At 38.2% G+C, this 216,613-nt stretch overlaps 8 protein-coding genes across 21 annotated transcripts in view; 3 read left to right on the forward strand and 5 right to left on the reverse strand.

Moving 5' to 3' along the window:
- The window catches only part of nrg3b (neuregulin 3b), a 136,966-nt gene extending 82,010 nt beyond the window's left edge, over positions 1 to 54,956 (forward strand). Inside the window, exons 2-10 of one of the 4 annotated variants that reach the window (XR_013795576.1) lie at positions 686 to 818; positions 36,580 to 36,653; positions 41,597 to 41,626; positions 45,168 to 45,270; positions 45,998 to 46,124; positions 48,994 to 49,106; positions 49,446 to 49,634; positions 53,521 to 54,396; positions 54,790 to 54,956. Coding sequence is in view for 3 of the 4 variants with exons in the window: in XM_079594431.1 (XP_079450557.1) it covers positions 686 to 818; positions 36,580 to 36,653; positions 41,597 to 41,626; positions 45,168 to 45,270; positions 45,998 to 46,124; positions 48,994 to 49,106; positions 49,446 to 49,634; positions 53,521 to 54,181 (1,430 nt within the window). In the remaining variant the exon portion in view is untranslated. Of the gene's footprint in view, positions 1 to 685; positions 819 to 36,579; positions 36,654 to 41,596; positions 41,627 to 45,167; positions 45,271 to 45,997; positions 46,125 to 48,993; positions 49,107 to 49,445; positions 49,635 to 53,520; positions 54,718 to 54,789 lie in introns of those variants that run through there. The other 3 variants (XM_079594433.1, XM_079594431.1, XM_079594432.1) reach the window with 3 other exon arrangements.
- An 18,222-nt stretch (positions 54,957 to 73,178) lies between these two features.
- On the forward strand, positions 73,179 to 82,671 carry sh2d4bb (SH2 domain containing 4Bb). 2 transcript variants are annotated; one of them, XM_079595270.1, is made up of 8 exons: positions 73,179 to 73,369; positions 76,860 to 77,019; positions 77,205 to 77,358; positions 78,431 to 78,569; positions 78,667 to 78,976; positions 79,197 to 79,324; positions 81,014 to 81,234; positions 82,452 to 82,671. In XM_079595270.1, exons 2-8 carry the CDS (start codon positions 76,919 to 76,921, stop codon positions 82,542 to 82,544), a joined length of 1,146 nt encoding a protein of 381 aa, XP_079451396.1. In that variant the 5' UTR covers positions 73,179 to 73,369; positions 76,860 to 76,918; the 3' UTR covers positions 82,545 to 82,671. The 2 variants fall into 2 exon arrangements, with proteins under 2 accessions (XP_079451396.1, XP_079451395.1); XM_079595269.1 differs by lacking the exon at positions 73,179 to 73,369 and adding an exon at positions 75,461 to 75,708.
- Positions 82,672 to 86,114: 3,443 nt separating this feature from the next.
- Positions 86,115 to 102,956, reverse strand: bms1 (BMS1 ribosome biogenesis factor). Its single transcript, XM_079595972.1, has 23 exons — positions 102,755 to 102,956; positions 101,503 to 101,679; positions 101,108 to 101,298; positions 100,821 to 100,900; positions 99,835 to 100,023; positions 99,614 to 99,756; positions 99,394 to 99,515; positions 98,153 to 98,346; positions 97,782 to 97,921; positions 97,072 to 97,655; positions 96,200 to 96,301; positions 95,610 to 95,764; positions 95,413 to 95,494; positions 94,547 to 94,626; positions 94,234 to 94,443; positions 93,645 to 93,833; positions 93,291 to 93,471; positions 90,320 to 90,378; positions 90,089 to 90,211; positions 89,814 to 89,961; positions 88,384 to 88,559; positions 88,129 to 88,290; positions 86,115 to 87,029 (listed from the first exon to the last, which is right to left on the reverse strand). The coding sequence occupies exons 2-23, from the start codon at positions 101,670 to 101,672 to the stop codon at positions 86,802 to 86,804; spliced, it is 3,708 nt and encodes a 1,235-aa protein (XP_079452098.1). The 5' UTR covers positions 101,673 to 101,679; positions 102,755 to 102,956; the 3' UTR covers positions 86,115 to 86,801.
- A 1,542-nt stretch (positions 102,957 to 104,498) lies between these two features.
- On the reverse strand, positions 104,499 to 105,817 carry mxtx2 (mix-type homeobox gene 2; the record flags this gene model as incomplete). Its single annotated transcript, XM_079594378.1, has 4 exons — positions 104,499 to 105,194; positions 105,296 to 105,468; positions 105,570 to 105,614; positions 105,808 to 105,817. The coding sequence occupies 4 exons, from the start codon at positions 105,815 to 105,817 to the stop codon at positions 104,499 to 104,501; spliced, it is 924 nt and encodes a 307-aa protein (XP_079450504.1).
- A 2,906-nt stretch (positions 105,818 to 108,723) lies between these two features.
- LOC306990015 (zinc finger protein 518A) lies at positions 108,724 to 118,392 on the forward strand. Its single transcript, XM_079596222.1, has 2 exons — positions 108,724 to 109,011; positions 111,361 to 118,392. The coding sequence occupies exon 2, from the start codon at positions 111,379 to 111,381 to the stop codon at positions 115,891 to 115,893; it is 4,515 nt and encodes a 1,504-aa protein (XP_079452348.1). The 5' UTR covers positions 108,724 to 109,011; positions 111,361 to 111,378; the 3' UTR covers positions 115,894 to 118,392.
- A 5,657-nt stretch (positions 118,393 to 124,049) lies between these two features.
- Positions 124,050 to 153,459, reverse strand: adgra1a (adhesion G protein-coupled receptor A1a). Of its 6 annotated transcripts, none has more exons than XM_079596398.1 (7): positions 139,266 to 139,340; positions 137,565 to 137,720; positions 130,446 to 130,573; positions 129,168 to 129,291; positions 127,801 to 127,952; positions 127,003 to 127,098; positions 124,050 to 126,794 (listed from the first exon to the last, which is right to left on the reverse strand). In XM_079596398.1, the coding sequence occupies exons 2-7, from the start codon at positions 137,565 to 137,567 to the stop codon at positions 125,327 to 125,329; spliced, it is 1,971 nt and encodes a 656-aa protein (XP_079452524.1). In that variant the 5' UTR covers positions 137,568 to 137,720; positions 139,266 to 139,340; the 3' UTR covers positions 124,050 to 125,326. The 6 variants fall into 6 exon arrangements, with proteins under 6 accessions (XP_079452524.1, XP_079452523.1, XP_079452521.1 ...); XM_079596397.1 differs by lacking the exon at positions 139,266 to 139,340 and adding an exon at positions 139,107 to 139,241; XM_079596395.1 differs by lacking the exon at positions 139,266 to 139,340 and adding an exon at positions 138,775 to 139,097.
- Positions 153,460 to 156,773: 3,314 nt separating this feature from the next.
- Positions 156,774 to 197,729, reverse strand: gabrz (gamma-aminobutyric acid type A receptor subunit zeta). 2 transcript variants are annotated; one of them, XM_079595162.1, is made up of 10 exons: positions 197,566 to 197,729; positions 177,306 to 177,383; positions 166,673 to 166,773; positions 166,340 to 166,407; positions 164,602 to 164,819; positions 164,128 to 164,210; positions 161,731 to 161,868; positions 161,363 to 161,515; positions 159,508 to 159,701; positions 156,774 to 159,393 (listed from the first exon to the last, which is right to left on the reverse strand). In XM_079595162.1, the coding sequence occupies exons 1-10, from the start codon at positions 197,592 to 197,594 to the stop codon at positions 159,061 to 159,063; spliced, it is 1,395 nt and encodes a 464-aa protein (XP_079451288.1). In that variant the 5' UTR covers positions 197,595 to 197,729; the 3' UTR covers positions 156,774 to 159,060. The 2 variants fall into 2 exon arrangements, with proteins under 2 accessions (XP_079451288.1, XP_079451289.1); XM_079595163.1 differs by lacking the exon at positions 197,566 to 197,729 and adding an exon at positions 183,048 to 183,264.
- A 10,021-nt stretch (positions 197,730 to 207,750) lies between these two features.
- valopb (vertebrate ancient long opsin b) lies at positions 207,751 to 216,204 on the reverse strand. Of its 4 annotated transcripts, none has more exons than XR_013795742.1 (6): positions 215,462 to 216,204; positions 214,342 to 214,552; positions 212,998 to 213,115; positions 212,570 to 212,809; positions 208,793 to 209,792; positions 207,994 to 208,557 (listed from the first exon to the last, which is right to left on the reverse strand). XR_013795742.1 is itself a non-coding variant. In XM_079595855.1 (5 exons), the coding sequence occupies exons 1-5, from the start codon at positions 215,829 to 215,831 to the stop codon at positions 209,532 to 209,534; spliced, it is 1,200 nt and encodes a 399-aa protein (XP_079451981.1). In that variant the 5' UTR covers positions 215,832 to 216,204; the 3' UTR covers positions 207,751 to 209,531. The 4 variants fall into 4 exon arrangements, 1 of the variants encoding a protein (XP_079451981.1); XR_013795743.1 differs by having other exon boundaries at positions 208,738 to 209,792; XR_013795744.1 differs by having other exon boundaries at positions 208,000 to 208,530; positions 208,730 to 209,792.
- Positions 216,205 to 216,613: the final 409 nt, after the last annotated feature.

A 216,613-nucleotide genomic window follows, 5' to 3' on the forward strand; every position in this document is an offset into this window, starting at 1 on the left:
TGGACATTGATTGAGCTTGTTTGATTATTTGGGATCTTAATCATAATTAAGCCCATTATCATTATACATTATTTTGTTATCATCTATTTTATTGTAAGAACAGGCATATATTTATTTAGGTTAATACATTTAACAGTATCTATGTTAAATGTATGTATTTAAAAATGTTGTTTAAATATTTCTTGGGCATTTTTTGAAACATATGTATAATATTTAATAGTTAGTAATACATTTATATTCCCCCCACACAATATAACATACAAAAAGGTCTAGCTGCTTAGTATATAATATATATTATATATTTGGCTTGAAAACGTTAGAAAAATCTCTTTTGTAGCTTATAACATGCGGTTTATTATCTCTGATGGCCTGTCATAAAACCCTTATACCCCATATAAGCTCTATAATAGACTCTAGAACATTTTCTAGTCCTTACATGGGCTCATTTGTAATCAGTGAAGTGATTGTGAAACCATCGTACTTGAACGTGTGATTCAATTAACACCATTCATGTCATAATATTGAGAACTCATTCAGATGCAATTTTATCTCTGGAATGGACATTATGGAAATGGATGGATTATTAGTGTTTGATTCATTTGATTAAACGTATTTAATCTTGATTAATCTCTTTCTGTCCCCCCTCATCTTTCCTGCACCCTCCCTGTGTCTCTTTCACACGCAGTTGCCCCTACAACCTCCACCGTACGTTCCGAGTTCTTCAAGCCATGCCAAGACAGTCAGGAGATGGCCTTCTGTTTGAATGAGGGAGAGTGCTTCATCATCGAAACAGTGGCAGGTGTACACAGACACTGCAGGTGAGTGTGTGAGTGTGTGTTTGCGTGTGCGTGTGTGTGTGTCAGATTAAAGTGGTTTTCCATCTTTACCATTTATTCACTGAAAACAACTTTTTTTTAATGTTTTTTTTTTTTTTGGTCAGAGAAGCTACCACCCTTTTTAATCTACATGTACATAATAATGTGCATGATGACTAATTCATGTGCTTATGCAAAGATGACAAACACTGTGGTGACTGTGTGCACTGGATTGGCTGAATGCATGCTGAAAATCACTAAAATACAGAGCGCAAATTACTCCAGTGATGTGAGATGGAGTCATGCTGAACGATGTGGTCTATTTTGGACATCTTGGCACATTCGATAGCAGTTTGAAAAGTCAACATTTCAAGAGTATAATTAGAACGCTGATCCGCCTAGTTGGAATGTCTGAATGAGTTAACCTGAAGGGTTTGATGCGTCCAGCTTGTTCAAAGATGAGTGGCTTTGCTTGGAACGAATAATGTTTGGAACGCATGCTGTCTGTGGTGCTGCGAATAAAAGAGTCTGTCATTAATTTTGATATGGTCTGAACTGTTGAATGGTTTAAAGCTGCTTAGTGCAGAATTCCTCAAGGCAAGGACTGTAAGTAAGGTTTATAACCAGTTCCATTTTTTAAAAATAGTGCCAGAACCGTACCGCACTAAAATACACTTGACTAAGCGTCCATTCACAATGTTACGAAGGGTAGCACATGTTTAAAAGCAAAGGGAAAGCAGTGATGAGTGGAATGCAAAAACATGTGCCCTACGGTAAGTGTTCTTGGAATAATTGTGCAATGGCACCGCTACTGAATCTACAGTAAAATGAAGAACGTCTCTGATGAGCTATTTCTTTATAAATCAAAAACATGCAGCTTAGCCTGTGTAGTCCAATTTCTGAATGAATAACTCGGTTGAGATGATTCTTTTGAGCGAATCAAGGACAATTAGTACAACCAATGTTGTTAGATTCCCGAATAAATTATTCTGATAAGTTTGTTTGGTAACACTTTATTTTAGGGTCCAATTTTCACTATTAACTAGTTGCTTATTATATTTATATTACTAGGATATTGGCTGTTTATTAGTGCTTATAAAAGCACATATTAATGCCTTTTTTCTGCATGACCTTATTCTACATCCCTTTATCCTACCCAATACATAGACTTAACAACTACCATACTTAATTAGCAACTAATTAATAGTGAGAATTGGACTCTAAACTAAAGTGTTACCCAATATTGTGTTACTCCCTAAAAAGTTACTAGTTACTTTTTATGCATTACATTTATGAATTCCATTACATGTAAAGGCCGTTTCACACCAAAAGTAAACTGAATAAGCCTCAGACTGAGGGAAATGTAAATTCACACCTGTACAGTAGAGGGTGCACTTAAATAAACCTTTCAGTTGTGCTGCCATCAGCAATGAAAACACAACTGTGGTGTCTATCTAAAGTCATTTTTGCTTAATAGTTTTGAATTGGATCATCAAAGGTCAGCAGCAAAGATATTGGTTAATAAAGTGAGATTAAATATATTAACATATTCATTATTGCAGGTTTGCGTAATATTCTGAGTTTGCATTTCACAGTTTTTATTGATTTTGAGGAATACTGAATCTGGTTTTGTGCAAGTGAGATGAGTAAAGCAAGGTATGCTTACATTTTGTCTAGGTCTACAATAACATCATGTTCACACAGCGCACACAACGGCTCTGCGCTTTACCCTCTCAACATGGGGACAGGAGAGTGGTCAGTCAATACATGGGAGAACAAAGTAACTTGCATTACTTATTTGAAAAAGTAGCTCAGATATTTTCTTTAAAAGTAATGCTTACTTTACAAGGTACTAAAAAAAAGTAATCTGATTACTTAACTCGTTACTTGTAATGATGAGTTACCTCAACACTGTTTATTATTGAATCAAATGCATACAGGTTAAGACTGTGAGTTGTTGACTAGTTCATATGACCAGGGTGCGATTTGTGAAAAAAAACAGAGGGGGGGATGTTTTGAAACATTTTTATTCATAAAAATAAATCATGAGAACATGAACTTTTTCACTGCATTTGCAGGAATTGTACAATCTTTTTTCTTATTAACTCATGAAGTAGGCTAGCCTAACGCAATATTTTTACTCTAATAGCTTATCTTTCCCCACAATATTTCCATAGATCTGTGATCATGCAATAACGTTAACTTTACATCGCGATGCTGAGCTACAGTGAAATGATAGAAAAGACAGATGCATTATCTTTGTTAGCAATTCGCCCCATTCGCGTGAACTGGACGCGCGAATGAGGCTATAAGCCCTGCGCCGCGCTAAACGCATCATTCGCACCGCAGGACCTTTGGACGCGCGTTGTCTTTACATTGACTTAACATTGAAATCACTCGCGCCAGACGCTCAAGAGTGAGTGAGTAATCATTTTAAAATAAAATTGACTTTAATCAAACCACAGATCCGTGATAAGTTTTGTGATCCGTCTCTCCACTAGTGTAGTAGCACTGATCACTTTGAGGGGGGGGATACATTTATCCCCACCGGGGATACAAATAATTAAGCAGAGGCAGGGATACATTGACCAGAAAGGGGGAAATCCCACGCATCCCCCCGGCAAATCGCACCCTGCATATGACAATGTGTAGCTGACAAATCTAACACAGATTTTTCCATAGTATTGTATAAAAAATAAAATAATGATGTGTTACCGCATTGTTTGTTTGTTTAGTATTGTTCTAAGTAAATTGTTATGGTTGATTATTGTATTGCAACTATGGTTGCTCTAAAAATCATTAATAAGTCAAGTCACATTTATTCATACATTAATTCAATACAGATTGTTTCAAAGCAGCTTCACTTTAATAAAACAGGAAAATAACTGTTAAAGTCTGCGTGAACCGGAAGTTGCAAACGACTTTTCTCCAGTGTTGTGACGCATTTCCGAGTGAAACAGAATATTGAACAGAGGGCAGGGTTTTACTTCAGCGCTCCTCCTCTCCATCTCTCGCCCATAGCAGAGTAACGGTTTGAGGGTAGTGGTTAAGCGATTAACCAACCCAAGCTGTCAAGCCTATGTCATCAGAAAAAGAACCATTCCAGACCCGGAAGTAACTTTTCAGACTTTGATTAAAGATAACTTCGGCAAACAATTTTTTTCGTGTATTAGCTTGCACGGATTAATTGTTCACCACAAGACTAGTAATATCCGCTAACAAAGTAAATAGGGTTAATTTTGATTTCATGCCGACTTTAATGTTGTAAAATTTAGCATTTATTCAATTTAAGCTGTAAAGCAGCTCTACGGAAGATAATGGTGTCATTATTCAGCTCAATTTAGTTCAGTGTTGTTTCAGTTCAGTACAGTAACTGTCAATGTTGCAAAGTTCTTCAATTAGGAAACAAGTTCATTTCAGCTATAAGCAGCTCAACAGAAGGCATTGCTCAGCTTAATTCAGTTCAAATTTTGTTTTTATCCTATAGTGCAATTAAATTTTTTTATTTTAAATAAGTCTGTGTAAACAAAAATTTAGAATTGTTTTCAAATGTATTTATTATTGATATCACCTTAGCTTTTGGCTGTGGAACTGCATTTCTTTTTTCTTTTCAAATATGTATTTCTTAAATGTGCTTAAAGTATCATTAATAGAACCATTAAGGAACCCAAATCGGAAGCAGAATCATGTGACAATTCCCATTTTAGCTGTAAATCTGAGGGTGCTTTGCCATGAGCCATGCTGCAAAACTTGCAGTTGTGTAAGGATATACGTTTAGTGTTACGCCCTATCAGCGGATCTGTTTACTGCTCCCCGAGCCCCTTTTCATCTGACAGACCTGCCTGCTTCTCCTCCTCATTCAAATGTAATAATGTTTTTAAGTGTTTTTTATTTTATATTTATATTATATTTTATAAATAACCTCCACTACCTTAGGCTTAAGGCTTAACACAGGCTAATGTTCAGTATAGCAGCGTCCGGAAAATGTAATCAAGAGGTTTTACCCATATTATTGCAGTTATTTCTCACCCTCATTTTCTCTCTTTTTTTTCCATTTGGCCTTTTATCAATCCCACTAATGGGATTGTTGTTCCCAGTCATTGCCATGGTAACAGATCTTTGGTGTTTATTATATGCACACAGAGAATATAGAGCTGTGTCCAAGTGCTGCCATAATAAAAACTATTTATAATTTAATGTTCACAGCACAGAGAGGGTGCCTCCAATATCAGTCCTTTTTGCATTTGGAAATTGTTTTCCATCACCTTTATTACATCTATAAAGTGAACAGAGGTAATATGAAAGCTTGGTTTCTCATAATATTAGCTGCGGACGTTCATAATAAGTAAATGTGATATATTGTTGTATCTATTAATTAAAAGTTCGATTTTAAAGGGTGCTGTGTTATTTTATTACAGTTATGTCCCTGTAAATGTCTAGAATGATGGCAGAAAGAGTACTGGAGTAGCGAACTGTGGTGTTAGGATTAATAAACAGAATGTGTCTATTTCACATCCAGGAAAATCTGACAGGAGGGATTGTTCGATGCACTTCACTGAAGACAAATGATAAAGACGTACATGTATAATGCAAGAGTAGAATCTCGGAAACCCTGGTAGGGGTATTAAGGGATATGACTTGACTAAATGAATCATATTAATGATGACGATATCCTCTTTTTCAAGTTTCTTATCAAGCACTCTCTTTTCCGAGGAAGCAGTCGCGATTAAGCTGTCAGATCTCGACACACAGTGTTAATCCAGAAAGCTGTCTCCCCTCCTTTTCGCTGGCCTTAGGGAGGACCTGATGCACTCGTACCCTCTTTAACGCCCAAATAACATCTGAAAGAACAGGAACCAATTAAGACTAAATAATTATGGTGTGCATAAATACACCAATCTTCACTCATGAATACAAACATCCTACGCAAACTACCTTTAGCATTGTCTTGGCTACAGCAGAGACTGTGTAAAGAAGATTTAACCAATTGACCAAAGGAATGGGCAAAAAAGATGAATAATAAGTTTAATGTAGGCATGTGACGGTACTCAATTGTGGTATTGAATTGCATAAGCAGGTTGAAAAGATAAACAAACCTCAGTGTTGTTGTCCTCTAATAGAATAATCCAGAAGTGCCCAGAAGGGCGGCATCTTGGGAATGACATCAAGTATTTGGTGTTTAAAAAAACATTATGCACTCTTAGAAGAAAGGGTTCTATATAGAACCTTAAAGGGTTCTGTCAGGCACTTCATATATAGAACCTATTAAGGGTTCCCATCATGGGATCATTTTATGGATTTAGTTTTAATTATTATTATTTTATTTTATTTTATTTAAATTCAATTAAATAAACAGTTCGTAAACAAAGAAATGAAATAGCCTGTTGAGCATGAAAGTGTTTTACAATCATTTAAGGAATTTCTCCTTTTACCTTATTGGCATGAAGTGTTATAAGCTTTTCCGATTTTTTTTTATTCAGTATTGGAAAAAAAAAGGTTCAATAGGGTTCTATGTTTGATAACATGTAAATGCTGTTTTACGTGCTTTCTTCTCCAAGACAAGTGGGTGTCAGAAAGTTGCACAGAGTCTTTGTTTATGGGGGTTGTCGTGTACCCACTGCATTTCTCCTTTTCTAAGCAGCACCTACTGTCAGAGAGTTAATTTGCATTTTCATTCAGTCTGTCTGTGCCACTGATTGGTTGTGTTAAAAGTACAAAGATGAATGAGAATAAATAAAAGTGTCTTTAATGACAAGCTCATGAGAACAGATAGGAAAATCAAACTTACAACGTAACGTCAATGAGAACGGACCACGACTAATGGAGAACTGAGGGCTTATAAGCATGGACTTATAATCAAAGGGAACTAATGAGTTAATAAATTGGTCAACAGGTGAATTAAACAAGGCTAACAAAGTAACAAACTAGAAACCAGGTCGGTCAGAGGACAAGACAGACAGGCAAAAGAAAGCACACTCGTTACACTATGGGCCCTCCTGAAAAGTTATAGGTCCTCACGCCTTAAATAGTCCAAATGAGGTTGGAGGGTGGGGGTTCAGAAGGTGGGCGAGGAACTTGAGAGTGGCAAAACATAACCATAGGGGAGTGGAGGGTGTGAGGAGCCCAAGGGAAGCCAGGAGCAGGAGGAGCCAGATATTGAGCAAGAGGCCAGCCAGGACGAGGCCCCAGGGCAGAGTCGAAGACGGAGGAGCCATGGTGACGACGACTTGATGGAAAGCACCCTGGGGACGACCAACGGAGATGAAGCCACCAATGATGGAGACCCAGGTAAAGTCAATTACCCGAAGAGCCCACGCGACACCTTTGGTACTGGAGACGTGGTGGAGACGTGGTGGAGCCGCGGCGACGAGCATCCGAGGTGGAACCGAGGAACCTGAGGACAGAGGCGAAACCGGTGGGTCCGAGGACAAATGCGGGGCCAGGGGGATGGCGGAGCTACACGGAACCAAAGACTCAGGCAGGTCGACGTCTGACCAAGGCAGCGCCGGAGGGACGAGGGAGCCCGGTATAGCCATATGGCTGATGGTTTCCTATGGAACCAAGGGAGGGAGGAGCCAAGGTGTAGCCGATGTGTCAACAGGCCACGGTGGAGTGATGGGCTTAGAGGCAGAATCAGGGGATTCTCTTTTGTGGGCTGAGCTAGTGACTTGAGGCTATGTGGCGGATCCTCACATGGTGTTGGAGATGCAGAGGGGCTGAATGGAACAAGCAGAGGCAGAGCTTCAGAACTGGCTGTTAGAGGAGGCGGGAGAGGGAGGCTGGGAGGGAGCACAGGAGATTCACGGAACCAGATTCACTGGACGAACCAGCGGGGACAGGAGAAACAGGGTAATTACCTCCTCAAATAAGTCCATCAAATCCTCTAAATATCTTCCAGAGGGAAGGCCAAGCCGTTCCCCTTCCATCTTCCTCCAAGCCGTTGAATTCCACGGTCATTCCCTCTGTGACGCACAGTGATTTCGGCTCACGCACCTGCTCCGATTCTCTGAGGGGCGCAGGCTCTGGGGCGATGTCCTCTCCATTCCACTCTGTTGGATCAGGCTCATCGATCGTGGCAGGCCGGTCTCCCTTGTCTGCCGTGGGCTCTAAAACCATCTCTGTCGGGTTGCTTGCTGGTGGTGGATCGCTGATCTCTGGTGGTGCTGGAGTGGGGCAGATGATGTCATCCTCCGTGGGGCTGATTGTGTATGGCGAGTTGTTATTCACCAGCACCCACTCCACGAATGCAGCGAAATCTTCCCTGGGACCATCCACTGGAAGGCGTGCCTTGTACCTTGGTCAGGGTAGTACGTAAGGCACACCAGATGGATGAAATCCCATGTGATATTCCAGTGGACAGTCTTCCTGCTCTAGGCACAGAAGCTGGACGGCGGGTTGGTCCAAAGGGAATAATGAAAATCGAAAAGAAAAAAAAAAAAAAAAATTAAACTGTATCGGCCCATTCTTCTGTCACGGGTTGGTTGTGTTAAAAGCATTAAGTCGAAGGAGAATGAATAAAACAGTCTTTAATGACAAGGTCAGGAGACCAACATAACATCAATGAGAACGGACCACGACTAAGGGGGAACTGAGGGTATAAGCATGGACCAAACAAAGGCAACTAATGAGTCGGACAACAGTATAGTAATTGGACAACAGGTGAATTGAATAAGGCTAACAAAGGAACAAACTAGAAACCAGGTCAGAGGACAAGACTGACAGGCAAAACAAAGCATACTCATTGATTACAGTCTGCTGTTTTCAGACAAATCCAAAAATTGGACAGTGTGTTAACCAGTTGATCGAAATGAAGCTAATGTGTATTCCAAAAATTTAAACAGTTCAGATAATAAGGTATCTACTATTATTCACTGTGTTTAACAGTGCCCACAATAACAATACATTGCAATTGGTTACCGGATTATACCGCATTACTGTAAACCAGCACATCTTTAGTTTATTGGTAAGCAGCTCAATTTGTCAAGATAATGTAACCTAACACAAGCAAATTCTGTTGGCTCAGGAACATCATGTCAGGTGGCTAAATCTGAATGCAGACAGCATGCCTGCTGGTACTGTCCTTCCCTTTTGGCTGCTCAGCTGGTATAAAGGATGAACATCTGCGGATACTTCATTCTGGGTGTTTAAGTGGATTACTTCCATAGTGGACAGACAGTTCAGAGCTTGTTAACTGAAACATGCATGTTTAAACACAGACCCACATCTATTTGAATAAAAGGGCTTTCCTGTGTCAAGAATTTCATTCTGCGGATGTAGGAGAGGAGTGTTGTTCTGGTGATTTGATACCCCCTTAAATGTCAAACTCAGCAGCTTTGGAACAGAATGAGGAAGCTGAGACAAAAATGGAGGGATGGGAAAAGAGATGGACGTACGTGTATAGAAAGAGACAGGAAGGTTATGAAGTGCCGCTCACATAAAATCTTATTATGTTTTACTGAGTACTCTGGGTTTAACCGTACTTTAACTATTCCTTCAATTTATTGGCGTTCTTATTTATTTGTTGTCTGTTTTACCGTTGCTGTAGTTGTTATTGTATAGTGGCCATGATGGCAGATGGAGTGCTCTCTGAATTGAATTTGATTTGAATGGAGAGGACTGAGGGAGCGAGTGATAGAAAGAGACAAGGGGAAGGAGCATGGAGAGCCTGTTTTTCTCCCCTGAGTGAGACGAGAAGTCACAGAGAGAGCTCGGCGTAATTAATCATTCTAAGTGCACTAACAATGAGAGAAAAGGGGAATAAACATTCAATAATCACATCAGATGGGCGCAGTCGAACAGGCCTTTAAGAACCCCGGGTTGAAGGAGGTCAGCTTTTATGCTGCGGAGTACTAAGACACCAAAGGCAGCCACCTCTTCAGACCAAGCAAGGACATGTCCCTCAACTTCACGTTCATTCTACAACACACTATAAAGCAGAATTTAATGCAGTGCTTTATCCATGTGTGGCCCATAAAGTGGACACCTCTGCCTTGTGAGGGTCATTCTGATTATCTGTACAGAAATTATTGAACTGAGATTTTTAGCTCTAGGTATGACGTTGTACTGTGGCTGCCGTCGCATCAACCAAGTGGATGCTGCACACTGGTGGTGGTGGAGGAGAGACCCCGACATGATTGTAAAGCGCTTTGGGTGTACAATACATATGAAAGCGCTATATAAATGCCTCATTCTATTCTAGTCTTCTATTACAGGACACAACGGGTTTTTAAAATTGTATTTTAGCGTTTTATTGTTTTAATTAGAGGCTGAACGTGAATGTAATATCTCGATTATAGTGACCAAAATGATCACGGTTATCAACATGGTATTGTTATAATGTGCTGGAAATGTTAAAAAATTACCCATACACATGCCAAAGTAATTTCTATGTAAGTAAGTTTTATGTCGAAGACTTAACCAACAACATTGTTTTCATAAACATTGAAATAATAACATTATAAACAACGACAAACTAAAAATATTATCTACTAGAATGTATACAGTACATGTACTGTAGTAGGCTACACATTTTTTAATTATAAACCTCACATTTCAGCCTTTAAATCAGTTTTATGATAAGGAAATAAGAAAATGATAAGTATTTTATCCGCTCCATAAACAATTCTACGTAGGCTACCTTATTATTATGTTGAGATTTTTAGAATGCACATTAGCTTATTTTCCATTCACCAGTTGAAATTTGCAACATAAATTTGGTCCGATTTTAGCATTGATCTTAACATAAACGTAAGAATGTCTGAATGAACATGTAAATCCACTCTCTGACAGTAGGTGGCACTTATGGAACAGCAGAAATGTTTCCATGGTATTACCTCTGTTTACAAGGCAGATATAAACGCTACTTTATTAGGTATTACATGGAGGGAAGATGAAAAGCAAATGCCATCAAAACTTTTCTGAAGACTCTTTCATTCTTCACACAAAACGATACGCTGCGCCTGCGTGAAACTGCTAACTTTTCTTAATGTTGATAGTGTTTAAAATAACAATAATCAAATATGGTTAATGATAATTCAAATATGAAACGTAATACTAACTGTCTGGAATTTTTTATCATGGTTTATAGTCAAACCGGTAACCATTTCATCCCCAGTTTTAATTGAATTAAGTGCAGTGTTTTTTGAGAGACCAATGGCAGTTGTTCCAGATGCTTCCAGAGCCTTGCTTGGAAAGAAAGTCACTTTGGTAATAGAATAAACTTCTGTCTAACCCATTTTTCCTACAAACAAATAATGTGTGTCTATTTAAACTCGATTTATACAGAGATGGACATTGTAGGAAAACTGAGATTGACACTTTATGCTCCATAAAGCCACAGTCCACAATAAAACAAACAGTATTAAAAAAAATGTAAAATCGCGCGACCTCAGCCACACGTGTCGAAGGGATAATCACTGGCATGCGAGCAATATAAGAGCAAGAGAGATTAATAATAAATGTACGAGGAATGTAATCGCAATGCAGCTGTTTGTTTTAGATATGAAATGTATGGAAGCCGAACACCCCAGCTAATCCACTCTGCGTCAGTATAGTATGTTTTTTGCTAAAATAATACTTTGTGTAAATGAGGAGATGTTAATGTGTTTTAAAACCTCTGTAGACTAATATGACAGCTTGGGATATGCATATAGAGTAATAATCAAGGTTTCATATTTACATTTATGTATTTGACACATTTATCGCAAAGCCGCTTAAATTTTGCATCAGTGTTGAGGATGATTGCAACACTTTATATATAAAGAAATGGTTACAGAAGTTAATGTTTCCCACATTTGCACTAGCATTCTTGGGTTAAACATTATTACGATTTAAAAAATGTTTTGGCTATTTCTTCAGTCTTAGCACCTCCTTCAGAATTCATTGTAATACAAAAAAGCAGAATATAGTTTTTGAAATAGAAATATTTTGTAGTGTTATAAATGTCTTTACACTGTCATTTTTTATCAATTCAATGCACCCTTGCTCAAGAAAAGTATTCATTTATTTCAAAAACAAATCTTACAGACCCCAAATGACTGGTAGTGTATACATTTGTTTTTGAGATTAACAACTGTTCTAATTTTGTGCACATGCATATATATATATATACTTCAGAAAGGTGGTGTAATGTATAATACTCATGTATAATAAAACATTATAGCTATTTCCTAAGTAGCCTATAGTTAAACTGTTGGTGCTCACCCTGTTACAACCATCCATATCAGCTCATGCAATCCTTGGTGTTGTTAAAGCTATGCTTTAGCATTTGAGCTACAAAAACACTTTCAATCTGCCATTCATGATCCGTATCATTCCATATACGATTATTTGACACTCAGTCACATTATTTCGAGAAACGGGGGAAGTGGGCTGATGTGTCACAGTGATTTACTAGAAAAAATACAGACCTGTGAGCTACATTATAGGAATATAGTGAGCGGAGGGCTGTTTCTAACTGAGTTTGCACTCACTAAAAGTTCTGCGAATGACTGCAAGTTCATTAATTGTTTGGGCACTTGTTTAATGGCTCAGTGCATGTTTGCTTGTGACTCAAGGGCTTGACTGATGCATGTTGACATCATCGTTCACTCTAATTAATGCAATTCATGCGAGTCAATGGTATTGTCTCATCATCTCAGTGACTTTCGTAATTGGTGAAAAATCAACAATCAGCAAATACACCAGAAGCAAATTGAACTTTGAGATTTTTGTGCACACACTGTCAATTGCAAGAATTTCCTCTTGTATACAAAGTCACAGTAACAAATATGCAAACTCTGGTATAATTCCCGAGGTTCAGAGAGGTTTAACTTATATAATTGTTCTTCTAATCACACATTCATAATAGAGGCTAAGACTGCGAAGCAGAATAGAGAGTGAGATAGATAGTGAGAGAGGGGGAGAGAGAGAGGTGGATAGGAGAGGGAGATGCAAAATACTTTTTGACAAGGCGTCCCTTTCAAGTCTGAAGGTTTGATGTACTAATTGCATGCAAATATATGCAAACGAAACTGCTTGGTGCCCAAACCCTGACAGAATGTGTGAGACAGAATTGCAGTCTGAGGAGCGGAGTGTGTTGGCTAAAAATAAAGTAAAGAGGAAGTTGTGATTTCACATTAGCCTATTTGAACAAATACCGCATTTTAGGTACAAGGGCAGACAAGGGGACAGATAAAGAGCCCATCATCTGTGATTCCTCTCCTCCACCTATTCCATTTCTTGTAGCAACTGCCTTCCTGTTGTAGGTACTGTATAAAGGTTATATTCACTTATGTTTTGTTTTGGTTATGTTTAATTGGCTATGTTTACATGCAACCAAATAATCCAATAATGGTAATTGAAAACTGAAAATGCATGTGAAATTACGTAGAAATGGCGGAACGAGCTGCAGTTGTTAAATAGAAATGTCATAAATTACTTGTGTTATTCTAAAATTCTCTTACCACTCAACGTCTGTGAAGTGGAGCAGAACAACGTCCCATCATATCATGACTTCATACTCTCATCCACACTTTATTTTGGACGCGGGAAGGGGCGTTTTTACCATTTCATAAATAAAGCAAGTTCATGTGCTCGTCGTCTCCTAATCACGAGCCGAAATAGATACATTTTAAGTCTGCTTTATATCAAAGAAAAGAAGCTAGAAGAACAGTACAGCAGGAAACCGTATATTCGCGCAGTTTGCGCATGTCAAAAAAATTTATTCTGATCTTGTGACACATAACTCGCATCAATCCAATCACTTTATTTATTGTTTATCGGTTATAAATGCTACATTCTGATTCATCAATCTGAATTAATTAATTCCAATTGAAACAAATGGTGTGCATGTAGATAGCCACTGTGTTTTGGTTCTGTTTTCCCTGTTTGATTTGACCTATAGTTTCCCAATGTTGTATAGTTTCACCTGTTGCCTCATTAATGATCTCATTAGCTCTTTCGTTTGTTCTGTGTATTTGAGCCCTCAGTTTGAGTTAGTTCCCTGTCTGGTATTATTTTTGTTAACATGATTTGCTACTTGAGCTCCTATTGTTTCCTAAGTGTTTAATAAATAGTATTTTGAACACTAAAAAAACACTATTTAATTTAATTTAATAACCAGCAGCCATATCACCCTGTAGCCCAAGACTGGTTGTCCACTGAAGCTAAGCAGGGCTGAGCCTGGTTAGTACCTGGATGGGAGACTCCTGGGAAATCCATGTTGCTGCTGGTAGAGGTGTTAGTGAGGCTAGCAGGGGGCGCTCACCCTGTGGTCTGTGTGGGTCCTAACACCCCAGTATAGTGAAGGGGACACTATACTGCCAAAGAGAGCTGTCCTTCGGATGAGACATTAAACCGAGGTCCTGACTCTCTGTGGTCATTCAAAATCCCAGGATGTCTTTCGAAAAAGAGTAGGGGTGTAACCCCGGCATCCTGGCCAAAATATGCCCAGTGGCCTCTGTCCATCATGGCCTCCTAATCATCCTCATATATATATATATATAATTATTATTATTATTAGATATTTAATATTATATTATGCTTGTTTAATAATCAGTCTACTGAATGTTTTACTGTTATTAAAATATTATAACCTTTATGTAAAATAAATCTTAAAAACCCTAATAATAGTAATGATTATAATTTTTAAAAGTTCATTTTTATATATTTAATGTAGTTTTATTCATATAGAGGCATATTGCTCTATTATTTGGTAAAAGTCATTATTTATTTTTGAATATATTTGGCTTCACGCACATCCCACATATTAAAATTATAATACATTATTGTCTGATCTTTCTGAAATTTGTTTCATGCCAGATTGTACATAATCTGTTTTTATGAATGAAACGTTGTGTATATTTACAGTGTGATAGATCACATGTCACATGATTGGCTGATTTGTCACTGCCACCACAGTGTGTTTTGTTTTTAGAAATGTTGAAGAGAGAGAGACGCTTGTGAATAAGACTGAGGAGTGACGTGTCGACATTGTCTATGAGACAAGATTGGACTTGTTTCTCATTTCCTCTTGCAAATCAAAATATGCAAGAGAGACAAGTTGAGAGGCAATCTTATTTTGCCTGAATTATCACTTGTGATTGTTACATCGTTGTAGCTCTTGCAGAACGCACCCGTACGCTCTCCCTACTAAACCTGACAGAGTCTGAAGTCCAGGCCGCCTCTAAAGTATCAGGTTTGAGGACAATGTATTCCTGAAACAAATGAGTCTCATCAAAATTCTGCGGCAAACCATATGTTTTCTGTTCCCATTCTCTTCACTTTTTTTTCTCCTCTCCTGCCAGAGAAAAGAATGTTATCGTGTTTTTTTATTTTTTTTGTCTTGAAAGCTTTGCTGCAAGTGACAGAGGCAGCATCAATTTCCATTTGGTAATGAACTGTTCAGCCTAATGTGTGCTTTGGAGCAAGAAGGGCTCAAATTTCTGAGTAGCTCAATGAGTTTTTCAGTGTGGTGAGAGCGAGGAGACATTAGGGTTGTGATACTCCGGTGGTCATAGTCAAAGAGAGAGAGCGAGAGAGAGAGAGAGGCCATATTCCTGACTGGCAATGAACCTGGAAACAACCATTTCATTGAGAGCAAATGGACTGTTTGCTCTGCCATAGCAGGTGGGTAAATTAGGGTCTTCTGAAAAATAACTGTTTATTCCCCAAATCCTTGAATGCTTGCTTTGTTTATTCCTCTCATTGGCCTAGTTAAAACAGCGCTGTGAAGGCAGACAAATGCCTCAACAAATCTTTGCGTCTAAGACCGCGGCACCGTTTGTACACGAGCGATTCATTGATCAGAAGCTAGATGGTTGTAAAAAAGTTTCCATAATCCCATGCATTCACAATTCGAACAGAGAGAAACAGCCGCTGGCACGCCGAGGCCATAATTGAACATGTTACATTAATCTAGAAGGTTATATGTAGCTCAAGAAAATGCTAATTATGTTTTGTTTCCCATAGCCATCTACAAAAAATTCTCATGGGGGAAGCAATAAACAAACGACGGCGGTGATTTTCCCCTCACTGTTATTCCGAGATGTGTAATATTCAACGCTTTAGCCCAAGCAAAATCATGGATCATTCCATTTTTTAAATCACAGCTTTGGTGGTGTTTTCAGAAAAGGAGGCACTTTTCACTCGCTTGGGAGAATGTTTACCCCTTTAATGGCTTGTCAAGGCTAATATGGGCTTGTAAAAGGACTGCATATTTATGGTGGCCTTAAAGTCAGTAGCTTTTGTTTTCACAGGTCTTGATCCACAGGCGGCCATTAATGCTGAATTATATGGAGACGCTGAATCGACGCGGCAAGGCTAAATGTGGAGATTTTAGTAGTGCCACAAGTTACTTTATTACAGCCTATTAGCAACAGTGTCTCCCATTATGGAGAGGTAAGGCCGGGATCGATTCAGGATAGGCAGTGTGTCTTGAACACAGAAGCCTGTTATTCTCACGATAAATCTGCGTGGGCCTGTGTGCTCCGTAAACATTTATAGGCAAGCATTCTTCTTTTGACAGAAGTCGCAGAGGTAATATTTCCAGTCCAGTACAGTAGAGCTTCTCTGAAATCCTACATCCAACATATAAATGTCATCCCAGTCTGTAAAACCCAGATAGGTGTGTGTTTGTGGAAATGCCTGCGCCACTCTATTGATCTCTGCTGAGGCTTTGCTGCCACGCTAGTCTTGATTTTCAGTTAGCTGAAACCTGTAATTTCTGCCACCGTTCAAAGAAAGAGGCAACGAATAAAGAATAAAGGATGATCAATTTAAGAACTTGCTGATTCTAGGGGGAGAGTAACATTCGCTGTGTGGGGCCGAGATCTCGTTTCATCAAAAAGAGACAGGGAAGCCCATGTAGGAAGACTCTTACTAAATTGTCAATTGAATTTTAATGGAGGGTTAAGGTCAGAACAATATTTCACAGCCGGAAAGAGGCAAAGGAAGAGGGACTGGTTATCGGATTTCAGCCTGAACATGAGACGCTGAGTTCTTTTTAAATGTTGCAATTCCGTTTGGGGACGCTGGCTGTGTGTGTATCGCACATCTTTAATTTAAGTTTTAAGCTTTTAAGCGACTGATAAGAGGCAGATTCAGAGTGAAATAACCTGATATGTTTGCCCAGCTGCTGTTTTCACCAAACATGAAGAGAGATCTCATAATCACAGATTTTTAAGTGGGCTGACAGCAAAGTTAATCGCAGATGGTTGGGGGGCTGAAACCTTCCTAAATAGGGTCTAGACATGCTTGTTTGTGTGGGAGGATATGAAACAGAGCACGACTGATAACCCTGTTATCATCTACTGAGAGATCGTGCAAGTTTTAGTTGAACTCAGACTCCATCCAGGTTACCTAGTTTGTGGAGATTATTTTGCATCTTTTGGAAACGGTGTCCTTGACGTACCAGCGGGGATGACAGACGAGGAGACGGACCACGTGTCTCTGTGGTCTGTCACAATTGCGGGACATGCTCAGTTTCTCATGCTTAAGCAGAGGGTAAATCCTCCTTCATCCTGGATCCATCAGATTATATAAAGTCTCATCTTTTCCTGTCACCCATGGTTATGCAATAAAGTGCTTTGGATGGCTTTGGCTCTCCACGCGTCCCTGTCTCTTTTTGCTGCTCCCTGTCTCATTCTGTCGCTCTCTGACTCTTCTCCCCTTTCTCAGTATCTCCCCCTATGTGTCTGGCATCTGGATGGCTGGAGTAACGCGGCTGTGATGAATGGTGATGTCATGTCTAATGCATGACTGTTGTCAGAGCTCCTGTGTGGCGTTATTAAATTAAAGGCACAGTAACGCCAGGAGCGCAATGTTCATAAGTAAAACCGCTCCATTGCTCACGGTACCTTAGTCCTGATTGGCATTTCATTACTATTGCCACAAGTCACAGCCTAACTTGACAGCTGTCATGAGCGTGAGCTGGGTTAATTATTTGGCCTTTTAGTAAGAAATGAATCAAGGCAGTTTTTCTCCAATGAGAAAATAATCGACAGTACAAAAATTAAACGCTGATTATTACATATAAGCTCAAACGGTCTTTGAAACCAGTAACATCAGCAGATAATTTGTTAGAGGGAGGCTTAACCTCTTTTGTGCTAGTGTTCTCATCGAGGCATTGAGTGAACAGCAAATTACAGGAGGAAAGAAGAATTGGGAAGAATCGTTTGTTCATTCGGTGGATTTGTTCATTTGTTGAATTTATTGATTTGTTCTTCCATTAGTTAGAGTTATGTGAATTTCTTCGAATTTCAATTCATTCTAATTCTACTTCTTTAAATTCTCAGGTCATGCCTCAGTTTAAATTCTGAAATTTAAAAGGCACTTTCAGTTCAGCTCTGAATGACGCACATCCTGGCCTAATAACAGTAAACAACTCACTCACTTGGACATTACCATTTTCAGTCATGTCTGATTTGAAATGAACTCAAAATGAACCCTGAATATGAAGGTTAGCTAAGGGTAGGATAGGATCAGATTGGATTGGATAGGATGGTATTGTACTAATCCCCTAGGCGAAATTTAAGCATGAAAGCAATACATATAAACAAACATGAATAGAATAGAAAAATAGCAATAAATTCGATACAGTATGCATATTATATAAAAACAAAGCAAAAAGAACACCACCATATGCATAAAATCTGAGCAAAAACTTTATTTTATTTAATCAAAACAGTGGGATCTGCATTTGCATCTCGAATCACTATTTTGTGCAATCTAAGTAAAGGGAAAATAGTAAAGTGCTTGCAACTGTAAAATGGTGCTACCTCTGTCATTTTATCTCACGTTCTGGTTGGAACCAAGCCATGGTCCGTGACCGGGCCACAGTCTATTATTTGAGGATGCCTAAACTACACCTTTAATGTATCATGACTGTTTACAGTATATTTGTTGACTAAAGGTTCTACAAGCCATTCAATTGAAAATCATGTAAACATCAAATGGGCCTGTATGAATTTACATTGGACAATAAAGAGAAGGGACATTACCTCCTCACTATTTTAAGTCCACCACACGCCACGGAGCTGGAAAGGTTTGATGGTGATGGATCGGCTTGCATGGTGAAGAACAATGAATGGAACTTTGCAGTGAGTCCTTAAATCAATAAAGTACTTAGGATTGCCTTGCTTTCCCCTGCAGAGGATTTGCACTATCACACACAAGTCATTTTAGGCTATCTCATTAAGCAAATCTTCCTTTTGCTGGCCATCCAGCAGTTCACCCGTATTAACTTGCAAAATAATAGGTTTGAATCATGGGAAAGGTGTCAGTTTTGTCAGTTTGCTTAACGAATAAAGAAAAGGAATATTGGCAGATGGAGCTGAACAGAGGATCTGGATATATATTTTCAAAAGATGGCTTGCTGAACAATTCCTCTCTCTCTCTTTGAGTGATGTTCAAGATGTTTAACCGCTCTCCAAAGGAACAATGAATGAGTCTTAGAAGAGCATCAAGATGTGTCCTGTAAAATTCATACGGCGCTCTGTTGTCTTATCCGGCGTTGACAGCTCTCTGCAAAAATTAGACCTAACGGATGCTCCAGACACAGTGGCGTTCAGTGGCATGTTTTTAAACATTGATGTGTTCTCCAACAATATCTCAATCTGATCTGGAAATGCTGCAGCTGTAAATAACTCTGTTTACCCATCTTGCACTGAAGCAGAGGGTCAGGAGCGGAGACAGAGAGACAGCCAGGATTGGCATTCCTGAGTCAGCTCCACTCATGCAGGCTCCTTCCATCTGTGCCCAAGGCCCAAATCACTGAAAGCCAGTCGTTTTTAATGAGACTGAGCCTGCGAGGCAACATGCCCATTAATCAATAACTCAAGCTGAATAGGTACAGCTCCAGAAGCTGTGTTAGTGTATAAACAGGAAATTACTATCAGAGGGAAGTTGTGGGTGTCTGGTCTTTTAGCAAATGTGACAAAGCTATTACAAACCAGGCCTGCTTTGCGAAAGATTACTCGATGGTGTTGTTTGCCGTATAATTAGCCTTTATAGGCACAGGAAACTGTTACCGGATCTTGTCGTGAAAAAAGCGTGGCTGGAAGGCCTTGTTTTTGTTTGGGGAGTGATATGTCTTGCCGCTTTGGCTTGTTTTTGTAATGTAGCATCATTTTTATTATAACTACTGAATACGCATAATTTCTTCAGACACTGAGGAGAATTTCCATCTTGATTTGTTTGTTTGTTTTGCTCCGACAGCGCTGTGTATCCATGGTAATGCTGGCCTATTTAACTTCACTCTCACTGTACATGCTTGTGGGCAGAAGGATATTTTAGGCTGACAGAATTAGCCGTAGCATTAGCTTGATTTGCTTGCGTTCCATTAAGCTAAGTTCACTCATAAATAATAGCCCCAGTGCCTAAACAAGGCTTAATCCACTTTCATGGGCTCAATCTGCAGGTCTGCAACTGTGCTGAAAGTCCATAGATTGTGGCTAATAATCTGATCATTAGCAAAAGCAACACAGCTAATTTTCTTAAAGCTAATCTCCGCTACAAGATAATCGAGGGGGATTATTCCTATAGTTCGCTGCCTTGACCGTCCCTCACACATGAGGAGTTATCAATAATCATCCTTCCACATTAAGCCTCCTTATTTCCACTCCATAGTGCCAAATAAAGCTGTTGGTAATCACAACAGTTAATTGTTGTAATTACAAGAGTGGATGAGCGCCGTACAAGCTTTAATATCACGTACACCCGACACCCATACATCCGCTCGGCTCTGCTCCACAGCCCTGTCAATCTCATCAGCTAACGACCTTAAACTTTAAACAGTATGTGTAATTAGTGCCTTGTTGCCTATCTTGCCTGTGTCTTTCAGGATAGTTTCAGGGTGAACAGGATGCTGGAAGGAGATGCGGTAACTGGAGACATTTTGTCAATACTTCATATCCTGTAGTTCAGCAGCATATCATCTTGGTAACCAGGTAGAAGAATGCGCCGTATCAACTCTTGGCTTCACTCAAAACGAATGGCAATGAGAGCAGAGTCTATCTCCGAAGTTGAAGGGAGGTCTAGTGACAGATGTTAAAAAAAAAATCAAAGAAGAATTTGCAATGAATTTGTGGCTCAAGAGACTTTAAAGAATGAGACAGTCTGTCGAAAATATGAAATATCGGACGGATGGGCAGGAGATGCGTGACTTAGGAGCTGTGAAGGTAATTTTCTTTCAAGGACCTGCCCAAGGCGGTTTGGAGTCAGTGATATTGAACTACTAATGTAAAACCCAGAAACAGCACTGCTATATCTGTCAATAAGTTACTTGGAGTTTTGCCTTTCAAAGTGTTAAAATGGTTGTCTTATAGATTTTTTGTTTCAGTAAACATGAAGTTAATGTTGAGGAACGTATATTGTAGACACATTGTAAGTTACTTTTGTTTATTTTTGCTCTGCCAACGAAAATAGTTTCAAACAAATACACAGAATATTCGCTTGCCACAGTTATGTTTCATTCCTGATTAAATCTGAATGTTTAGACGAATCGGTTGAGAAATTATTCAATGACTCCCGGATATAGAAAGTATTTTTTTATGATTTAATCAGTGTTTTAATTAATCGTTTGAATGAATAATGCAGTGACCTACAGAAAGAACTGAAAAATATCACGAATGCATAGACTGACATTAATGTCTTGTTTTATTATTTCTGTTTATATTGATATATAAATAATACATTTGAATTACAATATAGTTTTTTTATATATATATAATTTTATAAATTCTAATCGTTTTTGTGGGATTTGGCCTTTGAAATGATTTACTACACTAAATAATGAAAACATTCAGATTGTGTTTAAATATATTCAATGCCTTTTTAATATTGAAAAAGAATATTAATCGTATAATAATTTTTTTTGTGGGTTTTTATTTTGTTGTGAAATTGGATGATTCACATGAATGCGTTTCTTTTATTTTCCTTTATCTAAGTTTCTTTTGTCACATGACTAAAATAAATACTGTCACAACCTGGAAACCCTGAAAAATGGGGTATCCTTTCTGTCAGGAACAATGATTTATGTGTTGTTTATATAGATGCAGAATATGAAGGCCAGGGGCATGAATTGGTATTCTGCGGCTGTCCGTCAAAAGATCCTCATTCATCGCATGCACGGATTGGCAATGATACACTGGTGCTAAACAGAGGGCTATGACCAAAGGAGTCTTTATTCTGTTAGTGTGTGCGTGTGTGTGTGCGTGCGTATGTGTGTGTGCGTGCATGTGAGTGTGTTTTGGTGGGTGTTTTGGTGAGAGACCTTGCATGTTTCAAAGCATTGATACATTTATTATTCCATTAAACCTAGCTGAGGTCAGAGCACCTCATTAGACCAGGACTTTGAGCAGAGGCTCGCAGAAGAATTAATCTGCAGAGAGTCATGCTGAATTATTCCTTTTTCCATGCTTTGTATTTCACATGCCTCTTTCCCTTGCATCTCAGCAGAAAGACCAGTAGCACAAGCATCTTCGACTGATCTGCTGTAGCTTGCCATGTATCCGTCTGTTTTTAATCAATCACTCAGATATCTTCTGTGGCGATCCCAGAACGTGACCTTTCTCCCCTGTTTTAAATGAATGCCTGAAAGGATCTGGAGATGTCTTGGAGGATTTGGGTGAGGGCATGTCCGTAAGAGCGCGTCTGAGTCACCGTTGCCTCTTTTCCGTTAATGAGCAGCCTCTGTGTCACTTCTCTCAGTGTTTGTGTGTACCTGTGTGTGCAAGTTAAGGAATACAAGCAAACAGAACCAAACCAACACTCATTCCAAAGAGAGTCTTTTGCAAACTCTAGTCTGTGGGCACCGGCTAATGGCTTTCTTGTGTTTGTTTACCACTGTTTACCAAGAATCTGCGCCGGGGACTTTGGGGAAAGGGAAAAGCCTTGCGATGTCAGCAACTTGGCAATCACAGAAAGTCTAGGCAAGAAAGGTTATTAAAACAGAGAAGAGGAAGGGAATTAACTCAAAACAGAGATAAAGGAATCAGGGAAGCAGTGTTTATGCATTCAATAGAACTCGGAGAAAGGCCTTAAAGGAATATTCTGGGTTCAATACAAGTTAAGCTCAATCGACTGTATTTGCGACATAAGGTGAAGCACTTAATGGATGGATAGAATGCGAAAGTGGCCTTTTTCCAGGATTTAAAAGCAGAACTGTGAAGTTCTATCTCATAAAAGAAAATTCATTTGTCTGTAAAACCTGTGTATTATTTGATCTTTAAAGGTGTTTTGATCATTTTACGGTCGTTTCTGGGATCTATGTGTAATATTGTCATGGCAACAAGTTGTAAAATGTCACACAGAAAAGGTTATTAATAGTTTTATTTTTTTTAAACAATTCATTTAAAACAACACATTGTTTATGTCGTGCAGTTTAACTATATTTGAACATTAAGTATTTTAACATTTATAATTTGTTCGAGGGACAAGTCAAAATTCAATTTGTGGTAATCAACATTATTCAACTGAATATTATTCAGTCTCTTTAGCTTAACTTGTACTGAGACTGGAATATGACTTTAACTGGAGAAACAGTCACGATTTAACTGCGGTGAGCTTGCTGGAATAATAGAGGAGCCTGTATGTGATCCTACTGCCAGCGTCCTTGCTCAGAAATGATCTATTAACACTTATTTTTGCAAATTCTGATACTGCATTTTGATTATTATGGTAATAATGAGGGGAGGGGGGGAGGTACAGGAAAAAACCCTCTGGAATAGAAAGAGGGCAATGGAGATTTCCTTTATCTTTACACCTTGTTGTGATCAGATTATCTTCGCCACTTCTTGTGGAAATTGGTTACTGCTAGAAGGTCACCTATCAATCGCTTTATATTCCGGAGGCGCAGTGATTTAATGCTCGAATCACACGTGCAAACATGCCCGCAGAAGCAGGTCACGTATTCTAGCTAATCTTGATTATGTTCCGTACTCATGATATGTATTTGTTTGCTGAGTGCAATCAGATTTGATTTTCACAGACTGCTTCTCATTTTCAGAAGGGCGTCAATGATTAGGATTCTAGCGTGCGCACTTATCAGGTTTATAAGCAAGCCCTGAAAGGAGAGACCTGATTGGTAATGCATACTTGAGCAGTATGGGATCAAACAAAGTTATTACGTGGAACAGCATTGCCCCCAGCCTGTAAAGCCTGCAATTTGGGGATGGTGGGAGAGGAACTTATTCTAATTTTGTCACACATGAGTCCAGTACTTTAGTGTACCTCACACATATGCGTCACTTGTCAGCTCTGTCACCTGGCCTTATTTGAGGTCCATGGCATTATGAGCCAATGGTATAGTGGTTAGATTAGCTGAAGCTTGCATTTATATCGCGAAAAGCTTTAAGAATTAAATTGATTAAATAAAATTAGGGCATTTTGTTTTGTTTGGCATGGGGTTGCCATTGCATTTAGTCTGGAAAATACAAGTTAAAACAAGAGGGAAAGTTATTGAGAGCTACTTCAGAGAAGCTCATTTAAGGAGCACTGACCCAATACATTGCTGAAACTCGATTTGGTTTAATAGAGGAATGGCACACTTTGAATTAAAAGCGCTGGGCATTGAACTTGTGGCGAATTAACATAATGTTTTCACTAGAACTTAAAAGGATGGTTTAATTATGTTTTAATGAAACGCAAAGTTGCCTGTCTGTCTGATTGCCAGTGGCCAGATGCTCTAATCAGTCTCTTTTTTTCCAAATCAGAGAGCAGACAAAAATTCTTCTTTTGGCAAAGACCTGCTGAGAGTCCGTATATGGGTGTTGAACCCCTCACAGCAGATATTAAACTCTCCACTTGCAATAAGTCTTTAAATTAAATATGTGTACCTGACACTAAGCCCTTGTGTGCGCGATTAATTCTATTACCCGCGTTCAAGACCTAGACCTAGAATTCCGGAGGACCTCGTTAATGAGGTTTTTTAATAAGGATTAGGATGTCAGGGTTTCAGTGCCTTTCAGACAATGCTTACCTACCATATAAACAAATCGTATTATTCCTTTGTTTGTTATTTTCTGTGGTGTAATAGCAGTGTGGAGGGGACAAAGTGCTCCCTGTGGAGCTGGAATGAGTTTTCTCTGTGAAGGGGCGTTTACCTTTCTGTCACAGCAAGCACTGGAAATGCAAAGGTAATGAACAGTGACAATGACATGCCATGTCACCAAGCCCACAAACCAGATGCTAACAAGAAAAGTGGCCATAGTCAGAGAATGAATAGATGGCCAGAGACTTGCAAGATGTAATTGAAAACATTCACATCCTGTTGTGTGAATTCAAACTTATATATATATATATTATTTTGGTAACACTTTACAATAAGGTTCGTTAGTTAACATTAGTTAACTACATTAGTTAACATTAACTAATAATGAATTGCACGTATACAGCATTTATTAATCTTTGTTAATGTTAATTTCAACATTTACTAATACTTTATTAAAAATCTTGTGCACATTAGTTCATGCACTGTGAACTAACATGAACTAACAATGAACAGCTGTATTTCTATTAACTAACGTTAACAAATATTAACAAATACAGTAACAAATGTATTGCTCATGGTTAGTTGACTAATGAACCTTATTGTAAAGTGTTACCATTATTTTTAATTGGTCATTATTAATTGTCATTACGATGCAAACCTGTATATTGTTGTCTTTTCTGTCAAGCATAAAAATAGATTTTTACACAGATTTTAAATGATATGCACAGCTCATACTACATTTATGACAGTTTATAGTGACCATGTTTTGTCTTTTAAAGGGCCAAACATGACCAAATTAACAACAAAAAGGCACTATAAAAAGTAATCCAATGACCTCTAGTCCAGTCTTCCCCTCCAGAGAGCTGTTATCTTGAGAACTGCTATTACCAGATCATTGATTCAGTGAGTTGAACTTGAGAACCAAATCACTGAATCAAGTTAAAATAACTGACTGATCACAGCGGCTCTTAAGTAAGCAGCACACTGAAGGGGAACACCATCAGTGAAAAATTACTCACCAAAAAAAACCTCACCAAAGGCATTGCATGTCTTCAAACAATTTGGAAGATAGGACACAAATCTTTTTTTTTTGGTGTGCATGAAGAAGGTTATTACATTATATTATATATTCATGTAATATAGATATATACATGCATACATACATACACATTATATATATAGTCATATATATATACATTTATATATTAGTTTTAAAATATGTTAAATTACTTTTTTTTATCCACACAAAAAGGAAAGTCATACAGATTTGGAACAACAGAATTTTTATTTTTTGGGTGAACTATCACTTTAACAAATGACATTTTGACATTTCTCCTCATCTCACCTTTTTTTTAAAGAGATTGCCAAGCACAATTATATAATATGGCATCTGATCTTATTATTCACTGACAGAATGCTTATTATTCGAGCAAAAATTATGAGGTGTAAGCCAACATCATAAATATAGCCTCAAGCAAATCATATCCCAAAATGTGAAGATAACAATGTGACGAGAAGCAAAATGCAAACACAAATAAACAGCTCTTTGGCTGGTAGACTAAAGGCTTCTAGACAATTGTGAGAATACACAGTACATTTACAAATGAAAAATGGGTCAGTGAGGCAAATTTATGGATGAAAAGCTCATTAGAGCAGAAGTGTGCTTGAAAAACTATCTCCCAAAGTGCTCTTTTTTGCAACCTTATAGATTTATGCTTGTCCACAGCTGACACTACCAAATTTTCTTGTAAACACACCAATATTTTCTTATTTATTCACCGGTTCCTAGAATAAAAAGTTATTTGTTAAACTTGATATTGATTGAATTCTGATTGAATTCTCTCCGAAGTGAGCCAAGCTATATGTACATTCCCTGCTCTCAATATGCTTTGAGCACAAATAGATATGACCCGTAACATGCCCTTTACCTCTCATTTTGTATCGTGAGAATTTTGCAGTTAGTTATGGCTGGCCCACAGACAGGTTATGGATTTTAGCCACTCCTGAGCTTCTTAAGCCTGCTCTTCCTCTTCCCAAAAGCCTGTCCTTGACACATGGAGCTTGGTAGAGATTGGAGACAAGCCTTTCACTTTAGTCTTAGCTGTAGCTTTGGCTCAGGCGGCTTTAAGATGGCTGTCCTTTACTTCCTTTCCTGAGAGGTGGTGGAGAGTGAGACGGGAGAAACTGGCACATCTCTGTAATACCTTAATCCATCATCATCAGATCCAGCTAGTGTCCTAAATCTGGTGAACGTCTGCTCAAATAATTGTGTATGGGTGAATTCCAAACAGCGATTTTACGCCCTTGAATGGCACTTCGAGAGGGAGACTCCATTGTAAGAGCATCCATGAAGAGCAAGACCGTTAGCGAAGGGTACATGCAATGGTCACTTCAAGAAATGAATGTTATTGTTTATTGTCTTGTGACCCAGGGTGAGGAGTCCTCGCAATACATGTAAAAGCTAGATGCTGAGTGAGTTCAAGTTCTACCAGAAAGACTCGGGAGGCAAAATTACGTAACAAAGCAATAATTTATTAACAGCCCAGCAAGCAAGTATTGTGTCATAAAGGCGTAGGCCCCATCCGTAGCTCGCAATCCGAGGGTAACAGAATCTGCATTTCCTGCCAGAAGTCGAAGGCAGGGGCGCAGCCGACCCTCTGGGAGATATGGGCCCGGACCATCCTGGTGGTGGTGGGGAGGATGGAGGTAATGGTTTGCGTCAGCATCTGCAAACTCAGACATGTGTAAGTACCGATCTTTTATACTACAAGTATTATAGAACACGATTGGTTAGATGTGAAGGTAATAAGCGACGTAACAATTGTTTCTTTCTGGCAGAACTTACATTTCATTGAAGTTGTTTTGTTTCGATATAAAACGGTTTTACACACATTTTACTTATGTGTAAATAAGTTTCATATGTACACTTTTAAAATGAAACGTCCCAAAAGGGGGTTTTCACAGCAATGCCATATAAACAGGGCTAAAAAATGGAAAATCGATCAGTTAGCTCCAAGCAGAATCCTTATTTTTTTGTTCTTATGTTCCTTCTGTAACATTACCGTTCTGAAAATGGTTTGATTAGAAAAAAAAAGACCGTTATAACATTATTTATTTTTGCCTATACTTTATACAAGAGATTGAATAGAACAAAAAAAAAAAAAACAAAAAAAAAAAAAGGTTTTGAGATCTTCTTGTATAAAGATCTGAGGATATTTAAACAACTTTTAATTAAGAATCTGAAGCTAAAATAAACCAAAATGTATTGACAATGGATTTGATCTGATGACTATTCTTCATATAAGGACATAATTAACTTCGTTATCGTTACTTAATAATTTAATTCTCTTAGAATTTTCTTTAAATCCTCTAAAGCCATCCTTTGGACTTTTGCAATGAGAAGTTACAAGTTCTTCATGGAACTTTTAAGAGTATACGAATGTGTTTAATAGTAGAGGCATACAAACTACATGTGGTGTCCAAAGAAGTGACGGCAAGTTTTATTAAGTCATAAAGCTGAGAGGGAACACACACATATTTGTAACATATTTAAAAACTTCACTATAAAATGTAGGTGAAGATAATAAGGAAATTAAAATTTGCATTGCTCCCTTTGCCAAGTGTGTTCCAAATGGCTTCAATGACACAAGTGCAATCCTCTGTTCAAGTGTGTTTGTGTGTGTGTGTGTTTGTGTGTGTGTGTTTGTGTTTACTCGTGCTAGTGAGATCCTGTCCCTCTGAGCACACTCTCATCTTCAATTATTTTAGCTCAGTCATCCTGAATGCTGCTGACAGGATTAACATTGCTCGAGAAAATGTCAGAATCTCAAATGTCGCTCACAAAGGCAACGTTGTCTTAATTTACGCAAAACAATTTTAAAATGCCAGAGAGCATCTGTTTTTTGGCAGCGAGGTCACATGAAAAAAACATGTAGTTGTTGGTCGGATGAATAGAAGTGTAGAAGCGCAGGGCCAGTGATGGAAAATGTGGGGATTGTTTGATCAGGCAAAGATGCGAGAGCTGATGGCTGCCAAAATCCAGCGCCCGGAGCGCTTGTGTTCCTTCACGCAAGAGGAAGCACAGAGCCTCTGAACGCCAAGTTTGTTAACAGTGCCTGAGAAAGGCTTTGTGATGTGATCGACAGCCTTGTTTCGTTGCTACTTAAAAATCTATTTTTTTATTATTATCACATGCCTTGATGATTTGGCAAATTATCAGTGTATCCTCTATATGTTTGTTTGGTCTTCAGACCTTCATAAGAGCCGCTAATTAATGCACCAGATGCTTAAAAGTGCCGCATTGGCCTGTCTAATTGGCTAATGTATTTTCCCAGCCAAGCAAAGAGGGAATACCTATAGTCAATTTCCAGGAAAACTACAAAAAACAGCTCGAAACTCAGCTCAGACAGACGGGTTTCCCCTGAGTGATCTTACATCTGCTTGTCTGACTGTACAAGCATTATCAGCTAAGCTGCAGCCGCAGCCGCATTAAAGAACACAAGCATTTCCATTCTGTTAATGTTCTTGACTGAACCGAGATCCGTCTCACCCAGCCCCGGGACATTTCCCGGCCTTCTGCATATTCTGCAACACCGCAAGCTGTGTAATGGCAGGAATGTTTGAGTTGAAACATCTCCCCCGAACCTTTAGCTCTTTGCCACCCCGAGTTAGAACCTGTCACTTTTATTCATGTGCCATTGCAGCGGTTTGCCCCTGTGAACAGCTCTCGCAGGCGCGTGAAGACGCACAATTGTGCCTTGTGAAGTGGGGAGCTGTCACTAAACGAAGGCAAACTCTCTGAGGATACTTCAGGAAGAGACAGAGACCCAAAGTGACAGGGTTCTTGTTGACACAGTAAACGTATGCCGTGCACTTGAAGATTAAACGATGGTTGTGGCATGTTTGAGCCCTTCAGCTTAAGCTAAATATGATTAAATAACAACTCGGTTTGTGTCATCAACGCTAGAAACAGCCTGACACTATGAATTAGCAGCCACCTGTGAATTTCTGGCCTTGTTAGCACTCTGTGATGCCTACAAGTGGTTAGCATAATGTAAGCATATACTCTATAAAATCTGTAATTTCATTGAAAGCTTCCTTAGGGATGCAAGCCATGCTTGAAGATATTGTTTCGTCCTTGTGTAATGAGAGACAACACGGTGAAAAACAATATTGACTCAGAGCAAATGTAATTCTATAATTCCAGTTTCAAGTAAAACTCCAAGAGACGTCCGTCACACTGATAAGGCGGCTGCTGATAAAGCATTTGTGTTTGTCTTGAAGAAAAAAAGATAAGAGGTGCATTTAATTAGGACCTCAATATGGTCAATTCAGCCTCCGGCTCGAACATTTCTATAAAATCTTGATTAGAGTCCTTGGATAACAACAGCTTTAATAACAAGATTGAATTAATAGAAATTTCACTCTGTTCCCATGGAAAAAATAAAAACGTGTATTCAGGAGCGAGCTAACCTGTAATGAGTTGTCAATCAAATGCATTGATTTTTAAAGAGATGCACCTAAAATCTTTGATTTCATGAAACGATTTTCCCTTTGCAGGGTGTTAATAGAATCCGAGGCTTCAGAGATTCTTAGAAACATTCACAAATCTCGTTGGCAACAATGCCCATCTCTCTTATTTTCATATGCGTTTCCGTGGTTGCATCAGATCCAGTGGGCACTAAGCCCACAAACAAGCCGGGTTACCATGGTGAATGTTACCACAGAGATGCAGAACCTATGCACGTCTCATCGGCACGTTGATTCCATCAGTGTCCACCTCTTTCCTCCCCTGCAGGGGAATAGCAAATTAAATAAAATGGTATGATGAATACATCAAAGCGGCTTGATTAAAAAGAAAAGGATTAACCAGAGTCTATATATAAAGACTGAAGAATGATGGGAAAGACAATATCGCAATTTAACGGAATTACACTTATTGCCCTGACTGAAGAAGGGCCATGTAAATGATATTAAGGAGGATAAGCTTTTAAACACCTCTGAGACAGACTGCCGCCCTCACAGCTTCATTGGATTATCGCGCCATATCTGATGAAAAATGAGATATTCATGCTTTCATTGTGAAAGACATGCATCGTCGGTTCGGTTTCAGCGTCTATGCGTGTGTGTCAGCTCAACATGTGCGCACTTTCACACCAGATCACACCGACACCTTCCATTGTTATTGACCTAAAAACAATCGCAGGATAAGATGTGACAAAAAAACATTTATTTCCCATTGACACCTGGGTGTGATCTTTAGTCTGCCAACAGTTTAGTGTAGTGTGAGCAATGGGAACAACTATGATCACCCTTTTATCAGAGCCCCGAGGAAGCACATGTGTCTGTGTCAGAGCTGTGAAACCTCGTCATATGTGAAGATGGCCATCAATGTCTCTAATTTACGTCTCTCCCTCCTACCATGTGCCCTTCAGACAGTCGCTGATCCTCACGCTGGTGGATAGACTCCACACAAACTGTTTTGTGACAAGCGCTGTGCTTCCTCTTATCTAAAACCAGTGCTCTGCCATGACAATGCCGTCGTCAGGAGAACTCCCGGTTGAGTGTTTGCGCTTCCGCTAGTAAAAGCTTAGGGGGACTTATCTACTCATGCGTGATTACCATTTTAATAGGTTTATTTTCAAGTCAGGCTTTTGTGGTTTTAAAAAGCATGTGAAAAGTAGAAAGCTCTTCGTTTGACTAAGCTCAGGGTAAATGTATGGCTCCTAAATGAAGATGCATTTATTCTTTGCTGTCTTCCTTGATTCTGTATGTACAGTATTTCATATGAGGGTATTTATTCAACTGTAGGAACTTTTGGCCAAGTCAAATTTTAGAATATAAAGTCTTCGAAAACACACTTTTTACTATCTCAGTAGCAATTTTCCATTTTTGTTTCTTCGTATCCCCCACAATATTGAAGTACAGAAAAATAGTAACAAGGTGAAACTCGAAAAATTTAAATTTCGTGCAAAAGTTCCTTTATTTCAGTAATTCAACTTGTGAAACTAATGACTCATTACATGCAAAGTGAGATATTTCAAGCCTTTATTTGTTATAATTTGGATGATTATGGCTTGCAGCTATGAAAACCTTTTCACAATATTCTAAATTTGGGGTATTATATTGTAATTTGAAGCTGTACGCCATAATCATCAAAATTATAACAAATAAAGGCTTGAAATATCTCACTTTGCATGTAATGAGTCTAATATATTAATTTCACCTTTTAAGTTGAATTACTGATATTAACTTTTGCACAATCTTTTGCATTCTAATTTTTCGAGTTTCACCAGTATGATATATAATAGTATATATTTGAATACTTTTATTATAAAATTATATATTATGTACAACTAAATAGAATATATAATATGTTTAATATTATATTTTTGAAAGTTTTATTGTGCATATATAATGTATATAATATTATAATGGAAACATTTCTCATATTTCAAGTATATCATATCATTGTTCAGGTGGTGGAAATGATAACCACGGCTGTGGAAGAGTTCTTAAATATTCTTTAATATGAAATAATTCATATTTTTATGATATATAGGGCCCTATCTTGCACCCAGCGCAATTGACTTTGAACACCGACGCATGTATCATTCCTATTTTGCACCCGCGCACAGCGGACTTTCCCTCCACAGACGCACGTCGGTAAATTAGGAAATGAACTTGCGCTCGCGGGGGCGGTTCAGCGCAAAGAGGAGGCGTGTTCCGGCGCAAAACTTCCCTGGTGCTATTTTCCAGTTTTAGAAAGCAATTGCGCCATTGACCAGGAAAAAAACAGTCTAAAGACAGTGGCGCGTTGCGCGTTAGTGATATGGTATTTTAAGGGCGCGTGCTTGGCCATAATAGTAACGCGCATCTACTTTGATTCTCTAATATAAAAAGATGCAGCAGTTTTCATTTTTGCAAATCATACATTATTACAAGGAAAAATATTAACACACGAGGGAAATCATTGTTGTGTCCGTGAAGATGTGAAAAAGATCTATCTAGATAAAAAAAAAAAAAAAAAAAATTCTAGATTAGGCTACACATTTACTACCCAAATTATACGCCTGTTTAACCGAAGCTAATTTGGGTGGGTTTCTCCCATCATCCTCAATGTCACTTCTCTGTGTTTTACAGCCCTGACGAGAACGTCGGTTTCCTCGGCTGTGAATTGCTCCTGGCGTGCGCTGGCAAATCCGCCGTTAATAGCGATCCGCCACGAAACAAGCGCGCCTGCTCTTAAAGGGAATGTGAGAGGACGCTCTGATTGGTTTATTTCACGTTACGCCCAAACCACACCTATGAATAATGAAGCTACTTCAGACCAACCCCTTTTAGATTTGCGTCGGGCGCAAGAGTCATTTATCGCGCTGGGAAAATAGCAACAGCGCCGGGATCCGCCCACAAAGTTACTTGCGCTTTGCACTTTGACACTTGCGTTTCAGATCGTCAAAATAGGGCCCATAGTGTCATAATTGAATATTGAAAGTCTTGGTCTGGGACAAGGGTAAAACAATACAATTATACTTAAATAAATAGTGAAGTTATGCTTCTAAAACCATTTTTATGTCAAATTAATATAAAAAAAGGGTCGAAATCTGTTCATTTGAATAGAAGTCAACCCCTGGGAGATTTATATGCCCAGAACTGAAAAATAAAAACACTTGTTGAATTGGTGGGGATCCAGTCCTTGTTTGTGTGCTGAAACATCTTGAATGGTGAAGTGGAAATCAGTCAATGTCATTCAACAAATAAAATCATTCTGTTGCAATGCTCACTCTCCTCTCCCCATCCGCAAACCCAGACAGATACTTATGAATATGTATTGGCCGTATGATAATAGCGAAGCCAGGTTTCTTAAACAGCACTTTTTTGACAGGGATGATGGGTAAGGAACAATTGAACAGAGATTGTTTCCAATATTGGCCTTATCTCACCCTCCAAAATACATAAATAATAGTAAAGGATGTCAGGATCAGATAGGCCCTTATTTATGGAGGAAAGCTGTCACAGGATCTTGAGATGGCATGACAGTGTCTTTGTGTAAATCTATGTGTTGTACAGTATGTGGGTGTGTGAATGTGGGTAGTATATGTTGCACCCACATGCAAGACACGAGCTCAGTCTGTTATGTGGGAGCTGTTTGACAGGGAGGAAAAGAATACCACCACGCACAACCCACTCGCAGACACGCTTTCCTGCACAAACAAGCTCTCCTGTTTATTCCAACTTACAACCACATACCTTGAAAGCTGAAGTGTAGTTTCTGCACAACCACAATCACCAAATGCTATTGCAAAAATAATGAATGATTGTTTTCAAACAGGTTTCCCTACGAACACTCTGCTCATCTGCCAATGGTCAGGCAAGCAGAGTGCCCCACCCCAGAACTCACGCCATTGGCTGAGCCGCTGTTGCCGTGCGAGACAGGTCGGAATTCTCAAACAAACAGAGCTACGTTTTGATAGGGTCACAGAGATACAGTGTAGTCTCACTAATGGTTTACTTTTAGTCGTCTCTGCATATTAAGCTGGGACAGGAGTATTTTAACACTTTTAACAGGAGTATTTTAACACTTCAGCTTTAGTTGACAAACTCCGGTAACTGTGGTAGTCAAATGTGAGTCCTGCTCATTGCCTTGGTCTCCTTTGAGGGAAATATATCCTTTCTCTCCTATCTAGCTGTAATTTAACCAACAGGGGCACGATCATTGATGCCAAGCAACATGTCCTTGAATGATAATGAAAAGCCATGAAGCAGATGCAGAAATTCTAGTTTACAATATTGTTTACTCTGTAGGCACCTCGAATGTCATAAGCAGATGCGCGTACATTGATTTTCCTTTCCTCCAATACCAAGTAAACGATGCATGAAATGATTTGTTGGTTTGTTTTCTTGGCATATTGCTAAAAGCTCTACTGTATTGTCTACCAGAAAAGGGGAGAAAGGGGAAAAACAAATAGGCTGCCAACAGTCACGGCCATCATTCTCCCGTCAACACGTGAGTCAGTGTTAACCAGGCGGTGAGCTAACAGAGCGCGAGGCAGCGAGAGATGAGACCGCACAACATGCTCCTCACCTGCTTCCGTGACTGTAATTACAGTATAACCATGTTTTCCCCTCTTTGCAGTCAGTTTTCAGTCTCATTTCTGTTTCATGCTGCAAACCTCAGTCATGCTTCCTCAAGCCAGACACATTGACAAGATTGAGTCTAGGCAGCTGTCGCACCGGATCCGGCGCACACTGCAAACAAAGCCAGATGAAACAACATCAAGATCATTCTGTTAAGGTTTTTTTTTATGCTTCTCAGGCTGTATGCTTGTTTCCATTTGTGAACTGTCATTATCATGGTATACCTCGTCAAAATTATGTTAGCGTTGCACAGGAAAGAGAAGTGATCACAGAGGCAGATCTCAGAATTGGGCAATTTTCAGGTAAACGTGTGAATAAAAGGCGCAATGTCGCTGGAAAATTGAGATGAGTCTGTTTGCAGCATTGAAGGTGTGTTGTATTTGTGTTTTCACATGGGAAGACAGCAGTTGTTGGGTTAAGGCGTAAAAAAACGCAAAGAAAGGACGAGAGAGATGGAGAGAGAGATTAGAAGATGTCTGTAATGCTTTTGCTGGAGGGCAGCTGGTGTTCTCTGTGGTTCTTCTACACAGATTCAGAGCACATTGCTACTTTTGGAAGAAGTCCCCTGTTTCACATAGATCTCACAGTAAGAGTCTAGTCAAATGCCTTCTTTTCCATACGGTCCCATAGCTCAGTGGGGATGTGACATAAATGTCAAGACTGTGTTATCTGTGCGAGTGCAGGCACCACTGAGCTCTGGACAGACCCGCCCTGTTATCCCTATTTTCTTCTTTTTTTTTTCCTTCTCCATATCACCCCTCCCTCCTTTGCTTCCTCATCTTTTTCTGCATTAGGCTAATTTATAACATTTCTGGGTATTCCGATTTCTAATGTTGAGTCAATTTCTCTTTGAAAATGGCATAATAATGGATGGACACGTGGATGCAGATCTGTACTCCAAATGGGTTGGCATGACATGTCAAGCAGTGACAGTGGTGCCCTGCAGTGTCACATGCTCCATCTAGAACGATAGAACATTTTTATGCTTCTCGCATTTGATAAATGCACTTTTTATGACTTGATATTAGCTTAGATATTAGTTAGATTGCATTGAATATTTGTACTCTTAAAAATAAATATATCTGTCACACTACAGGACTATTTAAATGGGTAGATCACCCCAAAATGAAAAATCTGTCATCATTTACTCACTAACACTACATAAAAGAAGATACTTTGAAATATTTGTTCTCCGTGTAATTAAAGTAAACGAGGTCCACTGACAAAAACAGTTGATTAATTATTCCAAAATATCTTCTTTTGTGTGTGTAAATGATAATGTTTTGGGTAAACTATGCCTTCAAGTGAGCTGCAGAAACAGAAGGTGATTAAAAATGAAAGGGTGACTAAAAGACAGCATATAAAAGTGTGTGTGTGTGTGTGTGTGTGTGTGTGTGTGTGTGTGTGTGTGTGTGTGTGTGTGTGTGTGTGTGTGTGTGTGTGTGTGTGTGTGTGTGTGTGTGTGTGTGTGTGTGTGTGTGTGTGTGTGTGTGTGTGTGTGTGTGTGTGTTTTTTATTTTTTAATTTAGATGTTTCAACTTTTTGGCTTTTAAAATTGCATCCCCCAACCCCTAATATTGATGAAAATATTCAAAGTGTAGACACACAGGTCATTTATATTTCTGTATTGAAATGTTGAACATTCTTCTTCTTTTGCAGGTGTAAAGAGGGTTACCGTGGACTTCGTTGTGACCAGTTTGTGCCGAAGACGGACTCCATCTTATCTGACCCAAGTATGTACTTTTGTCACTGTGTGTGTTTTCTTTGAGGGATTATATGGGGGAATCTTTTTATTTTGTGTGCTTGATACAGGAAAAATGAATGTGGTTTGGATAAAAACAAGGTTATTGAGTTATTTCCATTCTTACTAGCATGAACAACACAAAGCCCTTTGGCGACAATATGCTTCATGATACGGCAAACCAAAGATGATAGAACATAATTTACTTGTTGTTTACTTGCTTTCCAGTCTTAGTTTTAGAAGTTCCAGCCTCTCTAGCATCAGATGAGTCTTTTAGCCTCCAGGGCTGAGAGTTCTCCACCGATTTCTCAGAACCGTGTATTGCTTAAGTAGTTAATTATACCTCTCTCTCTAAGTGCTGAAATTGCCATCACCCTACAATGCCACACTCATGAAAATCAGAAAGCATTTGCATATGCTATTTTCTCTATAGGAAAGCTGATCTCTAACTCTGCAGGAGCAGATTTTTTTTTAGCGTGACAAATATAGTGCGTAACCCGTTTACATTTGTTGTCTGATTCTAACAAGGCTCAGAGTGGCAACGAAATGTGATCAAGTGACTATTTTTCATGAAGAGTACATTTCCCCTGTCATTAGGAAAGTCCCTGAATGAAAGTAATTGCTTTGCTAATTTTAGGTCGATGCTAAAGTCATTAGCCATTTCTGTGCTCAATGAGCTAGGAGAGTGTCTCACAGGTTAAAAAAGGACATTGGAGTACAAGTAGCCAAGGGGAAGTTCATAGTCACTGAAAAAGCTGTCAAAGAGAGATGTTTGCTTTCTTACAGGTTGGTAATGGAAAGATTTGTGAAACCTCACAAAGCCTTGACTCATAAACCCTTCTTCCTGTGACTCAACTTTCCGAGTGCTATTATACCGATATGAAAGGAAGTGTACAGGCCTTGGAGGGAGAAAGCAGAGAAAAGAGCTGTCCAGCGCGAGATGAATCTGCAACACGGCTGTTCCTGAGTGCCTAGCGTTGTATGAATTGTCTAGCTTTTGGGGGGTGATCTTTCACAGCGAGTGATACGGCAACCTAAACTCCCATTTAGTGCACTTTGAATTGCTGACCCTACTGAGTGGCTATAATGGGATCTTTCTGTAGCATTTGTGTCCCTGATACGTCTCTTTCCTATCTGATTTTCTCAATGAGAGCATTCATATTCCCGCTATCCATCAATCCCCGAGATGGAGCCCTCATCTCTAGCAGTGCCATCATCTCCTTCACGGATACACCTACACAATCCTGCTGGTATTGCCTCCTCCACCCTTCTGTTGACACCGTTTAGCATTGTAGCAATTTTAGGCCACTGCTGTTGCAAATCTGCTAAATGGCTGAAGCTTTCGGCATCTATAGTTTGTTTTTTTATTTGGTTGTATCCGCCTATTCAACATTGATAGAAATGAGCCAGTTAATCCAGATTATGTGCTTGAATTACAATCCATTCCTGCCATGGAAACAAACACAACAGGCTTTGGAGCGGCCTGCATGAGGAGCAATCACAGTGCTCAATATCTTATGTCAAATTACAGCCTTTACTATTTTTTCATAGCCCATTATGTTTTCGATGTATCTTTATTCCACCCTGTAGAGGCCAGTGTTTGTTTTTCCCCGTTCCTGGTTTGAGCCTGATGTGTTTGGTCCAGTGCATCTTTATTCACTTAACCCACCAAATGAGCCACTGAGCTTGGCTTTATCTGCCACCTAGTCTTTTGTCCCATGAGCTTTTTCACAATCTATCTCTGCTCAACACACTAGCACAAATCATCCGTCGACTGTCTTTTTTGTCTCCATATCGACTACCACACAAGTAAGATGTGAAAAGAGCCTCTCTTCTGCTTGGCCCCTATCTCACCCCAGCTCCCTGGCAAAGGATAACACTGCGGGTCAGCGACTACAGAAACACCCCTGCTTATTATGAGGAATGCTGTTGTCTTTCTTTCAACTTTTTAGCCTGTATTGTATGAGCTATGGTGTTAGAGGAGTAGTTCACCCAAAAATGAAACAATTTTCTTACCCTCGTGTTTTTTTTAAGCTGTGCAACTTTCGTTCTTCCACAGAACACAAAAGGAGAACATTTGTTTTAATACTTTTTTAGGGACTGATGTTTTCAAGCTATAAAAAGTATCAAATGGTCCATATAAATCTCCATAGACCTCTGTCAGGGAGATGCCATATTGAATTTTACATGGAGGAAAACAGGCCTGTGAGGAATAGACTTTCACTCATTTATAAAGGTATAAATCACATGTCATTTTCAAACTTACACCTTTCAAAACTGCTTTGTGGAGTTTTTGTATACTCATTTTTTTAGCCATGAGTTTGATTGACTGGCAATCTGACCAATCATGACGCCCGAATGCAACATTTTGTCCGACAAACAATGATCTGTCACCAAAAACTAAAGAGGCATTTATTGTTTATTGAATTTCTTAAAAAATGACAACATTTCAAATCTGAGACTTTGTTATAAATCAAAAGTAACCTGCTATTGTCTTTTCTGTCGGCACGTTGTCAGAGCCATGGCTCCTGGGTGTCTTTGCAAAGGGTCAATTGGCATTGGCATGTAAAATCCATTGAACTTACTGTATCCCTCACAGCCTTGTTTTCATTCTCGAATGAAATAAGGTCTATATTCCAAGTGTTTTTAAAGCCAAACATAGCTTTTTTGCAAAACAACAGACCTAAATTTAAGGTCATGTGAAAAGCAATGTTGTCCGGTTCATGAACTAATTACTTTTTTGAATATTATCTTTTTAATGAGTTTAATTAAGTTTTTTTATTTAGTTCACAAAAATTATCAAAATATTTTTTCATGAATCTCACTCATTTGGTTATCAAATTCTGGTGGTAGTGGTTAAAAGCTCACTGGAGGGGATAATTTTCAAAAGTTGTGTTTTTTACGAAAAGCTATTGTACATCTTCAGAAGACTTATAGTCTATATATAGTGCATATGTCGTATGGAGTGGATCACTTTTATGACGATGTTTTGAAGCACCAGCTCCTTTCATAAAACTGTACAAACACGAGTGACAAGAAACAAGGTGAGTAAATGACACATTTTTGGACTATCCCCCGTATTAACAAGGAGTTTGGTTGGTGGAGCCATTTTCAGAGCTGTGGAAAAAACCTGGGGTTCAGCCGGTGACTCGAGGGAGACGGATTTCACGACTGACTTGCTCAGGGGACAGCGGCCCCTCTCATTTAGGTATTTATCTCTCGAGCATTAGGCTATGTAAGTAAGCCGCACAAAGGAGCTTTCGCCTATTGCTCCAACTAACGGAAGGATTAAGGATTTGATTCATTTTTGTACTTCTTCCACTCAGTCTCTGAGCGACTGACGTTGATTCAGTGCACTGGATGCCATTCCTCTTCGACGGCGTAAATGTCTCCCAAGGGTGACGGGACAACGGATGGGAGCCTGTGGTTTATGGGAGCAGTACATCAGGAGCTTGCTGCCAGGATTCGAGGAATGCATGCATATCCGTGCTTAATGACTTTGTGTGTGTGGCTCATGACAGCACAGCGATTATGACAGGATGAATGTGGCAGTTATTGTGGGCAATCAGAGGCAGCCTCAGCATGAATGGGCCAAGCAATGCTGGCAGTAGGGATACGACAGAACCGCTGGATCATCGCCTGGGCCTTTTGTCTCACAGAGCTGTGTTGTGTTTTTTAAAAATCTCACCCGATCCCACAACACACAGCGGATTCAATAGGCCCAGAGGAGAGACACTGTGCAAAAAATCTCGGCTAGGAGTATTACCAGCAATTCTGCTTACATTAGCATTTAAAACAACCTTTAAGCGATTCCACATACTTCATTGTGCCTGCACTGTGCTGCGGCTGCCAATAAACAAGGGCTCTGTCCTTATTCACCATGAATTTAAATCATAAGCATGAATTGTTTAGGCTAAAACTACCACTCCTTGCATTCTCATTAAGAACTGCAGCACGATCTCTTTGAGAGGGGGAAAAAAGACATTTCAGCTCATTATTTTCCCACAGATCATGTTTAAATTGCAGCATGAATATATGCAAAAACATGTGGCGTTGAAAAATTGAGGCTGCTATGTGGCAATTTATCATTTGACAGAGGGTTTTCTGTCACTGGGTTTGATTTCTGTTTTTTCCCCTCTATGTCCACTAAAATAATCTTTCTCGGGCAAGCCGCAGTCTATTTAAAAACCTTAGACCACCTCTGTCAGAAAAGCAATTAAGTGTGAGGGTTTCATTTTAATTTAAATGAGATTATATTACAGTGGCTTGAAAAAGGGGACTATTCAAATGAAAAGAGCATGAGTGTTCTTCTCTTTATCAGGAACAGCAGTTCTGAGGCTTCAGTGGGATAGAAGAGAGAGAGAGAGAGAGAGAGAGAGAGAGAGAGAGAGAGAGAGAGAGAGAGAGACTGGCTGTATTTAGAGAGGCGAATTGCTTGTCCATTGCTCTGCTGGAGAAGACTCCCTTAAAAAGGAGGCATATTGGTTCGAAGTCTTCAGATGAATTAATAACATTTTTCAACTAGAAACGACAATTATAAGCATCTCCTGGGCATTACAGTTGACAGAGGCATTTCTAAAGCCCATCCCTGCCTAAATATGGCTTCTCTGGGGAAGCGTAGCAACTACAGGCCTTTATGTGCTTTATATTATAAACTGCTTCACCCTCTTCACTATTGTGACTGCTCGTATCTTGGGTAATCAAGAGAAAGCTATTTTTGTTGTCGAAACGATGCCGCTACAGAATCCTTTCTCTTTCTGAACAATGAGCAGTTTTAGTTGACAAAACTCGCTTGCTTTTTATTCACGGTTATTATCTGGGTGATTTAATACGTCTTTGTTTGTGGAAATCTGTATGATAACATCTTTCTCCCTGTTTCTATCTTTCTCTCCGTCTGTTTAACCACTTGTCTCTTTTTGTTATCTCTCCCTGAAGCAGCAGATGAGCTGGGAATTGAGTTTATGGGTAAGGAAATGTATATTAAATTATATTATGATTTATATGCGTCTTTAATTTTTATATTTTTTCAATAAATAATGGTTTAATTTTATATTTATATTATTAATAATGATATTTTATAACCCCATTTTATTTGAGACTACATGTACAATATTTGTTCTTTTAAAAATGCATTAATCACACCACAGAACCATTTAACTAGGTTACAAACCATTATTATAAATGACTAAAAAGAATCTAAGGCTCTTTATACATTCATATAAATTGTAACTTTGCATCTTCATGATGTTAAAAAAAAAGCACACACAAGCTTATCCCATTCTTGACCAGCATTAATGTATACAAACACACATGATGCTCTCTGTTCCTCATAGAAGCCTAATGTTCTTGAGTTTCCATGGAAACAGAGCAAAAGAAATCTATTGTAAAGGCACAGGGCAGCATCTGTATGGGCGATGCAGTCTGTGTGGCTTATGCGCATACATGTGTGTGTCTGCTTGTGCTCGCCTGTGTATGTGGCTGTTAATTACTGGAAAGCCTCGAGGTGTGCACCTTGCTGAGGTGGCATGTTGCATATCAAGTCTCTGGGGATAAGAAATATCACACAGCCAAGGGCTAAATACATGCCTTTACCCTAACAAACCACAGTATCCACAGACTTAAAGCAGTGTCAACAATCAGGAGCCCAAAAACTGCTGTGAAAATGGATTTTCCGCAAGCTTTTCCCGCTTCTGCATCCACATACCCTGCCCTATACCGTCCTCTCTCATGTGCCTGACAACAGAAAGCATTTCTTTAAGTGAACGAGAGAATCCTGTGAAGTTTTCCATTAGTCGTGCTTCACACGCTCGCCTCAAGATTTCCTCAAAAACTGTCAGAGAAGGAGAGATAGCTTAAGTGGAACTGATATGCATTTCTGCTTCTCGGAAATGACTGCTTCAGTGATTTTAATCTGGATGGTGAGCGAGTCCAGTTGTTAGCCATTACGGAGCATGTTTTCCATGAGAGAGAGAAGCGCGTGGGGGGGGGGGGGGGTGTTGGTGCACGTGTGCATGAATGGTCAGCTCTGTGCATTTGTGGCATGAGAGAGCATTTCACATGGGTGAGACACAGAGACTCTCCACCAAACTGCGGCTCAATATCCTGTGAGGACCAGTCTCAGTCCCTGCTATCCCACTGCCTGTTCTTTGTTTTCCACAGAGGTATTTCTGACAGTTTTGGGTGGCTTGTTTCTGCCCAAGATTGATCCATATAGATTATTCACGGAGTCTGATGCAGTCGAACTACCTTAAGCTCAGACCTGAACCCCTTTTAACGCATTTACGATGCATTGGATCACACAACAAATCTCATCGAGTGGAACTTCTCTCAGAAGACTTGAAGTTGTTGGGGAGGATCAGCTCCCTATTAATCAGGGTTATCATCATTTCGATTTTAATTGAGAATGAATGAGGCATTTATATTGTGCTTTCATATGTACTACTGTACACCCAAAGCGCTTTACAATCATATCAGGGAATCTCTCACCAGTGTGCAGCATCCACTTGGATGATGCGACGGCAGCCACAGTACAACGGCGCCAGTGTGCTCACCACACACCAGCTATAGTTGGAGAGAGAGGGATAGACCCAATTCAATGGATGGGGATTATTAGGAGGCCATGATTGGTATAAGGGCTAATGCAGGGAATTTGGCCAGGACGCCTGGGTTACACCCCTACTCTTTATGGGAAGTGCCATGTCAAGACCTCGGTTTAACGTTTAACGTCTTATCCGAAGGACGGTGCTATTTGACAGTATAGAGTCCCCATCATTATACTGGGGCATTAGGACCCACACAGACCACAGGGTGAGCGCCCCCCTGCTGGCGTCACTAACGCCTTCCAGCAGCAACCTAGTTTTCCCAGGAGGTCTCCCATCCAGGTACTAACCTGGCTCAACCCTGCTTAGCTTCAGTGGGCAACCAGTCTTGGGCTACAGGGTGATATTGCTTCTGGAGAATGCTTCTTAAAATCCACCACATAAGTTTGGTTGTTCAAGACAAACTTTGAATGATAGCTTGATAAAGCCTTTTTTTGTATGTTATAGCTCGTTGAGAAAGACAAGTAGGGCTTGGTGATACATTGAATATAAGGAATGTTATCGAAATATCTAAGCCCATTTCACTCCCCATTTTCATCTCAGAACTTACATATTCGTCTGAGCACTCTATGAAGAGAGTCAAAGGTTTCTTTTTACAACAAATGTTTTGCCGTGTTAAGTATTGCAACCAATCATAAACATGTATATTGAGCGTGTGAATAAAATGGCCACACAGAAGTGTTTAAGGTAGTCAGTGGCGCATCCACTCAAAAATCTGGAGTTGTCATTCACCACGCTCACTTACTGTGTAAACACTTGTGAATCATTAATCCCTTTCACATAGCAATCCCGGGAAATTACCGTAAAATTGCCAGAATTCATTTACTGGTAAATTCACAAATGTGCTGTTCACACAAGCAACAGCGTTCTGGCTTTTTACCAGTAACAACCCATTCACGCATCAGTTCCAAAATGCCGGTAAACTCTGTGATGATGTCATTAACCGAAAGTGACCTCTAAAGTTGTTGACAAATCTCTTCATCCACACGGACGAGGAGAAGAGTTTTAGTTTCGGTATCACTCCAATTTGAAGACATTTGTAAACAGTGCATCATCTGCGTCATAATTTTATGAATTATGAAAGTTGCTCTTTCAACGGCTTCTGATTGGGCCAAATCACTTCTTACGTCAGCGCGTTCTGACCTCGTACGTGCAAAATACCAGTAATCTTTATTCCGTGTTCACACAACACATATACAAGTAATTTACTGGTAATGTTACAACATCCCTTTCTAGTAAATTGCCGGAACCAATTTACCGGTATATTTGAAAAGGTCCTGTTCACATACAATCTGTTACCGGTAATTTACCAGTAAAGGCTGTATGTGTGAAAGGGGCTATTGTCTTATAACCAACACAGTGTAAACCCGATTTAAATGAGATTCATATTTGGTTATATCGCCATTCATTTTAATTTTATCTAATTTTATTTTGGAAATCAGTAAATTCCACTTTGTTTAATGTAATGTCAGGTATATCCAGTTCAATAGTGCTGGTTTCCTATAAACCGATCATTAGGCGGATTCTTACTGCAAGCGCATTTTAAGCCTGTCTGACCACTGACACATGAATGTTTAGCTGACAGCTCCCTGCATGTTTCTCTGCTGTCTATCCCCAATCATCAAATCAAATGTGATTGTGTGCACATGTCTGTGTGCTAGTTAAATATGCCAAAATGGTAACACTAGCCAATTAGTTTTGAAACAATCCCTTTCCAATCATCTCTAAAAATTCTGATTCTCTCGCACTGAGAATGTTTCCATTATTGAGTCATTGAATTTTCCTTACAACCTATAAGAGCCAATTAGCTACATTAGGTTCTTTTGTTCAATCTAGACTGGGATAGTGATTATGACTGTGAATAAAGCCTGAAGATGAGTGTGTACTGTCCTTGTCTGTCTTTTCAGAGAGTGCAGAAACCTATCAGAGACAGATTCTGTCCATCTTCAGCATAGCAATGGGGATCAGTCTGCTGGGAGTGGCGTGCATGGCTCTTTACTGCAAAAACAAGTGAGTCCAAAGTCCAAACCATCCTTGGAAGCTAGAATAACATTGTTTCAACACAACAACAAGGTCGAGTGTTTTTGAAGAGATGTTATGGATCAGTGACATGATAGTAATTTTCATGATAGTTTTCATCGTGTCTGGTAATTTGTTCAAAAATACGATACATTAAAAGTACAATTCATAACAACTTCGACCTCTTCCAATTTGAAAATGAAATTCTTGTGAAAAAAACAGTATTCACATATCATCAGTATTAAAAAGTAGTTTAGCATAATTTTTAATCATAATTTCTAAAACTTCTTTCTAGAACTTCTAAAAAAAACATATTTTAACAAATTTAATTAACTTTTTCCTTTGTCAAGGTCTGTAAAATCACATAATAATAATAATAATAATAATAATAATAATAATAATTTGGCCTTTTCATGACAAGGTTAGTTCAGGTTGTAAAATGTCATATAATGCAACACCCCAAAACCGTAATAACATTTTTAAATTGTGAATGCATGATATTTGTTGTAATAACTCTGTTGAAAGTAATAATTAAGATTATATTTTTATTATATATTTTTTAAATAATATGAAATCTACATTAATACAAAAGGTACAAGGATTTCTATGTTTTAAACTATATTAATAAAAGATTATTGGTTTTCTCTTTTCTGTCATTGACATTTCTCATTGCACAAAATGAAATTGTGTGGTTTAAAAATATATTAACATTTTGCAGGAGACAAAGAGAGAAGCATCGAGCCCATCTGACCGAAATTCGCAACTTGAGAGACTGTACTGTCAACGCCTCTGGTCTCATGTCTAAATCCACCCCTAGACTCGAGAGCACCCTCCAGCTTCAAAAGGTGACGCCTCGCAGCTGCCGTTTGTTTATGTTTCAGAGCAAATTTGCATGATGTCCACATTTGTGCTGACAGTCCGCATTATGATCACTTATCCGAAAAAAGCCTACGTCCCCGCACCCATGCGTATACCAAATATATATGTGTACGGTCAGAAATCGAGCCACCCACGTGTGCTGTTATGGAGATTCAAATAAAGTCCCCTGTGCATAACAGTCACCAGTAATGAATACAATTGGCCAGCAGGCAGCTGAAGGAATGATGCCCTCCACGGCTTTACTGCTTTCCCACCTGCTCTGAAGATCCCTCAAGCTGGCAGAAATAACACTGCATGCAGCTCGGGGAGTAAACACTGCATCTATCTGATGCAACAGTTAAAGGCAGCCGGGCCACCGAGCTGATGAAGAACTGGATGAATAGAGTTGCATTATCCAAACTGCAAGATTAGTCTCTCTCTGGTGCCACTTGGAGTTCATTCTCATCCCGTACATGAATGTTGACGGCTCACGTTCCCGTGTGCACTGTCAGGACCAATGAGAGTGAAGAATCAAGCCTCAATTATTCCCAATGGTTTACCTTAACATTTCCTTGCAGACTCTTTTATACAAAAGTAATTTGCACGAAAGTGCATATACTGCGTAAATGAGACAGGGTGTAGCGTATCAGATCAGTGTCACTCTTGCTAATCCAAGCATGCAGGGAAAACCTTTAATTGGACCGCTTATATAATCGTCACAAAAATCTGCTGAGCCAGCAGCAGACGACTATAAAATTAATTTAAAAAGAGGCTGAGATGGGGATCTCCAATCTTTTCTTCAGACTTCACTTGAATTCTGCATGTTTCATACCCCCACCCCACAGGTTTTTTTTTTTTTTTTTTTTTTTTTTTTTACATGTACAGCAGCCAGTACTGCTGTTCTGCTTGTCCTCCTCTGAGTTTTCTCGCCCTGCTGAGGCGATGAAGGGGTGGTCAGAAATCATCCAATTTTCTTGTTGGAGAGAAGAACAATGCTAACAGGTCCCCAAGGAAGCAGCAGTGTTAGAAGGACATGCTTTTTCAGCTGAAAGGCCCCCAAACTAGTTTAAAGTCAAACTCAATCGTTTTAATGATGTTCCACAGGACAGGCAGAGGGAGGGAGATTTCACTAACTGGAATAACTGCATTATCGACTGTCTTTTCCAGCTCGGGCGACATTGGGGGGTATGGGATACTTATTGCGGGCTGTTCTCAGAGTGCTGGGTTGTAGTAAGATAATGGCTTTAATTTTAAGAGGGGGAACAGAAAAAAAAATACTTCAGGAATTCATTAATGTAATCTTGTCTGGGATTAATTCCTGACTGGGGTAGTCGAAAAGGGTGAATAATCAGTGTGTCTCGCTTAATCTGCAGTTTATATGTAAAGTCTAATTAAAGTGGCTTTCTCTCACTGAGGGGCCTGTATATCACAGAGTGAGCATCTATATACAGCCTCTTTTCAGAGTTCATGATCCCTTTATTTCGTCTTTGGCCTGTGCATGTGTGTTCCTACTTTTATCATGTCTGTACAAGTGAGGGGAAGTGAGATGAGATGCTGTACAGCACAAGAGTAATCATACATGTCATTGGCGGCGGGTCGTGTCCACACCACTTCATGAAATAGCTTGCGGCAGGGATGTGTATAATACAGAGGAAGCTTCTGAGCTTGAGTTTTCATTTTGTTAGTGCGTGTTATAACGAGTGGCAATTCGGCGCTGGAATTAGATTTTAATGTTTTGCTGAGTGGTTGTTGCAGTTGTCATCGTTGGTGGAAAGCCAGTCCGTTCTAGTTAAGTCATGAAACAAAATGCAAACAAATGCGTTCCCATTTCTCATATCACTACCATTCAAAAGTTAAAGAAAGACATGAATGCTTTTATTCAGCTAGGACCCATTACATTGATAAAAAATAACAGTAAAGACTTTTATACTGTCACATATTTCGATTTCAAATAAATGCGTTTCAGAAAAAAAACTGATTTCCACAGCAATATTAAGCAGCACAACTGTATCAACATTGATAATGATAAAAAATGTTTCTTGAGCACAACATCAGCATATTAGAATGATTTCTGAAGGATAATGTGACACTGTAAACTAGACTAATCGCTGCTGCAAATTCATCTGTGCCATCACATTTTTTAATAATATTTCACATTACCCTTTTTACTGCATTTTGATCAAATAAATTCAACCTTGGTGGTGAGCATAACATACTTCAAAATTGTACTGCCCCCGAACATGTCGTGAATGTACACTACAGTTCAGCTGCAATTTGGACTTATTAAAATAATTGATGATAGACCCCGAACCAAATGTAAAAAATCTTACTGCTGGACCAACAACTCATATTCAAGCCCCAGTCGCTGATCCATGCATGCATCCACTGACCTACAAAATCCTGGCCAGACAGTGGCAGATACAAGAATGAAGTTGTCAAATGAAATGTCACAAAATTATTCAAGCATGTGAACCTGGTTAGATAGAGTGATTTCTCTCTCAATCCAGTGCAATGATAATTTAGCAAGTCAACGTGCTATTGAAATTGTTTTTAAATAATTCTATGGACATCTCTAATCTCAATGTTAATTTTAATGTTATTTTGCATAACCTAGTTAATATTCATGAAGTGAGCCTTTAACATTTCACGACATCCCAGCCATCACTTCTGTGCATCCACTCATCCAACTTTCTCACTTTCTAACTCTCCCTCTGTTGACACCCATGACACATTCACACATGGATAGAAAGACCCATGAGTCATGCATGCATAAGAATGATCATCAATGAGGTCATCTATTATATAGTTATATATTCGCTTGCAATAATATATTTTATTTCCTGTTCGTCTCTACAGAGCAGAAGAGCCCATGGTTTCTCCTCTCCACAGGCTGCCAGCATAGTTCTCAGCAGCTCTAAAGTCTCCCTACCAAATCATAATCGCAGTCTCTCCATGGGGAAGCGCTGCAGGTACTTTCCCAGAGCTTCACATCTATTGTAAAACTTCTGACACTCCGTCCTTCTCCACAGAAGTGAAAGCAATGGAGGAAATTTAATCAGCTCTCAATATGGCACCATATGTTAACGTCAAAAATGAACCAGTTAAAATAATTATAATAAGAATTGTAATTGGTAACAACCATGATGATTAGCATTTCTGAATTCTGACATTTTTTCCAACAAGCATTTATTTATCTTGAATTCTAGCATTTGAGCCAGGTGGTAGCCTAAGGCTGTCTTGTATAAAATCTTTGAAATAGTCTGTGATCTTTGTCTTCTCACTTTGGAAGCTTTTATATGTTTCTACAGAAGCTGCTCCTTCTCCTCAAGCCCCGCCCTAAAACACAAGGTAACCAATTATCGAGCTGTCTCAAAGTGGACTCCGCCCATCTCTAGAGCGGGCCATCATCTCATTGGAGGATCTCGAGATTCTCTTCATTCCTATAAACATCTCCAGGAGGTGGAGGTCAATGAGGTGATGCCACAATCTTTGAGAAGGTGAGCTATAAAATGCAACAAAATGACAAAAACATTTTTAGCTCTATCTCCACAGTGTAGATTATTTTCATCTGATTCTTAAGGGTTCATGTGTGTGTGTTTTTAACTACTGCCACTTTTATATTCTAGGGGTTTTTTTATTTCATTTTTTTATCAAAACTGACAGATTTCATTTTTATTAATAAATAATTAATTATAAATAATCATTATTTATTTTAGCAATTCAGATGTGTCTATGCATGAATTTTATTACCAATGTTTTATACCAGACTTTCAATCTTAAAACACAAAAATCCATTCTTAAAATATGAATTACATTGTTAAAACGTAGATTATCTAAACAACGAATGAAATAAACCAATCAGGGTGTGCTATTGTCAATTTATGCAAAGAAAATAATGTTGTGCAATAATGATACATAAAAGGCTAGTTATAATTTTTTTTTTTAAATATGATTGCCATCACCGTAATTTCCATCATCATTTGAAATGTGATGGAAATTACATTTCTTGGGTCAGAAAAAATGGCAGAATTCTCCTGTAATGCATGTAAAGTTCAAAAGTTTGGGGTCAGTTCAAATATTTTTTTATTATTATTCAGTGAAGGTGCATTTAAATTGATTTTTTTATTTTTTTTATTTTTTTTAAAGACTGTAAAAATATTTATAATTTATGCTGTTTTGACTTTCTATTCTTCAAAGAATCCTAAAAAGATTTATCCTGGTTTCCACAAAAATATTAAGCAGCATATTAACCATTTTAAATTTAAACTGATAATAAGAAATGTTACTTGAGGAATAATGGTTGTTGAAAATTCAATATTGCCATCACAGGATAAATTAAAATAGAAAAGTTATTTTAAATTGTAATAAATCACAATAGTACTGTTGTACTGTATTTTCAATCAAATAAACACAGCATTGGTGAACGTTGGAGACTTCTTTCAAAAACATTTAAAAAATCTTACCAACCACAAACTTCTGGACATAGTTTGACATTGTTTGTAGACAAAAATAAGGTTGAGAGAGCTTGTTGCGCTGCAACTGAAGAAAACACATGCAAATAGAAAAAACACCAGCAAATTAAGAAAACATCTTCATCAGTTTGAAAACGCAAGTGCTGCAAATACTCACGACGCAACCAAATACAGAAACGTGCTGCTATAACCTTCAGTTAAATAGGTGTATGTACACAAGTAGCACTTAATGTCCGTTCACACCAAGAATGATAACTATAAAGATGACTAAAACAATAACTATATTAGCGCCAACACCAGTGGACGATAACGTTCTGTTTATGTTATGCGTGCGCTGCAGTTCTGTTGTCTGTCGCTTTAAAAGCTCGAGCGGATTCTGGTTAGCTGTTATTGTTTTTATCATTCATCAGCTAGATAACTTGGTTCTGAAAGTGATTCCAACTATAGTGATTCTAACTATTCTTTAGGACGATTGTTAGAACAACGTCTTTATCATTATCGTTATAGTTATCGTCCTTGGGTGTGAACGGGCCTTTGCTCTCGAATATCCTAGCAATGTTCTCATTACCATGCCAACTTGATCCAGCTTCACAGCGACTTGTAAACTCTGATCACTGCCAAACTCTCTCTATTTGACCTATTTCCATAATTTACATTCTTAAACAGTGCCACTTTGAGCTTGGAGACTCATTTAAGGGATGTGATCAAGCACATACGCACTAACACGCTTACAGAATGGGGTTTTCTTTTTCCCAGTATGTCAGGAGCAGGGATCTCAGTTTTTTTTGTGTGTGTGTGTGTTTTTGTTTTTTTTTATCTGCTGGGTTACCTCGACTTTTGCTTAATTACTTTAAGTATGCGTCTGAAAGCACAACCAGTGGGTTACCCCTCCACAGGGGTCCACAGTATTCAGCTATTGTTATTATTGTTCTTGATTAATTAAATATTGATAAGCCTTTCTGAACCTTTCTTAGTCCAGTCTTGGCCGGCCCAGAGAGAGACAGGCTGGGGCTGAGCTGACCTATTTCTAGACTTAACTGCTTTAAAACACCAACACCATCCCCGAACCTTTCTCTTGTTGCCATGGAGACACCCTCTAGTCTAATGGTGAAAAAAAAAAAAAAAGTGAGGAGAGGGGGGAAGATGGGCACACACAGCTCGCTTATTCCCCTCACTATGACAGCAGGACCCCCACAGAATGTTGTCAGTTTTATATATAAAAAAATTCTGCAAAGACACGTATTTACCTGTCAGAGATGAAATATGGATTGAAACTGTGTGTGCCATCGGTGCAGTTATATTTAGATATTGTTTTGATTTGCTGAGATCTGCCGGATTAACCTGCAGCTAGAATACACTTTTAATACCCGTGCATTGTGTTATAGGGCTCAATTATTTAAGCCCTGTTATTTAACAGTCTTTGATGTCAGACAATAACTCAGTGGTTAGATGAGCTGGGGTTTCTGGGAAGTGACAAAGCACACCATTTTTTTACGTGTCTGATTTAATGTTATGTAAAACTGTATTTAAATGTCATCTTGTCAAGGTTTAGATGAGAGTGTGATAACTGTGCTAGTTTGAATCCTTAACACCGAGAAAGCCACAATGTTTCCTATGATTTTTACATCTGACAAAACCCTAGATAAACTCGGGTCGGGTCACGTCGCAAGATCTGAGTGTTACTCCACAACAGTTTCTCAGCAAAAAAACAAATTGTTTTGCTTTTTCACCACAAGGTGTGCTGGATTCGATAAGAAGTCTCCTCTTGCAGATCAAAACCACAGCTAAATCAAGTAGCGTGGTCTTCATAAAATCATAGGTCTGGGTGAGGGATACACAGGCTTTGATAAGAATGGCTTAAATCTATGATAAAGCCATCGGAAGAGAGAAAGTGCTCAGTGTTAAAGTCTGCATTAAATGAAAAGTATCCATTTTCTAAATGTTATAGATCGTTTTGTGAACAATCCGTGCATACATTTCTCTCTCCGTTTTTTGTTTTTCTTTATTCGGATCTTTCGTTGAAAAACGACAGAGTTATCTCTGGTGACGTATGCAGGACTTGTCCAGTCATTTAATCCCGGAAGCTTGAATTCATCTGCAATCTCCACTTTTGCGTGCCACGCTGACATTTCAAAATCCATTCAACGCATAGAAAAAAGTTCCTGTCCGAAATTTTGTTATTTTTCAATAATTCCTTACACTCAGATGTATGTCAGATCTGTTGCTACTTTCATTTCATTGTGACTTATGCAGCAGGGTCCTTAAAGTCTTCAATTCAGTTGTATGAAATTTCATAATTCATAAGACGTCTTAAATATTTTAAATGATACAAGAAAGGTCTTGATTATCAAACAAATTGGATACGATTAGCTATATTTAAAGTCATTTTAAATATTTAATTTATATCTAATATTTTAAAATACTATAATTTATCATTTTGTCTAATTCCTTTTCTTAAAAAATGTGTTTACTGAGGTTTATCATTTTATAAATCTTTTTGTTTTTTATCAGAACCTATTATTTTAACTATAACGTTGTTTAAATCATGTTTTTTACTGTCATTTTGTGGTTTGCATGTTACCATAGATCTTCCTCTACACCGCCCAATTGATATTATTTGTACAGACCTTTAAAGAAAATGTCTTAAAAAGCCTTAAATTAGATTTTTAAAACCCTGCAGATACCCTGCCACTGGCACACAGCACAAGCTGCAGATTATACATAATTACACTGAGATTCAAAATTCCCACCACCTTTAATTTGATCTCTGCTGTGATTGTTTTTTTTAGGCTATAAAATAATTTTCACTACTTTCTAAGTGGCCGAGCACTTTCTTTCATGTGTAACGGACAAAATCAGTGTGATGTTGAAGAGATGTAAGTACTAATTCCCTCGTTGTCTCGCTCTCTAGGTGCCAGTCCCACTCGGACAGCAATCAACAAAGCCGTTGCAATTTGAATATGCAAATTATGCTTTCCGCCCATTCTAAAGGAAAGATGGGCTACACCGATGTTCCGTGCACTCGTCTTGACCAGGGAACCACCTTTCCTCCCCCTTCTTTCCGAGCACACTCCGTACCCATTATCCCCTCGGTTCAGGGACCTGATTTTGGGGATGGAGGCGGGAACAAGCTGCACAACAGGGGTAGGGGAGCTTCCAGCTACAACCTAATCAATCCCGAGGCTGTGGCGAATCCCAGCCGATCACTTCCCAGCTCCTCTACGATGGTGCAGGATCCACAGACACTCACCTGCTCCGAGTCTGCACTGATGTCAAGGGGCCAAATCAAACACAAAAGCCTTGTTACCTACACAACGGCCTTGGGATCAGGCACAAGCTCTAGGAGAGCAAAGACTGTAATTTCTATGACCGTACTGGGATCAGGGGCGAAAACCACGCAGTCCGCCGCCAAACTGCTGTCCAAGGCGACCGGAGGAGAGGAGGATCGGTCCGCTTTCGGGGAAGCGCAGCAGGGGGACGGTTTACAAACCCCATTTGTGGGGGACGAAAAAGACAGCTCCTTTTCCAACGGGGTTAGAGGTGTGGCCTGCCTCACGTATCCCAAGAGCTGATTGGATAAATTAAAAAATTGCTTTGGAAACTCCATGTTGGTGTGGATGGGACTGCGACGTCCCCGCTTGTGCAAGACACTTACTTTTGGAACAATTTTACTGCATTGTGAAGTACTACAACTACTGACAACTGAACTTAAAACACTGCATTACTGACGACACAATGTGAATAGATGCGAGAGAATGAAGACTTAGTGGGATGTTGATCTTAAGAGGTACCGAAAAGGATTTATATGCCACTATTTAACAAAAAGCTTCAATTTAGAAACCAAATAGTGTGTCATCTCAATGTTGTTTCTCTACTGTAAAGAAGAAAAAATATAATAGATGTCAAAACTATATGTATGTCATATATTCCATGTATATGACATACCGAGTGACAAAAATAAAGATGCAAAACATGGTAATGCAGAAGCTTTTTTTCCAATAACTGCTGTTCTATAATCTCAGCCCAGCTCTGTCTTTTTTGTCTGTTTTGCTTGAGGTCTTGAGAAGAAAACGGCAGTTTCTGAATAAAATCTGAATGTCACCCTGTCATTTGATCAGAGAGTATCTGCCCGTAACCATACGATCGATGTTGTGTATCTCACACCTTCTGTTTTCAGCAGAGAGCTCGCTGAGCGCCGCAACCAGGTATCTGCAACTATCGCCTGAAACGATCCAACGAACGTGCTGAACGGAGAGAAACCGGCAGAGTCACCGTCTGTCTCCATGGCAACAGAGATCGGATGCGGCAGACTCTCTATCCAACAAGACCATCAACGGATTTAATCATTTACTTGTTTATCTCCTGTGAAGTAGCTCTTGCTAATTAAGCCCAGACTCATTATTTTGCATCAGCTATTTTGAAACCGCAAAAGGAGGGCTAAAAAAGTTTCCTTAACTAGCTCGTTTTTTTTTGTGTGTTTTTTTTTCAGGTGAGGGTGGAATTAATCAGCAGAAAGATTAAAGCACGGTGTCATTGATGTCTCTCGTCGTGTTTACCTCAAACGAGGGCGACACGGGCGAGTCGCACCCCGAACGCTTTATGAATTATCGGGCTAATTTTCTGAGCGTGAGCCACAGCGTGAGTTGACATTATAATCTAAACAAGATGGAAAAAAACGCAACCGCTGGCTGTCTGCGCCAACAATTTCTTCCACTAGAGCCCAACAACGCAACATTTGGCAGGTTTTTTTAATTAATTCGCAGACAAACATATTTGTTTTGTTTTAATGCACCGTGTCTCTCCGCTGATCTTGTGTGAGCCATTGGCTTTGAAACTCATAATGAGTGATCCTTTCATTTTGTGAGAACATTACACATGTTCATCCAACAGCTTAATATTCAATCTCAACTCAATCTTTGCTCCGGTGGGAGAAAGCCACAAAAACATTGATGTAATGTTCAAAGCGCCGGAGTCCTGTGTGCATGTGGTGTTGTTGTTTTTTTCCGGTAGAACACCGCAGACCTGTGCTATTGCATGTTTGAGTTTCTGAAGAGCAGGCCTATTTCTCCTCTATGCTGATATATTAATAAAGGCAGGATGTTTCTTCAGGCTGACTGCTAACATTAGAGAGAGTACAACAGCACAGTGCAACACCAGACCAACAGATGCTGGTGAGAAATGAGTGCGGAGCTGTACACAAAGCGCAGAGAATGTAGACGCAATGAGGGCAGTGGCAAGAAGTGAAACGTATCTGTCACCTCACCTGGAATGAGCTGCAGGAACTTATAAATTACTCTTTTCGCCGCAATGTATCTTTGGCTTGTCTAGTTACATTGTTTTGATTTGTCTGAAGAATTCACTCTCTCTAGACTGTTCGCACTGGCCCAGAATAAAATGTATAATTTTCTAATAACTGAAACACTTCTGCAATTCTACTCACAGCCCAAAACAAAAGACGCTTTCTGATGGATGACTAGTTTTTTCATTATTCAATAGATAAAAGATAATGAATAATGAGTGCGTTCAGTGATATGTTAAATAACAGATTGCTTATTTTAAATGGCTTTGTTGGATGTGAAGGATGTGAAGAACTTCTCATGTTTAGAAACAAACACATTTTATATTACAAATGGGATGCTTAAGCAATATCACTTGCAAATCAGTGCAGTGAAATGGAAGTCATTTGCACTGTATTTTATCATATGATAAATGTGTCATCAAATATTATTAGTGCTAACGATGTTAACCATGGCATCATTTATATTAAAGGCTCAACAGTAGTTATTTAGCTAGCACTTTTTTTGTGTACTTTAAGTATCGATACCATAATGGCGTTAGACGCTGCGCTGTCATCAATTGATGCGGTTCAGAATGATCGTCGAAAAAGCCAAGAAAGCCCTGGGTGTGCCGGTCTTTACAATTGCGAAAAGTGTCGAAAGCTGCCTGTTGGGTAGGAGGGTCTCTGTCCTGCAGAGTTAATCTCCAAACCCATTTAAACACACCTGAACCAGCTCATCAAGGTCTTACTAGGCATTCTAGAAACTTCCAGGCAGGTGTGTTGAGGCGAGTTGGAGCTAAACTCTGTTGGACAGTGGCCCTCCAGGACCGAGTCTGGATACCCCTGGGTTAGGGGTTCATATCTGTTGTAGCATTGTATATATTTCAGCAAGCCCATTCCAACCTGGAGCTATCCCTGTCTCATTAATTACCTTACCTGTCCAACAAAACAAAAAAGCAACTTTTTTGGGAAATAGTGCAGAAATTATTTTCTCATAAAAAAGAGAAAGGTACAAGACTGTGTACTTTTTAACTTTAATGAGGAAAAGAACAACAATCCCATGAAGCATTGTGAATGACAATTGAATTAAACGTGATTTAAAGATGCCGATTATATAAAGACAATATATTTTACATGAATTGCAAAATATGTATGTATTTACCTGGGTTATTATAGTTAACTAAAACTAAAACCATAAAAACCTTCACCACTTGCAATAAAATAAACCTGGACTAGAATGAAATAGGTTGAAAAAAAAACTTAGTTCGGCTATGCTGTAAAAACAATATTTTCATGATTTGTTATCACAGCATTTTTTCTTTTGTTAAACAAACCTAGATAATTGATGTGGTTCAGATAACATAATATTTTGAGTTTATGTTGATTAAACCAATCTCCATTGTATTAACAAAAAAAAAATTATTTTAATGAATTAAATTTTTTAAATTAAACCAACACAATTTTTTTACAGTGTAATTGCCGAGGCAACATTTCTCATTTACATTTAGTTTAAGTTGATATACTAAAATAACTAAAACTAAAACGGAAATTAAAAAAATACTAAAAACGATATAGCCTAGACATATTACACATTACATTTTTTTTTTACAAAAAATTACAAAAACACTAGCCTGGGTTTCCGCGATTTTATTCACGCTGCTAGGCAGCCTGGATACCATGTTTGTCTTCTTCTTCGTCGAATTTCTGTCGCTCTACATACGTCATCTGTTATAATTGAAACGTTTGGCTATGAGCTACGTACAGGTGCATTTGATAGACATTCGTAGCGCCCAATAAACGGCTCTGGGCATTCGTAAACCACGCCTCAAATACGAGAAAATTACCATGTGGTTCCCAGACCACGTCTCAATGAGACGAGGTCTGACGTTAGCCAGTCTACAAAAACACAACAAAATGAATAAAACTTTGAATAAAATTCAAATGAACACAGAAAAAAAAATTTAATTCCTGGTTTATACAGATCTTCTTCGCTTGTTTTTGGATCCGGAGATACTGTACTATTTCAGAAGATGTACGAAGAATGTTCGTAACAGCGCCCCTTACCATAAAACCCATCAATGACAGGGAAGCGTTTGTTATAAATGATGGAAAATCTTGTCATAAAAACTGTAATACCATCTCAATGATACTAAAATAAAACGAATGTTTACTTGCTTCATGAAAGTGGACAGGCACTAAACAGCTCTTTGGATTTGCTAGTTGCAATTTCCTGATTGGTGGAGATTTCTATTGTTGAATCATGGGTAATGAATTCTGCTGTTAAACATGATTATTTTAAAAAGTATGTTAAAATAGTGGTTAGCTCATGGCTTCAGACATTGATGCCATTGATGCCATTGATTAACAACCTTGTAGCTCACAGAAGATCTCTCTTGTGTAAAACTTTAAATGAGCCCCAAAGTACTTAATTATTTAAATAGGTAGTGGAGTGAAACTATACATTATTACATTCAGCATTTCCTTAAGCGACGTACTATTTTAAAGAGCTCTTCATACAGCAGATGAAAGGTGTGTATGTGTACACCAGACTGACTGACAGTGAGGTTGATTACGTACTGAGGGAACTTATGATTCTCAATGATTATGGAAACATGACTACTTTAATATACTTGATCATAACTCTACTGTTCACAAGAAATGCAAATGTTTATATTTGTTGTTAGTGTTAAAGAAACATGTAGAAGTCAATTATTTATGACTTTTATATCTGACTAACACTCACAAACTGACAAACGCATATTTTAACTGGTCTAACCAGAACAATGCAAAAAAAAATCTCAATAAAATCAGTGAAATTACTTCATATCACAGAGTTGATTAAAAATTGTTCCGGTGAGTATACAAAGTAAGTATGTGACCGATAAAATAAAATAAAAATATTCACATTTCATGGTAAATAAAACCCATCAAATTGGATTTTCACAATGAAATTCACACTGAATAGACTGTTTTCAATAAACCAGGATTAGTGACGTGACATAAAGCTTAGGCTGTCAATATCATAATGGATACATATGATTTGAAAATGGTTTTCTCTAAGCCTCTTCTCTGGCAGCACATTAACAAACAGCAGATGCAACTAATTTGTTGCATCTGTGTTCCTCTCCATTCCAAACTGACATTGTGCCACACCTAGCGCCAACTACACCCAGACATGGACGCTTCACTGACCACTGCCAGCATCCCTCCAGCTGACAAATATACAATTAATAACACATTAACTCATTTATTAACTAGCTTTGCATATGCACCCTAATATGACATTGCTATTATGGAACAAGTTGACATGCATCCAAGCTCAAAAAGCACTTTCACGATATGATCTTTAAGCTAATAAGGTTAGCTTGCTGTCCGCAATGGAGGGGCTCAAGGAAGCGAGCTTAGAAATACCCCCCAGTGGGACTACTAATGCTTGAATGATGAGTATGGTAGTAAGACTAAATGAAGTTGGTGGAGTTGGGGAGGTGGAGGGATGCCAAAACAGCTGATGCCAGAGCAAGGTGAGTGGCTGCTTATATGCTCCAGAGTCAATTGAAAGATTAGATGGCTCCTGAAATCACGTTGTGAACTTCACTTAATTTTCTCAGTATACATTGCAGCATCACCTCTTTTCTCACAGTGTCTGAAAAAGTTAGATAAAGGATCCGGTCTCTCTAAACCCCTCCTTTCCGCGAGCCTACTCTGATTGGTCAAATGGCCCAGTCTGTTGTGATTGGTCTACCGCTTGCAGTGCGTGTCAGAAACAAAAAGCCCATTACCGTATCTGAATTTCAGCACCGGAGGCTTCCTCGCCGCTTGTATACAGTGATGTGAAGAGAAGGAATGGTGTCAATTTTACTGTATCATTTCGAGCCAGAGTCGGATGCTGAAACATTAGAAGAAGCGAAGCATAACTTGAGCAGGAAGTTTCTAAGTGCTCATTTTTTATTTAGTTTGTTGTGCAACGAAAAACCATAGGTGGGCATTATGCCAATATGTTGTAGGTTTGAGTAACTTGAAGTAAGGCTGGAAATGCTGACAACTTGTTTCAAGCAGTTCAGAATCGATTCTTTCTTTTGGGAGACAACAACTCCATTTGTTGTGCACTTTGGTCTTTGAAACTTTGCAGGTCTGTCACATTCACAAACAGCTATTACATGAAAGGTATTATCTGAAAAAGCATAATAGGGGCACTTTAAATCTGAGCCTGAGGAGGTGAAATCCACCTGCTGAGCCGGTGAGTTCCTCCCAAGGTTTCTTCCTCATACCCCTAAGTATCTTACAGATTTTTTGCAGTCTTGCTCACTGGGGGGCTTTGAGACACTATTTTCCGTAAAGTGAAAAGCGGCATGAAAAAAAAAAACAGACTCAAGTAGCAACTGCTCTGCTAGTAACCACACACATTTTCCATTTCTCATGCACATATCCACATTATCTGATGAAAGATAAGCATTATGGGTTTTGGCTATGTGATGCCTCTCCCCACTGATGTTGGTGTGCTTTTTGAACTCGTGTATAGCAGAATTGATAAGAGCAATGAGATTATGCTTATGAGCTTAATTAGAAAGATGATATCTAATTTCTCATGCAAATACCATTACAGGAAATCATGTGCTGAGGAGAGAAAGGGCTCTATGCATGAGTGCCGAGAGGCTAACTAACATATGTACCGAGTTTCGGTGGGTGTCTCCAAGAAATTAGAGGCAGAAATACACAATTATTTCTAAATTAATAGATGTGATTATTTGCCAAGACTTGGGATGTGAGAATGGTCACCATATGATCAATCTCAAAACGCAAAATAAAGGCACTTCAAATTGGAAATTGAATGGAGATTTTTTAGAATGTAGAATAAAATATTTTAATGAAATTAAAAAAAAACTACAAAGTTGTATTAATAAATTATTTTATTGTTTATTAGGCTGTTTAAAGGTACATAGTGTACCTTTAAACAGCCTAATAAACAATAAAATCATTTATTAACTTTTTGACCCTCTGTTAAAAATCAAAACTGCATCCATTTTGTGGAAGAACATTATTTTGGTTGTGCTTCGGCTCTGCGTGACTGTGGATGAATAGTTATCCTACTGCTCAAAAAACATTCACTACTAGGCTTAAGAAATATAGATGAAAAGGATATCAAGCTGAATAGCTGAAAATGTTACTGTAGATTTACCTATTAATAGACATGGTACTTCTTTGAAAAAGAAGACAGCACAGCGCTACAATAACCATAATGAAATGACCCTTCATAATAGATAATGCTTTACAATGAACTCTGTTAAAGAGCTACATATGGCTATTTATCTGTTCAATAAATATTAACATACTCATATGTGGAGTAAGAAAAACGTCATCTCCGCGTCGCTTTTACAACATTTTAAATCCCTCAGTTCTAGCCTTCTCCAAAAAAAAAAAAACAAGCTAATGTTGATTCTTGTTTTATTACGAGCTTTGTCATGTACTCTTTTTGCCAGCAGACTTTCCTTTAAAATTTAAAGACTTAAATGGGCTTACCATCGTGAATCAGGGTAAGGCAAAAACACGCTTTGGAAGAAGGATTGATATGAATATGTATTAATGGATTATTTAAGTCTTAAACATAAAAGTTACATGTACATTGTTAATAAATGATTGATATAAAAGCACAAAATGGACACCAAAATGACTTGCTGTTTGAACATTAGCAGAACAGTTTTGCAACTAGAGATTGAAACAAGGCAGTTTATGCCTTCAGTGATCACGCCGAAAGCTTGGTCCACCAGGCACCGTTCTGCTGCAGCTCTGCAGATAAACTCATGGTTTCACCAAAGAACTTTGAAAGCAAACAGAGGCATCACCTCTGGCTAAATCACACTGACTTTGCATCTTTTAAACTGCTTCATGAAACTTTCATATGGAATGACTAATCACCACAACTAAATTCATTTTATCGTGGGCTCCATCCACATGCAAGAATTACTCAAAAATAACCCCAGTTTTATTGTCCACTGGTCTAGCCGATGCATCCAGTTCAGTGGATGAGAAAGCAGATCTTTGCAACGAGGACAAGAAAAGAGGATGCAGCTTGTTAAAGGAGCTCTGCATGATCTCTGGCAAATAAACACACTTTAAGCTATTTTTGGTGTGTGTGAATAAGAAAAAAAAGTGAACAGAAGGAAGAGACAGAGAACAAGAATATCAGGCACAGGAGAAATAAAGAGACAAAATATAACTCAACAAAATTATGCCCTTCATTGTACTACACAGGCAATTCGGTCACACTTTAGATTAGTGTCCAAACTCACTATTATACGGCTTTGCCTCAAAGTCCTAATTACTGCTTATTAATAGTAGTTAGTAAGTAAGTAAGTAAATAGTAAGTTAAGTTTAGGTATTGTATTGAGAGATTAAGGGATGTGGAATATGAGAATAAGGCATTAATATGTGCTTTATAAGTACTAAGTACTAAACAGCCAATATTTTAGTAATATGCATGCTAATAAGCAAATAGTTCATAGTGAGAATTAGACCCCAAACTAATCAATTCTAATCGCAAAGAGGTTCCTTTCTCTCAAATTAACTTCAATTGCCACTATAATTTCAAATACACATATAGTGCTGATTAATCAAACTGTGCTTTTTGTCTTTTTTCTCTTAGTTAGAATGATCCAGTGTTCAGTAAAGCTCTTTAACAAGGAGAGATATTCCAATTAGCCTAATTGAGTTTCAGATATCTCCTGTGCATATTTCTGTTGTGTGTTTTTGTATCGTTCTTTTATTCTAATGCTGCTAAACAAGCAAGCAAGCAGAGGACAGAGAGAGAAAACGACAATGACACATGGAAGAGGCTGGGGAGAGGAGAGACAAAGGTTGAGGAAAAAGAGAATGAGAAAGAAAGAGACTGTAAGAAACAATGAATGGAATAAGATAGAAGAGCGCTTCGGTGTGAGTCACCCATTTGGACGATTTCCCATTGTGGGGTCACGGGGTCAACACAGCTTAAACTAGATCTGTTGACCTCTTGGTCTCCTGACCGTGGAAATGTTTGTTTAGGTACCCTGGCCTGGAGGTCATTGTTTTATTTGGACGTGTTCCATCCTCGCCTTGAAAAATTGTTTCTTTGGCTGGAGATAATCTATCATTCCCCATTCACTGTGAGGAATAAAGTTATAGATTTACAGATTACAGCAGTGTTTTAAGAGTCATTCCTGTTATGCAGTACATTTTCATGTCTTCAGTCTATTTGGACGAGTGTATTATAAGACATAAATGAACATAGGGTGAATTTTTAATTATTGTATTACTTTGATTTGAGAAATACAGTCATTTGACAAATGACAATTATGAGGCCACATTGTCAGATAAAGTTGGATATTCGGAATTATGAGAGGAAAAAATCTGAAATTGCCATGAGATTTAAACTCAATCGAAACTAGGAGAAACAAATTTGCAATTGTAAGATGTAAAGTCACATTGTTAGATATTATGTGGAAAAAATCTGAAATATTACGATAAATCACAATTACAAAACAAAGTCACACTAGCGTTTCCATCCAGTTTTTGTGCTGTTTTGTTATAGACAAAGTATATATGCGTCAAAAAAGTTTGCGAAATTTGCTGTTTCCAGCCTGTTTTCATTCAATTTTCCATTCCATTAAAAAAAGCTGCTCTTGAGCCATTTCCATAAATAATTGTGCGTATATAGCAAATGATAGGCCAATCGTATCTTTCACATCTCAAATATTTGTAAATTGTAGAGAGTGAGACAATTGAAATTTGCTAGTTTACGGCTCACTATTTTTACAAACAATATAATTAAATTAGGAAATATTGGAAATATTAGAAGACGAAGGCAAAGTAGAGAAGCTTGGCAGGATTGCATGTAACTGCCTTTATGTGATATAGCCCATTGGTTTACTTTGAACACAGACATTTTTAAAAAATATTTTTTTTTAGGATCCATAACAAAAATTGGTCTTTACATAGCAACAAACTTTAACATAAGCCTTGAACATGCTGTCAAGGCAGTCGTGGTTTGACATGGCCGTGAACGCATATAGCCTAATTCAGATCAGAGATGTCGCAATTATTCCAAAAAAAAATCTGAAAGTGCAAAATTTATCACATTGTAAGATATAAACTCGCAATTATGAGATAAACATTCAGAAAAAAAAATACCGTACCATTTTTTTACTCAGAGGAAACAGGCTTCCATAGGTTTGGAATCACATGAGCTGAGTAAATCCATATAATTTTTGGGTGAACTAAATAATTTAATATACAACAGTCATATTAATTTTTCTCATTGACAAGGCTCAAAAGGTAAATATATACTGCATATCAGGAATTACCCTTTAATCACACCCACTCATTCACACCATCCATACTAGCATGATGAATAAATGCGTAATGTATTAAAGAGTCATATAAAACAGTGTTGTGTAGGGTGGAGTACTGTTATCAGTGCTCGAGTGTGCGTTATACGCAGCTGCTTATTATAGGACGGAGAGCTAGTACTACATCACCATTAGTAACCTCTGATACCGAAAAGAGGATTCCACCCCCACTACTGCTTATAGCCAATGCTGGCAAGCTTGATAAATATCCACATGGCTGTTATTCCAACCAGCTCCATTCTCACAATAAAAGAGCAAGCTCTGATAAAGTCTTTACGAATAAAAGTATTTTACATCTCCCAGTGTTAAAAAAAACCCCGTAAGACTGAACATTTTGTTTCAACACAGAAAAATTCCCAGGTGGAAGTTGTTTGTTTACGGTTAGTTTTCCCTCCCAAACCGTTTCAAAATAAGCCAGGAATCCAGAGTGTGGAGAGCGAGCTCTGTGCCTCTGTAGTCTGAGGTTTAATACAACAGTAATTTGTCATGAATGGCAGTTTGTGTGTCCCCAGCAGGCTTTGGACCTTCTCTTGCAGTCTAGACAGCACTCTAAGATGGCTGCCCGGCCCCACGACGAGCGCACAAATGACTCTAGTGTAGTCTGCGACTCTGACCCTTCCGTGGCCCAAACTCTCGTTCTCTCGCTCTGGCGATGAGCCAGTTGTCAGGTACTGCCGTTTCCACTTCAATCAAAGCCAGATTCGCTCCCTCTCATTCGCACGCTCATCAAGACACTTGCTTAATTTATTCTAATTAACGTCAATGCAAAACAACAACAAAGCATCCTTGTCCAAACCATAACCGTGCTGAGACAACAGAGAGAGGTTTAAGCAAATCAGACTTTAGAGATGCTTCAATTAGCAGTCTACCAGAGCACAAGGGAGGGAAAAGTCTAACCATCAGTCTTACATAAGAGATTTTTTTTTTTTTTTTAGGATTTATGGTATCATGTAAAACACAAGCGTACACGGGCACAGATAGAAATGGTTTGTTTATCAAGAAAAAAAGACATGATATACTGAATATATCACAATCCCAACACAAAATCGAGAATAGAACAATAAAGAATAAGTTAACACTTTTATAGTATTAACACTTGAAAAGCAAAGTATTGCTCATATCTCAAGAGCCTTAAAGGCATTGTTTACCTAAAATGATTCTGTTATTTACTTGTTCCAATCCAATTTGACTGTCTTTCTTCTGCGAAACACAAAAGAAAATAACAATGTATATCTATCCAGGTTGGTTAATTCAATACAATCACAGTATATTTTCAACACTTAAACAAATAATAAAACACCGTAAGGTTTCAGTATGGAAAAAGTATATGCGGCTCTCTGATCATTTTTCAAATGTTTTGATCAGTTTTGGTGAAAAACAACTCAATATCTACATGTATTCATTTAGCAGTCATTACATTTTTATGCAACGCTACAGTAAAACTGTGGCAAAGGCCATTATTGTTCTGTGCTTCACACTCAAACTTTTTAATGGCAGTTAGAAAAACTTTGTTTTAATGTCTTTGAAAGAAGTCTCATGCTCACCAAGGCTGCATTTATTTGATGGAAAATAAAGTAAAACGGTAATATTGTGAAAAATATTGTAACTGTTTTCTGGAACTATCCCTTCCATTCCACTCTATTGCACTGGGTCCAGCATTTTTAAACGCGATAAAAGAGCTAGAGTATATACAGATCAGTAGGCATAATTGATCACTTTTGTTATAATTAGCTGTACTTAATTAACATGTTAAATTGACGGTCCTAACTAACAGCAGAACAAAGGTGCGGCTCAGAATCAGACAAACAGACAACAATATTCATCTAGTCGGAGTCATAAATGTTTTATCAGTTCTTTATGGGCCTCAGGGGGAACAATGAAAATCAGCCCTATTTCAGCATGGATGCATGCAGATGTGAAAGAATGTGAAAAGCAGCCTAAACGTCATCAGCATTGCATTCAATCCACAGAACAAATACAACACAAGATCAAAGCTTTCTTCGCTCTCTCTCTCTTAAGGGAGCTCTGCATGACTATAAATCAAAGGTTTGGAAATTGAGAGCTGGATTGTGAGGGAGAGGGGAAAGGATTGGCGTTTGAGTGACAGCAGTAAAAGGCTGCTGTGCGATGCTCTCTTGGCCTGTCCACACTGATGAGACCCGTTTGCCTTCTCAGCAGTGTGGGGTGAAGCGTGTATCCGCTGCGAGACATCCCAGGAGAGGTCATTGCTAGGGTCATGTTGGCATTGCCACACAATAACAGACATACACACACACATTCCGTGTCAGAGTTAGTACATTCGAGATGATGCTGGCAGAGGACACAGGGTCATCCAGGAGCTATAGATGGCAGAAGCCCATCAAAAGGTAACACCATAAATCAAAAAGCGGTTTGAGAAAACACTCTGTGTGAATGACAGAAGAAGAGCAGGAGCTTGTCACATCTTAGTGCCTTTGTTCAAGAAGAGTTTCGCCTCGACTGATTCTTCTCAGTGTTTGCTGTTTCAATCTGGGAGCTTCTGTATTCGCCCAGTGAACACCCGTCAATGCTGGTCTGTGACAAACGAGTAAAAAGAAATGGGGTAGACTTGACTGAGTAGGGCTGGCAAATAGTTTTGCTTCATTTAAAAAAAAAAAAACACATACACCAACAATCAAATTCGTTTCATGACGTTCTATTAAAGGTGCAGTGTGTTCATTTTAGCGGCATCTAGTGGTGAGGTCAGGCAAAGATGTCGTCAGAGAGTAAGCAATGAGATTTCTTTACAAAGATAAATTAAGAAATTATGTTTACTTAATTGTTCAGTAAAACGATATGTTATTGCTAATATTAATGTTACTTGTTCATCATTGTATCAGTGTTTTATTCGCTGACTTTAGCTAGCTTCCTTGCATGAAGAACAACAGTGAGAAACACGTTTGTCCATTTAGGGCTACTGTAGAAACATGTCCGCGCAAAATGGCTATTTCAATGTAAGGGGACCCACGTATAGTATGTAGATAGAAACGCCTCATTCTAAGGTAATAATTACATAACGGTTTATTATGTAAGCTCTTTATACACCACTGAAAACATAGTTATGTATATTACATTTCTGCCAACAGATCCTCCTAAATATTACACAATGCACCTTTAAGAGTTCTTGAACATTGTTAAATAATTATGCAAAAAAATCGCAGTTGTTTCGCAGTTAGTTCGTCATAGGTTAAAGATAGAAGTCAAATTAGGCTACAATATGAACCTGGTTGATGTAGTAGCCGATGTCTGAATCTATTTAACTCTGCATACACACTCCATCAATGGTCTTGAAGTTGGTCATCACAAAGGTCATCATCAAATTCAAATCATACTCTGAAGGTAAGGGAATTCAGACACAGCTAAACTCTTAGCAGCTAAAAATAGCATTTTCCGCACTAGCATGCAACAAACCAGTTGGAAGTTAAATAATAATGGTTATTGAACATCTGACTACTTATTCATTGAACTGGGAGTGGTTGAGTATGATTTGACTTTTCTATCTTTAGTTAGTGTGTAATGTTGCTGTTTGAGCATAAACAACATCTGCAAAGTTACAATTCTCAAAGTTCAAAGCAAAGGAAGATATTTGCTTTAAAAGAAAAGGACTACAACAAACGGCTGGTAGGGACTACACGACATTCCTCCGGGGTTAGTGACATCACCAACCCTAAAATGTATATAAGCCCCGCCCCCGGGAACTAACATGTCCATGTTGAGAAGAGGAAAAGTTGTTGTATAAGAGTACATTTGTGAGTCAGCTGAAACTTTAGTATCCATCTTTTCACATGCAACAGAAAGTCACTCTGTGTGCATCTCACAACAGTTCCTATACGAGCGATTTATAGATTATCATGACAGAATATCCTAATTGAAGATAGTTAACTCCACATCAGCAACATAAATTCATCAACTAACCATTCAGAGACGTCCTGTTGCTTTCTACATGTTGTCACTTCTTCTTAACCCCCAATTTCCACCAGATGCGTAACGGCTGCGTAACGGCTCAGCTGCGTGACAGCTCCGTGTTCCGTCGTCCGTCAATACCCACCAGGTCCGGATTTGTTGCGTAGCGGCTGCGGCCGAGGACCCAAGAGATCTCGCTAATTCACGTGTGATCGCGCGATATGTAGTTTCGATTAACAGAACCACCAAACCAGGAACAGTTTTCCGCCATGATCATCATATTTTCCGCCAAATATGATCCACCATGATCACGGTGTATTTTATTTTGAAAATTAAACGGATCTTTTATTTTGTTTTGGTTTGTTCTGTTTTTTGCTCGACTTCCTGTCCTGCGCACTCTGCCCTGTAGTGCTGCGGAGCTCTCCGGCATCCGGGAAAAATAGAAGCTCTGCGTATCAGCTCCGGAGGGCTGCGGATCGCCGGAGTCGGAACGCAGCTGTTCTGCATTCAGTGGAAATACACACATTGACTTTAATGGAAACCGATTGACTCCGCCGCCGTGCGCGAGCCGTAACGCAACCGTAACGCATCTGGTGGAAATTGGGGGTAAGTCTCTCCATCATTGACTGACTCCGTTTTAACATTAAAGGCAGAACAGTTTCTGTCATTTGAGTGTGTCTGTGTGAGGTAATCAAAGCTGCTAAGACACACACGAGCTCTTGAAACCCCGCCCTTTACAGCAGCTCATTTGCATTTAAAGGGCCAGGCACAAAACAGTGCGTTTTTGCAAACCCATAAAAAAGTGACAACTTTAACATGCTATATAAAAATATCTGTGGGGTATGTTGTGCTAAAACTACACACACACACACACACACACACACACACACGCACACGCACACGCACACGCACACGCACACGCACACGCACACGCACACACACACACACACACACACACACACACACACACACACACACACACACACACACACACACACACACACACACACACACACACACACACACACACACACACACACACACACACACACACACACACTCTGGGGACATCAGAGATTTATTTTACATCTTGTGAAAATGGTTTTTACCACCCCTTTAAAATCATTACTTTGACATGGATCAGGATCTCAAAAATGATTTATTTTGAACATAAGCTTAAACTAAAATCATTGTAAGGAAAAACACATTAGCAAAAATTATTTTTGCCACAAGATTTTATAATGCCACTAAAAGAATAGTATTAGCCAGAATAGTATTTTCGTATGTTTTATATATTCTACAAAACAATACCCATATATATATATATATATATATATATATATATATATATATATATATATATATATATATAAACATCAATGCCACACAAGCAAATCCATAGAGAAATAAGTGAGCATAGGCCTATGTGTATGACCTCGACTCGACTACTGAGACAAAGTGATGTTAAAAAACTGTCTTCTCTACCTCCATCTCATGGGTCACAATCAAAATCGGGCAAATCAATAAATAATAAAATACAACTCACATCATAAACATGAAGGGCACTCTCTCAACCTTCCCAGCAGTCACATATAAACATTTATCAGTGTCACAGTTGGTGTCTTTGTCTATCTCTTTGACTGTTTTTCTGCTTCTTTGTCTGGCTGCTTTAGTCAGGATGACAGCATCTCCTGTTAAATTTATGTTGACAGCACAAGGGATGTTTATTTTTCTGGCGCTGTCAATCGATTGAAATTTTTAATTGAATTAATGAGATCAAATGGAGATTAGTTAATCTAATTAATTGCATATCCCAACAATTGCAGAGAAATTCGCCCAACTGAAGGCAACTCAAAGACTTTGGCCTATGAGCATTAAATAGACATTACTAAAATACGCTTTAGAAAGTCAATATATTACTGAATGTGTACGTTTACGCAGAACAATTACATTATTTTTATTATCACATGTTTAAACAGTAACTAACAAAAAAAATTAGTTAAATTGCTACTTTTTTCATCTTTTATCTTTCCCCAAAGATAGCTTGACAAGCCGCAAATAAAAATGCCTATCTATATGCTGGTTCCACTAAGGCACAGCTGGCGCCGATGACAGACTCTGACAGAGGCTTCCTCTGGAGAATGACCTGCAGGAGGCGAAAGGGGACGCGTCCTTTGAGGTAGCGAGGAGAAAAGCAGCAGGGTTCTTCTGCGACGCCAAAAAACTGATTCACACACTGTGAAAAGAAGGTTTAGTTTCAGACACTTACTGCCTCCATCATATTATGTAGAAAAGGACGTATGTGTGACCTTTGCAGTGTAAATGAGATCGGAATACGGAATTAGAGGCATCAAGCCAAGCACAGTGTGACTGCTGCGTATGTGCAGATGATTACCTCCCTGTCTTCTCTCTGTCTGTTTCATCCCCAGGTCAAATTGACATGCCATGTCACCCAGTCTGTCACTATTGTTTCTCATTTTCCTCCACTTTCATTTCCTGCGCCGTCTGAGCTGTTCTCATTAGCACTCACAGGAAGAGTCTACCGGATGGAGCTCGGGCCGGTTGGACCAATTCTGGCTGCAGTAATTATGTTTTGAGAGGAAGGCAAGGGCACAGACTTACTACTAAGGATGTGTTACAACACCTCACTGTGGTTGCACTGAAAAACAGCGGCCTCTAGTGGACACTGCTGTAAACAGCAACCCACAATCCCATAGTTCCTAGCGGTGTTAGACAGCTGTCAATGCAAATCTCCTCCGCTCCATCTTTCATTTTATAACAAGTGACTATTTTTTTACGCTCGAGCCTGCATTCAAGCACTCTATGACAGCAAAGATCAAACAAGTGCAGCGTATGTGACTGCGCCGCATTAATAAACACATACCAAGTATCAATCTGGATGTGAGATGCGCAGTGATCATATGGAGTAAATAATTGTTATTTATTGGCCCCGCTCCTCCCAGTCCTCTGCGGTCTATAAGGGCCAATTTGGCTTGACAGATCATCAGATGAAGATGAAAAGTGCTCCTGTTTTATTTAGCAGCTCTCACATGAACATCCAGTGCACATCTTTGATAATGTTATGTACTGCGGTAGAATTTTTAAAAGCCACCGCTTTCCGCATAATGGAAGCGAGGCCCTCTCAGGTCGCAAGTCTACCGGGATGAGTGAAGCCGCGGTGGGTTTGAAAGGAAAGGAAATAATACGCAGAGTGCTGGCTGCATATTGCGAAAGGCTAAATGACATAATTAGTCTCGATCTTTTGCCCAAATTCGCCCACCACGAATTAGCTGCGTTAGTGTAAACACTGAGCTTTGGACAGGCATGACAGGGTTTTGTTTTTGATTAATAGCATTTGATAACGAGTCTCACTGTTAGACATGATTATTACATCAATGGCGCAATTAGCATTTGTGTAGAGTTCTGCTAGGAGCCTCTTTGACAGGTTTCAGCTGATGTGAAAATATTATCGCTTCAATACTTTTGAATGTTAAACGTTTCAGTTTAATGACTGCTAAATGCATTAATTTACTTCTACTCTCACATTTATGTTCATTGTCTTTCTTTCTCGATTCCTCTCATTCTTTATTCTGTTTCTCTTGCTCTCGTTCCCTGTTCCCTTTGGCTAATAGTGACCAGGATGAATAAGTGACAGTAGAATAATAGTCAGGAGAGAGAAGAGTAATTATGAGGTCATGGGGGTTTTATGCAGAACATGAAAAGCCCCTTGTAGAAATCAGGTCCAAAGGGCGGCGGGGGACGAGAGGTGAAGAGAGGCACGGAGATGAAAATACTTACGTCAGAAAGACAATTACACAGAACCAGTGTTGGGAAAGATCTTCTTATCTGTTCAAGCAAATACATTTGAATACATGAAACTACTCTTTTTGAACGATTAACATACGAATTCATATTGCCAACTCGTAACATTGTCACCTTTTCCTCATGAGAATAGGTTGGTAGCCTACTAATGTTGTAGAAATAAAACAAACCTGCACAATAACAACATCTGTTTTCTATATATAATTCGTAATTAGTGTTTTTACAAATATATATCATCATTTTATTTTGCGAATGCGCTAGGCTCTTGAGAGTGTTTTTAATGTCAAGTTTATTACCTTACTGCCGAGGTAGCCTAAACCCTAAATCTTCAACCCTGCTCCTGGTCCTGTGGGGACCCTGGCTGCATCCGAAATCGCATACTTCTCTACTATATAGTAGGCGAGAAACAATATGTGATAAGAGTAGTATGTTTAAATTCATTTCCATCACTCGTTTCTGATGCGATACTTCAAAATGTGCATAAAAACAGGGTGATGGAGCGCATTCTCGTAGGTAGCACATTTAGGTTCAATTAATTCTAGTTGATAGGTTTGTCTTAAACTAGGGGTGTCCAAAATCGGTCCTTGAGGGCCACTGTCCTGCAGAACCCTCTATGGCAGGGGTGTCAAACTCAGGCCCCATTTACGCGTACATGATTATTTTGAAAAACTGAGACATTTCCCTTCGTTTGAGCCCTTCGTTTACATGCAAACGGAGAATTCGTCTCTGAAACCGATTCTTTCTAAAAACTCCGGCCAGAGTGGAGATTTGGGAAAACTTCGTTTGCATGTTTGCATGTAAACTGAGATAAACTGAGTTTTAGGCAGCCGAAGTCACAGTATGTGACTATTTTCAGGATTCTGATTGGCTAACGTGGGCTTGAGCTTCTTGTGACACTGCCACCTACAGGTTTGGCATGCTCTTGACAGCATATACACGGGTTCGTGTTCGATCACTTTTCTGAAAACTGACATGTGTGCACGGTGTTATTTTTGAAAACGGAGAGGGGTGAAATGTCCGTTTATGAAAATAGCCGGCCACGTGTAAACGTAGCCTCAGTTCCTGGAGAGCCACAGCCCTGCAGAGTTTAGCTTCAAGCCTAATTAAACACACCTGATCAGCTAATCAAGTCCTTCAGGCTTATTTGAAAATTGCAGGTGTGTGTGTGTTGAAGCAGGGTTGAAACTAAACTCTGTAGGGCTGTGGCCCTCCAGGAACTGAGTTTGACACCTGTGCTCTATGGCATAGTGTTGCCCTCAAGCAACAAACTACCTTTTTGGACCTCTCACCGCCCCTTTTGTTTGGGGGTGGAGCAGTCCTTTCAGGAAGCAAAGCCACATGGGACACAGTGCCACCGAATGGTAATATAAATATCACTTTTTAAATTGAAATAACTTAAAATAAAACTCAAAGAATGCACATTATGTGTCTAGTTGATTTTTTTATTATGCTGCCACAGAGAATGATCACTCAAGCCTATAAGCTCATAAACTGACTAAATGAGTAGTGTTTTCTGGTTAACTTTATCTCTCTTCTTCATTAACAGTACACATAATGCAAACTACGTACTGTCAGCATTCAGAAATACATTTATCCCACTCGTAATTATGACTTTGTGGTGGCGTTCATGTGCGTTCGTAACATTCTTTCTGCACCAATACTCAATGTTTTTACTATCTACTGACACTTATAGGAAATGGACACATTTTATGGGTGGAAGGAAAATGATCGAGCAGTTAGGGTCATTTTCTCTGACAGTGAGCTTGCGGAGGGTAATTTTATGATGGATATATTATCAGGGACCCCCAAGCTCCCAAAAAATGGAGTGAAATATTTTTTTACAGACAAAATATAATTTCATGTCTTTCACTACCCTCAACACACCTGCTTGGAAGTTTTTTAGTATGCCTTGTAATACCTTGATTAGCTGGTTCAGGTGTGTTTAATTGGGGCTGGAGCTTAACTCTGCAGTGGCCCTCCAGGAGCAGGATTGGACACCCCTGTCTCAGTTTGCACGACAGCGATATACTTAAATGAGAAGTTGTCAAAACGATCCCCATTCACACGGATTTGCGAAAACGACTAAAAACACTGTATTCTGCTGCCAGGCCATTAGTGGGCGAAATTGAACACGTAATACACATGTGCCTGACGTCATCATTTTCACAGATTCGCGTTTTTGTTGTTTAAACAGACCGTTTTCAAAAACTTGCACTTTGAAACCCGTTTCAAAAGTTTGCGTTTTCAGGCACCCAAACCGCCGTTGTCATGTAAACGAACGGCCAAAACGCATTAAAAAGTCTTCCGCTTTTAGTTGAAAACTAACTCTTGTCGTCTAAGAGGTTGTTTAAAAACCCATTCATAATAATTTGATAGAGGTACAGAATAAAGGTCCACCCTATTCCACAAGGATCTGAGATCCACCTAATTGATTTCTGTTCTCGATGTGGGCGATATCTCTTTAAACATTAAAATAATTGACATAATATTCAGATGCAATCAGAGTATTTATCGGGCACAAAAGTCATAAGAGTGGCAATTAGACTGATGACATTAAACAGCCTGTAAACAGATAAATGTAACCAATAAAACTGAAAACGAGGCCACGCAAATTGTACTTGTTGAACCTATGTCCCTTTAAGGCAAGTCAGAACATTATTGTCTTCTGAAGGACTAACTAATGTCCAGGGTTAAAAGAGGGGGCGTGGGTGGGTCAACGCCATCTGCTTGTGCAGGCCTATTGCAATATGAGTCGCAGATGTAAGATTACACCGTGAAAAAGTAGGGAGAAAGGGACAGGTCAGATAACATGCCACACAAGAACATAAATACTGCTGTGTATACCAATTAATCTCAATTTTTCATGTTGCAATCATAATTACTTACAAATGTTTCTCTCGTAATAGAATGTCTGTTTCATAATTTAACCTCGCTGAGTAATTGCTTGCAAATAGCTGATATCAATCTAACATTTGAAGTAATTATTGTGACAGAGGTGTAGCCTGAGAGAAAACTATTTTTGAGTGAGGCAATTAATCTAAAATCACATCCGCAGATATATCTTAACCTGGAAATGAACTGGGAAAAAAAAAACATGTAGAGCTGTCACACACAGGTAGTAGTGTCACACACAGCTGGCCTGTAGGGTCACAGCAGGGAGACAGATAGAGGGCGGAGAGGGTGAAATTAAACCCCATAATGGATCTAAACGCAAGAACAAAACACCATTGCAGGTGGAGAGACAGAGACCTTACTCGGGTCAAGATTAAAGGAAGGGATGCATTCGTGATCAACAGTTGTCGAACAGAGAAGTATATAAAAAGGAGGGTGAAAGGAAAGAAAGTCTTACAGTAGTAATGCCGCACTCAAAAAGAGATTTAGATCAGCTGTGCGTTACACTGGACAAACCCTAGGCCTTCCTCAGCCATTGAAGACTGATCCTGAGAGACAGACAGACACTTGGACTTACAGTCTGCAGTGACTAGAGACAAAGGTCAAACGATTTCGTGGAGGACATATCCTTGGCAGTCTGTCAGGATGATGCAGCAGATTCTTCAGGATATGTATATAGAGCCCGACCTGTTGGCTGAACTCAACGAAGAGCAGAAGCAGATCCTCTTCTATAAGATTCGGGAGGAGCAGGTGCTGCGCTGGAACAAGAGGGAGGGAAGAGACACCAGCCAAGCTCTAAACAGGAAGAGTGAGTCCTGGGGCCATTTTGTACATTTATTTGATCATGTCTACATGTTTTTTAATAAACAGAGGTTCTAAGTATTTTAACATTTAAGCCACATCTAAAAATGTATGATGTATGTCTTTGCATCTAATGATTACATAAATTATCAAACCAAGTGGCATTATTTAAAGATAACACAAGTATACTTTTCAAACCAAATATTAGAAAAGAAAATTAGTTCTGAAAATAATCCCATTTAAAATATAATTCAATGCTAGATTCAGATATGAACACATAAAAAAATGTATCCCGCAATGTTATGTCTGTTACTTTAATAGGGTTCATATTTATGCTCACCAAGGCTGCGTTTATTCTATAAGAAAATACAGTAATATTATGAAATATATGATTTTTTTCTATTTTATTATACAGTATTTATAGCTATTGCATATTGTCTCTTGTGGCCAGTTTAATGAATAAAAGTAATACATTTCTTTCTGAGAAAAAAAAAAAGGATCATCATAAGTTATCGTAATTGTTATTTCTTTACCCTTTAAAGTTTAGTTAAGAACTGTTTTACAAAGAATTAGAAAACTCTTTCTTTATATATTGTTAAAATGTGTAATTTTTTGCTCCATCACCAAATGAAATTGCAAAAATAATGCTTGTTTTAAAACAGGTTTTAACACTTATCCGTCTTCCCTTTTTCTGACAAAGAGACAGTCCTGCCTCAAACTCAAGAACTATTCTAATGTTGCTGTTGGTTGGGATGCTGAAAGACAACACTGTGTTGAAAGCTCAACAGAACCATAGTGTAAACACCATTTGGGGAAATCAGTCTACAAATGGCTTACTTATATATCTACATATACAAGTGGTGCAAATGAGCTGGATTAGATTTAGATCATGCAAGTGCATTGCATCAAAGTACATCAAAGATTGTGTCTTTGCACTGACAGTAATGTCCCCTTGTTTTCAAAAGTTCCTCCATTATCTTGTTCAGTTGTCATGTTCCCGCAGCAAACAAAGGATCCCAGTAGGATAATCTCTTCCAGCTTTGTCGCGCCGTCTGTGTTATTTTGTCTTTATCTTATCTGAATTCGGTCTGATGGGTCTGGAAAGTGTGTTTCCTCAAACTATCATTTCACTGTTTGCCGTGTGGTGTCTTTTCCCAGGCGACCGCAGAGGCATTCAGTGGCTTCTGGGATCAGATGGAGAGGTATGGGTATGGGTTATGGGGGAGGCCCCGGGGGACAAGCCCTTTGAAGACATTGTGGAAGAGCTGATGGAGGAGAGAGCCAGGAAGCAGGCCCAGCGAGAGGCACAGGAACTCCGGTGAGAAAACCATGGGACAGGGTCAAGGGACGGGTGCAGTGGGACACTGAGGGTGGGTGAAGATTGACAGATGTGATTCAGCTAAAAATTGAGAGCGAGAGAGAGAGAGAGGGGGGGGGGGTGATAATGATAGAAGTACAGGGGGATAGAAAGTGTATCACTCAAGCTCTGCTGAATTTCCTGAGGCGTGTGAAGGAGGCAAAGATTGAAAAGAAGTTTCGAGATGCCATGGCGAAAGAGAAGGCTCGCTTCGTGGCAGAAAAATGGAAGGAGGAGACAGATGACAGAAAGGCAGCCAAGCAGGAAGAAGAGGAAGATCGCATTAGAGAGGAACTGAAGGTGGGTTTGGCTGGAATATGTTTCTTTGAATAGATATGACAAAACCAGAGAACATTTTATGCAACTTTTGAAAGGGGGACACAGTCCTAAACAAACCGTTGAATAAATCTTCATGCCTCGTGTCCTCTTAGATTTTAAAGACCAAAAAAAAAACGAACACACACTCACACCAGAGGCGTTTCCTCCGAGGAAACATGGGAGGCGGTAGTGCCTCAAAAGAACTGGATGACAAAACAATCCACAATACAAAAATAAAACAACACAAATATTAGAAAATATGACATTAAAAGTGTATGAATCATATAAAGTAACAGCGAAACGCACGTCTCTCTTGCCTCCCCTGAAAGAAAATAACAGCTGAACATCAGTTCACAAATAAACTAAATTCGTTACTGCATTGCGTCCTTAGTTCTTCATTTGGAATAAATGGGAAAATGCTTAAAACACTAACTTAAGATTTATGGTTTTAATAAACAGAACATTAATTACTTTGTTAATGTAAAAATACAAAATATAATAGTACTTTTTTATAGTGTAAATAATGTTTATTTAACCAGGAAAATGTCAACGAGTATAACTAAATGTTAAAAATGTTTTGCCTCATTGCAGAACACCACTGACTCACACATACATACTTTATAATACATTTATAACCCCCCAAAATAGCATAACAATCTTGATCTCGACGGCTCAGTTGTGACACAAGATCCAATATAGTTAAGGGTCCTAGCATTTATTCTTCAACCAGGCCTTTAATTACGGTCTTACAATAGAGACTGAGGTTAATTAGGCTTAATTGCTATGTGTTCCATGTTCTGAGAATGAATTATTTAAAAGTTGGCAACCTCTCCAAATGTAGATAGTGATCTCTGAGACACAAGGCCAACATTTGTACGCCTGATCTATAATAGAGTTGAAAGCACTGATGTTTGGGTTAATGACATTGTCCACCGAATTAATCATTTATATTCCCAGCTTAATGGCACCGAAAATGAAAAAACTAAAGCAAGCGGCGGCGAAACTTCTGTGCCTTTGTGTTAGCAAGGGCTGATTCTTTCTCCTTTTCTCACAGAAATATGAGGAGGAAGAGAGACAGAGAGGCGAGGAAGAAATCCGCCAAACTGAGGAGAGGAGAGCAAAGGAGCTGTACATCTCTCTGAAGCAGGAGGAAAAGAGGAGTGAGAGAGTTGACAAAGAATGGCAGGAACAATGTGAGAGAACAAACGGAATGGGAAAGAAAATGGGAACTTTGGCTGCTCTAATATAAAGTAGCTTATTTCTATTCAAATTTCTCTCCACTTCCCACAGTACGACGCTCCAAGGCGGCGGATGAGGAGATGAAGTGCAAGGCACGACGGGCTAGAGATGAATACAAGCGCCAGTCTCTGCGGGCTATCGAGAAGGGCCTGGTGGCTGGACTCAGCGGCATGTTCCATAAGACGCACCCGAACGGATCGGGTCACCAACGACGGCACGGCACGGTCATTGAACATCCGACCCCTCCAGCTGAGGCCAGCCATTCACCCGTAACAAGTGCTGGCCAACTCCCTTCAGGCCATTACAGGCGCAGACAACACCGTCGTTACAGCAATCCAGTCACACAGTCACTCACTGAATGGTAAAATCAATAATCAAATCAATGATAAATGATCCCAACCACACCTTATGCATTTGTGTTGAGTGTGATATTGCTTTCATTGTTTTAAGTTGAATAGCGTAACTTGCGTTCCAGACAAAACACACCACTCCCGTACTGTACGCCACAATTAAGTGAAACGAACAATTTAACATTTGAAGGCTAACCACACATCACAAAACTGTTTTCCAATGCCTTTCAGCCCGGTTTGGATTCGTCCACCTAGGCCAAACTCTCGAGAATCCATCATTCGCTGGTTTAAAGAGGAGCAGAGACCGAGACGCGCAGGTTATGAGCGAAGCAGCAACACCATCGCCCCCTGGTTCCACGGTAAAGACAGCTAAACCACTCTTAAGGATCTTTCACGTCTTACGTCAGAGCTTCGGCACAACAATCATCCAGCACTTTGACCTCTACACATGTAAAGGAAGGGCGATTTCACAAGATCGTAAACTAGAATTCGGTCTCACGACTTAATTCATTCCCTCGTTTTAGTAAACGTTGAACTAATTAGTTCCCTCATTTTGATTGAACTTAAACAAAGGGAACGAATTATTAAAATGTGCCTGTGATTTAGTAAAAGGAGGGAAGAAATTATTATACAGTATGCACAATTTACTTAAAACGAGGGGACGAATTGTGACCTTGGACCACAAAACCAGTCACATGGGTCAATTTTCTGACATTTAGATTTATACATCACCTGAAAGTTAAATGAATACGTTTTCCATTGATGTGGTTTGTTAGGATAGGACAATATTTGGCAGAGATACAACTATTAGAAAATCTGGAATCTGAGGGTGCAAAAAAATCGAAACATTGAGAAAAATCGCTTTTAAAGTTGTTCATTTATGTTCGCGATTGTGCTGCCTGCATTCACTCACAAAAATAATTTATATATTTACGGTAGTAAATTTACAAAAATATCTTCATGGAACATGATCTTTACTTAATATCCTAATGATCGATCATTTTGACCCATACAATATACAAATATACCCATGCGACATGTGACTGGTTTTGTGGTCCAGGGTCACAATTAGCAAAATCTGACATATTAGTAAGCTGTGGGAACTAATTGTTAATTCGTGGCCATGATTAAAAAAAAATGAGTAGAAAATCAGCATATTAGAATGATTTCTGAAGGATCACGCGTGACAATGAATAATGGAGTAATGGCAGCTGAAATTTCAGCTTTGCCATCACAGGAATAAATTAAATTTTAAGACATATTACAATTGAACGTAACTGTTTATATTTTTATAATATTTTACAATATTAGCCTACTGTATTTTTTTATCAAAATAATTGCAGTCTTGGTGAGCATATTAAAAAAAACCAACCCCAAACTAGATGAAAAAGCACAAGACACAAAATCATAGGCCTATAAAAAATTACAAGCGAACGTGCAAAGCTAGCAAAAGCTTGTGAAAATAGACACATTGTGAGAACTGTCTGTTGAACATTGACTGCACTTCAAAAGGTCAGTGGCAAACGGGGTCATTTGAAGTTAAGAGTTGAAATTGTTTGAACTTTAAGTGGCACATTACAACGCTTGACCGGCGCTAGGGTAACGCTGACGCTGCACTCCACAGTGTTCAAATGCAATGGGGCAACGTTGACAGGAGTCTTTTAGAAATGGACTCACAGTTTAGTGGGGACGAGCAGTAGTTCAGTGGTTGCACTGAAGTAAACATCGATTAAATCGAGAAAATAATTATAAAAGAGACAGAGAGAGGAGGAAAGAAGCAGACAGAAAGACTCAATAATACAAAGCTTGTGTCAGGATGAGTGGAGCCACAGTGTGGCCTCTGATTGGACACTGATAAGATTAACGACCAGCTGAGTGACGCTATTCGACCAGGAAACACGAGAACGCTGCCAGCGTCTCTCCAAGATCAGAGCACAACACCTGCACTCTCACTCAATATCTGCCTCCTCCTGTCTGTCACTCTGCCTCGTCCCGTCTCTGGCTCTCCATCTGTCTTTCTCACTGTCACCCATCTCCAACCCCTGCAGGAATAATATCACGGCAGGAGTCAGAGGCTTTGCTGACCAATGCCGCGGAAGGCTGTTTCTTGGTCAGAGTGAGTGAACGGATCTGGGGCTACACGCTGTCCTGCCGCACCACCTTTGGCTTTAAGCACTTCCTCATTGACGCCTCGGGTGATTATTACAGCTTCCTAGGCGTTGACCAGAACCGTCACGCCACCTTAGCTGACCTCATTGACTTCCACAAGGTAAGCCCTCTTTCCTGGAGTAGACAAGGAAGGTGATTTAAGAGATTGCTAGCTAGCAAGAAATCGAACATGATATGTCTATTAAAGTAAAGGACAGGTTACCAAAATGTTACTGTTTGACATTCTCCTAAGTAGGCTAAATGACAAAATGTCTCATCACGTTTCAAAAAAATTAAACAAAGAAAAAAAAAAACAGGATAAAAAACAGGATAACATTTAGATAAAAATAATAAAAAAATAATATATCAAATGTACGTACTATTGTATATACTGTCATTTAGAACTTTGGGCTCAGTAAAAAAAAAATTGAGTGAGAAATGAATGCTTTTATTCAGTATGGACTAGGGGTGTAACGATACCCTCATGTCACGATTCGATACGATATTATTTCGATACTCCAAGACATATGGTAAAATGTACTGTTGATTAAAATGGTAAATTTGATATTACATTGTGGGTGTAAATGAATAGGCTTGGACTTGGTGCTGGTAACCTAATACACAGGACAATGGTGACACCAGGATAAAAAATATTCATGATTCTGAAGCTGATAATACAGAATTATTTTAGCCAAATGTCACTAACTAGATATATTTAAAATAATGTAGGCCACTTTTGACTGGTAACAAGACATTTGGCATTATTATGACCCAGAAATATTCCCCCATTGCATTTATAATGTTGAATATAATGTAGAGCTGACACTTAAAATCTGAACACTTGAATTTTTTCTCACACAGTAATTTTCATTTTGGGTGAACTATACACAATACATAGTGTCACTATCCACAGTATATTATTACACCCCTAATGACTCATTCCATTAATCAAACGTAACAGTAAAAACTTTTCTAAACTTTCTATTCATCAAAGAAGCACAACTGTTTTCAGCATTGATAATAAAAAGAAATGTTTTGTGAGCATCAAATGAGCATATTAGATTGATTTCTGAAGGATCATGTGACACTGAAGACTGGAGTGTTGATACGGTTTCTGAACTTTTTCTGTATACTGAATACTACAACTGTCGTAGCACGACTGACAAACAAGCTCACAGGGCGATCGCAGAACCCATGGGGCATGAGGAACATAAACGTGGCGAGCACACCTGTCCTTCCATCTGTGCGTTTGATGCAGAGAATTGATAGTGTTGCTAATGCTTAGCTGTCCCAGGACTGATGTTGATTTCGTTGGCTGACGGTCTGCTTTTCCTCCAGGAGGAAGCGATCACCACGTCTGGAGGAGAACTGCTCCAGGACCCTTGCAGGCCGAAAAGCTCCACAGCTGACTACGGAGGTCTTTTTATGTGAAACTCAATTTGACTATACCATATTTGCATGTAATATATAGCATAATATATACACTGCTGCATAGCTTTTATTTGTTGTCTGCCAAGCTGCTTCTGTCAAATGTAAATAAACAACTTTTTACTTGCGTTAAATTGCTTATTCGGTTTCAATGTGGGTGATAGTAAAGGTGCAGTCATCAGACTTCAAGTATGCAAAATTAATTTTGCCCCCACAAATATGGGCAACAGGATATGATGTCACACTCTAGGTCATGGATGGGTAATCCTCTATGGCCTCATGGGATGGTAAAGTGTCTGTCGTATGCACTCTTCAGAATCTCGCCAGAAGTAGGTCATCCGGGAGCTTTTTGCCTACTCTTTTATAAGTACAGTTTTTTTACCTACTATATAGTAGAAAAGTATGCGATTTCAGATGCAGCCACTGTCTGGCAGTTTAGCTTCAACACTGATAAAAACTCACCTGCCTGTAGCCTTCCAGTAATCCTAAAGACATTGATCAGCTGGTTCCGGTGTGTTCGATTAAAGGGATAGTTCACCCAAAAATTAAAATTCTGTCATTTACTCACCCTTATGTTGTTCCAAACCTGTATGAGTTTCTTTCTTCTGTTGAACTAAAGAAGATATTTTGAAGAATGTCGGTAACCAGACTGTTGACAGTAGCCATTGACTTCCATACACGAAAAATATACTATGGAAGTCAATGGCTACCATCAACTTCTTTGATTGACGGCATTCTTCAAAATGTCTTGTGTTCAGCAGAAGAAAGAAATTCATACAGGTTTGGAACAACATAAGGGTGAGTAAATGACAGAAAATTAAAAATGTATCAAATGTATTATAAAGTGTGTATGTATGAGTCAGTGGCATGCAGTGGTGCTCTGAAATGAGGCAAAGTCCTCAGCTTTGTAAAGTTTTTTTATGTAAATTGAATTCATGTCCCATATATACTCAGTTGACATTTTCTTGGTTAAATAGTGACCAGCCAATGATCAGCTTGGACCACCATATGACTAACTTTGATCAGTTCAAACCCCAGATACCAGCTTAAACTCGTCAATGTTTTATGTAAAACCAATCTCAATCCATCCTAAGCTGGTTTACTTGTCCTAGCTAGTCTCCCAGTCTGTTCAGGCTGGTAGAGAGGTTTAGGGCATTTATTTTTTTGGATGGTCAGACTAGGAGACCATATTAAACCTTAATAACCAGCGATTTATTTTCAGCTGTACAGTTCTTCTAATGGTTAAATATTGGTCAAAAATATAAGTTGACCAAATGGAAACATTGGTACGCAACAAAAGATGATCAGTCTATCCATATGCAGAGTGTAGTGTGACCACCTCACCCCCGTAATGTTTCAAGTGTTAGTCTTTCCACCAATTTTCCAGCCTACACAAGTGTCCCTCTATGATCCCGCATGTCCCGCTGAACACCAACAGTTACTGACAACAGTCTGACTTCCCGCACAATCACACAGAGGCATAAAGGGGATCAGGTTTCTGAGAACTGCATGGCTGGCCTTGCTAATCTGCACATTGTTCAAGGGGAAGGAGCTATTTCAGCTAGCAGTACCGACAAAGACCTGACAAACACATTGAACAGTGGAGTAGGGGTGCAGGGTGACAAACTACGATGAAAGACATCGGAAAAAAATCATGGGAAAGGCAGTTTCAGTTTACCCAAATATTTCCAGTCATGCAAGTGTTTTTCCGATGGCCATCAGCAATTCATAAGACTGTTGTGTGTTCATGTGTGTATCTTGGGTGGGAATGGAAAATTATATACTTGATATGCCTGAAGACAGTCAGAAAATGGTAACAAACCCATTACACAAAGGTCTCGTGTCAAGCACCAGCCAATGTAACATGATGCTGATATGCATTAAACTGACCCAATGATCTTCACAGCACCTACTTTATCTAAAGAAAAACTTCTGCAATTACAACAATTGCTTGTGGTGTACAACTATTGTAGAGCTTGTGGTCAAGAAACACAAAATCTAAATGTGCATTGCAAAACTGGGATATTTCATGAGGATTCAAAACAACAATATTTTGCTCACTAGAATAGATCTCTGTAGCAACCAAACCACACTGCAACTTGACTTGCTAAAGAGAACACAAAAAATATCTGTTGCTAGTACAGCCATATTGTTTTGGGGACAAAAGAAAAATAATGATTTGAAAATCAACGAAGCATTGGTGTGTCCCCAAACTACTCGGGTACCTTCAGAACGTGTCTAAAGCTTGATATCGCTAGATACACTGTAAAAACACTTAAAAACAAATGCTGAAAACTGTTGAGATAAAATGGGCGACCTTGGGAAAATTTAGTACATCTAGACTTGACATGAGACAAACAATAAATAAATAAATAAATAAAAAAGACTTACTTACACAGACATATCTTAGGCTGTTACAGTTTGATTAGCGTTTTCAGTGTTTTCAAGTGATTTCAGACCCTCTCCAATCAGCTTTCCTTCAACAGAATGGGCTAACACACACAATCTCAGCCAGAAACAACTGAAAACCAACAACAACAACAAACAAAACACAGTACAACATATTTGATACCGGTACTTGTCTAGTAACAGAAAGATGCATTTAGTTTGCTCAAATAGACCAGTTTGTGTGAAAACCATCATGTTTAATGCATTATGTTGATATGAAGAGGAACTAATGATTGGATTTTCCACGGTCTAGTGTTATTTTAGAATTATTAATATACTATTATATGTATAGTACGCTTCATTCTCTGAGCTATGTCTGTGAAATAGTGTGTTCTTATAATTAGACAGAGATTCTGATTAGACACATATTTTCCAGTATTTTTTTCCCAGTGTTTTCTGTGCAGCTGTTCACAGAAACCGCCATTATTTCAATTAATTCCTCCATGATAGTCTATTATTACTGTATAATCTATTTTTGATAAACCCGCCCTAAACAGCATACAACTCAATATGTCAAAGGTCTGGCTGGTGCGTGTGACTAGAACTCACCAGCTAATTCAAGCATAAGACATTTGAAGAACAAAACCGTGCCGTTAATTGCTACCGCCGTGAGACAGGTTCAGGACAGACATGTATTAGTTCCGAAAGACTCAGTTTTGCAGGACCATCTCATTGATGTTCTCTTCCTCTAAAGACACCGAAACACCTCACATGCTTAATTACCACCGTCAATAAATCTCAATCGCACATATGGAGACACTCCCCGCACTATTGAACATCTGTCCATACAATCCCTGATGCTGACAAATTGCAGTACAGTTGCTATTCATAGGCTTTTCATCAACCTGCCGTTTTGCTTTGCGAAACAAAACAACATGGAATCTGGAAACTGCTCAGCAGCAGGCAGATGATTATGTCTCACAACAACAAAAACGCACAAAATCACACCAACTCACTAATGGCTAAAAAAAACAAGGCTGTCGCTTAAAACCAGACCTCACAGGATCAAATTTAAGTGCCAACGACGAGTAGGCACCTCCATCCCCTGCTAGAGAATTCATTATAAGCTGATTTCACTGAATGTTGACAACCATCTCACCCTTTTATATGAAACAAACATAATTTCCTTATACTTTTTTCAAACATCATTTTTATTGAAAAAAATATAACACAAGTGTAATCGGTTTCACTTGAGTGTGGTAGATATCAGAAAGAAATTGCAATTTACCTTTTTGGATGCATTATGGATCTTTTTGGTAGCATTAAAAAAAACTTTTTTTTTTAACATTAGTGAATGCAATAGCAAATATGAATTAACAATGAACCATAATTTTAAAGTATTTTACTGATGTAGGTTCATGTATAAATACACTAATACATTTGAACAAGTTGTACAAATCAACTTCTGTTAATGTATTACGAACAAACATGAATTAACAATAAAACATTTGTATTTACTAATTAACATTAATGAATGCTGTAAAAATGTTCACTGTTAGTTTATTATAACTAATGCATTAACTTATGTTAATTTAACCTTATTGTAAAGAGTTACCATATTTTTATAGAAAATCCTTTCAGATTCACAAGGCAGCTCTATTGTTCTTGTTTACGGTGAGATTGTATCTTTTAGACTTCAACAATACCCATATTCCGGTCTCACGCGGTGTCATCATCTCAACTCTTGAGCCAGCTTAGACACAGCAGCTGGTGTGAGAATCGAATTATGTCGCACTCCAAACTGTCTAAATAAGAGCGTGATCCGATGGGCCTGGAGTCACAGTCTAACAGAATCAGGTGCGAGTTGAGGACTCAATTGTCCTTGGATGCTCCCTTCAGGCTGGATTTGAGTTTCTTCTTCTCTTTTTGTCCCATTGCACGGAAGGTCTTCTTTCTCTCCTCTTTCAGCCTTTTCTGCCTCTCTGCATCCTCTTTCTCTTTCTGTTTCAGGAATTCTTTGTGCTTGGTGTTCTGTTCTGCTTTCGCCTTCTTATTCTTGTATGAGTAGACTGAGCTCAGAGCCTGAATCAAGGCTGCCACCTGGTGGAAGAAGTTAAGAGGATTTATTAGTAAACTGAGAAATGTGCTCTAAGGGTAAAACATGACAACATACCATGGTCCCCAAAAGAACATGGGCACTTAAAAATAAGTCCCTCATAACAAAACATCACCTTTACTGCATTAGAAAACAAAATATCAAACAAAGTAAACATGATGTTAGACCTTTTATCTCAACTACCTTCACTCTTTTAACCAGAGACGTGATCACTATTACAGAAGCCCTGAACCGCACAATAAAAAAACAAGCAAAAAAAAATTAATAAATAAGTGTGCTTTAATGCCTTCAAGTTGATTTCCTACAAAATCACAACTAACCATGAACCATAATTTGAAAGTATTTACTGACGTGATCACTATAACAGAAGCCCTGAATCTCACAATAAAACTCAAGCAAAAAAATAAAACAATTAAAAGTAAGTGTGCTTTAGTGCCTTCCTATAATGTCCACACTTGTTTTCCTTCCTTTCTTTATTTGTATTATTTATTTGTATTCCTTGAATGGCTAATGGGCCAGAAACCTCACAAAAAGACAGCAGGTTGCATTGAGAGTGATCAAAGAATTGGAAAGTTATGGGCTCTTAACCTTGTATTCCTTCGAGCGCTTGTCCTAGTAATTACTGTTTTGTAACTGAATAAAACCTTTTAGTTGTAAGAATTAATACACCAACCTCTAATGGAATGATTAAAAAAAAGTCCAGCAGATTAAACGATGACAATGATTAAAAACTCTTTATTAATTTCTCACATCAATGCCTTCCATATCTTGGAACCAGGAGTAGAAGAAATTGATTAAAAATGTAACCCCCTGTGTCATCTTTCAGACAAGAGGATTTCAAAGGGGGATTGAAAATTCAGAAATTGAATTGGCAGAAATTGGCCAGCAAGCTGTCTTGGTATTTGCCAGGGACACGGATTAAAGAAATATGATATTTTGCAGCCAACACACAGGAGGTTTCTTTGGTGGATTAACTTTAGACTAATAGTGGCTATTAAAACCGTCTTAGTATAATGACAGTAAAAAAGCTCACAAAGGCATGACATATGTAAAACAGAGATGGACGAGTCAGACGGCGCTCACCTTTTTCTCATGTGGCTCTCGTATGACAGCCGGTCTCTGCAGGTCCCGTGGCGTTTTGCCTTTGGCCTGCATCTGTTTGGATTTGCTTTTGAAGGGGAGGGCCTTCTGCAGCTCTTTGGGAATGTGGAGGGCGTTGAAGTGTCGAACTTGCCTCACAACCGGCTGTGGGAATCAAGGACAGGGTTGAAGATGAAGAGTACAACAGCAAACAACAATAATGACTAACTAGTGACTTAACATTTCTGGAAGGCTTACCTTGTACAGTGAGTCCTGGTTGGGTTTATTGCGGATGCCCAGGTCGTATTTGAGCTGTCCGAGGGTCCTCATACCTCCCCATGTGTCCTTTTGTCCAACCGGCATTAGTAGAGATGTCACTGGATTATAGAGCTTAGGAACCGAGACCGGATACCAGGAGCGCAGAAACACAATATCTAAAGACACACGTTCATATAAATTATAGGACTACACTATTTGATGAAAACAATTATGTTGCAAATATTATTGTAATATTGTATGTATTGTATTAATTTAATTAGACAAAATATATGTTTTGAATTGCAAATATGATAAACATGTCAACAAGTCATTGAACCAGTGCATTTCCTAACCACCAAAGCGGATTTCTGTTCCACTTTCTCTTATTTAATAGTGAGGAGGGAAGGAAATTAGTAAGGAAATAATGCTTTTATTCAGCAAGCATGCATTTATTTGTTCAAAGGTGACAGTAAAAACATTTAAAATGTTACAAAAGATTCCCATTTCGAATAAATGCTGTTCTTTTGAACTTGCCATTCATCAAAGAATTTGAATTTAAAAGAAAAAAATATTTTGGTTTCTACAAAAGTATTAAGCAGCACCACTGTTTTCAACATCAATAATAATTAGAAATGTTTCTTGAGCACCAAGTCAGCATATCAGAATGATTTCTGAAGGATCATGTGACCCTGAAGACTGGAGTAATGATGCTGAAAATTCAACTGTCATCACAGGAATTACATTTTAGAATAAATAAAAACTAGAACAGGTATTCTTTTTCTTTATTTTTATTTTTTTTAAATGTAATATTTCACAATTTACTGTTTTACTGTATTTTTGACCTGGTGTCATGTTATTAGATTTGTATAATACTTAGTAGCAGCCAAAATGCTTGGAATTATGCGAAACGTGAGTGATTTTCCTTAGCTTGGAGTAAACTGTGTTTAGCGGAATACAGACAGCGCAGAATAATGCACCTTCACTTTGAAACAGTGTTTTTTCATATTTTAATTAAATCACAGCCTTTTGCGGTTTAATAATCACACGGCCATAAAAGGATTCAGATTTTTTATTCTGATTAATTTCGCAGCCCTAATATAAACAAATCATCATCTAATAAAAGATGCAGTAGACCTAATAAGCCTCGAATCCGCAAACTGCCTCACTGCAAGATTTTCCACATGCCCGTCTCTCCAGAGAGGAGCATAATAATCAGCAATAATACCCTCCATTTTAACAAGGTGGTTGTTTATGTACAACAGAGCTTCTAGGGAGTCATTACAATCATAGACTTTTCTGATAAATAAAGCACATTGATAAAACTCCCAAAGCACAGCTCATTATATACAAATTCAAATAAATAAATACTGGTAAAAAACTGACTGAGGCAACAAAAATATTTATAAACAGAGAAATAAGTCTTGACTCACCACTCATCAGTAGTCTGTCCTCAAACGTGGCTCTTAAGGCGCCGACTGGGGTGCGCAAGGCTTTCTTTATCTGCCCTTTAATGCCACTGACTGTGCGGACGGACGCACCCTCAAACTTCGCAACCTCCAGGACGGTGTTAAACATTCCCTTAGAGTCGGAAAAAAAGACTGTGTCCAATTATTCTGAGAGAGGATGAGGAGTATATTATTATAGTTCCCTGGTGTGCTGTGCCGCTACACTGCGGAGAAACTCCTGACTCTGCAGGACTCCCTACCTGGATGAAGCAGGTGTTCTTAAAGATTTTATAAGGGTATCCAATCAGTTTGAGCTTCTTCACAATAGAAACAGATTTGTCCAGGTCCAGAACCACCCCTGTGGCAGCAATGCGGAAACTGGCCTGAGGGGAAATAAGACGGGATGAGTCCAAGAGAAAAGGGAAGCCTTTGTTGGACTGAAGCTGTGACCCAGGCTTCTCCTGTGCTCTAATCATATGCTGGTGTCTTACCTTAATACCTCCGACCGTCTGCACGGCCAGGAAGCCTGTGCCCTGGGGTGTTATAGGTCCTGGAGAAGAGTAGAAAGAAAGAGTGGAATGTGCATGAGATGACAAGAAAGAGGAGTAGAGCTTCACAACGAATCGAATAAACGAACTGTCAGCAAGCTTGAGCAGAACTGTTCAAGCAGTCGCAGCATTGCTTGTTTCTGAGATTGTAATGCTGCTAAATGATTCCCATTTAGATGTGTGGCCTACATAAAGAACATGGCATGGAGTTGCAATAGACAAAAAAAAAGGTATTATTATTATTATGGATGCACCAATATTAAAATTCTTACATGCTGATAATCATCTTCATGGCCAATAATCCATAAAATGGAAAATATTAAAACTCTACAATTTATAATCAAACTGAAAATGCATTGGCATGGAGTTGCCCGAGGCAAAAAAATATGTATTTATTTAAAATAATTTGTTTTTAAATGTATTCAATTATTATATTAAATATATTATTATTATTTATTTTATTAAAATAAAATATTACAGATGCAGCAATATAAAAAATTCACATCAATCAATAATTGTATGGTTAAAAATCCATAAATAGACAATAATATAATTATATACGGTACTGTGTTTTTTTTTCTTTCAATCAATCATTTTAAATATTGCAGATGATTTTTAGGCATCACATTTAAATGTACAGTATGAAAACAGATGTTAATTTTGACATTTGCTAAAGATTACATTTTACAGTATAGGGCTGGGTGATATGGCCAAAAAAAATGATCACAATAATTGTTTTATATCAGTCGATATCGATAATTATCACGATAAATGTCAAATCTTTATTTCTTTCAAGTTTTAAGGCAGACTTTTGCTCCCAAGTGAAAGTTGTAGAATCTAGAGCGTTAATTGTGGTTTTAAACTACTCTTTATTGTCAGAACATATCATGACAAATACTTGCCAAACAGGTGAACATTTCACAAATCTAAAGTAGAAGATTCAAACATTTGTAATTTTTTATTAACAAAATAAATATCTTTAAATGGAAAATTAATTTCTTAGTTTCTGCATGTACTAATGGGGGATATTGTCTTGAAACAGGTTTGTGTTGCCTGACTATGATGGCATGTATCTTCAGCACAGTTTGCAGTGCAGGCTGGAATATTATTATTACATGTTTTGTCTCGAAACGCATATTTGACAGTGAGTTGACAGTAGTATTAGCTTGAGTTAGGATGTAGATTTACTATGTTAAAATTTATGTTCATTAACAAAAAAAATGTGTTAAAAAAAATGTAATGACCTTATTTTTATTTGGTAAAATGTAATATTCTGTTTGAGATTTATTCAATTTAACCATTGGTCATCCAGCATGATGCATTTAGATCATGATAACCACAGATAAAACCAGGCATAGCCTATAGCACCTCACTATCATGGTAAAATGCAACTTTATGGTTTCTATGGTATTTGTATGAAAAACAGTAACGTTAGCCTAAATACATTATTAAATACTGTAATTATATTCCATTAGTCCTTTAAAGGTGCCCTAGAATGTGTTGAAATAATATTTTAATTTTGTCCCTGATATCTACATAGAGGGTATGTGGCTTAAAAATCCATTTAAAATGTCCAGAAAAGGTTTTACAGGTCAATTTCCAACCCTATAAATTGGCCCTAGAATGAAATGGTCTGTTTTTACCTTATTTGGAAGGGTCATGAATAGTAATGAGGAGTTCTGCTCTGATTGGCTCTTTCACTGCGGGCTCATTACAAGAGCTCAGAGAGTCACAGCAAACAGGTCCGACGTGCAAATGGAGAGACTCGGTGTACAAACGTATATGTTTGAGCCGGTTTCAGACGACGATGCAGAGTTTGAGGAACAAGCGGTTGTTTGTAGAATGCAAATGGACGTTTCGGAGTGGTAGGTTTATTAATTATTTTCAGTACGAACTTAACAGTCACGTGTGTGCGTGTGTGTATGTGCGTTCGTTCGTTCGTGCGTGCGTGCGTGTCTGTGTGCGATCACCTGCGCAGCGCAGTTCTGTGTAGCACCGTATCTCTGAAAGGGCTTTGCTTATGCAAATTTTGGAGGCGTACATATTAATGATCCCATCGGTTACGTCACAGTAGGTGTTATGTGGAGATTCGCCCGTTTTTCAGGGGTGTTTTTCAAAAACGAGATTTAAACAAGAAGGAGAAAACAATGGTGTTTGAAACTCACTGTATGTCATGTCCATGTACTAAACTATTGTTATTTAACTATGGCAAGTTAAATTCAATTTCACATTCTAGGGCACCTTTAATACATTGTCTACATTAATAATATAATACAATTCAATATGTATATCCCATATTTCATGGTGCAGTTAAAATTACTAGGCTAACGTTACAGTACATACTTGGTAAATAATGGGAATTTGTAGACGGAAAAGCCTTCTGACTGTATCGTTGCACACAGTGTTTCTCGATCTCGTGACCGAGACCGATCAGAGTAAACAAAATTCTCCCTCACAAGCCTAAGTCACTATGTGGAAATATTTGCATAATGCCGCCCAAATGCATACGCAAAGAAAGAAGGCGTGGCTTCAGTTATTGTAGTAGTGTTGTAGCCACCATGTCTTGAGACGCTGTGTTTCTATGCGGAAGCAAAAGCACTTTATCTGCCTGCAAGTATGTTTTATTATTTGTATTTCCTATTGACTGTTCAAATGCAGAGTTTTGTGCAGTGTAGAGTAACGCATATTGTTTATTGCAGAGATGGATTTATGTTTACAAACATACTATAACAGTATCCGCTGTTCTCGGCTTATAACTTGTGGTGAAAAGATGACAAACATAAATGCACTACGTGTTCTGTATTACACTGGGCGCTCAAGCAGAGCTGAAGCAGCACGAGTAAAAATAGGGAGAATGAGCATGCACAGTTACATTTCCAATATCGGAGAGGTGCGTGTATGCTTTGTCTCTCACCCCAGATGGTGGCACCGCAGTGCATGTGTTCAGGTGTGTATTTGAGCAGGCGGTGACGTCCGTTGTGGTCCTCGATGTAGTAGAGGGGGATGGTCTGAAAGCGCCTCCAGCCCAAAGATAGGATAAGAGGGTCACGGGTTTTCAAGATACGATGGTGCCAGCGGTGTTTCTTCAGACGCATCTGTGTGGAGGAGATAACAAAAGGACTGGAATTTTTTACCAAGTCCTGCCTTGTAATGACATTTGGCTTGGAGTTGCATGAGGTGCCCTTCACTTTATTCACAAGGTTATCAATTACACTAGAAGTTGTAAAATATCCATTTGTCTGCTACAAATAAGTAATTAAAGGCTTACCTGCAAGTAGCCTACATTTCCCTCACTCGCTCCCAAACCGCCAAGGATGATGGGATAGTGGGGGTCAAAGTTGGTGACGAATTCACAAGGTAAAGCAGGGATCTCCACACGAACGTACATGCCTGGCCTGAAGCCCTCGTACTGAACTCGAACTTCATCATCCATGTCTTCGAACTCTTGCTTGTTCAACTACAACATGAAGGGGAGAGTCAGAATGAAAGAAATTCTCAAAAAAAAAAAAAAAAAGAGTAGTTCACCAAAAAATGTTAATCATTCACTTTTACATACATCATCTGTATGACTTTCCTCTGTGAAGCACAAAAGATATTTTTAAGAATGTTTTTGTTCATACAGTGAAAGTCAACCAGATAAAAAAAACATCACTGGACCCTACTGGCTTTCATTGCATTTGAAAAAAAAAAGAAAAGAAAAAAAGACTGGGGCATTTTACAAAATATCTTCTTTTGTTTCACAGAAACAAAAATGCATACAGGTTTGTATCACTGGAACAAAAAAATTAATGTTACACTTATTCTTGCTCTCCTCTACAAGGAGGCTGACTGTGACTGACTCAACTTTGACCTCTGACCTCAGCCTGTTTCTGCATCTCCTCCTTCAGGTCATCAAAGTATGTGGCGTCGCCATCATCATATTGTGTATTGAACCTCTCCTTCAACCGCCTCTTCTTTTCTAAACGCTTGTTCTTTTGAATTTCAGCATCATCGAATTTCACTTGTGGAGCCTCCTCTTCATCATCGTCATCATCACCACCATCATTCTTTTCATCATCATTTCCTCCCTGTGTTTAAATTAAGAAATACAATAAATAAATAGGCACCACAAAAAAACATGTTAGATGTAATCAGAAGATAATGCTTTAAACTAGTTATAGATTTTAATACCTCAGCTTGGTCTTTATTCCCAGCCTTTGATTTGTGAACTTCTCCCGTTTCCAAATCTTCAAAATCTCCATAGAGATCATCTAGAAAGACAAGAGGGATGAAATAAATGATATAATATGGATGTCACAATACCAAAAATGTCAGTAGTCAATATCAAAACCAGTAAAATTTCGCGTTTCGAATACACTCACCCCCGGTTTCACAGACAAGGCTTAAGCTGGTCCCGGACTAAAATGCATGTTTGGACTGTTTTAACTGAAAGCAACTTGCACTGACATATCTTAAAATATTGCTGAGTATTTTCTCCTTAAAACTGCAGTGAACCAAAGACAGTCTCAAAAACGCTGGTGTTTCTGACGTCACAAAAGCCCGCATCCATATTGATGTTATTAGTTACAAGGTAGTTTGTGATGTCAGAAACACCAGCGTTTTTGAGACTGTCTTTGGTTCACTGCAGTTTTATGGAGAAAATACTCAGCAATGGTGTTGACTTATGACTTTGCACAGGGTTTGTCTTAAATCATATTCCAAACACCACATAGACATATAAACAACATTAAATATTTTATTTTCATCACCCACAGGGGGTCATACTAAACAGTGGCAGGTCAAATAATCTGCATTTACACTGCAAGGCCTATTAGATCTTTTTTTTTTTTCCTACATATATTATATATGATATGATATTTTGTCCTGGTTCACCGAAGACATAAATTAATACGCACTGTAGTAAACTCTGTATTGTTAAATGTTTTGCATTAGTATTGACCAAGTGCCAAAGTACCTTTACTAATATCACCCTTATAGCAGAGAACTGCCCAGAATCATCAGCTGCTTATGATATCTGGTGCATTAAGTTTTCTTACCATCTTCCTTAAGCAGCGTTGCAGCATCTTTATCCTCCTCCCATTTCCCAGTCACAAAACAGTCCCTGATAGATGCAAGCATCTGAAAAGACACAAATCTTAAGAAAACAAGACATGGACAACAAACGGCATACTAACATTCATTATGCAAATACATTTAAATGCATATGCATATGTGTTTTTATGCTGCCTCTCACCTCCTCCTGATCCCAGTCATGGCTGCTGTCTGGGTGAAAGCGAGAGCAGTCCATCGCATCCGCGCGTACTTTCTTACTCTTCTCTGGACGGCTGACTTTAAATAAACCGCCCAGCTCTTCTTCATCATTAGAATCCTCCTCTCCCTCCTCCGCCACTGAGAAACATACGATTATCAGATACATTATAGGTTGGCACTAGCGGTTCATGTACTTCATGAAAATTAATGTTGATCCTCATGTTGTGCTTTTTTTCAGGGAGTGAATTAAATGTCAGTACTCATAAAACATCATCATTCCCTCCCTGTGTAAATTTGAAAAAAGTAATAAATAAACTATGGCTTCAGATTCAGAAGACTTGGTATTCAGCAACACAGGTCACATGGACAAAATTTACAGTGCGTTTATAATTTTTTGCAGCTTGTCAGACATCATTATGAATATTCATTGTATGGGGGGAAAAAATGATTGAGGCGTCTTTAAAATTTTGTGTTTCACTAAAGAAAAAATAGCCTACAGGTTGGAATGGCATGGGGGAGGAGTAAATAATGTCAGGTTTTTAATTTTGGAGTCTAGATGTCCGTTGTCCTCACCTGTGCCGTACACTTGCTTGCGTAGGTTTGGAACTGCACGCTGTTGTCTTAAATATGCCTCTGTTGCTTTCTCGGCCAAACCTTCCTTCCATTGTAGTGCTCCTTCAACAAACATCCACATAAACAAAATGCATTCAACGTTCAAAAGGGGATTTCATAGCAGTAAAATTCTACTACTAATCTAGTTTAAAACTAGATTAAAGACGCATCTCTTTAGCCAAGCATTCACATAATGCATCGTACCTTTTATACTACAGTTAAATCAGATCAAATGCATTCATATTATGAACAGCAGCTACGCTAATTATTTCCCATCTGCCTTTTTTGTTGTTATCTCGGGACGCCTGTCCCTATAACTCAAATAGAGTTCATCAGCTCCAGTTATGTATCCAGCCTCTCATGGAGACTTCAGATGCCCCAACGCCTGTGATGAGACGACTCGACGCCTGTGAAGAGACGACCCAACGCCGGCGATATGTTATGCCCTAAATTTATGATTAACTAACTGTATTTTTGTTTGTACATTTTTGAAATGCATTTTCTGTAAAGCTGCTTTGAAACAATATGTATTGTGAAAAGCGCTATACAAATAAACTTGAATTGAATTAAAATTCAATAATAATAATAATAAAAAACAGGCAAAAAGGGGAAATTAGTAAAGACAGCTTAGGATATGACGAAGTAAACACAGAATTATTTAATTTAGAATACCTAGATCTGAATAAATTAAATTAAGATCACTTGAAAACAAATTATAAAATCTAATGTTTGGGTTATTTGCAAGTTTTTTTTATTTGTTATTATAATAAATGTATAATAAATGTTTACTTATTTTTTTTAAATTTGGGACATTTTATTTAGTAACAAAGTACCTGCAGTTTCATAACCCATCTCTGCATCCTCCGTCTCTTTCTCTTCTTCCTCTGGATGCTTGGAGGACATCTTTGAATTTACAATCTCATCTCCATCTTCCTCATTATCATCATCCTCGTCATCTTCCTCATCATCATCATCTTCCTCTGAGCAGAGACCAGAGTCTGGACCTGAGCTTTTTTTTACAGGCTTCCCCTCTTCCATCTCATCATCACTTTCATCATCTTCAGTTTCTTCTCCTTCACTCTTTTCCAGTTCATCGTCACTATCAGCAAACACAGGCATCTCTGCACGCTCCTCAACTTTCTGTTTCTTCACAGGAGGAGCTGTCGCCTCCATTGCAGTTTTATCTTCCTTTGTCAGTGTTGCCACCCCCTCTTCATTTTCCTCACCCTCTTCTTCTTCTTCCTCCTCACCCTCTTCTTCTTCCTCCTCACCCTCTTCTTCTTCCTCCTCCTCTTCATCACTCATTTCCTCATCATCTTCCTCATCATCTTCCTCATCTTGATCAGCAAAGACAGCTCTCCTCCTCTCTCTCTGTGCTTTTTCATCCCATTCAAGGCTTTCCATAGGGTTCTGCTTCCTGTTGATTAGTTAAATGGATGCATGCAAAAAATAAAAAAAATATATATTATTGAACTTCGCTGTCAATTCCGGGTACATTACAATCCCTGTTTGCAATACAATCATTTTAATTAGCAAATCTTACCCATTTTCCTGCACCTCCTCCGGTGTTAGTGCAGCAGTTCCTGTGAAAAGTGACACTTTGCTGGCAGCCATTTTTACATCCAAAGTGGCTTGTGTTCCAATAAGAGACTGAACGAGTTCAGTGGTGGGCCGCACCTCCTCCTGGGACAGACATTTCTCACACCATTAAAACACTTAATATCCATCAGATCACAAATCGTCTTTAAACCTCAAGGTCACATTCGCTGATGGAACAAAATTGAGTGTAAAAAGTGTTATTACTTGGTGTAATAAGCTGTGACTGCCCTGTAAACTGCAGGCATTATTGCATCTGGTATTAAATCAACTGTAGGTAATGCTGTCACGGGGGACGTGATGAGACTGAAATCTGACCTGCTGCTTGTTGGCATGTCCACAAGGCATATCGATGTAGACGGCATCCTTATCATACACCAATCCCCCTACGCCAGCCATGGGGGCATACAATAAACGTTCCTTTACGTTCAGTGCTCTCTTCTTAATCGCTTCCGGAAGAGGGCAAGGGTCCGGCAGGAAGCTAACATCAGCCACAGAGAAGTCCCCCACACCTGCAACATGTATCAGTAGTTTTCAACCAAATAATAATGCACAGTAACATAACAAAATGAATACACTAATGTTTGGGGTCGGTAAGATTTTTTAATGTTTAAAAAATAAGTTTCATCTGCTCAGCAGAAAGTCTGCATTTATTTGATAAAAAAACCTGAAATATTGTAAAATATTATTACAAATTTAAAACAACTTTTCTATTTTTATTTAATTTTCAGCAGCTATTACTCCAGTCTCCATTTTCAAATGATAAATTCTATCATTTGCTAATATCATTCTAATATGCTGATTTGGTGCTCAAGAAACATTTATTATCATCATCAATGTTGAAAACAGTTGTGCTAAATATCTTTGTGGAAATATCTTTGTATAATAAGAATTCTTTAATATTTTCAGGATTTTTTCGATGAACAGATCAGATAAAATATAAATATTTTGTAACAATGTAAAAGTCGACTTCACTGTCACTCAATTTAATGTGTCCTTGCTAAATAAAAGTATTTATTTAATTCAAATGAAAAAAAAATGAATTACCCCAAACGGTAGAGTAAGTGTATTAACTTTTAAAAGAGAGTAGACAAAAATGCTTTCCAGAAAAAATGAATTTTGCTGCTCACATCATTGACATCATACTGTTTGATTGGTTGTGTGTCCAATCAAACATTTAGTGCAAATTCATCTGTCAATTACTTAAATTTAGTCAAATGAATGACTATGAATGACCAGATGCCAACATGGACAGGTTGTGAACTTGCTTTCATCCTTAAAAACCATGAACAAAATTATGTGAAGAAGTAAAAAGAAATATAACCCAAATTCCATTAAATGCAGGTCTACTTACAGCAAACTGTGTCACTGACCACAGTGTTTGTGCAGCAAATTATTGGCTGACAAGAGCATGAAATAGTCCAAATTCAATTTTGCACAAAATAAAATATTGGGTTGCCACATGTACAATGTAAAATCTGGTTCCTGAAGCAAAACTTGTTTACAAAAAAAAATCTGAATCTCTGTAAAGAATTTTGCAAACATTAATGACAGCTCACCAGGAATGTGGACCTGACATTTATTCTTCAAAAATGTCCCACGCAAGTAGCCGTACAGAGATACGGTTCGGTCACATTTGGGATTTAACCTTATAGCCTCAGGATCAGTAAGATCCTCCATACTATTCAGAAAAACAAACAAACAAATTATTCGCTGTTAAATGCAGCATATGCTTAGAAAGATAATGAATAAAAGAGACATTTTCTTCAGGTCACTCACCGGTCAGCCAACACATAGGGGTGAGAAGTCTGCCAGACAAGAGGCCTGAACTTCATGACGGAGATGAACCGCCCAAGGTTCTTAACTTCCTGTATCTGGTACTCTCCATACACCATTCCAGACAGGTAAAAGAGCTTGGCACCCTGCAAGACTTTTATGTTCAGACACAAGACATTTCTCTTTAAAAGATATGTCAGTTATATGCTGGGTTGTTGACGTACCTGGAAAACTTCAGTCCAGAATCTGTGTTTGAGGCGTTTTTTTGTTTTTCGAAGTCTCTTGTTGTCCTTGAAGGTGTCCAAATGTGTGAGGACCCCCATGATCCGGGGGAAGCCATGAACTTGGCAAATATTCAGGAACTCAAAGGTCTCCATTTCAAAGCCAAAACTTGCATCAATCAGCATCAGAACCTAATCAAGTCAAATGATCAGTGCTGCATTAGTGGAAAACATAATTAAGTATTAATACAGTCTAATATTCAAATAAAACCAGACTTTTGAGGCTACTAGTTATCTAGATTAGTACTGAGTCAACATGTACACTACCTTTCAAATGTTTTTTAAAGGGATAGTTCACTTTAAAATTAAAATTCTGTCATCATTTACTCACCCTCAAGTTGTTTCAAACCTGTATTAATTTATTTCTTCTGCTGAACACAAAGAAAGATATTTTGAAGAATGTCAGTAACCAAACAGTAGTCTGTACCCATTGACTTCCATAGTATTTTTTTTTTTCCTACTATGGAAGTCAATGGGTACAGACTACTGTTTGGTTACTGACATTCTTCAAAATATCTTTCTTTGTGTTCAGCAGAAGAAATAAATTAATACAGGTTTGAAACAACTTGAGGGTGAGTAAATGATGACAGAATTTTTATTTTAAAGTGAACTATCCCTTTAAGAAATTAATATTTAAACGAAGATGCATTAAATTGGTCAAAAGTAACTAAAAAAGCATTTATGTTACAAATTAAATATTGTTCTTTTAAACTTTCTATTCACCAAAGAATCCTGAAATCATGGTATCCACATTGAAAAAAAATTCCCGAGCACCAAATCACCATATTAGAATAATTTCTGAAGGACCATGTGACACTGAAGACTAGAGTAATGACTGCTGAAAATTCAGCTTTACCATAACATGAATACATTATTATTCATTTAAAATATATTGAAATACGGTAGAAATGATGCAGGCTTGCACTCACCAAGTCAGCAACCTTTGCCAAATCAATCATGGTGTTGATGTCATTGTTGCACTCAATGAAGGTCAGGCGGCGTTTCTTTCCTATAAACATTTACAAGAAAAAAAAAAGTCACCTCACAGCTTATTGATTCTGTCTGAAAAAGTGAGTGCGCTGTTGCTCTGAAGTATACATCAGTTTTAGTCTTGTGACATTTGAATTTTGACATGTGAAAGCCAAGGTGGATGTTAATATCAGGTTTAAATGGAAACTATTTTACAAGTTTTTTTATTATGCATTACAAAACTGACCAGATACTATAGTCACGGGTCCACAGATGTCAGAAAGCTTCTGCCGTGTGAAGTTTTTGATCAAGCATCGAATAAGGGTGCTTTTGCCCACTTTTGGAGGTCCCATCACCACTATAACAATAGGCGGGGGTTCCAGAGGGGTCCGGTCTACCAGGGGAATGTGATGTTTCTTTGTTTTAATATCCTGAGCCCTACAAAAAAAATAATATTAAAAGAGATTAAAAGCAAAGAAGGGAAAAATAATTGTACTTAAAATATAAAAAGTTAAAGTTATTAGAACAAAGGGAATGGCAAAGGAATAATATGAATATATGTTTCACTCATTAATAGGATAAAATAAGTGGAAAAATCAGTGGAAGATGTGTAATGTTGAATGAAGCTTTCTGAGCACTGACCTATGGAAGGTTTTTGCCATGCGCACAGCTGACTTGACACCAAACGCTCGAGGGTTCCTCTTGCGCTCATCCTGCTCTGGTTCAGTGCCATGCTCCTTCTTTCTGTTCTTCTTCTGTGCTTTGGGCCCACTGTGCTTATGCTGGTGCCGCTTCTGTTCTTTCTTCTCCATCTTTGCTCTTCAGGAGATAAGACAGATTATCAGCCATGATCTTTATTTGACTTCACAGAATGATGTAGATGTCTCCCATCCAGTTATTGACTACCTATAGTATACCCTGCTTAACCTCAGTGTAAAGCCAGCCAAGAGCTGCAGGGTGACAGCTGAAGTTTTTACATAGCATATTAATATTCTCCAGCGATTTTAAGTCTGACAAGTCATAAAGTCAAACCCTAACTACTGAACATCCAGAATCAGTAAGACTTTACTTCCTACGCATATCTTTAACACAATGGTTGTGAATAATACTTTAAAGACAGAATAAACTACTAGGGGTGTAACGATACCCTCATGTCACGATTCGATATACATTAAAATACTGAACTCATGATACGATATTATTGACATATGGCAAAATTTAACAAAAAATGTACCGTTGATTAAAATGGTAAATTTGACATTACATTGTGGGTGTAAATTGATCGACTTGGAGCTGGTAACCCAACGCAATAAAAAAATATTCATGATTCTGAAACTGAAAATCTAGAATTATTTTAGACGAATATGCTTGCACTATGTCACTGACTAGATATATTTAAAATAATGTAGGCCACTTTTTACTGATAACATACATTAGCATTAACAGGACCCACAAATATTTGCATTGCATTATTATACATTATATTCAACATTATAAATAGTAGTTTAATGTAGAGCTGACACTAAAACTCTAAAATCTTGATTTTTTTTCTCACACAGTAATTTTCATTTTGGGTGAACTATACACAATACATAGTGTCACTATCCACAATACCAACTGTTGTATATTTGTACTGCGATATATTGTTACACCCCTATAAATTACACATTGAATCGTGTATCTTACAGTCAAACCAAATGGTGACCTCCAAACAACTAGTAATTAGAATAAAACATGCAAGAACAACGTACAGAATTGGTCGATTTGAACAAACTGGTTATCTATTGTAATTTAACTTCAGGTATTTTACGTTGGAACAATTGAGGAATAAACACGTTTTTCTTTAAATCATCATCAATGCAGTCATTTCTAGGCATGGAAAATAAAGACTCACCTTTGTGCGGTTACTGTTTATTTCAATCCGCTGCACATATAATCGCAGAATTCAATATGTTAAATCATGGTATCATATGAGGCGCACAACGTGACTCTCTCTCTCCACTGTTTACACGTGTGTTGCGCTTCCGCTGAGAGGCGGAAGTGGTTACGTTCGACAGAGTATGTCTTGTCAAAAAGGACCCTGGAAAGATATATCCGTGTCACACGTTCCGCATACAAAAGACATTTCCTTAATTATTATGCTTCGATGTTGATTTATGGTAGGCCTACTTGTAAAAAACGAATATTAGAACAAGTTGTTTAGCAACAGAAAACCATAAACTCGTTAAATATGGAAGTAGTGTAATAGTGTTGCCCTAAATGGAGTCGAGAAATTATTATTGGTTTCTTAATTAATCTTTTGAGTGAATCTGAATTATTTGTAATTAATAGATATTTTGAGCGAATAAAAGACTCGCCCCCTACTGGCGTACTTTTGTAACCTACAGAGAGACTTATCGACTGAATCAGTGAACAAATTTGACTCAAATAAACCGACTCTTTTTGATGAAGAGAATCAAAAACCACTGACCTGAATCCAAATCCCCAATACTGAGGCTGTCTGAAATCACTTACTCTCTTGAGGTAGCTAATTATTTTAAAGTAGTTCACGGCCGCTAAAAAAAAGCATGTTTTAGAGTGTGTAGTAGCTACATTTACATTTAGTCATTTAGCAGACGCTTTTATCCAAAGCGACTTACAACTGAGGACTAAAGCAAGCGAGTCATGGTGAAGAGGACAAAAACAAGGCAAGAAGTGCTCAAAATACAAAGTTCAGGCATTGTTCAGCATAAGCCACACAAGGGAGGATTAAAGGAAAATGAAATAATTTTTATTTTATTTTTTAGTACGTTTAGTACGAAAGCAATCCGGATGTAGGCCTACTACATTTGCCATGTTGTCTTATCATGTGACCAGCGTCTGTTATGTTGCTTCACTGCCAATCACAAATCCTCTTCCATGGCCACATGGGATAAAGTGTCCATCTTATGCACACTTCAGAATCTCGCCTGAAAAACTAGGTCATTCGGGTACTTTTTGCCTACTCTTTTAAAAGTAGCCTACCTTGAATTCGGACACACTTCTTTTGTACTGTTTTTCGCCTACTATATAGTAATAGTAGGGAAGAATGTCACCCTATATGTTATCAATGTAGCTAATATATGTCCGGACATGTCTGGAAGGCCCTTCCACGGAATCAACTCTAAACTTTTAAAGTTGACTTTCGATTCCCAACGCCTCGGAATCAAATAATTCAACAACAAAAAAAATCATACATTTTAACATTTTATTTCAAATAAATATCAGATATTTTACAAAGTGACAGTATAGGTTGTGTGAGCTTCATTAAATGTAAATAAATATACCAACTGCACTGTAATACCTTAAAAAGAGCATACAAATAAATAAGTTACCTTTTTGTTGCAACCGTAGGCTACTGTTTACAATAAGTTACTTTTTTGGTGCAACCATCTGTTTACAATCTACTCCTTGGTAGAAAATGTTAATAAATAAAGTCCATTAAATAACCAATGTAATTAAATGTCCAATGTGGATATCTGATATTGCTCTGTAACCGGCACTTGCACAATACCATGCTTTCCATATAATACAGTTCAAAAAGAAAGAATCCTATCCCTCAAGTTAAACCCCATGTTAAAACAGTGTTTGTCTCCTTTAGGTTATGGATGCTTGCTAGATTACTTTAGATCCATCTGGCCATTGAAGTTCCACCAGGCCGGCTCCATTTCCCCAAGGACATCCTCCAGACACTGAGAGGACAGGTCTGGAAGTGGGGCCACAGGCTGCTCCTCAGCGACGCAGTTCCATGGGCTTCCACAGTCGGTGTCTGGCACAGATGGAGAGCAATTTTCCAGTCCCATGTCCCAAAATGCAGAATCAGAAGAGGCAGGAGAAGTTGGAAGAGACTCCAGGTCACTAACACACCTAACTCTGACACTTCCATGAGGATAAGGAGGTGGTGGGTAGAGGAAGAAATGACTCTCGTCCTCGTATGAATTCCCAAAACTCTGTACTGGGAGACCCCATGTAGACTCAGGAGAGCTCTGTGTGCTTCCTCCAGAGCTCCAGCTGTCTGCCATAGCTTGCAGACCAGAGGGAGAACACGAGCTGGTTCCCATCAACCTGTTTTGTCTGGGCTTAATGGCAGGTGTGCTGTAGTCACTTGGAGGAAAAGTAAAGTGCTGAGGAGACGTTTTAGACATCTGGATGTTGAAGGACGACTCTTGATTGCCTTTCTGTTGGCCACTGACCCCAACACTAGCAATGTAAGGCGGTAGGAAAGGGCTGGGCAGAGGAGAGGTACTGTCTAGCTGTGGTGAGGTCCGAGTGGCTCTGTTCTTTTGGGTTCTGGCTCTTTTGTTCTGGAACCACACCTGGAAAAAAACAAAACAATTATGTTAGAATATTGATATATGATACGAACATTTTTTAACTTTTTTAAAACTGTTTGTTATTAGTATTGTTCTTTACATACCTGAATCCGTGACTCTGGTAGGCCAGTGGCTTGAGATAGACTTTCCCTGACACTAATACCAGGGTAGGGGTCCACTCTGAAAGCCATTTTAAGTAGTTCCAAGTGCTCTTTGGTAAAACTTGTTCTCTTCCTGCGGCCTGCAATCTTACTGGCCTGTGAGTTTCCATCTTGAGCTGTAAGAGTAAACATATATGTTATTATTAAGGCACAATATAAATAATTATTCCAGGAAATTAAAATCTAAAAAATAATTAATAAAAACAATAATACTTACCAATGCAGTCCATCCACATGTCTTTCAAGGATCTTTTGATTATCCCTTGCAGAATGTAATTCTGTTAGGACTGAGAAGGTCAAGCTGGATGCTGTTCTACTGCTCCTTGTGCTACTGACCAAGAACTGAGAGTAACCACTATTTATACCTGCCCACTTTGGTCCAGAGGGGGCCGTCCTAACACTTGTACACTTTAAAGGTTAAGTGGGCTCTATGATCTCTAATGGGCAACTCACACCTTCATACATGCCACACCTTAATTTACACTTCATTCACCCATCATCTTTTGTTGTTCATCACAAATACTTGATGAATTTGCAAGTATCTCAAGACATTTTGTAAGACTGTTGAAGTATGGAAATATTACTGCTTATCTATTTTTTTACTACTTAAAAAATTAGTGTATTTGCCGTTACATTAGCATATTTATTACATTGATTACATACACATACATTTTCTTTTTTTGTAAATATATAATGTAATTATACATCCAGCTTGCATTTACATTTTACAATGTTAAAAATATGTATATGCTAATTTACATTTAAACAACAAAAAATAAGTAGGAACACTCAAAAATCAATTGTATAGTTAAATTTCCTTAGATTATAAATAATCCTTAGATTATTCGTTTTATGGATAAGACATTAATAATACATTAATAAGACATTTTGTATACACTTTAATGGAACAAGGGAATGGAATGTTTCAGTTTATGTGATTCGTATTCATAAATTAAAAAAAATAAAATATGTTTACATTTATGAATACGAATCACAATGGTCCATTCCCTTGTTCCATTATAATTTATTAAGATTTTTGTAATAGCAGACATTTTACTTTATGTATCCATTTTATGATTTGTTTAACGTGTACTATTATACGTTTAAATAATATACAAGTAAATGCTTATGTGTTTCTTATTTTTTATAAGCATTAGCATTTAAGATTATGTAAAAATTTACTTTTAAAATGCAGTATATGATCATTAATTTGTAAGTGCTCTTGAAGTTTAATGTAGAAACAGTGATGTTTTTACTAAAACATTTTGAAAATGTAATATTCTAAAAGAGCTATGATTAAGGAATTGTTACATTAATTTTTCAATTAAATATTATGACATTTTATTACATTTGATTCTCATTCATAAATAAAAAAAATACAAATTATGTTAAAATTTAAGTTTATGATTTATACAAAATGTTTTATTAAGCAATAGTTTTTTCACTCATTTAAAATTCTTAAATAATAATATGAATATATACGGATTATTTTTTTCAATTTGATGGTATTTTACTATTAATTGAAATGCGTAAATCTTGTCTAAAAAGACTATAGAACTAAACCATTGTTCTGTGTTGAAACATTCTCAATCATAAGTTATATATATATATATACTGTATTTATTTTTGATTGACAAATAAACATAAATAGTGGATTTTTTTATCACACAATAAATTTATTTTAATCTGCTCTCAAATTTCAACATTTTGTGATAATCAGATTTGAAAAGATTATGACCTCTGTCATAGGTGTGAATAGGTTTGATGAATGTGTTTACGCCTCTTTGATTGATATGTCCCAATCAATCTATACAAATGGCTCCTATAGAGCTAATTCATACCCTTTAACAGCTGTGAATATGCCTTTATTGATATGAAAAGACCACAGTCATATAGTCATAGGTCAATATGATTTTTTTTCTGACAAAATTAATTAGCCTACACTATATATCCCAAGCTACTTTTTGCTATAAAAAATCACTTTAAAAAGCACTGGGATGTTCTTATTGAGACAATGAATAACAAAACTTATGTAGCTCATATATTGTTCATTTCAAAGGGTTTCAAAACATTGATTTCAGGACAAAGCTCTTCTTTTTCCATCGAAGTGCTATTAAATATTGCCTGGTACATTTCTGACCTGGTCATCATCATTTCTCATTCTGGATCTTATAGCTTATGGTCCACAATGACAAACAATTACATACAGTAATTTCACAAATCTGAATTTTGAAGGAAGTGAGCTCATGATCTCTAATGGGCAAGTCACACCTTCATGCCACACCTTAATTTACACTTCATTCATTCATCCATCATCTTTTGTTTTACGTAACAAGTCTTGTCAAACATGTCAAGACAATTTGTAAGGCTGTTTATAGAAATATGCTTACTACTTTAAAATGACAATATTTGCAGGTACATTACCATATTATTTTCACAGTATATTCATCCAAGGGAAAATATCGCGCTCCGAGAGGATCAGCCTCTCAATTGTTATTACAGTTTATGATCCCTTTATTGAATTTAAAATATTACAAGTAGACATTTAATGCATTTCTAATATGCCTAGAGCATAATGTTATCAAACATATCTGAAATATGTCAGACTTACATTTCATATTTAGGTCATTTTTGTCACTTTTGGTGGCCTTTCGGCCCAATGAATTTCTGACCCTGGACATCATTTACTCTAGATCGTATGCTACCTGCATGGCTTCTAATGACAAACAGCATAAATGACATAGGCCAACAGTTCTTCTTCTTTTTGGAGACTCAAGTTGCAATATTTTTCTGAAAAGGACCATATCTGATTTGTAATTTCACATAATATCGGTAGTTGTAGAACAAAATGTAAAAGCTTTCTAAATAAAACTGCATTAACAATGTTATAACAATTTGTCATTTGTTTAGCAAATAAATGTAAATGTATCTAATAAGCCTTAAGTTGCAATATGAGAACAATGTTTGCCAGATTTTTCAATCAATCACTGTTGTTTAAACAACTTGGAATAAAAAAAACAGCTTGAAAACATTTTGAAAACAACTTGAACATTTTATTAACTTTCATTGCAGTAATATGTCATTTATTATTTTATTTATATTTGAAATTATGGTTACCCTGATATAGCCTAGGATCACTTGTTACATAAATGCATAACTACCCAGGAAAAGGATCATCATTATTATCATCGCAGTAGCACAATATGATTCTTACATCTATTTGCACATTTTAGTGGGCCAGTATTTAGAACATAGTAAACACTACTATCTATCAGAGTAATGATATTGTAGGTCAAGATGGCGCTCCATGATTTAGAGTGAGTCATGGCGTCCCTAGAGTCTACAAAACAGCAGTATGCACGGCCACTTTCATAGATGGACAAAACTGCATCTGAAACAGACCGAAACCTACGTGGATTTTAATTAAAACAACAAGTTATATTCATCAATTAACCAAAGGAAATTTGTATTCCATTTAGAGAATTTGCTTTGAGGTTTAAACACAAATACATGTTTGTAAAGGCGACCTAATGAGTGTTTCAGGTAATCCATATTCATCCGCTCTGAGTTCCTGCCTCACGCGCATTGAAGGCAGCGGAACCCGGATGGAACTGTCATGGCTGCCGTCACCGACCTGCCAGTCTAAAGAGAAAAGAGAGGTAAATTTCTCTAAACTGCGCCTATTTTAAACAGCGGTTTTAATTGAGACACAATAACATTTAATTTCAATATAACTGTGACTTTTTTTGAGTAGTGCGCTTTTACGTTGACTTCTTTGTGTTTTTAATCGTATGATTACATCCAGCGTGGGTGGGGGCGAGTTGCTTTATTTTTGTTGATGTGGATAAATAACATGGCTTATGAGCTTATGACTTTGACATTTGTAGATTTGTTCGCTAAGAGAGTAGCGGGATAGTCGGTGTGCATCCAGAAATGCACGGCCATAATTGTCGTGTTGAGTCGATTGACATGGCACTTCCTTTAGTTGGCTGTGCATTGTGCGTGTCCGCGTTGCACAAAGTTGGTGAATGTAAACTTAATTTAAAAAAATTCTGACGCAGATGCAGCACTTTGTTGTTAAGGTGTTGCTGGTTTTGTATCATGTTTTTAAAAAGTTTGTTTGCGCATCTGTAGAAAGATTGTAAAGTAATGAAATTTTGATGAAAAGTTTGGCTAATAGCAATATGTGAAAAATGAGAAAAGATAAATCAACGCTGTCTGTTACAAAGATGTGAACGGATATGGGTATGAGATACGATCATGCTGATGAAGTTTACACTTAACAAGAGAGTTTACTAATGAAATGATGCATGTATCACTCGCATCTTGGTTGTAAACTAGTTTGGAGGTTATCATACATTAATCCATTTAATTCCAGAGTGTTCTCCCAGCTCGCCAGATAGCCCAGTGAAATGAACATTTCCCTGCATTTTCTAAAGTTTTGTACAAGTTAGTAATGCTGGTCACAATTATAGCCAGGGAGTCTGATTGCTCAGTTGGTTATTATGATCCAAGAGATGACAGTTTTTTTTAACTATCAAGCAATTGTGTGGAAAAATAATCAAAGAACAAATTAATTTTTACTTTTCATTTGATGTAACAATTTTGAAATCTAAAATTCTATATCGTGTATCAATCAGTTGTTTTTAAACATTGAATGTTATTGAATTGTTTTAAAAATTTGTTTTTTGGGTTTTCCCCAACTGGCATGTTTACATTGTGATTCTATTTTTATGTGCCAGAAAAATCTTAAAATTTAATTTAATAGATTGTTTAAATATGTGTCTTGCATACATCATGACGTGTTTTACATGCTTGTGTTTATGTAACTGACACAGACTCTAATTTTTCAGAGGTGCAAACTAGAATTAAACTGTTGTCATAAGACAATTTACACCAGCCATGTAAAAAATAGTTACATGAAATCAAGACAGTCTGCATTTTAATTTTTGACAACTGTGTAAAATACATCTCTTTTTAGACAATTGACTGATGTTACCAGTGGGATTAAATTGGTTAATGGCAAAGCAGAGTAGACAACGGTTGTAGTAGCCTAATTAGTGTATACTAATTAGTGTATATGATAGTATGCTGTTGTGATCATCTCTTAAACACAGATAAAAGTTGTGATGGGTAGGTCCATATGGAAATTTGCTAAATGCTCTGCAGATTTTCACAGACTTTGAACAACCAATATTCTAAAAATTCTTCGCATCCCATGCCCCTTATCTGTATATTTATCAGATAGTGTTGGGCATATTTGATGAGATTCTAAGTGGTGTAGCCTATATAATTTTTTTTCCTGGATAATATTCTGCATGATTGCCACGGAAAATGAAAACTAACTCCATCTGGGCTCCTAATGATTACATTTTTGCAACATTCATGAATACATACAAGTTTTTCATATTTCTTTCTGCAGTACATCATTTGGCTGTTAAAGGCTATAATGTGACAACCAGTCTTTCCAGATGCAGGGAATCGCGGTGAATGACATTGAAATGTTTTCTGTTCTGCTTTCTTTAAACAAACTAAAACAACAACAAGCATGAAAGGCAAGAAGATGTTATCTGTCATTTTTAAACAAATACTAGTATTATAGACTGCACTAGAGAGAATATGTAGTCTATAGTAAGTCATTTTGTGGAAAAAAAAGACCTTTAGTGTAATTTAAATTACAGTAAACATTTGAAGTGGATCAAAACCTTTCATCAAAGTTATCCATGCATTTTGAACAATACCTGTTCTTGTCTTAGGACAACTTTGATTAACTTTTCAACTTTCCACTTTAAATGTTGACTACTGTATTTCTGTAATTCATTTATACTCAACATATTGTATATATGTTTGATTAAATTGTAAATTAAAGCATAGTAGCTCTTACAAGATGTATTTAATAGAGGTAATTTTTCTTAAATGCTGTAAAACATTAACTGTACAGTGGTATTATTCACTTATTACAATATAATAATGTTTTTGTTTTGTTTTTTCTTTTCCAAATATTGCAGGATCCTATATTATAAAGCATGGAGGTTGACCTGACCGCATCAGATGATCCTCCTGAAAGCCATGACCAGAGCCAGGATGATGACACCTTACTGGACCACACTTTGCCACTTGAATTGGCACATCAGCTTCCCGAGACAGCCTCTTGTAACGAACAGTGTGACCAAGATGAAACGCACCCTGAGGAGTCAGCCACTGATAATCTTCACATAGATGGCAAAGCTTCTGGAAAGACTCCATGTAAGATGCAGCAGGGCGCAATCTTCTCTGGAAAAATACTGAGTTTTTGTTGCTCTGAATGCAAAGATGACACCACTTACAGCCCTAACGACTTGCTGAAGCATTTTCAAGGATCACACAAAGGAACCCTTCCAACTTATCCTTGTGATCTTTGCTCTTTTGTCACCAATGAATTCTCATCTCTTCAGCGACATCGCATTGGACATAGAAACACTTTGGTCACGTGCGAGATTTGCAACGATGGGGTGCAGTATTCACTTCTTTTGCTCACCAGGCACTTTACCAACTGCCACAGCCGTAATGGACAGTTTCGCTGTAAAAAGTGTGAGTTTTCCACCAGAGATGCAGGAACCTTTGTTCAGCACATCCATCGTCACAACGAACGTAATCACAAATGTGTGAAATGCCCACATAGTAGCCCCACACAAGGAGAGCTTCAGAAGCATAACTTGGTGCATTCAGTGACTTTTCCTTTCTCTTGTCAGATGTGTGGCTATAGTGCAGCTCGCAGAGAGTACCTGAACAAACATCTTACAGTGGCACATGGTGAGGAGATGAACAAGAGGAGAGCAAATGAAGACAATTCTGGAGTTAATTCAACTGGACTAAAACTGTTGCTTAAGAAGTCTCCTCCAGGTGGAGGATCCAGAGAATCGCAGTGGATGTCAAAACTTAACTCGCTCCCTGGTGTAGGTCTGCTCGATCATAATGGTAGGCTGTTTAATCCTGAAAAAACCTTGGAGGAAACCCAGCAGTTTCTTGAAAGAGCTGTTGGGGTTAAAAAAGAGAATAATAAATGGACAAAGTCTCCCGTACAAAGTGAGCCACAAACTTTGCACCTTATTCCATCAACAATGCCACAACCAAAGTTACAAGAGCATGAGATTAGCCCAGGACTTTTGAATTCAACCAACAACAATGGACTGACTGTACTTATGGTGAAAAATAAAATATCTATTCCACCAAACTGTACCACTAAAGTCATAGGCTTTAAGATAGTAGATGGTAAAAAGCATTTAGTTCTAAAAGTCATACCGACAAAACCAGAGGACTCCACTGAAAATGAGGTTTCTGATTCACACATTGGTGATGATGAAGATAAAACAACCAGCAGCCCCTGCTCTTCATCCTCACCAAGCATAGGATCTCTCCTCAGTTTAGAGTCTGGAGAATCAAATGAGCCGTCTTCAATAAAAGAAGAGTCACCGGAAGTTGAAAATCACATTGGCAACCATCTCCCCCTGACAGAGGAGCACAAAGTTAGCTTTAAGATAGCAAATAATGCATGGCAGGTTAATAATGAGGATACTGAAGTCTCACATGGTGTTAAAATACAGTCTACAGCATCAAAAGATGTAGCACTTTCTCTGTGTCAATGCCGCCAATCAAGTGGGAGTTCATTCCCGCATCTTCATGAGGTATCTTTCCTCTGTTCAAGTGAAAAAAGCTACATTGATGATATCCAGACAGCAAATCCAGCCGCCACACCTCCTGTTTCAAAATCAGAGCTTTCCTCTGCTGGTTCTGAGACTACACTTCCTGATTTGCAAATTACTCAAGTAAACCCATCTGAATATGAGGCTACAGCATTAGCTTCAGTTATGGATCAACCCTCAGGATTATCTGCTGATGAAACCACACAACCTTCCTGTGACTCTTCCAATTCAAAATCTGATCCTGAAATGTCTGTAGATGACAAGTTCACACACGTTGATATCCTGCAATCTAAACTTCCAAATATAAAAACAACAGATGCAACATTTTCTGTGCTGTCAGAAGAATCTCTTATCCAGAAACCTCGATTCAGTTCAAAAGGTGGTAAACCATGTAAGAATAACATTGAACGGAGCTGCCCTATTAAACGTTCTGTGGAAAAAAACATAATTGATTCAGTGGCTGCAGATGGGCAGGATTCTAATTTTCACAAAGTTGTGACCACATTTTGTGAGGTGACTGACATTAAGACTTTTAACGCAAAAGTTGGAGAGACCTCTCAGTTTTACCCAAATGCTCCTTCTGACTCAAGTGAGACCAAAGCTTCAGACAGTGTAGTTGGAAAGTTCTCTGAAGTAACTAAAAACAAAAGCACTGAGGCAAACTCACAAAATGAAACTAGTAAAGGTGCATCACCTGATGCCAAAGATTGTAACACAGAGGTTGAAAATAACTTACTCAATTCCCCAAGTCAAGAGGTCTTTAGTTTCCACAATTATTCTAAAGATTCCCTCGGGAGCTCTCCCGATTCATTCCAGCCTGAGGAAGACTTACCGCTGGGGCTAGAGGAAGAAGAGTGCGAGGAGGATTTTGGGGACTGGAGCTTAACTCTGCCGGCATCTCCTCCTCTTCCAGTAGAAGAAGATGGCAAGGGAGTGGCTAATAAGAGTAGTCCTCTCTCTGAAAGTGGAGAGAAAGCATTAGAGCGAGTGTCAGATAGTGATATTGAGGTCGATGAGTGCATAGCTACTGTTGATGATTCACTCATTCCTGTGCTTCCAGAAAAAGTAGAAGAAACGGCTTGTTCATCCTCATCAGAGAAGAAACCGGAAGGCGTCACAATTGCAAGCGAGAACACAGCGGCAAGCTTGACTAGTGCAGCTGTTTTGGGAAAGATACTTGAAAAGCACTCGGACGCCATTATCAGCCAACAACTTGAGAAAGAAAGAATGAGGTCTTCAGGTACAGGTCAAGAAACTGTTAGGCCGACCAAAACAACACTTCGGATTTTGCAAACACCTGAAGGAAAACAGCAGATGTTCCTTCAAACTACAGACACTCCATATGCTGTGCCAGTTCAGCTGAAAAGTGGAGCTGGGTTCAAGCTGATTACTAAGTCCAGTTCTCCCAAAATTAATGTGTCCTATGTGAAACCTGGGATTGAGACAGCCAGCAAGACTAAGGGAATAGCTCTGACTTTAAATGGAGGCAGAATTGGCATGTCTGCACAAGGTTCAAGTCTGGAAACTAAAGGTCAAGCGTCTATCCAAATGGCACCGAGCGGCAGTGGAAACCGCTATTTCGTCAATGCTGCAGCTCTTAAAGCATCTCTTCTTTTTTCAGGTGCTGTCAAGTCCTCATCTGGAGAACAGGCGACCAATGTGCCACAGACTTGTTATTTAGTTCAGAGATCACTCCCTGTTAGTAGTGAGTCAAATGGTCCAAGTTCTAAGACTGTGCTTGCAACTCGTCCTGTATTGGCCATGCCTGTGAATTCAGCAGATAAAACCAGTCCCTTGCAGTCTGGGAGGCAAGCTTACTTAGTTAGATACATTTCTCCAGCTAAGTCGGGTATACTTTTGAACAATTCAGACGGGAAAGCTTTGAACCAGGGCAATCAAGTAAATGAGGCGGGTAAAAACAGGGTATTCCTTAAGATAGTTAGAGGTCCCAACGGCACCAGATTTCTCTCCACTGCACCATACACCACAGCCAAAAAGTCGGTATACCTTGCCACAAGCTCTTTACAGTCCCCTTGCTTGTTAATGTCCTCAAATAAATCTTTAACCAATGTGTCGGCAGGTCTGAAAACCTCTACTAATTCCCAAGGTTATACTCATAAACTCATCCCAGCATCCCAGCTTAAACATATTTTACCCCAATCCAATGTTCAAAACAAATGCAGGGCTGATCATGATGTAGCATTACAAAAGTTGCCACTTGTTCCCTGTTCCATCCGTCCACGAAGCCAAAGGAAACGGAGGCGAAGGGCTTTGTTTGAGGAAATGCTGGAGGGCTCCTCCAAAATGAGGAGAATCTCAAGCAAGTCGTCTGAGAAAGATGCTACCTCAATTTGGGAGCCTGTTGCGAAAGATGTCATGAGAATGCTAAGGCTCTGTCCCTTTAGTCCACTTCAAGAAATCAAATGTCCCCGTCGAAACCAGCCTGTGGTTGTTCTGAACCACCCAGATGCAGATATTCCTGAAGTTTCTAGCATCATGAGGTCAGTGAACAAATACAAAGGTGAAGTTCTCAAGGTGGGACTGTCCCAAAGTACAGTTAAAGCCCTCTCTCAGTCTCCAAATACACTTTCAAAGCAGAATGCTTCCAATGGCAATGGGAGTGAAAGATCAAGGCCAGTAGGAGGTACTGTTCAAGAGAGATTCATACTAAAACTAAAGTTAAAAAAGACTAGCAGAAATAAGTATGAGGTGGTGAGGTCCTCATCTGCTGGTTCAGAGCAGCAGTCTACATTTTGTTGCTGGTTTTGTGGCCGAGTTTTCAACAACCAGGAGGACTGGATTGGCCATGGTCAACGGCATCTAATGGAGGCAACAAGAGACTGGAATAAGATGTTCTAATGCAACTGCAGAGCCCCTGGATTGGGCCAAATGCCATCCTACGTTGTAGAAAACAGATTTCTTTTTGTGTAATCTTTTTTTTTTTTTTATAGTACAGTAAGATACAGTTAACCTGTCGATATTATTTTTCCATAGATTTTTCTCCAGAAGCTTTTAAAGGGTATAGTGTAATAGAGAAGCGTTTGGTACCTGAAACAAGTTTGTATGTAAATAATCTTCACCCTTGTATATTTAATTTGAAACCCTCGAGTATGTATAGAATGGAACTGTGAAAACTGGACACACTGTATGTTTATGGTGCAAGCAGGAAGATCACTGGTATAAGATGGTGCTGTCTCTTATATACATTTTTTAATGCAGACAATTGAACCAATTTCTCAGGTAATTCCATAGTCTTTGAATAAGTGAATGGTCCAGTTTATAAAGAAGTAATTATCTTTCATTCTGAAGCTGTGTACAATTGTAGTTTTAAACATGATGTACCATTTTAAGTACAGTTTAAGTTGGCTACATATGTCCTACTTCCTACATCATTGAACCATATTATTTTCCCATTTATGTCCTTTGGGACTTAGATATTGTGAAAAGTTCAAAATGCATCTGCAAATTTTAAAGGGATAGGTCCCCAGAAAATTTAAATTTATTTTTCACCCACATTTCGTTCCAAACCTTTATGACTTTGTCCTGTGGAACACAAAATATGTTTTTTATTTGTTTTGTTTTTTTGTTTTGTTTTCATACAAGGAAGTCAGTGTAGTTTAATGTTGTTTTGGACCCCATTGATTTTCATTGCACGGGCAAAACCTGGAAAAACATTCTTCAGAAAGTTTTGTGTGTTCCACAGAAGAAAAAGTCATACAGCTTTGGAATGACATGAGGGTGAGTAAATGGTAATTTTCATTTTAGGATGAACTCTTCCATTAAGTATTATTTTAGAATATTGCCTAAAAACAAGCCCAACTGGTTCCTGTGGAATTTTGAAATTATGTCCTGTGAGATGGTTTGCCATTAATACATTGTTTTTGTTCTCATGTTGTTTCTTAGGGTCAGTTTTGTATCTACCTTCCTTACATCAAATCAGACCCGGTGTCCCTTCAGTAGCAATAATGGACTTTTTTAATAGTTTGAATGTTTTTTCTGAAAATATATTCTGAACCTACATCTGTTAGTTATGGCTTTGGTGCTTTTTGTTGTCCTTTCACTTATTAGAAATGAAGAAATGCACCTGTAAATGTACTATTATGCTTTACTAAAAAAAAAGATAAAACATGATGTATTGAGATGCAAGCCAACAAACCTCAAATAGCCAACTAAACACTAACTGTATTTTCATTTTCTGTGATACTTGAGTGCCTCATTCTGCCTCAAAGTTTTAACAAGGTCTTTTTCATTTCATGGTAAAGTCCACATTTGTAAGATTTTTGTGTGCTTAGCAGAGTTCAAAGATTAAGATTGACCATTCATTTGTGCTAAACTACATTGATTTTTTGCTTTCAACTGATTTGTTAACTATAAAAACAGAAGTTAAGACTAACTTTAAACTATTTTTGAGACACTATTTTCTCATTGATAGCTCCAATATCAAGCTTTTTTTAAATATGGGTTTCTGTCCCATATGAACAGTTTTTTTTGTTTTGTTATAACATTCATATATCCTTTGCATTTAAAGCATGCTTTGCTAGACATTTGATGAAACTTGTTTTTATGTCAACCCAGTTAACACTGTCCAGATGTGATACAGTGGACTCAATGGTGCTTTTGAATTGATCTGTCAATCTGCTAATTTTTGAGTTTCTCTTATATAAGTTCTCTTTAAATGTAGATAAACGCTTCACAAGTGCTGTGATTTGACACGCTCTCTTTAAAGATCTCTGTAATTGTTAGGACAGATGTTTTAATTTGTCTGTGTCCATTAATCATTCTTTGTCCATTGTGCTTGAATGAAGCTTTGATGGCAGAGAGGTAGTAATCCATCCATGATTTAAGTAGCGAGTGTTCAGTGTATTATAGTTGTCATAAATCAGCGATTTCTCTGAAGCTTTACTTTCCCGTGTTTGGTCCGTTAACTGTTTTTAACACATGAGAACTATGTTGTTGGCATATAAAGTTTTATTTTCAATATTCACTCAGTATGTATGTCACCCTCTTTGTGACATGACAATCACTGTTATACATGTGAAGTAGTGGAATTGTTTATGCAAACCATAACAGTCAACTAATATTCAGCTCAAATCTCCCAGCTTGAAACAAGTAATGTCACGCCATGAATGAGCAAAAATATAGTCCTCACTTAGACATCTGTCAACCAAATAATGTTTGTCCTGAGGCAAAAAATGTCCTTCCTTGTTGTTGTAATGCCCATGTCACCCAGGTTTTTATTAGGATCCGAGAGACAAGTTTATTTTTTTATGCTAAGTGCCTAAAATGTGATGCACCAGGTTGACACTATATTGTACTGTATTTACCTCCTTGCAGTTCCTTCTTTAATAAATGTAAATACCTTTGAAGAATGTTTTTGTTTTAATGACTGTACAAATGTTTGACACTTTTATTGCCTCTGGGGTTGCCTATATATATTTTAGTATTTATGTGACTTAATCTTGAAGATGAAGATGTTGCAAGGAAGCTATCACCTCTAGGTGGCAGTATTGTATTAGGTTAGTAATTTAGGACTGTCTTTATGATGTCATTAAGATGATGTTTTACTAGCACATTGACACACAGTAAAAAGAATGTTGGATTAACTTAAAAAAGCAAGTTACCTTGTTGCCTTAAAATTTTGAGTTTGTTGTGATTAAAGATGTAAGTTAATACAATGAAGAAGAATGGTTTAATAAACACAAACTCAAAATAGTATGGTATCTTAGTTATCGAAGTTGATTTGACAAAAGATAAAAAGTTGTGATAACAAATCATGAAAATATTATTTTACAGTGCACAATATTTACTTCATTGGTATTAGTATGATGCCAAACCATGGGTTTCTTTAGGGATATCTTTATTCTGGTAAAAATATTCTCCACATTTTTATGTGGCGTCAACTATACATTTATCCGTTTGCCTTCACATTCATAATACAGAAAAATGTATGTTTACCAATGTATTATTTGCTGTGAGGTCTATTAATCTAATTGTATACGAACAAAACAAAACAAACTTTATGCTGATCTGCAAGCAACGGTGTACAATTAGTTCAACTCACAGTTAACTTTTATTGTGTCATGTTGTGTTATAAATTCACTCATTATTTTGATATTATATTATCAACTACATATTACTAACTTATCCCTAAACAAAAAATTTGCGTAAAATTTTGCCTTATATATATTGTTGTCAATTGCCTGAATGTATGCAAGTGTAATTTTCTGTTCTCTTGAACGAATAAAAAATTAAAATTAGTTCAAAGCACAACACAAAACCACAGCTAGAGAAAACGTGCATTTTCATCATTTCATCAACTAGCCCCAGTCTCTCCTATAGACTTGCCTATTTTGTGCAATCTTTGTGAATCATATTATGTATATAAAGAGTCATGCTGGATGTTGTAAAATTAAACCAGAGAATATATGAAGACTTCAGATGCAAAAGCCTCTAAGTGCCATCTGAAATTTTCTTCTAGAATGATCATTTTTATCAAGCTTGTATGTTTATATTCAGTTATTTCACTTTAATGGCAATGAAAATTACTTATTAATTGTCATTAAAGTGAAATTACTAAACTTAAATATACGACCTTGATAAAAATGCAAATTTTAGAAGAAAATTTCATGGCACTTAGAGGCTTTTGCATCTGAAGTCTTTATAGGCTATGTATAGTTCAACAGTACATGACACTCCAAATGAATGTATTTATTATACTAAGTTGCTGTCCAATACACGCTCTAATTTACTAGGCCCTGGTTCGGCCTTCATTTTCATGAAGGCTCTGTCATGATAATGAGGGCAAAATCTCTACCCAGGCTACGATTTGCCGTGAGTCATTATCCTATGTCACGATGAAGATATTTGAAGTGCATAAATGGGCCGTTGTATCATGGGAGACTTAAGGCCTCATGAGCAGATCACAGATCTGAGATCTGTTTAATCTGGGATCGACTGATTGATTGTGTGTGTGCGCTGGTATTCAGTGCTGGGCTTCAGAAAACCTGTGGACCCTCACTGAGCAGGAAACTGAGAGACAGGTCCGGCTGCTTTGACAGGATTTAAATAGGTCAGGCTTGTACCAGAGCTGTCTGCAGACTGCCTCTGACTTCCTGCCATTGAAGTGGTTCAGGCCATGGAGTGGCCCGCGGGAAGGAAGGATGGCAGCCCATTCCGTGAGAAATGAAGCATTAACACAACGATTAGAAATGGAAGGAAAAAGAAAATAGACTTCACTGATTAAACTATTGTTATACAGTCACCATTTTGTTTCACAGTTCAATAAGCAGATAAAGACAAATTCTGCCGTATTTAAACTTGGATATTTAGTAACTGCAGAAGTAATCCCTAATTTGTCATTTTTCAATGTTTTTTATATTAAAATGCTACATGATAAATAATGTTTGAAGTGTGTGTGTGTGTGTGTGTGTGTGTGTGTGTGTGTGTGTGTGTGTGTGTGTGTGTGTGTGTGTGTGTGTGTGTGTGTGTGTACATATGCCGTACAAATCAAAATAAATTCAAAGATGTTATCCAATAACAAAACATTGGATCATTTAACCTCAAAACTATTCAGATTGAAAAAAATCTCACAAATATTGCAGTTCAGCTAAAGTCAAGATTAATGAGAACCCAGCTACTCAATAAATGTTCAGATGTATTGTTAACAGACAAAAAAAATACTAGTGATGGTGGGGGCATCATGGCCCATCTTACCCTACATTTGACATTATATAATCAATCATTCCAAAATGTAAAAAAAAAGAGCCATGTTTTAAACAAAGGAGGCTATTTATAAGATACCTGTCCAATTCTCCAGCTCACCACACTGTTCTATTCCTATCGTTTGCCATCCCCCGCCTATGGATCTATTTATCCTCCTTCCTCTTCAGTACATCATTTTCACTAATCCACCCCCCCCCCCCTCTCTCTCTCTCTCTCTCTCTCTCTCTCTCTCTCTCTCTCTCCCTCTCTGATAGCTTGTCAGTACTGCGTTCTGTCCATTACGATTCAAACCAAAACCAGAACATCAGAGAGTAACCACATGACCCACATCTATATAAGGCACAAAATAAATAGGTCACACAGTCCCATGAAACTCTAAATAAGTAATGTCAAAGGGTGAAGTAATTGTCATTTTTTTAGTGGTACTCAAATACTATGTGATTCAGAGGGCTGTGGACTGTCATATAACCACTATGCAGTGTTAAAGTCAGCATGAGTTGGAAATTGTGAAATGGCTTCTCAAAAAGGAAAAAAAAAGTAGGGCAGGACTTGATTTTGTTAATCAGGAATTGATTGGATGGTAGAAAGTGGGAGTTGTAAATGAGGCAGATCTGAATGCAAGTTTGAAAATTTTTAAAAGTGCTACTTCTAAAAGTGAGGGTATATGCCCATCCCAAATTAATGGTCGCTACAACCATGAGTACACTAACAATATTGTGATTTCTTCATGTTTTTGTCAAGTTTTTTACATTTTACACATTTTAGTGTATTGTTACAGAAAGAGTATATTAGTGATTAATATCGTATGGTGCATTTGGGTGAGTTAAATTAATTAACCCGTTAACAAAGTGCTTCAGTTTACTGACAGGTTATTTTTTCTCATTGTTCATGCTGAAAACCCCCCCCAAAGAAACATAAAAAAACTAATATAGCTAAAACCAGCCTATGGTTGGCTGGTTTAAACTGGTCAACCTGGTCTCCCAGCCTGGTGTCTATCTGGTTTCAAAGCCTGCCCAGCTAAGGCTAGCCGGACCAGACATACTGTAACCATGCTAGAAGACATTCTTAAGACACGCCAAGGATGGTTTTAGCTGTTTTTTCTTCTTCTTCAGTATAGATATGTTTGTCAACAGAATGTTTTAATTCAATTAGTTAAATTATTGTCACAGTGTGAATTTTTCACTATCGTTTACAAAATCAAAAAATGTTTTAATAACAAACAATTTGTCATTTTATTATTAACAGTGCCACAGTCTTAGGATGATTTGTCTGAGATGATAGTTTGATGCGTCCGCATTTGGTCCTATGACACAAGCCCAAATACACTCCCTGACCCTCCCTGAGTGTGCATTCTGCTGGACAGTGTTAAAGTCCACCAGCAGGTGGAAGTGAGGAGCAGCTCCCCCTGCAGTTCTGACGCGATTAGAAGCGAAGGCGCTCGTCTCCACAGAACATTTTAACGACAACACCCAATGGGTTACTCAGTGAACTCCACATTGCTTATTCTCATTTAGCCGTGTGAATTGGTTGTGTGGCTTGAATGCATTTTGTTGTTTGTCTTCCACTTCAACAAATGACCTGTTCACCCCTGCATTCTTCTGCTTTTCTTCTTGATTTGGATTCTTACATACAAGGCCTCTTCAATTAAACAAAGTATTTGTGTGTGTGTGTGTGTCAATAAGTCTATTAGTTAGGACCTCAAGAAGCCTTGTGGGCAAATGTTCAGTATAAAACATTGAGAAGTTCCCAAGCATGTACCAGCGGTAACCTCTCACAGCTGTTGAGTTGGAGGCTAAAAACTCCTATAGGGGTTCAGTAAGGACAAGCTGGCAGTTGTTCATCATCTATTGGTTCCTACAGTTCCGAGCCGATGTCAGAGTCCTTGACAACAGAATGTGTGAGCAGGGATCAGCTGCAGAACGGGGAGGACTGATGAATAAACAATGGTCCAGGCCCTGCAGCTTTGAAGACTGTCAGCAAGAGCTGAGACGCAGCCATGATAAGCACACGCCCGACTCAAGGCGAAGGCGATGCCTTTTCTTCCTGCTGAGTTCAAGGATGATTTTGACAAAGCGCACTGGCCTTCACACAACACTGCGAATGGGCGGAATGAGAAATAGATCTAGTTAGGGAAGCACTCAGGCAACTTTGAGCATAATGCATTGCATTTTCGCACAATACTTTGAAGCCTCTAGAAAGAGAGAGAGAACAGGACCACAGCATCAGGTGATAAAATACATTTATTGGAAATTGTGGCAAATGTAAAAAACAAAACAACTGGCTTTGGGTCAGGTCAGAGCACAAATCACATGTACTCACCAAAAAAGAACAAAAAAAACTTTAGTTCTTTCATATGCTATCAATGACAGGTGGGTTATGTAGGTGAAGATAAAGCACAACACATGGCAAATCAGGCAGCTAGACAAATTTAATTTCTTCCAGGGATTCAAGGGAGGGCTTAATAGTATCCATGTGTTACACACCTGCAGAAAGCATGGGTTGGGTGAGGGGCATTTCTTTTTAAAAAAATTTTTTTTTATTATTATAATTTGGTGACACTCTGGGGGCCAATAGCCAATAATAATTCCATGCCAATTTATATCTTGTGTGGTTGTACTTGTGAAAAATGCAACATGATCCCTGAGCTCACAAAGAAACACAACAAAGAATTTTCCAGATGTTCCACGTGACCCTTCTGTTGGCATTCAATATTATTCGGTTATTATGATCAAATAATGGCACATATTATTAAAAACCCAATGAGACAAATACGATCACACGGTATTGAAAAAAAAAAAGTTATATATATATATATTACTCCTTAAATGTGCACAGAATCAAGTAGCTATTTGCTGATTTCTGTGATCATGTGTTTGTCTTAATTTAAATCAAGAAAAAATGTAATATGCTCACAAAATCACATATTAAGTTTAATGAAAAGACAAAGTTGCATCTGCACCAACTTATATTTTATAATTCAGGTGTGTTAATTAAAAAAAAAAAAAATCAAGAATAAATACTGTACCATTCAATAACCAAATCACATATCAAGTTCAATGAAAAGCCCAAAATATCAAGTTTTACTGAAGAAAAAAAATCTAATTTACATATTGACACTCTTTAGTGATTTACTTTTTAGTGGCATTATGTAAATGTGATTCATTTCTTGAATCAAAATTCAGTACAAAAAAAAGATAATATTGCATGTCTGTTTTAATGAACTTACTATATGATTTACCAATTATTACTTACAATATGAGTTGATGCAGATTTTTTTTTTTTTTTTTGGAAGCTCATTTGTCAAACGATCAGTGGGCAAATTGTTAAAATCAGACCATTTTTATGAGCAAGGTGAGTTGGCACAGTGATATAAACTGTTAAAAGTCTCCTTTCTTCTAATGTAGAAAGTGAAGCCCTCCATTTTTTTGCCTCAGAATAAATACCATGAGTGTTTCCAGTAAGCTTAGATGCTTTACTGTCAAACACATGAATGTATGTAGCCCATTAGACATGTAAATGATTGCTTCCTAGATTACAGTGAACATGCTTTAGTGCAAGATAAGACTTTTGATCAACGCAAAACTGATGGGTTCTGTAAGGCCATTGACTTGAACTGATCTGCACCTCATTGCCAGTAACTAAATACTTTATGTGCATACATCGCATGTGCAGTTCAAAATGCATTCTGACTGGGCACCTCTCTCTTCATGATTTGTCACCATGGAAACACAGGGAGACTATTTGTTTGCTGTTTTTATGTCTGTAGAAGAAAAAAACAAATGACAGCTTCGTTTTGACAACCACACACCATTATCAACATATCACAGACTACTTGGTACTTTGGGCTAAATCTCAGTTTTTAAAAGTTGCTTTTTCATTAGTGTACTATTTGGCACATATAACTCACATATGTTCATTGATTCATTTTAATTTCCACAGTGATAATTCAGTTTTCTTTCAAAGTGAAAATCTAATTAAATGCTGGTGTTTTCACACTTGGCGATCATTTAGAGGTTTTTTTTTCTTTTTCTTTTTTACTAAAATGCAAAACGGAAATGTGGGAGATTTTGGCTCTAAAAGAGAGGACTCATCTTGCTATCTGGTATATACACACACTCAAGCATGTTGTCACATGCAAATAGACATATACACATGCATTCACTTCTTTCTTACCTACTAAACACACACACACACACATCCACAACAACATAATTGCACATTATGTTACCATACCCAAAAACACATGTACAAAAATCAGTTTGATTATAAAAGACCATCCAAATTAACATGTATGGCATGTGATCTTTGCTGCCATATCAAAATGTCAAGAGAACAAACCAAATGGAGCTGGGATGAGACATGAAATGAAGTCTGAGAAGAGGTAAGCAGAGGTTCAAGCCTCTTTAAAGGGGGAGAGAAGTTATATGGGGCGGGTGAGAGAGGGAAGTCACAGCAGAGGGACTACACAGTAGCTTAGCTCAGAGAAGAGAGGGCCTTTGGGTAACAGCCCTGGGACTACACAGTAGTTTAGCTCAGGCGAGAGAAACAGGTTAGCACGTAATTCACAAGCCTACACGGTTGTCTCGTTTTTCCAAGGTCCAGTCCTAATGTTACCCGTGGAATCCGAGGCAAGTAGGTAGTCCTCCTGCTGACTACTGTTCCGGCTCAGCGTCCCTCGCCGGCTGAGGGTGCCTTTCCTGCCAAGTGTGGCCTGGGAGCATGACAAAGATGGCCGCGGAGGTGTTATATCCAAGTGCAGCATGGCGTCGTCCTGTTTATCTGCCATTTTTGCGCAACTGTACATCAGCGGTCCCATGTCAGGATCCTCCGCCTGGCAAGAGCTTACAAACGGTTCAGCTATAGGGCAGCATATGCTCGAGAACGGGTCTGCTTTGGCACAGCACATGTGTCTGTGGCAGGAGAGCTGACTGTCCAAGTGCCCGCTATGGCAGGAGAGGCTATCGTGAAGGCCGTGTGAAGCCAGACTCTCGAGGTGAGGACTAGGACTGGGGCAGCGTAGCTGGTTGTCCGGATGGGGGCTGTGACAAGAGAGTTGAGTATCCAAGTGTGACGTGTGGCAGGTTAGAGGGTTGTCCAGGTGCACACTGTGGGGGCTGTCCAAATGGGAGCTGTGCACGCTGCTATCCATGCTGGTGGAGGTCATGTGGTAAGAATAGTCCCTGAGGCAGGGCCGAGGTCGGTTGAAGGATCGAGTCTTAGACCTGTCCTTTAGGCAGCTTTGCAGGGGAAGGGTTGGCCGGGGCAGTTCATCAGTGAGGGACTGTGGACGGGTCACATTCCCAATCGAAGAGGGACTGTGAAGCGTGGCACAGCAGGTGCTCATATGGTTCTGGGTGGAAGGCAGAGTACCCAACTTACAGTGTGGCGATGGGGAGTGGAGGTGAGGAGAGAGTAGAGGTTTACCCAGGCAGGACGAGTCGACCTGGCAGTGGATTTGATTCTGCACGTGGGACGGGGTATGGCTGTGACTTTGGGTGGTGGGAACGGCGTTTCCTGCCGCTTCCCCATTGACCTCCACCTTTGGTTTGTTGGGGCAACAGGCCCACCACCGGTGCCACACGTCGTCACGTTTGGCACAGTGCTGAATAAGCAGAAAAAGCCCCAATGTGACTGAAAATGCTCCGTACAGGCAGCTGAAGATCATGTCTAGAAAATGACCCTGTGATACAGCAAGCGCGCCAAAAGCCCAGGTGGCCAGGAAGAGGAAGAGCGTAAAGGCGGTGGCCCTCAGCTGAGCTTTGAAAGAGTGCTCGTTGGCCAACATAGACGCTGTGATGGCTGTGCAGCCTGTGTGCTCACCGTGCTCACCTGGCTCTCCACTGACGGCGTGGCAGTGTCCGATTTCAGCCACGGCTAGACGCTGCTGTTCTTCGGTCATGGCCTTGAGCTCGTATTTGCGCTCCGGGTGCCGCTTTAGCTGTACGAATGTGATCAGAAAGTAGATGCACATTACCAAGACCAAGAAGGCAGTGGGTCCGTAGAAGCCGCCCAGACTGGGCTTCCAGGCCATCCAACAGCTGCAGCACAGACAGAGACAATAATTCAACTGACAGTGTTGGTACCACTCTACATCTAATTACAGACCTCATGCTAATTTATAGCATTAATTAAGACACATCTCCCGGAATCAGTGACATTTGGTGATTTTTACAGGCTTGTTAAAAATGGAGTAAACATATTACAATTGACAGCTAATTAAGCAATGCCAGTAAATGTGATACTTACTAAGGGGCGTCATCTCTGCTACCGTAGTTATCCAAGCTAACAGCAGCCGTAACGCCCACTATGATTAGGGGTACCCCACCACTGACCAGATAAAACCTTACAAAGAGGTGAAAGGAAATGGGGTTAAAAAAAGACAGAAAAACTGATTTTCATTATCTGATCAAAATGATAAATGTCTAGGGATGGCAATTGTATCTATCTCTATCTATCTAATCATTAATAGACTCTAATGCCTGGTTTAGATTACAATTTTTTTTTGTCTGTTACGATAAGTCACTGTGTCAGATTACGCGGTTTTGACTGCTAAAATCTTGTCGTGTTGTGGACAAGAAACATGCTTTTTTAAAATTTTAACTGAACATTATCAAATCAGAAAAAAAAATGCATTCAATTCTTAAAAGAAAAAAATATATACACTACTGTTCAAAATATTGGGGTCGGTACATTTTTTTAAAATAAATTAATACTTTTATGCAGAACGGAATAAAATCAAAAGTGACAGTAAATACATTTTTTAATGTTGCAAAATATTTCTAATTAGTTCAAATTAATGCTGTTCTTTTGAGTCACAGGAACGAGTCTTAAAATATATTACAATAGAAAACAGTTATTTTAAAGTGTAATAATATATCACAATATAACTGTTGATATATACAATATAACGTGTAAATGCACCCTTGGAAAACATGAGAGATCCTGAGAAATCCCAAGTACTCCTGAATTTTTTTGAGAAATAAACCCAGTTCTGAATTAGAATTCTCAATCTTTAGTGAATTCATGGACAGTCATGCTGTGTACCTGAAAATGGTGGCTTTAGGGCGTGCTTGTGTGGGAGGGTCCCTGTCCTGAGGTATTGGCGGAGCCTTAGACACCTCCTTGCAAATATTTCTGGCAGTGAAGAGCAGCCATAGCATGCTAGAGAGGGAGGAGTAGTGCAAGATAATGCCAACCTGTCAACGAACAAGATGAAACATTAAACATTGAAAGCTCGCTCATAGAGGGCAGACTGGCACAGAAAACTGAAGCAGAAGTGTGTGTGTAGCCGCCTTGGTGTGTGAGGAAGGATGCACTGAGGGGGAGTTTGAGGTAATCCTCCTCAGACAGTGAGGTCATGCTGTTGTCCTCTTTGGTCCAATGCACTTACTGCATAAAAGAAACCTTCCTACCCATCCGTTCATATATGATACACATGACGTTTATATGGGGTACTGGATGCAAATTATTATGTGCTGTGAGTATCAGTCGTGTTTTTTCAATAAATTGTGTAAATGTATAAAAATAAATGTGATATTCACTGTTTTGTTTACATCTAGGGAAATGTAAATAAATGTTAGAACAAATGTTAGTCACATAAATACATTAAATTATACTTAATATTAAAATAAATATTTAGATTATGCAAATTATTCCTAAGCAATGTGAATGGAATGATCTAGCATGAATGCTTCCAGAAACCAGACAGGTGTACTCAATATGAAGAACACTTCTTCCAAACTCTTAAACGGTTGTCTTTTTCATCATACAGCTTGAAATAGCGGGTAAGCAGCAAAACACTTCCCTGCAATTCAATACATTTCTCTTCCTGTCATTCCAATTCAAATTCAATTCACAACCCTGATATTTTCATGTTTTTATTTGATATATTTTACAAATTACAGGTTTCTTTTAATTCTTGATTAATGTGAAAGAGGAAGAATTTGACAGTCATTCGTGCCCTGCTGTAGATATACTGTGTACGGGCCGCATGTCTAATGCATGTTCATTATGCGTCCAGTCATAAATCTGATGCTTTTAAACCTAGAGCTTTACTGACAGTGAATCAACTGCTGTCATTAAGCAAAATATGTTTAATAAGCATGCGGCTATAAACATAATCAAATTAATCTAACTCACTGATCCAGGCTGGAAAATGTCTCTGATGAAGGAATAAGTGCTACACTTTGAAAGGCTATGGCAATCCTAGAGCCCCAGTGCATTAGCCTCTCACCACTGAGCACCCCTGCCAAACAAAGCCCTCTGTGCCTTAGTAAATGGCGACCATGCTAATTCAGGAGTCAAAGAGGCCATATGCTACAGTGACTCTGAGCTGAGAGCCACAGACACAGGGCATGAATAATGTGGTTCGCTCAGGCCAAAGAAACAGGGTAGAGAACTGGGAGATTTACCACTTGACAGATCACAGGGTACTTGATCTGGTTGATGCCTCCTGCAAACACCCCAAACGTCACGGCAGTGTGGAAGAGGAAGTTGAGGAGCATGTGCCATCCTTTCCTGCTGATTCGGATTATGCTGCAGAGACACACACACTCATGTCAGATGAAGAGACAGTTGCGCCATGAGTAATACATCAACATCTTACCACTGAAGGGAACAAGTAACTGCCTTTGAAGCACAATGCTATGACTAAAGAATCTTTTTGACCCCGTCTGCAAAGTGTCTCAAAGTAGAGTGGCTCACTAAATTTGGCACCGACCCTCTAAGGTTAGAAGTGGCCCCCTCTCCACAGAGCAAGCATTACTCACTGGAAATAACTGTGACAGTCAGGGGTGATGATACTATAAATATTGGCGGTCTGACTCAGGATCACAGCACTATTGTGGCAGTCTGTCCCAAAAACAATCCCTACTGTGACCTTCCAGTGTTAGTACTGGTGCTCCAAATTGCTGCTGTATGTTTTCAGTGGAGGAAAGACAATACAAAAAGGCACCATGTAAACATCAACATCACTGAATTCTGGCTGCAGAAAGACACTAGACCAAAAAATATATTATTAATGTATTGGCATTTGGTTAATTTTAGTCATCTTTATTTATCAGTACCAGTAGTCCTGTAGATATTTATTGGCCAGTGTTTATTTAAATGTGGATTCATTTCAAACTAATTTATCAATCAAAATCAAAATTATCAGTTTTGACTCATTTTCTTTTTATATTATTTCTCGTCTCACTTGTAGCTCTGGACCACACAACCATGTCACATGGGTCATTTTTGTCTAATTGAGATGTGTACGCCATCTGAAAGCTGAATAAATAAGCTTTCCATTGATGTATGGTTTGTTAGGATAGGACTATATTTGTCCGAGATACAACTATTTGAAAATCTGGAATCTGAGGGTGCAAGATCGATAATTTTGACCCATACAATGTATTGTTGACCATTGCCACAAATATACCCGTGCTACTTGTGACTGGTTTTGTGATCTAGGGTCACAGTAAGGTAACTTACCATTTGTATTTGGTGAGCATAAGAGACTTCTTTTAAAAACCCATCACAAAAATCTTACTGACCCCATACTTTTGAACTGTCGTGTATATGATATAATATCAGTCAGAATTTCAATATCAGTGCATGCTCAACTCCAAACAAGCCGTTTTTTTTTTTTTTCAGATCTATGCTGTATTTAATCATTTATGTCACTGGTGCAGCTTAATTATAGTACATACCTGTGGTGTACAATGTATGTCATGATAGAAATCAGCAGGCAGAGCAACATCACTGCAGTGCAGGCGTACACCACTGGGTGCAGATAATCCCCTGGATATGGAGGAAAGGACAGCACCCTCTTTAAATCCTGTCAATAAAATCAAAATAAGAGATGACTTTTTTAAAAGAACATGTCAAATTATAAAAATGCAATACTCTTTATATATGCACATTTCCCTAATTTGTTTTCTATATATTTATTAATGCATATTGTTCGTGTCCCAGACTTTTAACTGACTCTTCATACCACTTTGTTCATGTAGTGCTTGAAAAATTCAGTCTCTTGGTGATGAAGTATGTGTGATGGTACAGACGCACAACATGAATAAAGTTGTTGGATTTAAGAAACTGACCAGTAAAACAGTTATATCTATTTTAATGTGAAATAAGAGGAAGAACAAAAAAAAAGGGGTGAGTGGGAGGGGGAGACCAGAAGAAAGAAAAACAACAGAAGAGGAGAGCGTCGTCCCTGTGAGTCAAAGACTACACCCCCATACGCATCAATCTCTTTCAGCACGTCTATTTTATCACCCAGCCCGAAGATCTCCTTTGTTGTGTGCCTGAAGGGCTCCTTCCCCTCTGGAAAGCAGCACCACAGATGTACATGCATTTCTTTACACTCCAACAGACAAAATACACTTCTAAAAATAAAGGTTCTTCATTGGTATCAATGGTTTCATAAAGAACCGTTAACATCCATGGAACCTTTCTATTGCACTAAAGGTTCTTTATAGTGGAAAAAGGTTCTTTGGATTATTAAAACCTTCTTCACACTAAGAATAAAAATGGTTCTTTTTAAGAACTGTTCACTGAAAGGCTCTTTGGGGAACCAATTGTTTTTTATTTTACAGACATTCACAGCAGCACCATCTTTGATTTTTAAGGGGAATGAAAGCGAGGCTGTGAGGGATACACTTACATCTCTTCTGTGGGTTGAACTGTTATTTAATGCATTTTGGATTGTTCTGCTGACGAAACACTGCAAAAATATCTTTCCAAGAAATTTCAGTAGACAAACTCCAGACTGCATGATCTGTGGAAATTGATAGGTGATCTAGGAGCTTTATACTGCTTTTTACAGTGGATGCCATAGAAAACATGCATACTATCCCTCACAGCCTCACTTTCATTCCTGTCACGGCGCTGCTCTGCATAAGGTCTATTGCATCGATGCGATAACTCCCTTTTGGAACGTTTATTTTTAAGAGTGTACGCTCCACATTTAAACAGCCACTTTCTTTTAATCTCCATCTTTGGAGACGTCATTCAAGACTTCCTTCAATCTTCAGCAAGTTATATTTAGGTAAAACTAATTATTAAAGAATGTTAAGATTGCCCATTTCAAAAATAAAAGACAGCCTTTAACTGAGACATATAAATTTGGTCCATGAAGGTATTAGCTATGAAAAGAGCAACATGCATATTCAAATCATCATACAAAAAAAAAAGAATTAACCCTAAAACATGTCCCCCATTGTATGATTTAGCTTCATAGTATTTTCTGCACTTGTGTCCCCATCTCCCAGAGTGCATGTCTGCTTTAATCCAAGGTGAGATCAGCACAATTGCTGCCCATTAATCAGTTTCCCATAAAGCATCACTCAGCGTCACATTATTGATCCTTTGACCTCAGTTCTTCAGCAAAGATACCGTACCTTTAATGCCCTAAGACATCAAACCACTGTTGCACAGAAAGTTAATGCTGATTAATATCAACTCCTTTAGCGCCCCAAAGCATTTGAGAGAAAGTCATTTCAAACAGTTTGCCCATAAAACGTTTATCAAGGCTTTGGGGTCCGCTACAGTCAGAGTTTGCTAAATAAAGATCTAATCAGGGTCACCTCACTACAGGAAAACCTAGGAATTTAACTGAACACTCCTTTAGGATATTTATTTGACATTGGTAGAGCCAGCCAAAGTTCTTGTAGGTAAACCAAAGATTTGCTAGTATAAATCCTCAAATGATCAAGTCAAAATACAATCTGCCAATGGGATTGGGTAAAAAATAAACTCCAGCTGATGTCAGTGGTGATTAGACACTAGCATAGGCGACACTGCAGATGCCATGCATAGACACGCACTCCATTGCTCATCCACCCTTCTCACTGTCAAAAAAATGTGATCTAGTTTCAGGCAAAAGTTGCTTCCAAACTATATCACCGTTCAAAAGTTTGGAGTCGGTACAATTTTTTATATTACACTCTTTAAAAAATACTGGAAAAAGGTTCTTATATAAAAATAAATTCTGATATAAAAAAAACAATTCTTCACACTAAGAATAAAATTGTTCTTTTAAGAACTATTCAACAGAAAGGTGCTTATATTGTATTGCTGTGAAAACTCTTTTAGAAAAGAGTGTGCCAAGACTGCATTTATTTATCGTTTATTTGAATATAATTGAATCAAATGATTGATCGATCTGGGGCCAGTTGCATAAACATTCCCGCTAACTAAAGACTGTGTCTTAAAGACTAGTCTGACCAACAAGTAGTTAATCAGTGATGTACACCAAGTATGGCGTCTCATGCTCAGAATTTGTGCTCTGCATTTCACACATCCAAGTCCACACACACAGCAGTGAGTACTGAACACACACATACACCGTGAACACACGTCCAGAGCAGTGGGCAGCCATTTCGCTGTGGTGCTCAAGGGGGTTGGGGGTTAGGTGCCTTGCTCAAGGGTAATGAGAGTGGAAGAGAGAGCTGTTCATTCACTCCCTAAATTTCCTGCCGGTACAGAGACTCAAACCTGTGACCTTCAGGTTACAAGTCCGATTCTCTGACCATGAGGCCACAACTGCCCCCATTAAGGCTAATCAGTTTTACTTTTTGGATTCAAAAGTTATGACCATTCTTGAAGAAAAAAAAAATGGATGACTAACTTGTAAGACTAGTCTAAGCAGTTTATGCAACTGGCCACTGACCTCTGCGAACTCCAGCCTGGTCTAATCCAATCAGCAAGCAAGTAGAAAAAAGGTCAGTGGATAAAGAGTGAGTGAGATGCCACATCAGGTCTCAGCCAACAAGCATGCAGACATGAAGAGGATCATTAGAAAACTGTACATGCGTCTGGTTCGCCACTGACCATAGAGAAGGACAATACTTAAATGTAATGTTTTAGCCTGGTCATTCACACCTCAGCTTTGAAAACTACAAAAAAAAATGGGTGTGTAAAGCTGTGGAAAAGTTGGAGTGTAGAGGGTTGGAAGAGAATATTAAAAAGATGATTAAAATATGAGTGAAAAAAAAAAAAAAAAAAAATAGAGTTGGGGGAATAAAAAATAAAGGCTTAGTTATTTTTTGCCCATTCTTTGAATTTTTGGTCTACATTTGGTCCCGCTGTATCAGTGTCCTTATTTGCACATCATTTAATTTGAAGACGTTGTGTGTGCATACATGGTGCTGGTTCATGTTTGGAGCAGGAGAGTATGTGAATTATGAACGTAAAAACTTGAAAAACACTTGCTCCGGTTCGATAACTTGTTAAAAATGAAATATTGTTACAGACATATTTTCTGTGTGTTGCTAGTCAAACTCCAGTTCTGACCTCATCACGGAGAAAATGCAAACAGCACTTTTGAGCAACTGTACTGAAGAAACATACACTATTCAATTTTGTGGCCGAGGTGAATGAACAGCACCGAGCCGGTCTTGTCACATTTGAATTCTCCGCTGAATCCGATCTCATGCGCAATACAGTGCAGTGATGCCACGGCAGCCAATCACCACTCTGCGTTTTAAACCGGAAGAACGAAATGGCTCAGAAAAACGAGTTGGTCTTTCTCTTAATAATAAACATAATGAGTGCTATTGTTTTCATTGATGTGCAACCTGTACATATCTGTTAACATCTAAAAAAATGTGTTTTGGGGTTTTATGACCCTTTAAAAGAGGACTCAGTAGAACTGCTATCATTCTGTGAACTGACCCTCTTTCTTCAAGCAGTAACATTCCAGACCAGTCGATAGCACATTTGGAGGCAGAAGTGTAAATCCAATCACAATATCACAGACCTGGAAAAAGAAAACTAAATATACCATGTGGATGCAAGAACTGATAAAACATGACATCTAAAATCAGTTTTAAAATATGTGCCATTGAGAGACAAATTGTAGGGAGTTTTGAGAGGGTGATCATATGAAAACTGACAGATCCAATTCTAAAGCAAATGGAGGCAGTGAAACAATGGGAAAGGACCGGCTGCTGTCACTAAGACACCATGCTTTCTCACTCAGACAGACTGTGCTTGGATTCAATATGATTAGCGAAATAGCTTCAGCCTATAGCTCTTAAATTGATTAGGGTATATTGTACGTTCAGGGGCCAAAGTGATTGACACTTTCCTCACAGATGTATGAGTAAAGTGATATTTAATGAGGCACTGGAATTGATTGATTAATACAGCATCTTTACAGCATGCTACAAAGCTGAAACTGTTCAATCTCATAAAACTTGTTCATACTAACATGATGTTGTAAAAATTGGTGTGACTCCTCCATATTTAGGTCTCTGATGCATCTTGAGCATTAGGAGTGTTCTTGGCCTCTCCTTCTGTGTGCCTCAGTGAGCATGCTTATCTTAGAGACAAAACTTGGTCAATCAGTCTGCTCCAGTGCACAGACTCATCTTTCCAACAGAATAAGACGGTTTGGGCTTGTTGCAGGCGTTTACAGATATATTAATAAACATATACCAACTGTGCACACTCACATTTACACATGTGTACAAATGTTGCAAACATACATGCTTGATATATAAAAGTCACATGCAGATGCATCCATAAGGCCCATAGGCTTGCTTGCATGCACGCACACACACACACACACACACACACACACACGCTCTCTCTCCTTCTCTCTCTCTCTCACACAGCACAAAACAAAAAGCAGTAAAACACCCATTATATAACAACCGTCTTTGTATTCTTTCTACAAATACTGTTTAATATTCAAGATTTCCCTACCGTATAAACAACTAAAATGAATTACCATATGATCTATAATTAAACTAACTTTAGTATGCAATTCAATTTTCATCTGCAATGTTGGTGGTAGGGAGCTATGATCTTCACTGTAATCCTTGTGGAAAGTATGCACTTGTGTGCTGTTTAAGAGAGCTGCTCTGCACATCCCTTGCACTTTCATGTGCTCTGTAATCTGAAAAAGCTCTTTTGCAAGGTCTAATGGATAATGTGGTGCTCGGGAGAACATACTTCATATTTTTACACAGCTCTCTGAAAAACTCGTTTCTGATTGGTCAAATCGCAGCAATCAGATATTTTTGGATACGGACAATGCTGTACAACTGGCCGCTCATCCAGGAGGATATTGGTTTCCTATTTAACCTGTGTTCTGTCTCACCACTGCCTCTACAAGAACGCTAATGAAATAATCAATATTTAATGTTCATTTATTTATTTATATCTATTAATATTTAAATACTTTCAGGGTGATCCTGATCAGATCACCTAATATCTAGAAAACAATAGAAGCTGGGATATTAATTACAATAAAATATCATACTCATAAGGCACTACATTGCACACTACATAGAAGACTGAATAAATAAAAACAGCACTGGGAAACCTGCAGCTGACTACATTTAAAATGCATTTTGAGATATATATAGACATACATTTAGATAGGGATATTTGGAAAATGCCCTGATTTTGAGGCTCAAACTACTGTTTAAATTTTTTTTAAAATAATAATAATGACATCTGTTAGTCAGTATACTGTGTGCCAAACATGCACCCTCTATTGCCTAAGATCAGGTTCACCACTGACCAGACAGAAGGATAATGCTTAATGTAATTGAATGAACTGGTTCATTAAAAAAAAATAAAAAATAAAAAATCTGAATGCATTTACAGAACAGTTCAGCTGTCATATATAAAATTGTGGGGCTTGAGAAAAGTATACAAATGAGCCTTGTGATATGATAGAATAAATATTATTTTTACATGAAGTACACCCACGCAGTGGCATTTCTCAACATCAACACTCTAATCAGGTTCCTGTGTGACTCCCTGTTTTAAACTGTGGTTTGTTTAAAAGATTATAATCTCATGTTAATCTTTTCCCCTGCCTTCCTGCAATATGTCCCTATTTCCAAAGCAAACCTACGCCCTTGCTGAAATCGAGGTTGTTAAATTATTAGATCAAGGCCATTAACACTTGTCATTGACTGTAGGCCTGTATGGTTCGGGTCTCTGTCCTTGGTGCTTAAAACAGATAAAGCGCTAAAGGCACTCTCCGTGGTGCTGCTGTGATCTGCCGTGCTTTCTGCACGGTGAAAAAAACAAAAAACGTTGGCTGATACCAGTGACCTGATTGGCTAGATATCTGAAAAGAGGAAGCGGCGACAGCCGACGTCAAACAGCCAATTTAGACGTCATAACGCACACAATTAAAACCTACACGTCATACAACCGCGAGTAGCCTATAGATAGGCTACCATGGTGCTGGCACAGATAAAAACGTTATAATCGGAAAACAAAGTAAAATCGCCTTTGCCTCAGGGATAACCTATGCTACGGACACGCCACAGCCCCTTGTGATGATTAGCTGACAATGACAATTGATATTCATCACACGCGCACTCCAGCTTCCAGAGCCACCAGTGCGGTTACCCTCTGACTAAATCCCTTCTACACAATCTCTACCATTTTCAGAGATTCAAAGACAGTGCATCGACTATACGTAATTGAATAAAGTTAATTTAACAGTGCGGCGATATTGAGCAAGCGTCTGGCACTACAACAAATGGATCCTCTTTCTTTGCCCCTGAGAAAATGCAACATTAATCTATGGTGCGATGCCATTGTGAGGCATCGCTTTAATTTCGTATATCACATCGGAGATCAATGCTACTGCCCACCGCAAACGCCCGTTTGTTTGGTGAAAAAATAAATCTCTCAATTCACTGCCATTAGTAGCTAAAAAGAGAAACTGTTGGTCATCATCGAAAGTTTTTTTGTGTGGATAAAGAGATGAAGAGACAGCAAAGTTTCATCTCGTAACATGAAAAGCCTTAAACTAAACTACAAATATAAATTAGTTACTTTGAATCACTCACCATCAGATCCGCAAAGTTAAGGTCCAGCTTTAGTGCAATAGTATCAAGTATCACAGTCGGTTATGATGTGGCCATCTGGCGCGTGGCCCTTGTGCACGCGGAGAGAAACGGCATTCCGACAGGCGCTGAGGGGGGGTCATTCTCCGACAGGAGAGGCTGCAGAGCAGAACATCCGATAAAAAAAAACAAAGCGAACATCAACACTAACCATTCCTTGTTAAAAGTCGGCTCAGAATTATTGAACTTAAGTCATTTGCGGCGATTTCCGTTGGGCACGTGCGCATTCGCCGTGACGTAAGTCTTTGTAAATATCACTCGTGCAAATGTCAAATCACAAGCATTCGAGAAAAAGAGCAAGACGACCACTTCACAGCGTAGGCAGTGTAATAAAGGTTTTAAAATAGCCTTGCATGTTATTTCAGAGCCCTAGGAACGGTAGGCTACACTCTCTCTAGTGTCTCCAAAATCGTATAACCTTATGACGAGCAAACATAGCCAACACCCCTTACCTTACCAAAATGGCATATACAAGACTTTCATCGGAAAAAAATGTTTTTTAAATGAACGTAGGTGCCTGAATTAATGAGCTATCCTATTTTGTGAATATCACTTGCAGTATCAGAACGAGATTACCAAGGCTACTATCTAAAACGCAACGTTTATCCTACTGCAAATATCCTTACCTATTTTAAAGAGAGCAACTGGTGTCGTACCCCATCTTTACGTCCCGTTATCTGAAAGGCTTGACGAGCGTGAGCGCATGTAATATAGGCTACTCCATGCATCTCTAAGGAAGACAAATATCAGGTATTGGGTTGTGAACCGAGAACCGATCAACCGGTTCCATTTTTCAAACAAAATAGCAGAACCAAATGATTTTCATGACGTTCGGTTCCGGTAACGATTCTCGAATCTGCATTGTTTCGCTGATGCAAAAGGAACGCCGTGGTGAAATAGGCTACTCTGACTACAGTGTTTCCAGTACTACCATGCACTGCAACACCGCCACCGAATCAGCAGGAGACATGAAACGGCGCGACCAATGTTTAACCAAAGACTGTTATGAGCCGGTTCTTTTAGTGATTCAAAATATACCACAAGAAGCTAGTCCGATTCTCGAACAAATGACTCTTATGAGCCGGTTCTTTATATTTAATCAATACACTTTTGCTCATTGGGAGCTGTTACTGAAATGTGTGACTTCACTTACTGAACCCCAAGGTAGCCTATTGGTAGCTAATACTTCCCAATGTCTGACTCGAAATGAACCAAGAAATGTTAGGCTATAACTTAAGACTCGTGGAAATTGTGACTTTGTCACATGATGTGTTTTGTTGTAATCAAGAGCCTAAAAAAAAAAAAATGACATGACAATATTACAACATATTTAGTATTAATTTGTCGCCTCTATTGAAATGTAGGCTACTCATTTTGAAGAAGGCGTTTGAAGTCGTAAACAGATCTTTTGGATTAATTCTGATGTGTTAGGTGATCTGTTCAGTAGAAATCTGAAAAGATCCCATCATTAGCAACAAGCCCAACCTCAACTTTACTCCTCAAAAGTGATCCAAGTCCAAGATGATGGACTATTAAAGCAATAATAATGAGGGGGAGAAAAATAAAACAGTTTCTCAGAAATATCGTGGGGTGAATTCTAATGTATTCTTCCCACCCCCCAAAAAGCGTCTGATAAGTTTTCACCTTATAGCGTGGGATCTACCAATCTGAAGAAGAGAGAGAATGCGTGTGGAAACAATGCAATGTCGTCGGTCGCGTGAGCGGCGCTGTTGAGCGCGCGCGATTAAAGTTACCCATTGCAGAGGTGGAAATGGTTGTAACCATCTGAGCTCGCGGGCACATCAGCGCTGCAGCGCTGATTTAAAGAGACAACGTACCAGGTTTTACCCTTCGCATGTAGCGCGTTTTGGAGAATCGCATCGGGAGGTTTCACCCTGTTATTTCTTAAAAGCGTTTCTTAATCATCCCTAAGATTTATATTAGTGTTTGTCTGCGTAGCCAAGCATATGTATATAGCCTGTGTGTATGTGTGTGTGTGTGTGTGTGTGTGTGTGTGTGTGTGTGTGGCCAATGTCCCACAAAGAGGGCAAATTATCCTTGTGGGGACTTTTTTGGTGCACATGAGGAAAAACTGCTTATAAATCATACTGATGTGATATTTAAACACCATAGTGATGTTTTTTGAAAATGTAAATAATGCATTAAGTTTTCTGTGATGGGTAGGTTTAGGGGTAGGGTTAGTGTAAGGGGATAGTATATACAGTTTGTACAGTAAAAAATCATTATGTCTATGGAAAGACCCTATAAAACGTGTGAGAGAGGTTTTCAGTAAATTTTTTGTTAAATGTGTACTCGAAGGTGTTAAAGATGTACTCGTAGTCATTTTTGGCTAATTAAAAAAAAGTTTAGACTACATAGATAAACGAACAACACTTTATGATATTTCTCAAAACAAGTGAGATTAAAATCTCACTCACATGAGATAAATACTTATGACACAAAAAACGAATTTCTACAAGCAGCGGGTGCTGCCAAGTTGACATCACCAGTCGTGCCATGCAAATGACACCATGAGTTAATGTCACCATGAAATCAAAATGTATCTTTTTATGGATTATTGCAGTATTTTTAATAAGTTATTTATCCGTCCACGTGATTATTTAAAATATACATATATAATGTGCCCTCCTAATCTTCAATCAGAATAACTACCCCTCCCCCTTGTAGCGACATATCTTCTGAAGACATGTTTTATAAACGTAAAATATGTTGATTCTGCTGACGGGGCAGAAAAAGAAGCTATCAATGGCTGTAACCAGATTTCTGAGACGGCAGGTTCAGAAAAACCCTCGAGTGACTGCAAAAAACCTGCAGCAAGACAATGCAAGTTTCAACTCCAAGACGTACACCACTACTGACCCAAAAACACACAAAAAAAATCTGTTCTATGGAGCAAAACAGAACTTTCCGGCCATATGGATCAGCGGTATGTCTATAGAGGAAGAAGAATGAAGCATATGCTGAAAAGAACACTGTCTACAGTTAAGCATGGTGGTGGCTCGGTGATGCTCCGGGGCTGCTTTGCATCCTCTGGAAACCTGCAGCATGTGGAAGGCAAGATGGATTCATTGAAGTATCAGGAAATCCTAGGAGAAAAAATGTTCTGTCGTCAGTGAGGACGCTGAAGCTTGGAACTTCCAACATGACAATGACCCCAAGCACACCTCAAATTCCACCAAAGCTTGGATGCAGAAGAAGTCCTGGAAGATTCTACAGTGGCCATCAGTCACCTGACTTGAACTCCATAAAAAAATCTCTGGTGTGATTTGAAGAAGGCAGTTGCAGCACGCAAACCCAAGAATATTACTGAACTGAAGGCCATTGCTCATGAGGAATGGGCTAAGAGGAATGGGCTGCCAGAAGCTGGTGTCTGGTCATACATCTCGTTTGCAGAAGGTTATACAAGCAAAAGGGCTAGCTATTAAGATGCTTGCCATGAAGGGGTGGAATAATTTTGAGAGTGCATAAGTCATTAAAAATTGCACTTTCAGTTGAATTTGTGGAAACCACTTGAAACATTTGTTGTGTTGAGCTATTTCAATTACTTTTGTTTGATTTGTTTATTGCAAACAGCCGTCTGTACATTTTGCCAATAGACCTGATTTGCAATGGGGCTTGAATCATTTTGATTACAACTGTAATATCCAATTTCCCACGGCTACCCACAGTTCCCATGTCACCAATCCACCAATAACGTGAAAAAACACAATATAAAATATATAATACCATTATATAAACTAACTATAAAGTCATAAAATCTGCAATAAAAATAAGCTTATATGCTTATATAAGTGTGCTTATATGCTTATATGGCTTGGAAAGTTTTCAAATTCAGAGTTGTAGCCTTTTCTAGTCCATAGTAACATTCAAGTGAGTAAACGCATCTTCCAATTATCTATAAGCTACTTGGTTGCTCAAAAAATTTGATGAAGTTGAACAGAGAGGCCAGAAGATATAGGCTATGTCATTCCAGTGAAATTTCATATCTGGTTAGAAGCAGAATACAGATAGGCCTACTACTAAGATATACTATACACCACAGATGTGTTTTCCCCCCCTGAAGTGTTAAGTCTGTCACCTTTTTTTAAATTCCTCTTAAAACTATGACCACCCACGTGTTCTGTACCATGTTAGGTCTCAGTATTGCAATGCCGTAGGGCACACTTTCACCCTGTCACCCACGTCGCTAAATGAAAACAGTCCCCAACTAAAGACTTACCTGTTTTATCAGCAGTGAAACAGCTGCTAGCTTTCGTGCAATGCCCTCATGTTTTTTTCACAAGTGTTCCTAGTATTTTGTTGTTGTTGTTATTGTTTTCTGTGGGACTCATTATATGCAGTTACACTACAATGCTATTCAATAAGGTTATATTAGCATGCTAATTGAAATTTATAAAGCAATTGCCCTAGAGAATGCTGAAAGGTCCCTGATCCAGTTGTTGTTGCGTTAAAAGCATAACTAGCCAAAGCGTAATTAAACCTTGTAACTTGGTTTCTATGCCAACAAGACTACATCCCCCTTGACTGTTTTCAATTTAAGACAAGATGATATAATTGCTTCTAGGAAAATTCTTGGCAATTCCAATGTATTGGATTGTGCGAATAGATATTAAATACACTGACTAAACTATCTTTTTGCCAGACACTTAAAACAAAATGTTCGCCTTGGGTCAGATCTTGATGCATGCATGTAATACATAGAAAAACTGAAATAGCAATGTCTGAGTGAAAGTTCGTCGTGTAACCTTGGTTAAAACACAAATTCAGATTGGTTAGATAAATGGTATTTATCAGGTTTGTCAATCTTGATGAATCCAATCTGATTTCAGATTCTGAAAGTGCTGTTTATAAGAACCCTAAACTTTGTAAATATGTCCTATTCACATATTCATTTACATGTGCATTATTTATTCCGAACAAAACTTCAGCGCATGAGCAGAGCCCAGACGCCACGTATAGAACAGGAGAAAGCCATCGCAATAATGTCACCGGAACTACAGTATGATTGTAGTTTTTGCCAGTCTGTAAACATAAAGATCATGGTACTACGCTCATGCACAAGGTATTTTTGAATCCACATGAGAAATAGTCAGATTCAAGCGTTTATATGCAGTATTTAAGGTCTATCTACACCACCCCTACCAATCTAATATAAATTTAATTCGAAACAACCTCAATCAGGGGTGCGTTTCTCAAAGGCATTGTGAGCTAAGTGATCGTACAGACCATTGGTGCCAGTGCTTCTACGATCTACTTAGGCTTACAGTGCTTTTGAGAAATGCAGCCCAGTCCGATTTAGGCATTTACATGAAGGCTTTTCTATCTTATCGAGCCATCAATGCTAATGGATTATTTGGTTGCCTGTAAACATAGCTATTTATGCATACCAAGCACATTTTAGAAATAATTTGTTGACTTTGTTGATGAATGTTTTAAGAACTAATTTCCTTGGCTTAACTTGGCTCATACGGATGGTCTTGCCTGTAGGAAATGCAGAAAAGTCAATTTGATATTCTGTGGCCTGGCTCCTCCACATGAGGCTGTGAATCAGTGACAGCATTGTCTCAGGCAGGAAGTGCCTGTCAACTGTCACATGTGATTTACAGGCAGGTTAAATATTTTGGAGAGTCTGCCTGAACCAATCCCTATTGTCTAGAACCATGCATTGTGCTAATACAATAAGCTGGTGACTGCTGAGATGACAGGCTGGATGGGGCATCAACCACTCAGCATAGCTCTGTGGGTGTCGCATCCCAGAATGAAATCATTCTGTGGATATGGATCACTGTGCAGGCTTCAACAGAGGGGTGCAAGTTGAAAAGTAAACACACTAACAAAACCCAAATGCAAACGGACTCCCCTAATAACAATGAAAATGTCATTAGGCCTTTATGTTAAGCATGAGAGATAGTTGTTGTTTTGTTCATCATTATTAGTATCATAGCAGTATTGTGGATGCATTGTTATTTTAGGATTTTGGCTGGAGAAAGTGCTAAATGTTGGGCAGTAAGCCAAAGTAATGAATGTACAATAACTACCTGGTGGCAGCAATATGAGTGTATGGGAGAGAATTTCCTATTCATCAAATAATCCTGAAAAAAATGTTTCACAGTTTCCACAAACAAATATTAAGCAGCACAACAGTTTTCAACATTGATCATGTAATGTAATATAATATAATAATATAAATGTGTTGTTGAGCACAAAATCAGCATATTAGGATGATATCTGATGCTGAAAACTGCTGAAAATCCAGCTTTTCCATCACAGGACTATATTACATGCGTAAAATATATTAAAATAGCCAAAGTTATTATAAATTCTAATAATATTATATCACATTATTGCTGTTTTTTTTATCAAATAATGCAGTCTTCAAAAAAATACCCCAAATATTTTGAAAGGTAGTGTATTTAATCTTTTTTTTTTTACTTCTATAGGTGCCATTTCAAACATTGATTGTTAATGTCATTGTAATGTCTTCGCCAAGGATGAGCAGAAGAAGGGATTCGCTATAGTGCTTTAATCAAATGAAATACAATTATCCAGGAATCAAAGGAGTAAACAAAGGCAGCATAACAGCTTGTATAAATAAACAAGACAATAACGAACTAAGAACAGAACCAAACTCAGGACTTAAAGGGTTAGTTTAACCAAAAATGAAAATTCTATCATCATTCACTCACCCTCATGTTGTTCCAAACCTTCCAAAAGTTTATTTCTTCTTTTGAACACAAAAGAAGATATTTTAAAGAATGTTGGTAACCAAACAGTTGTGGAGCACCATTGACTTCCATAGTTTTTTTTTTTTTCAACTAAAGCATGTTTTGTCACAGTAAAACAGCAAGACAACAGGATGACTGAGAAGTGATGATATGGCTAAGCGACAGGCAATGTCACCTGGGAGAGTGAATCACAGTTCATTTTCTACATGGATCAGCACACATCTTTGTTACCATGGAAACAAGGACAAGTGAGGTCAGGGGTCATCAAAGTTCAAAAGCGATACGCTAAGGTTTCGTGTCAGATCAGATGGTGAAAACAACTGCCGTGACAACACTTCCCAAACAGTCAAAGAGACACAAAGAGACAGCATGTGATGAAGGGTTTTTACTGTACAGGAGCCCATCTCAGTGATTTAAAATGTCATTAATAGTGTATGAGAATATGTCTGTTGAAAGATGCAATGACACATAATCACGAGAAGAGCTAACACATACACTCTGACACATAAGCAAAAACAAACCCCTGAAAATGGATGTTACTTTAACGTTTTAAGACATGTATGAAGCTTGAATGAGCATCGCCGCTGCACTGTCAGTAGTAAGATGAGTCAAAGAGATGGCTTGAAATGGTTTTTAAAGGGGTCATCGGATGCCCATTTTCCACAAGTTGGTATGATTCTTTAGGGTCTTCATGTAAAGTTTGTAACACACTTTGGTTAAAATTCCTCAATGGTTGTGTAAAACAACACCCTTTTTACCTCCTGCTGTTCAGCTGTTCACAGCGACGAGTTTCGGTAGCCTGGTCCTACCAGACTCTCGTACATTTCATTTGTACAGAGAGTCTGGCCACTCTCCATTGACTAGCGTTAACTTCCTTGAAGGCGGGTACTCTGTTGAAGTTTAAAACTATTGGATCTGCCAAGAGCCACTTTGGATCTGCCATAACCGTATGTCAACTCAAACTCGACCTCAACGTCATCGTTCTCAACCACTCCCTCTGTTCGCTGGTTGGACCGATAAAAAAATGTATCGGAGAAAACCCAAGAATATACCGCAAGCCCAGACGTAGTACTGAAGGAAAATGAAAATTGAGCGGTAGTACGTAGGAGAGCGGAGCCAGGCTAGCGTTTCGGTGTATGTCTCTTTAAATGATAATGAGCAACTGCTCACCCCACCCCTCTCTTCCATGGCGCGAGTCAACACAATTAAGGCAAAGTGCTGCCTTGGCGGAAATATGCTAATACGGGACAGTCCGTCAGCGGTCGGGGGCGGAGCATGAGCAATATGACATCATATTGCCCAGAATATCCAAAGTGTTTGAGAGTGTTTAGGCTTTATGAGGATTTAAAAAAAGGAGTGAATGGATTTTTTTTATTGTATGGCGGTTGTGTCCACACACTGCAAAGACACATTTATATGCAGACACCATAACAAAAGTGAATTTTGCATCCGATGACCCCTTTAAAGCTCAGGTGAGATGCATCTAAAGATTTCAGAAGGCTAAATCACATACCTCTGACAAAAAATAAGGAAAAATGCATAAAATTAAACTCAAACCAACTCATTATAGTCCAGGCGTTTTAAGCCAAAATGGGGGTCAACTGTGAACAAATTGCAACAGAATCAAACTAAACTGATTTTGTATCCTAGGCGTATGAATAAGGATATATTTGGGTCTTTTTCTGAACTTTCCCCTAATGGGATTCTTCAGGGATTTTTTTTCCCTTACTCAGGACATATGGAGGATACAAAATCATTTGAGTTTGATTCTGTTGCAATTTGTTCACCCTTTTTTCCTAAAACGCTTGGACTATTAGGGCTTCTAAAAACGCAACATAGGGACCGGAAAATATGATCAGTGCAATAGGCAATTATCTTTGTCAACAGAGTTAACCCACTTTCTACTTGTTATTTGTCACAATCAGATTTCACAATGATTCACACTGATTACAATGAAGAGTGCAGAGGGCTCTTTAAACATATGTGTAATGCTTTCTGTGGTATTATTCCCTTTTAGAAAGCTCTTTGTAGCTGAATTGGGTGAACTTTTAGACAAAAATAATAAAACAATGGTTTTGAGTGTGGCTCATCCAATCAGAATTTAGAGGCTCTTTTATTATGTAATTAAAGAGTGATGACTCACTCACCACTAAACATCATTCAAATGGTGAATACCTAGTGTATAATAGCAGTATACGGCTAACATTAATAGTTGTACAATTCTCCCTTTTTATATAATCTGGTCAAAAGGACGTATATCCTACATTATAATGCATCGGATACCCTGCACCTTGGCATGGAAACAAGAAAGTACTCTTATTCGAGAGAGAGAGAGAGAGAGAGAGAGAGAGAGAGAGAGAGAGAGAGAGAGAGAGAGCAGAATGTACATCACCATGCAAGTGTCAGTGCTGATGGCAGCTAAGTGCACTGATAGCTATGCACAGTTTTACTTAATCATGTAATGAGAATGGTGAAAGGGGGCAAATTCTGAGAGCAGCTGCAGCAAGAAATTAACACGAATGAAGAGCTTATTCAGATATAGCTACAGCATGCAGAAAAATATAGCCACTGACATGTGCCCACCAATACAATTATAATAAGAGGTTCTTTAAAAAGTTTTGTGCCTTCAGCGGCCATTATACTTTTAGGTATCTTTCAGATAAGCAATTTTTTTTGTCAAAAATATTAGAAACGTATAGTCAAATACGTTAGAATTTGAAATCATAAATCATAGATTTCAGAAATCATAAATATTAGAAACGTATAGTCAGCTGATCTTAGAAACATTGCTAAGCTACGTAACATGCTATCTGTTTCTGATGCAAAGTTAGTTCATCATGCATTCATGACCTCGAGACTAGATTACTGTAATGCTTTATTAGTTGGTTCTCCTGCTTCCTCAGTAAACAAGCTACAGTTAGTCCAAAATGGAGCCCCTAGAGTTCTTACTAGGTCAAGAAAATATGATCATATAACACCAATCTTATCATCTCTACACTGGTTATTAAGTTCCGTATCAATTACAAAGTATTGCTACTGACCGATAAAGCCCTAAATGGTTTAGCTCCTGTGTATTTAAGGGATCTTCTATCGCTCTACAATCCATCGCGCTCTTTAAGATCGCTAAATTCGAGGCTTCTGGACGTACAACTAAGTCCACTAAAGGAGGGAGGGCGTTTTCACATCTAGCTCCTAAACTCTGGAATAGCCTTCCTGATATTGTCCGAGGCTCAGACTCGCTCTCCCAGTTTAAAACTAGATTAAAGACGCATCTCTTTATTAGCCAAGCATTCACATAATGCATCTCATACCTTTTATACTACAGTTAAATCAGATCAAATGCATTCATATTATGAACAGCAGCTATGCTAATTATTTGCCATCTGCCTTTTTTGTTGTTATCTCGGGGCGCCTGTCCCGAGATAACTCAAATAGAGTTCGTCAGCTCCAGTTTGTACAAATAATATATTTGTTATTATATATTAATAACAAATAATATTGTTATTGTCCAAAACAATATTGGACTTTTGAATTTCACAGAAGAAAGAAAGTCCTACATGATGATGACAAATGTTTTGTTTTTAATACAGAGTTAATCATACAGTTTAGCAGTCATCGTTAAAAAATATTTTACCTCAGAATGCCACAACCGACCAATCAGAATCAAGTATTTCAGCGAGAAATGTAATATGTTTTTATTTACTTTTAATATGCTGCATTAGAATTACAGCTTACATCTTAGTGAACTGCCCAATATTTTTCATGAGTCTCTGAAACACTTGCTTCTGCAGTGGTCAACCACTAATATTATGATAATCTATTGATTTGCGACGAGCTTGTAGTTAAACCGTATTGCGGCCCAGAGCTGGGGCTTCTGGGATTTCTCTCATAGGTGCAGGAGAAGCATTATAGATTAGATATTTGCATTACATAATGATTACTGCGAGTGAAAGCATTGTCACTGTCATGTGGCAGTCGCAGAACTCAGTTCACTAAACTGTTAAGTGATGTTACTTGTCTTCTTTCACAAATGCAGTTTGCAGAAGCTTGGTAATTAAGGAACAACATCTGTTCCTGTTGTTATGAGGTCAACATCCCGTACAATCTGTGGCATTAGTTAAACCTCAAAAGAGCACAGAGGTGCTAAAAGGTTGTGACATTATGCCAGAGGGTCAGGATTTGTCATAAGAGCATCAGTTGGTTGCAGAAAGAGAGAGTGGTGAATATTACAATGCATTTTTAAAACGTTCAAATATGCAAATGACATCACAGGACTCTAATTAAATGATTTGGATGACAGAGGCCTTTGACGCAAGCTAAATAAAAACATTACAGTGGTAAAATGCAACAGAAAAAAGTCAAGTCACATACATGGCGCTTTATACAAGAGCTTGTTTCAACGCCGCTTCACAGTGATAAACAATATTCAATGATGCAAACATAATTCAATTCTGCAGCTCTAAAAAGACAATAGTAAGCATTATTCAGTTCACTGAATTATTCACTGAGCAGTCAGTTCAGTGTTGATTCAGGTTGGTTCAATAACTGTGTCAAGTTCATCAATTATGGAAAAAGTTCAATTCATCTATAAAGCAGCTCTGGAGAAAACAGCGATGTCATCATTTAGTTTAGTTCAGTTCCCATCCAATAGTGTCAGTGCATTTAGGTCAGTAATATTGGACAATATTAACTGTCTTCAACTTAGCAAGCCAAAATGTGGCAGTGGTAAGAAACCCAAACTCCATCAGTGGAGAACAAAACCTTGGGAGAAACCACAGAAACCTGTCTTCGCTGAGGATCTGTGCAGATAGATGACTGTCTAGTCGACGAGGCCTTCGTTTTCAAAGATCAGATAATTTTCCGAAACACCTGATATAACTTTTTTTTTTTATATATATATAACTATACTTGGCATTTATGTACAATATCACATAAGCACTGGATAGATTTCCTGACTTTCTCATGATCAGGGTCATTCCAGTCATTCCAACACAAACTCTAATGCCCTTAGTTCAGGGGCTGTGACAAAAAGCCTTCGGCTCAGCTCTGCTAATTAAATTAGTCTCAACCTCGAAGCATGCAGAGAGGCAATGAGGGAACATTAGTTATTTTATCTTGATGCCTCCCCCTTCCGTCTCTCCATAGTGTTTTAATTGGAGGATGGGGAGAGTGAACAAAACTGTTGTTTTTAACACTGTATCTGGCAGATTCTACAGGAGGTTCAGCTGACATTTAAAATGATCTCATCAGCTAGCATTTTTATCAGTCCAAGATGCAATGAGTCATTGACCAGGATAGTCAATCTTTAGATCAACCAGGAAATTCATTGCTAAACGAGATGAGTTCATTAACTACAATAAGTCTACCCTTGCCTACAGACCGCCCACAGTCCTTCACTGACCATCTGATGCATATTGCACTTGAAAATGGAAAATGATTTAACCTAATAAATAATCACATGCAGAATATACATATATATATATATATGCATATACAAGAATAAATAAAATAATATAAATTATTTTAAATTGTAATAGCCTACAATTTTAATTCTGCAGCTTTAGAAAGCATGAGAATCAAAGTTTTGAAATAAAAAAAATCTTAGTCCCAAATTTTTCAACAGTATAGTGTGAGCAGTTGTGTACTCTCTCTCACACATACACGCACACACACACTTTTCTGCTTTATTTTCCGTGTTATCTGTACAACTGTTTGTGACTTAAATTATTTTCCATGCCAATTATTGTGTTAATCTATTTTAGATAATCCAACCCTAATATTAAAGCAAAACACACTACAGCTGGTCGCCGTCAGTCAGACGGTCTGTTCCTGTCGAAGTGGGAGGATAAGAATAAGATAGAATAAGATAGAAAAGGCTGTAATAAGGAATGGAATTGATCCGTAGTTAAAATTCGGGCTACCTGAGACTACGCTGAGTGGAATAGTTGTGAAAATATGAGTTGAGTCCTCAGAGAGGTTTACAGTAAACTGCATTACTTCCTGCACTCCAGTGCGACACAGTGTTCTGCATGTTCCCATCAGTTCTGTTCAATTCATCCAATGCAAGAAACATGTCTCAGCCAGTTACCTTTGCAAGTCCAGCACGTAGTTTAAGGGGATCTGCTGTCATCATCTATCATTAGACATGTCATACACGATCAGTCATATAAATCTCTCCATCGCTCCCTATCTGCATTCGCTTGCTCCTGTCTGCATTTATATATGCTGTTTGCAAATACAAACACATTTCTGGGTCAGAACAAAGAGTCAGCATGAGGGCAAGTGCTCAGACATTAGCATGATCAAAATCTGTTCGTCCAAAAATAACAACACAGCCACCCTGACAGAATGTGTGAGCTTATGTGTGTGTGGGGTGGGGGGGGGGGGGGGGGGGGATCTATATAATGTTATGCGTGAAATAACATCAACTCTTTCTCTCTCTTTGGACTCGCTCCAGTCTCTGACTTTTTCCTTATAGAGGTCAAACTCTTCCTTTGGTAATAGGTCTAAAAATCAACATAAAATGCTGTTTGCAGTCCATTCTACTTACTTAATATGATGTATTTCCAACTGAACTAGCATATTAAATGAGAAAACATATAAAACATGAAATATTTTTTTCATTTTCCATTGGATGGTGAGAATAGGGGTTACCTGAATTGAGCACAAAACACTGCCTAAATAGCTACTCAACTGTTGCTTAAAGGAATATGTGTTGGTAGTCAAAATCCAGCTCTGGCCGCATTGGGGGATACAAAGCAAACAACACTTATGTGCTACTGTACTGAGGAAACACTTATGACACATGTGTCCTAAGGCAAGGCTGAAGAGGCAGAGGTGAATGAACAGCACTGAAACGGTCTTTTGTGACATTTGATTTCTACGCTGTAATGCGATCTCATGCATAATACAGCAGTGCAGTGATTGGATTAAAAGAGTTAATTCTCATGAAAACTGCAGTGAAAAAGTTAGATAAACTGCAAATATTTACATTAATATACTTACTGTTTCAAAAGTATACCCACAAGATGCACTCAACAAACATACACCTGTGACCGCATTACATTAGTATTACTCTGCAACTGGTTTGTTGCTGCATGTGTTGCTTGGCAACCTCTTTGGAACTACATTGCTTGGCAGAGGAATACATGTGTTGTAACGTTCTATTTTTTGTTGCTGGTGTTTATTTTATGAATAAAATAAATATTAAAATGAATATTTTCCGCTCCGCATCGTGCCTAACAACGCCCCTTAGCTGTTCTAAATTCACTGTAAATCACCGGCTTCGCGGGGCTTATTGCTTTATTTTACCAGCACCCAGGCAGATATACATCCTCGTATTAACCACAATGACTTCCTTCTAATTAGTAATGTCCTGCTCAACAGTGCTCGCCCCCTCCCCCCTTCACACAATGTTTGCATCGTACTGCACAAGCTAGAATGACGAGATATATCCATGGAAACAGGGCCCTCCATGTTTGGGCCCTCTGGCTCTTCATATATGCACTTGCTTTGTTGCCCATGGACTTGCTGAGTGTGTTTAAATGTGCTAGCGCATGTATGTGAGCGATTGTCGGACAGCCGATGGCCTAGATTTACAGCGTGCCAAAGAACGCACCACTCCCTGTGTGTGTGGGAGCAGTGTGCTCTGAAGCGCACTCACCCCGATAACCGCACCATGCTTTTCATCATTCACACATTCCTCTCTATCCATTGCTGTTCCTCTTCCTTTTTTCTTTCATGTTCCTTCTCTTAAGTGCCTTATTTTGCATTTATGAACACGTGATCAATCGGAAATAGGTCAATGTGTTAATAGTACCAGATAGTGTTGCAAGAATACAATGCTGCTTACAGCTGTAACCTAAGATTTATTATTTTTCATCATGCATTGTTGTAATGCAGGGCTCTTTTTAAGACGTTTATTGTATTAAAATCTGCATGCCGTCACAAACACGAGCAGTATGCATTTACAATCCCTGTATGCCAAGAGTAAAACAGACATTTATGGTGCACTGCAGTTACGTGTCTAAAAGCTTCTGAGAATGTAAATGTATTATAGTTACTCTTGCATTGGTGAATCTCTTCTCATAAAAACTGAGAGATGAATATTCATGAAGACCCTTAGGGATAGATCGCTGCGTGTCTGAAACCTAAAAATAAAATGAAAAAAGATACAAATGTGCTGGGATCGAGTCCTACGCCTTATGTGAACCCTGCATGCTATGCCAGTGTTTGAACGTACAATCATATACACTCCTCCAAATCTACACCTTAGAATCCAGCTTTATCAGATGATGTGTACCAGTTAGCATCTACTGGCAGAGATGTAATCTACCTTATATCATAGCTTAAAGTTTTCGTATCTGCCTAACATACCAACTTGTAGGAGTGACGAGTGACGAGTGACTGGGACTAGTCACATTTTACTCCGGAAGGTAGGCCTACTGCTTTGTAGGTTTATTTTTTGAAAATGCCTTGTCTTCAACGAGAAAAAAATGTACAAAAGAAAAAACATATTCACCAATGTAGCCCTGGAAAAGAGTAGTTCACCCAACACCTGTTCTCACAATGGGAACCTGACATGTAACACACACACACACACACACACACACACACACACACACACACACATATAAATATAAATATATATATATATGCCTATATAGGCATATACTGTAGTCTATGTGAAACACAAAACAGTTAATGGAAAATGGAAAAGGTAACATAAAATGTGTTTACAAACAAATGTATTGTCCTTCAATTTATGAAGTACATGACAGCTTATAGCCTACCCAATAAGAATCTGACAACCCGCCTCGATATAGCATACCTTCATCATCAGTGAGCATTGGAAGGATGCTAGTTTGTTATGAGTTTTACTTCTACACAAAAGCTAAATAGCTAATATGCGAACAAGTTATTTGTCTTCTATTTTAAGTCCTCTCTCATCCAGCTCATTGTGTCTCTTACCGGTTCCTTGTGTTTCCGAGCGATGTTTTCGATCTTCCGTCGATTTATGCTCACCACAACAGCTCTATTGAAGACCCCCAGGTCATCTGAGACTCAAGGTGGCCTTATGTTGCGTTTGGATCAAAGAAGTCGGAGGACAGGAAGAAGAAAGAGGACAGCGCGGGACCGCGATTATGGACCGTTGAATTACTTTATCGAGCACTCAGAATCAAATAGGGCCTAATTAAAAACTTTTTGAACAATTCCACCCTTATTACCCACAAAAAGTATTTTTTAGCCTGACCAATATGGGGAATATTGATTATATAATGTCACAGCGGAACCTGCCATTAAAAAGCCCAAAAATAAAATGTATGTACAAAAATGTATAAGGTAGCCTAACTTAAAAAAATAAATAAAAAAAATACAACACTGTAATTAATAGGCTATGTATAATATTAAAACTGCTGCTGAAATTTATCATTTTCACTATCAGTTTCCTGACTGTTCCCAGCAAGCAATTTTGTGTTTAAAAGATAGCTAAGTCGTGATTGACCATGACATGAAATTACACTTAGGCTACATCTAACATCTTGTAGATATTATTGACATTGGTAACATGATGGGATATCAACCATCTCATGCGCTGCCTGGCCAAAAAACACAATGAATCAGTTTTGACTATAAGTGGGATACAAATAGCATAGAACATGTCAAAGAAATTAAACCAATCACATTGTAATAACTGTTGACTTTGCTTACATGGTGGTGCAATATAATTTATCTCGCAAGTTATTTTGGCAAAAACGACATGTACCCAATTCAAGATTATTTTGTCTAGAAGTGTGTTACTCATAGCCAGACGGCTTGCTGGGTTATTATTGATGTTTGTACGTAATTCATTCAAACTTGGTTGAAACCAACAAACAAAAACACTGCTATACTTTTGTGTAATTATAATTGTAACTCGAAACCTTGTAGATGCCGAAATTCAGTCTTTTGACAATATAATCCTAGTCGTGTGACAACCAGGCCCACCCGGAAAATGAAAACCCTGAATGAGGCAATTCAGCTCCATGTGCATTAGTTTGAATCTGTTTACCAAAATGTCTATCAAAAGTGTGCGCAGAGTTGAGAAACCTAATTTCTGTCAGGACCACTATCGTCAAGTATGATTGACAATTAGCATACAGTTTGGATTGGCGGTATGGTTCCGTTCTGGGCGAGAACTCCCTGCGCATCCATGGATAAGAGCAGGAGAGCAGCAGTAAACAGAAAAGAACCAACATGAATGTATGCAAATATATTTAATTCAAGATTTTAAAGTACAACATAATTCGAGAATTTATTCTGATTCAAGGGGAATAAGAATGCCAAATCCTGACTGGGTGAGAGGAGCTGGGGATGGAGGAGGGTAATTCGCTCCTGAGAAACGCGAATCGCGATAGCTGCTGATAATACTGAAGAAGCTTATATATGTATATGGTGATAGGCGTCGTATTCCTATAGGTAGATGTGGATCAGCTGAGAGTCAGCTGATGCGAGCTTGACTAACGTGACCTGCCAGAACTAACGCTACGCTTAATTTTAAGAGTGTTCGATAACTTTCAAGAAATGATTGAACAACTTTATCTCCTGAAGATGGACACTAAGGCATATTGAGCCATTCACTTAACAAAAAGGCTAAACCACACAGGAATATGGTCTTGCTGACAAAATCAATAATAAATTGTATATACAAACATTTATGGAAGATTTCAAAATTCAGTTATTCTTTAAATAGCTCACACCCTACAGGACACAAACACACACAAATCCTTGTATACATACTGAACTCTTGAATACAAATGCTGGGCATTCTGCTTAACTCGCACATTCCTTTGCATCATGTAGACAGAATATAAAATGACTGGTGCTTCACATGTGACCTGAAATCTGAAAATAGAGCAGAAGGGGCCGGGCTTTTACCCTTAATGAGAGAGGAAAAAGGGGTAAAAGTGGAAAATGATCCATATGACCTTCTTGTCTCTGAGCCACATGCATACCACCTGGCCCTCATTGCTCCAGGTGCAGACAGAATGTACTGGCTCTTTTTCCTTATTCGCCAAATGTGCTCGTTGACTCAGAGAGTTTGGAGAGTGTGGTAGGGGAGTAGAGAGCAGCTCATCTGTGCAGAAAGTGGTGTGACTCAGTGACATAATGCACCGTGGCTGCACCTCTCAGTGTTCCGCCGAGCTAAATAAATAAAGGCTAAAGCTCAAACATTATACGTGCTTCACAGATTCCCTCTGGATGATTTGTAAATTAAACCAGTTTCTGTTACATCAAATTAAATCATATACAGATATACATTACACATATTACATACAGTATACTGTATATGTGTGCATACACACACATACACATATATAAGTGTATATATGTGTATATATCATATGTGTGTTAATTTTTAATCATATTTAAATTTGTATTATATTACTATATAAACTATGTGTGCACATCATTTTGTTTTATTTTCATTTATTATAGAATATGTTATATTATTTGAAATCTGTTTGTTTTGTTTATTTATTATTTATTGTATTTGTATAATTATTATTATTATATAGCAAATTATAATAATTATATATATATACATAATTATATATATATATATATATATATATATATACATACATACATACATAATTATATATATATATATACATACATACATACATACATACATACATAATTATATATATATATATATATATATATATATATATATATAAAATCATTATAAATTATTATAAATACTATAATTATGGATATCAAGAGTCGTACCCCCCCCCCCCCCCTCCTCCTCTATCAGTCATAGTGCATTGCAATTTGGTGGCTACTATGTGTCCTGTTTAAACCAAATATAAACCAAATATTTAGTTTGAACAGGACACATAGTAGCCACCAAATCCCAGAGCACAATGATTGATGTGGGGGGCTTTTTTTTACAACTCTTAATATCCATTCCCCTTTTGTGTAATACCTGATGGAGGAGAGAGAGCCTGAGCATGGCTGACTGGACATCTCTCTGTGAAGTTAACAACACTATGTCCCATATCCCCATCCCTTAATCTATTTAACCATCTCTGACATGCTATCTTCAGCATTAATAGACAACTGATTATGCAGGTTTGGGACCAAGACAATAGGTATTGGGTCGTACTCATGAAGAAAATGATTGAGGCTGAGATTCTTCTTAATCAAGAAAATCAATGAGAACTGCTGTGATGTCTATTTTGATCTGAGCCTTTCCTGGTGAAGTTGACATCGCAGCGCCACCGTGTGGTGTGGTTTCATCAGGATATAAATAATGAATGAAATGCTGATAAATTGAGTGCTAATATTCACAAGGAAGGTAAGAGGTCACATTTACTGGAAGGTGGAAAACAAATAAAAAGACAAAGGTACAAATATTCAGACTTTAGTAAAAATATTTTATTACCCTAAACATTAACTTTACATGCATAGTGAGACATGAAGTACATCAAAATAAAATTAATAAATAAAAAATATTAAAAAAAAGAATACTGAAACATTATTTTTATGCCATTTGAGGCTCAGTTTTTATACGCAACATTATTTTACACATTAAGAGTGTTAATTTAATTTACATGCTGAAATCAAATTTGTCCAGTGAACACAAGTGACAGCATTTAATAATAAATGATGGGCTACTATAAATACCGCAAAGGAATGTGCATAAATTGAGTAAACAAACTATTTTAATTTTCAAAAAGAAAATCCTAAAGACTGGATGTTAAATCACTAGCTCTTTGGCATCAGGATCAGCACTGACAACATACTATCCCAAGGGCTGTAATATGCTGCAGTGACAGATGTTTTGCCAATTGCGTCTTTCTGTATCGAGTTGGTTCTGGATTTAGATGAGGATAAAAATAAACGTAGGAAGCATTCAAGGAACTGGACTCACCAGTAAGGGGCAGTAAGACTCCAAGATGCCTCTGCCATTGAACGGTTTTGTGACAGGACATTACAAGAGTTTTCTAAATTTCACTACCATTATTTGTTTTTGTACAGTACAGAGAAACTTAGCAGTTGTCATGATGTTATTAGCAATAGTGTGTAGTGTGAACTGGTAAATAGAACAGCTTAAATTAAAAAATTTTAAACAAATATTATGTTCTGTCTTGAAATATATTACTTTAAGTCAGTCATAACTTTATTATGTCCAAATCTCTAAAAACAGATGCAGAACTCCCCATGCATGGAAAACATAGCAACATGGTCTTCTGTCTCTTTAACAATTGTACGCAGCTTTCATGCATTATTAAAATAACAGTATTAATAATAAATATTATTTGGTGAACATCATTTGCAATATTTAGCCAGTATATACAAAAAGAAAATGCTTCTTGGCAAAGTAATACTGCCTTTGTAATTCAAAATCTCAGTGCAAAAGGATAAAATACAGCTTAATTTGAGCACAAAATAAATTCACCTGTAAGAAGTATGACATTCACAGTAAAAGAAAAGATTTACCCACAAAGGTCAGGTGAATAACATGTTCTTGAAAAAGATCATACAAACAAGCAGTTATTCGAAAACAAAACGTGTGGACAGTGGAGGGACACACACACACACACACACACACACACCTATATTGCAAACTATATGCAAATAATATCAATTCAGACATCAACAATGCATAAAATCTGCCAAGAAATCATGTAAATGTCAGTGTTGAATATGCCATTAGCAAATATACATCAATGTTTTGGTTGTGGCATTTGCCCAAAATAGTCTGCTATCAAAAATACTGTAGTGCAGTTCTTAATGGCCCAACTTTAACTAGGTCAAAGAGCCTTAGATTGAATATAGCATTTAATTAACAAAAAAATAAAAAATAAATACAACAACATACAGCAGAATAATTAAATGATCATGCAAATAATACAGAATCATTCATAATCTGAGTTTCTATCTCTAAGAGAATATTCCCTTGCAACTCACGCAGACAAATCGCCAGGAGAAAATGAGTAAAACCAACTTGACTCCTGTTTGGCAGCTAATAAGAAGACATATGACTGCTGGATTTGCAAAAACAAAACAGTATATGCCCCAAAAACAATGTATAACTTGTGCTCATTTGAATTCAGATTGTGATTATGAACATTAGATACACATTAAATCTTTGGTCCAGTTGCTTATTATTACTGTAGCTGTCAAACGTGCTGATACGATTCTGATGTTCATTTCATAAATCAAACATTTAAAAGAAACGTTTAGTTTCGTGAATTGCTTATGGTTTGTTAATTGTGTCAACGGTGATTTAGAAGTCATGCTTTTTGTGCTAAACGACAATGTAATCGTAATTGCATTCAGGTCAGGTTATAATTTGTTGTACGGACATCATAAAATCATACTGCAATTTACAGCTAGGCCGATTTTCGTCGTGGATTTGAGTGAACCTAAAGCTCCTCGGAAAATGAAGGCCACGTATTCCTGACACAGAGATGGAGATGCATCTTCAAGGTATATATGGTAGAAATCTGCATATATCTGTGCAGTCCAAACTCACTCACAGCCTGCATACCACAAGGAATGACGCATACTTGGGTGACATGAACACAGTCAGTCATTCTCGGGGGACATGAGTGAAACCCTTAGGTAAACTGTGACACAAAAAAGGACGCACACTTAAATCACTGCAAACCCCTCAACACACGCCAACAGCAGGAGCTTTAGAAGTACAAGTAGTAGGTCCAGTAGAGGAGGTTGATGAAGATGAAGGAGAGGGGGAAGGACAGCCGCGAGTAGTTGTCGATGTAGTGCGGGTTCTCCACTTTGCAGCAGTACAGACAGCGTATGATGCGGCGCGTCGTCGACATGCACTTGGTGCAGCGGGTCTGTGGCTGCGAGTTGATCTCCTCCTTACTCTCACTGGGGGTGGGGTTGCTGATGCTGCCCATCCGGGAAAGCATCTCCTCCCGTTTACGGGCCCGCAAAGCGCGGCTGCCGATGGAATTGACGATGCCGTTCATCTCTTCCTCGCGCTCCTGCATTTCCTGGCCATACTGATGCAACAGTGAGACATAAATGTGTTTGATTTATTGTCATGACTATGGGAAGGTGAAGATGATCTTATTCATGGCCATTATGGCATCGTTACTTTGGTCACGTTCACCTACCATATATGCATTGGCAGCATTCGGCTGGTGTAACGAGCAGAAATGGGCAACTGCATATTCAATCAGTGCGCCAAAGATGAAGCTGAAACAGATGCCCAGATAAACATCGATGGCTTTAATGAAGCAGTTGGCATTGGGTAGAGAGGTACGGGCTCCCATCATCAAGGTGGTCATAGTCAAGACTGTGGTCACTCCTATGAGTTAATGCCAAAAGGTTCTGAGTTATAAAACAATAGGGAATCCTATAAACTGTCAAAGTCATTTGGTAATACAATTCTTTACTGTACAAAAAAAAAAAAAAAAATATATATATATATACAGTATATATATTTATGATTGTTGATGTCATATGATTCATATTTTTACTGAATTAGTATCTGTTGATCCCTGCATTGTTTGAGATTTGTGTAGAGCTGGCCTATATGCATCTCATGCAACTGTTGGATTTAATATATTTTATGTTAAGGTAATATGTTTGCCTATTGCCAAATAACGCCCATATCATATAGTGGTTTTAAAAATCATGTGTAAAGGTGAAAGAAAGAGGTTTGTAGCTCCTTGCATTGCAAAATCTTTAGTTGCCTTGACAAGAATGTTAACATTTTATAGACTTTCTGTTACTCATCAAATTAATTTAAGTAACGTATATACGTTTTCAGTTGTTAGTTGAGTTTACTTAAATTGATTGTAATAGATTTCTTAACCTAAAAAAATAAATAAGACAAACTTATTTACATGGTATAATGCAATTAATCATTTCATTAAATTGTCTGAGGTTACGTATGTAACCGGGTTCCCTGAGAGTGGCTTGACACTATGGGAACGCTTCGCATGAGCCGATGTCTGAAACATCTGAAAATAGTCCTTTTTAAGCACAATAAAGCACTGGCTGTAAAACCATGAATTTCTCTATGGGACGGGTACTTTCTCTATGTCCCCTTTCAATCTGACCCTGGCAATCGAGCAGGGTGAATGGAAAGATCACTCATTACTGAAGATGGAGCAAATTGCCTTTTGGGATCCTCCACCCCCCCCCGAAACACTGTTAATGGTGGGGCTACGCCTGCAGTGGACCCCAAGGATGGTCGTGCACACCACAATATTGTGGTGTGCACTGACCTCCTTGGGAGGGGTTGCCCTCGGGTGCCAGGGCTAACAACAGTCAGGAGTCAGGATTTTTTCTTAGCCTTCCTGGAAGAGATGACAGACCTACGTTCCTGTCTCCTCCTAGATAGACGTGTCTGAGCGCAAATCCCAGTCCCTCTGCATTTGTTAGGGGGGGGGGGACGTGGCATTTTGCTCTTGCCTCTTTTCGCAGGACAGTTTCTTGGCCTCCTGGTACCTGTCGATGATGCCATTAACCACATTGCCGAACAGGCCAGAATGTGAAATCGGGGCATCCAGAAGAAAAGCCTTTTCTTTCCATTATCCCCGTGAGCAGCAGGGAAGTTGCCATCCGTCAGATGTTAACCCTTTCACACGCAAGTTTAAAATATTCTAGCTGACCCGCCAGCGAGTCTTTTAAGTTTACCGTTATTTTAGAACGTATCACCTTATTATTTCTATGGCGACGCACCACGCTTGTCATGTGACACACCGCAGCCACAATTGTGCTGTATGACAGATGTATAGCTTTTATTTAGTTTTTAAAAAAATTATTCAGAATATTATGAATATATTATAATAACTATCTGATATTCCGATTGTCAAATATGTAAGTTAATGTGTTTTGTCGTTTAAAAGCCTTTATAATGATCATGTAAGTTGATTAGTTCAAGTTACTGAATACTGAAGAGGTGTTGCTATATTTTGATGAGCTTATGTTAATTTGGCAATGATTGCTTTACGTTCTTACCTATGCAGATGCGAGCAGGTACAGAAGACTGACTGATCCAAAATGAGACCCAGGACAGGACCACCAGAGCACTGGAGGGAACATACGTCTCCAGAATGAAATATAGGATGCTCCGCTTGAGTTTGAAGTGGAATATCAACTTTGGGTAGTTACCTGTTACATTATTAGTAAATAAAAGAGAAAGTAAAAACATCAATACAGCATGTAAAGTCTTCACAATATCAGTGTGTGTGTGTGTGTGTGTGTGTGTGTGTGTGTGTGTGTGTGTGTGTGTGTGTGTGTGTGTGTGTGTGTGTGTGTGTGTGTGTGTGTGTGTGTGTGTGTGTGTGTGTGTGTGTGTGTGTGTGTGTGTGTGTGTGTTTACATACCAGTCTCGTAAACTGCTTCAGATTCAGAGGTGTAGTGGTCCTCAAGGGTGTACTGAGCCAGCTGTAAATGATCAAGACCGCTAACTGATTGGTTTCCCCGTGTCCAATAGAAAACAACATCTTTCACGTTATATCCCCCTGAGGAGAACATAATATAAATCGAAGAGCCAATTATCACACAATAAGTAATTCCAATGCTGAGAGCTACTATATTTACATCAAATTATTACACTAATAGAGCAGTAAGAAAGCATTCGATTACCACTGATTTTATATGCAGCCCTGCTAGAGCACTATGCTATAATACAGGCATTACCATAAATTCAATAATTTTGAACAGAGCTGTTCAGTCATTTGTAAGCCAACCTGAAATGTTAATTCACCATGGGTTCCCCAATGAATTTTTAAACAGTTGTCTGACTCACCTAAAATGCTCAATTATATGCCTAATTAGGGATAGTACATATCCATATACAAAAGCAGAACCATAAAAAACCCACAAACAGCATAATAATGATTAATTATTATAATAATAGTGTAATTCGTGGCTTAAAAATCTACAAATTAAACAGCTCTGTTCATGCAGCACAGTGTATTTTGTTGTAATAGATAATCTACACCTCAAGATGGCACTGTGTCATGCAAAGTTTAGTGTGCAAGAGAGTTTTAAAAAAAATACTTTGCACATTATCTAGAGAATAAAACATTGTGAAATATGTTGCCCTGATTCCATATATTTAAAAAAATAATAATAAGCATACTGATCTGTGAGGAGAGTAGGCTAGCTGTCACATTGTGTTGCTAATTTAAAGTCACCATGAAATCAAAATGGACAGTTCCTTTATTTTATGGAATATTGCAGTATTTATTATAAATTATTTATCTCTGCATATCTTTATTTTTATTTCTTTGATTCCTGTGCCCTCATAATCTTTCATCAAAACAACTTCCCCTCCCTCCTGGAGCTACATCTTATCTCTTCTCTGATTATGTGTTTACAGTTGCGACGAGGGCAGGACAACCTGTCACTCACATCAGAGCAATAGCAAACCACGATTCAATCATCCAATCAATTCCAGATGGACTAAATCAAGGCAAGCCCTACATTATTTCTCATTCAAGAAGCCGTTTCACTCTGACACACGTCACAACAGGGAAGAAAATATTATTGGAACTGCTGAAAATATTAGTGTGAACAACTATGAATGTACATGCCTGTCCAAGCTGGTTTATGCTTTTGGTTTGGTAATAGTCTAGCTGGCTCCATTTATCTCCTTTTTGCATAATTGTGTGAGTAACCATTCTGGACAATTCAGAATATTTCTATTTTTGTCTCAGCAAGGAACATTAAAAAAAACTCTAAAATGTTCATACATGCCAAACCCTTACACAGCAGTCTTGGGCGAGTGAGCATATGGAAGATCTTGTATGCAGATTAATTTTTTAAAACTTAAGGGACATTTATGGTGTGTACACCTGGAGCATCTATCATTAGTGAAATGAATATTTCACAAGTTTCACAAATTGAAAAAGGCTTGAAACATGCATCTTAAAGGGTTAGACACTCTTATGCCTGCCACACAGCATAAATCACAAGCACTCTGTAGTGCGGATTTAAGAAGAGACTAGAAGCACTGTAAGGTCAACTCATAAAACTCACTAATTGGGTCTCATTCACCAACTACTGTGCACCCATTTATCTGCAAGTAAAACCTGTGTGTGTGTGTGTGTGTGTGTGTGTGTGTGTGTGTGTGTGTGTGCGTGCGTGCGTGCGTGCGTGCGTGCGTGCGTGCGTGCGTGCGTGCGTGCGTGCATGTGTTTGTATGATTTCAATTTCAAATAAATACTGTTCTTTTGAACTTTATATTCATTAAAAAGTCCTAAAAAAAATGATCGCAGTGTCCACAAAAATATTAAGCAGTACAACCATTTTCAACAATAATAGTAAGAATTGTTTCTTGAGCACCAAATCAGAAATGATTTCTGAAGGATCATGTGGAGCTAAAGACTGGAGTAATGATGCTGAAAATTCTACTTTGCTATTGCAACAATAAATTACATTTTAAAATATTAAAATATCAAAAGTTTAATTAAAAATGTAATATTAATTGTAAAAAAAACATTTTTTTATTAAATAAATGCCATCATGATGAGCATAAGTTAATCAAAATATTGTATATTTTTATAAACCCTACAATTAGTTTATTTTTTTCAGAATAAAAATGATGCATTAAAGTATGGTGCATTCATCTGGCAGTCATGTGAAGTCTAGACATATATAAACGTTGTACATTGTGAACACCTACACAATTACTAGTGAACAAAACCTCAGTGGGTTTTTTATATCTAAAATTTGGCAATGGTTTCAAGAGAAATAGAGAATTATTTGAGGCCTACAGCTTTCAAGTTGAAGCATGCACGTCTGCCTGTCCATGGGATATTTGGTTAGGTCCATACTGCAGGCCACTGTGGTGGTAATTCTAGAGAAACAGAGAGGTAAAAAAGAAAAGAAAAGAGAGTAACATACATGAGAGAATGTTGTTGCTTATATAACACTGGAAATCAGCTCACTGTCTGTGGATGCTACTTTCAAGCTTAATTTTTGATGCCAGCTGCCCATCTGTACAAAGGCTCCGCATGCGTCCCCTGCCACCACCTCTATTTTTACCCGGTTTTCCACTATTGTGAACTCTTCTCTTCCACTAGCCAATATTTCCCTACCTCTTCTGCCTCCTACTGTCTTCTGATGCCCCATTCCCTCTATCAACCCTCCAGTCAGTCCATCAACAGTAAACCCTTTCCTCAACAATCATAAAGACCCCAGTATAGCATCTGAATGAAGACCAGATCCAGTGAATGACACCTCACTACCTCAGGGCATACAGCACAGTTCCGTTGGGAAATATCCGGATCAGTCTGTTTTCGACAGTGATGTCATGCAGGAAGGATTTCTTGGAATCCACAATGAATGTATCAGGGACCCAAAGGAGTTCCACAAGTCTCCCATCCAGACTCAAGCTCTTATTGCCATCAAAACACAAGCGTTCATCTGTCCAGCGCTGACGAAGAAAGATGGTGGCTGTGTAATCCTGGAGAGGTTGAACAGAGATTCTTAATTCAGCGATGTGCCCCACAAGCTTAGATTTACATCATACACTCAGCTCTTATACAACTCAGTCCAAGGATCAAAGGGGCCAATGAAGTGATTTTTCTTTTTTTTTTCTTTTTTTAGATCTATAGAGATATATTAAAATGCAGTTCATACAGACAATGACTTGAACACACCTCTTCTATGATAATTCAAAGTTAATTTAGCTGTTTATTGGATTTTTATATTATATTATATTATATTATATATGATGATGATGATGATGATGAAAATGGAAGGTTGGTTAATGCAAAATAGAATAACGCAAAGAAAATCAACTTTCATGACTCAAAATTGAAAACAATTGTTGTAAAGATGTGTTCTCGTATTCAAAGCATAAGGGAAATATGGGTTACACTTTATTTTAAGGTGAAGTAGTTACATTTTACTTAGTCAAATAAGTACTGAATAATATTAATTAACTATACATGTACTTACTATAAAGTTAGGGTTAGGGTTTGGTTTAGGGTTATTTCCTTGTAATTATGCATAATTTACTGTTATTACTATAGTAAGTACATTAGTAACTATGTCACAAAATAAAGTGTTACAATATTGTGTATAAGTGTATCAAATTGTCAATATTTTATTTACAGTGTTAAAAAAAACACATATGCATTAATGAATCATTCAAAATAAGATACATATTCAGAAAATATAATTGATTCAGAATTGATATAATGGATGAGAAAATATATTTTCATTTCATGCTTACTTTTATTGTTTCTTTTTTTAATATGCATTTTTAAAATATGAACGCACCATGATTACTAAAATTACATTTCTAAAAACTGCACTTGCATTATGAATTATTTTTCTCCTTTTCATCACCTCAAATTTATTTGTTATTGACCCCATATGCTTTTATTTTCGTTATGCTTTGAAGAGAGCATTTACAGACAAAAGTTTATAATATTAGTTTACAATATAATATTATCATTTGAATTCTGTCATGACAACTCTCAGAACGTTTGACATGGTAATGGATATATATGACAATGTTAATATGTTTGGTCTTTTGGTCAGAATATCTGCTAACGTTGCTGCTGCTGTTATTGCTGCTGCTGTACAGCAAGTACAGGACTTGCCGCGGTAAATACATACACAACACGCTGCTGTGAGCAAGTAAGACGTACTGCTGCTGTACAATATAGCGTACATGAATTACCCGTAGCAGATCTATACAGGTGGAGCTGGGGAAGGTGGAGGGTTTCAGAAAGCGCGCTGCAAACTGCTACAGAAGACGCTGACCAAGTATTTGAAAGCTGAGCAGCAAATTTATTGGCTACTAATACAGCAGGAACCAATCAGCTGTGCCCTATACAGAACAATGTGATTGCAAGCAGAGTTAAGGAGCTATAGCTTGCCTTGCAACATCTAGAGTTTCATGACAGAATTTTGTTTTTGTCTTAGTAATTTAGAAATATAATTGGATGTTTGTGGTTTGTAAGATTATCCTACCATGTTGATTTCTGATATGGTGTCTATGCTGGCGATATCCAGACTCATGCCTACAGTAACAGGGCCATCTGAGAAAGAAAAAAAACAACAACACACACTGCATTCACTACAGAGTGACAACACTGCTAACCGAGGAAGACAGCAGAAAAGGGCTCTTAATTTACATGCGTTACAAGAGTGGACTGCATTAACTCAAGCCTGGAGCGTTTTCTGCTGAATTTAATTCAGTTTTAATTGCAGTTGTTGTTGATGATGATTGGACTTTAAGAGAAGATAAAATCAACTTATGCAATATAATAGTTTGTGTAAATGTAAAAGCGTTGTTCGTCGTACTGTCAAAGAATGGCCTAAGGTATTTGTTGTATCCCTTCATCAGTTTCTGAATGGTGGGAGGCAAAATCTCCTCCGTGCTGGCGACAGAGCCATCCATGATCCTGTAAAAGCAGCAAAACACAAAATACACACATTAAGAACTGCAGAAAAACAGAAAAGCAATGTTACTTGCACCGAGCCTTGTTTTGATCATGTGGACTTTAATTGCCAATAACTTATGACCTAGATTTGAGAATACTGTGTATTTTTAGGTTTCATCTGTTCTCTCATTAAAGCACTGCTGTCGACTGTGGCGCATGCGATTTCAACATCCTCAGTGATGGTAGAAGCGACTGTGTTCTTTCCCGCAGAGCGAAGTCTCCGTTTCTACAGTGATAAGGACCCGTGAGCTTCAGATATTATTCAGCTTCAGGGTAACAACCCCACAGAGCACAGTAGCACATGTAGGAAATACTTCAAGAGATGTCTGAAGAAAAAAACTGCTTGGTTGACACTACACAATATACTCATAAATATTCTAGAATGGAGAGAAACAAGTACAGTGGGCCAAGCGCAGCAGGGGGACAGAGGTACACATGGATTTTTACATGCTTCTCAATGCGGCAAATCTCTTACGTCTCTTCTGCTCTCTCAGACATCGCCCTATCCAATATTCTTCTTCTGCTATAAATATATACAGTGAGGTCCAAAAGTGAGAGAACCGTTGCAAAATCTAGGGTTCAAAATCTAGTTTATACCTGGAAATGAACAAAGTTTAGGGATCTTAAAACAAGCAGAACACAAAATTCTGATGTAAAATGAATAGGAAATATTTAAAGGGGTGGTAAAATGTCATTTTCACAAGATGTAAAATACATTGAGGATGTCCCCAGAGTGTGTGTTAAGTTTTAGCACAAAATACCCCACAGATATTTTTATATAGCATGTTAAATTTGTCACTTTTTGAGGGTTTGCAAAAACGCACCGTTTTGTGCCTGGCCCTTTAAATGCAAATGAGCTGCAGCAGAGGGGGGGTTTCAAGACCTCATGTGTGTTAGCAGCTGCGATTACCTCACGCAGACACACTAAAAAATGTCAGAAACTGTTCTGCCTTTAATGTTAAAACAGAGTCAGTCAATGATGGAGAGACTTAAGAAGAAATGACAACATGTATGCAACAGGACGTCTCTGAATTGTTAGTTGATGAATTTATGTTGCTGATGTGGAGTTAACTATCTTCAATTAGGATATATATCTGTCATGATAATCTATAAATCGCTCGTATAGGAACTGTTGTGAGATGCACAGTGACTTTCTATTGCATTGTGAAAAGATGGATGCTAAAGTTTGAGCTGACTCACAAATGTACTCTTATACAACAACTCTGTTGATGTTGTTTATGCTCAAACAGCAACATTTCACACTAACTAAAGATAGAAAAGTGAAATCATCGTTTACCACCCTTTTAAGATTCTGCACTATTTTTAGGTCACTAATTAAAGTAAATTTGTGAAATTGATCATGTGACTCATTTATACTGATATTCAAATATTGTTGCTTTCACTCAAGCTCAGGGTGCTCTTTTGATCATTTTAAAATCATACTGGATCACATAATCATCAGTCAAGTGGAGCTGTCATTTCAGTAAAAGATGGACAAATCAAAAACTAAGACATTCTGAAATTCATGTTAATTTTGCACACAATATATATTACTTTGTAAAAGTTTGGGGTCAGCATGTCTATTCAGCAACAATGGATTCAAATTGATCAAAAGTGACAACAAATATGTGTATAATGTTACAAACGATTTATATTTTAAATAAATGCGGTTCTTGTGAACTTTCCAGTCATCAAACAATCCTGTGAGAAAAAGGCATCATGGTTTCCACAAAAATATGAAGCAGCACAACATTGATAAGAAAAGTTAATAATAAGAAAAGTTTATGCAAATCAGCATATTAGAATGATTTCTGAAGTATCGAGTGACACTGAAGACAGATTTATGACAGCTGAAAATTACAATTTAAAGTGTATTAAAATTAAAATAAAAACTATTGTATTGTAATGATATTTCACAATTTCGCTGTTTTTACTGTATTTTTGATCAAATAAATGCAGCCTTGGAGATCATAAATGTCTTCGTTCAAAAACATTAAATTATCTTACTGACTCCAAACGTTTGATTGGTAGTATTAAATTGTCACACAAAAAGCATTATATCAGGAAAATTCAGACTTTTGGTCCGCCAATTCAATTTAAACATTGTCTAATTAATAAAAAATCAGGTATAACTAAAAAAGCAACTCTCATCCGAAACTTTCATATTCACCTGTATTCAAGTATGAGGCATTTTTGTCCAGTTTTGATTGTCATCCATACTATGTGAATTATGCATTAAGTGCACACTCTTATATGAAGAAGAAAGACAGAGATCGACTGGGAAAGATCAAAAGAGAGGAAGTGAGACAGATGGTGAGAGAGTGTGAGAGAGACAGAGAGTTTGGAAGACAGACGGAGCGCTTCAGGTCACTGACATGATGTCTCTATTATTACTCTCATTAAACTGTTACCAAAATCGAAATAAATAAATAAAAATGGAAGTGAACCATGCATGTCACTGCCTTTATATTAGCCCCTATATAAACACATGGAAAACTGTACAAAACATTCTTCACCTCTCAGACACTTCTGATCACATTCTGCATCTCTGCACACTTGGTAGAAAAAAAGGCTCTTGCTTTCTATGATGTATAGCTATTGTCACTGGTAAGTACAACTAGTTTTTCAGAACATTTGTTTGTAAGTATGCTCCACTATATATGAAGTCTGTCTCCACGTGGCTCCCATATTGTTGAAGTGTGCAATTTTTTGGTTACAATATTTTATCCTATCTCAGCTTAATAAGAATGTAAATGTGTACATTGAAATGCAATGTAAGTCGCTTTGGATAAAACCATCTGCAAAAAGTAAGTAAGTAAGTTATTTTGTAGGTGGTTTTTCCCCAGAAAAAGTCTCTCTGTGGTGTTAGCAAAACATTGCTGTTTGTTTGAGCATCCCGACACAGTGACATCGGTTCAACCAGTGACGTAACAAACAGTCTGACCAATGGCAAACGGTCATTATTTTTGTAATTATGTTTGGTGACACCAGTGTCACAGAAATTACACACTTCAGCTTAAATCGACCATCCTAGTCAGAAAATCAGGATGGCGTCTTTACCTTCAGGGGCTCAATAATCCAATAACTAAAAAACAATTTAATATTCTGTCATGCCAGGAAAACAAGTAGGTCAAATAAGAAATAGGCATATCATCAAAGCAATGCCATTTGTGTTTTTTTATCTTATCATACATACAAAAACTGTGTATTTAAAATGAAACAAATGTTTTCTAAGTGGAATTAAATTAAACTAAAAAGAGTAAACGTGCCGAACTTTATTTATGATTATACATTTTTAGTGTTAAATGGCAACAGTCTGTTTGCTGCCCCCTTCAGGCTGATGTCCAGTCATGTGTGAAGTGGATGTTGGTTTAGTGGTCTGTGAATGCTGGGTAGGCAGTTTTTATCTGCTAATTGTGGCAGTTGATAAGCATCCATCATACCCACAGGCACCTAACACCATATTGACACATTCTTTTGTTACATGCTTTGACTCTTTATGCCATGCTGTGGTCAGGGCTAATAGATAAAATTGTGCATTAGAGAAAATGACCGTCTTTTATATCTGCACTTTTCTCTAATGTATCATTATTAAAATAAAGGCAACATCAATTCGTCAAAATGAAGCCTACATTAACATTTATTCACTTGACAGATGCTTTTATCCAAAGCGACTTACAATTAAGATATGAAACGTTATGAATAGGAAATGGGAAATCAGATATGAATATGAAACAGCATTTTCAAAAGATTTGACTTACATAATGCTAAAAAAAATTAGCAAGAAAGGATAATTAACAGCAATGTCCAACCAAATTGTTCTTTTGAATTTTTTAAAGAACAGGTGGTACCTGAAAAATTGGTTAACAAATTGGACTGGTCAATTTGTTAATGTATATGACTGAATGTGTTCTCAAGTTAACTTGAGTCAGTTGGAGTGTATCGATCGGACTTGATCCGTGATAACAGCCCACAGACTCAAGACCAACCAAGAGTCATTTCTTTCAGACATGTAAGACTCATAATGTTTCGGGTAAACGACTCATCCGCACAATGGTTATACCGATGAATGAGTCCATTTGAATTTGACTCACAGGATAGTAAGTATTATTAGAAATGTTACAAATAAAACTAGTGGAAATAAGTTTAAGAGTTGGTTATAATATAACTAGCATTAAGTTTAGGATTATTTTTTAGCCAAGTGATATAAACTAATTTTAGGACTGTTTCATGTAAATGCATTAAATCAAATATAAAACAAAATACCAACTAAATATTATATTTTGTAGAAAACTGCAGTGATGGAGACACATGAAATTACAATAAGCACATTTAATACATCTAAAATAAAACATGTAATAATTGCCATGTAAACCTGCAGGATGTCAAGGAGCCACAAGATGATTTCAATGCATAAAATTATTTTGGGATCTCTTTTGATCTGCTGCTTTAGAACGTCTCGGTTACTAATGAAGGCCCTGAAGGAGGGAACGGAGATGTTATGTCAGAGCTGACTAATGCAATCACCTTCGAGTGGCAACAAAACATGCCAAGTCACATTGGCGATTGAGATTGGCATGGCAAGCCACTCTACGTACATACGGCTATATAAGGCAGCGTGCAACTCACTCATTCAAGTTTGCGCTGAGGAGACAGGGATCCCGGACTAAGCGGTGGTACAGGGGTTGTGGCAAGCAGGATGCCATTAGAGGGGAATGGCGCTGCAAGCGAGACGCAAACCCAGTCTTTCCGCATATTACCTGAACCCAACATACGGGAAGAAACCGGCACCTTAGGACTGGTACGCCAAGACGATGGCATCCACTATCCAGTGGGTCAACCTCTGTTTGGAGACAGCCTTTCCGTTCTGGTGACCTCCAAAGCAAACAAAGAGCTACCCTGAGCCTCTAAAGCTCTGCCTGTGGCCCACGTAAACACACAGTGCACAAACAGGACACAGCAACACAAGAGCTGGATCAGCCTCCTCCAGGGCAATTGCAAGTTCACCATCTGCCCCCGGGTGGGAGTGGTGGGAACTTTGGGATTAACTCAGGATTAGGTGAGAGTCAGCCGGTCCAAATTCCAGGTACGTTTTACTGACGAAAATGCCTGAAAAACAGACTTTGTTCCAACCCTTCTTGTAGAAAAGAAAGCACTGCACTGATCGGGCCATTTACGGGGCTCTTCCCTATGGAGATTACACAAATCAACGAACAGACTCCACTTTAAGGCATAAGCTCGCCTCGTAGTGGAGGCTCTGGCTTGAGTGATCGTTTCTACCACTGCTGGTGAAAGGCCACTTACTGTAAGTCCTCCGGGTGCCATAGGGTGTCCCATCACTTAGAAAGCAGGTCCTTCCTCATAAATCCACCAGCTTGGGGCTGTTGCGAGAAGCATCAGGTCAGAGAAGCAGGTCCGGGTGGCCCAGTAAGGCGCAACCATCGAGACCTGATCCCCATCCTCCCTTACCTTGCACAGGATGGATATTTACGAAGGCCCCGGGGACAGCTTTGTGCCAGTGCATACTTACAGGCCCTGGATGGGAGGCGCGGGCGACCCTGCCAGGGGCAGCACTTTGTGGTTAAAATGCACTTCAATTGCACACTCCACCTGAGGAATCTCAGTTTAAACCTCGGCTGCCCCACCGTCTGACGAGATAAGCATTTTCTGGCAGATAAAGGTGCCTTCCACAACTTTGTGACCATGTGGCAGAGGAGTGGGAGGGCCGCAGGGCCACTTTAACCCTCAGATCACTATAACCCTCAGGTCAACCTGAGTATTAACCGAAGTGGTCCTCTGCAACGCAGAGAGAAACCATATCGAGGAATAACAGAGGGGACTCCACCTTTTTCAAGGTATTGGAGTCTCAATCTCAGCATTGCGATAGTCATGTACCCGCAGTGGGAGCATGATTCATCAACGAACGCTGCCTCAGCGTGTTTATGCTCCAGACATGTGAGGCAGTGACCGTGACCGTGACTGTCAAAGGGGCCCAGGAAAAGGCTGCATCCAGAAACACACGGGTGGAATGCCATCTTGAAAAAGACACAATGCTTGCTCTTTTAGGGATAACTGCTCTTTTACTCATTTAAGCAATGATGATTGTCAGAGCACTGAGTGTGACAACTGCTCGGCTCCGAAGTGAAAGCTTGAATGAGTATGGGGAGTGGCTTGCAATGCAAATCTCACTCGCCAATGTGCATTAGTTTGTTGTGTTACCACTCAAAGGTGATTCGGCTTTCAGACGAGATCCTATTGCGTCAGTCAGTTCTGACATAACGTCGAACATGACTGACTGATAGGGAACTAAATGTTTAAATTACATGATAATAATAAAACCACACAGGACTTTTCTTCTAAATGTCCCCATTACCAAAGACAAAAGCAGATTAGTCTGACAAAGAATTATTTAGTTTTTTCATTTCCATCCTTATTTTGGAACCAACCTTGAAACTAAATCCAGCCCACCTCTCTGGTGTTTAGGCTGATTGACGTGTTGTGTATGGAGGAAGAGTGCTCTGCAGGACTGTCTCCCCAACTGTTTCTGCTTTAGTCCACAGAGACAGTTTCTCAAGCTTGTATCAACTCCATCTCCCCGTCTACACACATCAGTGGTCATATGAGATATGAGCCCCAACTCTTTCTTTAGGAGACCTTGTCCAGCACTGAAATATTAAACAACCTCAGAAAGTTTGAGCGGAAAATAATTTAAGTTTGTATTTTTTTAAACTGATATAAAAGAAAAAGAAAAAGAAGAAGAAGCAAGCCAACGTGCCAGGCATTTGTTTATTTATACTAATGAGTTTAGAGTGATGATGACCTAATTATTTTCATAAATCTGTGCACTCTTAATACCACCAGTGTGATCCCCTCCTGCGGTTTGGATCTAGTCTGGTTTATCCAGAAGTATGTGTCAAAGAAATGATTACTTGCTGTACTGAGGGGTTCATGCATTAAATATGGCTTTTAAAATAGAGCATTCAGCTGCGTCTCTCATCTACAAAACAGTCATACAGTATATTTATGTTTCAATAGATATCTGGCAACTCACCTATAAAATAAAACTTTAATCATGGGGAGTTTTCATTAAAAATACTTTTAAAATGGCCATACTATGAATATTTTTCTCTGAGGTCTATAATGTTAGTAATTTTTTGATCCCAAAAACATATTTTAGTTTTTCATGCCAATTTCAATGAAACAGGCCATATCCAAACCCTCTAACAGTGTTGCTATGTCTGCATACTGTAAGCAACGTTGGCTTTGTTTTTCATAGTAATTTACAAATTTGCAGTGGCAATTGCATTTTATGGGTTTATTTCCAAAATACACATGGGTGTTTCTCAAGAGAGAAAGAGAGAGACATATTGATTGAATTTGGTTGACCATTTATATACTGTATGTGAAACAGTTTAATTATTTATGTAAATAGAAAATCTCATTTAGAATATTTATCCACTTTATGCACAACAAATAAGATTAAAAAACAAAATTAGCCATAAAGTCTTTTCAATAATAAATTACATATTAAATTGAATTAAATAAAATAAAAAATCTCTCTTTCTTTGTGATTTTAGTTAGGTTATTGTTAGCAAGCTAACCGATAAGCCTGTTGTCATGGTTCTGTTAGTTTGGACTTTTTTGTGTTTCACCACCTTCTGCTTGAGTTAGTCGTTTGTTGTCTTGGTCACTCATTATCTCCCTCATTATCAGGTGTACTTAAGTTTGTTTAATTGTCGGGTATTGTCTATGTTACGTGCGAGCATCGTGCTCTCTGTTTGGATTTACCTTTATGTCTTTGGATTTATTAAGACTACATTCTCTCTTCATCATCGTGTTCGAGTTTGATCATCAACACAGCGTTGTGACACCTGTTAGCTATTCCATGATATCAGCTGGCCAAATTATTAAAGGGCACCTATTATGGAATTTTGAAATTTACCTTTCATGTAGTGTGTAACATAAAAGTGAACAAAAACATCCTGCAAAGTTTGAAATATGAAAGTGCACCATATATAAAGTTATTGTCTTTCAAAAGTAAGAGTCGACTCTGAGTCATTTTTATGAATCGTTAGAAGACCGAAGCTTTTTCTCTGACTAGATGACGTCAACTTGTCAAGTTATTTGAATACGATACGCCCACTTATTGCGCTCCAAGGCAAACTTGAAATCATCACGGCGACGAGACGCTGCGTTTTGAAGTGCGATCTGCCCAAGGAGGAGCATTTGAAGACTAAGTGGCTACAATTCATCATATATACAACTATACCACAGAAGTATAGTCCGAGCCTTGTGCTTTTGTCGCGCCATTTTGAAGACGATTGCTTTACCAACTTAAATGGAATCAAACTTGGATTCGCGAGCCGGCTGATATTGAAGGAAGGTTCAGTTCCAAGTGTATTTGCATCAGCTTCCTCCTCCGTATCACTACCTGTAAGTGTTATTAATAATTGTTGCTTATATGTTTTATGTAGGATGCTTAATTATTATTTTGTTTGTTGAGTAAGCACTGTTTAGCTTCTAGGTTTTCAATGACAATTGTATTGAGATATGTGAAGTGTTTGTCGTTGTTTTCGGAGTTGTCTTAAGTAATACCTCGTAGTAACGTAACTGCATTTTTTTTTTGTAAAAAACGTTATGTTTATGCATCGGGCTAACGCAAACAAAGACTGATTGTGCTTTTATAATATGAACTCTGGGCTATGCTCGCTAACATAACATTAAATTCTTTATCTTATTTTTATTTTTTTACTACAAACTACAAAGCAGTGGACTATAATCATTATTATAATGCAATTTAATTGATAAAAGCATCATTGTACTCCGTGTTAAACAATAAGTATTATCTCAGTAAACACTGCTGGGTCATCTGACCAATCAACGCAGATTAGCGTCGCGCAAAGGAGGGGTTTTGAAAATGAGTCGTTGAACGAATCATTTGGGAGTCGGTGAGCAAATCAGGTAAAAATAAATGCATATTATACGACAACAAAAGTGTTTTTTGTCATTGCATGCATGTAAAACTGTTGTTGGGGACTCCCTAAACAACATTAGGAACATTTTAAATGTCATAATAGGTGCCCTTTAATCACCGATGGGTTTCATTGACATGTAACCATGGAGGTCAATGTTCATGCATTTATTCCATGTTGCAGAAGTACAGAATGAGCAGCTTTTGCAGCTAGGCTTCAAAAAAAAAAAAAAAAAAAAAAAAAAAAAATATATATATATATATATATATATATTTGGGCTGGGAAGTAAGTTTTGAGTTCTGAAAGTTACAGTATGATTTCATAGTACCTCATGCTCTTTTATCTGAAAAGATCAAGGAACATATTTATGACATGACCCCTTTAAACACTATTGGTTCTGAATTTCCCTAATTTAGACCAGCAGTATTAGATTTCAACAAACAAAAACGTTACAAGGCCCTTTGCGAGACTAAGCCTTCAATAGAGCATCCTTATCTTCATGTGCTAAGCAATAAGAACCCAAAGAGGAGGTATTGCTCTTGTTGTTGTGTTTTAGTCTGTTATGTGATAGAAGCTGAATTCCAGGCCAAACTATATGTACACCCACTAAATTCTCCCATCTTGCCAGGAAGAAAGACTGGAGATTGGAGAGGAAAGGAGGACAGGAAGGGGGTGGGTAAAAGCAGATGGTGAGGTGAATTGATGTTGGCACGCTTCCTCAACATTCCCCTTTGATCTTTTGCAGAGTCGTCCTGACCAGAAAGGTCCTATACATCTTCGCATCAAATTTCAAAGGTCATGTCGGACTACCAGCATCGATGATGAGATGCATATCTCATTAAATGGAATCTGCCTGAACCATCATTGAACATGGCTGAGCGACGACAGTTCCAGTAAATCAATGTCTTGTTTCTACACTGTCACCAGTAATCGTGTTAGCATTGCAGCTACTGTACTGCTGCATGGAAAGATAAGCTCAAACAGGCAAAACAGAGAGGAGACACGATACGAGGGCTGGTATTTCCATCTGTAACCCGTACATTGACTCCGACGGTCTCATTCAGGCTCACCCAAAAGTCTACATGGATTAGCTATAATTCCATCCTTCCTTTAGCTACACCTTTCACCGAGCCCACATAATCTGGTGTGAATGGATACTTAAGGCATATAGTCTTTTATTTGCTGCCAAAAGAGTGAAACCTAAATTTTACTGGCTTGTCATTTCGGCAAGGACGTCACTCCGAAAGCTTATCACCCGTGAGAACTTGTTGACAAAAATGGGTTTTCCGCCTCGCCTTTCCTGGGAGCGTCGAGAAATGCCACGTTTATCAACTTTACAAAGTTACTACTGAAGTTAATGCATATCCTACTCTTTAGTTTTTGAGAAACAAATAAATGAAGGGGCAACAACACAAAAGCAATAAACACTGTACACCACAGTCATATTCAGCTTGCCACATCACAATAATGAGTGTAGGAATAGCAAAAGTGAGTTTGATATAAGCCACAGGAGTTGCTTACCTGCTTATGAAAAGGAGGAGGAGCAAAGAGCCCACAAAGCTACACAAAGGCATGGCTGCTTGAGCGTTACGCGTCCGACTGAGAAATGAGAGATAAAGAATGGAGAGATTATGTAGAGATTCAACAGATTTGTACAGAGATTAAGCATTACTGACAAATTTTGCAGTTAGCATAAGCGCTCAACATTTTAGTTTGATGATGAGCCAGGAAAAATTAGGACAGGTTTTCTCAATCCTCCTTAAGTGTGTTTAGAGACTGTTAAGTGATTAAATATACCCCTTACTCAAGTTTTGACTGAGGCTATAAGGCAATACCATTAAAAAGGTTTCAAAGTATCAATAATTTACCATCACAGCATACTTTGAGAAAAACAAATTGACCAGCTAACCAATTGAGATATATATGGGAAAATGTTGTGAAAATAGCTATAATTTAAATAATTTCGATTTGTGAAACTTTCATACAGTTTGTCCTGTGAAATCCTTAACCTCTGATCTGTCTGTGTACATTTGCCCCTTGAAAAGATGCATTCTGACGCATATAATCCCAGAACACATAGTGACATAATCCCTCAAAAATGTCTCTGAGAACAGATTTACTGATGGTGACATAAAACTCGATAGATATGGTGCATATTTCCAGGGAATTATGTAAAACCACTTAAGCTATGTGACCACCAACTACGCAAAGACGACAAGATACAACAGTATAAGTAGTATTTAGGTTTTAAAATGATTCTCAATTCCTTCATTCTTGAATACTTTCCAGTTGGCTCTGAGCCTTTCTGCCTTGTAAATACAATAGATTTTATCTGGGAATATATTTCATAGATACTTTTTATCTTCTCAATGTCTATTTTGAGCCTTGATGGTAAAAAAATAGTCTGTGATTCTTTTGCTCAGTCTTCCAGCACCATTGCAATCTGTGTGCAGCTGCGACGATGAGGTTGAGACAACAGACGTCTGCCCTGCAGCATGTGTTCATACACATACAATGTGCAGGAAGATGTAAAAAAGCTTAAATTTGAATTGCACGGGTAGTAGTGCTTCAAAGTACTTAAAGCGGGCATCTTGTCATGTTGACATGGTTGTCATGTTGACATGGCCAAACAAACACAAAACTGTCATATTGTTAACATGAAAAATAAAAATCTGCTCTTGACCCAGATTAATACGTTCTTTTTTAAGAAATAAAACACAAACACTGAGATGTAATACTCTTCTATTCTGCCTGTCAGTGCTATTAAATCCAGATTGCTCCACATACTGTAACTCATCTCTAAGATCAGAACATTTAATTTCATTATTTATTATTTTAACACTCCTGTCTCTTTTCTACTCATCAGCTCTTCATGATGGTTTGTGATGGAGGTGGGTAGCAGAATAAGTACATAATAGGTTTTCTGTAACAAATTTTGAAAGGTTCCACACAACTGAAACACTTAAAATATCCTCTTTTATGCACAGAAGAAAGAAAATCATACTGGGTTGGAACATCATGAGGGTGAATAAATAATGACAGAGTTATTTTTATGTGAACTAGCCCTTTAAATTTTGTAAGCAAAAGTCATCAGAAGTTGACACATCCTTACAAGGAGAAAATGTGGATGTCTCCAGGCTTATTTGTACCCGCATACATGAAACATGCAGTCTTCCCACACACATATATATCTTACATGCAGCATTCCCTCAGCTCCCCATTGCAAAAGCTGCACTAATTCCTATACCCTCGTGGTTTGTGACTCAGTGGCTGCTTGAAGGATCCTGGTCTTAAGACTGAGATGTCACTCATTTAGAGTGACAGATGACATCTTCAATGAGGTCTGGACCTTGATAGGGAAGACCCCGCAGGAAGGTTACACTGGACTTCTTTAACAACCCTACCAGGAATCCCAAAAAGCCTGAAGCTGGGAATGCTTTGGTGGTTATAGGTATTGGATCTCCAGTGCTACAGATATACTGTTCAGTCCTCTTGACTTTCTCATACATTACCATTCAAACATTAGTTTTTTTAAAGTTTCTCATGATCACCAAGGCTGCATTTATTTGATCAAAATAAAAAATACCGTATAACTAACATGTAAAATAAATAACAGTCAAATAACAGTATTCTATTTTAAAATGTAAGTAATTTATTCCCGTGATGGTAAAGCTAAATTTTCAGCATCATTACCCCAGATTTCAATGTCATCATGTGATCCTTCAGGAATCCTTCTAATATGCTGATTTGGTGCTCAAGAAACATTTCCAAATATTATCAATGTTGAAAATGGTTGTGCTGCTTAATCATTTTATGGAAACTGTGATCATTTTTCTAGGAGGCTTTGATGAATAGAAAGTAAAAAAAAAGCATTTATTTGAAATAAAAATCTTTTGTAACATTGAAAAAATATTTTATGTCATTTTTTTGTTTAAATTAATGTGTCCTTGCTGAATAAAAGTATCTCTCTTTTTTTTAAAGATCATGACGCCAAACCTTTAAACGATGCTATAATGAGTAATGACAAGACTTAACAGCTGTCTGACATTGCTAAGCTATCCATCTAAAAAGCAAAGAGCCACAGCTATTTTTCTCTATTGCACACCTTCTTGCTATATTGACTTCAAACAACAGATATCTCAGTGAGAATCTAGGTCAGTGAATGACTGAGTTCTGTCTCTCCCAACGGCAGGGTCCAATTACTGTTCTTTGACAAACTGAAAAATATCTCCACAAGAACCTTCTGAATTAATCATGAAAGCAAAACAGGAGCATTACGTGAAGCATTTTATTTTTTAACGGCTTTCTTAGCCTTATAATTTACTAAAAAGCCCTATTTATTTTTTGCTGTTCATTTGTGTGTATGATGTAGCAGGGAAAACATCTCTCATCTTTCCTCTTAGAATATTATAATTAATAAAATATGAATGTGGAAGAGAGAGAGTTTGTGCACTGGGTAAATGTGATCGTCCTGCCTTTGATAGAGATTATCTGGGCATCTCATGGCACCCAAGATAAACCGCTTTCAACACAACTGATCATTTACCAGCTAACAGAGCACATGAGAAATGCTGATTTGAAAACCAATGGACAGCTTAGCCTTAAGCCATCGGCTAATCACAAGATAGAAATCTGCACAGTTTCTCATAGTTTTTCAGGCCACAGTCTATGGTAATGTATAGCAACAGACACCAATAAGCCATTATGTCAAGAATAATCTCAATTCAAGAGCCTTAACTTAACTTTAAGGGTAGTAAAACATCATAAAAGTAATCCTTGTGACTCCAGTGGTTTAACCTCAATTTTGTTTGAGCTAAAAACAAACATAAATTACCATTTTATTTACAAAATATTAAGCTCTCAAAGTCTGCTCTTGCATCAACACAGCACTCTTGCATCATGGTACTCTCGTGAATGTGCGTTGGAGATTAATATTTTGTAAATAAAGTGGTAAATTATGTTGTTGTTGATGTTTTTTTTTTTTGCACAAAGTCTTTGCGTCGCTTCATAAAATTGAGGTTAAAGGGATACTTCAGGATTTAGCATTAAGCTTTGTATCAGTAGAAAACCTGTAGTATTTTAAAATTACCATGCTTATCCCCCTGAGACGAGAGATTTATGTACTTTTGTCTGAAAAAAATCCTCCGATGACGGAGGATTGGAGGATTTTTTGGCCAGAGGCTAAAAACTACAGCCAGTAGAAGGAGCTGTTCCGCATGTTTTAAACCCGCCCATAGAGTGTGGGATCTCACTCACAGAATGTACAAATAGTGTCAGCCATCTTTTATTTAGAAGCTAAGCTAACGGGTTCTTATTTAACGGTATCTCCATCGAGATCGTCCAAAATGTCCGGGATTCGGCTTTTGCTTTGTGCAGTCGCCATTCATTGTTTACATGCACACCTTTTGTTTCAGTCTAACTGAATTCATTCCGATTGGTGAATCTGAATGTAGTGTTTACATGAACGCTAAACAAGTGATCGGTTGATGTGCGTTTTACCATTACTAGGAAAATTCCCGCTCCTCCGTGAGAGATAGCCTACGAGACCGGTGCGTCTCACAGGTGTCGCTCATAAGTAAACACGCCACCGGCCTTGCGCCGTTCTCCCGCGACCCTAGCCTCGTCCTGTTTGCCACAGTGAACATGATGAATGGCGACTGTAGAAAGCCGAATTCTGGACATTTTGAGCGATCGCAAAATCCCGGGCAGACTCATCACGGATACTCACTAGTAGCCTAGCCTTGTTGTTTAACTGCGGTCTCTTAACGGTAGGCGTGGCTTGGGAGTGGCCTCCTATGGCTGCGAAGCAAGTGCCTTCTGGGAGTTGTTGTCTTTCATCCCCATAAGCCAAAAATAAATTTTCTGGCTTTTCTCAGTCTAGAAGGCTCCAAATTAAAAAATAATTTCACATTTCTACTATATAAATGACCCATTTTAAATACACATTCATCTTTCCAGAGGTGAAGTATCCCTTTAAACAACTGGTATCACATGGATTATATTAATGATGTCTTTACTACCTTTCTGGGCCTTTAAATTGGTAGTTGCGTAGACTGTCAATGGAGCGACAGAAAGCTCTCAGATTTAATAAAAAAGATCTTTATTTGTTTTCCGAATATCAACGAATACTTATGGGTTTGGAAGGACATGTGGGTGAATAATTAATGACATCATTTTGGGTGAACTACCCCTTTAACTCTATGCCACCTTTAACCCGTTCAGACACAATATCCATCCCAATGTATCACTTTGATGCCAGGTCAATCTATGAGTGCCATATCACATGATTTTTACTAAAATACAATAAAGTAAGGAAATTTAGCATGGTGGTCTATGAAACAGGGCAGAAAAATATGACATATTAAAAAAATTATGATTCATGATGATATTTTACTTTAATATTCATTGAATTGAACAGTAGGTCTAAATGCAAGCAGAAGACAAGAGATAGATCTGATTTCACTTATAAAGCTTTTACACATTAAAGGCAATCTTCACCAAAATGGAGTTAGATTATCTTCAGACCATCCCTGTCAAAAGTTATTTTGTATTCAAAACTGTTTACATGCACTGACATTGAACTTTTTTTTTTTTTTTTTACCAATAAATTGCATTGATCATACTCTTTATTTGTTTACTTGGGAACATACTATAGATTTACTTTAGTAAATTTCACAATTAGCCTACAAAAAATGCATTGAATTAAACATAAATTTGAGAAAGACTGAAATAGGCCTATTCAAAACGTGTATCAGATGTTAATTAGAATATGATAACCTTATCACACAAACATTACCATAAACGGATTTTTATCGATTACCATGTGTGCCTGCATTTACTGTAGGCTAGAAATAAATCGTGGTCATATTTTTGTGTTCCTAAAACTTTGTTCAAGAAAGGGTTAAATTTGACGATCTGTCACAGTGGGAAGTCGTTATTAAATACAAACACAGTATGCACATTCGCCATGTGGAACTATTCACAATTCACAAAATAAAACGCATTTTATATTTTACAGTAGCCTAGCCTAACACAAATGGTCCTCTATTATATAGAAAAGCAGGTTTAAAACGGTTACAGTCTTCTAAGCGCACATTATTAATAATGAATCAACAAGCAAGTAATTTAAACAACAAACATTGCGACTTTACAGGTGGCGTCAAAGAGTAAACTAACAGTCCCGACTTTATATGTTATCACACATCAAAATATTTCATTCAAATGCATAAACGTAGCCTACATCATAACACACTGCGTACTTACATTTAATGCCGGGCAATCGTTTGCATTTCCCAAACGCTTATAATATCGAATCACTCATCTACATATGTTGTATCGGTTGTAAGTCCGAGCCATTTAGTTCTTTGAAAAGAAAGACGTGACTTTAAGCGGTGTTCAAGGCGCTGGAATCCGTCAGTGATGCGCAACTTCACAGCAGTCAGTCTAAACTACTGGTTGCATCCTAGACACATTCTGCGCTGTGTGCTCATAGAAGAAGAGCCTATCAGTGATAGACTGACGATTCAGTGGTGATTGGAGGGAACAGGCTTGGGAAATGACATCTCACATGTTTGTATACATTGAATCACAGTGACATGCAATTATCACATAGGCACACATTCCCACATCATATAGGCTACTAATCTCTATAGGCTTTTTTATGTCACATGCATGCAGGCAAACCCTGTCTGTCATGGCTTTCTTTATATGTCATGTCACTTTGACCATGAGGTTATTTCTTTCGAGGCATGAAATTCTATTTTCACATGTTCGCCCACTTCTGGCAAGTAAGAAATGTTTGACATTGCATCATACATAGATTATGCCGTAGCACTCCAGGGAATAATGTGGAATCAAGTGCAGAAATGCATTCACTTCTTCTAGCTGGTTGTTAGAGACTGGATTCTGCAATTTCGGGGTAAGCTCCAGTTCCAGCACCCACGGAACTGGCAGGTCTTCATAATAAACCCACTTACTGTTGTTCTCCAACATTTAACTGCCAACAGGCACAGATCTGATTGCAAGAGATTTCCTTTTGAAACTGATGGATGTCTTCACGGCATATTTCAGAGCTGAAAATGTGTGCAGATCATTGTACTTTTGGCTGTAGGCTGTTGAAGTTGTTAGCTAAAAATAAAAACTCAGAACTTATTTGTTAAAAACAGTGTTGACTCTGATCTATCTTCATCAAGCACCTGCAAGTCAGTTGGTGCTAAAGCTAATTGACTGCATGCGCATCAGCATGCTGCCTGTCAGATCAAACATTACACAAGATGCATTCAAATAGGATCCTCCCACATTGCTGCAGAATAAAAAATTGTTTCAGGGTTGCATGCCAAATGCTGTTCCTGTCCAAAAAGTTCTCTGCTCGCTCATGCAAATACAAGCATTGAAGGCTTCCCGCAACACTCCCACTCAAGACATGTAAATATGTCCTTTAGTATAGCAGAGAATTGTGAACCCATGAAGGATTTCATTTATTATTCAAAATAAAGCGTGACTTGAGACAAAATGTATACTGCGTTAAAATAGACGAGACATTAATCGTGTACATTTTCTGGGTGGCAAAATAAACAAAGCTAATTGCTTTGACACATTCTCATAGAGAATTCTCAATCTTTTCAATCATAAAGAATTCATCTGGTCATAGTTACATGTTGAATATGCAAGAACACATAAATCGTGAGTATTTCACTTAACCACAGTGGTGTGCGTCTTTGTTTTTGTACATTAAAAAAATATAACCTTAAAAGGTGCTTCATGTGTAACATGTAGGCCTATGTTCTGCTTTTGTTTAGTCTCATTGCGTTTTGATTCTGTTTTCCCTGTTCGAGGGTTTCCCAAAAGCATTGTTAGCCTGCAAATTCTGTCGTTATCAGAGTAGTTCAACAAATCTGTGTTTAGCAAAAACATAGTTCCAATGAACATTTGCAAAAAGCATCGCAAAGTTGTGTGGTTGGGTTAGAAGCATAGTTTTGATGACATGTGGACTCAATAAATCCTTATCGGGAGCAAAATAAGCAAGCTGACATTTGTTACATTCTATATTTTTTATTTAGAATACCTCAAAAATTTATTTACGTCATTTAGTTCGTCAAGAGATTTAATGCACCATTTTTGAAGAGTATGCATGTGCGTACATACTCTAGGATGTAATGGTGCGTTCACACCGGACGCGAATAGCGCGTCAGGCGCGAGTGATTTCAATGTTAAGTCAATGCAAAGACGCGTTACGCGTCTTTGCATTGACTTAACATTGAAATCACTCGCGCCTGACGCGCTATTCGCGTCCGGTGTGTGGGTGCAGTAAGAACAAGCCTATTTTTGAAATTCTGGAAATAAAACAAAATAACTGAGAAAAATTTGAATCTCAGCCATGGCCGTAATTTATAGCAAAACATCTAGCATTAATTTGATCTTAAATGGATTCATTAAAAGAAGTTATTATACCCCACCACCTGCGTGACAACATCTCCAACGTGGTTGAATGACAAATGTGCGACAATTAGTGTGACTGTGGTAGTTACACAGCAAGTTACGTCGTTGTACAAACACCCCTGGTTTACACCCCATGTTTCCTACACAAAAAAAAGCCTATGTTCCCTAGTTAGTCTCCTTGGTTGTTAATTAGGTCTACGCACCTGTTTCTGTTCAGTTGATTATTCTCCCTTTGTTTCATGGTCCGGTTTTGTTTATGTTAAGCGTGGTTATTGCCTGAGCTTCTTCCCTGTGATTTTCCTATACGTGTTACTAGTGGAATTTACTATTAAAGACTCCTTTAGTCATCCTTTGTGGTTGTGCACTTATTATAGCCTACACAGTGCCTAACATCATGTAACATCAGAATTAATTGATTTAATATATTAATTTATTCGCTTTATCTATCCATGTGGCTGCTGCAGAAAAGAGGCACTGGATCCAAGTGCAGTAGCCTAAACATGTATTGAAACAGGACAACTGAAATAACTCTAGACAAGGAACAAGATTAATCCAGGCACATGAACAAGAAGCTACAACAAGCACACAATACAACCATACATTGGTAACGCTATAAGGAACAAGAGAAACACTGGGGTATATGTACACAAAGAGAAAACAAGGTTAACCCTTGTATGGTGTTCGGGTTTGTAGGACCCGTTTTCATTTTTTATCAAAAGAAAAATGATACGATTAATTATTTTTTCAAACTCAGACTCGTTGGCCTTGGCTCATTTTCTGTGGGGAACATATATCAGAACACTAAACATACTAAATGGTGTGTTTAGTAAATGGCAAACATACTACATGGCATATATTAGAACACTCAACATACTAAATGGTGTTTTTTGAAATTCAAAAAATGCCAAAAGTTTTCTGTGATTGGTAGGTTTAGGGGTAGGGTTGGTGTAGGGGGATATATTATACAGTTTGTACATAGAAAAACCATTACGCCTAGAAAAGGAATGTTTGGAAATGTGAACTGATATTTCCTACTGACACACTACAGCAAAATAACTGGCTAAAAATTTGTGAAAATATGAGTGTGCCTAAAAAGTATGTGTGTATAGAGAGAGAGAGAGAAATTTTCTCATAGTGCAAAGTGGTTGACATGCTGTTTACGAGCAAATGTGTTCAACTTAATGAAAACAGTGAAAAAGCTACATAAAAATATCTCTCATACATCACTTTACGGGCAGAGACAAGCTGTCAAGTGGATGCTTACTGCCAAATATAAACTTATAAATGTGACTAAAAAGACATGTACAATGAATGTTTTATTCAAACGCCTCTTGCTTTGCTGCCTGATGTCAGGCTACACACTGCTTTTTTTAAAGTTTAAATTGGCTGCAAGTGGTCCACTGGGACAGTTCCTCATTTTGTTTGATAAATCTTTAATTTTAGGAAGCCATGCCTTCTGTTAAGTTGAACCTGGGCCTAATTATAACTAATTATAGTAACATGAATAATTGATTTTACATTTTATACAATTATATAAAACATGTAATTACACAAGTACTGTTTTACTGTTGTTTCAGTGATTTCACTTGAATTGCACACACTTTTTTAAATTATTTAGCTGAATAAAAAGTTAAAGGGCATGAAGTACCCATTTTAAATTGCCTAAAATATACAGATTGTGTGCCTTGTGCAAGAGCTGATGTCATGCAATGACACATGGGACACTAATTGAAAAACGATGAGCTATAGTAAAAGAAGTGTGTGTGTGTGTGTGTGTGTGTGTGTGTGTGTGTGTGTGTGTGTGTGTGTGTGTGTGTGTGTGTGTGTGTGTGTGTGTGTGTGTGTGTGCGTGCGTGTGTGTGGTGTGTGGTGTGTGTGTGTGTGTGTGTGTGGGGGGGGGGGGGTATGATTACTCTAACAGCAAAAAGAAACTGAGGCATCAACTATGAATTATTAACTGTCCCTGGTTGAGACCTGTCAAGAAGAGAGTGAAAGAGAGGAGGGAGAGGAATTGTGTTTAAAGCTCAGCACGGGCTTGCTAACATTGCTCTGTCAACACAAACAACACTCTATTGCCATCATCTTGACATGGCAAGACCGGCCTCTAACATTGTAAGCTCATAGGAAGCTTAAAAGTAATCTGTAAGGCACTTAACAATCTAGTGCCACCCACTCGTGTCCCGGCAGCTTCATGGAACGATGCACTCGATGCCGTGCCATTCTCTTGACAAAATGTCTGCGGCATCCCTGTTGCTGTCTGTCTGCTCGAACCACGCAGGGCAGTTCCCTTCATTGTGGGGGACAGGAGTTCTTGTGTATGTTGAAGTTTTAGAGCCTGAAGCCCGTGGCTGAGTGGATAGACTGCGGAGGGCGAGAGCACCATATGGTAAAGCCTCAAGCCCAGTTCTGACATGTATAGGGCAAAAACACTCTGGACTTACATAAGGATGTGACAAAGCGAGTGCCCTCAGTTGGGCCTTTGAGTAATATGAATCAGGAGAGGGCATGAGGTTTCAGGAGAGTCTGGTGCCAGCATGCTGTCGACTGGCAGCCGTGACCTGTGTGCCGCCCACTGCGCCCGATGACAGCATGCAATATGCACAAGCCCTGCCTCATTCTCTGGCCAGTTCCCTGGGGGGATGAGCTTATGAAGCGATTTATATACAATGCTACACTGGTTCCACAAATACTTCACAACAACAAACTCACTGCAAAAGGAAAATTGATGTGATATGTTGTCAGGATCGATGCTTAGAAATGTTTCTCCTCATTCTGTCATTAAACGGGGAAGAACAATGCCTCAAAAAGCAGGAGGGGAGGATGAATGTGCGTATCTATACCACGAATGTTATTTCTCGTGCCATTTATACGGCAAAAAATGTTTTTTGCGTGCATATGCTATTCACTGAAAACCCTTGGGTAGGATTAGGGGTGGGGAGTGGGTGCGTATTACATGCCATAAAGTGCATATCATATGCACGCGAAAACTGCGTATCATATCCCCGCAAAAACTATTTTTGACGTATAAATGGCACGAGAAATAACATTCGTGGTATACGCACTTTCATGAGATCGGGCTGGTATAGCTCAGCATAAAACCAGCCCACAGTAACAGACACGAACGCTCGATGACGGGTGACATAAATTACTAAAAAAGCAGATAACGGGGATGCCCTCCTACCACTTACAACATGGTTTTAGAATGATCAAATAACGTCAATAAAAATCAACCATTTTCTCTACTATTTCCTTTTCCTCAGTCTTTAACAGATCAACTTTGATGGACTAATCTATACACCATTAAATTTCACACTAAATCAAAGCAAAGTGGTCATTGTGCCACCGGGGCCAAGCAATAGCAAGCCAAAACACTCTATTCTATACACACTCATATTCTAAAATAATTGCAACACAATAGCAATGTTAAAAACAAAACAAAAGTCAGTGGCTCTATAGGCTCTGTAAACTAAACAAAATCAGAGGATTTGTCATCACTTTGTAAGTCTGTCAAGATTTTTTATCGGGTTTAAGAAACATCCTGAGCTGTGATGTCAAATGCTGGACACTGGGAAAAACATAAATCGATTTCACGTTTCCGTCACTGGTAAAGCAAGTTCTACATTATTGAATAAAATATTTTTGAGTCATATTTTGATTGAAATGTATGGCATGGCTACTTTTGAATAACTGTCAATAGAGAAGACTGTAGTTAAAGCATATATACGAACTGGCCTTTACTAACCAGCCAAAACTTGACCCCTTATAGGGTTTTCTCATATATCTTTGGAATTATGTCTTGAGAATGAACACTTTCAGGCCCGATTTCTCATTGACAGATTTACCTGTAGCTTGGCCCATTAACTTTTTAAGTCCTGGGTTGAGTTTAGCCTGTTCCAAGCCTTTAAATTAGCTAAAGAAAAGTGATCACATTCAGTTTAGTGGTTTCCACATGAGATAACGGGCCCTAATTCATTCTAAGCTGTCCAGTCAGCATTCTCTCCCTTACACTTCCTCTGTGATAACCTGAGTTTAATGCTAAAGGGCAATGATTGCTTTCACAGCCTATTATGGTGTAGTGGTGCATTTCTTGATGATGATTTCACAGCACAGTGCATTTTCTTCTGAGAGAGATGAAGTTTACATCAGCCACAGGGTGAGATTTATCCAGTCTCACATCTACTGTATCATCACTTTTCACACTTCTTATTGCTGCAGACATCCCGATGGACCCAAGAGCAGAGGTTTGTAAGAGCTGAAGTGTGTAATTTTTTCGATGTTAAAATATTTTCTCCTATCTCGGCTTAATAGGCAGAGACAGCTATAAGTAAGCCATTTGTAGGTTGTTTTCTCCGAAAAGTCTGTGTAAATACTGTGTCTCTGCGGCTTTATCACAACATCACAACTTTTTTTGTTTGTTTGTTAAACATCCCTTCCCACCCAACCTAGCCAACCAACCTGCACTTGAATTGCCTGAGGTTTATTCATTTCACTTTTGCTATGAAAGAACCTTTACATTTGACAAAAATAGAACTTATATCTGTTATTAAAAAACAAACAAGCAAGCCCTGCCCAGATGAGAAATAGTAATGCAAATGTAACGTAACACATTCCATTCCATAAAAAATAAGTAATGCAATTAGTTATATTTTAAGGAGTAGGCCTAATACAATACTGTAACGCATTACTTTTAAAAACCAAAACACTGGTTAAAACCATAGACAGTATATAAACTGGACACAGCGACCCCATAGGTTTCAACCATAGACAGTATATAAGATGGACACAGCGACCCCATAGGTTTCAACCATAGACCGTATATAAACTGGACACAGCGTCCCCATAGGTTTCAACCATAGACAGTATATAAACTGGACACAGCGACCCCATAGGTTTCAACCATAGACAGTATATAAACTGGACACAGCGACCCCATAGGTTTCAACCATAGACAGTATATAAGATGGACACAGCGACCCCATAGGTTTCAACCATAGACCGTATATAAACTGGACACAGCGTCCCCATAGGTTTCAACCATAGACAGTATATAAACTGGACACAGCGACCCCATAGGTTTCAACCATAGACAGTATATAAACTGGACACAGCGACCCCATAGGTTTCAACCATAGACAGTATATAAACTGGACACAGTGACCCCATAGGTTTCAACCATAGACAGTATATAAACTGGACACAGTGACCCCATAGGTTTCAACCATAGACAGTATATAAACTGGACACAGTGACCCCATAGGTTTCAACCATAGACAGTATATAAACTGGACACAGCGACCCCATAGGTTTCAACCATAGACAGTATATAAGATGGACACAGCGACCCCATAGGTTTCAACCATAGACAGTATATAAGATGGACACAGCGACCCCATAGGTTTCAACCATAGACAGTATATAAACTGGACACAGCGACCCCATAGGTTTCAACCATAGACAGTATATAAGATGGACACAGCGACCCCATAGGTTTCAACCATAGACAGTATATAAGATGGAAACAGTGACCCCATAGGTTTCAACCATAGACAGTATATAAACTGGACACAGCGACCCCATAGGTTTCAACCATAGACAGTATATAAACTGGACACAGCGACCCCATAGGTTTCAACCATAGACAGTATATAAGATGGACACAGCGACCCCATAGGTTTCAACCATAGACAGTATATAAACTGGACACAGCGACCCCATAGGTTTCAACCATAGACAGTATATAAACTGGACACAGCGACCCCATAGATTTCAACCATAGACAGTATATAAACTGGACACAGCGACCCCATAGGTTTCAACTATAGACAGTATATAAGATGGACACAGCGACCCCATAGGTTTCAACGGAGAAAAGTGAAGCCCATTTGAAGCACTCACTTCCTGATCGCCAGGCGTACTGCGCAGGCTCAAACTGAGCTTGGTGATGTGAGCAACGTGTCTGACAGTTGTCAGTCTTCTAGTAGCTGTGCCGAGAGAAATCTGAATCATTCCCTTCCGAATCTCGCAGAGACGGAGAACGTGAGTATTAGCTGCAGGATCAACTTTATCACTCTCTATGGGCTTCTCCCTTGACTTTATGCCTCCACGTCCCCCCGATTGCTTGCGAGCTTCTCTGCCTGTCTATACGGTAATTTCTCGACTTGTGCGACAGAGTCGCGTGGTTATGACGCAATCGTTAGCCTATTTTTACAAAAACTGCTTCTACGGGGCCATAACGTAAGATACAAGGTAATGGAGCCTTTTATACATTTTTGTGTTTCTTTAGAAATAAACAATGGACAAATGGAGTCTTTAAACGCCTCAGATGTAAAGTTATTCGCTGTCAAAGTGACGCCAAAATGAATGGGAGTCAATGGAATGCTAACAGCAGGTGGGGGTCTGCTAATCAATAGCGGCGCCCGGGGAAGCTTCAGTTTCCGGCGGATGGATTACCCATAGACAGTATATAAGATGGACACAGCGACCCCATAGACTTCAACGGAGAAAAGTGAAGCCCATTTGAAGCACTCACTTCCTGATCGCCAGGCGAACTGCGCAGGCTCAAACTGAGCTTGAACACGTGAGCAACGTGTCTGACAGCTGTCAGTCTTCTAGTAGCTGTGCGGAGAGAAATCTGAATGATTCCCTTCCGAATCTCGCAGAGACGGAGAGCGTGAGTATTAGCTGTCCATGAGCTAGCAGCGGGAGCAACTTTATCACTCTCTGTGGGCTACTCCCTTCACTTTATCGGACTTAATGCCTCCACGTTCCCCCGATTGCCTGCGAGCTTCTACGCCGGTCTATACGGTAATTTCTCTACAGTGCGACAGAGAGTCGCGTGAGTTATGACGCAATCGTTAGCCTATTTTTACAAAAACGGCTTCTACGGGGCCATAACGTAAGGTACAAGGTAATGGAGCCTTTTATACATTGTCGAGTTTCTTTAGAAATAAATAATGGACAAATGGAGTCTTTGGACGCCTCAGATGTAAAGTTATTCGCTGTCAAAGTGACGCAAAAATGAATGGGAGTCAATGGAATGCTAACAGCAGGTGAAGTTCTGCTACAATGGCGGCGCCCGCGGAGGCTTCAGTTTCCGGCGGATGGATTACCCCCTTGGGATTACCCCCTTGGTTAAAACACGTTAAACATACAGTACTCTGCAGGTAATCGTGTTTTAGTTCTTTCATTTGCCAACTGTGCATACGCTTATACAGGATTTTTGTCATGTCATTTTTGTAATTAATTCATTATTAAAAAGAACAGGTGAACATCAGATGTTAGATTTATACTTGGTTTTAATAAATAACATTAATTACATTGTTATAAGCGGAGCTATGCCGTTTCGGCAATTTCTTCGCTGTATTCTCGCTTTTTGCTCGCATGTTTCTCTATAGAGCTCCCCCTACAGCTTCGGAATAGATATTTGACAACACTGTCGTAAAGACTCTCGGATACCAGAGGCTAGTAGATCAACGACATCAAAGCAGATGGGACATTCTTAAAAACGTCTTCTTCATTCGGGTTCGAACAGCGTGAGGGAGCGCAGTAATGACAGAATTTTAGCAGATTTATAAAATTAGTTATTAAATAAAGCAGTTAGTTACATCACAAGACCTGATATATCACGCGATACTTCCAAAGTTGCAAGGGTGGTTTTTCCGCTCACAGGCACCAGGGGGAAGCGAGACGGCCACCATTCAACCCCAAAAAAGTCAAATAACCATTTCAATGACTCCGAAGCTGTTCAGTTAAGGTAAATTAAGCTTAAAAAAAAAAAAAAAAACTGCATACTGGTAGTTCCTCTTCAATGTTAAAAGTGCATTTTTAAAAAGTGCACTTAAGTGTGTAAGAAATATTGTGATGAAAGTGTACTTACCGGTACTTTAAGTTAAACTTAATTAGACATTATTACAAAGTGCATTTGTAAAAAGTGCACTTAAGTGTGTTAAGAAATATTGTCATCAAAGTGCATTCCCTTAAGTGGTATTTAATTTGAACTATATTATATTATCTGCAAGTACACTTTTCAAAAAGTATACTTTTATGATTTTAAGCACACAAAAAGTACACTTTCAATACAATTAATCACACTTCTTTTTCCACAAGGGCTGTTTTTTATGATCAGGACTCATAATGCCGTTAGATAGGCTATGCGTCAGTTTCACTAAACGGCCCAACGCACATAACTCGCGGACATTTAAGGAGGGATGGATATTTGCCTTCGAGTGATAGGCTTCGTGAGTGAAATTGTATTCGTATTATCTTTCAGTATACATATCATTTTCTTTAGATTTTCTGTCTAAAAGTGATCAAAAAGACATTTAACTCCAGCTCACCATCGGTGTCGCCAAACTGCTCCGTCTCCAAAACGTTCGTACGCATGGGTCAGAGTTTGCGTGAAGGTGCGCACATTTTCCCGTAAAGTTTGTTTTTTTTAAACACAACTTATGCGCCGGAAGAGACCTATTCTGTGCGTACGCAACGGTTATAAATGAGCCCCCTGGTGTCTGGTTATATGTCTCGTTTTTTTCCAACTTGTGTTGGTTTGTTGGGGCATTGTGAACCATGCCTTTAAGAGAATAGTCTTCTCAACAATTGCATGTCTAATAAGACCATCAGTGCAATAGCGTGCACTGGCATCAATTCAAGCCTCTTGATTTAATTTCAAACAGATTTATGCATATGCACAGAATTTTTATAGGGAGGGAGTCTCACTGAACTGGTTTAACATCTCTGTTATATCAGCTTGGCAAATCATAAATTCAGGCATTCACTAATGCTTTTAGCAGTATTTATATGAGTGAATTAGTGTAATTGGATTAGTTGTTAATCGTTTAGAAAAACAGACACTTTGAATTGTTTGTAGAGTCAGTTTAGCTTTGATAGATGAATATAATTTTTATGGACACATAATGTAATGAATGAGCAGGAGGTTTGTTCTGGATTTATGGCTCACGTGCTCACAATTAAATGTATGCATTAAGCCTTGTGCAGTTGCACTGTTCAAGATTGTCTGTGGAAATGCAGAAGACCTACATTACAGTATAGTGTTCAATAGAGCTCCACTTCATTCTTATTCCAGACCTTAAACCATGTTTCCCTCGGACACATCTCTGGTAAAACTAAAACTATACTGTTGACCAGATTTTTTTTATGTATTTAAGCAGTGCAAAAATATGAATCACACCACTACAGATCTAAGCATTAGTGAAATGTCATAGATGTAATATTACTGTCTCAACACCAGAGGTCATAATCACTGAACTATTGAGATTTGGAGCAATGACTGGTTTAATAATCTCAACCTGTTCCCAATTATGTGTTATTTTTATATGCTTCCTGTAGTTTGCTTTCTGCGGTAGAACGTTTTCTGTTAGTTCTCGTCGTTTTCATTAAATCCTCAGGCTATTTTTTTCTCTTGCGATCTCAGTGGAGAACTTCAGACCTTTTCTCCTGATAAAGACTAATGGGTTTAGACAGGGTTGATGATAGGCTTCTACTCCCACCTCATGAGCTGATTCCTCATGCTGTCTGTTCCTACCATCTAAGGGTTTTCATCTCAAACCATGGGCCACATTGCAGTGAAGAGGATGTCTCATGAGTTTGGATAATCCACACACAGTATATGACTGGGTCTGTCTAATTGCCAGTTCAGAAAGCATGATCCACTCAAGAAGCCAGCAGTGCTATCTCACATCACTCCTATCTTGGGTTGAAGTAGGCTTATTATTTACTACAAATGAAAATGTCCCCTGGCGAAGAGTCATTTTCGATGCTGAAAACCAACACAGGCAGATCTCATTACAGCAGGCAGGACTATGTTAAAAAAAAAGGTGTTTCCCGAGCTGTTTTGTCATTTGCACCCATACACAGCTCTGTCAGTAGGGCTTCTTCAACCCCAAACCTAAAATCATTTTGTCTGCTTTTGTATAGCTAGTAGGCTATATATTCAAGGTCAAGATCTTGAATATTGATTAAGTAAATTATATTTGTGTTGAAGTTAAACATTTTTATTTTCTAATTAAACCATTTATAAGCCCACTTAATAAAAGTGATAGGATACGACAGAATAAAGCACACAATTTGGGTGCAATGTGTTCATTCTGCACAACTGAGCATGTGATTGTTCTTAAATGGCAGGTTATGTGTCTCTGTCTTGTTGTTCTTAATGAACATGAACAATTTGCAGCACTTTACAGCAGTACAAATTACTTTTAAATATAAATCCAACCAGGTAAGAACTCTTCCTGTCAGCCACTTCATCAGTGTTTGTTTGAATCAGTTTTGTCAGCAATGACATTGTATCATATTAAATTAGGCTACGTATTTTGCAGGTAAAATTATAAAAGCATTATAATGCCTCAAGGCAAGTCTGTGGGCTGAACAACTGTGTTGATGACATGCTGTAATCTGAATTCATCTGTATTGTAATTTTGCCAAAAGCTAAATGTGTCATGAAAATGTGTTTTTCTCAACCTGCATGAAACCATTCAATTAGTGTAGTAACAATTCTGCAGATGTGTTTTTCATCTGGCTGTGTTTCACATTAAATACACACTCAATCACACTATCAAAAAAAGACAGCAACCGCTTATTAGTTCTGAAGTTAATGTGAACCATGTGGGACAGGTTTGGCCATTTGCAAAGAGTTGAGCGCATATAAAGCAGCACCGGAGAGGCGTGAGAGGCCGTTCCATCCCTGAGGGCTCAGCGTTTTGACTCGGAGCCATGAATCTCTCTCTGTCGCCTCCGCCTCCCAATCCTGTTCTCCATTTTCACTTTCACACAAAATACACAGACAGGGCATACTAAAATTCTGAGTATAGGCTACCCTCACTATATCAGCTAATGGGTGAGCACATCTTGTGTATCCTGCATGACAAGATGCAAGATGTGCCATCCATCGTAATCTTTAAACAAAATAACTTGACATTTCTTCTCTTCTCTGATGACGTGTTGACTGGCACTAGGGCGGAAAAACCTGTCAGTCCAATAGGCTACTAAAGGTGCATCTCAAACGGAAGGCTGTGTCCTAAGGTTGCATATCTCGGCTGCCACGTCATCAAGCGCCGCTAAAGGCCGTCTCAATATTGATTTCGGACAGCCCAAAGCTGCGTCTCAATTCACCTACATACACCCTGATTAGTCACTCAAACCTTATCTAAACCTCTCACCATCGGTCGCATTTACTGTTTAGGATGGATAGTATGGACATTGAGACGCAGGGCAAGTGTACATCCTTCGCATCTTTAAATAACCCACAATCCTTTGCACACACGGAAAAGAACCAATGGAAACGAGTCGGCACTGAGCTTGTCTGAGTTTGTTATGAAATGTAAGACAAAAATAATGTTTTCTGAGATGAAGGCATGCTATCTTTTGTTTTGCTGTAAATTAATCACTTAACACTACAGGTGAAACTAGAAAAATTCGAATAACGTGCAAAAGTTCATTTATTTCAGTAATTCAACTTAAAGGTGAAACTAATATATTATATGGACTCATTACATTCAAAGTTAGATATTTCAAGCCTCTATTTGTTATAATTTTGACGATTATGGCTTACAGCTTATAAAAACCCCAAATTCAAAATCTCAGTAAATTAGAATATTACATGAAATCAATTAAAAAAAAGGATTTTAGATACAGAAATGTTGGCCCTCTGAAAAGTATAATCATGCGTATAGTACTCAGTACTTGGTTTGGGCCCCTTTTGCATGAATTACTGCCTCAATGCGGTGTGGCATGGATGCTATCATCCTGTGGCACTGCTGAGGTGTTATGGAAGACCAGGATGCTTCAATAGCGGCAATAGAGCCTCATGTCTCTCATCTTTCTCAATGGTCCAGGTCAGGTCAGGCGAGTTTGCTGGCCAATCAAGCACAGTAATCCCATGGTCATTGAACCAGGTAATGTCTTTTGATGCTAATACTTAAAGGCCTTAAAAGCTTGAACCTCGATAAATGCTGCTTGCAGCTTTAATTTTTTATTGATTTCATGTAATATTCTAATTATCTGAGATTTTGAATTTGGGGTTTTCATAAGCTGTAAGCCATAATCGTCAAAATTATAACAAATAAAGGCTTGAAATATCTCACTTTGCATGAAATGAGTCTATATAATATATTAGTTTCACCTTTTAAGTTGAATTACTGAAATAAATGAACTTTTGCACGATATTCACATTTTTCGAGTTTCACCTGTAAACTGCCAATAATGTAAGCCACTGGGAGATGATAGATGGATATCATTCACTGTATTGTATTAATAGAAAGCCAGTTGATATAAAGATTTTGATTACAAAGTATTTTCCAAAAATGAAGTTTTAATAGTATCTTCATACCTTGACCACGGGGCCAGGAACAAAGCCATGCACACGTATAGGCTACAAGACCTGGGGTATCAATCCTCCTCCTGGAAGGCCACTGTCCTGCAGAGTTCAGCTCCGATTAAACACATCTGAACCAGCTAATCAATGGGTGCTTCTCATTCCACCCCCTGTAGGATGCGAGGGAAGGCTGCAAAGAAAGAAAATGAGGACGGATGAATCAAATGAAAGCTTTTTTTATACTTTGATCACTCGAGCGTCACTTCATAGCGTCATCAGCTGCGCTCAAATAATCTGCCCTTATGTTGTATTAGTTTAGTTATTTAAGAAATTCATAGTAAATAATATTAAAGCAAGATACCCTGTTAAATATGTGAGATGTGCGGTTCATATAAACTGCAAGGGTAAAGTAGGCTATACACGGGTTTCTGTGCAACGTCATCACATAGATGCGCGCGCATCTAAGAGGCAGAAAGCAACAGTCTTTACGGCTATATCTAGCAGAAGCAGAGATAACGCGGAGCTGTAGTGCTGTAAACTAACCTAAATGCATAGGGTATGTCATGTTTTTATGATTCGCAAACTTAGTTGGACAATTTCATACTAGTCAACTAACTAACGTTTTACATAATGTTATATTAATATGCAAATGAAACACAAGCAAACAGATTCAACTCTGAAATTGCAGTTTATTATTGAGTCAACAAGAATTTACAAACAATGCGAAATCTACGTTAATTACAATGTTCTTTTACAGAACTCGGCATAACATATAGCGGTCTTGCCTCTTGGATGCGCGCGCATCCGGTATTGTTTGTATACAAGAAACCTGTGTATAGGCTAAATTCAAATTATTGTGACCGATGTGAAGGGGGAGGAGAATGTATAGGCCTAGCCTACGTGCGTCACGTTTAGTCAATAAAGCTCTTCCGCAAAGGATACACTGCATCCTCGCTTATAAACATCACAATTGAAAAGACTATCACAACTTCAGTTTCATGCCGAGGTTAACTAGCCTAAGCCTACATGTATCTTGAGCAAGTAGGCCAGATTGTCTAAACAGTTGAAACAGACACACTAACCCACTGTCCAAAACATTTCTTCCCCCTATATATGTCCTATATGTCACAATCTGTCCATGTTCATTTAGGGCATCTAAGTTGGTCTTTGATTCTAATCAGTGAATTATTTATCACAGTACTGTGAGATTGTTAGATGTAAAATGCTGTTGGATTTTCTCTCTTTTTCAGAATGTGCCGGATACACTCGAGGACCGCCTTTTAGCCAAAATAAATAAAGAAATAAAATTGGTAACTGCAACTGAATCTCACTATGGGCATGGCGAGTTATTGAGCAAGCCTTTCTTCTGCAAGCTGTGAAATGCTTTGATTTCATGATTCACTGACTCGTGGTGCATTCATTATGCAGAAGGAGTCAGTGTGTGGTTATTGAAATTGAAAATGTTAAGCTTTGTCTGTAAACCTGTAATGGCTTATTGTGGTATAATAAATGTCTGACGTGTAATTTTTATTCAATTTCGTGAGAACAGAGCGATGGCCGGTGCAACTATGACGTGATTCAGGATAAAGCTGAAAGTAATGCATTGTATGTGATGTAACAGTGCACTCTAGTGGACTAAAAAGGAATCATAAAATTAAAAAAGTCTACATTCACACAACCTTTCATTAAATTCATCTAACACAATTGCCTAGCCATTATTAACGTTACTATAAAAACATATTTTAAATAATAATAATAATCAAAATGACTGTTACTGTTTTACTGTTACTGTTATAGTGAATAAAAAGGAATGATTTAGCTGGGTGTTGTTGAGATGTCCCCCAAAAAATGAGGCCTACTTAAATATGCGTTATCTACTCACAGGCTTAGTTTAAAACTTCCACTATCATTATTAGTAGACTTAATAAAAAAATAGAAAATTAATCATCATCATCATCAAAAATGATTCTAATAATAAATACAAAGCAATTATTTGATTAAAGTTTTATTTAGTACCATAAAGCACATTTTTTAAAGCAAATATTAAATGACAATTTTAAGTAACCAAAACTAAGCACTAATAATTCATGTTGCCTTAAAAATTATGACATAAAAGCAAGAAAAAAATTAAATTAAGACAAAAAAAAAATTCTAATGAAACTGTGACACTTTAACCTGTCCCTTCATTTATTTAGTTTTTTTGTGAAAATGTATAGATGCAGGACATCTGAAACTGATTTACACGTATCTTCTAGCTCTAGGTGTCATGTATGCTTTTTAGAGCACGTTTATGAAGGCAATCATGATTTTGAATATTTTCAATCTTTGAGTGAGTGTTGTTCATACAGTAATGGGGGGAAAAAAAATCATAACCTCTTTGGTCCCAATAAATCCAATCAGATCTCAAGCACAATTACTGCAAAAACATGTAATATTAAATCAAATAAAACATTCTAAATGAACCACAGACTTCCCACAACAACTTCTATATTAGAAGAGACATGCATCATTTTAAATCAAAACTGAATGGTAGAATTTGCAATTATGTAAGGACTGAGCAGGCAGAGAGTAATGAACAGACATATGAAGTTATCTTTCCGTCCCAGACTAATTTACTTGGCCAACACACTTTGATGGATTAGCTTTGATCCCACTGGGTGTTTGTTGTTCTCTCACCCTTTGGTCTGCCATTTGTACTGACTTTCAGATACTACAAACAAACTGCCAAATCACCGATGCCAGGTCAGGAGACATACTGAAATGTCATCCTTGCCTTTAGATGTACGCGCCTTACGTCTATTTTTAAATGCTTATTTACTTATGAACTGTTTTTGAAGCCAAGACTATCTTTTGACCTCTTCAATGATGATGGTGTTGATATATGCACCATCACCACCACGGGCTCACGTCGACATTCATTCACAGATCTCTGCATGCCGATGCTGATTCACGTCCCAGCTAACCTCATTACAATGCCTGCTTGGTTCTCCACAGGATTCTCATCCCATTTATTTATACATTTTTAAAGTCCACAATTTGGAGCTAATTATCCCACAGTGGAATGGCCAGATTGTAAGTAGGAGGAGAAGATTTTTAAGTCCTGTGTAGAAAAAAAGCCAACAGAGGATTGCATAGAGAAAATAAAAACACCATGTAAATTATAATTCCTTTTGAAGCAGAGAATGGATTTAATAATTAAGTAAATCATGAGAAAAAAAGAAAGAAAGAAAAAAAACACTGCTGGTGTCAAGATGCATTAATTTCTCATCACATCATCATCATATCACATCATCTTATCACGTCATCCATTCAGGTCACATTTCAACACGTACTGTCATTATTGGACTAATTAGCCTATTCTCACCATGTGTCTCTCTTTTTTTAAGTTATGATGAGGGGGTAATTGAATTGACAGCATAACAATGTCCTCTGTGACTTCCTCGGAAAAGTTCAATGACAAGTTAAAAGGGGGAATTTACACCCTCATTTATCTGCCAATCAGAATCATTTTTATCTGATTCTGAGGCTACGGTTACACGTCAACGAGTGTCAAAATGATCCTCATTGCACGGATCTGCAAAAACGACTACTGTATTATGCATGCCAGTCAAGCTGTTATAACTGGCGAGGTACTTAAAGAAAAAAGTACGCGCCTATAGACCCGTAGGGAGAGCGGGGCACACGGTAACGCGGCGCTAGTTGTAACACACTTGTTTCAAATACTTCCACACATGCCAGCATGACGAAACTTGGTGTATTTACTAGTTATGCACTATAATAGAGAAAAAAGTGCGCCAAAATTCAGAAATCTTTGTAAGATATCACTGAACATTTTGAACCATAGCAAAAGTAGCTAGCCTCCATTTCTTACTTAAGTTACATTTTCATTTCTTTTTTTGTGTTTATTTAAAATCAGACAAATCTGATATTATTTGAATCTCCAATCTGTTATTTAACAGTTAAGATAGTTCTTTAATGCTTCGCTAACCAGTAGAAGACACTAGCAGGGTTTAAAGTTGTGCAGCTGGGGCATGTTGTAACACTGCGTTACAATGTGCCCCTATTAGAAATATGCTATTATGTTCTATACTTTTATGAATTCTGTTGAGAAAACATGTGAAACATGTAAATAAAGACTGAGAGTCAATGTTCAGAAATTATTCATTATTATTTTGTTTTGAACTATGCTGCATAGCTGTGTTTTCCAGTGTGTTTGTTGTCAAACTCAAAAATGAGACAACCCAGTATTTTATTTAAAAAATGCCATTATTTTATATGAAAAAGTTAATAATTGTATTTTATTGAGAAAATATTTTGGTCTGACTTTTATATATTTTTTATTAGATCAGATAGCATTTTAAGCTGTCATATGGTGATGTTACAATGTGCCCCTCACATGTTACAATGTACCCCTCCTAATGGGGCATGTTGTCACATTTCACTTCCATTCTTTCGGGGTAAATCAAGAAAAAAGTATACACTGTATTAATAAAACAAAACCACATAATTGTACTAGACATGTGGGAAATTAATGTGGGGAAAATAAATACTCTAAACCCTAAGTAGATGTACACAAACTGAGAAAGTCAAAAAGCGTTACGTTGTTCCCCGCTCTACCCACGCATGCGCGTGACGTTACTGTTTTCACAAATGTGCTTTTTTTTTCTTTTCTTTTTTACACAGAGACTAACAATAACGGTATAATTCTCAAAAACGTCCAATTTTAAACCCGTTTTTTGCGTTTTCAGGCCGCCAAAACGCATTGTCGTGTAGGCCTAAATGAAGTTGAATGGCCAAAATGCGTAGCCTACAAGTTTACAATTTTAGTGGAAAACGGTAACGTGTAGACTTAATTTATTACTGATTGTTTTGAGTGTTATTAAGTTAAGCCGGCTCAGACTAAAGGAGTTTCAGGTCGATTTATGCCCAATTTACCCCTACTGACATTCAGAGAAAAAATAGCATCTGTTGGTTCCGATGTTCGGCCCAAATTATCTGATAATGTTGAGCGTTGACAAATCTTAAACGTCCTATGTTGGGGGAAAGTAAGTTATACATTACATTATTGCATAACTCCATAAAAATAACCAATTGTGTTACTTAGTTACTTTGTATTAACGCTAAGAAAGAGAGAGAGTTACTTTGTTTGGAAAGTAATGCATTACGTTACTTTTGCATTACTTTTTCTCACTTGGACTAGGCTTGCTAGATCTATTTTTGGCAAACGTAAAGGCCTTTTCACACCATAAGTGAAATGAATAAGCCTAAGGCTGAAGGAAATGCAAATTCACGCCCGTACAGCAGAGGGTGCAGCTCAAAATATTATTGCAAATATTAATGGATCATCAATTGTTAACATTTAATAGAGGTTGTGTTTACTGGTGTAAGGGCAGGACAACCTGTCACTCACATGACATCACAGCAATAGCAAACTACACTTTGTCGTCAGTCCATGCTATGGGAATGCTTAGCGTGAACCGGTGTCTGAAGCAAGTGTGAATAAATGCCAATCTTGATTGGCTACTGCAGTCAGCAGTTAGGCAAAGGTGCGCCGGCTGACTAATAGAGTGAAGACGTCGTCAGCTTCTTTATCTTCAAGAAGCCGTTTGTTTGTGTGCGTGTGAATATCACTCTGTGTCAGAAATTAGAAAATAATTCAACTATGACAATTTAGGGGATGGTGCATGTGTTGCACCATGTGTGAGATTAATTACACCAAATGACACTTGATTTGTGTTTGTAGGATCGGAGCACGCTCAGTAAGCCCTCGAGCGGCTGTCCTCTCTTTGATCGCTTCACAGTGAGGAAGCTTCACTCCCACCTGGCTCTCTTTAGGGGGATGGGAGCCAGGCGTCTACATCCCGCTGCTCAGGTCCTGATGTTGCCGACATTGTGGATTTCGCGGTTGGAGTTGGCTGAGGAGGGTTTAAACCCCTTCTCAAGCCTCGCTCGCCAGCTCTGATGCTCTTTGGCCAGACCAAGAAGCCTGCTCTTCGGCATCTTCTGCTCCGGCAGAGAGCATGTTATTGGCCTGCTCTAGTTCTGAGGAAATAGGAATCTCTACCGCGTTACCTCTCTTCAGGACCGGCATCCTCCTGGAAGGCTTCCGTCTTGCCCTCAAAGCCCTATCAGTTTACATCATGGCATCTAGGCAAGGCATACTTGATGATGGGCCAGGCAGGTGGTGCCATCCATCGTCGAGACGGTGGTCCAAAAGTTCAGAGAGGTGAAGGTTTAAGTTGGCAGCATTCGAGCACTACATCCCCTGCTGTGATCGTTGTACAGCCCACTCTTCTGATCCTGTTGTCGGGCCCATGGTGGAATAGGGGTGTGCATTAGTGCAGGATATTGTAACAATATTCTCCTTCTGTAATCATAAATATTAGGCTGGTATGCTGTAGATGAAGCAGATGGGCAATACCGCCATTTGTGTCCAGCTGTTTCATCAACAGTATCACCTTCCTGTACTGGTGCCCAACTCCAGTACTGAGAGTATGGAGGTATAGTAGTATTATGCTCCTTCTGTATTTGCTTATGATGCAGTAATGACATATCAGAGGTGGCAGCTACTGTATGTGCTCCCTCTCTGGTAGGCTGACACTGAAGAGGAGAAAGCTGTACGCATCAAACTTCCTCATTAGTCACCGTCTCCTGTACAGAGAGTACGAGGTAGCAATTTGAACTTTCTACATCCGCATAAGATGATGGATGATCCCAATTCTTCATCTATTGCATTCTCTGGCATTTACACTTCCTATGGAATAAGATTAATATGTATGTGTGGGTAGTATGGCATCATTAGGCTACTTCCCTTGGGAGGGAAGGGGCAATTTACAGATTAGGAAAGATGGGCATCACTGCTAACAGCATCCCAGTTTCCTATCTGGCACCCCATGCGTTTATATGTCTGCTGGGCAGTACACAAGAGGAGATTGGTTGCTCTTTCTCTGTTGCTCCCGCTGAATGGTGGAGGTTGGCTGTCAGTAGGGTCAACACCCCAATTGCTGATGATCTGCCATAGAGAGTAGAAGGTGCGGAAGCTGCTTTAGGCACTCCATTCTCAGTACTCTCTCACCAGACTTTGCGAAAGCAAATTCAGTTTAGAGGATGTTTTTCCTTAGATAAAGCTCCAGATCTCTCAACTGAGGCATTTCCCCAGTTCTTTGGATGGGATGCGAGAGGTTTCCCCTTAGAGCAAGGCCAAGGATTTGCTGTGGCCTTCCTAACTTGCTGCCCTGGGACAATTATACAGTTAAGTATTAAGGGTATTGAGCTGTGGACCTCGGACCACAGGCACTAAATCTCTAGATGCATTATCTGGCAATGTTCTGGCTACGGCTTAGTTCACTGGGGATTTCACAGCACAGTGGTCAGGCATTTGTTATGGTGCAGTGGGTTTTGTCGTTCCTATAGCATCGGCTGATGAAGCAATGTAGAGTTCCACTTCAAAAGGGAATACCTAGGTTACGTATGTAACCCCGGTTCCCTGGGTTCACAATAAGACAATGTGTCGTGTTGCCATACTTCAGGCATGCCTGTACTTCTTCCTTCAGACTTTTTAAGCTGATGGCGTCTTCTCTAGGTGCCCTTTTATAGTCAGATGACGCGCATGTGAGTATTGTGAGAGTGTATTCACACATGATTAAGACACCGGTTCATGCTGAGCATTCCCATAGCGTCGACTGACAACGCACGTTTCGTTCGCTTTCTCACGTAACTGGGGTTACAAACTTAGACACTCTGATTGGTCAGTCTATAGCAATGTTGTACATCAATCCACTCATCTGTGTCACTGAAACCTGTGCTTCTTTTAAATCTCTCGCATCACACCATACAAACATTTTGATTGAAAGTGAAAACTACTATCAGAGAGAACGTTAATATACTTAACGTAAGCTGAGATACTAATATAGAACTAATATAGAGTCAGCGTTTTATTTATTTATTTTTATTTAAATTTAAATTGTAAACTAATTTAGGTGCACATTCAGCTATATATATTTAGATTATGTTGTTGCTGGCTTCTTTTTCGTGGATTGGAATTAATGTGCACATTTGTAGTTTGATTTTACCTCATACTGTATCTTACTCCACAGAATTGAAAGTGTGTTTATATAAGACAGATGCTTTTCCTCGGATGGGGAACCCAAGGGCTGTTTCTGTGTATGCTCAATGTTCTTGGACTACTATAAAGAGGAAAATAAGTCAAGGTTTAGTTTTAAATATTTATTTGTTCTGCTTTAAGAGCTGAATGCTACTTAAGACCCAAATTGTTTTTGCCAAAAGGTTTTTATAAAAGGAGAAATGTCTAATGAATGCATAATAATTTCGTGTTTAATGGGTTATTTACATTTTTCTAGTGATAAAGTGTTTACAAGCTGTTTAATTAAAAATTCATAATCTAATTCATAATTCAAATCTAAATTCATAAAACGATCCCATAATATGGGAACCCCTAAAAGTGGACATAACATTTAAAAGTTCTAGAAAATTAAATTCTAAGATTTACTGTAAACAAACATGTATAATTTTGCAAGTCTCAAAATAATTTTCAGAATCCCTGAAAGTCTTGAAAATGCTAAAAAAAAATAAAAAAAAATCATTGAGCATTTAACCAATGTGCATTCTATGTGTAAATAGTGATGAAAGAAACATAGCATGGAAAAATACACATTTATGACATTCCACTTGCATCTAATGATAGAGAAAACTGCAGAAAGTAATTAATTTCAAGTAAGCCCTATGGTCACCTCATTGCTGTTTGTGTAAACAAGCATGTTGGCCTCATGACCAAGCTAAGCCTGTTCTTATCACATTGCTTTGGAGATTTCCTATTAGTAGTGCTCCACCAAAAAGTTCAGCATGCCTGATGAATTCTAACTGCAGAATACCTCAGGCAGCGCAGTTTTCTACAGCAAGCAATCCTGAAATTCACCAATCTGAGGCCTTTATAGAAAAATACAGGCTCTAAAATTAACATAGAAATTAGACAAAGACAGATAAAATGCAACATTCCGAGAAATTATGTTAAACCAAAACTGACAAAAAGGTGAACAAAGATATTATTTCAAGAGTAATGCATGTCAAATCATATATGCACGTGTTTCCAACATTCACATTAATGTGATTTTCATGATATTGTGAACAGCATCACAGGGTCATCACTCATCTGTGACCAAGCAAAGATTTCATTACAAACAATTAAAGCAATTAAAGAATAATTTCATGCTTGTAAAGCTGTAGTGAGAATCTGCAGTACAACGGAAAAAATACACAGTGCTCATGTTATTGCACATAAAAAACTAGGTGGATATCATTATTCTTTGCTTTAATGTTTAACACGCACACATACACACAAAAACACATGCCATGTTAGGTTCCCTGAAGATACTGACATGCATGTCCTGGATGTATATGTCATTTATAAAAATGTATATGCTATAGGGCATGATGCATTCACACAGCATGAGCTATTTTAATGGCTACATTACTGGTACACATAGAGAGACTCAAAAGAGCTGGAAAAAAAGTCATCCTTTAAACCCATCTACTTTAATCTTCAGGTTTTTGTAATTGTCATTGATCGCACGGAGTTGTAGGAATAAAATTCATAAGTCCAACTGAATGCCCTGGAATGACTGCAAATGTTTCAGGAGAAGGTAACACACTTGTTCAGAAGGCATCTTTGCTGAAGTGCCACTTTCATCTGCTGTATGGTGTAGTATCCATCATTAAAATTAATTTGAAAGCATTGAGGTTGTAATTGCTAAAATTATTCAATTTAGTTTAAACTCTTTTAAAATACCTTCCTTGTTTTACCATAAGCTCTGAAAACACTGTCTTTGTTGCAGATTTAGTTATCATACACTCTTATAATCCAGAACCTTTCCATTCCACAAAAGGTTCTTTATTGTGGAAAATTTCATTCGATTTTTAAAATGTTCTTCACACCAAGAAAAAAATGGTTCTTTTAAGAACTGTTCACTGAAAGGTTATTTGGTGAGCCAAAAATTGCTCTTCTATGGCATCGCTGTGAAAAAAAACCTTTTGGACCTTTCATTTTAAGAGTGCTTGAAAAAACATTCATGATGCAAAAAGCCTTGAAAACATTCCAGGCCGAAATTGTTTACCTCCTGACTTTTCACTTTATGAGTGAGATCCGGCATGGTGGCCCTCTGTTGATATTCTTCTTTTGTACTGTGACACTAGTGCCTCTCGCTACCTAGGGTGTAACAAACAAACCATCGCTAGGAGAAATTGAATTCAGATGTTGAAAGAGTGCTTCTGAGCTTAAGGGAACCTCATATCTCAGTTCAGATTCTGTGTTATTTCAGTGTCTCTGTGTGATGTAATAAAAACACTGGATTTGCTATATACGATTTTGATATTCGGATTCACAATGTGCCTTCGTGTTGAACTATCATCAGTAGTGTGACCACTCTGGAAAGTTATTGCAGGTTGTTTTATTATGTATATGTTCTACAATGCTGACATGTTTTTAAAAATAAGAAACGTGATTTTTATAATCCAAGACATTGACAAATAAATACATAAGTAAAACATTCATTGGCATGCCACAGACAAACATCAATATCAATATTCATTTTGGACAGAAACCGTGAGGAAACACCAAACATTATAGACTAATAAGACATTCAAACTGTTCACTCAAACTCACAAGCACTCATATATCAAAGTATACAGTATAGGCTACTAAATAAATACAATTTATATTAAGCATTTTTGCTTCATTAAACCTCTCAAAACAAGACTGCAAAATGCAACAACAGACACGGATCTAATTTCATGAGATGAGGACATTAATTGCATGGTTTATTACTGTATTGCAAAGCACGCTGCCAAACCAGTCATGTCTGACCTGTTAGTTCACTGAATTAATTATGATATCAATTACAGCAGTGTGTTAGATTCTGAGTCGTGTACACGTGTTTTTAAATCGGTTTTCTATGTAAATATGCACTAGACCAGGGGTGTCCAAACCTGCTCCTGGAGGGCCACGTTCCAGCAGAGTTTAGCTCCAACTTGCCTCAACACACCTGCCTGGAAGTTTCTAGTATGCTCTAGTTATACCCTGATTAGCTGGTTCAGATGTGTTGGAGTTAGAGAGTTGGAGCTAAACTGTGCAGGACAGTGGCCTTCCAGGAGCAGGATTGGACACCCCAATGCCAGGGAGAGCAGCAACCTTTGTTTTGGCAGAATGTCAGAGAAGATTAGCTATAGCTAGGGCGATTTTTTATTTATTTAAATACAAAAATATTTATTTATTTAGATTTTTTAAAAACAGCAGATTTTAATTCTGCTGTTCGGCTATTTCTGTTAATTCCATTTTTTTGCCTGAGCTCGTCTCATAAAAGCGCAGAGACCCATGCGTTCTGTGCGGTGCTTCTTTTATTATTACTGTTCCAGCGCCATGTCTTTTGTCTTCAGTTTGTATTGTTCAACCGATCACATCATCTTCTGATTTTTAAACCAAACTCTTTTTTAAGTTGACTATTAATGATTAATAAATGTGAGTCTGTATTTTGACCTCAATATAGTCTGAATTTGAATATAAAATCTACTTTAGCAACTCTGAAACTGAAAGTTATTGCAATATTATTGTCTTTCATTACAATTGCCATTTAAAAAAAAACCTACATCTGCACTGATTCTAGTGTGCAGTTAGCAATATAGTGAGAGGAGAGTATGCACAGATCTGAAAAACAATTAGCTTTTGCTCAGAGGACTTTACAGAAATGTATTGCCTGCCTCTTTCATGTTAGGTATATGCAATACTGACAAGAACAGATATGCCAAAGACTGCAAACAACATAAAAAATACGAACAACAACCATACATTCTAACATATGCATTCCAATAGAGGTAATGACTGCAGGATTTATGCTTTAGTTAGACAACAGGTTAGACTACTGGATGGAGACTATAAAGGTATACATTTATTCCGTCAGACTAGTCCTTCTCTACAAAGGACATACTTGACTATCCGATAAAGGGAGCTGGTTTGGACCTCCATTCCCACTCTGCTCCGGCTCTTCCTCTTCATCCTTACACTTCTCCATGTTGCACATGGACATGGGCACACGAACCGCAATGGTGGACATCTCTCCAAGTTGACTGTCTGCTGTGGCAGTGATGGCCCCTTTGTCTGATGTCTGGTTCAGATTGGTGGATTCCAGACTGGCGACATTTCCTCTAAACATCTGGATCAGACACTTCCTGAACTGAGAGAAAAGGCATTAGATTGAACGTTTATAGAGATCATGACTTTAATTTTGCTATTAATTATGCTCGTTATGAACTCAAGACACAAAAGAAAAGCTTTGGTTAATGTTTTCTGTCTCTGTGACACCATGTAGAGATTTTTTTTCAGCAGTTAGCCCTTTACACAATGCACACCTCTGCATTGAAACAAGGAAAAGGTCATTAAGCAAGATGTATTCTCTGTAAAACAAGGACATTTTGGCCTTAATTAAAGCAGATAAGGTCATGGGAAGTAAATATATTCATTTCCTCAAGGTTTTGGTTGGACTGGATGAAAATGAGGTACCCTGGGTAATTATAATACCAGCTACTGCCTCTCTCCAACACATTTGTATGCTAAAAGCCACTACAGTGGGGATACATTTACAGAACAATACAGTCAGAACATACCAAGACAAACTGCATCTCAAATGGAAAGTCATAGAAATATTTACCTGCTTATAACAATAATTTTACAGTTTATTAGTCTAAAATAATGTTCATTTATAAATTAATTTTTTTTTTATTTAATTTAAAGGGGCTATACCCTTTGTAATCATTTTCATGTATTATTCACTTTTTTATTGTCAATGTGCGAACTGCGAACAGCTTATACAATGTTCAGGATAAAAACATTCTGTACTGCAATGTCAAAGTGTCATGCAAAGAAAAGAAAGGGATTAATTCTTAGGGATTATGGATTCAACTATAGTCTCACATAGCCAGATCTATAGTCTACAGTCTCAAATACTTCAAAATCAAACTATCGTAATAGTATAATTTTAACTGTCGACATGATGGTGGTGCAGACATATCCACATCACTATGATCAGATGCTTTCGTAACTGCTGTTTTCTCACCACTGTCATTTTTGTTGTGTTTATTTTGTTATTGAGAGTAAAGTACACAGCAAATTTTTACACTATAAAAAATTATATGATCAATAAGTTATGACAACATAAGTTTTTACATTGGTTTAACTCGTCAAAATAAGTTAAGAAAAGTTATACAAGATTAAACAAATTTTTTAAGTCAGTTTAATGTCATTTTAATTTGAAATGATTTAAACATTCAAGTTGAATGTACTTAAAAATTTAAGTCAGCAACTTTTTTTTCCAGTGTACATCAGTCGCTCTCGGCAGCGTGGGCGGCATGGGATGCTCACTAACACTATATCGCTGAAACGGTATTTCCAACTTCCTTTTACTCCTAAGCAAAGAACGAAAAAGAACTATGCTGTGTCGTGAGTATATCGGGGCTTTGAATCGCATCCAGTCTCTTGTACGTTATGTGTGCACAAGTGCGAGCATGATCAATAAGTTGCTGGCAGCAGTTCACTTAATGGCCGGCAGTTTCGCTAATAAAAAGGGCTTCTGAATTCTACATATAGCTCTTTTAAGCTCTTTTTTTTTTTTTTTTTTTTACATAAATTAACAGTGTTTTATGAGCAAATACAAATAGCAGTATATATATATATATATATATATATATATATATATATTTACATTAAAAGATTAATAGATTCTGAAAAAGTGTTGTTCATTGTTAGTTAAAGGCACCTAATGCATTACCTAACATAAATTGTACTAATGTAGCCGTATATTAGTGTTATCAGAACAATTGAAAAAAGACAATTAAATCTAGCAGCAAATGTTCTAGTTCAGATCTCTCAAATCGACATATGATCCATTTCAGAAAAGACAGACTGACAGTAAACTTTGCATTCTCATTGAATACGCCAAATAACAGCAAACTTTTACAAGGGCTCTTGTGATACAATGCAGCATTACCAATGCTATATGGGTAAAGAAAGCGCCACTATTCTTAATCTCAAGTGTTTGTTCTCGTCTCTCTATAATATAGTCTGTCTCTCTCTCACACATCAGAGAAATGTGCGACCCTGGCTGTGACCCTTGCACTGAATTTATTCTGGGAACAGCTGGGAAGGAACTGGGTTAGTTCTGGAAGATGTGCACAGCTCAAGGGGTCCAGCAGCCTCCGCTCCAAACCACCTGGGACCCACATCCTAGGGGTGGTCATCAGAGTCACATGACTGCAAAAGATCATTGCTTCATTCTTTACATCAAACGACACCCTACAGGGATGCTGAGGAGAAACTTCCCTCTACAACCATGTTCAAAAAATAATGGGATATCATGGAGCCACCGTGCAGACTGTATCACTTATTACGCATGACTCCACTGAGAATGCAGAATATCATTCAATTGGAAATAGTCAGAGGGTTAAACCAACATAAGAGATATGATAGATTTTTCATTGGGTATACATGGACTACTCTACCTCTGTGGATTTTAACTTTTACAAATGTAAAAAAAAATTGAAGTAAGGACAAACTTAATCTCCTCAACAGAAACTGTCAAGAGTAAAGAGCATCAGATATCCGTCATTTGTCCCTGACATATAATGGGGGATTCAGACCTTATGCTCATTCTATGACTTTTATTTAAAAGAATACTGAATTCCAACATGATAGCTATAAAAACATAAAAACATAAAAGCATGAACCACAACATTCCCATAGTGCTATTATAAGATTCAATACCTTTGCTCTTTCTTGCTTTTCTTCTTTTATTGATCGATGGCATAAAACACCAGAAATCGATTTTTAATATATAAAACATAAAATCCTCTTCGGTTTTTCTCAGCACGACACCCTAAACTCTGAAGTATTATTTTTTATAAGATGTGTAGGTGATCTGAAAATGCCAGATAAGGATGACAAATGGCAAAGATGTACCTGCTTATTCATGAAGACATAGATGATGGGATTGTATACAGCTGCAGTCTTTGAGAAGAAGGCCGGTATTGAGCCCAGGCGAGGATCAATATAAATTGTGGGACAGGCTGTGACAATAATTGAAAATGCTGCATAAGGCGTCCATCCAACCATGAACGCAACTATCATTACAATGACCATCCTCGCCACCTCTCGGTCAGGCTTACGCGCATTACCCAGCCTTCCATGAGTGTTCGATACCTAATAGACATAATAAAGTTCTAAGGTTAATTACAGTCCAAGAGTTAGTTCAAATCAAATGTTAATTACAATACACAACCAAACAGAATCTCAAAAGGCTCTTCGTTTTTTTTGCTCTTTATTCATTTACATTTGAAGATTTGCTATGAAGCAAGTAATGAAAATCAAGATATGAGTATTTGACCAACCTTTCTGAGCTTCTGCATAAGTTTACCATAGGAGATAATGATCACGCCAAGAGGAAGGATAAAACATGTAGTGAAAAAGGTGATGATGTAGGTGTGGTCATAGTAATCAGTTGAGTACCTTAAAGGAGAAAAACAGAGACTTTAGACCTCCTCAATCTTACCTACTTGACATCTAGCAGGTACTTTGAGCACAAAAAAAAATGAGTGTGGATAAGAATGCTTAGGTAATCAGTTGTGCACAAATCTTTAACAATAAGAGCACATGCATATGTTAGACACTTGCATAATATGTTTTGTTGAGTGCTTTGTTTGTCCAAAAAAACATTGCAACAGAACAATTGAGTACTAAGCTCCCACTGCAAGCTCAAGGCAGTGCCAAAATTTGGATCACTTGAGAATAAATAGAAGCCAGAATTTAAAATGTTACATTTACTGCTTTGCTGTCAGAGATCTCAACTGCAGAAACTACATTACTCTAATGTTGAACATCAATGTGGATGCAACTATGCCCGACAATGGTAAAAAAATATTCCCCCATCCTTAGTCTTCAATGTGTCAGTGCGCATTCCCTATTTAAAATGTTTTTGCACTGTTTGTGTTCCAAGGCCAAGGCCAAGCCACAGACACAAATGTTTTGTACCAGTCTCTTAAAAGCAATTTTTCAACTGATGGCTGCATGGCATGAGCCTTGGGGTTATAAGTGGTTTCTTTTTTTTCTGTCATAATATTACACACAGGAAGAGGCCTTGACTCCAGCTACTTGTTTGATTCCAAATTATGCTACTTTCAGGAACCCCTTACGAAAAACTAACCATGATTTTAGCTAAAATAAAACCAAAAAACCATGGATATCATAGTTAAACCATGGTAACTACAAATTAACCAAGGTTTTGCTACACTACAAAAAAAATTCTAACCTCCCCAACTCAACATTTTCTAGTGACTGGTAACATCTAAATTTTTCAATTGGCCCAAGTGAAATTCTGCACATTTTATTTTATCAATTTGCAGAATTTCACTTGGGCCAATTGAAAAATTTAATTCAACTATGGTTAGTGCACATTTTTACAGTGTACACTAACCATAGTTGAACCATGGCATTTGTTGTAAAACTGTGGTTACTACACTTTTATAATAAAACCATGGAGGTTTTCATAAAGGATATTGGTATTCATCAATAATGTCATATTGTTTCACTGTGAATGTTGTTCTGTTAATACATGTCCATGACAGTGAAACACAGACAGAGTTTGAAAGACTGTGAGTGTTAGTCTTAGAAGAACAAATACTGGATAATTAGAGTGAATGAAGGTGACATTCAGTGAAATGGTATTTTGAGCTCACCAGTTGGGTTCACAGGTAGTGCCAATTTTGCTGACTGTATAACTGCTCCAACCCAGAACTGGTGGGATTGTCCAGATGAAAGAGAAGGTCCAAACAAAAATAAGACCCATAGCTGCATGCTTGCCTCCCAGACGGACATTCTTCAGAGGACGACAGATCACAAAGAAACGCTCGAAAGCCAAGATTGCTAAAGACCACAAAGCCACAATCCCTAGAAAGCAAGAAGGTACACCAATTTACTTAATTGGTGTAAACAATTACTTCACACGCAAACAATGAGTATCATGGGAGACAACTATGATGAAAGTTTACTGTAGGGAGGGGGCAACCCTTCAAGCTCAAATGAGACTCGATTGCCTGATTGCAGGTAACTAGGGAAGCCCATTTCCGTCACAAAAGGGAAAAGTAGACAAAAAATCAAAATTTTGAGATATAAAGTCATAATTGAACAAGTCGGAATTATGAGATAAAAGTCATACTTATGACACAATTTTACTTGTGACTTAGTGCCATAATGTCTATTATGACACTAAGACCACATTATAAAACCACATTATAACATAATGTGGTTTTACTACAACTATTTGCTGTAAACTGTAACCTCAAATTTATGATTGTTTTACTGCAGTAACCATATTTTAACAATGATAATTGTAGTAAAGCCATGGTAATATAAATGATAAACAATACGCCAAAAAATAAATTTGTGGCTACTAGTAGCCTATCTATTCAATAAGTAACTATTAATTATTCTTTACATATCCTACAAATTTTTCCTTTGCTAGCCCAAAAGTGACAAGTAGCCTACTGGTTACAAATAAATCTATTGGGAGAGTTTCTGATAAGCAGTGCATAAGAAATAATACTAATACTTAATGAATAAAACTCGAATATGCACTAGCAACAAGTGGAATACATACTACAACAGAATTCAATTTATTACTAATAACAATGAAATAATTGATTGTCACTGGGAGTGGCTATAATAGGGCTACAAATGGGCTAAGTAAACATATTTAAATGACTAAAAAATACAATAAATTGTATTAGTAAAACTAAATAATTACTATTTCGTTTAAACTAAAGGATTAAATGTCTTGGTATAGTTATAATAACTCACCGAAAAAAGTGACAGCGAATCCCTCCAGCACACACGCCCAGACACCCAGGAAGAAGTAGCCTCGTGCGTTAGTTAAAAAACTTATAGTGCCTCCTGTCAGTGAAACTAGAAAATCGGCAACAGATAAATTAACAATGATGTAATTCAACGGTTTCCTTAACTGTTTGTATCTAAACGTCACGAACATAACGGTGAAGTTCTCTGTTATAGACAGTGAAGTCACTATGAACATCAGACAGGCGAGGAAAGTGTAATTCCAGGGCGCAATAGACTTGAGAGGACCCGTGAACGGATCGTCCGGTGGGGTGATGTCGGTGGACTCGGTGACTGAAGACACAAACGATTCCATGACAGCGTTTAAGGCTGACATTGAGGGGGGGAAACGATCAAGAAAAGTTCATAAAATCATCACTTGGGAGCTTCTTGAAAGTCCAAGACAGGTGTTTTATATAGCCTACTAACCGACACAGAATGTGTGCAGAAACACCTGTATAATTGCAAAATGGCTATACGGTTTCTTAATGCTTTTAATTTCGAAAATACAAGAACATTTTCTAGTACAGCAATCCACTTGAGGAGACAGCAGTCCTTAAAAAGAAGAGCGCCTTTGCCTAAAGGTTGCACTGAAACGTCACAGGTCCGCTCGCTTTCCGTCCACGGCTGAGCATGTTCGTGCTGTTCTCCTTTATATATACAGTCCGTCGGCATGGCCATCTCAATCCCTCGAGGTAATGAGAAAAGCCCTTTTCCAAGTTTACTGAGACATTTCAGAGGGGCGTCACGCGCTTTACTCTCTTAAAGCTGCACGCAGTCGGGGGTTTTCACCCAATAAAAAAAAGTTTTCCACATACAGTAAACTATCACTTAAATGATAAACATTCACACGAGATGAGGTCTCCAGACATATCGGTCTTTTAGAAAAAGCTAAAAAGCAAGAGGAAAATGCTTTTTTTTCGACATGGAGCGGGTTGCCCCCTCATGGGCACCGCCATAGTTATATAACATGACCAGCTGTTTTACTGTAAAAAGGTGCAAAAATGGGATGTGCGTCATATGCACTTCATAAGGGTGCAAGACAAAGTCTATCTGTCTGATGGGAATGTCCTGCTCTATACATAAAAATAGGTGGCAGTATAGAGTCCAAATTCACAA

Source organism: Phoxinus phoxinus (genome assembly GCF_949152265.1).
Source record: "Phoxinus phoxinus genome assembly, chromosome: 21".
Classification (NCBI taxonomy): Eukaryota; Metazoa; Chordata; class Actinopteri; order Cypriniformes; family Leuciscidae; genus Phoxinus; species Phoxinus phoxinus.

Excerpts from the sequence above, each read along its gene's own strand:
- sh2d4bb (XM_079595269.1), top strand. The coding sequence starts at position 75,546 with ATGATGCAGCAGATTCTTCAGGATATGTATATAGAGCCCGACCTGTTG. Across the intron at positions 77,359-78,430 it reads GCATTAGAGAGGAACTGAAG|AAATATGAGGAGGAAGAGAG; the intron begins GTGGGTTTGGCT and ends CTTTTCTCACAG. Across the intron at positions 81,235-82,451 it reads ACCTCATTGACTTCCACAAG|GAGGAAGCGATCACCACGTC; the intron begins GTAAGCCCTCTT and ends CTTTTCCTCCAG.
- bms1 (XM_079595972.1), bottom strand. The coding sequence starts at position 101,672 with ATGGAGAAGAAAGAACAGAAGCGGCACCAGCATAAGCACAGTGGGCCC. Across the intron at positions 101,299-101,502 it reads ATGGCAAAAACCTTCCATAG|GGCTCAGGATATTAAAACAA; the intron begins GTCAGTGCTCAG and ends TTTTTTTTGTAG. Across the intron at positions 95,765-96,199 it reads CAAGCAAGTGTACGGCACAG|TGGCGGAGGAGGGAGAGGAG; the intron begins GTGAGGACAACG and ends TATGTTTCTCAG.
- LOC306990015 (XM_079596222.1), top strand. The coding sequence starts at position 111,379 with ATGGAGGTTGACCTGACCGCATCAGATGATCCTCCTGAAAGCCATGAC.
- adgra1a (XM_079596398.1), bottom strand. Across the intron at positions 129,292-130,445 it reads ACATACATTGTACACCACAG|CATAATCCGAATCAGCAGGA; the intron begins GTATGTACTATA and ends GTGTCTCTGCAG. Across the intron at positions 126,795-127,002 it reads AGCAGAGATGACGCCCCTTA|CTGTTGGATGGCCTGGAAGC; the intron begins GTAAGTATCACA and ends TCTGTGCTGCAG.
- gabrz (XM_079595162.1), bottom strand. The coding sequence starts at position 197,594 with ATGGCTTTGTTCCTGGCCCCGTGGTCAAG. Across the intron at positions 177,384-197,565 it reads TTCCTGGCCCCGTGGTCAAG|TCGGACGCGTAACGCTCAAG; the intron begins GTATGAAGATAC and ends CTCATTTCTCAG. Across the intron at positions 164,211-164,601 it reads ACTGTGCTGTATGCCCTGAG|AATTACCACCACAGTGGCCT; the intron begins GTAGTGAGGTGT and ends CTGTTTCTCTAG.
- valopb (XM_079595855.1), bottom strand. The coding sequence starts at position 215,831 with ATGTCAGCCTTAAACGCTGTCATGGAATCGTTTGTGTCTTCAGTCACC. Across the intron at positions 212,810-212,997 it reads TTATGCAGAAGCTCAGAAAG|GTATCGAACACTCATGGAAG; the intron begins GTTGGTCAAATA and ends TATGTCTATTAG. Across the intron at positions 209,793-212,569 it reads ATGTCTTCATGAATAAGCAG|TTCAGGAAGTGTCTGATCCA; the intron begins GTACATCTTTGC and ends CTTTTCTCTCAG.